Below are 251528 nucleotides of genomic sequence, written 5' to 3'. Positions count from 1 at the left end.
TGCCTTCGATGCGTGTGACGTTGGAGTCTGCTTCTTTTCCCTCGCCGTGGACGACAGAAAAGTCATTCGGAGGTTGTCATTACATAGCAGGGTCCGCCCACTACCCGAGTTCATACAGTTGGTCGTTTACCATTCCTTTGTGGACACAGGAGCCTACATTCACAGTGGATTCATCAGGTGAACTAGTAGGCCTACCTTATATTTGGCATTGTTTCCCACAATTCCCACATATGCAATTAATTTCCCAAAAAAGGGGAAAGATACCTGTAGCCATATAGCCTGTCATCAGAAAAGAGCTTCAACAGACGGGATTGAACTCGACGGGGCAGGCCTATTACACGCATTTTATGTAGGCTAATACATGTAAATAATGTAAAATTAAATAACTGTCTCAAATTGACATTTTGTAAGAACGTGGTGTTAAGGATTAATGACCTTAATCCCTAAAGTAAGGAAATCCACTTGTTGCTTCCAAAAAAGTCTACTGTAGCTACTGTGCACAAATGTATAGAGTTCAATGAGTTGCTGGCTTTTGGTTATGCTTTTACAACAGCCCTATTATATGTAAACACAAATATAATTTAGCCTCTATAGTATTCCACTCAAGACTGATAAAGTGAACAGCACCCGCTTTAATTGTAAAGTGGTATTGTTATCATTATAATTTGGAAACATTGTTACTACCTTCTAATGTCAATAGGCTCACACTTGTGCAAGTTGTCTTAAAGCAGACACAATAGAAATGGACATATCTTAACACAAGCCTCCCGAAGTATACCGCTTTATACATTATTATAAATAATTATCATAACATCACAACATCAGAGGCTGCATTATTGTTGCATGTAAAGACGTGGAGAAATCCTTGCTTAAAGAGACCAGTTGCTTACGGCCAATTCCAAGGCAGAATTTAAGATCTTATGGTAGTATCTGCATGGGATAGTGGTTATGAGGGTATACAGTATATTGTAGTGGTCCACACTGGGGGCCAGCACAGTGGTATGTGTCTTATTTTCCACGTCCTTTCGTCCACAGCATTGAATCGATGCCTATAGTCTATTCTCAGGGCTTTCCTCCTGATAATGGAATGTTTTTTTGTGGCGCATTGGTTGCAGTCGCACCTGTCTTCCATGTTTGTATTCCCAGAGTGGCTCCCACCAGTTCAGAATTGTGACGAATATTGAACCAGAGTGACATACAAATCTGATATGACTGTTCAGACTGACCATGAGCAAAATAACTCTGATTTGGACCATCTTCAATCATCAAAGTTGTCTTGGCTCCATCAAAAACATCCAGTGGCAAAACCATCATTAAAAGTTTCGGACAACAGACAAAAGCGCTGATGAATGATGCACTCGATTACTGTGGTCAGTTTCTCATTTTACTTCAATATTTGTAAAATGGTTCAATTTATTAAGTACTTCAAATATCTATATAGAAATAAAACTTGTTTTGACTTGTAATTCACAAACCATGACTGTCAGACAATTAAACCATATGAAGCATGATGTCTATTATATGGAGATGCATACTATCAGTAAAGAGTGACTTTTGATGACAAAATGACATTTGACAATAAATATCAAGATTATGTAGATTATCAACGACAAGTGCTGTCTCCTCTAACATGAATGTATCTGTACCGGTAGACTCTAATGTTCTGCCTACACCACAGGTTAACTACAGTTCTGAAAAAAATTAAGGGACCTCGCCAAATGTTCCTTAAGTCAGCATCTCTACATGCAAAGGCACCATTCCACTGCTGTATCTGTTGAAGAACAACACAAGCACAACTCATTCTACTTAACGAGACACTGATTATGTGATCATCTGAACCTTATCTTATTTAATGAGGAAAAGTATAAAAAGCACTGCTGTGGTCATCACTATGAGTGAGTGAATCTGAAAGCTATACATTTGAAATATACAGCTCTGGAAAGAGACCACAGCTAAAAATGATCAGTGGTTCTGGTTTTAATGTGTATACCCACACAGCAGGAGACTCAAACGCGGATCCGCATTCGAATCGCCAAACCCGCGTGACTGTCACATTCGTTTTGATGCCGTAGGACGGATCAGCGCCGCCTCCGGCCGGCGAAGTAAATGCTGCTATCGAACAGCAGCTCCTGAGCGGACCCACATCTGATCCGGGGGCCGGACGCGCCTTTGAGGACCGTTTTGGCTCCGCCAAGAGTATCAGGATCGGATCCACGAACGCGGACGCGCCTTAACGGCTGTAACGGCCGTGGCTACATATCAGAGCCCATATCAGTGGAATTTTTATTTGCCGCCTCTCATTGCTTCCAGATTTTCTTTGAAGTAGCCTATACCATTGAGCTGAGCCCTCTTAAGTAAGTGTATTGATTTATTGATATATTGCGAGATTCACAGTAAACATTTTCCTTTGTGTTTTTTTTTAATCATCATGTATATTAATGCTGTGTAAATAATATTGTTTGATATTGTATCATACCATTTATGCATCAGACTATTAGCTGATGTGATGATCATGTGAGGCTGAAGCTATTTGATTTAAAATGGGATAGCAATTATTTAAAATGGGATAGCAATTTCGGCAGAATATGTTATGGTAGAGTGATTAAAAAAAACACATTGTTATTAGGTCTGGTCTGTTTTAATGAGTTACTCATATGTAGCCTATGGTAGCGGCATGTAGCTGCTAGGTGCGATTGCAACATTTTGCAAGTTATTGCTAGTGAATGTGTTAATGTTCACGTTTGCAATGCAAACTATACATCAAGCTGATAATTTCGCTTGTACTGGTTTTTCGGTCAATAAAGTAGGGTGAATATTAGTCAATGAGCTTGTATGCTATGGTAGTAGTAGTTAGGCTACAATTTTAGCGTATTCACTCGAGGGAATTAGCATTATAATCTAGATGCATCTGGCGGCGATTTAATGCGCCCCGCATTGCGTGTCTTTCAAGCGAGATGGACAGCAGATTACTTAGGGGCCGATCACACAGGAGGGTCCAGGGTCTACACTTATACATTATTATTGTGGTGGTGACTTGTTTAATTCGTTGCATATTATATATTAGTTTTAGTTTACTATTGTCACATGGTATAGGATAAGCCTGTGGCTAGTTAACTTGGGGGCTAAGAGGTTGGTAATGACTAGCATTGTAATGTATTGATATTTATGTATGCTATTGTTATTTATTGTAGGTTAGGATTCTCAGTGCCTTGTCAACTGCTGTCTTCCAGGTGTGTCATTGTTTCGTTTATATTCCTATTTGTTTGTACACTCATTTTGTTTAGTTAGCTTGTCATGCTAGGTTTCGCTAGCATTTATGGTATGGTTTTGGTGTGGGGCTAGGCTACTCCCCTAGCCTTGTGTAACGGAAGTTCGCGAGTTTTCGTGAAGGACTTTTTGAGGGCAGACTGTTAAGTTTGTATTTGCTGTTCGTGGCCTGTGTGGTTGTATGCCCTGTCTCTTAATTCTAAGGAAGAGGGTAGGATTCTCACTGCCTTGTCAACTGCTGTCTTCCAGAACAATAAATATTCAAAACAGAGTCGTGTGTCCGCTTGCCAGCACAACACAACGCAGAGTGAACAAGCCACCGGTTACACTTGGGACAGGACCCGCCTAATGTGTTGTAACCATGTGAGTTATCTAGTGTAGTGTTGATTTGGGAATGTTTTATGTGTAAGTCGTCTTTTTTTGTTTTCATAAACATACAATCTGTCTGTTTGATTACAGGTGCAGTCAGAAAAAACGCTCTGACACGGTCCGCTACGGAGGCTGAGGTCACGCGACACATTATAAGGTGGTTCAATCTGACTGGGGATCGGGCCACGAGAAGACGTGCCGTGCCGTCCGCACTTGAGTCCCCACACACGGAATAGCCTATTAAATCGAATCGCCTGACTAAATCAACTGTTGAATAAACTTTTTTATTGCACTTCTCGTCATTCATCAGTTATTCATTTTATGATAGTTAAGCTGTGCTTATGGACAGATATAATGCAAATTGTAGAAACAGGGCAAAGTAGAATAAGGAGACAACTTAGACTGTTTGTGGCGCAGCATTTCATTGAAGTTGAATAGGCAAGCTATTTGATGTCTGCAACATCCTAGGCCTATTATTATTATTATTACTATTATTATTATTATTATATAGCACTAAATATAGGCTATTTCGATGCTGTTTGAAGATGAGGGTATAATATAAACAAATATTCCTACTTTCATTATCTACATTAGGCTACAGGGTTCTCTAGGAATAGGTTTTGACATAATCTCACAATGAATGTAGGCTAGGCTACTAAACAAAAGAATATGTACAATATACCTCCACCTCCGCGGAGGTAATAAGGTGTTAAGCGCGGATGCGGATCGGATTCAGTGCAGTGCCACCACGGGTCCGCGAGGTATGCACGGATGCGGACCGGATACAGTGCGGAGCCACGGCGGGTCCGCGAGGTATGCACGGATGCGGACCGAATTCAGTGCGGAGCCACGGCGGGTCCTCGAGGTAAGCACGGATGCGGACCGGATACAGTGCGGAGCCAATGCGGGCTCCACTACCGCCTCCGTACCGGATCTGTTAGACTGTGCAAGTGGACCCCGATACGGGTCTGTTTCGCGGGTCCGTTGCGGAACCCGCGACACCTCCGCGGCGGATCCGCTGCGGTGTCCTTTTGCTGTGTGGGTAGGTATATGTGTTTAAGTAAAATGATTTGAGTAAACATTTTCATTCTATTCTATAAACTACTGACAATATTTCTCCCAAATTCCAAACAAATTGGGAAAAGAAGGGTTCAGGTCTTGCTTTACTGGCAGAGGGATACAGAGAGCGGCAGGTTGCTTCCATGCTTAACATTTCAAAGATGGCGGTTTATAAGAACAAGGTAAAGCAGCGGACATCGGGGATTGCTGACTCATTCAGTTGTCGCTCAACAACCGTAGCATGACATCAAGTGACCTACAAAAAGAATGGCAAGCGGCAACTGCAGGTTGAACTGCGTATCAAGTACGATTTCAAACAGGCTCCTAAGGGAAAGCCTGAAATTGTGCAAAGCCAGAAAAAAACTATTTTCCAATGAAAGTGGAGGATGAGACAGGTTGAGGTTTGTGAAAGACTAAGGGCCATCGAGGACTGCCGTAAAGTCATCTTCTCTGATGTCTCCGGCTTTCAGCCTTGCCCGTCAGCTGGTTAGATAAAGACCGGGAAAGGCCTTCAACCCAGTGTCTCGCACCCACTGTGGAATTTGTGGAGGATCGGTGATGAACTGGGGGTGTTTGAGCAAGGCAGCAATCGGGTAGATTTGTCTTTGTGAAGGACGTATAAATCAAGCCACATACAAGGTTATTCTAGGAGAGAACTTAACAGCAATTTGAGAGATTGGTGGAGGGGATGCCAAGAGTCGGCTGTGATTGAAAATTAGGGTTATTCCACCAAAGATTTTTGAACTCTTTCTAAGTTAAAACATTGATATTGTGTTTGAAAATGAATGTTAACTTTTCTTTGCATTAAACGAGGTCTGAAAACGAAGCATCTTGTTATTTTGACCTCTTCTCATTTTCTGCAAATACATATTCTAAATGACAATATTTTTGGAATATATGCCAATTATATATAATTATATATATAGGAAAACCAGAGAAACTGACATTTTTGTTATGGTCTTTAATTTTTTCCAGAGCTGTGTATTTACAGTTTATAGGTTTCAGATTGACTCATTCATAAAGTGAAAGATAAAAGAAAAAGTAAAAGGCTATGTGAAACAAAACAAGAAGATTGCCATTAGTACCTAAGCATGTGGACCTTGTATTTACTAACTGATCCCTTTCCATTAGTAACTGTACTACTTTCAGGACGTTGCATGAATAAACCTCTTCTTTTTTTTCAATGGACGATTATATACAGAAAATCATAATAACAATAAACCTAAACATACTTGGCATATCTGAAGTGTCTTGTTTGCGTCTTAACATGGAGGTTACTGTGAAAGGTAAAGAGAAATCTCTATTTCAGGGGCGGTGGTGGTCGTAGTGGTTAGGGATTGAGGTTCCAAATAGAACTCTGGAATATGGTGAGTTTTAATTCTGAGCAAGGCAATTTACCCTTGGATTGCTATCCGTGCAATTAGTTCACTCTAAATCGCTCTGGATAAGGACATGTACTAAATGATAAATATTGCAATAGTAGTAATTTCCAGGGCTCTGCACAACTGGGGACAGATAAAGGTGCAGTGCTTTGGTAACCTTGAGAGTGTTTACAAGCTGCAGGTTTTTCTACAATCTTTACACGCCCTCTGGGGGCCACCGTGGATACTGGACTTGAGAAGTTAATTGGTCCACTAGCTGTCTGTAATGGGAAGCGTGTCAGTTCTGGTCAATTACAAACTAGTCTGTTTGTTTAAATTGACTTTGATTACACTGCATTGTCCTTTCAGGTCGATGTTATCTCACCACAGGTCAAAACAATTCAAAATGGCCATTTTAGCTGATAAGCAATGTTTTTTTCAGTTTCATTATCATTCTGCCCACCACATTAAGTTTTCCTTGTACTGCAAAGTTAAAGATGTCACACCATTTGCAATAGAACAGTATTTTATTAGAGTACAACTCGGTATTTTGTGTAACTATTTCTGGTCTTTACAATAATCTCATGAGTATGGACGCACATAACACACTGTATATAAAAATGAAATGGGAAACTGAGCGCACAAGAAACATGGGAGGAAATTTGTTCAGAGGCACATTGGGTTACCTGATCTAACAGTTCGAGAGAATTTTGGGACACCAAATATAACAGGGAGGAGTGTAACATCAGCCACCACTGGCTGTTGGAGGAATTGTGGGGAAACACAATTTTCATCCACACCTTCTGGTCCTGTCAGAAACTGAAGAAATACTGGGATGATATCTACTTAGCCCTGTATGATATTTTTAAAATACAAATACCACAGGATCCATTAACTGCTTTTTTGGGAGTTGTCCCTGAGGGTTTTGAATGCAGAGACAATCTCTATCTTTTGCAAATTATCCTGGCGGCAGCAACAAAATAAACCACTGTCAATTGGCTGAAGCCTACCATCCCAACATGCCATACCCCCCCCCCCTTTCTTGTTATCCCAGAATTTGTATTTATTTATTTTCTTTTGTTTTATATGTATTGATATATGTGTGCTGAGGAGTTTTCCTTTTTCAGTGGCTGTCATGGATGTTAATGTAACTATAACTATTTTATTTGGATTGTCTTGTGTTAACTGTCTTGGATCAATAAACAATAAGTAAAAAAAAAAAAAATGTAGCACCATCAATGGCATTGGCACCATTTGTGACCAGTTTGCATGGTAGTATTTGATTTAAAGCCATTTGCTGTTTGAGGAGTGTGTCACAGGTAAATGAAGTGACAACAAACGGCCTGTGCTTGTTTACATCTGTATCTCTAGGTTTAAGCATTAGTAAACAAAAAATCTCGTCCAATAGACATATCATGGGAATATATATATATAAAAATACATGTATAACATATCATAATGAAAATATAACCTAAACTGAACATTAAGACTTCTGAGAAGGCCTATCAACGTTTTTTGTTCAAGTACAATTTTCAAGGTTTTCACATGATAATCAATGAATAAATGATGTTCAGAAGTATTCTTATCAAAGGTTAAAGACAATTAGTTGATTAATAAAGCACTGACCACAAGGGGGAGTATTTTACAAAGTTTCAGTGACATTGTATAGGGAGACAGAAGTCAAACTCCCCCGTGCAATATAAGCTGTGTTGACGTAAAGTTAACCAGCTGTTTCACATATTTTAGAGGGAGTGTGGCATAACCGCAACACTCTGTGAATGATTAGTCCGCCTGTGGGAAGAGCAAAACACCTCTTCCATACTGGGACAGAATTTTGTCTTTGTCTTGAAGTTTCACTCTACAGCGCACCGGAGTTCTTCCAATTTACTGACGCGCCGGATTTCTATGCAGTTCAATAGAGAACCGTGACTGATGTAAATTCTCACTCAGAGACATCCTCCGAGGTAGTGTAACGTAACACTCAGGTAGGCTACGTCATTACCAAATATGAGGCGTGGAATGTCAAGTTTTCAGGGTTTTGAAAATACACGAGCACCCGTGCATGTCAATGGCAGATTTGATAGTAAGCTTCAGGAGTGGAGCACTCAGATTATAAAGTATATCGTTTCCTAGTGTAACGACGTGATGTGCACACAGCATCACAGTGTATCCTCATGAAATGTAGGAATGCGTTAGGTTAGCAGAACTCTTTTCAGTCGCAACAAGGTGTTACCTACCAGCGAGAAAGTAGCGGCACCTTCGTGGGGAGAAGGCCACTCCGATCCAAAGCATGACCTCAGAGGGACGAATCTTGGGAGCATCCAAGGCAGCGGTTGTTTCACCTGTGAGCCTTCGCAAACTCAGTTTTGGGAAGATTGGAAGAAATCAAAGCAGTGGATCAATACAGTGAGTAATGCGTTTCCACATCGTGTATAGTCTAAGCTTTTTAAATCAAAAAATTACTCTTGAGGACTCACAATGAAATCAATTTGAAGATTTTAGTGTAATCTGGGATCTTTCCAAATATGCCCACCGATGCTTTTGATCAGTTTTAACTTTTTGATTTTTTTTAAGCAATACAAGTTCTTAAAAACGAAACGTAGTTGAACATGTTCTATAAATGTGATAGAGAAAGTTTCATCACCCACCTGAACTTGGACTGATCTGGTACAGTCACTCATAGAACATTGCAAAGACTTTTTTTTAGTGAAAATTGTGATGTTATGAGAAATGCATTTTCACTTGTAACTACAAAGACTCCACATATAGGAAATGGGAAATCTTTAGGAAGGATTTTTCGCAGGATCTCCACTGAGCTTGATAACAATGTCTGATCTCAACAAGCTGTTACAATTACCTCTCTAATCACAGATTGCTGGTTCAAACTAGCAGCATCTAGTGGACACCTGACCCAGTCCTTAAGAATTCTCACGCTAAGTCAAAGTCTCTTGGAAAGGAAACAAAATTATATGTAATATACATGTTGGAATTACTTTTTGATGCCATTGTATTATGACCATGCAGGGCAGTCATAAAGTGTCTGTCAGATTTTTTTTTCACTCTTCTTCTTCTGTACTTTTTTTCAACGATATCATAGGTCTGCTAAAATTTTTCCAATCCACACAGAACTTGGTGTGGTTGTAGCTCACCTATGGACTATGAGATTTGTGTCCCTAGGTGTGCATTTCTCTTTGTGCTAGCGCCCCCTGTAGTGTGGTAGGGTTAAAGCACTTTTTGAGCAATAGCTCGAAAACCGTAAAAAAAATGGCTACCAATACCATTTCAGTTGCCAATACCTGTGTGAATGGCCAAACTTAATGCGATTTTGTAGCCTGGATACCAGTCCGAACCCCGCCCAAAACATTTTTGGTCTGGAAGTTCGGTCTGGCACTGCTCTGTTGGGGAGAAATTATCACAGATCCGAAACGGATCTAGCCAATCAAATTGTCAGGGCGGGCTTTATATGATGATGGACAGATGGCTTGAGTTGAATTAACGGTAGATTCAAAATCGTACCAAGATGGTGGTGAGCATGCATATCTCACAGATATTGACAGCACATTCATTTTGAAAGAGGAACAGAGAAACGCGATTAAGGCATTTGACGATCGGAAAGATGTTTTTGCCGTCCTTCCTACGGGATCCGGTAACAGTTTAATGTATCAGATGGTCATACTATGTTGCTCTGATTGGTTGTAGGTATCCAATTGAGCAAAGAGGCATTTTCTTTCCTGGTTTGTTGAAACACGCCCCATAATCACAGCTCAATGGAGCAGTATCAGACTCATATTCTGACTAGAATTATGAGTATGACATCGTCAGGCTAGCGATTTTGTACACTCATTCATAATGGCATAAAGAAGCTTTTTACCCAACAAATCAGACATAATGTGACATGACACTACAACAAGGTGCATGCTTTCCTCTGTTCCTCTCACATGGTTTGGTCTTTTTTCTAAATTAAATTTGTCTTTAGATCCTTACGTCACATTTAGAGAATTCAGATGGTCATAGTTACATGGTCAAATTATTCAACCTTTCACTACTTGGGGCAGTTTACACAATCTGCTTGGACCCCAATGATCGCTGCTTTCGGCTGTATTTAAGCTATTATTATAAAAGTGTATACCCATGTCTGTTATACGTGTCAATACTCTACATTTAGTATGTTTTAAAACATATTCTTGCCTTCAACTAATAATCCTATTTTTTATGCATATTTTATAAAACTATTAATAAATACAAAGTACAGCTATGCAATGAAGCTCATATTGTTTCTTGTGTATACTTGCAAATTTCACCAAATGCATATATTTAGCACAAAATATTCTGTATCTTTTATTAAGTCACTTAACACTAATCCTCATATTCACTAGACAGGTTGCAAAACCACAGAGCGTAACTCACAGGTACTGCTTCACACCCTATCAGTGTACAGCTGCAACATCCACAAACTATAGTTCCTTACATTTTATCTCAGAATAAAATATACAGCAAACATTTTTGTCTATTAGTGCCAGAAACATAAACATTCAAAATATCTCACTTTTCTTAGAACAGAAAATAATGGATTGGATTTTAGTTTTAGGAGTCAATATTACAGACGATACGATCATGGATTCCAGAATGTTAAAGGGGAATCTAGAAATCAGGCAAGCTATGATACATTCATAAAATAACAGTGTCATTTATAATTGTTGTATTAAAACTTTCCCGGTTCAGTTGATAAGATATATAGACAGATAAGATAAGATAGTTAATAAGTCTACACCATCACAATAAAACATTTTTGTGGTTGATGAAGGGGGCAACATAACCATATTCCAACCCTCAAACCTGTCTGGCTGTTTAACTTGTTGCAGTCTTGTAACAGCCACAGTAGAACATTATAATCTCCGACCTCATTGTTTAAGATTGCCGACCCATGGGCTAGCTAGTAAATTCTATTCTACTTTAGAGTTAAAAGTGTCAAGGCAGTGTGTGTGTACTGGTTTGTTCACCATTTTCATGACAATATACAGAATAAAAGAGGAACTTAGAAAAGCATTCATGAATTTTCACTTTGAAGGGGAAAGAGTTTTAACTAATTCAGTGACACAAGAATGAAGGGGGTTTAAGAAAAGAAAAAAGGGCTCTTGTCCCTCTGAGCTAAGTGGTAAGAAGATTACTGGATTGTTCAGAAATAATCTTGAGTTTATTCTTTGATTTATTTAGAGAGCGAGCACAGCAAGGCACAAAAGCGCACATGTTTTAAAAAGTACTGTCTCAGTTTTATTACTTCATTAAAAAAAGTTCCAGTCGCATTGTCTTCCTTTTTAAAAGACTCAGGCTTTAGTTGCAGTTCTGCTAGAAGTAGCGTGAGGCGAGGCAAGCCGTGTGGAATACTTTGTGTGTGTGGGGGTGAGTCGGCTGGCATTACTGTCAGTGGGACCGGCTCAATTAGCATCAGAGGGCTCCCCCCTTTCAGCCACCCAGCCACCCACACTCCCTGTCTCAGCAGGTCCAGCTCCTGCAGCAGCAGATCAGGGGAGAACACGGGTCAGCGGCAGCCGGCCAAGAGCAGGATCCGCCAGCACCGCCACCGCCTGTCGGCCGTGTTCAGCCGTAGCGTCTCCACGTTGGTCCGGGGGGACAGCATGGCCGCTGCGGCCGGGGAGGAGAACCTGGTGGCCGAGGACCCTTCTGAGCTGTCCAATCACGTGACGGCGCCGGGCATTCTGAAGATTTTTGGCAATGAGATTTGCGAGGGGGCCAACTATAAAAGCGTGCTGGCCACGACCCACTCCAGTGCCAGGGAGCTGGTCAAAGAGGCACTCGAGAGGTGAGACCCATTGCTGGATCATGAATTTGTTTTCACATTTCAGTGGAATGCATTTCTCTACCATGTTCCCTCAGCATGTGTTTGTTACAGTTGAGTTTTTTCAGCACTGAGATGATATACTGAACTCACAATGTAGCTATTAGATGTAGGGGAAACCATTCCCTGACTGTCTTTCAATTGAACACAAACCAAATTGTTTCAAATGTCCAGAAAAAAAAGCCATGAGATTTATTCTTGGATGGCGTTTAATAGAATTCTGGTGGAAAGAAAAACAACAGAGGAACAACCACCGTGCTCCGGACAGAGACTTTAAATGTATTTGGGCACAAGCCTCAATGTGATGCTGAAATGGTGAAAATTCCAGCATAACTATGAGAAATTCCTCTGGGATAGCTAACCATACTGGCAGAAACCATACATCCCAGACTCGGGATTCTTCCCTTCTTTTCAGGCCATGTGACCAGATATAAAATAGGAATGGTCTGACAATTTTTTTTCCCTTTGGTAAGCAGGCAACAGAGGAAATCATATCAGACTGGATTTATAGGGGCTGCCTTTGTTTTTTTAATAGCCTGTATTATTCACTATATGAAAGACTCCAGAGAGAGACTAGCACATTCGGGCACATAATATCCAGGCCTCGCCATTGTTTATGTATTTATAAGTTGTTGACTGACTGGGTGGGTTTGATTTGTTGTGTCTTGACTTGATATATGAAGTGAAAAACTTCAAAAAGAATTTCCAGGAAAATGGTAGAATGCTGGTTCTGAACACAAGGAAGAGGATTTTGTAACTGCAATGAGTAATGCATGCCTTTCTGAGAAATACCAGCTGACAATTCTATATCTGAATATAATAGCTTTACTTGCCAGTGAATGAAACAATATGATCAAGTACAGCTGTTCCCACTCAAGTTTTATGTGAATGCTTTATTCAAGCCAATACCTTATTTTAGCAGTTCATGTCTTGTATTAGAAATAGGTTTGCTAATTGAGCACAACTGAGTCAACACTACCCCATTTTATGCTCTCATCACTTAGATACTGTCTGAGCAAGGAGGACGCTGATGCATACGTGCTCTGTGACGTGATTGGCTGCGTTGGGAACCATCAGTGGAGAGCAGAGTGCCTTCGAGTCGTAGGTGACAATGAGAAGCCGCTTCTGCTGCAGTCGTTATGGAAACCCAAGGAAGGCTACGCGCGGCGCTTTGAGATCCAGAAGCGCGCCAGTGTGGAGGAGAGAACTTCCAAAGAGAAGGACACTGTCACCGCAGGTAAGATAAGATGAATGGAAACGCCACCACCACCAACAACAACAACAACAACAACAACAATAAACAACAACATTTCTTGAAGCCCTCTGAGTGCAAGACATGCTTCATGCTTGCTGCCTTCTGAGCTCACACAATATTTATTTATTGACGATAGGTTCTTAAGTTTACATAAGCATTGAACAAGATATCTTGTTTTTTTTCATGTCAACCAACCAACCTGCCTCTGATGGTTAGTCTTCCCAGCATTGTTTACTCCCTGCTCACTGTTGTCCTCATGCCCCTGTTGACTTTGGCACTGCTTGACCGCCTCTTAAGGAAAAACTCACTTACAGTTTCCTCCAGTGCTCTGTGTTGCATATGGGTCAACAGGGTAGAGCAAGCCTCAAGCTAAAATGAATTTTGTGGCTTGAAACATGGTCACTGTTATTAAAGTCTGCACTTCAGACAAGAGGCATTCAAAACCAAAAGGGCTGGATGTTACAACACAATTACATGTCCAGCTCTGCCTGCTGGAAATGTTCAGTGTTTTTTTTCCTTCTCTTGTCTTGAGGCCTCAATGCCCAGGCTCGTAAGCTGCAGAAGACCCGCTCACGGGGTAAGTCCGTCTTCCTGGAGATGACGAGGCACCGGAGCCAGACGGACAGTGCCATGGGGCTGTGGAGGAGCCGGAGCGAGGCCAACATCGTGGCAGAGGACCCCAGGCTCGAGAGCGGCCCCAACAGCCCTGGGTTCGAAGCATCCCCGGGGGAGAGCAGCCCGTTGCAGGGTGCTGGTGCTGGGGTGGAGGCCTACAAAGCCGCCTACTGTCCCGGTCACGAGCGCGAGGAGACGGAGAGCAGTGACGACAACGGTACACAGTACTCCATTCACCCGCCTTTCGACTTCCCATACTTCCTACTTCTACAGGGTTACAGCCCCAGACAGGTAAGGACAGACCTGCTCTATACCTTTACCTCTCTGTCTTTCTCTCCCTCCCTTCATCCATTATTTCCTTGAGCTCTCTCACTCTCTCTCTCTCTCTCTCTCTCTCTCTCGCTCGCTCTCCTTCTCTGCCTCCTCCTTGACTGTCACTTTCAGTACCAACAAACAATAGTGCTTCTGATGGTTTGGAATTTCTGGTGTGAAGATTTTTATCAATGCTCCATATTGTGACAATGGCAACACTCAGATAACCGGGGGGAAAAAGATGGACTGCTGGTTTTCAAAGCTGCCATATGGCCGTGAGTGATAACATTTCGCTCCTATCTGGGCTCACGGCAGTCTAAGCCAGGCTTTAAACTCCACTTATCGCAAAACATCCGAGTCGAGATGGATACAGTCCGCTAAATTCATGTAATATCCAGATTTGTTCCTGTTAGACAGGCAAAAGCTGTAGAATTTAAATACTTTTGCAGTTAAGGAGACAACATAGGTTGTTATTACTTCTTCAATTCTATTTAATTTCTATAAAAATCACCAAATAGTATCACCAATTCTTTTGTAGTATGCCGTGTACATGGTAGTGAGTCCAGAAAAGACTCTCTTACAGTATGTGCACATCATCCTGATCCTATTTGAAACAGAGAGAGAGAGAGAGAGAATGTGAGGTGGGTGGGGGTGGTTCAAATCTCCTGAAAATGCCCATGTGTGCAGAAATAAGCTGGGTAAAAACACAGTCCAGGAAGTGGTGTGTCCAGGGCACCCCACTCAGAGGGTGGGCTTGTTTCCTGGCAGATTAGCACTGACCAATGAGTGATCAGCAGCATACACACACGCACACACACACACACTCACCCACGCAAACACACACGCGCGCATACACACCCACACACACTCACCCAAACACACGCGCACACACATGCACACACGCACACACACACATACACACACCATGAGCCATGACTTGCCTGACCTGGAATACCACTGACGGAACACATTTGTTAACCTCCAGATTTTTTTATTTGACCAAAAAAGTTATATATTTAACAAGAATGATCTAGAAGAGCTGTATTGTTTAATATTGAACAGACATGCTTTTGTATTTAAAAAAATAAAAAATAAAAATAGTACCAAGCATGTCGCTCTCATTACAGTACTATGAGGTAGACCTCCACAAACACATATTGTATGCCATCATATTTCAAAATGGGAAGAGACAGAAAACAGCAAAGCTTAAAAATAATATGCACCAGTCACTCAAGCATATCAACACATTCCTGTAACCTTAACTAAATTACTGTTTCATCAGTCTTCATGATGAACGTGATATTATTGTTGGAGGTCGTCCTGTCATCTGTTGATTCATCTGACCCACCGGGTCCACCCTATAAGGTTATCCCAGGGAGCACCACATGTGGGCTTAAATTTTTTCGAATGACTAATAAAAAATTGGCCGGAGTCTTGTTGACCTTATGGTGCTGGCACACCCCTGTAGGGGTACACGCTTCAGTCTCTGGGACTAATTTAACAGAAGCTAACGGCTAACAACTTCCCATAGTAGATACAATGGAAAGGAGGGGAACTCCAGGCCTTAACAAAGGAATTTGGTTCCTCCCCGGAGGTTCCAGACTGATCTCTGGGTACTGCTCAGGTTCCTGTGGACCGGCCCACAGAATCTCCTGCGGGGATGCCAGTGCTGGCTCTCTGCACAGTGCCTTGTGTGAACACGCCTGTTGTAAACGGCAGTAGACACATACCAGCATGCCCTGTGAAATTAAACCTGGACCGTGACATGTGTAACCTGGATACGTCCATGCAGGAACAATGTTTGGCGCTTTCTCAATCCTTGTGCCCGCTTGCATTTTTGGAGCATGTAAGCTAGATCTCAAGTGAACGGCACTTCAAAACTTTGCGCCCGGGTTTCTCCGAACACTGATTCCATTCAGCTGGTTCCAGACAGGCACCTCAGCACTGCGTTGAAATAATAATCAGGAACAGTCGTGAGTGGCTGTCTCTGTTATTTAGCGTCGTCGGTCCTCTGAATCAGTCATGGATCAATGTCCGGGTAGCCTAATATCTTAAACTGTTTAGAAATGATTAAACTTTTAAATCCAGTGAAATAAATGTCTGCTGTTTAACCGGTTCAATCTTTTTCACATTGTCCAAATTGTTTCTCCGCCCAGGACTTTATCATTTATCCGATTAACGGGGAAAGAACTGTATTCGGCCTCAGTACCAAACTAGCTATTGGTGAGAAGGAGTCGCCGACAGTAGACGTTTTACTCTGGGCCCCAGACATCAAGCCTCAGCACTGCGGCATCCATCACATGAGGCCTGAATCCTCACACCAGGAGAGCGACAAAGGGGCTTACGCTACCTCCCTAAAGCCCTCCCAGGGAGCGCTGGTCAAGAGGAACGGCATTAGCATAACTCAGGAAACCTTACTGCACAACGGAGACCTCCTAGGCCTGGGCGAGTACTACCTTTTCATGTTCAAAGATCCCACAGCTTCCGAGAGCCTGCCCTACTCTGAACTGATCCCGGTACAGATGCCCGGGTCTCCGCTAGCAGAGCCCCTCTGCAACAGCTGTGTCTCGTCTGGGACGATCACCTCCAGAGTCCGTCTCCTTCCATGCCTGATGAGCGCTGAGGACCAGGAGCTCTCCTTAGTCTACGACCCAGAGCAAGAGGAGAGCATTCTGAGGGAGATTTTCACCACTGTGGCGGCCCAACGTGGTGGAGAGCCCAAACTGACGCCGGCCCTCCTACTGTGCCTCTGTCTCCAGCGGTCGGCCGTGCACTTCAACACAGCCACCCTCCGAAAACTACTGCTACGCATCGCCAGTGAGGTCCAGACAACAGTATGGGTAGGTGTAAGCTTCTACTCCCCCCCCTCAACACACACACACACACTCTTAGTATTGTTTCATAGATATAGGCATTCATGGTCAACTAAGGCTAGTCTGTTATTATTTAGTTATTATTTATGTCAATCTTCTTTCTTTTAACCATAATCCTCTCATTTGCCTCATTACAGCAATGTGCAAAGGAGCTTGCTGCCATCCAGCCAGAAATGTGAGACACAGAGATCATTATCTCTCCTAGTTGTTAGGGATTTTTCTATTTCTATATTTTTGCAGCTTTCATTTGTTTCGTATTGACCTTAAGAAGCACTACTGAATTAATATACAACAACAGATTGAACCAACGAAAAACCCGTCTTCTGGACCTGTTGTTTCAGGGCCAGTGGTGGCTGTCAAAACCTAGAAGAGCTGCAGCCACTGACCATTGACAAACTGGTCCCAGGTCTGCAGCCACTGGTCCTGTGGATGGCAAACTCGATCGAGCTGCTCCATTTCATCCAACAGGAAGTGCCTCGGCTCCTGCATGGCCTGACACCGGACGAGGAGCTGGATTATAGCAGGGAGGAAGGACACGACGAGGAGCATATTGGTGAAGCCTTGCAAATCCTTTCCATTAGAGTTACTGTTGTGAAGACCTGTCCAGTATGCCTCATGTTACATGTTTTTGTCTGGATGTACAGTGTATGTGTAGAATGTTTATTTGCTGTGGGTTATTTCAAATTGAATGTATGCTTTTCCATAGAACAACGTTATCAACACTGAATTCTGAATTCCAAATATGTTCACCAATACCTTAATTTAACCTTGTGCCAAATTTCTTATCCACAAATGTTCTCTATTTGAAATACATTTGAAAACATTCTGCTATGCTGTGAGGGGATGTTAAATTACGGATGAAGGTCATTAATATGAATGTCTGTGTCTGCTCGGTTTGGTTGTGATGATACAGCCCTGCTGGAGATGCATCTGTCTGCTGTGCGTCCAGCCAGCGAGGAGGCGATGACGGTCCTTGAGGAGGTCATTATGTTTACGTTCCAGCAGTGTGTGTATTACATCACCAAGGTCAGTCTGACAATTCACCCACAATCCAGTTTCTTCAAACAGGGATTTATAAGCACTGTTAGATATACATGTTCCTCGTTCGGGACTTGTATTATATGAATGCTAAGTTTCATTGATCCTTTTTTTCCTATGTACAAGAATATTTGCCGTAGAAGTAGAGTCCGACTGGTTTCTGGTGTGGATCCCACCCAGTGCGAGGCTATCGCTGTCCAGACGCTGTCCAGACGCTGTCCAGGCAGTCTCTCTGACGTTAAAGACGAGGGACAGGGGTTTCGGTTGCGAGACATATGGTCTCGCCGAGCCGAACATAACTAAATATAAGACTAGCCAAAGGAAACTCAGATCTTTCTCAGCGACCAAGTTGTTCTGATGTGGCTCCTGATGAGTGTGGAGTTCTGTCTCAATGTGCTCCCGGGCTCCCTAGGCAGTGGACCCACTAGGAAATCTACCATTTTAATGGCTGTCCCATTTCCAAAGGCGTCTTAGTACACTAAAAACTGTGCTCCCTTTAAAAAGTCCCACAATGAACTCTGTTTATGCAGTGAGCATTAACTGTTCAAAAACAGCGGAGATAAGATATAATAAATGGTATCACACACCACAAGAGTTTTATCTGGTACAAAACACAGTGTTCTGTTAACCAATATACACTTACCAATATACATATACAGAGGTGTCAGGTAAAGAAAAATTATTGTTAACTCTGTTACACACGCTTTTGATGAAATTGCAAAGAATTCAGCAAACCTGAATACAATCGTGGGTGAAAACAACGGGAACAATGCACTCAGTCAGTACACATGAGGGGTTAATTGGGATTGGCCCAAGCAGTAGCACAATCCTGGTGGCGATGATAACAACACTCGCGCCAGGAGGGGATGGAGATAGTGACGCAGACCTGTACCCGGTGTCCATATTGGATATTAGCCATATGTTCAGATCTGTCTTTGTTCAGATGGGGGCATTCTTGTCTGTTTCCTGCCCAGGAAGGAAGTGGATTTGGAAAGAGAGGCATCTCTGTCTGGTCCCTAGTGGTAGTGGGTCAGTGTCACCGTCAGGCACTGCCGGTGGAAAGTTAACTGGCCTAAATCACATTTAATTAGGGCCTGCTGGACACACACACACACAATGATTCAAACACAATCCCTAACTGGTTATTCCCAACTAGATATTTCTGCCAATGTTTCTGGTGGTATGGTGGTCTCACTCAAGTGAGTCATGTAGCGTGTTTAGAACACTGGATATTCATCAGCACTAGAGACCACTCCGTGCGGAATAGGCCAGTGAACTCAGCATCAGCCCAGAGCCCAACGCTGTTCAAACCCATAGAAATCACAGCCCAGAACCAGATCTTAAACATTTCAGAAAAACTGGCTGCACTCCCTTTAATATGACAGTTTTTTTTGTCTTTTTAGGTGCTAAGCTTGTAGTAAGTTCTGTTGAATGTGAAAGTGACAAGGCCAAACTTTTATTTTACACTATAGGTTTAAAAAAAAAAGTAAGTTATTTTTGCCAGAATGAACACACTGGCTCAGTGTGTGGTCTGAATTTGGTAATATTGGTCACAGAAACACACAAGATGAGGACTCATAAGGAGTTAAAAGTTGATTCGTCAGCCTTAGGATGTATTTCCTAATGAATGAACTGTTGTTCATTCTCTTTGAAGAGTAATCAAGAGTACTTTCTCTTTTGACTATGGGAAATAAGCATTATGAATTCTAATCACATCACTCCTGTGGTGTAATTCACAATGGATTTCAAACACGCTCATTTTGCTCTGCAGATTCTGCATCTGCTATTGCACAAAATCCCACCTCCCATTCATTTCCTCCGGTGGGGAAAAACTGCCTAGGTGGATATTATGAAATCAGGCCATTGAGTGATTCAGTTTCACTGCGGTAGAATGGGCGGCAGTGGCAGCGGTATTATGTTGTGGTTCTGCAATGGGTTTTGGTAGTTGTGGTTTCGTGCCGTGTCTGTACTGCCGTCTGTTTTCAATACTCCTCAAGTAAATGGTTGCATTGTCTGACAGCTGGCCATGAGAAAACCACCACTTTAATAGCTGGATGTAAGACCCTGTGTATAAATCCATCGGGCGAGTATTTAGGTTTGTTCATTCAGAGCTCCCCCGACAATCCATTCAACTGTGTGAGGGGATGTCTTTTGCCAGTCATGATTCATTCGCCTTGTCAGATCGCACCTTCTTCTAAGATGATTTACTGCTTAAGGATTTGCTTTGAGAGTAATTCTTCTGAAGTTAGCAAATTCATATTAGCTGTTTAACTAGAAGTGAAAAAATATTTGCTTAAGACCTCAGTGCTTACCATACACAGACACTTACGTTAACATACAGGTTTACATATTAAGTTAGAGATAAGTGATATCAGGATTCAGCCCCAAAATAATATTTGGACTTCTTAATAACCATATTTGGCTTACATGGTCTACTCCTTCTTGTGGCATGTCCAACAGTTATCTCTCAGCTCCTACCTTCAAAACATGCAACTGATTTCTTTCTGCATGCTGTGACGACTATGAGTTCTTGGGTCTCCACTGTCTCCTTCCTCCTTTCATAACTGAGTCTACTTGTAATAACCCTTTAAGCCATGCCGCAGGCAACGAGGTGAAGCACTGGTTACAGAGAAGGAGGGAGGTGAGGCGTAAGGCATTAGCTTGTACTCACAGATTGGTTCAGTGGCAGTTGCATGAGCAGAGAAGAAATGCTTTCTCTCTGCTATGTACGTATGTTACTTGAAGACACTGATTCTTATAGATTATATAGCTTGCTAATTCCAAATAGTATGCCATGTGTTTGACCATTGAATGGATTGAGCAAGACTGATAGATCATTTGTTGGAAATTCATAGGAGAGTAGCAAATGCCTATTGGTTTTTGAAATGGTGGTTATGTTATGAAAGAGCAGAAGTTAGAGTGTGTTCTTGAGCCTTCAAAGACTTAGTAGGAGGTTTTTGAGGTTGTATCTTTACTCCGTGTGGGCCCAGCTTTAGAAAGGTGACTGAAGAAAGAGGCTGTAGAGATGGCCGAACAAGGTTGTTTATTCAACAGATTGGTTGAGCGGAGTGTGTTTTGGGGGGAGTGTGTTTTTAGGGCCATGGCGGACAATTTAAACTGAATGCCGCTCCTTGTTTTTGGCTGCCCTCATGAAAATACATTCAACCATGTTTTCAAAAGTGAGGGTTTTTTTTCCCCCATTTAACTTTTCAGTTAAAAACAAAACAAACAACAGTATTGAAACTAGTTTTTGTTTGAAAAGCTAAGATAACAAAAATCGAGATCACGAAACGATGGGGGGGATTTGTCGGACCATCCTATCTATCAGAAAAGGAAACACCTGCCAGGAACATACAGTATATATAAAAAAAACATGATTGGGTGTTTTTGTTGGTTTTTGATTCCCAGAAGAGCAAAGTTACACACACGTGTGCTGATTGTACCACTGATAATTCAACAGAAGCTCTTTGGCCTTCCATTAAAAAAGGAGGACAGGCACTGAACATGTGGCAGATTGATATAGTTTATGCAACATGTTCCCACTCCCAGGCACAGTCTCCTACATGAATTTGAGCTGGTCTGTGAAGGAGAACAGAGACAGCCCAGAATGAGTGCTGTAAGCACAGTTAAGAGTCTTATTCTGTCACAGCGCTGGCACTTTAGCCAACATATTTAGCCATATCATCACGCATGTTAGATACACGGCTAAAATGAAAGGGGCGTAAAAAGTGAAGCTTGGTAAGGTTGTGATGGTCACAGAGCTGGTACTCTCAGACACACACAGACACACATACACAGACACACACACACACACACACACACACACACACACACACACACACACACACACACACACACATGCACACATGCTGGTATGGGTGATGGGTGCCAAGTGTGGGGGGTTGGAAGTCGCTGTCCAGGGTGGAATTATCTCGAACAAAGCTGGTGTTGTCGTGACTTGGCACGCGGGACATAAAGGACCCTTAAGAAGGAGACAGACGGGGGTTGCCCAAATGGGGTCGGCACAGACAGGGTCTCTCACGGAGCCATACTTGTCTCTCTGACCTCCACATGTTTATGGCTGGTGTGTGCATATGCATGATATGGTCTCTGCATTTCGCACAGATCACTATTTTCAGAGGTGAGTTGCATGTGCCTTTTGTGAAGAAGGGTCTCCAGAGGGGAATTCTGCAACTGAACTCACGCACAACCACACACACACACACACACACACACACACACACACACACGGACACACATACACACACACACACACACAGACCACTGCATATCACCCATCTATCCCTGCTGTAAGCCCTCTGAGTGAAGGCAGTTTAATGGTAATGTTGTTGGTTAGTTAAATCAGGTGTCTTCAGCTAATCAAGAGTGTGTTCACTCAGGTTTGCAGAGTTGCAACTAAAGGAAGCCTTTCAGTGATGGAGCTAGTGATGAAAGCTATTTGTGTAATTACTCAAAAACCTAAAAACCACCTAAAAACCACACTTTACTCACTTTACTAGCTAAAACATTGGATGGAATTGGATGTTTACGTCTAAAATGCTTTTATGTCATGTCTGATGACTTGATGTTGCCCTTTAAAACCTTTCCTCAACGCTCAGAGTACTTGCTGTCTGTTTGGCTATATTGTGTGTGCCCTGGTGTTGTCTGCCCCTCTCTCTCTTTCTCTCTCTCTCTCTCTCTCTCTCTCTCTCTCTCTCTCTCTCTCTCTCTCTCTCTCTCTCTCTCTCTCTGTCTGCCTGTCTGTCTATTTGTCCTCAATTTAAACCTGTCTCTCCTGCGATTGCATTCACCGCTGGACAAATCCTGATACACAGTCCATGTCAGGCTACATGCAGGACATGAACTCTGAGAGATGGATGCACTGTGATGGAGATGACAGAAGCAAATGCATCCTTTTCTCAGGGGCTGGAGGGGAACACTACCTATCGGGAGAGAGAGAGAGGGGGGAGGGGTGCGGAGTGGTAAACTACCTATCAGGAGAGGGGTGGGGGGGGGGAGGGGTTCCGGGGGAGAGAGAGAGAAAGTGGCATGAGTTATGTAATCTTATCAGAGGCATTCTTCATGAACACCGCATCAGACCATCCTCTGCTAGGCCCCTCAGGGGAGGAGTAACAGACAGCAGAGCTCTTACGCCCTGTCTGCTAGCTGATAACTCATTCTACAGTACAATACCCTCAACAAAGACAGTCAACATATGTCCATTGGCTTCCATTACATAGCTCATAGGGAATTTTGGCCCTGTATTTGTTTTTACTGTTTACCAAGCTATTTCCGTGTCCCATATTCAGTATTTGAAAAACGAAACTGGATGAACTAGTGTTCTGACAGACACCTATTTGTGAAATTCTCTCTCTCTCTCTCTCTCTTGTTGTGTGTTTAGCATGAAAGACCCCTTTTCATTCAAAGAACCTTACAAGCCGAAGCTGTCATGTGGAGAAAAGTTGCTCTAGAAGTGTCTATTTTCTGGACGTCCAGACATTTAATTATTCTACTGTTCTGTACTGCCAAACAAACCAAGTAAAAAAAAAACCTCTTCTTACTCACAAAACGTTCTCTTTTCCCTTTTTTGATCAGGTGCTTTACCCTTTACTACCTAGCGTATTGGACAGCCACCCTTTCTCAGAGAGTGGCCAGCTTCTCGTGCCTGAAGACATCAGCAGTCTCCTGGACGTCCTCAAGAGGGCGCTACAACTAGTGAAGGACTTCCAGGTGCACTGGGAGATTGGCTCTCAGCTGCTCGCCTACCTCTTCTTCTTCATCAATGCATTTCTGTTCAACCTACTGATGGAGAGGGGTATGTCTCAGGAGACCCGAGAGGGGGCTTTTTTTCTTTAGGAATGTAATTTGAAGGTAGATGAGTTGTGACAGAAAAGCTCTGATTGGAAGCTCTGAAAAGGCACAGTTCTATATACACTTCTGCAAACAGTTTTTTTGAAATGTCATTCACTTCAGAGTACTTGTCTCCTTGTGCAGGTTCTGGAGGAACGTTTTACCAGTGGTCCCGTGGGGTCCAGATCCGAGCGAACCTGGACCTGCTCATGGACTGGGCCCATGGAGTAGAACTGGGAGAACTGGCTCTTGGCTGCCTCAATAAGCTCTCCACAGCAGTCAACCTCCTGGCCACGCCCAAGGAACATCTCCTGCAGGTTAGCCTCTTTAGCATCTGCTCCTCTCCTCTTTTCCCCCTCCGGATTCTCTCCTCTCTCTCTTCATCTCCTCTTCAGTCTGGGCTTTTGAGGAGGTGAAAGTGCACCGAAACGTGCTCCTCTTTTCACCTCTCTGGCTTCCTTTCTTTTCTTCCTCCTCCTTCAATCTTTCCTCTCTTCTAATATCCTTTTTTCTATCCTCATATATTCGTTGCCTCTACCTCTGCGTCCCATGGCGTGTTTAAAACCAGGGCTTCAGTGTGGACTTTTGAGGAGGTGAAAGTGCTCTACAATTATTTCCTCTATGCATTAGGGAGACAGAACAGGAAATACCATGTAAAGATATCCTTTAAAACATACACAATGAAGGTTAAGAATTAGAGGGGCCTCACAGACAAGAGACAAGGAGTGCAGCGGGTGTTTGGAATAATCAAAAGGTATACAGTAACCTCCTCAAAGCACTTGTGTGCAGTCATGGTTTTTGTCTGGCCTCGACTGCAATTCCCTCCGAGGCTCTCGGGTGGAAAACACACACTATTTTCCAAACAGTCCAGCTGATACGGACAAGAGACAACTTCAAAGTCCGATAGACAGTAACATGCATCACTCTCCAGATGTTATTGTTTCAGCATCAACATGCAGGAATTCCGAAAGCCAAAAACCGGAAAGAATGCTCCACCACCGCTGCTGCTCTTCCGAAGGCGTTTGGGTCCGCAGTATGTAGGAGATTAGTGAAATTGCAGATTTCCTGTCCTTTAAACGTTTTTTTTTTGCAAGGGCCCCCCCTCACTCAGCTATCTCTGGACACATCAAGAGCTTGCTGGCGTGCTCCTTAGGAATGATCTACAGGAAGTATGGTCTATCAAAGGGATTAAGGCACTGGGACACAAAGATGCTTTCATGGATGTTGGAGTTACATGATGTTACTGTGTTATGTTTGCCATTATGTGCGGCATTCTTCTTGTAGTCCTTTTCCTTTTCTGTACATTATGTTTTTCCAGATGGCATAGCTCATCCTGATTGGATAAGGTACCCGTTGATTTTATTTTAAAGGTATGTTTTGTTAAACTATTGCTGTAACTCCGACAAGGTTTGGTTCATTTATCATGCATTAATACACGAGAAGTCCAGCCAGGCTTGTTACATCTCGACAGGAATAGAGGACAGATTATCAGGCTTAATGCCCAATGCATAGTTGTACCCCAAACTCTATTATCTTTGATGAACAAAAACAATGATTTTCCCTCCTCTTGTTATTGTTTCCCGTATAAAAAAAAAGAAAGAAAGAAGAAAAACCAGGGGGTCAGCCGTGGCCACAGTGCTTTCGTGACGTCTCACCACCCGTAACACAACATTAGGCTGGAGCTTTTCTAATTAAGACAATAATATGTGATAAAATACCATTGTTCCCAGGCTTAATTTCCTATTTTCCTCTGGGCTGGGGAGAGAGAGAGAGAGAAGGGGGGGGGGGATATTGCCTGATGACTCATGCGAGGACTGAAATGGAACATTTGAGGAGGACGTTTCCTTCTTTCCCGCTCGCTCTGTCCATTTCCATTAGTGGGATCATCAGACCCATAATGCCTCCATCCCCCCTGACCATCATACCATCACCGTGAAAACATTACTGTTCGCCTCAAACTTTTGAAATCTTTTTTCAATTATTGATTCAATTTCTTACACAGAGACAAATAGAGACTGGTATTCAAAATAAAAACACACAAGGCCATTAGCAAAAACATTTTTTTTTTAATGATTATGATTATTATTATAATTATGTTTTCTAATCTGTTCTGTAATTAACTGTGTGCGCAAATAAGCCCCGTTTTGTGTGAATCACCACCTGATAAACAACCTGTTTCATCATTGTGTGGGTGGAGGTCATTGTGTACTCCCACGTGATGATTATGATTATGACATGGATTGATACGGAGTGATCGAATGTTTACCTCCTCATCTGACTGATTCACATCTTATCCTCAATTTGCTTCATGCCAACATAGCCTTGAGGCCTGTTGCCACCACACTTCAACACACTTCCTTACCACAGTATCTTTGGATCAGAGACCAATCTGTCTGTCTGTGTGTGTGTGTCTCTTCTTAGGACACCTGGCGCTCCCTGCGGATGGAGTTTGCCCAGCTGAGCCCCGCACAACTCCACCACATGTTGAGGGAGTACAGCCCCGGCAGGACTGGCCCCTTCGCCTGGACCCCCTGTGCGTCCGAGGCCCACGCCGCCTTCACAACCGGTCAGGCTCCATTAGTCTTTATGGGAGGCTTTCATGTCTGCCGTTTCATCTCATGAAAGGTGCTCAGAAGAGCTCAGCTGCAGATAGATGGTCCTCTGTCCCTTGTCTAACATGCCTAGTCACTGTGCGGAGGAAGCTATACGCCTAGGCTGGAGATTGGATTCAAAAGCAGCTGGTGCTCTCGTGAAAACTATGTGTTAGATGGAGCTGTGCTTTCTTCTTTTCTGTGTGCTTTCTTTCTGTGTGCCTGCGGTCATACTACTTTAGAGCAGAATTGATCAACTCAAAGTGCAGACACACTGATGTGAATAAGTGAACTGATGTGCATTTAACAGTACCATACATAGAAGGCAGTCCACAGAGATACAGCATTACAGATAAAGGCATCTAAATGCATGTGTGGTAAATTAAATTAGATTGTGATGAGAGTAAACAACACTGACATGCTTACGGTGTCCTTGATGGATCTACTCTCCTCTCTCCACACCACCCCTATTTCACAGTTGACATCCTGGAGAGTCTGGACAACCACCCGCCCCTGGTGCTGCCCTGCAGCGGGTTCGAGCTGGAGCTGAGGAGGCCCGTCCGAGACGTCAGGCTGACGGCGCAGGTCAACTTACTGCAAGAGTTCATCAACAACCTCCCTCCTGGTGGTATGGCGATGAACCCCGGGCTCCCGCAGGTACTCACCAGCCAGTGGCAGTTCGTCTCCACAGTCATCCATATGCGTGTCAGTGTCAGTAACAGAGCTGATGAAAAATGCTGTCCTTTAGCTCAACTGGTAGAGGTGCTAGGTGCTAACAACACCAAGGTCATGGGACCCATGGAACAGACATACTGATGAATAGTAATCTATATATTAATAATGTCATAGTTTGTACTGTATATTGTATATATATTCATATTGTGCTGTTTATTGTACTGTATATTAATAATCTAATATATTGTACTGTACGTTGGGTAAAGCATCAGCTAAATGAACAAATGTCCATGTAAATTGAGCCGCTGTGTTTGTCCTGTATAGGACACTGTAGTGCCCATGGAGGCTAAGGTCACCAAGATGGAGTCTCTTCCCATGGCCCAGCTGGAGGTAGGGCAGGCGGAGATTGTGCTGCCCCAACACCACAACTCATCACCGGATGCAGCGGTCTCTGCTGAGCTTGGCTCTTGCGATGCCCCTCTGAACCAGAAGCGGATGAGCGCGGAGGTCCAGAATGCTGAGGAGAACCTCAGCTGCAGCAGTCAGGGTCTGGCGTCGGACCCGGTGTGCTGGCTCACCCCGCCCAGCACGCCCCAGAGGCTCGGGCTGACTGAGACGGAGGCAGAGGCGGCGGCGGAGGTGGAGGCAGATCGCCAAGAGGAGAATGATCTACAGCGCCGAAATGCCGGCCACAACCACAGCACAGGCAAACACTTGAAAGGTAATGACATTCAGTTGCTGCTCTTCGCCGAGGTCTGGATCACATCTGTACAAACAATATTCTGCATGTATGAAAGAGAAAGCATCAGCTGGTTTATGGTAACATAAGGTTTTATGGTAACATTTCTCAGAAGACATCTAATTTTTCCACTGTCCTCTCTGGCTTTGTGAAGTAAAGCCACAGAATGCAGAATGCTAGAAACAATGAAGCATGTCTGATTTTTTTTGCCAAACATACTATGCTTTAAAAAGTTGGTAATTTCTCTGTGGCATCTGAAATGTTACTGTTTGTGAATAATTGTTTGATGTGCAGCCACTGCTAAGAAGGTGGAGGATGAGGAGGAGGAGGGAGAGGACGAAGATGAAGACGAGGAGGAGGTGTTCTCAGTGCAGCTGCAGAGGGGAGTGTGTGGGCTGGGCCTCGCCCTTGTGAATGGAACAGTTGAGTGTGCAAATGAGTGATGATGCTTTCCTCTTTTTTTCCTCCCTCTCGAAATTGAACGGGTTTTTGATCTGAATGGTTAAACCCAAGATATTTTCCACGGATCAGTTTTCAGAGTTATTTCCCACAGACTCATTTTTCACCATTGTTTTAAAACAGCCCTCGAACATACATTTAAGGACTCTTAACTGAACATGGAAACAGTTGTATAGTGTGTAGTTAGATGGGGTAAGTTAGGGTTTTTGTCCAGACTGAGACCTGCACTGTGTGACACCATAACACTGTTCTTGTTACTAGGGCCTGGTGTTTTATGTCCTCCATCTTCCCCTGCCTACACTTAATTTCTCATCACGAGCATTATGACCACACTGAAACTGTGTTTGGAATACTGATAGATATAAGACTCTTATATCTATAGGGTTTAAGGAGCAGGATTGAAAATATAACATAATTTAGAACAGTTGAAAATGTCATAAGGAATAAACAATGATTATAAACAGTTACATAGCAATTACAAAGTTATACATAGGTGTCTGGGTCCACATTGAAAACTACGTATAAAGTCAACGACAAAATCTGTAACACTACAATAAATAGATTAAAAAACAGTTATAATGAAGTGTGCTGTGAACTGAACTGGACTAAGTAAACAGTGACACCTAGTGGTAGGTTGGTATTTGTAGTAGCCTCGTAGCCTATTTCATGTGATTGAAAGTTGTAGTAGGTCAGTATCTGTTTAAGTAAGTCAGTATTTCATAACAGAATGTGTCTTCTATCACAGGAAACCCCACTGGAGATAGATGGGATTTACATAAGGTCTATTCTCCCAGGTTCCTCAGCAGCACAGAGCCACAGACTGTGCCCTGGTGACCGAATACTGTCAGTAAACGGGGTCAGTCTGGTGGGGATGGACTACCATGGGTGAGTGGAACATCTCTGGAGGCGAAGTGTAATATACACTAGGAAGTCGATATGGTGTAAATATGACATTGGTCAACATTTTGCCAACAATGGCATCACTGGATTTACAATTTTGATTAAACAAAATTCTGAGAGTTTTCTTTATAGGCCTATACTTTTTTTGTCTTTCTTAGTGGTAGGGATATCATTCAGAAGTCAGGTGAAAAACCAAGATTACTAGTGGCCAGATCTTCATGGAGTGGACAAAGCAGAAGCCGGTCATCGAGACACTTCATGAGCTGACAAAGACCACAGTGGCTGAACTCAAAGTGACACTTATGCCCATATAGCAATTGTACATTAAAATATTTACGATGTCTTTATAAACGTTTATACAAAAAAAAAATGTTTTTCATGATTTTAATATGAATGTATTATGTATGCAACTGGTTGATTGTATCATATTCATAATTGTCTAATCATTGTGTGAGAACATTTGTTAATTATTAATTTTTCGATAATATTTGTATGTGCCTTAAGGACAGGGTATTGCCAATATTGGGACTGAGCATTTGTCTGTCTAGACAAGCCAGTTGAACAGCTTGCATACTTTGTCCTAGCTGCAGGGTAATATTCTTAACATGGCCTTCAGCAATGAATTATCTACCCACCCATTTACTCAATACTGTTTATTTCCCTATTCTTGTTCATAGGAAGTAAAAAAAAAAATACCTCTCACCAACAGTGATAGTATGTGACACAAGAATAGCCACCCCACATGTTGGTTTAAAAATATTTGAAATTGTTATTGACGGCACTGAGTGATGAGATGTATGACATCCTGCAATAGGAAGCAGCCTGTACACACCTACACACACAATGAAATTGTTTACAGGAGAAATTATGAAATCGTAAACATTTTCTATCAAAAAATGAAAACATGATTACATGAATAACAGAGTGGGATTATTTCTTGGATTACCGTGATTAAATGTAAGTATTGTTTGCTTGATTGTCAGATTGTTTGTCTACCCTGCAAATACTTTATGTTGTGTGGTGTAAATATTATCATTTAAGTGAGGCCTTATAAAACCAAGGACCATAGGTACAAGGTCAGATAGCAGTATATTGATATTGATAATGAGTGGTGTCAAAAAACGGGGCTACCCTGAGCATAGCCCTCTGCACAACAATTGTGTTTTATTACACATGGATAAATGTGAAAACAAACTATAGTTTAGGTCTCCACCCCTAACTACACTATTACAATGTCATGAAAACAATGGAGTACAAAATGATGTTTGTAGAGGGAGACACAAAAGCTACACTTCATTTAGCCTGCAGTATGTCTCTAGCGCCATTCCTTCTTACAGAAGAGTTACTTTGAAATGGAAGCCTCAACAAATGGAGATGGAGATGAGATGTAGACCGAAGAGGAGGCCTAAAGGCGTCATGCAAACATAAATGCATACTGAGACCTGAAGTATCCAAGAGATTAAAAGAAAAATGCTATTTGAGGACATGGACTTGTTTTGTTCGAAGAGGTGTGACTTGAAATGCATGAAACATACATTTTAATGTGTGATTATTTTAGTCAGGTTTGTCAAGTTTATGGCGAGGAATGTCACGTATAGGGATAGGCAAGCTAGTAGCTGTCCAAAGGCATGTCACATGTAAATTATGTGAGGAATGTAGGACCTCGTCCTCCGCGCGCACGCGTACACACAATCTCACAATCTCACCGTCAACGCTGTGGGCTATAAAGTTCACTTCTGATAAGGCATGTGTGAACAGCTCAGTTACAAATAACTTTGTGCAGAATCATGACCGAGGCTGAGTTGTACTCGACGTACAAGGGAGTTTATGTCCCCAAAGTTCTTCACACTCCTGAGGGCCTGAAGTACTACGAGGAGTTCAACTTTCGCCAGGATGACATTTTAATCGTCACCTATCCAAAATCAGGTGGGTTATGTCAAAGCCGCACATCATTTGAACCTTGGAGTTTAGTCGTCTAAAGAAGCAGGCAACTCTAAGTGCATGCTAACTTAATCGTAACGTACTGTTCTGGGCATAGTGTTCTCATTGGTACTATGTAAAGATCTGTGTTTTTATCACTGGGTTGCTTTCCGTCCTTGATTTTTGTCTATGTAGCTCTTTTGGAGCCCACGCACTGATACAGACAACAGCCACTGTCAAAGGCGCAGATCCTGTCATTGAATACTACATAACTGGGTTGCAAAATATTAGCGTTCGTTAGCCTTAAAAATGGATGAGAGAATAAGAAGTGATAAGAAGTACGTGATCAACCAGGCAAACCATTCCCTCGTTTGGGCATGCCATCATAATGCCCATGTTGATAGACTGGCATGTCCAGTCTACGGGCCCTTATATGAATGGTTGAAATCAGGTTTCAGTCATGATCAAATGATGACTCAGCCTTATGCTTTTGTGCTTTTGCAGTAGTGGTACTCCGACTATTTGAGAATTAGTTGTTATTAGTTCATTTATGATTTGTTTATGCAAAAACACAATGCATAAAACAATGCCGCAGATCTACTCCACTTGAGGCCATTTGAGGCTCTAGATTGCTCCACTATTTCCAGGTGCTTTACAACACAGTTTCTCTGTCAGTTTTTCAGTCCCTATATTTACACAGGGAACAAGTCTGTTTTGGTATACCAGAGAGAGAGGGAGAGAAAGAGAGTTTCAAAGTTTATCCCAGGAGCACGAATCAGAAGCTTTCAATACTGACAATCCCCTGGCATAAAAAAAAAAATCATGCTTGGAAAAAAATAAGCTATTTTAGGAGCCTGTATCTAGCCTGAAACCTACTTCCATTTATGTTTGGACAGGTACGACATGGATGCAGGAGATCGTTCCCCTGATCCAGAGCGAGGGGGACCTCACCCCGGTAGAGACCATTCCAAACTGGGACAGAGTGCCATGGCTGGAGGAGCACAGAGCGAACGTCCTGAATCTGGACGAGAGACCCTCTCCTCGGATTTTTGCAACTCACTACCACTACAACATGATGCCAGAGTCCTTCTTCAAAGTCAAGCCTAAAGTATGGTGCTAAGAGGACCCTATACATATACTATTATGAATTCACTCACAGGGAAAGTTAGTGAAGTACACAGTAGTAAATGCTAAGAATATCCTGTACATTAAGATGAATTAATCCTAGCCAAAATGCATTAATGCTTGAATGCACCTTCAGACAAAGGTACTGTATAGTTGCTAAGAGAATCCCATACATTTGGATATATATGAGTCATATACATTTTGCATGAATGCATTAATGGCTTGGTTGTGTTTCTAAATGTGTATCCCTTCAGGTGTTGTATGTCCTGCGACACCCAAAGGATGTCTTCACTTCCTCCTTCCATTATTATGGGATGGCTTCATTCTTGGTGAATCCAGGAACAGTGGACGAGTTCATGGATACGTTCCTAAATGGAAAAGGTGTGGGACTTTTATGTAAATCTTACCCAAGCCACTCCTTCATTAAAACAGGCCAAGCTAATAGCTGTAGTTTCAAAGTCCAAGGTTCAAAACAAAGGCGCTTTTATTAGAAATGTTACTGCAGTACTACTGAGTCTGAGCCTGTTTTAGGTAGTCTGACATGCCTTGATGTTTTTGTATATTTCCCCTAACTAAAAACATTGAGACAAAAGTGGCATGTATGATTATATTCTAGAAGACATCAGCAATAATAACATGAGAGTAAAAAGTATGTAGTAAAAAAACTCCATATTCCCCTAAGGGTTAAGTACAGATACTGAACCATTTCCCCCTACACAGTAATGTTTGGGTCCTGGTTTGACCATGTGAATGGATGGATACATGCCAAAGACCAGGAACATATTCTATACCTCTTTTATGAAGAAATGATAATGGTAAGTAGAAATGTATTGCATTACACACTATCCCTGCATTTTGAAATGGCAAGGGATTCTTGTTATACCTACAGATAAACAAATTCTTTCAGCATGCATTGTCCCTTTTGACTTAATTTGAAACAGGATCTCAAGGAGTCTGTCCGTAAACTCTCCTGTTTTATGGGGAAATCTCTGAGCCAAGACATCATTGAAAAGATAGCTGATCACTGTGTTTTCAAAAACATGAAGAAAAACAAGATGTCCAACTATTCCATGGTGTCAACAGAGTTCTTTGACCAAACGAAGTCAGAGTTTTTGAGGAAAGGTAAGAACAGTTATTTGCCATTTTAAAGGTGCAAAAGGCAATATTGAGTAAAAAGTGAAATAAACATGTTTGTGTTTGATTTTATTTCCAGGCACTGCCGGTGACTGGAAGAATACACTGACTGCAACCCAATCAGATCATTTTGATACTGTTTATAAGGAGAAAATGAAAGATGTGAAGTTCAAATTTTTTTGGGACTAAATCTGCCACACTTTTGATAGTGGTCCCATAACCTATATGAGTGTCTCATTGCTTTGATGATTTGAGACATGGCAGCTTATAGGAGGTGCTTTATGAGGACATTGTATGTCACTTCTTCTAACACAGTTCATCCGTCCTCATCATTCCTGTGCCTTTCATGACCAAATTAATCAGGAAAAGAAAATATTCTTTTGCTTGTCATTTCATCTTCCTTTTAAAGCCTTTTTTTAACTGTTATGCTTATGCACTTATTATAACTTTGTTGTACCAAATGCAAAAGTAAAGTTTTGAAACACTTTGTTGTCTGTGGTACTATTTAATATCAGTGGTCTGCTTCCTGGTGGAGTAATTAGTGATAAGAAAAATACAAACACTTTCTTCCAGAGAGGTGGGATGGCAGTGCTTACCACTGCTGTTTTCATCAACATTCCATAGCTCTGGGAACAGTGTCTTCTGAAACACAAAGTAAATGTCAGAGCAAGGGTGTCTGCCTTTAGTGTGCATCTTTCCCCTTTGGCCAACTTGGCCTCCGATGCCGTTGAGACACTCCATTCCGCAAGATGGCGACAACGAATTCAAAATTGAACGGTTTGCCAGTCAAACAGCAGAGCTACCACTGTTTTGTATATGAAGGAGGGGATTTGACTTCAGCAGACTTGCAAAACATCAGCCGTGCAATGAATGGCTGTCTGGCAATGCCCGCCAATATTTCTGGTTGAGGTACTCCTTTATTAACGCACCTTTTTTTGATATTGTAATGTGAATATGCAACCATTTGCTGCCTCAAACAGTATAGCTCAAATATAGGCTCAAACTCCTCAATAACCAGCAAGCTAGTGATTAGCTTAGTTGAAACTCCTAGCTAGATAGCAAAATGTTAACCCACTTTTCTGTCCTTAAGACTGACGCAGGAGGGTTAGCTGTCTAGCTATGTTGGCTGGCATTACTTTAAACCGTAGCCTACTGTATACATTATATAATCCGCAATTTCAAAGAGCATAGTTTCGCTGAAATTTGAAAGTTGCCTCTCACTCAAATAAAATGAGCAATGCTTAAGACCTTGTTGGGCTTTCCCTGACGTACGCAGTGTATTGCTCTAAAAGTTTAATTCTTCATATTGCCACGCAAAGATTTCTCAGGTGAAGGCTTGGTGTCAGAAGTTTGGTTGCTTTTGCCAAGGAGTAAATGTGTGCCTAACGTTAGCTAAGCTAACACGAAGACACAATTTCTCTTTGAATTTTATAAATGTGTGAAATTTGAAGGACATGAGTAAAGGCTCCTGGTTTTACCGATAAAAATAACCCATTAGATATGATTTGAGACAAGGTGAAATGGTTAATCTCTCATGTAAGTGATGTGGTCTTTTAGTGTAAAAAAAATCCAATACTTAAATGCAATTTGTGTTATAAAACTACTCATGCACTCTCCATTGCTATGATGATGTACTGTTAAACACGTTATTGTACACGTTAAAGCAGAAATTAAAATTAGGATGAGCAAGTATTATGATCCCTTTTATTGTGTATATTTGAATCTAACCACTCTCTTACCCTGCTTGATGGTAGGATGGTGACCAAATGCAAAAAAATATCCCCATCACCCCCCAACCAGGAGGCCGATGTTGCAAAGGGCATCTTTTGCCCTCTTTTCTGGCCATTGAAACACCACTGACCTGTTGAAGACCATGGCGGACAGACCGACTAGAGGTTTTTCTCCAAGGACTTCAAAGAGCCCACGCACAATGTCATCTTCCAGCGCGGCTGGCCCATTGACTGGGGGACAAGTGCCTACTCCTACAGTACAAACAAGTGAGAAAGAAACTAGAGGTTTATACTTTGATCCCAGTCCAAGTGCCATTTTGCCTCACAGGGTGACAGGCTTATTTATAAATGCAATATGAATATGATTCTCTTGTATTGTCAGTATATTTATTAAACAAAACTGATTGTATAAAAAAAAAAATCATAATTAGTAGGTTGAAACTCAGCGGACGTATTTGCTGACTAGCTGTGGTTTATCTCAACAGGTCCCTCCCTGCAGAAACTTAAAGAGAATGTATTGGATATGCTTTGCGGGATTCCTGAAGGAGTGAACATCGCCAAATTCGTCAGTACTTACAAGCGTCACTACGGCCAGCAGCTCGTCCTTGCAAAGTATGGCTTGGTGGGCTTTCAGGATCTCATCACTGCCTTAGGGGATGACGTCTGTGTTGAGAGGATTGGAGACAGAAATGTCATAAAAATTGCAACAGGAGTCCATCATATGCAGAATCCTTCCCCTTGTCAAGGTAGGATGGGACATGCGCCACATGCACACAGTCACACAGTGTAACGATCATTTGATCATAATGTCAAGCAAATGCTCACTAGTTTTGGTGGCCATTTTGATGTTATGTTACATTTGGTGATCTGAGCATTGGGCATTTTAGACTGATTATCTTTCCTTCCCAGTCATGATTGTGCTACGTGGTACAAGTTTCCTGGAAAGATCAAGCCTCTCATTAATTGATTTAGCCTAAACATTTGCACACCAAAATATGATTTGCTATATATAGATAGGGTTCTTTATTGATCATCCCTAAAGTGAAATTGTTCTGATGCAATAGCAATTCACACAATCCCAAAGACAGACATAATTGACAAAAAAACACACAATGCAGTAGGTAAGAAAAACGCACAATATATACACTACAGTGCTAGATAAAAATGGATAGAATCAAAATAGAATTTGACTGCAAATATTGAATGTGCATTGTGCACTGTCACACAGAGGAGGAGCTTTCTCTCTCTGCACAGAGTGGAACTATTACAAAGGGTGACTGCCCTGGGCAGGAATGACTTCTTGTAATAGTCCTTATTTCAGCAAAGCTGAGGGATCTTCTTACTGAAGACACTCAGTTGTCTGACCAGTAGGCTATGGAAGGGATTGTGAAGTTTTTGTCAATTTTGTTAAGCAGTTTGCACAACATCCCTCTCTCCACAACCAAGTCCAAAGACTTCAGGGGAGTCCCTGGCACAGAACCAGCCTTCTTCATCAGTCAGTTCTTCTTAGTGTCAGTGGCTCTGATGCTGCTGTCCCAACCACAGACTGGTAAAAAATGTGCAACATCTTGCCACACACATTAAAGAACCTAAGCTTCCTCAAGAAGTAGAGTCTGCTCCGTCCCTTCCTCTAGACAGCCTCAGTGTTGCATTTCCATTCCAGTCTGTTGTAAAGGTATTTGTATCCCTCCCTCCATCACATCACCCTCTTGTCCCAGGATGGAAATTATGTTCATCTTATTCCATGTTCTCCTAAATTCAGTGACCATCTCCTAAGTCCTTGGTGACATTCAAGAGGAGATGGTTGTCCCAACACCACGCCTCAAAGCAGTCCACCAGGTCCCTGTACCCTGTGTCTCATGACCACTGCTAACACACCCCATGAGTCATCGGAAAATGTCTGCAGATGACTTGAGTTGTACTGGAAGTCTGAGGTGTACATGGTGGAGAGGAAAGGGGAGAGTACAGTCCCCCTGTGGTGCTGCTGTGCTGCTAATCACCTGTCCCTCAGAGGCACAAACTGTGGGCTGTCTGTCATATAGTCGATGATCCAGGAGGAGCTTCTCTTGTAGCAGCGTTGGCTGGATTATAGTAAAGGCCCTGGAACTGGAAATCCGAGAACATGGTCCTCACAGTGCTGTCTGCTTTCTTTGTCCAGGTGAGAGTGCACTCGGTGCAGCAGGTAAATTATGGAATCTTCGTCTCCAACCTCAGGGCGATAGGGTCCATAGGGGTGCTCACCTGGGGTCTGAGATGTATCAAACACGGTGTCTCAAGGACTTTTATAATTGGGGAAGTCAGGGCAGATGGAGATGGCTTTATTTGGTACAGGAACAAGGCAGGATGTCTTCTACACCACCTAAACCTTTTCCTGACTCAGGCGAGTTAAAGAGGTGCTGTAGAATCCCACATGGCTGGTGTGAAAAGGCCTTTAGGACCCAGGGGCTGAGACCATCCGGACATGCAGCCTTGTTCTTGCAGTTTCTAATGTGTACAATTTTACCAAGTCATTATGGTATGAAGGCTAGAACCCCCCCCCCCCCCCCATTTTGTTGTCTCAATGAGTCTGATACTGAGAACAGAAACTAAATAAAAAACAAAGAGATTTGACTCAAGTTATTCCCTTTCTTATGAGAAGTTGTCTACAATGGCCTACACATGATTGTTGTCTTGTTGGCTATTTGGCCCTCTGTTGTTCGAAAAACATAATTTGCTGTTTTTCTTCAGCCTATGATAATCTCCAGATATCTCTACCCTCCTCTCCTCTCTGTGTTCCAAAGTCACAGTCACATGACTTCCCTGGCAACAGCTGCTGCTGTCAGCAGAGGGTGCTGGAAAGGGAAACTTACAGCAATGTCCTGCAATCACCCATAACTCTCGGTTTTGCTTTCCCCTGTTGCCTAGTGACTGCTGCACTTATGAAATCTGGGGTATGTTAGAACAAGTCACCATAGAGAGAGTTACATAAATCACATTTTGACTTAATACTAGGCCATGAAGCCAGAGGCTTGATTTCACAGGATGTAGAGTACCTGAACTGTTGTGAGAGGAAATCAGCAGGATCGTTGAAAATGTCTGACAGGAAAAGGAGAGTGAATGAGGTTCCTTCATGTCCTTTGTGTACTTTGACCAACCAGCTGTCACTGGTGACTGTTCAGAACTAGTTTCACTTTCCTTTCTTGAGAACAACTGACGTCAAAGCTCTCAGTGATGATTTGCCAGAGACGAGGTTTTAAAGGGAGGGTAAACACAGACAGAGCCAGTTCAAGTTGCTCAGTGTAGTTTACACTGTTAGTTTACAGTACCTGGCAGTGAGAGTTGCAATTTGTGGTAAGTCATTGCCGAATTTCCATAATTGTTTTGCATTTGTTTATGATGTGTTTATGTGTATTATGTTTTTAAACTTACATATTGATCAGACTCATCAGAAAACATCTATATATATACAGTATATATATATATACAGTATATATATGGTATGTATTTGAGCACTTAAAATAATATACATGCTTTTTACCTTGTGGTTTACTTTATGTAAATACAGCCTCCTGGGTAACCTGGGTATTGAGGTTGTTTTCTTTGACTTGCATAAGCGAGGCGAACTAGCTATCATTATAGTTGTGTACTGTACAGCTATAGGAATGTAGTAAGTTACATGTCTGTAATGTGTACCCTAGCAATGTGTGCGCTAAAGTTTCACTTCATGTGTTTTTGTGACTTCATGGCATCCTCTTAAATCCTTTTTGTCACAAAATGTATCCCAGAGATGACCTTTAAAGATTTGATATGATTTGATCCTTTTGCAGACATGGCCGCAGGTCAACAGGAAGTAATAGAACTGGTGAGGCAACACCCAGAAGGCATCCCAGTTAAAAAACTGGCAGTGTCCTACAACCAGAAGTACAAGCGGAACTTGACTCTGAGCACGCTCGGATTCACCAGCATGCCAAGGTTCTTGGCCTCCATGGCCGAGCTGGTCGTGGAGGAGGAGGTAGTTTTCCACCGCTCTCACAGGATTAACCGACACGCGACCCCCGCAGCTCAGGCCGCGTCCGCAACACCACCAGGTAAAGACCCCAAACCTCCGATACACATAAGGTTCGGCGAGGACTCCGACCCACCGCCCACGGCACAGACCCAGGAGGAGCAGCTGCTGGAGAAGGTTGGGGAGGTGGTGAGGCATTACCCTGTGGCGGGCACGTCTATTGTTCAGCTGCAGAACAGCTACTTCCTCCATTTTGGCACACCCCTGCCCATGAGTCTGTACGTGCCTCTTTATGACCGCTTGACGCAAAAAACACCGCCAGCAGCAACCTCAAAGCCAAAGGAAGCCAATGGGGAACCAGAATCACTGAGCTTTTTTGGTAATCCTAATAGAAACTCGGCCAGATTCCACCAGTGAATGTCTTAAGGTTTAAGTTATGTCAAGGGATTTAATTTAAAATAGAGATTATGTATATTATGTAGATTCTATATTTTTTTGTGCCATTGACGTAATTTGAATTCTGCTTATTTATTGTCAATCTTAGTGACATTCTGTTGGGTCAAATTATACCTAGTCATATCTATTATTTATTTAATAGTTATTAATAATCCATTTTTCTTCCAGCAACGCCAGAGGGAAGCAGGAAGGGTAGCCCGGTGGCCTGGGCCGGGGCACGCTCCATGAGCCAGGCGAGGGACGAGCCACCACTGGTCCAGCCCAAAGAGGCCTCTCCGCCAGACGGCCTGGCCAGCAGCGACTTCCCCCCACTGGGGGCAGCATCACCGTCCAAGGCCGAAGATCGCCGGCGGCAGCGGACAACGTCAACCCAGGATCGGGAACGGGAGAGCTCGGTGACGTTCCACGATGCCTACCACGCCCAGCTGAGGGAGCGGCACGGCGCCAACGTGCGTGCTGCTGAGGCCCTTGAAGCCTTCGAGGGCGGCGGTGGCAGCAGAGAGCGTCGCTCGAGGAAGATCGTGAGCCCCAGCGAAGTGGACAGCCTGGCCGAAGATGTCATCAGATCCCTCGCATCACGAGGAGAGCTGGTGACTGTCGAGAGGGTGAGACTGCTGAGAAACTGGAGGGGGGACAGTTGAATCCTGATTTCCAAAAATTGGGATAATGGGTTTCCTAAAACTTTATTTAAAACTGTGAAACATCTCCAAAACGAGTTGACATAATCCGGTTTAAGACATGTACTATGTAACATTGAATCATATAACAGAAGCTTTTATCCAAAACAACTTTTCTTGAAAGCTGGTATCAATCAAAGACATTTCCCAAGTGGTGCTGTTTCCACTAGCTGCAGGAGTTTACAGGGAGGCTTCTGGTGCAGCCCCTTCTTGTTGCAACCCGAGTTTCACCAAATTCCAAAAAAACAAATCCTGTAAGTAAGATGATTATTTGTCTTTGACCAGGTTGTGTGTCAGTTGTGCGAGTACCTGCAAATCGACTCCCTGCAGTCCATGAGGATTTATCACCGTGACTTACCAGCTGTGAACAACCTGTTGCGGGCCATCAAAGAGATCAACATGTTCATTGAGGTAAGACAGAGGGGGCTATGGTGGCTCTTTGTCTCGATAGACATTGTCCTCAGAGTTGTGGAGTTTTAAAGATGTTTTCATGTGAATAAGTTGTTTAGGACAAAATGATAAAATAAATATATTTTCAAACCTATTTCCCTGTTCATATTCATGGACAAGGATTAGTGATGCCGTCTTGTGAAATTTAGTGGTTTATCTGTCTTTTTGCAGTATCAGTACGACTTACAGCTGGTTTAATTAAACTGCTGGTAATCAATGTTGCGGCAAAACCATGATTACCGTTTTGTGTTTTTACACCTAGTCCATGAATGCTGTGTCTGCTGTGTGCACGCTGTACGAGCTGGGCCAAGCCCTGGCTGGCCTGCAGAACAAGAAGCGTTTCGATGAGCTCAACCTCGGCCCCCTGTGCAAGAACCCGCTCATTCACAAGATGTTCAAAGTGGACGCCAACACCAAGGATGAGGACATACATCGCATCGAGACGGTGGACATTTTGAGGGTCAGTGTGTTGTAGGAACTGGTGACATCCCTGAAGTCTTTACACTGCGCTAGTTGGAACAAAAATGACATTCAGCATGTAACCAGTTGATATTCATCAACAGTTTTTATGTCTTTTTAAATCGTTTTTTTTGTTTGTTTTGTTTGTTTTGTTTAGAGTCTCCAAGCATTCAGAAAAAAATGCAAAGGCGTCAAGGTGGACCTCGCTGAGTTCATGAAGCACCTTGCTGATCAGTACAACTGTGACTCCCCTTACGCTCTGGGCATCCGCATTCAGGGCCTTGGGCTGCCCATTTCGGTAAGGTTGATTTTAGCCATTTGTCACAGGGTTAATAAACTTCCTACATAAAGTTTCCTAAATTTCCCACGGGATTAATAAAGTATTCATCTATCTATCTATTTATCTAATATGACCACATTTCAATCCGACCCTAACGTTGGTGATCTGGCTTCCCTCCTAGACCTTGACGAAGGCGACACAGGCCATGTACAATCTCATGGACAAGGCCAAAGACCAGGTGCGGCTCGAGCTGGAGCAAGAGGTGCAGGAAAAGCTGTGGAAGATCAAAAATAGCTTGATGGAACCGGCAGAAGGATCCGTCCAGTTTTTCTCCTCCTCCTCGTCCGGCAGCCGCGAGCTGAGGAAGAAGTACGCCGGCATGAGTGCCGCCGAGGCCGTGATGTTGGTCTTCACCAACTCTGAGGGCATCTTCAGCGCCACCATGATCAAGGTGCACACGCCAACCGAGGGAAACAAGGGGGGAGGTTTGGCTGAGTCAAACACAGTTGCACATATACCCATCAGGATGCTTGAGACCAGATCTGATCACCAGTATTTTGCCAATGAAATGATCTTGTTGCAAGCTGCGTTAATTACGAAACAGTCTCATTATAGACAATTCCCCATGCCCTACAGGCCCTGGCCCTGAATGCACGGTGCCAGTTTTTTTGTATTTTTGTGAGATGGCAAAATGTACTGCCAGATATGGAACACACTTAAATACAACATACCAGAGCAAACTATTCCAATGACTCTGACAGAATCTCATACTGTTGTCCTGTAAAAACTGCATGATGCAGCTCATCCTCACCCCACCAGGCTTCTCTACCAGTTTATAATGCTGAGTCACAGGCATCCGCATCCAATCCCACAGAAACACTTTCCCCAGACACTCACTTATTTAAGGAACCCCCCCCCCTTCCCTCTCAGTTTTTGGAAGTTTTAGGGTCTGTTGGCCCACCGGCGGTGCACTTGCTGTCTGGGAGCCGGCCGTGGGGCATCCGCCTGGGTGACACTAAGCCACTCTTTATCCCTGCCAAAGTGTCACCACCAGAGCCCGTTAATTTCACGCCGCGTTTGAGCCTGAAAGCCGGGCCGATAATTCGCCTGAGCTTAACACCATTAAGGCTATCGTCTCCTCTCTGTCAAGCAGGTTTCATAAAGTATTTGGTTCCCGGGGCTCGTTAATATGCCAGGCCTCGTAATCTTCTAATCCCGGCTGTAATCAAGGCGCGTCTGCTTTGCTTACATTTTTCTTTTGGCCCCCCCACCCCACCCCTGTGACAGTTTTTCAGGGATTAAGTAAATGCTTAATGTTTCTTTTTTCATTCACTTTAATTCAGGGTGACTATGTTCCATGCATGTGGCTATATTTATATTTTTATGAATCAAATAAGAATTCTCAAGCTCACCAATGACATTCCTGATACACTGGCGTTATAGTTCCTGATAAAGAGTTTTTAGTGATTAAAGGTTCACAGCATTGCAGTAAGCAGTACCCAGTAGTTATTGCAAAATGTATACAGCCGCGGAAAAAATTAAGAGACCACTTCAAAATTATCAGTTTCTCTGGTTTTACTTTTTATTGGTATGTGTTAAAGTAAAATGTACATTTTAGTTGTATTCTATAACCTACTGGCAACATTCCTACCAAATTTCAAATAAAAATATTGTCATTTAGATCATTTATTTGCAGAAAAATGACAATTGGTCAAAATAGCAAAAAAGATGCAGTGTCTTCAGATCTCGAATAATGCAAAGAAAACAAGCTCATATTCATTTTTAAACTACACAATACTAATGCTTTAACTTAGGAAGAGTTCAGAAATCAATATTTGGTGGAATAACCTTGATTTAAAATCACAACTTTCATGTGTCTTGGCATGCTCTCCACCAGTCTTTCACATTGCCGTCGGGTGACTTTATGCTACTCCTGGCGCAAGAATTCAAGCAGCTCGGCTTCTTTTCATGGCTTGTGACCATCCATCTTCCTCTTGATCACATTTCAGAGTTTTTTTAATGGGATTCAGGTCTCGAAATTGGGCTGGCAATGACAGGGTCCTGATCTGGTGGTACTCCATCCACACCTTTACTGGCCTGGCTTTGTGGCATGGAGCATTACCCTGCTGGAAAAAACACTTCTCAGAGTTGGGGAACATTGTCAGAGCAAAAGGAAGCAAGTTTTTCTTCCGGGACAACGTTGTACTTTGCCTGGCTGAGGTTTGTAAAAGACCATAAGGATTGAACCAAAGCTGACTGGAGGTCCCTAAGTTCGTCTTCTCTGATGAGTCCAATTTCACAGTAGGTGCAAGACTCTGTGGCTTGTAGGCCTCTCCAGGTCTCAGTCTAACCATCAGACGACCATGTGTTGGGCAAAGCTGAAAATTGGACTCATCAGAGAAGACGAACTTAGGGACCTCCAGTCAGCTTCAAGGTTATTCCACCAAATATTGATTTCTGAACTCTTCCTAAGTTAAAGCATTAGTATTGTGTAGTTTAAAAATGAATATGAGCTTGTTTTCTTTGCATTATTCGAGATCTGAAGACACTACATCTTTTTTGCTATTTTGACCAATTGTCATTTTTCTGCAAATAAATGATCTAAATGACAATATTTTTATTTGAAATTTGGTAGGAATGTTGCGAGTAGGTTATAGAATAAAACAGAAATGTACATTTTACTTTAACACATACCAATACATAGTAAAACCAGAGAAACTGATAATTTTGAAGTAGTCTCTTAATTTTTTCCGCGGCTGTATATTCAGTGAAAGTCCCTTCTTCCTGGAGATCACACATTTATATTACGTCTCAGCAAGTTGTTGAAGATAAAAAGGAATGGATATGGGCAAATTCTGGAAACCGGGCAAAGAACTTTTGTCATTAACTGAGATGAGTTGTTGCTGCTGTTTTTCCGACTCCTTGGCGTCCACAGCGTGTGCAGACCTTCCTGTCCGCCGTGAAGGACGACCGACTGGCCAAGAGCCTGTTCCAGCTGGCCATCTGCTGCGGATCTCTGGAGGCCCCTAATGACCTGCCAGCCGGCGAGACATCCAGGAAGAACGACATGAGGAAGAAGAAGAAGAAAGAGGAAGACGAGGAGGATGACGGCATCTCCATCATGGCTCCCTCCGAAAGTAAGTGAGACCCACAGTCCTGTAGTCACAATATAATACACACATTTAGATAACACAATAATGGATCACATTCATTTGTTACATACTTATAAATTGATTGTCAATCCTTTTTTCTCATTTGAGGAACATTAATTTATCATTTTCTCCTTGTTGGTTGTGCCTTGATGGTCATCACAGTGTTCAGGGACTCCCTCCCAGGTCCATTTTTGTGTTTCACATTTTCCTTTCTTACCCCCCTCCCCCCTTCTCCCCTGATTCCCTCTTGGCACTTCAGCTGCAGTGAAGCAGTACTTCCAGGAGTGTGTGGCCAGGCTGTGTGGCGTGCCCACCCTCGGTTACCTGTCCAACCTGGAGAAGAAGATGGCCGAGCACTTCAAGGTCAAAGCCTTCCTCCGACTCGCCCAGGGGAGCTTCCTGGAGTTCCTGGTCAAGCACTCCGAGGCAAGTCATAAAAACATAAACACACTAGCTGGATAGAGAGTAACTTACACAACTGGCAAGTGTGTAAGTCTACACTTAGACTAGGTTTTAACTAGGTGCTTTGTTTCCAACTGATCGACACAGCACCGTTTTTTATACTTGATACAGTCATACATGGTACGCAATCATTCCTTGTACTTTGTTTATCTTTTAAAAATCGAATTGAGATCTAATCATAGTAGGGAAGATGGCAGGCTATATGGGCCACCTCTTTTCATACTCCCCACCTGCTGTGTGCTCACCCCTCTCTGTCTGTAGACCCTGCAGCAGACAGTAGGGGGCGCCATCCTCATTGGCAGCCAGGGCTCCGGCGCGTGTGGCTTCAGGCCCAGCCAGCAGGACGTGTTTGAGTTCATCACACAGTGTGGCGAGGGAGATCCCAGCAGAGTGAGTTTCAAAGGCACTTACCCCTCCTGTGTACCCCTGCCTGTTTACCCCTGCCTGTTTACCCCTGACTGTTTACCCCTGCCTGTTTACCCCTGACTGTTTACTTTGCTTGGTTCCACTAATGAAGGCTGAACATCGAATGCTCCTATGACTGATTGCTTGGACTCATTAAAAGTTGTGATATTATGCATATCCTGCTTGTTACAGGCTGATAACTGGATTAAGGCCCACGCTCTTCTATGTGTGCTTCAGACATCTTTGATGTGACAGGGGGGCTAGCTTTGGGCCATGTGGATCATTAAATGGCCCTCTTATTTGAGCAGTCAAAGTCAAAAGTCCAATTTTTCACATTTGTCTCTTTTGAAACTAATTTAATTTCTTAGTTCCATATTTACATGGACTCTGAAAATGCTCTTCATTATGTTCTACAAATGCTCATTCACCCTCACAATTACAGCCTTAAAGCTCATTCACCCTCACAATAACATCCTAAGAGCTCATTCACCCTCACAATTACAGCCTTAAAGCTCATTCACCCTGACAATAACATCCTTAAAGCTCATTCACCCTCACAATAACATCCTTAAAGCTCATTCACCCTCACAATAACATCCTAAGAGCTCATTCACCCTCACAATAACATCCTTAAAGCTCATTCACCCTCACAATAACATCCTTAAAGCTCATTCACCCTCACAATAACATCCTAAGAGCTCATTCACCCTCACAATAACATCCTTAAAGCTCATTCACCCTCACAATAACATCCTTAAAGCTCATTCACCCTCACAATAACATCCTAAGAGCTCATTCACCCTCACAATAACATCCTTAAAGCTCATTCACCCTCACAATAACATCCTTAAAGCTCATTCACCCTCACAATAACATCCTAAGAGCTCATTCACCCTCACAATAACATCCTTAAAGCTCATTCACCCTCACAATAACATCCTAAGAGCTCATTCACCCTCACAATTACATCCTAAGAGCTCATTTACCCTCACAATAACATCCTAAGAGCTCATTCACCCTCACAATAACATCCTTAAAGCTCATTCACCCTCACAATTACATCCTAAGAGCTCATTTACCCTCACAATAACATCCTAAGAGCTCATTCACCCTCACAATAACATCCTTAAAGCTCATTCACACTCACATTTCTATTCTTTTCTGTAAAAGAATTTAAACTGATACATTCATCTTTCAATCTCCATGATGTAAAACACCTCATTGTTTAGTTAACGTCGAGTCCTGTCTGACCTTTGACCCCGGGGGTCTTTCCTCCTTGCTTCAGCTGCCGTTCATCGAGGCGTCCCTGAGGAGTCACTACGGCCTCCGGGACACCAGGGAGTTGGGCTACGGCCCGCTCGGCACCCTGCTGACCATCGTCCAGCGCCAGAGAAGCCTGGGCGACCCGCTGGGCCCCAGCGTTGTGCGTTACGAGGCCCCGCTGTTGCCCAAAGGGTCCGGGTGAGAACCAAGCTCCAGATCACTGTATATTCTGCATCACGCGACCATGATCCCCCAGTTCTGTTCCGCTAAGGCTACCACTGCTGTAGGAGGACATAGTTGCAACCCCAATCTGTAACTGTGTCTCTATATTGAAATACCCCTGAATGTGGGGATTAATAATCGTACATGGTTAATTTCTTCATCGGTCAAAGGCCACTTTGTTGATAAGCGATTCTTTTCAGACCTTTAAATGGTACTGTCTGGCTGGCAAAAAACAAACGCTTCCGACTGCATGGGTTTTGTCACGGTGGGTTTCTGTGTATCTGACTCGGTGGCGTTCCCTCCGCAGGGAGCGGGCGTGTGAGTCGGTGGGGATGCTGGGTGCGGTGAGGCGGGAGCAGGCCGTTTCCTGTCTGCTGTCCACCCCTCTGCTGGAGGACCTGGAGCAGTGGAGCCTCTGGGAGCTGGTGTTCCTGCCCAGCCTGGGGCCCCTCAAAGAGTTCATCGAGAGGCACTGCGGTTAGTCTTAAGCATTTTTACATTAAGTGTGTGTGTGTGTGTGTGTGTGTGTGTGTGTGTGTGTGTGTGGATTAGCTGGTGTTGTGTCATTTTTTCACTCCGCCAAAGAAGGATTTGTTTTTGGTGCGGTTTGTTTTGTATCTCTGTTTGTCTGTAAGCAGGATAACGCAAAAACGTACTTCATAGCACCAAAACAACATCCACCATTACAAATCAACTATGAGTCAAATGCAAACAGCGACAATAGAAGTGGATAATGCTTGTGTTGTTTTTCATGTGTGATGTTATTGTGCTGTGCAGCCCACACAGACCTGATGGCGTTGGAGGTAAAGCCAGGCATGCTGCTGCGGGTGACCAGATCCACGGGCGACAGGCTCTTCGCAGAAGCGGTGCAGACTCTGGACGCCACAGGGACGGCCGGACACCTGGTGTCCATTGTTGTGGCTGATGGGATACTGAACGCCCCCACAGCTCTTCTGGCCAATCACATGGAGAGTTCACTGGCTGCAGCTGTGGCAAGGGAAGGTAGGAATGCACAGAACCATGAATGTATTGTCTTTGCATTAGATTACAATTGATTTTGCATTCGATTACAGTTGACTTTGCATTAGATTACAGTTGACTTTGCATGTGAGTACATGACAGTGTGATATACGGAGTTCTTAAAATAGAATGAAATTGTAATAAACATGGTTCTTAAAATAGAAATGTACAGTTTTCTGGGATATTTCCGAAGTACGCTTCTGAATCACAAGCTGAAGGTGAATTATGTCTAAACAATTTGCAGATTCTGCTCAAGTAGAAGATGGTCATTCTTACAGCACAGTGGCCCAGTTTGTTCTGGAGTGCATGGTCAGAATCCCCACGAAAATCTGCACAGCCCTACTGCAACAGGTACTCCACGTTCAACTGTTTTCTTGGTACTCTGTGTAAATCTGCTGAACACAGCTGATGTTCAGTGAGTAGGGTTCAGCATGTATAATGTAGAAGCTGTGGTGTTTGTTAATATCTTTTAACATGGTGAATACAAGAATCTGTCCCCTAAAGAGTGGACAAGTATGCTGTTGCAAAAATAACTGAAGTGTAAATCCATCAGCGGAGTCTAAATTAATCAAAGCTGGTCATGTAAAAAATAAAAAACTGTGTTGTTTTTTAAAGTGTTGCTGATGTAGTGTCAGGGTTGTGTTGAAAGCAAGGGTGGAACACTGAGTCAGACATAGCATGTTTGGGCAGGCATAGGGTGGCTTGCTTCTCGCCAGAATGTGTTGAAATCACTGCAATCTATTTTTTTCCAAGTGATGGGCATGGGTGTTAATTACACGCACCTCTGTTCCTGTTTAGATTGAGATCCTTCTTAGCTAACTGAATTAGCCAGACATCAATAAGCACTCTGCGATTTGGAACGAATCCATATCGCCCCTTTGAAGTAAACAGTTCATCATCTCCTTGTACAATGCCACTCCTTTCCCCCCCTAGATCTTTCTGGAGCCTCTGTCCAAGGTTTTGGGCCAGTCCATGTCCAAAGGCACTCTCCTGGAGAGCGCCAAGGCTGAGCCGCGGTACCTGAACAGACTCCACCAGATGGGCGTCCTGCTCGGCATCACCGAGTGGTCGAGGGACTACCACTCCAAACTGCTCGCGCCCAAAGCCCCAGAAGTCCTCTCCCACCAACAGGTTCGACCCTCTGAGATCTTCTAGATAGTATCTTGCCCTTACAGTATTTACATTCCAGTACTTTTTACTTTTTCTTATGTAAAATAGTATGTATTGTTAGACAAGGTCTCTATTGCTCGTAGCTTGATTGTTCTCTCTCTTGTAAGGCGCTTTGGATAAAAGCGTCTGCTAAATGACTAAATGTTAAATGTAAATGTATCAAAACTGCTGACCACAAAAGGGGCAGTGATATGCATGTTTGTCACTGCATAATGTTTCATCTCTGTGCCCAAACTCCATTCCCTCGCTGCAGTCTGGGGTGGCCAGTGTCCTGGATGCTGAAGTCTCTGAGGCCAGCCTGTCCGACAGTGACGACGCCTCAGAGGAACACTCCGTCCGTGACTTCAACGGCGTTGACAACTCAGGTTGACAGCCATATTTATATCTTATTATTTATACATAGTGACTGATTGCAACAGTAAAGCCAAAGCGGTACATTAGCATGTGACAAACAAAGTGACAAATAGGCTCATTGCGGACTAGTACTAACACATGTTTTTTTTTCCTGAGCTCCCTCAGTAGAATTTTAAGATTTGGTTAATCAGTTGAGATGGTCTTTATTCGCTTCTCAAATGATCCTTGTCACTAATTTCCACTTAATGATATTACATCACTCTAGATGCTACTACAAGAAGATGTTTTGACTATGCAGATCAGCCAAAGTTTAGAAATGCATATATGGATGAAAATAAGCAGAACACGCTAGTATTTATCCAAAACTTGACTCCACCAACTACTATGCCCTCTGCAGATTACAGTAGCGACCTCGAGGATTACAGTGATAACGAGCACCTCGGACTGGCCTCGGATCAGAGCGGCGACCTGAGCGTCGAGGAGGAGACAGAGGAGGGCCATGCCGACCTGACTGCAGATCAGCCAGGTGAAGCGGCGGCAGCAGCAGCCGAGGAGCCCGGCGCCCCAGAGGAGCAGCCTGAGCCGTCTAGACTGAGCCAGCAGAGGACCGTCATTGAGGACATCAGGTTTGTTTACTGAGTTTACTTGTTTATCTGTACCATCGCTAATGCTAAACCTTATGAGCTTAAAGTAAACCTTTCAGTACATTGCTTCCTGTTACATAACTGTCTCCTGTGATCACTGTAAGATGTCACCAGTGCATCTCGTAATGACACGACCCAGTACATGAACTTGTTCTCTACCCAGTGCTCAGGCAGAGTATGACCATGATTATTAAGATGCCGATGACAGGAAGGCATAATAACTGTAATGGGGAATGTTCCATTTCACCTAATCACAGCACATTTGTGCTTTGCGGCGGTTTTCTTTTGACATTGTGGTCCCAGCTGATTGTGCCCATTGTGTCTTATGTGTGTTTCTTTGTGTGTGCGCGTGCATGTGTCTGCTCTGCGTGTGTGTGTGTGCGTGTGTCTGCTCTGTGTGTGTGCGTGTGTCTGCTCTGTGTGTGTCTACTCTGTGTGTGTGTGTGTGTGTGTGTGTGTGTGTGTGTGTGTGTGTGTGTGTGCGTTTGTTTGTTCTGTGTTTGTGTGTGCGTGTTTGCTCTGTGTGTGTGTGTTCTGTGTGTGTGTCTGTGTGTGTTTGTGTCTGCCCTGTGTGTGTCTACTCTGTGTGTGTGTGTGTGTGTGTGTGTGTGTGTGTGTGTGTGTGTGTGTGTGTGTGTGAGTGTGTGTGTGCGTTTATGTGTTCTGTGTTTGCGTGTGCGTGTCTGCTCTGTGTATGTGTGTGTGTGCGTGTGTGTGCACGGCACGTACGTATTGTGTGTTCCAGGAGGAGTGATTTTGGGGTGGGCGTGGAGCTGAATGAGGAGGGCCAGCGCCTGATGCAGGTGCACCAGGAGCGTCTGGGCCGGAGCCTGCAGCGCCTCTCCACCGAGCTCTACAGCAAAGACACACACTTCGTCCTGGAGCTCATTCAGGTCTGCCACGTCTGAACGTTACTGAATGCTACTGAACATTCATTGTTTCTGTCCTCCTTTTTTCTTTTTTTCCCCTTTTCACGTGAAGTGTTTGTCCTGTCCGAGCCATTTATGGAATTAGGCTGCTGATTCCAGCGTTGAATAATAGTCAACGTCACTCACTGAGAAAAGTTTATTAGAGTTGTGTCCTTGTTTTTGTTGTGTTGAGTGCCTTGCTCCAGAAACATTTCACAGTAATGGACTGAACCCTTTTCATTATTAATTCTATAGCTTTTGGGCGTCTCTGGTGTTCTGCCTTTGGTCTTGTCTTACTACAAAGTCGTCTCCTTAAAATGTTAATATTTATGCATTCTCTGTGCCACATTGACTTGCAATGCTTTCATTGTAGTTACTGTTGTTTACTGTTGAATGTATAATTCTTTTTGTAGTCAAATTATTTACATGCCACTTTGTTGTATAACCTATTTTTGCCATTCATTATTAGCCTGGCATTATTTTCCAGACATTAGAGAAGTTGAATATTCCCTGTGTGTCCAGAATGCAGATGACAACAGCTATCCCTCGGCCCAAGACGTGCAGCCGTCACTGGCGTTCGTCATTGAGAAGGACTGCATCACCATCCTGAACAACGAGTGTGGTTTCCTGGAGAGGAACGTGCGGGCCATCTGTGACGTGGGCCGCAGCACCAAGGGCAAACACACATATGGATACATAGGTACCAGCAAACACACGTATAGATACATAGGTACCAGCAAACACACATATAGATACATAGGTACCAGGCAAACACACGTATAGATATATAGGTACCAGGCAAACACACATATAGAAACATAGGTACCAGACAAACTCATATGGGTACATAGGTACCAGGCAAACTCATATGGATTAATTGGTGTCAGGCAAACACACATATGGATGTAAATATGCCAGGCAAACTCATATGGATGCATTGGTGCCAGGCAAACACCCGTATGGATTAATAGGTACCAGGCCTGCTGCAGTACCCCTGCTTCAGCTTCCTGGCACACTGGGCAGAGCCATCAGTGCTGTTCCGTTGTCTGTGATTATGATCTCTTGTTGTTTGTGAAGTTGATTCGTGTTCACATGGAGATGATAGGGAGTTTGTTTACAGAAGGCTTTTCCACTGAAAGTAGGCCCAGACAAAGCCATAATATTGACATCATGAAATCAGGCTTATTTTAAGCTTTTGGCTGGTGAGGGGAAAATTATCTGTCCTGGGTTTTCCTTTGAAACCCGGCCATTATATTTAGTAACAATCTGTCCCTTTCTCTCTATCTCTTTCTTTCTCTGTCCCATTTTCTCTCTTTCTTTATAAGTGGGGCTTTTTCTCTCTATCTCTCCACTCTCTTTCTCTCTCCCCCCTTCTCTCTTTCTCACTCCCTTTCTCTCTGTGGTTCTCTGCCTGTCCCTGTCTCATGCATTCTGGTAGAAGCTTCTGAAACAGAGCAGATGTCCGTGTGAAGTGCCTGGTGTGCTTGTCAGTGTGTGCAGCCCATTCACAGACTCCCACTGTGTATGTGTGTGTGTGTGTGTGTGTGTCTGTCTGTGTTTGTGTGTGTGTGTGTGTGTGTGTGTGTGTGTGTGTTTGTGTGTGTGTGTGTGTGTGGAGCTCAGTGCAGCACTGGTTCTGCTAGGTCACCACAGGCCCTACCGTGAGGACCGCTTCATTAGATAACCTTCAGACTAATTATTCTGCACAGAACAAGCAGGCGGTCTGGGATTGATGTCTGAACAATACTAACTCCATTTGCAGTTCAGCTCAGCTCAGCGTGCGTGCGTGCGTGCGTGCGTGCGTGCGTGCGCGCGCGTGTTCAGCGAGCAAAGTGATACTAAGGCACTAGGTGTGTTTTCCACATGTATCGCTCCTGAGGGAATTGTTTTTTTATTTGAAGGCTTCTTCCCCCATTTTTACTTCTGTCATGTTTGTCATAAACTGAACCTAGATATACAACTATATATATTTAAGTATCTGCTAAGCTATTCATCAAGGTCGGGTTTGTTGTTGTTTGTTTTTGTTTGGAGGTTTGCTGTACAATTAACACGTTGTGGTCTTTACACGGAGGTGTTACTGACTGAGTTGTTGTGACTCGTCTCACTCGCAGGGCAGAAGGGCATCGGGTTCAAGTCGGTGTTCAAAGTGACAGACTGCCCCCAGATCCACTCCAACGACTTCCACGTCTGCTTTGACAAGAACAGCGGCCCCATGGGCTACATCCTACCCCACTGGGTGGAGGAGGAGCGACCCGTGACTGCAAACGCCCCAGAGATCTGTCAGAAGAGGTGACATCACTGGCCCGTTAAACTCAACACTATGCATTACTAACATACAACACTAGAGGGAGCTTTTCCCAATTGAATTGCCTCGCCATTTTCCATCCAGTGACTTTGGATTTCTCCAGTTAAGACAATAGACAATGGTTGAGGCAAGACAATGTATTGTGTTAAGTAAATTGTTGTTGCCGTCAATGCCTATTCGTGCAAACAACCAAATTCACTGTATTCAGTCCAGTAATCCAGAACCCAATAGTCTTATATAGTCTGACATTACAGTCTAGCCCAGTCCAGTCACAATAGGATTCTATGTTCAGCAGAGGACTTGTTCCATGTGAGCCTCCATGCTGTATCTACATTTATGTTTACGTTTACATTTATTCATTTGGTAAACAAATACCTTACCCTGTTTACCGCCCTGCAGCTGGACCACAAAGATCCTGCTCCCTCTCCGCTCCGAGAGCCTGCAGACCAAGAACTTGTTCCGCGACGTCCACCCCTCTCTCCTGCTCTTTCTCCATCGCCTGCGCTCCATCACCATCTTCAACCAGGTAACTGTCACCCTTCCCAGCTTCACAGATGCCACCCCACCCAGTAGTTTACCCCCCATGTTCAGAGTCTTTAAAGGTGCAGTCCTTGATTATGATCTATTACACTTTGCATCAGTGAAATCCTCCTCACATTCCTCCACTTTACCCCCCAGTTCATGCGCTCAAAAATACTCTGGTGTTCCTGTGTGGTCCTGGTTCTGTAAATGGGACACAAACAAAGCGGCTTGGAACGCCATAACACTGTTACAACCAATCAACAGTGTCGCTTCAGAAACACGGAAATGGGGGGGACCTGGGAGACTCTACCTTAGAGACTTAACAATAGACTTAATCTGTCGCTTAACTCTCTTAACTGCTACTAACTCCTAACACTGTTCACTCTTTGTTGTTAGTTGCTAGTGTTGCTGTTTGCTGTGCTGACGCGTGGCTTTAAATGACCCTGTCTGACCTCTGACCTTTCTGCTGACCCCAGACCGAGGGGCGCTTGGTGACAATGAGTCGGCAGGACCTGAGCCACAACATCCTGGAGGTGCGGCACACCAGTGGCCTGGAGCGCTGGCTCGTCGTCAAGAACATGCTCCACCCCAAGAAGGCAAGACACTCACACACACACACACACACACACACACACACACACACACACACACATGGCCGCAAGGGGTGTTGTTTACAGCTGGTCCACAGAGAGCCTACTAACAATAGGACTGTGTCAACACTTCACCTGAAATACATGAAGTATGGTCTCATGGTAGAGTCGCTAGTACTCTGACAGTGGTGGAGAAACATATGGAATGAAAAGGCTTTGGGGAATCCACCCAGGACTATTTTAATATGTTGTGTGGGATCTGTGTGAGTGAGTTGCCTTTTGCAAACACCAATATTAAAACAGATACAATAATAATCAAAATAGGTACACAACAGTGAGCTAATTAAAGAAGTAAAATCAAAATCCACAAGACGGCCCTTCCCCTGTCCCCCGCCCCCACACACCCCACAATAAGCCCCACTTATCTTCTTTCTAATAACTAACTGGTGAAAAAAAAAAAAAGTCTTTAGGATCTGCCCCGTTTTTCTTCCCTTTATCCATTTTCTTTCTTCTTTCTCTCTCCATCTCGCTGCTTCACATCAGGACTGTTCTCGCCTTTTCATGTCCGTGTCTTCTGGGGCCCTACCGTCATTATGTAAGCCCTCCGCAGTCTGCAGCACAGACGGCTGTGTGCGCTCCCCCTCCTCTCTCTCTCTCTCTCTCTCTCTATCTCTCTGTCCCTCCCTCTCTCACACACACTCACACTCTCCCTCCCCCCCCCCCCTCTCTCTCTGATCTTCTCCAGACAGCCATGCGCCGTGGCTTATTAGCAAGTTGTAGCGTGCTAATTTCTAGCGCCTGGAGGGGTAGGGGACCGTCTCCGCCCCCGCCCAACACCAAAGCATCCGATCCAGGTCACAGGGTTTGCAGAGAGAGGGGAAGAGAAAAGAAGGAGGAAAACAACTGTGCCGTGGCAGCCGCTGCCATTTTCCCCCCACTCTTTTTTTTAATCATCTTTCTCCTTTTCACCATGAGTGTGATATTCTATCTTTCTCTCTCTCTCTCTCTCTCTTTTTCTGCCTCCATTTTGAGTTCCCCCACCTCAGGTGTTCAGGGATGCCATCAAATTAGCACTGGTTAATTAAGTCCCATCTTAAGAGGGGGCCTTTCAAGAGAGAGAGGATTTCCCTGTGTAGTCACCCAGCTTCCGATTGACAACCTCACTCACGCTATGTCAGAATATCCTGGATAGATTTCCCAAGTGTGTTTCTCTTCTTGTATGGGTTCCATATACATCTCCAACTCCAGTCTAGGAGCTAGGAGCTATACCATCATCAGACCCTAGTAGCTATGCCATCATCAGACCATATGTGATGTGTTTCATGTATATATATCTGTTATGCCCCTTTGTTAAACAGCAGAATTCTCTTGGGGTTAAATAGCGTGCTTTTTTTTTTCTTCTCAATCCTCAAACAATAAAACAGCACACAGACTGTTATTGTTTTTTTATATTATTATTGTTCCTCAATTCATTTGGTTATGGCAGATGCTTCATGTCTCTCTTGGGCGATGAGAGCCAAAATGCATGAGAACAAAATAAAGAGGAGGGTGGCATGTTATACTTCTGAGTGCTCTTCTTTTATGAATATCATCACCATCTGGTTGGGGACGCAGCTCCCCTCAGTGGGGAACTAAATGTCTGTTTTGTTTGTTTGTTCTGTTGTATTTCGTTGAGGGAATCATTTGTTTATGTATTAACCTCTCTCTGTTCCTGGCCCCTCAGATTAAAGAGGAAGTAGAGTCCACTGAGCTGGCCATGGCGTTCTGCCTGAGCGACGGCGCGTCCTCGTCCTCATCTTCATCCGACGTCCCTCTCCAGCCGCGCCAGCAGAGCGTCTTCGCCTTCCTGCCACTGCGCAGCTTTGGCTTCCGCTTCATCATCCAAGGTCAGAGGTCATCACCAAGGTCACAGATATTGGTCAGGCATTGGCATAGGCATGCACATCTGTGCAGCTGTTTGTACAGTTTGACAGTTAGTGTTGGCATTTGAATAAGGTCACTTTTCTTAAAATCCCAGACATGTCTCTGGATGTGGCCACAGGTAGATGCTCTTTTAGTTCAATGATCAGAAGAACCGTTTCAACTGGCCGAGCTGGCTGCAGTTGGGTTTAAATAGTGTTTTCATTAAAGTATTTTCTTTCGAATGTCCTCTGCAGGGGACTTTGACATCCCGTCCTCTCGTGAGGACGTGGACAGGGACAGCTCCTGGAATCAGTGGCTGCGCTCCAACCTGCCTCAGCTCTTCATGGAGGCCATGGACGTCTTCAGCGTAAGAGCCTGCGTGTCTTCTCTGCTCCGCGGTGCTTGCTTGCTTCACCTCATCTGCCCTTGTCACCTTGATCTTAATGATCACAAAGAACTAAATGAACTCGAACATTCTTCATAGACCCCTTGGTGGTTGAATCTGAGTTCAATTTAAGCTGGAGTCAGATACATCAATAATGAATGACATTACGTCACCTGTAATTACTGTTGAGTCGGTAGGGTTTAAAAGGAACAAAAAAGATACTGCCTGTAAGCCGCGCTGAGAGCACGCCATTGTTCAAGCCCTGCCTTTGTGTAGCACACGTGTATACAGTGGAGGTAAAGGGAAAGGTCAGGTTTTTAGCAGATGCTTTTATCCAAAGCGACTTACAAAGGGAGCCTGCAGTGGCTGGGGATCAAAGTCAAGTCAACCGTGAAGCTAAGCACAATACCACACCCTACAAAAGTATAAATAGCTATAATAAGTATCCAAAGTAAAAGTATTCAGCCCCCCTGAAAGCCATCACCATTTTGACTATTACAAAAGATGCTTACACATATTTTCCCAATCATTAGTTTTATTGCTAACATTTACACACTCTTACCCTATTTCCAAAGGCATTATTTGTTCGTCTGCTAACATTACAAATACAGAGATTAAAAACTGAAATATACTACTTGCTTAAGTATTCAACCCCCTGTGATTTTGAGTTCCAGATGAAGGCTGATGACGTAAATGATACAGAGGTGTCACTTATTTGACCATAACTGAGCATAATTCGGCTCTACCTATGGGTGGTTAAAATAGGGTCACTTTTAAGAAATGAAGGAAGAATGAATGGAAATAAATTCTACACAATATCGCAAGAAAGCCTGTTGTAGTCTGATGTAAAACTGTGGCTTGGGAGAGGGATTATCTACCAGTAGAACTGTCCCTCAAGGCACTGTAGTGGCCAAAAAGCAGTGAAGTTAACACTCTAAAATGGCACAGTCAAAGCCCAGATCAAAATCCTATTAGATGTTCTATATACATTTTACCAAGAAGAATGGGGGGAAAGCAGAATATTTTAGTTTTTAATTGATTTCATTTTAGTAGACAAATAACGTATTTAGCCTTTAGAAATATACCACAGCTTGTATATAACGCACCAGTGATCCCAATGAAAATGCTGATTGAGAAAATCCATGTAATCTGTGTTTTTTGTAACCCATACAATTATGATTACTTTTACGGGGGGTTGAATGCTTTTGCAAGCCACTGTACTTGAACGTTGATCATTTCTTGCAATGTTATCACAAATAGCCAGCCACAAGCCTAAATAATTTTGCAGTTGTTTAAGACACTACTAGTGATGCAGTACATTTTTCTTTTTGGAGTCAAATTATGTGATTTATGTATGTTATGCAACGGTTATTGTCAAGTTGCATTTATTTAAAAAGAAGTTGTATGTTACTATGAGGTACTTCAAAACCACTGTAAGCCAGACTCCTTGTTGAGTACTTAATCTAGCTGGCTCTGCATTCTAATAGCCCTTACAAATTACATGCTCTGATAAAATATATATACAGAGTGTGCAGTTGTGTTGAAGAGTCAGGAACCTTGCATCTCTGCCTACCAATTATTTCATGGTTTGCTCCCCATGTTGAAGAAAAGCACAGGAATATAATGGTGGTTAACTATGGAGAAATTTAGCGAGAAATGCTAACGCCACTTCTAGTAGTTTTAATAGTACATTTGATGAGGTTGCAATGTAGAGTTAAAGACCACGTGCTACTGTAGTCAGGAAGAATCTAACTGAGTGCTCCCTACTATAATCAATAATAATCAATCCTCAATGTCCTTGTGTCTTCTCTGTTTTGTTTTTCACAGAAACACCCAGAATTCAGCGGTCTGGAAGGACTGTGCTACTTCCTGCAATTCGTTCCGCTTCCCGACGAGATCCAAGACTTCTTTAGACCGGTGGCCAATCAGATCCTCCAGCTCCTCAAAGGCAGAGCTTGCCTACCGGCCAAAATAGGCACAGGTACAGCTGCTCTCTCTGCCACCCATTGTGGGGATGGGTGGAGCTATTTTTGACCGAGTTAGACAGCAAGCCAGGATGTGACATTTGTTGGTAATTATTCAAAGTCAGAATGGAAGATTTATTATGCAGCACATTTCATACACAGAGCCAATTTAATGTGTTTTACATACATAGCAGCAAAAGGAACAACCAAAGGAAAAAAGGAGGCAAAATACTTTTTTCTAAAAGTACATAAAATAGAATAAAAAAAATGAGTAGCCCCAACTGATTTCATTGACTCTCCTAATCCAGCCTGTTGTTTTTCACGCTCAGACAGTAAAGTAGAATACAAGCAGCCCTCCGAGCTGGCCGTGTGCCAGGACCCCGTCATCCAGGAAGTGATCGGGGCAGAGGACCTGGAGATGCACCTGCGGCTCTCCTACCTGCACCCCCACCTGCAGGCGCAGCTGCCCCCCTCCCTGCTGGCCACACTGGGGGTGCGGCGCCTCCGCGGGGCCGACGTAGCGGCCGTCACCTGCGCCATGGCCCGAGAGCTGGTGCAAAACGCTGCGCCCTTGTCAGGTATGGACAGACGGGGTCTGTGGGCTTCTGGTTGTGTTACGATCAGGTTTTAGGGTTGTTAAACTCCTATCCCTATCACTTCTACAAGAAGTTCAGATGATAAGTTCAGTCTAATGATTATGGTCAGTGACAATAAATACAATATACCGTAATCATATCTTTAGATGCATCCATCACTTCATAAATATGTAACTGTTTATACCAATTATCACAGTATGTTTAGCTTTTATATGCATTTCCCTCCTTGAGCAGCAACTGATGTATGTCTCTCTTATTGATAACACCTATGCTGCCCATATTTACTCCACATTACTTGATCAGTCATTGGAGCACGGCCCTTGGCTTAGAAGCCTTAGAGAGTTTGTGTCCACCGTGTTGGTGGTGCTAATGCATGATGATAATGACCCAGTAATGATGACCTCCGGGTCCGTTCTCCTAGACTCCCACATGAGAAAGCTGGCCAGGCTGCTGCAGTGTAACTACCGTGCCCAGGAGCAGGAGTACGGGGAGGCCCACGCCTCACTCCAGGGGCTCAAAGACCTTCCCGTGATCCCTCTGGCTGATGGGCGGCTGGTGACCCTGAGCAGCGGAGGCGTCTTCTTCCCCCTCAGTGAGGAAGGGGAGGTCCAGAAAGGTACGGTGCTCAGCCATCTTGGAGACGCACAGACAAACACACACCCAAATACTTATATATACCTATAAATACACAAAACAGAAATACAAACACCTACACATGGCCTCAAATACCCTCACATAATGACAAACACACACGTACACAGTCACATGGACAAATGCACCAATCTACAAGCTTGCTCTCTCTCTCACAGCCACACACACACCCAAACTTAAAACCACCCACAGTGTCAGATAGGAGTTTAATGGAGTTTGAGACTGAGAACATCGCAGAGGGAGGCATTTGTGTGTGTGTGTGTGTTGGTGCGCGCGTGTGTGTGTGTGTGTGTGTTCCTCTCCCTTTTCAGTGCCCTTGTAGTCAGACGGGGGAAACATCCGTCTCTCGGGCCTCGCTTCAACACACTCTCCTCTAGAATAAACCCTACTGAGTCACGCACTCTTTCTCTCTATCTCCTCGCTCTCGCATACACCTGCGTCATCACCCGCACCAAGAGAGAGGGAGACAGAAAAGAAAAGAGGGGGGGAACTCAATAGAAAACAGGAATAAAGAGAGAGAGAGAGAGAGAGGGAGGGAGTTCATGAATGGAAGGCCAGTCATGAATAAGTAATGGCTCAGTAGCAGCACAATGCAACTTTCATGCAGCCAGAGTGTTTCCTGTCGCCGGCATCGTAGCGTGAAGCGCGCCGCGCTCGGGAATCTGTGTTTGCAGTTTTAGAACCAAATGAGGCTAGTGTGTGAGTGTGAGCGGAGCGTTATCATGCTCAAGCAGCAGCCGGGGCCGTGAGCAGAGGCAGAGCTGGTGGTGGAGGAGGAGGTGGTTGAGGTGGTGGTAGGGCAGAGATGGGCTGGCTCACTGTCAGGTGAACGCAGAGGCTGCCAGCAGGAGGAAGTAGGTCAGAACCCACCATCTACACACAACACACACACACACACACACACACACACACACACACACACACACACACACACACACACACACACACACAAGCAGGCATAAAGCTTTTGTTAAGTCTTGGTGTCAGTGCTCGACTCCTCTCTGTTTTGGCCGCCCTCCGTGCCATAGCTGGCTCATCTCTCTGACTTCTCCCTTTGCGTAACTCTCCTGATTCTTTACTTTCTTCTCACTTTCTTCCATGTCTTCTGCTGTGTCCTATTGATCGTCTCTGTCTCCTCCTGTCCTCTGTCTTTTCTGTCCTCGCACACACCCCTCATCGCTCACTCACTCTGTCTTTCACGTCCGTTATCTTCTTCTCTCTTCTTGCCTCTCTTTACATCCCTTCTTCCTCTGTCTGTCTCCCATTATCTTTCCCTCTTCTCCACCTTCCCACCCCCTCCTACTCCCTGCTCTCTATCCCTCCTTCAACCATCTCCCTTTCCCTCCGTATCTCTGTCACTCCTTCTCTTTATCTGTTCCTGCGTCACCCACACTCCTCTTTCCCTGGTACCCCTTTCCCTCTCTCTACCTCAATCGTTCCCTCTCTCTTTATCCTTCACTCTCCTCCTCTCACTTCTCCCACCCCTGCTCTTTCTCTCTCTCTCTCTCTCTTACATAACATTCCCCCTATTCTCTCTTCTCTACACTTCTGTCTCTCTCTCTCTATCTCTTCCTCTCTCTCCTCCTCTCTCATCTCTCTCTCTCTTCCCCTCTCATTCACTCTCTCTCTATCTCTCTTCCACTCTTTCCCCCATCTCATCAACTCTATCTCTCTTCCTCTCTCTCCCCTCTCTCATCCACTCTCTCTCTCTCTCTCTTCCTCTATCTCCCCCTCTTCCTCTCTGTCCCTCTCTCTCATCCATTCTCTCTCTATCTCTCTTCCTCTCTCTCTCTTCCTCTATCTCCCCCTCTCTCATCTTCTCTCTCTCTCCCTGTGTCAGGTCTGGAGGCTCTGTACCGTGACCTGTGTACGGTGGCTCCTGCTCTGCTGTCCAGTCTGGACGGTCTGGGGAACTCTCAGGTGCGGGAGCTGCTGCTGCGCCTCGGCGTCCACGAGCTGGAACCCCAGCAGGTGCTCCACCAGCACATCTACCCCGCGCTCAGCACCGACGCCTTGAAGGTACACGCTCACACACACACACGCACTCACACACTCACACACATAGACACACACGCACACAGATAGACACATACACACACACACAAACACGAACAAACCAACACACACACACACACACACACACACACACACAAACACACAGACCGCAAACACACACACACACACACACACACACACTCACACACACACACACAGACAGACACACACACACACACAAACACACAGACCGCAAACACACAGACAGACACACACACAGACAGACACACATACAGACAGACACACACACACATACATGCACTCACTATATATCACTCTCTTTCTCTCACACAAAGACACACACACAAACTCAGTATCTCTCAGTATCTTTCTCTTACACACACATACACATCTTTGTTATTTACACAAAGTTTTTATGCACACTCTCATTTAATGATTTCCCTCCACACAAGTTGAACTTTGAGATGGGTGCAGTCTCACACGACAGTCCCTCTCCATAAGACAGCCACTCTCTCTCCCTCCCTTCCTCTCTTCCTCCCTCTCTCCCTTCCTCTCCCTCCCTCCCTCCCTGCCTCTCTCCCTCTGTCCTAGAGTCTCACCTCAATGAATACATTTATGAGACAGGACTGTCACAATCACAAGCTGAATCTTTAGCAGGGGAGGTGGGGGGGGATTTGCACATGTCCCTGATGCGTCCTGGGAAATACTCACACTCTGCCCCTCTGTCTCTGTCTGTGCCCCCCCCCCCCCCCCCCCCCCCCCCCAGTCAAAGCCGCAGGACGTGGTTGTCAGCTACCTGCTGTTCATCAAGCAGCACGTCCGGGAGCAGGAGTACGGCAGCCTGACCACGCCCATCCCCGTGCTGACCAACCGGGGCCTGCGGTGCCCAGCCCAGGGCAAAGTGCATTTCTCCAAAGAATACAGCAACATCGACCTGCCCACCAAACTGCCTGGTAAACTGCCCATATCCACTACTCACCTCTGCACTACACATGTGTTTGGTGATCATTATATTAACTCCATCGTGCCCATGTGCTGTGCACTGTCATGGAAACGCTTTGTTTATATAGTACATAGAAATGCACATGGAGGCCTAGACAGTCTAACAATGAAGCTAGAGTTTGAAATGTATCTGCTGCTGAGCTCAAGACATTTACTATTATATATCTTTGTGTGTGTGTGTGTGTGTGTGTGTGTGTGTGTGTGTGTGTGTGTGTGTGTGTGTGTGTGTGTGTGTGTGTGTGTATGTGTATGTGTATGTGTATGTGTATGTGTATGTGTGTGTGTGTGTGTGTGTGTGTGTGTGTGTGTGTGTGTGTGTGTGAGTGACTGAGTGTGTGTTTGAGTGATTTTATACATCGGTTTTCTCAAAATATGAAATGCTACTTGAACTGTCAGTTTGACAATCATTTGAATTGTGCTGTGTTGTGTTGTGTTGTGTCAGGGCTTGGTACACTTGAAGCTCTGAAGCCTTCAATAATGTAAAATAATGAAACTGCATCTCATAGAACACCTGCATGAGAGCAGAGAGGTGAATTCAACAGCTTTTATGGTTGGACACCAATCCTCAGATCTACTGTGATGGTGAGCCATGCACTGCTGTCTTAACAGTTTAGTGCAGTGTGGGGATCATGTAAGATGGCCAACTCTCATAGCCCGTTCCCTGCTCACCGCATTCTTGTAGAACACAATGCCTCAGTCAAAGCTCACCCATTGTTTCAAAGCCCCTGGATCGGGCCGCAGAACCAAGTCAGCAGTTCCAAGTTCTGCTCGGCCTTTTGTAGTGGCCCAAGAAGGCATGAACAGTGAGGGGAGAATGCTGACGGTTATGTAAGCCCCGAAGGAATGGGTCACCGCGTGGAGGATAATGGCACGCCTGACCTGTTCCTGGTGGACAGTAGAGATGGGGCTTTCAAATTGGCCTTGTGTGTTTGTGCGTGTTTGGTGTGTGTGTGTGTGTGTGTGTGTGTGTGTGTGCATATGTTCTCATTTCTATCACGGTCTTCACCTTTACACCTCCCCCCTTGTTTCTGGCACCCATCCCTCCCCCACTCACTCTCTCTCTCTCTCTCTCTCTCTCTCTCTCTCTATCTCTCCTTCTTCCTGTGCTCAGGTGTGGACTGGGGGATGGTTGACCCTTGCTACCTGCGTGCGGACCGTGACGTGGCGGGCTGGAGGGAGCTGCTGATGGCCCTGGGCGTGAGAGACCTGCTCATCTTCAGGAAGGAGAGGCGCACCATCAGCGCACAGCAGCTTGGTGAGAGAGAGAGAGAGATTGATTGGTTGATTGAGACCCCCTGGAAGGAACCATCACATGGATCATCATGAAGTACTCCTAAACAGGCTTCTATGTAGCACTACCCCAACTACACCCAGACCATTGTAGAGGAGCACCAAGCACATAATCACATATCACCAGGCAAACAACAGACCACCATTATCATTACCTTTTCTCTTCACAGCCATTTGCGTGAAAAAAAAGTCCAGCAGTCCAACTTAAAAGGCGTAGACAACTAAAATGTTCTAATTCAGCTAACGCCGTAAAACATATTGACCTGAGTCACAATGTGCCCCTCCTGCTCCAACCTACTGCTGTTCCACATGGACAGTTTAGTTTGCCCTATCAAAAATGTAAACATATGCACAGCTCCTTCTCTTGTTGGGGAGTACTTGACTCCAAAGATAAGCACCGTCTACTAAATGCTACATCAGTTTTGAGTCAATTTGGCTCAAAAACAGTGCAACATAGAATTCGGCCCTTTACACAGCATACATAGATTGGAGACATCAGACCTTAACTTTGCTACAGAGAGAGAGAGGAGAGAGGAGAGAGAGAGAGAGAGAGAGAGAGAGAGAGAGAAGAGAGAGAGATGAGAGAGAGAGAGAGAGAGAGAGAGAGAGAGAGAGAGAGAGAGAGAGAGAGAGAGAGAGAGAGAGAGAGAGAGAGAGAGAGAGAGAGAGAGAGAGAGAGAGAGAGAGAGAGAGAGAGAGAGAGAGAGAGAGAGAGAGAGAGAGAGAGAGAGAGAGAGAGAGAGAGAGAGAGAGAGAGAGAGAAAAGAGTAGTCTGCGAGGTTAGCAGTTAGAGAGAGTTAGAGAGAGAGAGATTTTTTTTGATTTTGAACAAAACTTTTTATTGTGCAACAGTTACAAGTTACCAAACAGATCCTTTCACCACCACCTATACACACACCACAGTAAAGAAAACAACACAAGCACAACAGAAAGGAAAATCAATACTAATTCTGAATTTAACAACATTTCATTTGACCACTCCTTTTGCAGTTAAATACATGCGGAGGCGTGCAACCTCCTCCTCATCAAAGGCACCCTCTCTTATATAACAGGCAACATCATTAATCAACCGAGACCGCTTTGGAAAAAAAAAACCAATGTCAACGTTTTTTTCACCTTTGGTGTTATGCAGAAAGCGACGGATCTCCGTCGCTTTGTAATACACTGGAAAACTCACCACTGACCCGTCAGACCCCACAGACTCATCTTTATTTTCATCACTGTTAACCTCTGCCTGATCCACCAATTTCCTCTTCAAAGCTGGTTCTTTGAAACGTCTCTCCGTTTCCATCGCTGCTACCACATCCGACACTGCTATACCAGTCTTTTCCTCGCGAGGACCAGAAAGTTCTGTGACTGAGTCCAGGGAAAAGAGCTCAGCCACCTCGCCAACTGTCACAGCAGCCTCCTTCAAAGGCCGGTCATACACCACAGGTTCCGTAACGACAGGCTCCGCCGCAACAGCCCCACCCGCCGCCGGCTCACCAGCCGGAGGCGCTGGGCGGTCCGACACGACAGTGCCAGCCAAAGGGACGTCGGTCAAAAGGCAATCAGGTGCAGGTGGATCCGAAGCGGGAGAGTCAGCAGGGGTTCCTGCAGTTTCCTCCCCTTTTTCCGGACAGGCTCTCGCCAGGTGCCCTAATCCCCCACACCTGTAACACTTCATCATCGAAGTTGACGTAGCAAACACCACATAATCAAAACCCTCTACTTTAAACTTGAAACTAAGTTCGAGGTCAGCCTGTCCATTTTTCAGGACCATGTAAACCTGTCTTCTAAAAGACACCATGTGCTTAACCAGGGATGACTTGCACCCCAGGTACATTTTCCTAATAGGGGAAACTACCTTTCCAAAGCGAGATAACTCGCGTGCAATAACCTCGTCTTTAATAAAGGGAGGGACATTAGACAGTGTGATTTTCCTCGCAGGACTACTGAGAGGAAGAACGGGCGTAAATTCGCCCCCAATAGTAATGCCATGTTTAGTGACCTCGTGGGCCTTATCGATTGAGCTCAAAAATAAAACAATTGCCTGGTTCATTTTCGAAGCAGAAACTACATTTTCGTAGCCTACTATCTTCCCCATAGCTAGACTTACATCCTCAATGCTAAACTTTAAAGATTCAATTTTAACGCCATGTCGGCGGGTTAAATATTCAAAGTCCATTGTTCCCCGAGGTACCACGCACCGGTAAGCCGGTCAGCACCTCCGGGAAAAACAGCCAAAGACACAAAATAATAAAAGACACAAAATACTCGGGCTGAGTAGATGTGACAAAGAGTTTTGGAACAAGAGGGACTCTTTCTTTCTCTCTCTCACACACACTCTCACTCACACACATCATTATGCCCACTTGGGGCTCAGCCAGACAGCTTGTCAGGTGGCCAACCAAGAGCCGTAGCCGCACGCTAATCGCTCATACACAGTGAACGAAACGCTAATTCATCCCCTCTCTCTGACAGAGAAGCCACGCTGCTGTAAGGGATCTCATTTATTAGCCATTGCATAATATTAAGTGCTTTGCCAGAACCCGAGCACAGGCATTTGCCAGTACATTCCCGGAAAACAAAGACAACTGTGCCACACAATGCCCTCATCTTGTAATCCAGCCGGATGGCAAACGTGATAGCACAAGCCTATGATCTGGGACTGCGGTGTGCTTGAGGGACCCCCTGCCATGTGACATGCCAAACAGATTCCACACAGGCTACCCCCCCTCCGCTTTAGCAATGTGCCTCACAGGAGGATGAACTCATGGACACTGGTATTCATTGATTCAGGGTTTAAGGGTTTCTCAGAAACGACTGGTGGTCTGTTGACGGGTTTCTCAGAAACGACTGGTGGTCTGTTGACCAAATGCCTTTCAAAGCAAAGCCAGGTTCACTGGAACACCCACGGGATGATTTGAAGGATTTTCTGACTGTTCACCTGTTGAAGGCGAATTTCTTGTTTTTTTTTGTTTTGTTTTTCCATGTCATGTCATCTGACAGGTCATCTCATTCTGGTGTCATGGGATGTTGACAGATTGGGGGATTGCCTGGTTTAGTTTTTCGCCGGAGCCTAAATTAGTTTTGAAAAACCTCTGCACCTCCTCATTCACCTCACCTCACAGTGTTTGGTGGTGGTGGGGAGCATGTGGCGTCCCTGGAAAGCCTCCCAGGCGTGATCTCCTTCAGCCCTTCAGTTAGTCATTGGCATCAGCACAGATGTCATGAGACGGAGACAAAAATGTACAAAGAACCAAAGAAAAGAAAAGAACCACATTCGAGAATATATTTCTTTTCTTGCCTTATGCTTGCGATTTCCTACCTTATGCATTTTTTTCTTTCACAGTTTATATTCTGATCTGAAAAAAGCCAAATCTCACCGGAGTCTTTCGACACAGCTATAGGCTAAATATGACACATGTTTCCCTAGATGAGATTTAATGAGTTTCTTTCTTATCTTCTCTTTCTCTCTCCATCCGTACCTCTTCATGTCTCTCTCTCTCTCTCCATCTCTCTCTCTCTATCTCCCTCTCTGTCTTCCTTCCACTCCTTTTCCCCTCTCTGTCTCTACCAAAGGCTTGTAGTCCATGGGCAGAGGAGGGCAGACTGTGGCCCAAGCCCGCAGGCGGCGTGTACACGCTGGAGGACTACCAGTGCGAGGAGTTCCAGGGCCTGGCCACCACCGATGAACTGTCGGCCCAGGCCAAGCTGGAGCAGAGGCAGGCGCTGCTCAGCCTGCTGGACAAGAACTGGGACACTGGGTAACTGGGCTATTCAGCAGCATATACATTATTGATTATGTGCCATGCTGCATTTCTCCTCCGCATCCAACGCGCATTGCGTGACAGGGCATTCACCGTGTGTGTGTGTGTGTGTGTGTGTGTGTGTGTGTGTGTGTGTGTGTGTGTGTGTGTGTGTGTGTGTGTGTGTGTGTGTGTGTGCGCGTGTGCGCGTGCCCGCGTGTGTCTTCTGTCTGTGTGTGTTCCAGGAGGAGTATGTGTGGTCCTCTTTAGATAGTCTTGAAAGTACCGAGATGTCAGCTCTACTCTTGTCTCTCTGGTGTCGACATTGTGTGTTCCGTTTGTTGTCATCAGTTCCTAGTGCTTCCAAGCCACTTGTTGCGTACTGTCAAGAGGCAAAATCCTTTCGCGTCAAAGAATCCTTCATTTGAACAAGTTGACTTTATATCCCTCAAGGAGTCCTTCAAAGCAAAATCTTTTCAGTGACCCGAAGATCACAAGAAGTGGTTCTTCAAAGTACCTCTATTGAGACTAGCTTAAAAAACTTAGCTTGAGAGATTGTAACTGGCACCATTCTGTGCTGGAGTGTAGGATGCCTTGTCTTCTAGCGGCTATCTGGAGCACCATCATGAGGGGGTGGATTAGAAGATCAGCTCTGTAACTCCTGCCACCAACCAAACCCCTTCATGGCTGCTATTGTCCAGTGTTTGCTAACCACTAACACTCCTCCCTTCCAGGACCCAGCCCTGAACTACACACTCACTCTCACACAGAGTAGCACACTCTCACACACACACTCACTCTCACACACACACACACACACACACACTTACTCTCACACAAACACACATCCCACGCAATCCTACTCATCGGCTGGAGGCTTTTATGCTGCTGGCAGAAACAAACAAACAAACAAACAAATAAATAAATAAACTTAAATGCACTCGGGTCCTGTTATCCTCAGACAAAACACCCCTGCAGTCTGCCAACTATAGCTGCCTTAATCCGCCCTTATCCTACCCCCTTACCCCCCCTCTACACACACACACACACACACACACACACTCACATATTCCATTAATGCCCCTGGAAATCCACTGGTCTTGCATCCGGCCTCAGAGATTACTCTTTCGCCCGTCCACCATTTGCCCCAGTGCTCTTTGCCCTAAAGTCCACCCAGTCCACTGGGGATTTGGCATCATTCTGTCCTTTGGCTCTCTTTTCATCTGTCCTCTTTCCCTGTGTCTGTCCTTTTGTCTTTTTGGCCTTTTCTTAGCTTCTCTCGCTTCTATCTGTTTTACCTTTTTTTCCTTTTTATTCTCTCTTTCCTCTCTTCATTCCCTCCTCTCTGACTCCACATACAGTTTCCCCCGCACCTCTGTCTAGGTCTCCGGCACATTCCACCGGAAGGCTGGGCAGAGGGCCTTTTGTCTGCCTCTTATCCGCTATGATCGCATAAGCTTGGAAGATGCTAAATGCTGCCTTGTTTGGGTCACTGTGAGACCACAGCACTGAATGCCACACCAACCCCCCACCCCACCCCCCTCTGCTTTGCCTCTTTGTTTTTCTAATTGTGCGTCAGCTCGCTGAAATCTGATCGGTGACCCCTGTGTCACGTTTAAAAGGGCCGTTGTCGTGCCGTAGCAGCAGGGGATGTCTGGATGGATGGCTGAAAATGAGCCTCGCTGGAGTGTTAGTTTTTAAGCACCTTAGTCGTTTTAAAGTGTTCCCCCCCCCCGGGATTGGAATGAGCAGATTTTCAAGTGGCAACCCCCCACCCCTCCAACTGATAACTCCCCAAAAGAGCAGCCTCAGCTCTCCTGTCATTAGACGTGTCCTCACCAGTCCGCCTCTACGTCCCCTCTGTCCTCCTGTCTATTTCTCTATCCCCCTCTGTCCTCCTCTCTCCCTCCCCCATCAATCCATCTATCTATCTCTCTCTCTCTCTCTTCCTCCCCCTCCTCTCTCTCTCTCTGTCTCAGCTGTCTATGACTCACACTGCTGTGCTGTGCCCTTCCGTTTCGCTCTCATCACTCTGTGATCCTGATGCAGAGCTCCCGGCTTTGGCACGCACTCTCTGGATAGCCTGACTATAAAAACCCTGATTAGCAGTGATTGACAATGGCGTCTGTACATCAGGTATCTCCCCCTGGCAGTGATCCCCCCCCCTTTGACAAGGGGAGCAAGACACTCGCCTTTGAATATGATCTTAGTTTTTCCTTATCTTGATATGTAATGGCAGGATTCTAATTTTGAGATACAGTGACACACACACCACACACACACACACACACACACACACACACACACGCACACACACACACTCACAAAGAAATCAGCACCAACATGCAGTTTTGCCCTTCTTTCTCCCTCTCAGAGAGAAGTACTCCCAGTACCTCAGTGCCCAGGTTGTGGATGGCGAGGGCCGTTCCCTGCGTGACACCCGCTCCTCCTTCCTGATCTCCCTCACCTGCCTACCCTGGGTGCCCACCTTCCGCGCCCAGCAGGACGACCTGCGGTCCGCCGCCGCCTACCGCTGCCCTGGCTCCGTCTACCTCTACTCACAGGAGGTGCACAGTTTGCTGGGGGCGCACGTGGACTACGTGCAGATGGCCCCTAGCGAGTTCACCAGGGCCATCGGTACGCAACCCAGAATGCCCTGGCAGTGGCCCCCAGCAGTTAGCTTTTCAGTGGGATGTTAATATTTTAGATTATGTGTGTATTGTGTAGGTGGTGTACACGAGGGCGGTGAATGTCTGAAGAGGATGCCTTCATGTGCAGAAAGTCAATGCCTTCTGCATTATTGATTGGATAGACAAATCAGGGGGTTGAATATATTGATGAGTATTAGCTTAGCTTTATAGGGCTATTGTAGGATATTTGCATTGATGAGTGTAAAAGACTTTGAGTTTTGTTTTCAATTGACAGTAGATTGATTCAACTCTGTAGACTTCATAGCATCAAGATTTCAGTATGTGACTTGTGTTGAATCATGGAGGGGACTGACATGAAGGCTCACAGGTGTTTTTCATGAAAAAATGTGTTCCTCTCAGTTGTCTTCAGTCTTTTAATGGTGAATGGTTCATTTGAATGGTAAATGGTGAAACAGTTAATATTGATGGTGAATAGTACATTTGAACAGTGAATTGTAATGGTGGAACAGTGAATATTAATGGTGAAAAGGTGAATATTGATGGTGAATGGTACATTTGAAAAGTGAATTGTTATGGTGGAACAGTGAATTGTAATGGTGGAACAGTGAATATTAATGGTGAGTGGTATATTTTCCAGGCATGAAGCACACTGTGTCCGTGGATGAGATGATTGATTACCTGAAGAGGTGGAGCTCACAGGCCTCAGCCGAGGTCACCCCACCCGAGGGAGCGGAGGAGCCGCTGTTCACCACCACCGTCCAACACATCACCAACGTCTACAGCTACCTGCAGACCAACTGCCCCCCAGGCCAGCTCAAAGAGCTCCTCCAGCACACCCCTGCTGTGTTTGTCGAGTCAGAGAGGTCAGCGGGGGGTCAACGGGTTTATGGGGAATGATCAGGGGTAGGAGAGGAAGAGAGAGTGTGTGTGTGTGTGTGTGTGTGTGTGTGTGTGTGTGTGTGTGTGTGTGTGTGTGTGTGTGTGTGTGTGTGTGTGTGTGTGTGTGTGTGTGTGTGTGTGTGTGTGTGTGTGTGTGTGTGTGTGTGTGTGTGTGTGTGTGTGTGTGTGTGTGTGTGTTTGTTTCTAGACTAGTGTTAAGGTTAAACTAGGACCAGGAACCTAACAAAAGGTCACATTCTTAAGAAGGACTTGATGCTAATTCAAAAGATAATGCCATAAGCCTTACGCACAATGTCATTCTCTTCATTCATGTAGGCCATGTAGTAATGTTTTCACATGTAAGACATTGTATATTGTGTGTATATTTAACTATACATTTAGTAATTTTGTATTAGATGTATTAGATTAATAGATTAGATATTAGAATTAGATAATGCAAGTACATTATGGTTGTGTTGATGTTTTTAGAATGAAAGAAAATGGGTGTTCCGGCAAGTTCTACCACCTAAAAGATGTTTGTTGGAATGACCCTACCGGAATGTTCCAACGATACAAGGAAATGGTCCGCTCCAGCAATGGTCTTCAAGAACCTAAAGTTCTGGCAATCTTCTACAGCAGCATTCCGGACATGAAAGCTCTGTTCTTAAAGGTAAGCTTCACATATTGTTTCTTTACAGACAAATGTCTACAACATGTCAAATGGTGGGAATCATTTCATTCTTGGAGGTCCACAAAAAACTGCCACAATGAACTGCAATAATGAATGTTGTGTGAAGAATAAGGAAAAGGTAATTGTAATGTAATTGATGAAGTAAGAAAGGGCTGTGAGGTTGGTGATGTATTTGTGAGTCTATGAACACTCCTGCTTCTCCAGCTGGGTGTGGAGCGCAACCCCTCCATGAGGCAGTACGTGGACCTCCTGGAGCTGGTGTGCGAGTCCGAATCCCAGGCCGCAGGCCTCATCCTCCAGGACGTCTCCATCCTCTACGCCAAGCTGGGTGGGTAGCATTAGAAATAGCCAGTCGTATTCCCACAGGGAAGTATTGGATGGCAAGCCTGGTGTGCTGCTGCAAGGTTCTGATCGATCTAATTGATCGGCTGGGAGATCTCATTGTGCTTAGTCAGTGACTTAAGTCCCTTGGGAGTTAAGATGTGTTTCATTACTGTGTGTTTTTTGGGGGGAATGTATGACTGTGTGTGTGTGTAGGGGTTGGGTGCATTAGCTGAACTGAAATTAACTACTTCCTGTTTTCCATTCCAGCGGAGAAGTGTAAGATATGGTGCCACGGTGGAGACCAGGAGCCAACGGTTCAGTTGAATCCCAGCTACTGCTCCTCCCTCAGAGGTAAGCCGATACTCGCCACGACCTCTGAACTGGCATCCCTAAGCCACTCGCTGACACTCAAGCATAAAAATAACCACCGCATCTCTAGACCACTTAGCAAAGGCTCAGCCTCTATGATATGAGCAAACCCAGATTAAGAGCACTTTCATGGTTTCTGCAAAATCACCTCTTTTGTCTCTTTGTCACCGTGTCCCTTTGCTCTTCCGTTTGTCTGGCTCACACAGAGATGCTGTGGAACAAGAGAGTTTTTCCCTCCAAGCGCAGCTGCTGGGTGTCCCTGGCTCAGAGCCCCATGATCCCCGACGACAAACACCTGGAGAAGATCTTCCAGGATCACACCGAAGTGTGTCTCCTCAACCTGCCCTCTGCCCAGAAGAGAGCCCCCACTCGCGCTAAACCTGGAACCTCAACAGGTGGCCCAAACACACACACACACACACACACACACACACACACACACACACACACACACACACACACACATACACATACACACACAGACATCATGTCCTTATTTGTTTAGTGGTGCAAACTAATATCTATTTTTGGTTCAGCATGACAAGTCTGCTTAGGTCTTGGTAATGAATTGTGTATGTTGTCTAGGAGTGTTTCTGTAGTTACACATTGGTATAGGTAAATAAAATATATGGGTATGGGCAAATCAAAACAATTAACTGAAACGTGCGTGTGACGCAAGCATGGATTTTGAAGTTGGTGGTTGCTGTTGGTGTGCAGGTAAAGCTGCATGACATTTGGAACAGTCAAAAGAGAATTTAGATCAAATGTCCCACCATTCCCATGGCTCATTCTCCCGCTGTACTCCCACCACCAGCCTTCAAGCAGCAGCGCAGTGAGCCCACCTTCAGCGAGGAGGAGCGCAGCCTCCTCCTGGACATCTGCGGCGTGCCGCGGCTCTCGGAGAGCGTCAGCACCGAGGCGCACACCGTCAGCTACCGGCCCTCGCCGGCCCTGCAGGCTCTGGTGCACGACGCCGTGCCCTACGTCCAGCAGTTCCTCTGCTCCCACGAGGAGTTCGCTGAGCTCTACGCCGAGCTCAAGGAGAACGGCATCGCTCAGCAGATCAAGTCGCTCAGCTTTGGGCAGGTACGTCTGCACTATGCGTTATTGTCTCATCACGCATGCATCTGAGAGAAGGGACGATGTTATTTGACTGGTTATTGAGCTCAAATATCAACAATCTTTTGCCAGAATCGTGGACTTTAATATTTCCTTTAATTTTACATAGCAAGCCTTAATTAATGAGTAAGAATAGACGCTAATGAAGGAATTGCACAGTGTTACATAAGACAAGGAGTTAAGTGAAGGGTCTCTCTCTCTCTCTTATTCTCTCTCTTTCTCTCTCTCTCTGTCTGTGTCTCTCTCGTCTTGTGTGTGCAGGTGGGGGAGTTGTACATTCATTACCACTTGAAAGTGCCTGATGGAGGGGAGCTGTATGAGCAGGAGAACGTCATCTGTCTCCTGAAGGACAGGAAGGAGCTGTACATCCAAAAGGATTATCTCAAATCCAAGTTGGACATCTGCAGGTACTGTTTTATTGCCCCGGTGAAGGAGGCATGTCAAGGGTTGGGTTACAACACAAACATGTCCTTTGTTCTTTTTATTAATCTAGTCAATAACAGGAAACAAGAACTAAGTTCATAAGAAGTGGTTACATTAGCGAAATAATTTGATTATTTGAAGAATTGTTTCAACATGCTCTAGATATGCAAATGAGGTTCTACAGGCTCCAACAGAGCAGATTCCTTACAGTCCAACTCCAGAGAACCCAATGTTCTGTCTCTGTCTCTTCGTCCTTCAGCACAACTGACTGTCTAGAGACCACTGATAGGTGTGTTACAGAGGAGCTTTACCCTTCCACTGCTCTGGGTCCTTAAAGGAACAGGCCCTGGAGTGAAAGTTAGAAAGATTGGGTTTTGAACTGAACTGTCTTCTCTGTGTGGGTTCTGACGCGGGGATTTGGGTCTGTGATGGCAGGGAGCTGGTGAAGCTGTTCAGCCCAGAGGGGACCCTGGCAGAAAAACTACAGACCTTCCTGGAGAGCTTGATGGGCTCCATACACGTAAGTACACAGACTGCTGAAGCCCCTTCAAAAGCAAATGCTAGGCAACTGGACGATCAACTGGATAATCTTGCCTTACATCGTAGACAATGGCCTTCACTGTAGCGAAGATGTGGCTCAGGTGCTTGCACTGCCGCCTCACAGCAAGAAGGTCATGGGTTTGATGGGGCATGGGGTCCTGTTGGCTCTGGGGGACAGGTCCTCCCCAGACCTTCAGTGCTCAGGTGGGCTATCTCCCGGGCCTTTCTGTGTGGAGTTTGCATGTTCTCCCCATGTTCACAAGGGGTTTCCTCCACTAAGAACCCCAACACAAAAACATGCAAAAGAACAGAACACTTTCCTGTCCATCCCTGACCAAGATGGACGGTTCACTTCACTTGGTCCCCGGGCGCTTACCAGCTGCCTACTGCTCCTGGGGGGTCCTGGGAGCAAAATGGGAAAATCTGACAATTATAGTATTACAATTATTAGATGTTGCTTTAAGAGAGCCCAAGGACTGTCGGAATGTTTACATATAACACATTGGCTAAAAGGTTCCTAAACTTTTTGCTGACAGTAAAGGAGCTCAAGGTCATGTTTAGTTTACTCATGGACTGATACAAATCCATTTCATCTCCATTGCCTGCTCAGAGGGTTTTGTTTACACAACAAACCCACACATCTCTTTCCAAAACCCAGAAGATCAGCGGTCTAACCTGACTTGAGATCTGCAGTAATCAGAGTTCAACTCAGTTCAGTTCCTGTTCAGTCAGCGCAGCTAATTAGCTTTAGAATTGTAGCTTCTTAATTGGCCCCTAATTCCTATTCAAGCAGAGGTGGGTTTCTGAATAATTGATTGCTGTTTGTCATGCTATATGCATTCAGTGAGACGGATGATATAACATGGCAGTGCTTTTAGAATGGCATCAGTCTGTGATCTGTTTTCACTCATCGTGACTTATGCTTGCACTGATTTACAGTCGGGACATGACCCCTCTGCTGAAGTGGGAGGTATGGCCAATCCATCACAACCCTCGTAATTGGCTGAATAATGTCATATTATGTACATTCAGATTTACATCGTGTTATATACATTCAGCAAGACAGGTAGACAAGACAAGTCTGTGAGCTGTTTAGACCCTGAGTAATGATGACACCGCTCTACCATAGGGACACTTGATCCTGACGTGTTGACGTCGGAGGCATAACCAATCCATCACAAACTTCATATTCAAGGGAGAGATTTGTGTGGGGATGTTTATAAACTTGGGCGGGCGGGCGTGTGTGTGTGTGTGTGTGTGTGTGTCTGTGTGTACTCATGTCGGTGGTAAATGATTTATGTTAATCTTCGACTGGCCAGACATTCCAACCCTGACTGGCATACCTTACTGCCAGAGCAGATCGATTCCTTAAATCATTAAATACAAGTAAAGACCCCCCCAAAAACAGTTATGTGCGAACTAGTGCCTCTCTATGAATAGAATTTGCGCAGCCACACTGAAGTGAGCGTGTATTACTCAGCGCCGGGCTTCGATATCTCCCGGTGACACAGACAAGCAGGTGAGTCATCGCCAGCGAGGTCATGGAGATCAGAGGAGAGCTAACATTAGTGGGCTCAGTCCACAGAGGATTTCTGGAGATAAGGGCCGGCTTGGCGCTGATGATCCGCACCACGAATGCTATTTGAGGAAACTGGAAAATAAGGCAACTGGATGTGAATGTGTGTGTGTCTGTTTGTTTGTTTGGTTGTGTGTGTGTGTGTGTGTGTGTGTGTGTGTGTGTGTGTGTGTGTGTGTGTGTGTGTGTGTGTGTGTGTGTGTGTGTGTAAGTGTGTGAGGCAGTGTGATTAGTGTGAACATTCCGTCGTGTTTCTCAGCAGTTTGTGTGTAGTGGATTATTGTGTAGACTGCGTTCCCCTGAAGCTCTAACTTCAAAGCCCCTGAAATGTCCCGCTTTCATTCAGGTTGGGATTGTGGTGGTGGTGGTGGGGGGGGGGGGGATAATATGTAATTCCCCTGGATAGAGTTCCACTGAAGTCGGTGAATCAAGTCAGGAGATGATGGCTTCCGGAGTGATGGTGAAGCATCTGGATAAAGCCGAGTCAGAAGTAATTCCCCAGATTGTAATTTGTTTTGTTTTTTCTTTTTTTTTTTGCAGGACCAAGGCGCTTTGAAGAGGTTCCTGGAAATAAAGGGTATTAAAGAACTTCCCATTGAGGAGGAACCGTGGGAGGTTCCTATGCCTGTGGACACAAGGCCTGAACCCTCGGGTATGTGCCCATAAAAATAGTTCTTCTCAGAACCTCAGAACCCTCCTCTCGCAGACCCTAGGGACCACATCATTTAGGTCACTCCAGATGTGCCCCACTTAGTCAGCTGAGCATTTGGGAATCATCTGGTGAACGCAGTCAGATGTGTCAAACGGTGCTTATTTATGTATTTATTTATTCGTCCCCATTCTAGGCTTGCCATATGGCAAATGGTCTTCCTAAAATGTCTTCAGTTGGATATATGAAGAAAAAAAAAATCCCTCCTTTGATCACAGTGCTGTCTAGTTTTTTTCCCATCTCTCTCAGTTTGATTATCTGACATTTTGCCCTGGGTTCATCTCTTGCGCTGTATGACTGACATATCTCTCGAAAACACACACGCACACGTGCGTCAGAGAGGAGGCCGACTTGCTAATTTTGGTTTGTTCGTCATACACGTCCCACCCTTTGACATGAAAGCACAGCTGCTCCCAGAGCTGAGAGCCTGTGCTTGTGTGTGAGTGAGAGTGTGTGTGTGTGTGTGTGTGTGTGTGTGTGTGTGTGTGTGTGTGTTTGTGTGTGTGTGTGTGAGAGAGAGTGTGTATGTAAGAGTGTGTGTGTGTGTGTGTGTGTGTGATTGCTATGCAGCGGTGCTCAGATTTCTCACCTCTGCTACGCAGTGATGTTTTCAGCTGTTGCAACACCCAGCCCTGCTTCCGGTGACAAATTAGCATCATCCTGATAAATGCATTGGATGTAATTAACTGAGTTGGTAGGCGTGCTATTAATGTTTCATTTGAAAAGTGTGATGAGAATTAGTTACGTTAGTAAGTGTGAGGGTGATTTCAGACCCCTACTAGATCCCTACATAGCTATTTTGGACAGAGGGTTGGTTTTACAGAGTGAGAGGGAAACCTTGAGTGTTTACATTCATGTTTACATTCATGTTTACATGAAGCCAGAAGTGAATAAAAAAAAATGTTGCTGTGGTGGATTGAGTGACCTTTCAACATTTTGTGCGAAACACTGGGTGAGAATTTTCGGTAACACTTTCTATGAAGCCCAGCGTTATAAGGCCCTATAAGGACATTATAAGGGCCTTAATAATGACTTACAGCGATTGCTACAATGACTTATAGCTACTTTATAACTACGTATAATGTCTTCATGATGACTCATAATCACCTTTATGATACATTATATCAGTTTATTATGAATGGTTATAATTAAAGATGGAATAATGCATTATAAATATGTGACTGTCGGGTAACACTTGCTATGAAGCCTGCCTTTATAAGGTCCTATAAGGACATTAATGATGACGTTTAAAAGTAGCTATAAGTCATTGTAGCACTCTTTATAACTATGTTTAGCATCTCCACAATCACTCATATCCACTGCTCTGAAACGTTATGTCAGTTAATTATAAATGGTTATAATCTAAGATAAAATGATGCATTATAAATATGTGATCATAGTTTTGTGTGGGTAATCATGAATCCTATGAAGCCTGCATATATGAAGCACTATAAGAACATTCATAATAGCTTTAAAAACTAGTTAAGTCATTGTGGCACTCATTATAACTATGTATATAGGTCTTCACGGCACATCATAACCACCTTTGTGATATATTATGCATATTCATTAATGGTTATTAGTATGGTGACTAGGCTACTATACAGACATAGAATATTATAAACTTTTAGAAGATCCTATAAGTGGACTTTGTCAGCTTTAAGTAAAGTGACAAAAGGGTGGTGTTGTTATGAACAGATATAAGATTCTATAAGTGTACTTTGTCAGCTTTAAGTAAAGTGACAAAAGGGTAATGTTGTTTTAAACAGATATAAGATTATTATAAGAGAAGAGAAGATAAGGCATTATGAACTTGTTAATAGTGCTGACAGTAAATACAACAGGATACAGATGAAAACCCTTTTATTTAAAACTTTCTGGAGGTGCTCAGACTTTATACAAAAACACATTGTAAAGATTTCGGGCTAAGACTTTTGAACTTCAGAGTTGCTGTTATTACTCCAAACCCAATGTCCCTACACAATAAATACTGATAGTTGCAGAAACGACGAAATATTAAAGTTGTCTACATAAAAGCATAACTTTGACACCGCGCGCTTTTGGACCAATGAAATCTGTTCATCAACCAGTCAAGCAAATATCGATGGTAATACAGCTTTCAGACCTGAGAGCACGCTCAAGAAGGTAGAAGACGTAGGACTGAGAAGGTAAGAATGAGTGCCACAATGACTTAACTAGTTTTTAAAGGTATTATGAATGTTCTTATAGTGCTTCATATATGCAGGCTTCATAGGATTCATGATTACCCACACACACCTATGATCACATATTTATAATGCATCATTTTATCTTAGATTATAACCATTTATAATTAACTGACATAACGTTTCAGAGCAGTGGATATGAGTCATTGTGGAGATGCTAAACATAGTTATAAAGAGTGCTACAATGACTTATAGCTACTTTTAAAACGTCATAATTAATGTCCTTATAGGACCTTATAAAGGCAGGCTTCATAGCAAGTGTTACCCGACAGTCACATATTTATAATGCATTATTCCGTCTTTAATTATAACCATTCATAATGAACTGATATAATGTATCATAAAGGTGATTATGAGTCATCATGAAGAAATTATACGTAGTTATAAAGTAGCTATAAGTCATCGTAGCAATCGCTATAAGTCATTATTAAGGCCCTTATAATGTCCTTATAGGGCCTTATAATGCTGGGCTTCATAGAAAGTGTTACCGAATTTTCACACTAATGATTGCTGGAGTGACTCGTTCCTGCTACTTCCTGTCCACAGCTGTTCCTGTGACGTGGCCAGCCAGCCGACCGGATGAGGAGAGAAAGGCTCCGGCGGCAGGCGGAGAGGACGGGCTCTTCTGCTGGCCACCCCAGTCGGGTCTCGCGGTCGGGGGCGGTGGTGGAGGCTCCGGCCAACCCAGAGGCACAGGTGAGGCCGTCCGTATAAAAAAATGTCGGATTGCGTAAAGGCTTCCTTAATCGCATCTTCAAAGAGCATTGTTAACCCAATAAATTCAACAACGTGCTGACACTCAGAATACATTATGTCGGGTGCAATAGCAGTCACCATAATACACTGTGGACCTTAAACAGGTCTGTGCTCACCAAGCCACTGACTGACGTTCTGCAAAGTTGGGAGGAACATCATAAGTGGCTCCGACAATGATTTGAATGCGTTTAGCGTCCATAGCCCAAAGTTCTCTCTAGCTGATCTCCCTCGTCTCAACACCATGCCTGTTCATCCATTGCCCTTGCTCTGCTTGAGAAGCCCCTGCTGTTCGTCTAGTTCCCTCTCTCTCTGTATTATCATAATCTTCACACATGAATATTAATGGCATGACCCCGAATACAACTATGAAAGGTAGCTCACTACAAGAAAAACATGGAAGGGAATCCACCTTGGATTAGGCGTAAAGGGCATTTGATCAGAAAAAAAAAACCAACAAGATGTTGTGTACACCTCTTTCACGCTCTACTTCTTTTTATCTGCCATATTTTCAAAGCCAACATTCTGTAGAAAATGACTTCAGAAAAGACTTCCCTCAAGCTTGCTTTTAAATAGTACAGGGCACTGTGTTTTCTCTGTATTTAGCTTTGAATATTTTATCAAACAACTTGTTGTTGCTGTCTTATCATATAATTATTTCCTAATTAAGCCCTAATTACAGTGTCCACTGGGTAGACACAAAAATGATATTCTCACATGTTGATGAAATTATGCTCTTTGATCAAGACATCAATTCTAAGCATGACAAAATAACGATACATTTCTCCAGCGAAGGACCAACATTAGACCATCAAACTAGAGAATTTCTAGGATTACTACAAAGACGAGTCGACGGTTGAATTTGCCTTACACTCGGTTAAATGGCTTCATGGCAGAATTACTTGATAATGGAATCTACCAGCACACACATCAATTAAAGGCTGTGTTCTTTCATTGACAGTAACTTTAACATTTTAACTCTGTTAGCTACAAATTAGCTTCTTCTACTCACATCTCGTTTAACCAATCAGCATTAGCCATCACTGCAAGCCACGCACAGCGGTTTCAAAGCCACACAGGAGGTAAATTATCACTTTCAAATATTTGACTTGGCTGTAACGGAATTTTATTGTCAGCAAAACAGCGGGGGGAAAAAAATGAGGTTGGGTCCAATTTGATTGAGTCTGTCGGGTGACAGAAAACCAACATCATTTTAAGGATGGCCTGAGGGTGTACCGCGGGGCAGAGGTCAAGGAGCACACGTTCCATATGAGAGACTGTTCCCTTGGTAACCAGCTGTGTGTCCTTAGGCAGATCATAACTTATCAGTCACTTACCACTAAGGGCAGTGAGAGATGCGACAGCAGAGAGATGCACACAACCTCTGAGAGGACTGTGTGGTGTGATTGATGTGATGTGACATGACGTGAGAGGATGTGTGTGAATGTTTGTCTTTGTGTGTAAATCTGTGTTCTTGTAAACATGTCTGAATCTGTGTCCTTGTATATATATGTGTGAATCTGTGTCTGTGTGTGAAGGTTATTGTGTGTTTGTTTAATTAAGGTGTCCGTGTGTAAGGAGGTGACTGGTTCATCCCTCCTCCAGTACCAACCCTCTTGTCTTCCATGCTGTTACAGACCCCGCAGTGGAGGCGGTGATGAAGATGTGGCCTCCTCCAAACGCACCCAGCCCCTCAGCCGAGTGGACGGGCACACCGCCCTCCATTACGGAGGGGAGCACCAGGGCCCCATCCCTGTCTGGGGAGCCCCAGTCCCCCAGGCCTGAAGGTCCTCCAGGTTCTCCAGCTCCTCCAGGCACCAGGCTCTCTGGCAGCCACACGCAAGCCCCAGGTAAGGCCTTTGGCAGTGGAGCTGGAGATCAGTTTTCCCCTGCAGAGGTGGTAGAGGTTATTCAAGGGGATTACTGTTACTAATCTTAAGAAATGCAGAAATCTTTCTTAATGCTATTTGGTCATTTTTTAGTAATTTCTTATGTTTAGCCTATAGAAATGAGAAGGCTTCCAAGTCCCACTCAATCTCAGATTTTATTGATACGGTTTCATTAATAGTTATACTCTTATTTACTCAATGTCCATGAATGTTGGAGGATAAAACTCACTATGTTCACAGAAATACTTATAATCATTACCAATCCTCTTGTCACGTCAGCACAGACTGTGCAGTGTGTGTTTATGCTCGATCAGCCCGTTGCGTTCAGTCGTCAATATTTTTCGTTCCCTCACAGCTCAGAGTGCGGTGGGTGGCGTGCCGTCTTCCCCGTCCGAAATGGCTCCGCGTCAGCCCAGCGGAGGAGGAGGAGGAGGTGGAGGTGGAGGTGGAAGTGGAGCTGGATACAGCAGCGCCTCCCACGCCCACAGCTCTCCTCACGACGAGCAGGACTCCCCGTCCACGCAGCTGTAAGAACACCTCGCTCCGCCGAGCCGATAGCACTTGCTAGTCTAAACTGGTGCTATTACAGCAATTATCAGCCTCACACACTTCATTGGTATTCCTCACCGGTGGCGGATTGTCCCGGGAGAAGTCACAGTTTTGGGGTTATCTGCAGGTGTTAATGCTTGTTCTCATGCTATGCCCAGCGGGTCAGGAGGAAGCTCGGAGCGTTTCATTTCTGACGTGCTGTGCAAATGAATGCTGCCGATGCTCCCTGAATGTTTGCAGTCTTCCACTTTCATTTCTATTATTACAAATATGTGTTTACGAATACCTCTTACATCTTTAGATACCTAGGCCTCTCATGAAGGCATTCGTCTGAGATTTGGTGTTAGTCCCAGAGTTCCTCCGAAATGTACAGCAAACAAAATTTCACTGAATGAAATGTATGCAAAATGTAGCAGACAAAATGTAATGTACTGATGGAGTAGACTGAACTCTGACTAACTCTAAACTCTCTTGTGTGTCTTGTGTGGTGGTTTTCAGAAACGCCCCTCTGGTCGAACCCCCTGAGGTGATCTCCAGTCTGTTCCAGGGCGCGGGGCACATGAAGCGCGTGCCCCTGGCTCTGGACTCGGCCGTGTGGGCCCACCCACTGGGGGGCGAGGACGTGCTGAAGGACCTGGCCCTGGACTGCCCGCTGCCCCGCACCGTGGTGGAGATCACGGACGACCCAGGAGACCTGCTGGACGTGGGCATGTGGGGTGAGCGGCTGGTCCACTCCTTCCTGGCGCACTGGAAGAAGAACGGCCCGTCTGGGCCCACGGAGGTCACCTGGTACAACCAGGACGGCGAGACAGGGCGGCCGTGCGACTTCAAGCTCACGTTCGGCGCAAACGGCTCGGCCGAGGTCGTCTACGTGGAGGTGAAGACCACCACAAAGCAGGATCGGCACCTGATCCGGCTCTCGGCCAACGAGCTGGACTTTGCTCTCAAGGAGAAGGAACGCTACCACATCTACCGGGTCTACAGCGCCGGAGACGCCGAAAGCGTCCGCATTTGCCGCATCCGAAACCTCGCCCAGCACCTGCATTCCAAAGCACTGGAGCTGTTTTTGTTTGTGTAAACGTCATTCCTTCTGTGTTTTTAAAGAAGCACCTTTTATTTTTTGGGTATTTATTCAATAAGAATTGCTAAGACTTTTTACATTTTTTTAACCTCCTTTATTTTTAATGAAAGAAAGTGACCACATTGTTTTTTCCTTTCATATGCACTGTTCATGTGGCCAGTTTTTAAACTTGAAAAATTCTTGTAATTTTATACTTACTTGTAATGTACTCCTAGATTTTCTGTCAACTGTAATGCAAGACAACATCGCTTTTTATTTTAAGTTGCACTGCCTGTTAGTAACCTTTGTAATCAACTGTGATTGCAACGTATAAGATTTCAGATTTATTAATTGGCTAATGATAAAGAATTAGGCTCATAATAGGATGCTGTTCTTTCCTGTGCCCAGCAGTAACATTTGTCCATTGTTTACTAGCTTTTGACTTTGAGCATCTTTTAATCAGGTTATATTTAAAAAATCCTCTTCCAAAACAAATGATGGTAACCTTTTTTTTAATGAATTTTAGTCAATCTGGTTGGTCTGTCCTCTCTTCAGTGCAATGCTGTGACGTTGCATGTCCACTTGCTGTGCTGCTGACGTAGCTTTGGTTTATGTTGACAAATAAAACTAAGTGTGTACCCCACATTACATGTCCCCACCTTGCATCCGATGCCTTCAATTTGCACCAACGCATCTAAAGGACTTCTAAGCGCATGACCTACACTTCATTGCCCTACATCACTTGCAACCGCATCAGATTCCTCAGCCTCACTGATGGACCGACACACACACACACACACACATACACACACACACACACACACACACACACACACACAGACACACACACACAGACACACACACACAGACACACACACACAGACAGACACACACACTCTCACACACACACAGACACACACTTCATTACCCTACATCACTTAGTTGCAACCACATCAGATTCCTCAACCTCACTGATGGACCGTCTTACACACACAGACACACACACACACACACACACACAGACACACACTTCATTGCAACCACATCAGATTCCTCAACCTCACTGACGGACCGCCACACACACACACTCACACACACACACACACTCTCACACACACAATTGATTGCCCTACATCACTTGCAACCACATCAGATTCCTCAACCTCACTGATGGCGAGCCCATCACCATCCAAGAGGAGCTGTTTGTGTAATCAGTGCTAAAAGTTCACTTCGTGCGCAATTGATTATCTTCAATCCAAGTCCAGGATTAGAGGGGTTTAATTGCAACTTGGACTGGCCAATCGCATAGCTGTTCTAAGGTTAAACCAGTGTCATTTGCAGTTGTCCATAAGGCTTTGTAAGGCCCATGCAATTGGAAAGGAATAATTTTGCAGGGATGTTACTTAAGTATTTCAACATTTCATTTACACTTAGCCCAAAAAATGTATGAATGTAGCATCGGTTGTGCTGAATTCATTCAGGCTATGAATTTCATCAAATTCAATGAGTTGCTATGTGCCCCACTTAATTTCTTCATTTCGCAGGCACGGGGGAACAAAGGCAAAATGCAGAAAGTTCCGGAGGCTTCTCAATTAACCATGTGATGCAACCCGTTCCTTTCATCCTGAGGAAACAAACTAAGCGCTTCACATGAACAATTCATAATTCCTAAATCCCCTATCCCATGTGTAATGTAATTTAATCATAGCCTATGGTATGGGCATCTGATATTTCCATTTATGATGGACAGTCAGTGTTAATACCGTTGTTATAACGATTCACATCTTCTGATTTATTGTTTAACTTTCTGTGATTTAGCACCTTCGTGTAGAAATGGCATGGCATCTTTTACACATCCAGAGGATTAATCTTCAGCTCATTAGGTACTGATAATCTGTATGGAGACAAGAGCGGCTCCCAGACTGGAGTGCGAGTGCGGATGGTGCCGAGCGCTTTGCTTAGCCATTGGCTGAAAGAAGTACCGTACCGATCGCAGTCTGCTCCCATTGGCTGAGAAGAGCGGTGGGCAGGACCTTCGGCTATAGAGCTATGGTTTTCAACCACGGCCAATACGGAGACAATAGGGGAACGCAGGACAGCTGGTGAAACCCATCGGGCTGCTGAGACAAGTGAAATTACTCCACACCGTCAACTAGTCGGTAACGGGATTTGGTCTACAGTCGGTAGGACACAGATGTGAGAGCCTACAAATCACCTTAAAACGCTGTAACATGTTCCGTCTTCAGCCTCCCAAGGCGGTATCCTTCAGGCGTGTTTGGTCACATTAAGAAAACAGTGGACAGATTGAATGGTGAGTGAACGTATTGGCTATAATTTATTACCCTGTGAATCTGCACGTCAAACAGAACATTTCCTTTGGTATGCCTTAACCTTATACCGAATGGATGATAAAGATGTATATCTTCACATAATGAGAATATTCAAATACATATTCTGAATAAAATGTCAAAATAAGACCACCGCAGCATACAGCCTCTGTTAAAGGGGTCTTTGTGGTGACAACAATGGCAGAATGCAGCCTGATGCGTTTACGTCTGATTGCGGTAGTAGACTACCTCTTGTGTTGTGATCTCATGTTTTGCATGCATGTATAGTGTATGCTATAAACACATCAACATGACTCCGCCAGCGGCTCTGCATACGCTGTTCTCTACAACTGCGCCCGTGTCAAGAATACCAGGCTTGTGCATATTCAGTGACTGTCGTTGAGTGTGTAGTCTTTATAAACGTTGAACCTTGAAACACACCTCACTTTACACATACATTTACATTTACATACATTTACATGTCTGCTTGTGAACACTCTCTCTCTCACACGCACACATTCATGCAGTGGATACCCTCTAAACGCTGCTGACTGCTCCAGTCCTTCTAACATTGCTCTACCCGTATCCACAGTGCTGCCACTGTTGTCTTTGGGTCCTTGCGTGGAGGGAGAGGGGGTTTGGGGGTGGGGTGGGTTGCACAGAGCTGCCTGTCTGTCTAATGGGGCGCTGAGCACAGAAGCAAGCAGCAGCAGAGAGAGAAGGGAGAACGGGACTGGATGAGTCAGGTATATGCAGGGTCACTCGGAGCACGGCGGTGCTGAATAGGCGCGGTCAGTCAGACAGCTGGGGGGTGAGATGGTGCTATGTTGGGGGAATGAGTGGGTCAAAGGGGGTAGCCCTACAGACAGTGGGTGAGGGTCATCTTGCAGTCTGGATTTGGGAGAGCAGGCAGCGCTTTCTGACGATGTGGCTCATCAGCCCCTGGTGGACAGCGGCCAGCAGTGCAACGCGCCCGACGCGCAACGCGCCCGACGCACCTAACCTGAAGAGCTTTGACTTGCACAGGCTCAGCCTTGTGTAGTGTTTGTTTTGTCCTGTCTCGTTTTGATTTGTTTTGTTTGGAGTCTGAGGGCTTCATCCAATTGAGGGATTTCGTGTCTTAAATGGCTAACGAAAGAATGTGTAGTTTCCCCATACACAAGAAGGAGGTTCAAGGCCAGGAGAGCTCTCAGTTGCAACCTTAGAACAGTGAGCTTACTGAAATCTCATTATGGAAATGGATATTGAGGAAGAAATAACCCACTATGATCAAAAGATGTATCAGGTAATCAGATGTTTCTCATTGATTCAGTGATAGCCAGATACGCCACAACATGATGCTAGTTCATTTAAACTTAAATAAAGGCAAATAACTTTTCATTAATTATGTTGACCTTCAAATTAAGGAATTCATGGGATTAAAATGCATAAGGTCACTCTTATCTCATCTTCTGAAGAGGATGCCTGCAATCCAAGAGTGACATGCACTGACAGTATCTCCTCCTCTGATATTACCATAATATTCCTTTGTTTTTGTAGAAGAGGTCAGCTCTGCAAGCAACATCCCACACTCTAAGGCAAATAAGACTAGACTGAAGCATACTCATGATGACACATGACATACACACACACACACACACACTGACCCACACAGACCCACGCATACACATACACATACACCCACACAGTCTTAAAATGTAGGTCAGTTGTACTGTTTACTGTCACAAAAGCAATTATTTGATCCCTTCTCATGCAGAGCGTAGCTGCAGAGCTTTGCAGTGGAGGGGAGCGCATTTCTTCTACCCATGTGGTGCCTTATCTTCGCTGTTCAGGGATGTTAGTCGACCTTGCTTTGTGAAGCTTACTCGGTGACCTCCCATTCCTTGTGTGTTTTTCTGTGTGTGTATCTCTGCATGGGTGTGTGTGTCTGTCTGTGTGTTTGTGTCTGTCTGTGTCCGTGGGGTCTTGCATGTGTCTTGTGTGTGTGTGTGTGTGTGTGTGTTTGACTTTGAAACACTTTCAAGCCATGGTGGTGGTGCCACTGTTTAGCTTATGTCTGCAGGGCTACTTTGTTGATTCATAGGCACAGTCTGAGGAGCAGGCATGTACCACTGTGCTGCTAACCTCGCAGACTACTCTTTTCTCTCTGTCTCTCTCTCTCTTTCTCTCTCTCTTTCTCTCTTTCTCTCTCTCTCTCCTGTCCTCTGTGGTCATCGTGACAAGGCTCCTCATTAGTCCCTTCGGTAAAGTCTGAATGTGTGAGTGTGTGTGTGTGTAAGAGGGAAATGTTGAGCCTGAGCATTGTCTGTTGTTCTGTGAGTGTGTGGGTGTGCAGGTGTGCGTGCATGTGAGCATTCGAGAAGAGGTAGCTGCAGAGACTTTGGGCGTCTAAACATTTTGCTTACACCTCACATTTATTTTCATTGTAGGCCTGTTTTTTTCTTCTCTCTTTCGTTGTCAGGGTCTGAGTGTTCCTTCCTTCCAGCACCTGTGTGGCATTTTGGATAAGTGTGTGTGTGTGTGTGTGTGTGTGTGTGTGTGTTTTGATTACTGAATGTTCTTTTTCCATCTGCTGACAGAACATTCAGACAGAATTTAGAGCGATGAGCATTTATCATTGACTAGTGCTCATGCCTGCTTTAAGAGCAGCACAGACACCTACATGCACACACACACGCACACACACACACACAGAACTCTGACACACAGAAAATCATTACACAATATTGACCACCCCCCACACCAAACAAAAAATCGACACACTCAACCTTTCTTTTTCCAGTAGTACCTGTCGTACCTTTCCAACAGGCTCAATAAGACCTTACATAACAGAGACCCAGTGGCCATCAGCACACAGAAAAAAAGCTATTTGGTCTGCTTCAGTTTTTAATGATATAAAGCTCTTGATTAATGAGGGGAGAGTGTATGTGTATGATGGGTACAGCGAGAGGCTCCGGAGGAAGGACAGCGGGGGCTTCTGAGGTCCTGGTCATGTTTTTCTCTCTCTCTTGCGTGTGTGTGTGTGTGGATGTTTTAGAAAAATTGCCTCAGCGGTAACTGTGTGACTCGGAAACCTGTGGGTTTTTTAGACAGTTGCGTAACGCGCTCTCCCAGGACTTGGCTGCGCGCCACAGCTTTTCATTTCGATCCAATGATTCTTTTCTTTTCCAAGAGTTTGTGGGGTTTGATCTAAACACCTGTGTATTATTTCTGTGAGGTTATAAACCATGATCACAGTGATCCCAGTGACTGGGTTCCAAAGTTCCGATGCAATTTGATCCCAATCAAAAGTATGGATTATGTCAACAGCAACAGTCACAGAACTGCACTAGTTTTGCCACTGGCTACAAAAATCAGACAAAGGTTATACATGATGTAATGGAAAATAAGCTGTTCACTCAGTTCCATTTAACTATAAATCTATATTTATACCTGGCAAAACATGTCTACACTAACAAATGAATATTCCTCAGCTATTGGATCGGTTGAAAATAATGGCACTCGTTTTAAGCCATGTATTACATATTCTAAATTAGATTTGGGCCATCATTCTTATATCTTCGTATTCTGCTGAGCACACTGTACAGTTGAGCTAGGTTAATTGCTGTGGAAACCGCAGGTCAAGATAGACTGAAACAGATTGCTACGGCTGCCTTGTGGATAACGCAGTTATCCTGCTAATCATAACTAATCAGTGAAAGAGGCCCTGGGAACGAAAGCATTGTCAGTGTAACAGCTCTAGATATCCAATCATAAGGTCCATCATGCATTAATAACGTTTGAACATTAGTGAACTGAAGATGATGGTTGATTTAATGAATACATTTTTAAACCATTGTTTTCCTCCTCCATATTTTGCTTTGATTTATAACACAATGCGGCCCAGATGAAACATTACATTTGTCTGCAGTGACCACATGTAAAACCCATTTATATTCATTCAGCACACTGACCATCTGCCTCTGTTTTTAAAATAGGCCGTTATGAAGCTAAAAACTGATAGCGATTTGACTTTGGGTCTGTTTTGGCAGGAACTGCTTAAAGAATATCTGAGGCACTGAATTGTGGGTAACTCTTGTGCGTCACGCGCTGTTTTTGAGACACCAGATCCTGACTCTTTCTCTGACCCTCAAGGAGTCATGCGTCTCTCCTCGTCTCCTCTCCTAGTTTAGTCATGGGTCCATTTCACGCTTTGCAGGGGGTTGTGTAAATGTTTATGCTAGCTGCTAACTTGGCTGTTGATGCCTGTTCAACAAATCCACCCCCTCTATTTGATGGATGTGTTTGTGGTGAAATGCATGGAATGCAGATATTAAAAAAATAAAAAAATAAACATATATGGAAATGTAGAGATGTGATGCTCAAGTGTGTCTTACACACACACACACACACACACACACACACACACACACACACACACACACACACACACACACACTGAGCCCACACCACCTGCAAACACAGCTGAATCTTCTGTATCTCTACTGCTTTGCAGAAACAACTGCAGTATTTTGAGAAGGTTTCTGTTCCCATACTTTTCTGGCTTTCCATTTGTGCGACTTTGCTACAATCAGCCGTACATCCCTCCTCTGGGGGAGGAGAGAGGGAAGACGTACCAATCCACTTCCAGTCCACTCCCATTTTGGCCCCTTGTTCTTTTAAGAGCTTGCCACACTTCCGTTCTTCTTAATGTCAGTGTGACCTGCTTTGGGATTCGGAGATTCGGACATGATGCTGTTTTAATTCAATTCAGGGCATATCCAGTTTCCTGGTGTTCCGATTTATATTAGGAAGAGGACGCTTACATAAGAGCTGACGAAGCAAGGCAGATTGCATAGTCTGTTAGGCAGATCATTGAGCCCCGAATGAAAGTGAAGAGTGAAATTACAATTTGGGACGGCACACACACACACACACACACACACACACACACACACACACACACACACACACACACACACACACACACACACACACACACACAGCATATCAAATCAGAGAAAGCGACCGGCCAGTTTCAGGCTATGTGCGATTGAAATCTGAATATGAGAATCATGACTAATTACACGTTGCAGAGCTCGATTTCTTTGATGCAAGGATGACAAGGATAGGTCTATAGTTTGGCCTCACAGATGTGTGTGTTTGCTCGCTTCAGCAACGGGGTCCTGCTTTGTCAAGAACAATGATCGCCTCAGACTAACGACTTGTTTTGCTGCAGTGCCCTGGCTGAGTGTGTGTGTGTGTGTCCCCTGGCTGAGTGTGTGTGTGTGTGTGCCCTGGCTGAGACTGGGGAATTATGGTTGTGTTTCATTACAGTGTGTCTGGAAGGTCATTCATCCAGTTTTCTTCAGAGGCGCTGAAGTGTGATGCTTATGTTGATGATGATGATGATGATGCTTTCGCTAAATACATGTTTACCAGTAATTTCATGCTGTGGTTGAAGTGGCACAGTCACTGAAGGCAATACGTTCTCCAAACTGAATAAGGTGGTCAAGAGAATAAACCTTTATAAGAATAAAGCTCTTAGTTAAGTTGGAATCTCCTTTAGAAAACATTCCCCTTGGCAATGGACCTGAAATATTCTCTATTACATGTAATGTCTACCCAAGCCTAACAAACTACCTCCTCAAGTTGTCCATGGTTCCTGACCTGGTGCTTTTGTGGTTTCAGTGAGAGCCACCAGCGACCCGCTCCACTACTCTCTGCCTCCTCACCTCCTCCTCCTCCCTCGTTCAGAATCATGAGCTCCTCCCCTATGGTGTCCAGCCCTCCCATCAACATTGTGGAGGAGCTGCAGGTCATCACCGCCCAGAACCTGGAGAAGCTGGAGGTCAACAAGTACTATGAGGTCATCAGGGAGCTCGGCAAAGGCACCTATGGGAAGGTGGACCTGGTCATTCACAAAATGAGAGGTGAGAACACACACACACACACACACACACACATACATTCACCCACACACATACTGATATACACACACACCTGCAGCCCCCACTGTTATGTGTCTTAGAAATAGGTTATGTGGTGTTACATATGAGTTTTCAATCCTTTCATCAAAGAATGCATTAATATGTATATTTCGTCCCCACCCCCTCTTTAATTAGGCACAAAGATGGCCTTGAAGTTCCTGAAGAAGAAAACTACAAAGCTGAGGAGCTTCCTAAGGGAGTACAGCATCTCGCTCTACCTCTCTCCCTGTCCCTTCATCATCAACATGTTTGGCATCGCCTTCGAGACAGACGACTATTACGTCTTCGCACAGGAGTACGCTGTGGCGGGAGACTTGTTTGACATCATTCCCCCTCAGGTACAGTCAACTGGTCATCCAGTAGGTTATACTGTTTGTTTGATTACCGTTTGCTTGACGAAAACAAAAACAGGCAAATTATCAATTGGTGATTTGATTTAAATCTTACAGGTGGGTCTTCCAGAGCCGGTGGCGAAGCGTTGCGTCCACCAGGTGGCCATCGCCCTGGACTACATGCACTACAAGAAGCTGGTGCACCGCGACATCAAGCCTGAGAACGTGCTCATCTTTGACCGCGAGTGTCGCAAGGTGAAGCTGTCCGACTTTGGCATGACACGGCGGGCTGGCTCGCCAGTGAAGCGCGTCAGCGGCACCATCCCGTACACGGCTCCAGAGCTGTGTGGCGCCGCCGAGCCCTCGGAGGGCTTCTGCGTGGACCCGGCCACCGACGTGTGGGCATTCGGTGTCCTCCTGTTCTGTATGCTCACGGGCAACTTCCCCTGGGAGAAGGCGCTGCCCACCGATGCCTTCTACGAGGAGTTTGCCCGCTGGCAGCGCGCCCGGCGCTCTGGCGGTCCCGTGCCCTCGCAGTGGCGCCGCTTCACCGACGAGGCGCTGCGCATGTTCCGGAAGCTTCTGTCGCTGGACCCCCAGCGGCGCTGCTCGGTAAAGGAGGTATTCCGCCACTTCGGCCGGCGCTGGATGCTGGACAGCGAGGTCGGGATCAGCGGAGGCGCCGCTGCTGCTGGCAGCGGAAGCCACCAGGGGCCCCTGAGCTCCACTTCTGAGGAGGACGAGGAGGATGAGGACCTGCTGGTGGACCGCATGAAGCAGCAGACGCTCTCGCCTGTGGTGTGTGGAGGCTCCAAGATGGGTACCATGGAGACGGGGTCACCACAGGGTCATCGCTACTCTGCTATCCCACCCGCTGGGTACGAGCGCGTGGCCAGAGACAACACATCTGGCAGCCGCATCCTGGTTACCACGCCCATCGAGATTTGCGTGTAGAGATGTTCAGTGTACATAACGGACAACATGTACACAAATGTCAACACTCATTCACTCACTCTCTCTCTCACACACACATGCACACACACACACACACACAAAAAAACCTGAAAGGACAGAAAATGAACACGTATATTTCCAAACTTAACTCTCACAGTGGACAAAGAACTTCAGTTCCAGACTGATTTTGTTCGTCAGCCTTTCTTGGATCTGGGACTGCAGGACTCAGAGCTTCAATGGCCTGGTACACAATGGTGACCGCAATTAGTGGCTTTCTCTTGTTAACATTCCTAATAGTGACATAAATATCTCTATAGAACCTCTGTAGGGACTACATGGCGATAGAAGACTGTGTCACCTTTCCAACTGTATAAATCAAACAAAACATACCTGTAAGCAGAATTACACAGAAAGGTTCTAATACATAAATTACCTAGAATAATGGAAAGTTGCAAAGCTGAAATTTCTGATAATGCGAGAGATGGAGACCTTTAGCAAAAAAAAAATGTTTGAGAGCAATATACCTATATCAAGCAAAAAAAGACCCCTTACAGGGATAATTTAGTAAACTGGTCCAAACTATGGCAGAATGTTGGCGTTTGCTTAAACAGAATCTAAGATGCAAGGAAGCTAAGGTATAAAACTGCCCACCACACATTTTTACAATGCCAAAATACACACAACAGATTTATTCAATGATTGATTATTAAAACCTTGAGCTCTCTGTGATCTTCAGGATGTTGAAATATGTACCTTCCATTTAGATGAATATCTCAAAAATTCTTCCTGAAACTTGAATTTAGATGCAGTTATTTCTTTAAAAAAATGGTAGTTTTATTTGAAATGTGCCCATCCATTTCAACCAGAAAAGATGAAGAAAACCTTTTTGAAGTGTGTCGTAGGCACTTTAACATTGACCCTAAAATGTGGTAGGAAAGACACTGTTTACTTTGTACTATGTACTGGGGCATAATGATTCAGCATTTTTAATTCCTATTGCTTTATTTAATTTATTTGACAGCGAAATATATATTTTTCAATTGGTTATTTTGTAATTAGCCAAGGGGTTTTTTATTTTCTGTTTATTGCCGAACATAGCTAATGTTGATGCACTTGCGCCAAATGGTACTATTGCTTAAGTAAGTGCTGCTTATGTGCACAGTGAAACCATCACCTCTTTTCTATTTCCCTATAAAGCTATTACTATCATTATTTGTACACAGTCAAAAGCAGAGATCATTATACATTTTTAGCATTTTACATCGTGGGTCAGATTCCAAAGAGAGCCTACCTACAACCCCCAAAAATAACATTATTCTATCTATCCCTGCGGATACATCTGAAGTGACATGGACATTCTTAGTCCCCCTATATTTGGGGTTATTAGTGCAAATGATTGTCCATCCTACTGGAAACACAACAGACTTAAGCTGTGTGTCACTGCTCGCCCTTACGCGCTGAAGCGAGACCACTCTGATGCCCCTCGTCCCCATTTAGGTGCGGTGATTTCCCGCACCACCATCGAGGGGTTCTTGATGACATAAAAAAAGCTATGATGTCAGACCAACTGAGGATGACCACTATATGAGTGAGCCCATCTCAGCAGTAGCTGTGGGTGAGTGGGGGTGCTCTGTCCAGGGGGATACAGGGGAGGCTATGGAATGGAAAAGTCCAGTCCAAAGCCCTTAGCTGGTGTACCAGACTAGTTTTTTTTTCCTATTTGGGGTGAAAAACTGTTCAAAATAACTGCTGACAAATGCTTTGAAGTAAAAATTTGAAGACGTAATTTGTTAATGTGATGATTGGTTGTTTATTGTCGTCAAAACTGAAGACGCTTTAGTCATTTTTGTATGACCTAAACTGCATGCAGATGGATTGACTACAGGGTGACTAAAACCAAGCTGCATTGAGTGTTGGATTGGAGCTATTCTATTTCTACCCAGTGTTCTAGTATGAAAATGTCACTGTCATTTTTATGTCATAATGTCATTTATAGGCTGAAGTGCTTGGTAGGATTCTTACATAAAACCAAGGCTGATGTTAAGTCAGACATGTATGGATTTCAGTCAACTGATAATGTACTTCAGTAGGTGTCAAAACTGCCCAATTAAAGGTCAGCCTATACCACTCACCAGTGGAAGAAAATCAAAAACAAATGACAAATTCAGAGCTTCAATTTAGTTTCTATCTCACAAAAATATATTAAAAGTGTATTTTTTACATATTCTTGTTTAGTGATTTTCCGTTAAATGTGGGAAATTCAGAATTGCTGCCCAATGTTATTTTTAATTTCTTTTTCTTTCTGATTTTAACAGAAAATAATTGTGCAGATGGACACAATCTCATCTTTGAATTGCATGATGAAGAGATACAACTAAAACATTTATATATATATATAAAAAAAAATCTGTCTTCACAAAATACACAAGAATTGTTGTGTAATTTTGCTGTAGCACAAATACTTGCAAAATATTCCATAGTAAAAATATCTTTATGACCTCTTAAAACAATCTAGGGCTAAATATAATGACAAAAAAATAATAATACTTGATGGTTTTCCAGTGTGTTGTATTTGTATCATGTTGTTGTTGTGTTACTGTCTTGACAAAACCAAGGACATCATCAGAGCTGCGATTTTATCATTATTTTATTTTTGAATAAGATGTTATCCGAGTCTTGCAATACTCTAGTGCTTGTGAGGAAGTCCAACACTTCAACACAAGTGCTTCTGAGCAAAGAAAAAAAAAAGAAAACAAAAGAAAAAGAGAGCTTGGGGAAAAGGAGGACAGGAGTGTTTTGTGTTGTTGTCCTGATATAGCTGCATGACTAGGACGTGTGAGGGAGCCTTATGTGAAGAGAGTGCTGGGAGAGGGTTTCATGTGTCTCTTGGGAAAGACAACGTGGCCAAGCCACAGCTTTGTGCGGCATAGAAAGGTAGTTCTGCATCTATCTTAGACGAGAGAGATGCCAGAACACGGCACTGTGGGTCATACCTAGGTAAATGGGTGAAACCGTGTGGGAAGAAAAGAAAAGGTTGGAATTTGAAATAATAATTTTTTTTGAACTGAATGGATTTTCAAAGCAATTGTTCGAAACATTCTGGCTTTTATGCCATTTCTCTCCATTTCTGCCAGCTGATTTTCAAGAATTGACACTCCAACCTTCATGGACTGATTTTTGTGTTTTGTGATGCAAGTTGTGTGATTTCATTGTGTTTCTCTTCAGTGACAGACTTTAGATGCTCTGTGGGTCAGTGATGTTTCAATCAGTAGAAAAATCAACAATAGAACTCTTGTCAAACTGTCTTCGCAATACAACTGTCTTCCTGTTGACGGATTTAAGCAAAAATAAAGTGAAATCTTTAAGACCTGTGTGTTGGCCCGTGTGTTCTCTTACAAATAAAATGCATACAAATGAGAGCAGTCTCGATATGACTGTTTCTGTAGATTACGATACTGTTATTCACCATACTATACACACTTTGACCTCTGTAAGTGCCATCATATGAAAAGGTCTCTAATTTTTTCATAATTATGAGGTACTTAATTACTTTCAGCATTACTACAGTGATACTCTTGTGACTTGGTGATGTACGACATATTTATCATGATATCATGCATCAAACAGTTGGGAAGGTGGCAATCCCTAGCCCTAAAGGCAATGTGAATGGTCTCGTTAAGACACATGGTGAAAACCAGGTAGTAGGCTGATCCGGTCTGATTACAGGTGGCAATGATGACCATACTTCATTCAACCTAACACTTAATGATGGCAGACCTCAAAGTAGCTGTGCTCACACAAACAACGGCTGTCTCCATATGACTATGTTTATGTGGATTACGATACCGTCACTGTATCGACACTTTGACCTCTGTAAGGGCCATAGTAGGAAAAGGTCTCTCTATTTTTTACATAATTATGAGGACCGTGGTGAAGTTGGTTGGAAGTTGGATATTCAACAGGCATTCGGACACCCATATGTTTAGGGACCATCAACAAATTACACATTTAAAATTTCAAAAGTCCATAGCTTTTCAACAACATGAACTAAAAACATAAAAATGATGTTGAACTGTTCAAAATGTATGCATACATATTGCACAGCCTTTATTTTGTTTATTTTCATATCAGGTTGTAACAAAATGTTTTAATTCAAAATGAATCTTCAAACTTCAATAGCTTTTTGGTCATGTGACTTATCATCCTCAAATTAGTTTCAGAGTGTTCATTAACTATGTATACATGTTGCACAGCCTTTAGTTTTTTCATTTTCACCTCACACTATTTTCAGTGAATTTTTGAAAATGTGAAACTTCAATAGCTTTTTGGTCATGTAACCTATCATCATCAAATCTATTTCAGAGTGTTCACTGACTATGCATGCATGTTGCACAGCCTTTAGTTTTTTCATTTTCACTTCACACTATTTTCAGTAAATTTATGAAAGTCTGAAACTTCAATAGCTTTTTGGTCATGTGACTTATCATCCTCAAATCTATTTCAGAGTGTTCATTGACTATGTATACATGTTGCACAGCCTTTGGTTTTTTCATTTTCACTTCACACTATTTTCAGTAAATTTATGAAAGTCTGAAACTTTAATAGCTTTTCGGTCATGTGACTTATCATCCTCAAACTAGTTTCAGAGTGTTAATTGACTATGTATACATGTTGCACAGCCTTTAGTTTTCTCATTTTCACTTCACACTATTTTCAGTAAATGTATGAAAGTTTGAAACTTCAATCGATTTTTGGTCATGTAACCTATCATCCTCAAACTAGTTTCAGAGTGTTCATTGACTATGTATACATGTTGCACAGCCTTTAGTTTTTTGATTTTCACCTCACACTATTTTCAGTGAATTTATGAAAGTCTGAATCTTCAATAGCTTTTTGGTCATGTGACTTATCATCCTCAAATCTATTTCAGAGTGTTCATTGACTATGTATACATGTTGCACAGCCTTTGGTTTTTTCATTTTCACCTCACACTATTTTCAGTGAATTTTTGAAAATTTGAAACTTCAATAGCTTTTTGGTCATGTGACTAATCATCCTCAAACTAGTTTCAGAGTGTTCATTGACTATGTATACATGTTGCACAGCCTTTAGTTTTTTTTATTTTCACCTCACACTATTTTCAGTGAATTTTTGAAAATTTGAAACTTCAATAGCTTTTTGGTCATGTGACTAATCATCCTCAAACTAGTTCAGAGTGTTCACTGACTATGTATACATGTTGCAGAGCTTTTAGTTTTTTCATTTTCACCTCACACTATTTTCAGTGAATTTTTGAAAATTTGAAACTTCAATAGCTTTTTGGTCATGTGACTAATCATCCTCAAACTTGTTTCAGAGTTTCATTGACTATGTATACATGTTGCACAGCCTTTAGTTTTTTCATTTTCACCTCACACTATTTTCTTATTTTCACTATTACTTAATTTTTAAACATTTGAAACTTCAATAGCTTTTTGGTCATGTAACCTATCATCCTCAAATCCATTTCAGTGTCCATTCACTTTTCTTTCCTTTTGGTTTAGTAAATAAATTACAGGTATAAATTGCTGAACGGGCTATTTAAGAGGAGAACTAGTGCTGATATTTCACAATCTCCATACTCAAGTAGTAGTACAAGTAGTTATCAAAGAAAATGCTTTACTGAAAGTCAAAGTATAATTTGAAATTATGTAATAAAATGAAAGTCGGCCTAAGTAAATAGTAAACTTGTTTAGTATGTACAAAGTATGGGGAATGTGTCACATTATCACATTATCTCCAGTGTACAGAGATACAATATTTAATAATTGTGTCTTAATACCAACAATTTCATCTCCCCTTACAATAAAAGTAGTTTCTTTAGTAGCTTATGCTTCTTTGCAACTCTGTTGATTACAGTGACTGTGTCCAAAGCCGTCCTCGTACGTCCTTTTTCAACGTTAATTTGTTTGGTTTATTATCATCATCGTTGTCGTCATAGCATGTGCTCGAGGTCCACAGATGTATGTCTCTGGGCCATGGCATTTGACTCACAAGAAACATATTAATAAGGGGAGGGGTGGGGACTTGTAATAGAAATGATAAGGCTATCCCAGTGTCAGCATATAGAAAGAACCAATGTCGTCCCTGGTTCATGGGCCGGTCAATGTGCAAATTGTTATTCTTCTTATCAAGTTTTTATTTTACACCGGTCCAAATGGGGCATCAGCCAGACAAATTACCAGCCAGACAAATTACCAGTCCAGGCCTATTTTACTTTACAGTTGGCCTTTGGGTTTTACCCCTTACTCCACTTCCTAGGAGTCGAAGGGTTTGGATATGTCACTGTCATTAACACAAATTGTGATTGGATGAGAGAAAGTCTCAGCCTCTAAATAGACATGTACAAATTTACTTTGTTAGCAGTTAAACAGGCCTTTGAAATAAACAGGTCACATGACCAAAAAGCTAGTGAAGTTTCAAACTTTCAAAAATTCACTTAAAATAGTGTGAAGTGAAAATGAAAAAACTAAAGGCTGTGCAACATGTATACATAGTCAATGAACACTCTGAAATAGATTTGAGGATGATAAGTCACATGACCAAAAATCTATTGAAGTTTCAGACTTTCATAAATTTACTGAAAATAGTGTGAAGTGAAAATGAAAAAACTAAAGGCTGTGCAATGTGTATGCATACATTTTGAACAGTTCAGCATAATTTTTATGTTTATAGTTCATGTTGTTGAAAAGCTATTGACTTTTGAAATTTTAAATGTGTAATTTGTTGATGGTCCCTAAACATACGGGTGTCCGAATGTCTGTTGAATATCCAACTTCCAACCAACTTTACCACGGTATTATGAGGTACTTAATTACTTTCAGCATTACTACAGTAATACCTCTGTGAATTTGTGATGCATCACATATTTAATGATGGCAGACCTCAAAGTAGCCGCGCTCACACAAACAGAAAACGGCAAAGCAGGCTGGTGCAGTGTTGTACCTCTGGCCAGCCTTCAATGTGTCGGCTCCCAATCCAACTCACTACCAAAAAAACACTGACGCATGGCAAAGGCAAGGAAATCGGTGCAAAAGTGATATACTAGAGTATTTTGAGGGAAAAGAAGAAATAGAGCTTTCATGTATGCAAAGTGAACAGAATGCAAATTTATTTGTGTTTTTTTTTTTTACCGATTATTAAGCTGTAGTATTGTTCCAGTCCTGTATGGTGTGAAGAAAATGAGGATATACAGATCAGAGACTGAGGTTTAACCCTGAGTTTTAGATTCTGACAAAAAATGGTAGAGAGACACATAAAACATAAGAAACGAAAAACAAAACAAAGTCAAACAAGTAAAACATTTGGTACATTTCAGTTTCACTGTTAAAAATAATGACGTCTGAATCTCGATAAGTTGCATGTGGCTGACTTTGGCTGATATTCAAAACTTATCAAAATGTGATGTAACTCACTTGAACACGAGCTACAGAAAGAAAACAGAAATAGCATTTCCAAAAGTAAAGAAACTAAAAAGACAAAGAACATCAATATGGCACACTGCTTGTACACAGCAAGATCACTAGGATATCAGGGGGGTTCCAAGTACATGGTTTAATGACAAACCAGGTTAAGTTAACTCAAGAGTCAGGCTCATAGAAGAAGAGTCCTATGGCTTTGTTTTGCTGTAGGGCTCTTCTATTGGAGATTTACCGCTTTCTCCGAATGCAGCGGCCAAATTGGCGTCACCATAACTAAAGCGATCACCTTGCTTCTCCATACGTCGTATTGGGACACGCAACTGTGTCATTGGCACAAATTGTAAGGAACATTCACTAGCGGCTATGTTTCCCCCGCAGACAAACACAAAGTTCATTAGGTACACAAACACTGGTCTAGTGCTGCTATGCAATGGACACATTTGGGCAGACATCACTGATATGGACTATAACACACTTCCTATATGCACTGGTCCCCCCCCCCCCCACCAGACAAGTATCAAGCCTGCATCGGTTCAAACAGATCTCTTACATGAAAAAAGTGCATGCAGGCCTCCTGTCAACTGTCCAAGAAACCAAAGGCTATGTACATCATCTGATTTGTCTTCTACAAGGCTGGTAAACTGGCCATCTGAGTTGGTCTCCAGGGGGAAAAAAAGGGTATAAATACGATATTTGTTGCACGTACAACAAAGCTGTGGCAGGTTCACCAGTTTATAGAGGAACTATTTAGTTCTTGAATATCCTCCTTCAAAAGTCTGTCATGTTGGCGTGTGTAACAACTGCATATATTCCTGGAAAGGGATAATATGACCACTTGAGTAGCCATCTGAAGAAGTGATGACAGACAGAAGAGAGTAAAGGACATGTCAGCATTAACACTGATGGTTAGAGAGACACAGATACACAGACCATAAACGACAGAAAATTACGAGCTGGTGTTTTGACATACAACATAGTGTTTATCTGAGCAGTCAGCTCTTTTAGTTGCTCTATACGATGTTCCATCAACAAGTGGACAAGACAAGTACACAGCTTTGTAAGTCAGCTTTGTGAACTACAGAGGACGAAGAAGAAAGCATGTACCTCGTACTAGAGATTTCTTAAGCCTCGACTATAGGCAAGTTTGAAAGAGACTTAAAGGAGGCACCCATATTCCCATATGGGCTAAAGGATACATGGGCATCCATATTGTCTCTGCATTGGGAGATGATGGAGGTACTAGGCCACGGCCAGTGACCCCACATTAACGTAAACACAACCTCTCCATCAATGTTGGGTGGTTGGGTGGGAGGCTTGATTACAGCTACACCCCATTGGTATGTTAAAGCATCAGCCTATCAGCACAATATGTCCTGTGCTTCTTCTATGAAGTGTGTTTTTGAGCTTTTACTCTTGTTTGTTCTACAGATTTGTAAAAGCCAAAAGGGTACACGTCCAACTACTCAACTTATCTAAAGTGGATGATATGCAGTAAGCTATAACTTGATATACGTTTCATTTAGGAGCATCTCCGTTGTCCTTCAATGCTACAATGCAGTGATACATTCTTTATCTTAATTCGATCTATTTGATATAGAATTCGAGTGCTTTTTCAGAGTTAAGTTTGGGGCATTTGTTTTTATGGGGACAATACTTTTTTTGTAAATTACTTTCTGAAAATAAAACGAAAAACAAACATGACAAAAACACAAGGATAAATTAAGTGCCAAAGTGCACTCTGAAATTCTCATTTTTTTTAAAAGAGAATATCCAGAGAGGATACATTCAATGAATGACTTTAAAACACAGGCACAGTCCCTCATGGATCACTACAAACCAAGAGAGAGAGAGATTATGAGTGCAGTCTTTTATGATAGTCAAGATCACTCTTAGAGCTACTTAGAGCTTTACGCAGATGACAGCTGGATCATGATGGATTTGGCGCTAATCCAGAGAATATGCGCCAACTCCATTCGAGTGTCTTCTGCTATCTCGGGGTCTCCGTTCTGACTGAGAACAAAGAAAATGTGTTTCTTTTCAATTTCTTTTTTGCTGTAGATCAAACATTTCCATGTCAGTAAAACCGTAAAGGGTAATGAGATAAAACATCTGTGATTAAACAGATGTCAAGAGGGAGGAAATTGAACTTAAAGTGATCCGACAACCCTGTGTATGCCCTACGGTTAACTCCCCCTTCATACTTCTTTGGGCCAACACTTGCCTCGTTTTTGGGGAGCAGGAATCATGCGTCTTCTATTAAATTAACACACAATGTATCCAACCACATTGTTTCAAAAATGACTGAAATATAATTCTTAGATTGAAACAAAGTATAAATAAGACTAGTCATTCTGTACAAAAGAGAATTACAATAATTATATTATCCACTTAGGATAATTTAACTAACTGCTGAAAATTTCTTCTCAGACATATATATTTATATATATATATATATATATTAAAAACATTATTCTGTGCCATTTCATTTTATTCCACTTTCCTGCTTTGGGCCCCTTAGTTTGTATTTATCGACTCCACTTTTATCCACAGCTGTAACCGCTACGGACGCCCTGCCGTTCACGGAAGCCTTGAAACTCCTTGTTGGAGCACACTGATGTGAGGATTGCCTTCACTAGCGAGATGTTGTGTTAAGGTTAGAGGGTGACTGCATTCCATAGAGGCCTTTTCTGTCATTCAGGAGACGTGTTTGCCGGTTTCACTGAGCTCGGTAGACCCACTGGACCACCAAGGTGGAGTGGCAGAGATGTCAGTCATCTGAAACAAACGTATAGGACAGATTTCATGGTCAAATCTAAACAGCAATCTCAAGAGTTGTGGCAGTAATTTTTACACAAAATAGCTCTTAGCTGGTTCTGTGAGAATACACTTGGCATTTTCATCTGATCTTTAATAGTGTTGATACAGATACAGATAACGCATAACTGTGACAAAATGGTTCCGTTCCTCCTCCTCCCTCCCTCCCTCCCTCATACTGCGCCTCTCTCTACCCCTCCCTTTACCTTCTCTTCTTCACCACTTTCTTTTTATCTCTCCCATCTCCCACTGTAAAATCTGGTCACTGGTAGTTAACGTGTCACCGACCCAAAAAAAGAAAGGAGAATAAACAACCAACCTTGTACAAATGCTGCTTTCTGTTTCTTGTCATCTGGCACTCTTTCTATTTGTAGAGCCTTTGATAGATCTATTCTGATGAAGGAAATGAGAACAAGCTGGATCAGGAACCATTACATAGATGAAACGATCACTATATCCAACCAGAGACTCCCATCGAGGTTCTAGAGTATGTTTTTGACTTAGGAGCTTCTGCACAAAGAGCAACTAGCTAGTGGCAGCAGTTTTGTGTTCTTCACACAATTATGTTAGTGAATGGAATTTGCCTAACAGATCACGTAAACATGACATATAAAAAAAAAAACATACGAAAAGAAAATTGGATGTTAACTTTGATATTGCACCGTTAATTATATGTTTGCAAGGCATACTGAAAACAGAATACCTTATGCTTGGTGCATTTCATCGAGAAGTTATCTTCATTGAGTACACAGTCTGCAAGCACAAACAAGAAGAAACCAATCATGTAACAGTCTTCAGCAGTTTAAGTAACAGCAGTTTAAGTTCTCATATCACAGTCTGTAAGTATGGTGGGGCTGTGGTAAACTATCATGGGGATTAGTGACATTCCACAGACCTTGTACAGACCATACATCTGCTTTAGCTGACAAAGCCACTCCTATGTGATTCTTACATCGATGTGAGGTTTCATTTGTTTATTTAGGATTCTGTTTTCATAAACTGTTTTAAAAAAAGTCATGTCACGCCACGTCAGGAGGACAGAACAAATTTGAATTGGCTCGCAGATATGCAGCATGACCAAATCTTTTTACATGGCTTAGAGGCAAAATTTAAATAGTGCAACTCCAACTGCCAACTGACACTAATTACACTAGATTTAAACAGCACATTGCGGGTCCAGAAAAGAGGTTTTACAGAGCTATTTAAAGTTAATTTGCATGTGAATCTTTTATATATTGGGATGGATGGCTTCACAAACCATCTTATTCTACAACAGCAGAACCATGCTTGTTTTAATTGAACATTCAATGAACATTCCTGTTCCCTCAAGCTAGAACATGTTTTGTCTGCAAAAGACAAGGGGAGTAGGCAACAGGTCTGTTGTGCAAACAGGCATATATCCATCTGTCTGCATGAAGGGTGCCCCACTTTTAAAGCAACAGTTCAGCGCTTTTACTCTCACCATACTAAAGTCCTTGTTTCACAATCCTTCAGGATACAGTCCCACCATACCAAAGATTCCAATCAAACTTGCCAAATAGATACTTGGTTAAGCCAGTAACACACCAGACTGTACAGCAATAAATGTAATGAAACTCACCCGACTGTACAGCACAAATGTAGTGATATTTGTTGGGGCATTCTTTGAAAAAGCACCCCAATGTGGCACCCACTTTGTGGCACATGGAACACATCTGTAAGACAGTAAATTAGGGAAAAAAAGGCCTTCTTTTCAGACTACTTCTCGAAATGTAGACCAATATACCTTGGCTTTCCTCAAATAACTTTGTGTATTACACTTTCTCTTCTCTCCTTTAACCAAACTCAAAATGTATGCAACAATGTGTAAATGTTCTTCTTTTTCATCAAGGGAGTCACTGAAGGGCACTTTTGTGGGTTATGTAGAAGTAAGAGGGAGTCCTAATGTAGCACGCAAAGTATCCTATGAATACAGATTATGTACTGCACACACACACCCTGTCTAGACTCTTACCGTTTCGTGGGCCATCTTGACTGCTTTCTCCAACCCATACAGCTTCCCCTTCACCAGGAAGACACCTGCCGACCATATGCCGCAGTCCTCGTGCAGCCAGTACTCGTTCGACTCCAGCGGCACAACGGGCGGGCTGTACCAGTTATCGTCGTCGCCGTCCATCCTGGACCTCTTGGCTGCTGGGCTGTGTGACAGCTCGCTGTCGCTGGTCCACCTCGGGTAGGCCCCCATAGTGGTCTCTGGGGGCCTCCTCTGTCGGGCCCTTCGAGCCCAGCTTCCGGGGGTTGCAGAGGCACACTTCCTTCCCTTTGTGCTGAAAGAGGAGTCAGAATCGCTGAGGTTCTCCTCCTCGCCTTTCACGCCAGGGATGCTAGCAGAGGGCTTAGTCTCTGGTTTGGAGCCGTCTGCATAGTAGGGCCCGTGGAGGTCCCCCAGGTCCAGCGCGTTTGCCGAGCGGCCACACAGACAGCAGACCAGAGCAGCCCGCTGTGTGCCCTCCGTAGACACGCGGCTGTACTGCAAGAAAGGCGTGGACGGGACGACACCGGGCATGAACCCTGAGGAGGGCTGATGCCGTCCTTTCCTTGCCGCCGATTTGACCTCTTCTGAGTAGTTGACAACCGTACACGTGGCGTACTCCTTGTCCGACATGTGCACGAAAGGAGAGAAGGTCTCTCCTCGCGAATCCCTTTTCTCCTCCTTGTAGTTGAGATACCTCAGCTTGATCTCCGGCTCCTTTGGAGAGAACATGGTGGACTGGCCTACATTGGGATTCTTGCGTTTCCTTTTGGGCGCGTGGGCTTTTTTGGTGGGGGGTGAGCTTTTGCTCTGCGTGCTGGCCGGACATTTGCGCTTCACGTGACTTTTTTTCTTGTGCGATTTAGATGGGGGCGACTGACTCAGCGCACAGCGATCATTGGAGGATTTACAGTTCGAAGTGCTTGGCCCTTTTCCCGATTTCTTGGTTGCGGTGGGTGATGCGTTGTACATCGTTTCATCAGATGTGCCCTCCTGAAGATATTTGGAAAGACTCTGTGTATGTTCTGAATCTGAGGTAGATCCTTCTTTAAAACAGCTGCTACTATCTACATCCTTCTCCTTTTGGACTGGTGCCTGCAAGCAAGAGCTAGTCTCGGAAGTCATAGTCTCTTGCTCAGAAGTGCAAACGTTCTCACGTGGCTCTTGGCCATCACTACCAGTTAAAACCTGGCCATCACTACCAGTTAAAACCTGTCCATCAACCCGGACACCTTTCCTCTCAGACATCTCTACTTTCGAGCGGTGGGATTTCTTAGCCGAACGAGTGCTACTGGCTTTGGATCTGGATGGGATGATGTTCTGAACAATGGCCTCTAACCTTATTCCCCTGCCAGAACGTGGGGGAAGTATTTTCCTCTCTGGTGTTCCAGCCTTTGTTGGTGTGCTGCCATTTAACTGGCGACTGGCTGTCAACTCTGGCTTGTCCATCATACCAAGCGCTTTATACTGGGACAGGTCCGGACACTGCTCTAACAGTACATGGCATGTGTCTAGATCATGAGCTACCAGCGGTTGGCAGCTCAATTCTGATATGTTTTCAGTGTTTGAATTACCCGGTAAACATTCCATCTCACCAGCACAAGCTGAATCGGCAGGTGGAGGACTACAAAAACCCACTTCAGTGACTTTTCTAACCAAGCCTTCAGGACAACTCTCCCCGCTTGGAGAACTTGCGGTCTGTGGCAGTATGAAAACATCCTCCATCTCGTTCTGTGGGGTAGCAGGGGGCGACACCGGGTCCTCTAGAGGGCTGATATATTCCCTATTGAGCGAGCTACAGACGTTTATAGAAGTCCCTGTGTCGTGCATAAGCGGCTGCTCAGTCCTGGAGATCAAAAAGAGCACTTTAGAGTCCCTCTCTCTCTGCACCTCACCCGGGTTTGTGAAGAGATCGCCAGAGGCGTTCTCGCCACGCACTCCAGTGTCCCACAAGGCACAGTCTCCATTCTGCAAACAGCCGTTCTCTTCCTGCGAGAGCTTGCAAACAATGGGGCTGCCTTGCTGGAGGGGCGTCAGGATTTCCACTGCTGCGTCCCCGGCATCTTGAATGCCGTTGAGGTCTACGGCGTGCTTGAGGAAACAAACCCCAGTGGCGACATTCTGCACCACCTGAGCGGGCAGGACGAATTCAAACGACTCGTGTGGTGCCACCCCGACAGGTGCAGACACTGGCTGAAGACAGTGGGGATCCATCTCCAAGCAGAGCTGCGACCCGTCTGCCTCAGACACCAATGGGAGGGCCTCATAGCCCGATGCATGCTGGGAAAGTTTCTTGCTGAGGGACGACACGTCGTACAGAGGGCAATGTGGCGTGAGGGTGCTGTTGGAGGAAAAGACGTGAGACCGGCTTACGTACGAGAGGGTGACGGTGGTGTTGGAGAAGGCATTGTCGGGTTGGATCTGATCGCCAGGCAACGGAGAGTGGTCACAGGTATTCTCGTGGAAAGTCACCGCTTCGCTAGTCCCAGCTCCCACGTACCAACCCGGTGACTGTACATGTAGACTCTCCACTGCATTGGCTTTTAGCAGGCAATCTTCACCCTTTCTGCTCAAATCAAAGACAATGGGCAGGGTGCAGGAGGAAGAGAGGTCTTGAGGCTGCAACCCATCCCCACTGTTGTCTGGTTGGTCCATTATCACCTACAAAACAGAAAGAAGTTGGGTTACAGTTCAGCAATTGAGTAAAATAAAATAAATAAAAATACAGTTGGACAAAATTCTTTGCAGCAATTTTCATAAACCTCTACAACCCTATCTAAAGCTGACAACCATCATTAGCTAAAGAGTACTTGATAGGTGAGAGGACGCAAACGTTGCAACTTGCAAGGCGTATAAAGGTAATGGGCCAAATTAACCTATGCCTAGCGATTTACACTTGACGCTCTATTTTATTTAAAGGATTGCGATACAGAATAAGTTAAGTCATCAGTGCCCGCCATGACGAACACCTTGATCTACAGAAAAGTAGGAACATAAAAGTTGAATAAACTACCAAAGTTACCTTACCTTCGTTCAGACACTTAATGTTAAACTGATAATGACGTGGACACAACTTATCTGCTGGGACACATTGAAAGTTTGGCCGCGTACAGTTAGGCTACAGAACTGTCACTGCAAAATAAGTTTACTAGCTAGCTAGTGGCTAACTACCACCATCCCACCAAGTTAACCACGTTAACGCTAACTTGTTAAGTAAGCGGAGTGGTGGACTGGCCATTAACTATTTTAAAGAATGACAGCTGAAGTGTGCCTTCTTTACATACCTTGCATGCAGCAAGCAAAAACTAACGATATCGCCTGTGACTAGCTAGCGAATAGCTCACCGACGTTAGCATACATCTGTTGAGATATGCAACGTTAATATTAGGATAGCTCCCGAACAGTTACCGCTAACATTCACAGACATGAATACAACCAGTAAATAATAAACACTTATTTATGTTTCTTATTCGGCACTTATTGTCTTTTACTCTAGATAGGGCTCATTAATGACTAAATTCATTATAGTACTGTAAACAAATATTAGCTAGCATCGCGAGCTTACGTGTTTTCCTCTTGACAAGTAACAACTCGACCGTCTGCACCAGCTAACATTAGCTGGCTAACTTGTACAGTACTGTGAGCTATCCTGCTAACTAACTTAGACAGCTACAGTTGGTCTTAAAAGCAAACACTTCACATTGCTATGACAGGCCAATTTCTTCATTGTCATAACAATATGTGTCGTGAAGCTTTAGCTACATGTTTCAGGAGGATGACATCAGCAATCATAATTTTGGCTGCTGAGGTTTGTATGTCTTTATTTCTGGCTAGGCCCTGCGTAGGTTAAACAAAAGAGAGCGATGCGTTGCCAAAGATGCCTAGCGTTAGCTAGTAACTTACCGAAATTTAATCTAGAATGGCGATCACTTAGTTGTTTTTATAACACCAGTCCGACCACGCCGTATGGGACCCCATCTTACGCCCAGCCATACACCTAGGGGGGCTGAAAACTATGTCCTTAACTTTGCTTAGGGAAACAGATGAAAGGTCTACACTTTTTCTGGTATCCGAACGTGCTGCACTTCAAGAACGGCTCTGTCAGCTGGTAGCATCACTGAGGCATTATGGGAAATGTCAGAATGTTTGTGTGTGTTTGTCCATAGACAACATTGTCCACTATACATGTCTATGTGTTTGTCCATGTTGGTCCACTTATACTTCCATAAAGAAATATTTTCTAACATTGTAGCAAAGAAGGAGGTTGGAGTGGAAGGAGAATGCTTGGCTGTGTTATTCAGTTACATCGCATTGTAGGAGTTGCTTTTTTACAAAACTTTTCTTTTAGATGTTTCCTTCTATTGCTCCCATGTCAGGACAGAACCATAAGGTGTGAAAGCAGGTAAGATTGCCGCCCCCCCCCCCGACCAAATAATACCACTATTAATACCACACTCATATAGCTCTGAACATTAATTGGTCAATAGAGGTATTCATACCTTGTCAACAATGCACAAAATGAGTGAGTAACTTTGTTTAGGAAAAAAAGAAAATAATGTTACTTACTCTCTCGTTGACATTATTTTGATTACTGGAACCAACACACATAGGACTAATGCAAATTCTGCTAAAAGCGCATCATATCATTACTTCTACAGGTAATATTCTGCCTAGGGCTGGGCTATTCTGAGGTCTCAAGAGCATTGTTGGCAGTGCATTCACAATACCTCCTGTGGATTATATCATGTACACCAGGCAATATATTCTCTTTCTCGGTTACTCACACACACAGGTTACAGCTAACATATTGCATGTTTTAAGTGTGGCACATTGAACACTTCAGTTGTATAGAACCATGTTGGTGGGATATGCTTCTCATTTGTCATAACTGTGCCACTCTATATTAAAAGGTGCTGGAGGGCATGTGTGCAAGGAAGCAAATGGAACTTAACAGCTGCAAGTGCAACTGATAAATACATTTGTGGTTTCTAACGGTCACTTCAAAATGGGACCAAGGACCTATAATATTGAGTAATTTCTTTCCTCCCATTTATTGAGCTGCGCTGACTGTTGACAGACATATAGGTCTTTTGACTTCCCCTTTCTGACCACAGCTTTAAAGGTATAGCCTAGCCACCAATGTTTGTAGAAGTCTGAGCTGTTGTGACAGACAGGATGATCATGTCCCGGTTGGCTGGCTCTCATCCAGTCAAGAGGTAAAAAGAAGTTTTACTATATTACTATAATGGGTTAATACATGTAGCATTGATCATATATTTGCACATATTCTTTCCAGCTCATATACAAATGCCCTGCCTTGCAAAACACAGAGAATTAAAAAGCAGGGTGCAAAAATATTTATTGCTAATAAACCTGTTGTCAGTTGGTGAATATTTGCTGTATATTTACAATAACAGAGGACAGAGGAATGGAAATGTGAGACAAAACTCTTTTTGACAATTAAATAAATATAAAGGGGTCTGCCACTGAACAACACTGCAAACATAATCAACTTTGATGGAGGAAACAGAAAAATAACTCCCACTCAGAGTAGACCAACATGATTATGGAGATAAAAATGATATACATATATTGCATATACATATATCTATCCCCAACCTAAACCTTCCAGGTGTATTGAGTTGATAACGTCAATGGTTCCTTTCAAGTGGTCAGATAGCTCACAAAGATTAATATGGAATATTATGCTACTAAGCAGGTTTCAACTTTTCTCTTAACGATACAGCCATTCTCCCCCCTTCTGAAGAGCAACACAGCATAGCCAGCTCTGTGCGTTATAAGGGGTTTCGAGTCTTCGAAATGTGCACTCTCACAGCACCTAGGATATAGTGCGTACATAGACCTGGCAACATGACTGTATTCTAATGTTCGTTCCACATACACATAATTTATCGTGTGGTGTGTTGTTGTTGTTGTTGTTGATCATCCAGTACACATTTATGTATTCCTTTGACTATTCACACATAACTGAGAGGTTAAAACAGTAGCTTACACAAACATATTTAGTGTATGTGATAGATGCTTAAAAAAAAATAAACAGTATTTACATTAAGACATTGCAATGGAGATAAAAAATGTCACAGTAACAGAAGTGCATGAAATGCATACTCTATAGACATAAAATTCAAACGTCATACCACGTTATAATATAGGACTCATTGTGACCAGTGTGTTTCTAAATGGTTAATTACTGGGCTAAAATATAGTGTGTGGGGAAGTGGGTGGGTAGGAGTGATGGGGTGTGTCGGGGAGGCAGCCTCTTATCATGCAGCATAGGAAGGGTCAATGCTTCAATGTCAGAACTCCTTGGTGTCCTTGTTATCAAACAAGTGGAGTCTCTGCTCAGCAGTCAGTCCCTCCTTCAGACTCTGGGGTAGAGAGAGAGAGCGAGAGAGAGCGAGAGAGAGAGAGAGGTGGAGGAGGAGGAGGGGGGGCACGAGAGAGAAGAGAAATGACTGTTAACATTTGTTTATGATTCAGGTGAGCGTGCAAGACGGCAATAAAGAAATCCCGATGAGGTGTTGCCTGAATGTGAAATATGCTGAAGCAGGCAATGGAGGTACACAAAGGCGATGGATCAGACTCAGATGGTGCTTCTTGTAAATGTCCTTTCTACTAATGGAACTGCACTAACCTGAATCATAACCTTAAGAAGAATGAGAATGGACGTAGTATACAACCATATTGACATAAGATATTTATGCCTGGCACCCACCGTACATTAACAGCTGTATTTTTGTATATATTTTATATTCACAGAAGCAGCTTTAGCTCAAACTACTGAGTTTCAAGACCACTGACGCCTTGTATTATTAACCACTAGCTAGTATCACCAGGGGGAGCTCTAGGGATTGGTTCCTTATGGTTGGTGCCTTGCACTGAGCACTGGTCCTTCAGTGGTCACTGGCCAGTCAACTTAACTAACAGCGTTAATTTAAGTATAATGACCTCGAGGGAATTGGCACTTTTGATATAACAACTAAGTTGTCTGAAACATTTTCAGAACACTAAATGCTTAAGGAATGACTTAAGAAAGCCAATGCCATGTTAATTAAACATATTACTGAAAGCATGGATCCTCTGGACAACATTGCAGTGTTTAAAAGAGAAAAATATTGTGTAGAAAAAAAATATATTGACCCCTAGTTCATTTCAGAAAGTGAACCAAGTCTTAAAGATTTAAATGAATGTAATCTAAAGTCTATTTAATCTGTTATGTTGATGTAGGTCAAATCAGCTACTATATAACCTAGTCTACTTACAGAAGGCCTCCATTGCAGCACTTTTGGCCAGCCTGTAGTTGATAGCAATTGCGGTAGTGGTGTCAGAGCATGTTAGTGGTTTAAAATATTTATATTCACCCCTTTAGAAAACTAAAAATACAAACTGACCTGTGACAACCTGCATAGTACCTTAAAGTGTCTATGAAATATAAACCACAGTTTCAATTCCAGTGTGAAAGTTCACCCTTGCAAATTTTACCTCTAACTAGAGCACCAGAGATGTGAAATATGGTCAAAAATCAGTCAAAAATCAGTACTCAAAAACAAATGTGAGTGCATCAAGTTTCTCGTGTCTTATTCAGAATTCCATATTAAATTCCAAGTCATCAAATAATAAAAGAAACTCTTGGTTAACAAAAATCTGCAAAACATTAGTGAGGGTTAAACAATCAGTCAGTTCAAAGGATTAAACATATGGACTAGACCGAGTGCAGCCATCTTCTGTTCATCCAGACAAAGAAAGTTTAAGAGGAGGTGTACAGGACACTCATTTGGTTTGGCAAGGCAAACTGAAAACGAACATCATGTCTATCATCATGCCTGCAGGCCAAGCAGTGTAGTGTAATGAAACTGTGGAACAATTAGTTAATACCCATGACTAATCCTTTGAAGTGTTCAATGGGATGCATTAAAAATAACTGTCTAGGAACTCCCCACCCCTCCCCTCCCAAATCACACTTCCTCCCCAGGTGGAAGAGAGAGCAGGGTAGTGCATTGGGTGGTGGGTAATAATGTCGGTCTGTTCCTGAGGGATTTACCTAAAGGAGGAAGCCAATAGGTCCTCAGGCAGCCCTTAGCTGTCCCAGGGCATGTCACGAGTCACAGACTGAGGACAGAGGGAGTGGGAGGAAAGATGGAGAAATAATGCAAACACGCCCATACATACATACAAACACAACACACACACACACACACACACACACACACACACACAACACCCCACAAAGTGCATTACACAGGGGAGAAAGTGGGGGCATAAATAGCTTAGAGTACAATACATTACCAAACTCCTACAAGAAACAGAATGTAGAAATTTGTGGCATTGGACCCTAGATTTTTTGTTAAACTGGCATTGCATTCTGAATACATGTCTATCATCAAGCCTCTTAAAACAGAAGTGAACTTTGGCCGAACTAAATCTGTAAGAAAAATGAAGAACTTCACACTGAGGGAAGATGAGGCTTGTTGTTGTTGTTATAATTACAGTGTTTCCAGCTACTCTCAAATACCCCAAATAACTAAGGAACCATACCACTGTTCACCTCAGGGTGGCAGTGTTGTCCAACTGAAACACCACCCCTCTATTCAATGTTTCACCACCCACAAGATTATACAAAAACAAACAGGCAAACAAATCTAAAAAAAACGGACTGCTATGATCAGGACAGTGTGGCATTAGGTGTGGTGTTGACCTAGTGTTAACTCACCTTTGACCTCAAAGTGCGCTCTGAGCGTTTGGCTGCTGCCGCTGCCATTTTGAGGATGTCAGGATTGCTTTTGGACTTCATGATATCTGAAAAACAAAAACAAAACGAACTATTTATTCAGTAGAACACACATCTTTTGTTACACACAATCACAACACATCTCCATCCTGGAGTTGAGCCAGAATTAAAACGGACTAAGGGACACCCAGCTACAATACCAAAGCTCAGGTGTGAGTGAGAGTCACAGGGCTGGGTTTAAAGCTAGTTCGCCCCCTGAGTCTTAAAGACCGTAAATGTCTCACTGCATCAATGGCTGAAGATGATTATGTGACCGTTTAAAACAGTACATGACTGAGCAAAACCTTCACATGTGAAATAAGAAACTGGAACATGATATCAGGATGACGGTTCAAGGTCCGCTTTAGTCAACAGCCTTCTACGTATCCCTTTCATATGAAAATAGGAAGACTGGCGGAGGTCAGGCAGCGGTCGTACCGTAGCCACTGCGTTCCACTTCCTCTGGCGTGGGCTCACCCAGGGCCTCGTGGGCCAGCTGCAGCTGGTCCCGCAGTCGGCCCAAGTCCCGCTCCGCCTTGGCCCTCACGATGCTCAGCTCCGTGTAGATGTCTTTGTACTTGTCCCCAGCGTACTTCTTGTCCTAAAAACAAGCAAACATCTGTCTCTTTACTGTTTATCCAAAGACACAATGATTAGTTGTGCTCATGATACATGGACTCTTGTACTAGATAACTCTAGTCCAACACTAAACCCAGCCCCGTTGCGGAAAAATATATCAAAAATATGTCGAAATCTTTTATCTGGCTCATCTACTTACTCTTTGGGCAGCCTGGAGCTCATCTTTCAGAGAATTAATTTCCTGCTTCAGGTACTGAACCTCTGACTCCTTGACCCTCAACATGACCTGTGGGTTCAAAGCAAATGAATTAGAGGTCGAGGACAGGAAAACATCTTGAGCATCTCTCACAGACAGCAAACTCCACTTACCTCTAGCTCATACAACTCCTTCCCCTGAATTACTGTGCATGTGTCGCCATCCTCACTAGTCATAGACCGCATTTTTGTGATCTCGGCAGCAAGACGATTGTTCAGTTCCTTGAGGAAGGGGAAAGTAAAAAACTTATCGTCAGACCACAATCCTGTGAAGTTAATATCAATATACTGTGTGTATATAAGGGGAACTATAAGGGGCACTATTGAGCTTTATTATGCATATCAGGTACACATCAGTGTGACTTTCCACTCAGCATTTTAAATGCTCAGAAAATTAGAACACCACTTCATTTCCTCTTGACCTTCTGTCCCCAATTTGGGATCATAAGTCCTGGTGGGTAAGACTTAAATCTACTGAAACTTATTCTGCTGACAGTCTACATGAATGCAAATGGTCGACCTGATCGACCACTAATTCTGTTCCTGTGTGCTGTGCTGCATGTGTACGTGTGTGGCGTGGGGCACCAGGCACCTGGTTGTGTGCATTAAGCTCCTGGTTCTCCCTCTGGCACTGGCGGAGGGCCTGCCTCTCCGCTTCCAAGGCCTGGGCCAGGTGGGCGTTCTCCAGGCACTTCTGCGAGTACTGCTCGGACAGCACCTCGATCTCCCTCGTGAAGGAACACAGCTCCTCCCTGACAACAAGAGAAGCGGGTTCGTTTAAGAGAAGGTCTCGGCACACCTAACATGGTACACACACACGCACACCCAGAAGAAGAGAGAACAGAACAGACCCTTCTCATTCAGGAGGATTTTGGGAATTGACGCAGCTTCCAATCTGCAGGGAAGGGCTGTGTCTAGACAGAGCAGTGGCCAAGATGGTGTTTTTTTCTATCCAAGGGCAGATTACCAGCCCACGTAGGCAAAACAAAAGCCAGCCTAAATAGTTGGTAATTCAAGGTTTGGCAAGGTCACTGGTATCTTAGCTTTTGTCGCCCGCGGGGACAGTTTGGCAGGCAGGCGTGTGGTCACACAACTCAGCTTTGCTCCTAGTTGGTCTTAAGTCTTCCATTCAGTGATTTCAGTATGTGGGGAAAAGTCCATTGCTCAACATGGCAAACAGGCTCTCATTAAAAAGAATAATCCCAGTTATTACACCCATAACACCGGGAGAGAGCCACACCAATGGGGTCATGCAGGGACATCTATTGTCACTTACTGAAGCGGTGCTAAGGTTGTTTGAGGCCGTGTAGACATTTATGGAAGTGGGGGAAGATGAAGGCTGTGGATTTTGTCATTGTTATTACGTCACACTGAGAAACGTGCGTCAGTGAAGCTGAGACTGTTGTTCTTTACTCTACTGGGTCAGCTCTCGTGTGCCTTGCTAAATGGGACCCTGGATCGCTGACGGCTTTGCTTACTCGTGCTGCCTGCGGATCTCCTCGATGTCAGCGTTTTCATCGTTGCTGTTGGCTTTGCGGGCCTTATCCAGCTCTCTCTCCAGCTCATTTCGGTGTGCATTCTTCATAGCTTCAATTGCTGTGAAAAACAAATGAGAAGGAGTCGATTGATCAAAAAAAGGGGGTACATTTACCGTCTCAGGCCATTTTCCAATAAAAAGCATATGAGACTAATGATTTTAGGCATCACATCTTTATACATTCAAATGTAATTTCAAAAGCAGCAGACTCAAGCTTAGACAGCTGAATTATCAACTGTTTCATCAGCCACTTGCTCAACTTTTCCTCCGTGCTTAAATCTGACCAGTGTTCCTCTCTAATTCTCCATATTGCCACAGTGCCAACATGGAAGGGGGCAATTTCGCTGACAATTCCATTCAGACTCAATTGTGGGTTTGGCAGCAAAGACTGGCACAGTGTAAATTCCAGCCCAAAGCTGGGTTAGGGAGGGATGGCAGGCGGGCAACTGACCAGCGATGGTGGCCGCCGTCTCCTCGTCCAAGAGCCTCTCTTTCTCGTCATGCAGCTTCTCCAGTTCCCGCTGGTGCTTCTTCTGCAGTTCATCGATCACCTTCTGGTGCGACTCCTCCATGGCGGAAAAGCCCCGCTCACACGTAGCCTGTAAGGATGAAGGAGGAAGAGGGGGGCATTGGGGAGGGGGGGTCGGGGGTGAGGGAATCAGTGTTAAGTCACAAAGCCACAAACATGTGTTCACCTTGGTTTCGGTCATTTTGACGCAGACCACGAACACACACTCACACACAAACACATATATACATACAGACACGGTTAGCATTGTGTATGAGTTGCCTCCACACAAAGCTCACAAAAGTTGACACACTGAACATGAAAGGGAAGACACACATAGGCGGTCGGAGGCGCATCAGTGCTTGTTATCTGGTATTCAAAAGCCCGCTGTTGAATACTAGATTTAGTTTTTTTTCTCTAATGTCCCTGTGAGTTTTTTTTCATTTTTTTTTCTGCAGATCTAATCTGCAGCTAAAGAGCTTAGCCTTACCAAACACAAGAGAGGCTTAATCTTCCAAACTAGACGATAACTGATGACAAAGACACCCATCGTAAGGCTGGGTTAGGGTTAGGGTATGTGTGTGTGTGTGTGTGTGTGTGTGTGTGTGTGTGTACTCTCCATCAAAACCAGTTTGGAAAGACCCACTGGCCGACACTAGCACAATTACAGTGCATGTTTCCACACGAGGGGGTTTGAATGGCCTGCTGGCTACAGCCAACCCCAGTCCACTTCCTCCCTTCTATTCAACGGTGCTAATCTCTCCGGGCGGTCAGCGGTGCCGGCCTTTTCGCTCTCGGCCCGCTTTAGGTGCTGCACTGAAAAAGCTGCTCTCAGAGAGCTGGCAGTGGGGTAGAAAGGGAGGGGTACGTTTTCGGCAGTGTGAAGCACTTCTCAGGCCACACACCCCCGGCCTCCTCAAAAAACACACTACACGCCAGCTCACGCTGTGGCCACGAGGTTACATCCTGTCCCCTGTGTGCACATCCACAGCCGCACCTGCACACTGCGGAAAATCCCATTTCCTCTTCATGGGGGGGCCAAGGCCACTGAAGTGGTGCCCATCACATACTACATGCTAACTTCTATTTATCATCTAGTGTTCTCTATAAGGGTGCATGGCACAAGGACAATGTGTATGTTCAGGTTTACAGTACGAAAGACAATCAGCCGACGTCAGAGCCCTTTGACTTCTCACTCTGGACTTTGTTTTGGGGACATTCCACAGCAAACTCACTTTGCCCAATTTGAATGATGTAAAAAGGCTTTATGTCTGGTTTGGGTGTGGTTCCAGTCACACAAAAGTACAAAAGTCCACAAAAGAGTGAAATTACTCGAAATATCCAGGGAGTGACAATAAACTACTTTCCATGTGGCCAGCTACTGAAACAGGAAAAAATAGCGATAACAAAGGGTGGTAACAATAGGCAAGGAAAGCGCTCCTATTCCATCAAAACTGGGCTCTGAAAGGAGCATACAGGACCACAGCAGTATTTCAAAGAATCACATCCTGTTTTGGTCCATCCAAGAAACGTTGGAAAGAACAACAATAGTGTGTCATAGACACATTAGAATCATCTAAACTACGACAACAATAAATCTACTCGCCTCACCCAAGATAAGATTATGTCAGACTTAGTGAACTGACTGAGCAGCCAAGTTATTTAATAGAGTGAAACCACCATAAATGATTGCATGTCTAATATTAAATTAAATATGTGCAGTACGTAAAATATGAAGCATCTAAATGTCCTTACAGAAACTTACAATTGATTGTTGTGTATCTACCTTTCCTGACAATGATATAATGTATAAACCAGTAACATAATGAAACATGCAGAAGACTTAATTAACTAGATTGACTTAAAGGCTACAGTAACACAGGCACCATTTGCCATTTTTGCATTGTTCAACTTGAACAGTTCCAATGTGACCAAGTTACCGAATGCAACAAGCATTTTGCAAAGCATTAAAATAAGCAGCGTTGTTGAGGCCGGAGCTGATAATTGACTGTTAATCAGTTAGTCAAAGTGGAAAGGTTATGCTGTGTTTGCACAGTAGAGATCAATGCACTGACACCAAAGTCACCCAGATAAACCAAGTACACTTGCAACCACTGGTCTGCAAGAACATGAGATCCTAAAGGAAGACTGTACAGTTGACAAACATATTTCATCTTACGCCAAGTTAAGTCACACTAAATCAGTGGTTCCCAAAGTGTGGGGTGGGCCCCCCAGAGGGTCGCGGAGTTACAGCAAGGGGGTGAGGGCGTAAAAAATGGAACAAGGAACCTAACCAACCCAATACAGGTCATATTTTGTATGTTTATAGCCTACTCTGCACTTTAATCATTAGGCCTAACTTTTAGCCGATATGTTAGAGGGGATAGCTAGCCTAATCAGTAATACCAAGGACATCGTATTGATTGATTACCCAGAGATGTTCAAAATGTGTTTAAACAAGAGCTCTGAAAAAATACACATTGTGAATGTTTAATTGATATATGTAAGTATAACTAATTGATTAAATGCAATTGAAAATGTTTAACTGTTGAAATGTTTAAGACAAAAAACAATGTCTTAGAAAAACTGTACAACAGCTGATGGGCATCTGTAATGTGTGTCTAAATCTTTGCACCCTAGTGGTGGTGGTGAGTGGTGCAATAGTTTTTCATCGTCAAAGGGGGGCCTTTCATGGAAAGTTTGGGAACCTCTGAGCTAAATGGGTTGTGTGCATACGTTTGGAAATATAGTTACAGCCCTTTGGTGGGTTTTTCAAAAGGTTCAGCTGAGTGACTTTGAAAATCATTGCATATCACTGCACAGGCTCAGAGTTTAGCCATGAGATGTTAAAAGTTGAGGAACGCATTTCTACAGATCATCCCCTATGAATAATGACCAATATCTTAGAACATTTCAAGCTATGGACAAGGATTCCCTTCTTTATATTTTAGCAAGTCTACAATTTCTGTTATCAAAATGGGTTCCTCAGTTGCACATTAAAAATAAATGATAATAAAAAAAAAAACAATGCTCACGTGCACATTTGAGGTTAACGAACATGCAGTATCGAAGTTAAATTAATTCAGGGATATGCAGAAAGGAAATGTTAATAGGGGAAAGCAGTGGGATGGGGGTTGACTGGAGGATTGCCACAAGGAGATACAAGGCGTCACGGACGGAGGACAGTAGGGGACAAGGAACACCTTGACCTTCAGGTTTTCCAGGTCTTTCTCGAATTTCAGGCGGAGTGACGCCTCCCCATCGCGGTCGCGGGCTTTCATCCCCTCGGTCATGATCGCCACCTGGGCGACCAACTCTTGGATCCGCTCCTTGAGGGAGCCCGATTGGTCCTGGCCTTCCTGGAAGCCCTGTGGAGCCACAGCACTCTTTAGATCCTCCATCTCTTGCTTGAACTGCTCCACCAGGGAGCTTCGCTCCTGCTCGTGCTTTCTCTTCAAGTTCTCCATGCAGATGGTCAAGGAGTCAATCTCCTTCACGTTCTCCTCAGACCTAAGCTGGAGAGTTTCTCCCATCTTGGTCATGTCCTGCCTCAACTTACACATCTCCTGTTCATAGGTGTCCTTCAGCTGACGGAGTTCTCTCTTATGCTTGGCCTCCATGTCCTGCAGCTGAATTGCCTTATCCATGGAGTCAATGGGCTCCCCTTCAATCTGTATGTGTGTGACTGGGCTCATGTCTTCGCTTGAAGGGCTCTGAAGAACTGCCAACTGTTTTTGCAATTCATTTAACTTGGATGAGAGATCCTTGTTCTGCCCTCTTAGTTTGACACAATTTACACAGTCACCTTTGATGAGATCTGATGACTGTAATTCTTGAAACACTCTCTCCTGATAGCATTTCTGCTTGCATTCCAAATAGGAGCAATGTGCTTCCAAGACTGCCTCTTGGATATATTGCGACCACTGCCGTTTTGGACATGTATAATTCGATAACATTGCAAGCAAGGTCTGGAGGTGTTCATTTGGAGACGTCTTCAAGGTCGAAACGATTTGGTTCATACACAGCAGTTTCTCTTGTAAATTATAAATGAGATCATTGATGATCAACGTGCAAGTCTTTGTGTCTCTAAGGTCTTTAATGACTTGCCTTGTATCCACAATGTCTGCATCCACATTTTCAGTTTGGATTTGCATGTCCACATTTCTTTTGGTATTCAGTCCATTCATAACCAGCAACACCATTTTCTCTAGTAACATCTGCTCTGTCACGGCTCTTGCTTTCCCACATGCATGCTCACCCTCATCATTCACTTGACTGATGTCCGCACCACTTAAAAGTCTACTATAAAACTCCCCCTCCTGCAGCAACCTCTTACCTGTCTGACTATCTTCCACGTGCTCGTCTAAAGGACAAAGGCCACACATTACTCTCAATGTGCTCCTAAAATCACCCTCCATTTTCTCCACATCTACCTCTTCCAACATCTCAACTAACACACTAATGGCTTTGGACTTCATTTTGAATTCCTCAATCACTTTTTCAACTCCTGACTTTTCCACAGTTAGCCCCTCGCTCCCCTGCTCCATCCTATGGCACACATCCCCTTCCTTGTCAATCAAACCTAACATCACCTCTACACCAGCCATTTCTACATTCGCTTCTATAACTCCATCCACTACTTTCTGTTTGCTACAAAGTAATCTGTCAATTTCTTGATTTTTCTGTTGAAGTTCCAGGTTCTGAGCTTGAAGTTCTTGGCAGGCTTTTTCAGCGACGGAAAGCCTCTGCTCTCTCTCAGCGAGTTTTGCCTGAGCAACCTCCAGCTGAAGTTTGAGCTCCTCCTTCTCCAGCTGTAAATCGCCACCGTGACTTTCCCGGTCGCCCATCTGAAATCCCAAACCTCTTAGGGTGGCTTCCTTCAACTGAAGCCGCTTTTCAGTATCTTTCAGATTGTTCCCCAGTGCTTCTAATTTAACAAGTGCGTCCTGTAGTTTCTGAGACTTAAGATTCAGCTCCCTCTCATAAAAGGCACGGTCAACCGAACTGTCTACACTTCCTACTTGCTTGATCTTGGTTTTATTTAAGGTATCAGGTTGTGTCCTCAACTCCGTCTTTAACCTGTCAATTTCCCGGTCTGCCTCCCTCAACTGGTTGACTATCTCTTGATACCGCTGATTAAGCGCCTCATTCTCTGTTGTTAGCAACTCAACCCTCTGGGAAAGACCTCTGTTTGTGCTTTCTGTTAAGTCCTCAATTTGACACGCCGGCCCATGGGGGCTCTTTAAACTTTCCAACTTCTGTCGCTGAACCCTTCCGAGAATATCCTCCATGGTGATCAGTCGTGCCTCGTAGTTGCGGATGCTGTCACCAGCCTTAGCCAAGCTCATCCTCATGGTCTCATTCTCTACTTCTTGCTGCTGCTTAAGGTTTTCCAAAAGTTTTTGAGAACTAGTTACGTCTCCAGAAGTATCCAGATCATTTCTTCCCTGACTATCGAAGGCGCTCTCATTACTAAATCTGCTATGAGTGAGTAGCAGGGACACTAAGTCCTTTAGAGTTAGAGGCTTGCCTGATATTAATTTCTCTAGCTCCTCAATCATGCCCTCACTATCCTTTACCGTGAAGCTGACCGTTTTATTTAGAATGGGTTCAGTGGGGTGGCTCTCCAAGGTGTCAGGCTTTTGGTGCTCAGCGGTGCAAGGCTCCTTGACGGGCGGGTGTGAGAGAGAAAGGCCAAGCTGTGCCTGCATGTTGCGTTTTTTCAGTTCTTGCAGTTGCAGGAGCTCTTTAGTTTCCTGATACTTCCGCGTTAATGTCTGAGCTTGAGAACTAACCAGTTCAGGCCTCTTCATCTGGGGCTCAAGTTCTCCCTCAAGACCCAAGGGGGAATCCAGCTTAGGAAAGGGGACCAGACAGTTGGTTAACATTCAGCAGGGGTGAAAAAAAATCTAAATTACTCTACAGACTACTATAGCCATTTCATTTTCATTTCCCACCATTTTCTTTATAGATTAAGGGCAAATTAACATGAATTAACTGTGATACATTGTCCAACCTAAAGTGGTATGAATACCACACAGGTTAAAAAGAGAGAATGAATGCATCCAGATTCTTGGGATTAAATGATGCAAAATTAGAGCACTAGAGAAGGAAACTTAATGGCTGAGGTTAGTAAATCACATCAGAGCATGCAAATAAATGGTTAAGAGTTATTTCATGGTGTAAGTAATGCAAAAATTAGTGCTAGCTAAGTTCATTTTTAGATGGTAGGCATACCGCATCAATCGCATAGTGGTCTGATCTTCCCATGGCTTTTGAAGAAAAGGCAATTTTATATGTCCAGTATTCACAGTCTGCAGTAGGTCAATATTGTCTTAAAAATGATTCCCACTCAGGAGGTTCAAGGGAGCAAACAGTATGCTTAAAAATATGTTCCCTTATATTCTACACAAAATGCTGCATTGCATTTGTAGAAAAAAACATCTGATATAATCATTGTGAAATGTGCTCGTGTACAATATAGTACAGTGTCAACAGAGGCAACTTCAGTATCAGGTCATTGCCAGATTCACCATGCCCTGGCATAGTATCGCAGAATTCAGCGTACAGACCTCACACTACAACCAAACTGTCTTTTTTACCCTCTTATTTGTGAATGCTACTGTGCTCAGTTTTAAACTATGATGCAGTCCAACTTGCCCAAAAGACAATAAATGCACAGAAACATTTAAGCCAAAAGGCATAATATGGCATCCAAAACACACACACACACACACACACACACACACACACACACACACACACACACACACACACACAAAGTGTTCTCTCATACATATATGCAAAGATACAGAAATCGACAAACACCAGTGACAAACTGGACGTCATCCACATGTTCAGTATGGTATGCTTCCCCAGGTTAAAAAGAAGAATGGATGTAGAGGTTAAACTTGAATGAAATGACATGCATGCAAACAACTGTACAGAACACCTATATATCATTTCAACATCTGGATTTCAATTCTTTTCTGATCATTTTGGGCGCACTGCACAGCTTCCGTGAGATATACACAATACCCTTGACACCAGTCTTGCTATAGCCAACTGCCTTACTAAGAAAAGGCTTGCAAATTAAACACATATTACACATAACTGCAGATGTCGTATCATCAAGGGTCTTAGTCAGAAAAGCGCTATATAAGTCTCATAAAAAATTATTATTATGTAACTTGATGTTATCTGGAAGCCACTAACCAGATCTAACTGATACTAAGAAGGGAACACTAATACACACAGTCCCCATAAGAAATTATAGAATGTTAAGAAAAATCCACCCGTATGGATTCTATCACAGGAAATGGCAACTTCTTTTCATTACAGATAATTTTCCAGGTCCAAGAACCATCTGTAACTTCAGGAAACTATAGTGGAGGCTTTTTGTAAACAAACATTCCCAATGCATATAACAGCCAGTGGGTGAGGCTGAGCTCATGCAAATACCAAGCACCATGACCGCTCAGATAAACAATCCTAACAGCAGTCTCCAAAGTCCTGGAATGCACACAGCCATTTTCACACTCATGTACATATGCACATAAAGACACAATAATAAAAAGCCATTACATAAAATATCTTCTGCCAAACTCAGTCTATAGCTAGCCTTACGTGCACTGCTGGTAATAATAACTCAATACTTCAACTCAAAATTCTCTCTATTGCTTTTTTTTAACCCCACAGTTGGATGAGATACTATGTTTGTAACTGTAATTTACTTTTCCCAACGATTCATCAAGGGTTTGAGTATACCACAAGGTTACTGTACACTTGCCTTTGTTCAAACTGCTTCTACACAACAATCTGCAACTAATAATCGCACCTGGGTCAAGTGTTAATTGAATGAAATTGTATGCATTTTAGAGCTTGCAATGAAGTCATGACACGGGTTCCAGTTTCTAAAACATGGCAAGAGTTGAGGAAATGAGCAGAAGCCAAAAAAAGGGGAGAGAACAAGAGTCGCAATCTTTTCTTTCGACATGCAAACGCACTCATGCAAGGTGCATTTCGGCCCGTTTCACAGCTTAGATGATGAGATGTCAGCTGGTTGTTGTTTGGAATGGTTTTCTGTTTCATGTTACCTTATTCAAAAACATGCAAAGACTATAAGACAGAATCCTGCATTAGCATACATACATACATATGCATACATACATACATAAGTGATATATATATATATATACACACACACACAAACACACATATATACAGAAAGCGAGACTACTTTCTAGCATGAGACTACAATGATGGGCTAATGCTGCAGTCTGCATGCTCACCTGCGAGATGTATCCGATGCGGATGTGTTGCTCTCGCTCCAGTGCAATGCGCAGCTGATCCTCCAGCTCGTGCTTGTTCTGGTTGGACTCGGCCAGCTGCTGGTGACATGTCTCCAGCTGCTGCTTCAGGTCTTCTACCTGAAGGGGGAAACAAGGACCCACAACCAGGTCTCAGAAACATAACTGCATTCAATGCAGGTGCACTGACCAATGAATCCCTACTGAAGTGCTGCCAAGAGTATCCATGCCAGACTATTCCTGAAAATGCCACTAATATCCTTTACAAAAACATTACCCATGACTTCAGAACAACTCAGAATCTTTAAATATGGTTTCACTTTCATTTAATTAATATGCATAGCTGATTTAATATACCGGTGAATAAATGTTCTAATTAAACTAAAGCTGTCCATGCATCTGATTGATTTGACCTATCTGTCCATCCTTGGGGTTAGATTCATTCGGCAGCTGATGTGATATGAAGTCACTTTCTCCCAGATCAATTTTTCAGATTTTTTCACTGAAACTCAACCAATCGGTTCTTCTATCCATATTAATTTCATCCAGCGCTCACCCCTTTCTTGTAGCTCTCCAGCAGCTTCTCCAGCTCGGCCGTCTCCCTCGTCTGCAGTGCCGTAGCCAGCGGCACCCTCTTCTCCTCACGGAGAGGCGTCTTCTCCACCTGCTGCCAGTGCTGCTCGATCTCGTCCTCCACCTTCTTCTGCCTCTCCGGGGATGGAGGCTGCGGCTGATGCGGCGGAGACCCCTCCCCCGGCTGGCCCTCCGCGCTCTCAAAGTCCATCCCGCCCGGGGAGTCCTGCGGTGAGCCGCTCACCACCGAGCCGTAGCGACGACGGCGCTCTTCCCGTCGGCGGCCACGCTCCGAGTCGCTGAGCTCGGCCTGCAGGGCCTCGGCCTCGTTGGCCCGTTGCTGTGCCATCGCCTGGGCGATGGGCCGGAACTCGGCCCAGTCGAAGGTCTTGGAGCGGCCCTCGCGTCGTCGCTCCCGTGCCCGGCTCTTCTTGGGCCCTGGCTCGCGCTCCACAGACGACGCCTCGGAGGAGTCCTGGGTGACGTCAGGCCTAGCCAGGCCCTCCAGGGGTGCGCTGGAGTTGTGGTCATCTGTGACGCTGCAAACCGTTTACACATAGCCATTACCATCATTGACTAAAAGGAATAGTGCATGAAAGGCTTCTTTGAGGTTTACACTTTCACATGTGTGGAAAATGTATGGAAAGAATTGATTGACAATGCATTCATACAACATGGGTTTATATAACATTCTTAGCCATGTTGCCATCACCCTGGCAAACATGTCTTGGCTGACCAACTAAATATGAGGTTATTCTATTCTGTCAAAAAAATGTTTAAGTCTTCCCTTCAACATTTACTCAAGAAAATGTTAGAATGACTATAAGAGGACAGATCAAGTAATGGGTGGAAAAGCTGAAGATGAAGCTGCAATGTAATCAGTGCCAAGAGGAGAGTTCGCTGACCTGGCCACATCCGGAGCGGTAGAGGGCCGCACGTTCCTCATCACTGCCTGGATCCAGTTGCGCCGGATTCCCGCAGTCATGGCCGACAGGGTGTGTGCTCCCTCCTGCGTCTGAAAAACAATCACCAGCAACGGTTCATTTCCACTGATATTTTCACACAGGAAAGATGAGAGGAGCAACTAAATAACTGCCTGAAATCAATTACACGCTACACAATGAATGGTGCCGACATTCTTCACTTTAGCTTGAACCCCATTGCCAAATACTGGAGACTGTTGTCTGCATGTGTAATAGTCCAACAGCAATAGAACATGTATGAATACAGATTAAAAAAAATACCACCTTACCAAAACAGAACTACTACAACAGGAATGGCAGGGATATTTTTTTTATTTGCAGTTATCACAGAAAAAGTTCTAATCTTAAAGTATACAATCATGCTGAAATTCCACTCTCACGTCCAAGCCTAACAGTGTAACCATAACTTTTAGGGGAACATATGCTATGCATTCACTCGGTCTGTGATATGCGAGCACAAAATGACTTAATGACCCCCCACCCCCAAAAGGAAAAGTGTCCTTGCCAGAGGTAGCCACTGCAATGGATTCCAATGAGGCTGAGGGTAGTTTGTATAAGCATTTAAGTTGACTTACATGGATTTGGAAGCCATAGTTTCGTTGAGCTTGGTATTCTGTAACATTATAACAAGTACTGAGGTCTATTTCTCCATCTAAGTCCGCAGCCTGTGGGGAAGAATGAAGAGACAAATGTCCTGTCAGCAAAAACTTTTTTTGAAAAAGCCTTGGAAACCAGAATTTTAAACAGAAGTCCTGAAAAACATGCATTACATTACAACAAATTTTCAGGAACTCACCTCCTCTGCAATTGAATCCTTATAGTATCGTAGACTATGGTCGGTCAGCACAAACCAAAACTTCTTCCACTGTGAAGAGTGATCATAAAAACAAAAATGACAATGTTGCTACAAGTAGAGACTGAATGACTTATGTCTGCAGAGAGAAGTGCTCCAGTCTGTTAAGGCTAACGTTCTGAGGTGTGGGACATTTATGTGCCTCTTTCAAAGCACGGAGAAAAAAGTTAAAATAAAAATAAAATGAAGAAAAAAAAGTAGTGCCCTTATCCTTTTAAGTTTCACCCATTGAAGCCTTGCTATCAAAGTGGAAGAGCACCCTTTGAAGGCCTCTGCCCCATGCCTTGAGGGTGCCAGCGGGTGGGGGAGGAGGGTATGGCCGACTGTTTGACCAGATAACTTGGCTTTGATGAATATATCATGGCTAAAAGCTGTGGCTGAGAGGCTGGGTGGGGGGGGGGGGGGGGGGAGAAAAGGTAGCTTCGCGCAAAGAGAGTTGAGGCCTGCGGAGAGAAAACTCCTGCAAGGAGAGGTGTCCTTATCGTCATGGTGACTTTGATCAATACTTCTTGCAGACAGAGAGCTGATAGCAGAATCTGCACTGGAGGGTTATTGATTGTGGAAATCTAGCCCTTGCTCCATTTGTCGCTTTCAACTGGCAACCGATGTTCATAAAATTGACTCCTCACATATTTCGGAGTCTAAAGTTAGCGTTTAACTCTATGCAATGGATAATACATATGTAAACAGGAATCATTTGCCAGAAGCAGAACCCACCTGTCCCTGTTCATCAAGCTTTACCATCCAACCTTTCTTGAAGTTCAGCAGGTCAGGCTGTTAAAGGGAAAGCAAAATTCCAAAGGTCACACAGATATCAGGAACATCAGGGCTGGTATTCCCAATGCCTATAGGAAGGAGTGCTAACATGGGTCTTCATATCTCAAGCAAATGCAAAATCTCCCCCAGTATCAGCACCCCTCCACTAAGACAATATTTACAGTTTCCAAACAAATGCAACCATTGGGCAAAGTCAATGCAGTTTAGTGAACCCACACAGTTAAACATCATGCAGAAAATAGCTGACTGTTGAAGCTGAATGACAGTGACCCATGTGTAGCTATGGCCAAGTCCATGTTTATGGTCCACACTATCTGCAGAACTGACGACAGCAGTGTCCAGAACTTAAAGAAAGAGAGGCAGTAACTGACAGCTGTGGTCACCATAGAGGCATCGTGCATCGTACATTCACCAAACATCTCACACTTGAATTTCAGAAATTTAGATGTCTTATTTTGGGTGGAAACAATTTAGGTGGAATCAAAGTTGGCAATTGGCCTAAATGCCAAAAAATAAATAAACAAGTCAAGAAAGAGCAGAAACACAAACAGATGCATTTCACATGCAGGCTGTCGGGGCAAGTTTGACAGCCTACAGAGGAAATGCTGGTGAGAAGCTTCTCTGTTGTGCTTCACGCCGTGAGGTAAACACGACAGGGATTTGTGCACGGTGCTCAGGGGAAGCAGTTGAGTGTGAATGACACACACACACATAGAGTGTGTTATTCTAAACGCCAGCCACCCTAATCATCAACAGCAGAATCAATTATGTTCGCACACACACAAGCAACCCCTCAAACACACACTAATTGTTTTGATAACAAGCATGTGCTCATATCCTCATTCATGGGAACAAAAACACAGCCACATATCCACACACACATAGCATAGTTAGGTTAACACAAACACACACACACACACACACAGACAGTCATGTAGGCAAAACAGCTGAAGGCGGCTGGAAGTCAACGCGTGAGCACACAGGGAGGACGTGGAGATGACCTGGGCAGGAGGAGAAGAGGGGAGCACGCTACGCCCAGCGGCACCACGCACAGGAGTTTTTGGATGTCCGAGTTCTCATAAACACAACACAGCACAAGCCACAGAGAGACAAGATGGCAACCAGCATTAATCTTCAGGGAGGAACCAGTGAATAATCATTTAGACACAGTTTCCACAAATACAGATGTTCCTTTTGTCATCAGTGAAATTAGAGTAAAGGGAACATGCAAGTATAAGGGGAGGACTAAAAAAATCACAATAGACTTGATGATGTCATGATGAAGATGATGTTTTCATGATGAAGATGATATTAATGGACAAGGAGGAAGCATTAAATGATCCACACGAGATTAGTACATTTTAAGACTTTATATAAACCCATTCTCTCTCTGCTATTATTCTCACACACACACACACACACACACACACACACACACACACTGAGTGTGTAACTCTAAACGCCAGCCGGTCCTCTCCGAACAGGATGGCCGGGCTCAAGGCCTGCAGCGGGTGCTTGACCTTCGGACATGAGAGAACAAGGGAGGCATTGAGCAGCGCTGGCTTCCATCGCTCTGTTCCCCCCCCCGCCCCTCACACCCTTGACAAACAATATTCCACCAGCTGATTACAATGAGCCTTTCTCCGGAGAGCAAAAGAGAGAGAGGGGAAGATAATAACTAATTGAAACCAGACAAATGCCCTCTCTCAATAGCTCTCTCCATCATCTCTGCTTTGAAATTTGCTGTGAGAACATGGAGAGGTTGGATGATATAGATAATACACATGATATGGAGGTAGAGGCACAAAGGAGAGAGCGAGAGAGAGCGACATAAGAAGAGGGAGACACACATAGGAAAGTTAAAGAAAGGAAGAGAGAGATTGAAAGAAAGAAAGCAATACAGCTAGACAAAGAAAAGAGAAAAATAAGACAAAATGTGCGCTTACGGTCATGACGGACTCAGTGGTCCTGCGGTCCAGTGACTTGGCCCGCCTCAGTGGTGGTAGGGCCGTGTGTTGGAAGTCCAGCGGCTGAGATTTCTGCTCCTGACAGACACACACATCTTTCAATTACTTAGGTTCCAAAAAATATCCAAGCTTACTGATTTACATACTGATGCAGTACAAGATTTATACACAGCATCTTTTCCACATAATGGCCATACGAACACAGATAGTGGTGACATGAGACACGATAGTGCAGTTCACACCACCTTTTAACCTTTTGTGGTAACAACAATTCCAACTTTTTGACAAGGTGACATGTCAAGGTCTTGACCAAGAAGGAATCCTTGATTGTCCAAGGTTCAGTCAGATAACCACAATACTGTCCAACAGCCTATGGTATTGTTTTTTGTATGAGCATATAACATGTACAAATACAGTCCATATAAAAATAACCTCCTAGCGATGGCCAATCATTTTAAACATGTGGCTTCTGCCTCGACCACAACATGCATCCAGGCCTTAGGGGAGGGAAGTCAAAAAGGCCCTTTTCCTTTGTCAGGAAAGGGTTTCATGCGCGCTTCAGATAATAGATAATATCACAACAGAATGTCAGTGGAAACAAGATCCTCATCGCTCACATTGTGCTGAGCGGCGAGCAACCTCCCACTGAACCACAATAAGTGAAAACAGAGATAACGCAGACACAGCCCTTTTCACATTCGTATGACAGTAAACTCTGTGTGTGTGTGTGTGTGTGTGTGTGTGTGTGTGTGTGTGTGTGTGTAGAAAGGGTATGGGGGGGTTGGAGGATGGAGGTAAACTACGCCAGGTATCCAACTAAACATGTTAAGTCGGACTGATAGTAATCCTGCATAAATCAACACAAATCATTTCTACATTGTTTACTATTATTTCTACGTGTTAATTATTTATATCATTCAGCATTTAATGGAGCAGAGAGCTGAGAGAAATGGAGATAAGCATAAGGGGGGTTGAGAGCTGGAAAGGAAAAATCATTGGGGAAACGCCTGTGCGTGATGCAGAGTGGAAATTAATTCAGCGCAAGCCCCTGACCTAGGTTTCAAAACCAAACCAGAAAAAAAGAAAAAAGGAACATCAGAAAGCAGAGAGAATAGGGCTTGCCCTGTAGCGATCTCCACATTAAACATGTAGCCTAAAACAACAGCTTGAAATGAGCCACAGCTTAATTTATTGCGGATATTGTTACTCTGCTTCAATTAGAATGGAGTCACACTGACCCCTGAAATACATAACCTTGACTAAATAGGCCAGAGCAGACAAAAGGAAGGAAGAGCTGCAATTAAAGCCAAATCATCAGCACTTGTGTGTGTGTGTGTATATGCGTTTGTGTGCGTGCGTGTGTGTGTGTGTGTATGTGTGCGTGTGTGTGTTCTTGACACTAAAACAAATCTAAAACAATAATGCAGAATTAAAACAATAGGTTTATTCAATCACTGTTGACCTCTTGTCTATTTTCAAAATGAGAGACAATGTTTCATAGAATGAACGAGAGTGAGGTCATCTTTGGTTGCCATGTCTCCACTCTCCCCCACAGCATTCCATGGAGGGGAGTTGGTACAGCACCAGAGTAAAGACCAGCAGATGGACAGGAAGCACCAGTGTTCTGGTGTCGGAGAGATGGGATAATAAATGCCGTGTAACCTCAAGATTGGTATTGGTATCAGTTAGGGTCAGGTGATGGCTTGTACGTAAACAATATTTTTGGCATGTTGGGGAAAAATAAGGTTGATTGAAATTAAATCGTTTTGGTCTAAAGATAGTAGAAAGGAGTTCTTCCTGTATCAGAACTAGGCAACAGTGTGTTGACCCTGTATGCTCCAGGAAGGTGGTTTAAGGTGAATGCAACAGGCATCAGTGTTCGCCCACTAAGGTGAATGCGGGTACTGTATGTCCAACACAGGCAAGTCTATGATGGGCTGGTTGGTCCCAGACCTACTTGTGGAACCATCAATTATGGTCTAACATGCAGCTAACACAATTTCTAGACTCTAAGTTTTAGAAAAAAAAGGTAGTTTAACTTACAAACAAAACTTACCAAGCTAATCTTACAGTTTTAAAATGTATTTACCCCCCCCCCCAGTACCAACATGCTTTTTGCTGTTTTGCTGTTGCCCTTAGTTGGATACCAGACACACACACTGGATTGATCCATTTGTAACCCTGTAGACTTTGAAAAGCTGCCGGTATAGACAGAGAGCTGTTTAAACAAATAGTCAGTCTATATTATAGTACTTGGGTAACTTCACTGGGTGTAAAAGGATGTCCAGGAAGGTTGGGGGGGACCAGCTTAATATCTTATTCTGTTTTATTTTAATTTAAAATGGGCAGTAAATTCAGAGGCTATAGGCTATTAAGCACTGTGGCAGGCTACCGATCAAACAGGTATAGTCAGGTAGAAGCAGGTGTGGAAAGGTATATGACGCTATCTACAGGTATAGTCAGGTAGAAGCAGGTGTGGAAAGGTATATGACGCTATCTACGGGTAAAGTCAGGTAGAAGCAGGCGTGGAGAGGTATATGACGCTATCTACGGGTAAAGTCAGCTAGAAGCAGGCGTGGAGAGGTATATGATGCTATCTACAGGTAAAGTCAGGTAGAAGCAGGCGTGGAGAGGTATAAGATGCTATCTACAGGTATAGTCAGGTAGAAGCAGGTGTGTGCTGGTATTACTATTGTCACAGACAGGCATTATGCAAGAGCTGTGCAGGTGTATGTGGGCCAGGTGTATGTGGGCCAGGTGTATGCAGGCCACGTGTATGCAGGCCACGTGTATGCGGGCCAGGTGTATGCGGACCAGGTGGGGCTGGCTCTGTACCTCTCGGTGGAAGCGTCTACTCTCGCTGCGTCCCTGTCGGGCGGCGCTGCGGTCCGCCTCCTCCACCTCCATGCGCTCGGTGTTCTCCAGCTCCAGCGCCTCCAGCTTCTCGATGACGTTGGAGCGCCCGCTGCAGAGAAGAGGAGGGAGGAGAGGGGTAGTTAGTGGGAGACAGTCAACGATCAGCTCCTTGGACATTCCCATCATCCTTTGCTGCATTGGTGCATCACTGCTATTGAGATGCTGACAGCAGGATACTGTGCTACACGTATAGGAATGTTAAAATGTGAAGTATGAAAAATGCATTGTGTAAAGCTTTTAGATTCTGGATTTTTGACAGAGAATGGGGGTTAGCAATAAACACTACTCCACTGTTCACGGAACATCTGTAGATCTATTCATATAGCATGCTAGCACACATGAGTAAACGTATGGAGACATGAACACGACAGAAGTCACTTAGGAATCCACGGCCTTGGAGTAAGTAACAAAACAAATGGATAGATGATTCAAAACGAGCCTGGAAGGACAATAATTTGTCTTTGAAAAAGAGAGGGATGATATCTGTAATGTGATTGGCTGGTGGCTCAACTCAAAACTCCTGGTCATGCAGTGTCAACATTCACCTGCTGTGCTCCTGATTCCATAACCAGACCCCAGTGACAAACAGTGTTGGTTCAGATCCATAACCAAGCCAACCACACTAACAGGCAGGCTCCAACAAGCAGCAACACTACTCCCCGAGGAGTCACATGCTCTATACGCTTTGAGTGTCTGAACCCGATTCACCCTGCAGCCACAACACATCAAATTATACTCAGTATACTTCTTTGGCGAGGGCTGCGTCAGGTTTGGAAGCAGCACGTAATTGCTTTGCAGTGATTAGGGGCCAGAATGCTGTTTTTACACCAAACAAATAGCGTCTCCTCGTGTCCATGGTCTGCTTTGTTCAGATTCTTAAGCTGTAATAACTGAGGTATTCCAGCCATCCAATAAAAGCAAAGGGGTGTTCAAGAACAGAGCCAGTTTGACACATTTTCAGACAATGCTCTCTTTTCTTTTCTTTTTTTTCCCTCTTTGAAGAAAAGCATAAGGAATTTGGTTTACAGAGAACCAGTTGGAAATATTAAAATTCCCCCCCCCCCCCCTTTTTTATCTTGACCTTATTTGGGTTGTGGGGGGAGGGAGACAGACAAGACTGCCGGTCCTCCTTAAAAGGCAATGAGACAGCAACCCAGTGAGGTATTTGGGTCATGTGACCACTCGTCGTTTTATTGGCTGCCGGCCCTTGAGTGGCACAGCTCCCATAAACCCAAATTAAACCAAATAGAAGTTCTCTCTCTTTCTCTGTGTCTGATAGGCAGTCTCTCAGGTGGTCTGAAAAGCTGCATGGAGTTAGAGATGTTGGGGACTGTTGGAGAAGGGGAATGAGGGATATAATATTAGGAGGTTTTGGGGATAACGAAGGGAGGAGGACAAGGAGGGAGGAGGAGGGTATGCTGTTGCTTAAAGTGTCTAAGATAGACCATCACCCTCTTTGTTTGAAATGCCCCACTCTGGAGGCTTCTGACCTTTGACCTTAGGGAGAGGAGGAAACCCTGGGAGCCTGGGCCAAGCGCCGACTACAAAGAGTGTTTACAGAGACGCGTGTTTATCTTCAACATGGGCCCACGACGGAACGAGAGAAAGACAGAAAAAAAAAAGCGAAGCCACGATCAAGCAATGGGTCTGTCGGTGCATTAGCGACGCAGGCGAAAAGGGGCATTCTCGCTGCTGCGCAAGATGTTGGCCTAATAAGGTAGAATCGGTGTAGCCTCTAGAGTGGGTACTATCCTCTGTGAGCCTCATTGGCGCTGTCTGATCATTCCTAGAAAGGCCCTCATAGAGCTCCACTCGCCTCACTGCATGCCTTTAAAAGGAGAAGTGAAGAGAGAGAGAGAGAGAGAGAGAGAGAGAGATAGAGAAGGATGGCAAGAGAAGGATAGCGAGAGGATGAGAGGCAAGAAGACTGACAAGTACGGATATCTGTCTGAAATATAGACAGATAAAAGTGTGGAGATGATGGAGAAAGAGGAAAAATATGCAGAGAGGGAAAACACAGAAGGATATGGGTGGAGGGAGCAGGGATGGAAAGAGAAACACAGAGCCATGTAGAGAACAGCAAAAGCAGGATACACCCTCTGACCTCTCCGGGCTCAGGAACAGAGAGACCGATATGTGGAGATGAACACAGAAAGGGATGAACAAAGAGAGGGAGAGGGAGAGGGAGAGAGAGAGACTGTTGGATAGAGAGTGGGAAGAGAGACAGGGAAAGAGAGAGATCCCTTTTAGAGAATATAAAAGGGAGAAGGGAAGGAGAAAAATAAAACAAAGATGAGAGGAAAAGAGAGATTAAGAGATGAGGGACAGAGGGAAAGATACAGGATACCAACAATTGGGAAAACTGTCCCAATGTTCTGAGCAGAGGACAGAGAAAGATTAAGGACAGTAAAGCAAAGAGACAGTAAAAGTTCAACAGACAAGAGTTGTTTTGGGGACCCCCCTCTCACCTCCTCTCTGGGCTGAGGGGCGTCTCCTGTCCCTCGGGACTCTGCGCCCTGCTCCTTTTCTCTGCCTTGCGCGCCTCCGCCTCGAGGCGACGTGAGCGCGGCGTGTCATGGGCCCCGCGGCCGTGGTGGTGATTGTGATGGTGGACACCGCGCCCGGCACCTGGCTCGCCGGCGGCGGGGTGGCTGTCGCTGCTGGCCGCCGTGCTGCCACTGGCTTCCGAGTCCAGCGAGCTCATGGAACCGCTGATGTGCGAGCCGTTGGACAGCAGGCTGCTGCCCGAGGGGAAAGGGTCGCTGGGCGCCGGGGAGACGCAGCGTGGTACTCCGCCGCCACATGCCTCGCCGCCGAAGCTGTGGCGGCTGGACGAGCTGCCCGTCGGCGACAGGAGCTCGTGGGAGGGCACTGCTGCCGCGGAGGGGAAGGGGCTCCGGTCCACCTCGTCACCGTTCACGGAGCCCTGGTCCGAGTTATGGCTGACAAACGAGCCCTCACCTGCAGGGGGACACATCACCATTCATCACTCAGCAAATAAGAACACAATCAGGATAAAGAAGAATCGGCATAAAACCTGATTTACTATCAACAATCTACTTCCATTCCATCATGGTTCTATTTGCCATTATTGGTGTTACAACCTCCATCCTATATCGATAAAGCACACCATTCATCCATACATCAATCTAATGCACTGACATATATTAGGTGTTTTTTAAACAGGCAATCCACCTTCCAGAGTTTGGTAATAGGAAAACTTCCACATGATACAGCTGTAGCAGACCGTCAAAAGCAGCACAGGCAGGCCAACCGGTCCTACATGCACATGCTTGTCTGCCACAAACCTACACCCTCCAGCATACACCTGCCTGCAGAGTCCTTACCTGCGGTGGGGGACCCGAGGGACGCCATGTCAGGGGAGGACCACACCTGGCCCACGTCTGCCTCTCGGCTCTGCAGCTCCTCCTGCCAGATGATGGAGCTGGAGTCCGGAACCTTCTCTGCCTCTGGGATCCCTGAGCCCGGCACGGCCACTTTGGCTGGACCCGGTTCCTGAGGTGGACCGCAAGGCCAAAAACGTTACCCACAGGCTAAAGCTACTCAAATGTTGCAAACTAAAGAGGGGTAGACTGTGCAGTAAACTGTATCCAAAAGCACTGTTTCCCTTCTCCATGGTGCCTAACATTACAGGCAAACTTCATTTAAAAGAGCACTTTCATTGATACCATCAAACGTGGCAAGGCTGTTCAAAATACTCGGCATGAACACAGCTATTCAACCAACATACAATCATGATGGGGAAATACCAGAGCTACCACACATCAGTTAGCGCATCAGATGTGGCTTTGCGTAGTAGCTTCAATGTCAAACTCTTATCTCAACACAAACTATTTTAAATATTCCCCACCCCACAAACACAGCCGTGAACAGCTCTCAGTAGGCATAGCTTGTGTTTGACTTCATCACCAAAGAGCGTGTGTGTGGGTGTGTGTGAGTGTGTGTGTGTTGCCAGCAGCTGGAATAGCATCTGCGGGCTGCCTCTAACCTGGGATGTGGCGGGCTCCACCTTGCGTTTCTTTTTCTGGTTTTGCTTGTTGGTTCTTGGGTACACCACCAGCTGTTCGGTCCATCTGTAGGGACAAAGAAAGGGCAAGACTGAGGCGAGAACTAACCAATGCCTGTCTTTTAACCGGTCGGAGGTATGACTCACAACCTGTGGTGACAGACTTAAATTCTGAACATCACTTTATTTGTAATATAAAATACATTTATAAAACGCTATGCTTGCCCTTACAGTGCTCAAAATTGATTTAAACAGGATAAGTAGATGGTATTTCAGTTTTATATTCATTCAGAAGATCAGCACCAATTTCCTTGCTGATGTGAAAAATAGGGTAGCTTGTGGGATAACTAATTGTTCAGGTTTACAAACATGACTTAAGCCACAGATAATGGCCTCATTTCCTCCCTAAATCCCAGACATTGACATTTCAGACACTTAAGGTGAGCTATCCAATAAAGTACAGGCAAAGAGAGCTAATGTCCGCACCCATTGATAATCTCCTTGTTGTCTCCCCGGATGAAGTACTCCTGCTCCGGCGTCATGATGCATAAGGCGTTCTTCTGGCCGGTCTTGGGCTCGGCATCGATCACATCAGAGCAGAGGTTCATGTTGACCGTACCTTGAGGCAGTGTGCTGGGCTGCAAAAGGTCAGTGGCAAAACAAAGCTATTAGTCTGCCACTGGATTAATAGAGCCCCATTAGCAACGGAGACATGATATAGTTAGGTCATAGCTTGACAATGCTAGGCTTTGGAAAAGGCTTTGTGTGTGATTGGGCTTTGGCTGCCTGGCTCAAGTTAATTGGCTTATTAAAGGAACTGACCGGCTTAAGAGCAAAGTTGTGTGATTTCTCAGCGCTTTCTCGACAGAAAGGTTACTTGCAGAAAAACAGACAACACACAAGGGCGGCTGGGCGAGGTCTTGGGCTGACCACAGTGCTTAGAAGAAGGCAATCATAAAGCTCTGTTGTGACATGTCCAGAACTGGTGATCTATAAACCTGTTGCCCTTTGAAAAGGTCATGTCAAAAAAAAATGAGTGGACTGAGAATCTCCAAGCAAACTAACACCGGGGCATGTGACACACAACAGACTTCCTTTCTAATGGAGGAAATTCAAAAATCAATCCATGTCTACAATGTGTGTGTGTGTGTGTGTGTGTGTGTGTGTGTGTGTGTGTGTGTGTGTGTGTGTGTGTGTGTGTGTGCGTGCGCTTCACAAGGAGACTTGAAATGACACGTACATTCTTATCTGCCCCTACTGTAAGGTCACTCCGCGGTTATCAAAAATTTGCCATGGCAACAGGCGAAATCCTTTTGGTTCCAGGGCTTGCCGGCTGAATGGAGGAGGTGACAGCATAGAAAGCCAGGACTAAGCCTCTTTTGTGAGCAGGGGTAGGGGGGTTGGCAGCATGTCTGTATGTGTGTATGGGGGAGAGGGAAAGTGTGTGTGTGTGTGTGTGTGTGTGTGTGTGTGTGTGTGAAAGCATGTCTATGTAGTGGTGGGTTTAGAGGCTGGGCCGGCATGGCCATGCTTTTGCGCACTAACGCAAGGGGAGCGCTTGAATGTGTGCGGGACAGAGAGATTTCCACATTCCTCCGCCACAAAGAAGGAAAAAAAAAAGAAAGAAAAGAAACCCCTCTCAGAACGGCACATGTAAAATAACAAATACCGCTCGGGGGTATCCGACTCCCGACCACCAGGCTCCCACGACCCGTGAACCAGATCAGAGAAACCAGCGAGGCGTCCCGCTGAAGTTCCACTTTCTTGACTTTTTCCTCGCTCATAAAGCTATGAATCAAAGCCAAGCAATTGGGCACAGCTATTAGTCAATGCTGATGTCACTCGTGCCATTGGAGTCAGTTTTATCCATGACCATGCCATCTTGCCAACACATGATGGAGACCCAGTATGCCCATCAGGACCCTACAGTGTTTTCTTTCTCTCCTTTCCTTTCTCTTTCTCATCTGCTATCAGGCTTCTGCTGGCTGCAGATGTATAACAGGTGCCGTTCCCACCCCTGCCCCCCCACCCCCCCGATTCCTTTTATGGCCATTTTAAGTGATCCTGCTTTATTAAAAGCTGCCAGTAAACCCCAGAGACGTCCAAATATGGCAATTACAGTGTGTCACAGTTATAAACTGCAGCAGGACTCTTTCTGTTGCGCGAAAGAGAGAAAGAAAGAGGGCTGCTGGGAAGAGGAACAGAAAGGCAGGATGGGTAATCAGACACCAGGGGGTTGGGGGGGGGGTGTAGTGGGCAACAAAGAGTTTCACATCACTCTGTATTGAGAAGGCCGACAACATGAAACCGGTCTGGGTAACGGAGAGAAGAGTCTTCTCCTTGCCAGAATAACATCAGGCGTCTGCTGCTGAGCTCTGTGTTAGCGGCCCCACTGTGTGTGTGTGTGTGTGTGTGTGTTTGTGTGTGTGTGTCTGTGTGAGAGAGAGAGAGATGTCAGGCTTTACCTGATCTTACTTCAGAGCGAGCAGATAACACGAGTGAATCAGTCCCTCGTAACAATCTCCCAGACCACATATGGGCATGTGGTCGACCACATACCAAAGTTCTGCTCCGATTTACAGAGCTCTTTGGACTTTCTACACGGGGAGCAAATTCAAGAGCTCACAGATAAGACCTACAGATATGCACATGCACACACAGGTGGGCAGTGGTCAATTTGGCTCTGAGAAAATCAATGGTTAAGATGAGCTTATAGTTCTAGAGCATACCCAACAAGCCGTTTCCAGGGTGTCATAAGACTGTCGGGTGCTTTGTTGAGTTTTCCCACAGAACCTGAGCCTGAGTGATCTCCCCCAGGCAGAGTGAGAGAACTGAGAGCAAGAGAGAGAGAGAGAGAAAGAGAGAGAGAGATAGAGAGAGAGAGAGAGAGAGTCGGGCAGAGTGGGTGCACAGAACCTGCACTGGCAACCATACAAAAGGTCCCCTTCTGCCAAGTCTACCATTCATACATTTCAGTTCATCATGTATCCAATTTCACAACATGGGATCGAATCTTATATCCCTGCACTGCCCGAGACTTCTCTTGTCTTTTACGAAAAGTGTTTTCTATTTTTATGCTGATGGGAAATATTCAACGTCGTCACGGAAATAAGAGTACACCTAGCGGCAACTTGAAAAGATAAGGAGCCATGGAAAACACAAATGTATACAACTGCAGGGCAGTTCACAACTTTATTGCCTCATCACTGGGTCATTGTTAAGTCATTTAGAGTTTCCTCTCCCAGATAAGAAGGTGGGGAAAAACTAGCCCGATGTGACAAAAAGATCACTCAGTCTTCCCTGACAAGGTGAAGAGAGCTCTTTGGCTGTCGTTACAACGGTATGATTTAATTGGGTTTTCATTTTCCTCATGTCAATAATACCAGGCCAGACGTCTGTACTGCTTTCCCGTACAGGAAGTGATTGCTCCTCACGTCCTCTAGCTGTCTGTTCAGTCTGCACTAAAAAGAAAATCTCCTCTCAGCTCTGTTGATGGGAAACAAACATTTTGAGTGGACTCAGAATACAAACATAATGGCTCAGACTAAATCATAGACAATCCCAGCCAATCAGTGACGGAGATTCAGAAGCATGGAGGGGAGGGGTGTAATTCAATTGGCTGTAAAGCTCAACTTTTTGCTAAAACAAAACCCAATGGTCTTTTACTGGCTGCAAACATGACAACACATCATCTAGGTACAACTTTTTGAGGCGTCATGAACATGTGGCTGCCCAAATCGATTGTGGATCAGAAAGTGCACACTGAATTGAAAACCTTGTAATGAGGAAGCGTTTAACTTTAAGATTGAGGTTTTTTTTTTAAAATGCCAGTGGCAAGACGAGTCAGATGCCACGTCACCCGATACATATTATAGGCCATATACATCTGCCTCAACATGCAGTGGCCTTGATCATAAAATGCAGGGGGGGGGGGGGGGGAGGGGGGGGGGGGGGGGGGGGGGGGGGGGGGAGGGAGGGACTGGTTCCTCCAGCATCTCCGCTCCCACGTTGGCAGTTCCAATTCCTGGAAAAACTTCACCCACCTCAGGGAAGCTTCTAGAAGCCGCCTCGGCTTCGCCCCAAGCCTGCCTAAACGTCTCTTGTGTGATCAGGAGCAGAAGCTGTTTCCCTTCGTGCCACACAGAAGCCCTGGCTGCCCCCCTTGTGTCCTCCACACAGTTTGATTATTTGTTATCTTTTGGTGTTCTTTCTATATCCCTTGTTCCATCCCAGGTCTGGGTTCCGAAATAGGTATTGTGGTTAGGGGGGTAAGAGGTTGGAATGTAAACCTTTTGGCCATATTTGACATTTTCGTGTGGTTTTGGAGGGGCTTAGACTCTCTGACTATAGCACCGTCACTGACAGCGGCTGCTGAAGTTTCACCAAATATGGGCATTTTGAAGGAATGCTGCTCCGCTCTCGAGCTCCGTGTTCGGAGCATCTCCCATCGACAGCGGAAACAGCGCAGCAAAGGGCCTAAGAAGCAACGCATGTCTCACGCGGCAATATTTTCAGCTAGCACTGGGTAATTTGGTGGGGCGGGGGGTTCGGAGGCCTTGGAGCCGATGGGAAGCTTTGTTTTCACACACACGGATTAAGACATTTTTCTCCTCTGTCAGAGCAGTTATTTCATTTCCTATGAAATTATAGTGCCGACATAATTCATGCTTGAATGTTTAGATTTGGTCAAAATGAAAACCCAACAATTTCTCAATTGAACAGCTATGTGACGTCTTTCAGGCCAAGCGCTGCTCTTTGATGTCAAGTGATCCCCCCCCATCCCCCCTTAACCCCTCTACAGAAATCAAAAGATTTGCACTGCCAACTCAGAACAAAGCAAATCAATCCCAAATCTAAGGGAAATCTATTTAGTTGCTTTGATACCTGTTCTTGCTTGGGAGTCATGCGTGCTGCCGTCTATTCAATTCTCCTACTGGCATTAGTTAAAACCGTCCCGCTCTAATCTCATAAAGCAGAACAGTGCCACATCTATTACCACTGCCACAAACAACTCCGTGTGAGGACTTCGAAGAGTCTCCGAAACCACAGGCACATAGCTTCCTCCTGTTCATTAGTAGGACTTACTGCTCCACAAAACACCTCTGAACAAGAAAGCTGCCTCGGCTCACCTCTCCAGGTCATTCTGTAATCTTTTTCAAAACTCCCAATAGAGCCAGCTCTCGTGAGCCCAGCGCAACCCGCAAAACGATGTTTCAATTTCAGCTCTGGCCATGGAGGTGCTCCGAAAGACAATTTTTTCACCCTATTTTCCCTGACCCAGTTTCCAGGCCTCCCAGAGACTTCCCTTTAGCAGATGAAAAGGAGTCGTGAAAGACAATGAGGTCTGACAGCATTCTCATGGCTCAACAATGGGAGGAAAAGCCATATTGCTCTGAAGTGGTGATGGCTAAGCGAGCTCCAGCCACATGCTGGAAAACACCTCAATCTACACGTGGCCCTCACTTTAACTCCCAGGAGATCGCCTGCCACCCAAAAAACCATAACAAACACAAAAGAAAAGCCTCCTCTCTGAGGACAGACTCTCTCTGGTGTCTTGCGTGCAGCAATGTGCCTTTTAAGATGTTGCTGACCGGCCGGGTGAAGTTTGCATTAAGACACTAATAAGGTGACGGGAGTGCAGGGGAGGAAGAGAAGAGGGCATGTTTGTCTGGATGCTTTTGCACCGTGGGCGCCTCTCAAGAAAGCTCTCCATCTTCCTGACAGGCAGTCAGTATGTGGGCCTCACTGTTTACATACAAACGGCCTAATCTCCAGGCCGATGATTTGGTCGCCTGTGTCACATTCCAGCCAGACGAACGGCCTAGGCAGAGGGCACATTAACTCTGGCGCGTTGTTGTCGTCCTTCTTGCCCTCTCTCTCTCTCTCTCTCTCTCTCTCTCTCTCTCTCTCTCTCTCTCTCGTGACTTACTATTGGGGTGGAGCAACTTGAATGTCATGTGTAGATCCCTCCCCCAAACTAGTGGCATTTGAAGTGGCCAGTCCAGGTTCAGGCTAGTTTTGTGCTTTGTTATGTAAACAAAAATCAAACAGCTTTAGCTCAACTCTTAAAATTGAACTTGAACTTATTCTAGCAGTTTGTCTCAGTTGATAAAATATGCAAATAGTCTGTAAAGTGCGTATCAAAAGATGATAGCCAAGGACATTAAACAACAATAAAACCTGTTTCAGGTTTTAACACCCAAGGAGAAAAGTGGCTCTTACCGATTCGTCCAATGCAAAGCGTAGGCAGCCATGTTCGTAGAGCACAAAGAACCGCCGTTGCCATTTCTGCAATCAAATGAGAAAAGTTAAAGCCTAATTAAATCAGACTAGAACATTCCTTAACCTAAAAGTGTAGACCTCTGAGCTAAACAAGCTTAACGTGTGGTTGACCCATTCTTTCAAATAAACGTTATCTGTTGCAAGCAAAATCTACTATAGGGTTTGGGTGTTATTATTAGCTACTTTGCATTTGATTAGACAAGATGATTCCCCCAAATCCCTTTACAGCCTAAAACGCATCATCATTACCCTGGGCACTTTTAATAGTGGGCAACTTTAACACGATACATTCTGACCATGCCAAACTCGTACAGACAGTACAATACATCAAGTGTATAGAAAATGTGTGAAGCTTATTTCCCCAATTTCATACACATACCCCTACCCCCATCTTACCCGAGATCTTTGCATAGGATTGTCAAAGTCTGTTCCCTCTGGAGCCAAACACAGCCAGCCTCCATAAATAGGTTTGGCCTGGAAAAAAAGAAGCAGCAAGAGACAGATAGTAAATTAGGCAACGATTAAAACTACACACCAACTTTGTGAGAGATGCACTTAAGCATCAAGATGTTGCAGGCATTTCTCTCTCCCCCCATTTTTATAAGGGAGAGTTTTCAGTTTAGTTTCCACTGTAATATTTGGTCTGCTTTGGTCTCTGTGTATACTGATAAACACAGACTTTATTTGGTGAGGAACACAGTCGGAGTCAACACTATTTCATTTCAACGGTAATACACTCACAGACATGTTAAGGTGACATTTAATCATGATGACAAGCCCATGGAAACAAGGCCATTTTTTAATTGTTAACAGGAAAAATGAAAAGTGTCATACTGCAACTTGAAGGTAGCAGGCAGGTTTCGCCCACCATTAGCGCTTCATAAAAGCTTACGATGATCTAAATGTATGGCTCTGGCCTACAGCCAACACTGAACCGGGAAAGAATATTTTGCCTGAGGATCCCAAACAAGCGTCCCACCTGCCATGAAGACAGGTAATTTACAACCACAGGACCACAATCTGAGTGACAGTACTTAATTTTCCTCTTGCTGCAGATAGTCCATCAAGAACTGATTTATTTCTCACTGCTGCATAAAAAAAAAACATCCTCAGCAAAGGAGTGGGGGAGTCAACGAAAGCCTTGCATGAGAACTTTAAGGGAGAGAGAACAGCGTGGCCTGCAAAATATTAACCTTAACAACAAGTGTTATTGCACAGTGGTTCAATGGTTCATCTTGCAAAGTTTTAGTGTTAGTCATTCGACTGTTGGGAAAGGGAATATCTCAACAAGAAACGTCCGAAATAAAATAACTGCTTACTGCCCATTAGCAACTTGTGGAAAACTTAAATGTAAAACTGGATTACGCCAGGGATCAACCTCCAGTTTGTGGTTGTGTGCACACCTGACAAGCCTCTGAGATTTAAAATAGCTCACAGATTTTGCCCGATTAACTAATTTTCTCCAGGCCTCTTCCTCTAAAAATAAAGAAGAGGAGGGGATAAGAAAGAAGAAAAAAAACAGCTAGAGAAAAACAAAACAAAAACACATCTGGTCCCATAGCATGCGGTGCTGGGGAGCAGCGGAGCCAGGAGAGGTCCGCCACGCCCTGTTCTTCCTCCACACATTGAAGACCAGCTTCCTCTCTGCCAGAACTCCTGTAACCCCATGGCCCTCCAGTCGGCATCGGGTTTAACTTCCAATTTCCTCCCGGGCCGAAGCTCATGGAGGAGGGGGGAGAGCAGGGGGTGAGGGGGTTGGAGGATTGAAAGAAAGGGGCGCAGGCCGGTCCCTGCGGACCGCTTTATCCCAGCATCCACCTCACCTCTGGTTGCACTCACAAGGCCTCCGTTAGCGCACAGCAACCTCCCCCTCCCCCCTTTCCCCAAATGTCCCATGTCCCATGTCCCACGTCCTGACCCCTCCCCATCACTGCCAAAGACAGAGCAGAAGCTTCAGAAGTGGGAGTGACCTCTGAGAAACTCTTGCTCTGGTTTCCCAACCCACACTTCCTTTCACAAGCCCCCCACCCCCCTTACACACGCACGTCCACACACACACACACACACACACACACACACACACACACACACACACACACACACACACGCACACAACTTCCCTCAGCTGACTCCCATCTTCGCCTGCCTCCAACCACTCCGAGAGCATAGACATAGTAGTTACAGAATATAGAATGACAGGGACTAGGCTATCTGGTCTTAATTACCAAACAGGCTGCCCGCTGAGGACCAAACAGCTCATGTTCAAAACAACAAAATAAGATGTTCAAAACAAAGTCACTCTACAACCACTCCAGCCTATAACACTGAGGTAGGGTTTGAGTTTTGTTTTTTACTTTGCCAAACCACAACATGCTGTAGGATCCTCTGTCTACAGTGGTAGTCTGCCTTTACTGACTGTCATTGATATAGGACTTTCAAAAACATCACAGCAAAATAGGATGGCATATGAAGACCTAACTACTTATCTAATGTTTACAAAATATAATGTCCTTTCAAATGGCATCAATTCCACAGAATAGTAATTGACTTCCACTGCCATTTGATTGTGCATTCCTGTATCACTGAGTATAATGGAAGTGCCTGCATGTGCATCTGATGCCTAATGGGCATCACCCCATTATTCGATCCAGTCTTGAAACGATGGTCAATACAGTCCTACTAATTAAGCCTGACAGAGAAGAGCAGGTGCCATTCATCAAGCAAGTTTTCACTTATTAGGAAAAAAAGTGGTCAGTATCAGACCTACGACATGATCTGATCAGCAGCTCACAAGTGCATAACCTTTGCACTTGCTACCATTCTGGCTAACGGTTAGGTTTTTTGTTCTTACTGTAACACATTAGACTAGGCTTGAGTTTCTGCTGAACTGAAGTCAAAACTTAAATCATTCCATCCAAAATAATGTTACTGAGTGCTACCGTACTCCTAATGGACAAACAATGAAAATAAAAGCTCTCTCAAATTCTTCCTGTACGGGATAATTGTAGTGTTGATGTATTAGTGTATAGTGTTTTTCAATCGATTACTTTCCAGCAATGCATTTTTGAGATCCCGATTACGGAAACTGAATTTTCTTTTTTGATTACTCTTTTGCAAACCAAAGGTTGCAGCTTGTGCCGACACCGTTTCTGAGCCTTAAAGTGACCCTTTGCTTCGTCCCAGGGGGATTATCCGGTAATGCAATCCATTAGGATGACTCAGGAGGTAGCACAGGGAAAGGGTTAAGTGGTGCTAATCACACACAGTATAGCAACTATGCACGTGTACGGGAAGATGCTGACGTTGCTTTTCAGACCTTAAGCCACATTCAAAAAAGCCATCTGGTCCAATTGCATGAGACCCATTAAGAAACTATAGCTGCTGTTGGGCCTGGGAAATCTCCCCCAATTCACAACATGTATGTGTTTTTGGAGAGAGGATGGGGTTAATGTTCGTCAACGTGATCATTAAATCGGACCCCCTGTGAGGGTTGATCTTTCAGATGAGGTTTTCCAAGGCTTTCGACCTCTGAAAGTGTTTCTTCAAGGCAGAGGTGCAGTGTAGGATTATGTACAGATAAACAGAGAACACGATGACAGCAGATGCAGAAGTCCAGAGCGTGAAACGTCCTCAGCGCACTTCTTCTCCCCTCTCATCTGTTCAGTGATATGGCCAACGCCTTATACAGAGCTGTCAGTGGCTTGACCCATCGCAACAGGTAGTGCGCTTCAGACGACTTTGAAGTGCTGTCTGGACAATATCCTGGATTTGTTGCAATACTGAAGAGCCTTAGCCAATGGCAAAGCAAAAGAATTAAGGTCTCTAGAGATCCAGACACAATTACCACAGTGCGCTTAGTCAATGCAGTGTTTTAGGATGCCAACTAAGGGCAATGTCACCTAGACTTAAGCATTTGAAAGCAAGCAAGAAATAGCCTATACGATTGGCAAAACAGTAAAGCCATTACGTGCGAATGCTCAGTGTCATTAAAATTAGAGCCCCTTTCTTGAAGAAAGCTGTAAAAAAGAAATAAATGAAAGTAGCTGAAGGTTAATTCTAGCTTTTAACAACAAGTTGAACCTCATCCAAGAAATCGGAGGGATACTTGAGAGTACAAACTCAACAACTCAGCACATGATTGAGCTTGATTTAACTTTTAACCTTTATTTATAAATAAGGAAAACAGGAAACTGCTCTATTAACATCCTATAATTCAAAAGGCTAAATTAGCCAAATATGGCAGGGGTGACTACTAGAACTTGGGGAAAAAATACTGAATGCCGATATTTTTCGGCACAATATTATATCAATACAGTGGCACCAAGTCTTGTGATATTAATTCATGAAATATTATGATTTGAGTTTGATTATGAGATTATTTTGATACATACGTCTACTCTGATAACATTGCTATCAAGACCACAAGATGGCACAAGGCCTCGTTCTTCTCTTGCGTGAATTTGAAAAGAAGTCGAGTGCAAATGTACTGCGTCACAGTGGCTGCAGAGACTCCCAGTACACAAAACTTAATATATGGGAGAAATAAATTGCAACGCAGGCTAGGCTAAATATTAGGCTAGATACTGCCTTTTTTATTCATTCCATGGATACATTTTATGGTTTTGGATTTTACTAAATAAACACTGCATAAACTGGTGCAGACACCTAATACAGGTTTCTTCTAAAGGAAATCCTCTGTTCGGACATGCCGCCCAACTAAACTCATAGAATTTAACAGATGAGAGGTTGTGTCTACAAATGCACAATTGCACAATTAAGTCTACTGTTGCTTTGAAAACTCAGACAAATCAATCTGACTTGTGAACGACACAGTTTATCATTGCAAGTACAGATGGATGCCTCTGCTCAAGACCATTATCCTGCTGTAGTCGAACAGGCAAGAGCCGCCAACTAGTGAATAATTAAAGTCGGCGGGGCAAACAGCCATAGCGTTGCTGGGAACCTTCTGTATACCTTCAGGTGGAATTATAGCACAACTGCTCTCACAAACAAGTTTCCCCGCCAAAACATCTGCACTTGGTGTTTAAAGGCAGGGAGTGTAAATGCCACTCTCAGCTCCTGTTGCGAAGTAACTTTGCCACGGGCTGTCAACTGCCAAAAGTGGAAAAAATGCTGAGTGGAGACGACTGTTGGTTTTGAAGTACTGAGGTCCCCCCCATATCTGTAGAAACATTCCACTCACTTTTCTACAAAGCATTGGAGATAGATTGCATCTGCTAGACATAGATTGCAAGCTGCCTTTAAACAGTGAAAACATCAGCAAAGATTTGTGACTTTAGTAACACATTAGATAGCACCTCTTATTTAACAAAGGCTGCCTGTTTGTGTGATTAAATCCTTGTTTTTAAAACAAAACAATAACTGTATCATTACCTATTAGCCCCATCACCTTTACCTTGTACTCTCAGCACACAGATCTATCAGAACTTAATTTTTCTCAGTCTAAATAGTCCTTGTTCTAGTTATTAACTCTGATTTAAACTATAAGAGTTTATTATGACTTCATATCGGACGTACACCATGAAGGTATAACGCACAGCCGAAGAGGAAGCACTTTTGCTAGCCATAACCGACTGCGATAGCCATACTTAATGACAAGCAATCATCTTATAACACCGAGATCACTTAGAAGTCTAGCTGTCAAAAACTTGAGGTTGCCTGGAACTTTAAGGTGGCAGCGCTGTGGGTAAAATACCGACACCTACGCTTGCAATGTCACTTTTAACATAAAATGCACATCTTTTCAACTTATCATCTGGAAGCCGATAATGGTTACAAAATTTCACATAATGGGGTGGCAACTATGTTCATGCTGTTACAATGTTGCATGTCTCTAGAATGCTTGGAATTTAAGAGTAGCTTTTACATGTTAAAAATCGTGGACCAGGACAACAAATTATTTACCTGGTTCAGATCTTGGTCGGTCAACAGATGAAGCTCCCGAGGTTTGAAGCAGTTTTGACATTTACTTTTATTGAAAATGTTCGCTTGGAATTTCCTGCAGGGGTTCTCTTTAGCGGTGGACATCGTAGTTTTCCTTTTAGTCCGATGACTCTATATTTGACTGTTCCAATAGCCTAGATTAAATCACTCCGTTAATATCTTGTAACTAGTCTATTTATCCCATTCGAATGAAGGACTCTGATCCCATGCATGATCCAAACCGCGGGGTTAGTGTGATCTTCTGCTTCTTTAAAATGTTATTGTTGTGAGATTGCGCTTCGGAATGTATTAATGATTTAGCTATATTTCCCAGTAATCGATAGCTAGCTTGCAAGCTAGCTACCTTGTCTGTTATATGCTGCTTAGTCCATGGCCTGTCCCCACAAAGCCAGAAGGGAGCGATTAACAAGCCAGTTTGTAATCAATACTGTTACCAAGCAAGCAGTAAACAAAGCAATTCCCAATTCCTTAACAAGTAATATCGAGCGCTGAAATTTCAGTGTCCATGGGAAAAATAAAGGAATCCCATTTCTAAAAACACATAATTGAGGTGGGGTTCGTCAATTCCAATGGTAGCAATTGCTCATTACGAAGTTTACCACCGCTTCTTCATGAGCTAGCAAGTTAGCTCGCTACAGAAATTTCTGCTGGTTGTTTCGCAAGGTTGTGCAGCTCCCAAATCCCGGTCCTCGTTTCATTTTACCTCCCGTCGCAAAAACAAAATACACACCAGGCAGTCCAACAGAACGAGTCTATAAAATCAGTATTTATCATATTTTTTTCTACAGCTAACTAGCGACGTTCCATAGTAGCCTGTATTTTCTCCCCTTTTTTCGGGCTAGTTCTTTCCCAATGGAGGGAGGTCGCGAGCACACAGATTTGCGACTGAAATTTCATTGTATCTCGCGAGACTACTCCCGAACGCCATCTTGCACATAATGACATGGGAGGGGGAGTATTATTTCAAAGCTCGGTTAATCATAGACTGTATTTAATACTGTCAACGCCTTTAGATGTTTTTATTATTATTATTTCTTATATGTAAGAACGAATATAACGTATATGTTTTAATATAGAGGGGAGAACCTTGGTTGGGCTATTTTTTTCTGGGAGAATATGTTTGGCCTAACGTTTTCATGTAGAACACATTAAAGTGCAATTTAATTGTTGTCAGTGGAGTTAGCAATGTGTCATTCAGGTTCATCCTATAAATGGCATGTATGTAAATTACTTGTCTCAACAACTAAATAGGCTGACATAGCCTAATAGATTTATGAAAACAATTAGATTAAAATCGATCGTAATTTCTTAAATGTTTATTATTATCATTGTTGTGGTAGCCTCACACAATTTGGTTTACATAACATACTTTGCTTTTGTCAATTCCTCTTGCAATTTTAGTTTCTCCAGTTCTCTACAAAGAGTGTATTGCAAAGTGTTTAAGGTCATGCACACAAATGCTATCACTGACAGTTGTCATGCCCAAGATACTATTCATACAACATGTATGCAAAAAAAACTTGAGTCAGCTACAGTCTATTAAAAGAACCAGGGCAGCCATCAGTTGCTCCAACTGCCCCGCACAGAGGGGTTTGTGAATGGAGGAGGAAGCAGGCATCAAGCTGGTTACCTAATCGAAGGCAGGAAAACAACAGCCTTTTCCAGTGGAGGATTAACTCCTTACGTACACAGTAAGTGAACTGAGTATAATCCAGCTAACAAGTGAATATGTGGTGGCTGTGCAATGGTCATTAATCATGCTGTAGCCTTCTTTGCTCACTCTTGGTCTGCCAGGAATGTGCTTAACAAACATGCGTTTCAATTAGTTTTCTTCTTTAGCACTTAAAAGTATCACCTACAGTGATTTTCAGCTCCTGTTTTCTAATGCGTAAGTAGACGTAGACTTGTCTCTGTCCTTGTTTGCTCTCCTTGAATATCCAGTGACAGTATCCTGGAGGTGACACACTGGACGGCATTTTAAGTTATGGCTTAGTCTAGGCCGACATATATTTAGACTCTGTCCTCAGACACACTGTATGTTAACAGTTGCTACCAGAAGGAGAAATGCCGCTCTACATAGACAGGGGAAAACCTGAAGGGTAGTCACAGAATTCTTCTCAGTACTGTTTAACTTAAAGTATGAAAATGTCAACATTTTATATATGGAAACTGATCCCCAACAATCATTTTGTATGTAAGTTATTCAAAAGCTCTTTAAGGGTTTTATATAAAAAGTGGATTCCATTAATAATGAAATGAACATCTCCCTAACCGAGTGGTGAAATGGTTGAGGGGAAAGGTGGAAAAATAGAGCACAACTCCTGAATGCATGGCCTGCATTTTATGCTTTTTCAAGTGGGTCTGAGAGATCTGTTTGTAATAAACACACACTCATTTATGTCACAACCACCCCTCAAAATGCCAACAGCTGTTTAAACAAAGAGTGAAACACGACCCACTTATTATGTATAATTATGTCATCATCTTTTTGGAGTTAGTTTTCAGGGAAGTTCTTCTTCTGTTCTTCTGTCATTTGGTCAGTCACTAATTACAATACCACATAAACTCCAGAGCTTCTGAACCATAGAAGAGGTTGGTTTCCTTAGCAGTTAACAGCGTATCACCCACAAAGACCAAGTTTGTTTCTCTTTCTCTTTGTGTGTTTGTGTGTCCAGGTAATTTCCCTTCCTCCTGCTCAAACTTGTCTTTCGGAGATGGGTGTTCCATCAGTGATGGTGCTGCCACTGTTGGTGGTAGTGATGGCTGGGATCTATTATGTGTACAATGAGGTCATCCGGTTCATGTCCAAGTCTGTGGTGCGGAACAAAGTGCTTGTGATAACTGATGCTGTGTCAGGGATGGGAAGCGGTAATTCTCTTACAGATTCATTTCTGCTGTTATATTGACACATCAATGCAATTCATTTTATAAGCGCATGGATCATGCTTTATTTGCAAGTAATTGATTGATAGGATCTCTCATGCAGTTAACTGCATCAACAATTTATGCTGATGGCTTTTTAATTGGGAATCCAACTCAGTCTCTGCAAAAAGTGCTCTGATTTTGAAATACTGAGCCTAATGGTTTAGTGCACAAAGATTCAATTGTAGCACTTTCACCAGGGAAAACATTATCGTGGAGTGCAATGCACACATGAAAACAATACAAATGTCATTGTACGTGGTGACGCCCTCAGGACTCAACACTGCAGAGCAGCATTCCTGTCAATCTTCCTTTACGTTTTTTTTGTTTTATTATTTATTGCTACAGGATTCACTTGAAGATTGAAAGATATAGAAAGAGTTTCCACAAGTTGAACCAGGTTATATCTCAGCACTTCAGTTTGGGAAAAAAATAAAATGGATTCAGTATTCAAAATCATTATCACCTCTGCCTGTATAAAACATTCAGAACAACAACAGTCATTTTCAATTGTAAATGTAACTAGTGTGAACAACCACTACATTATATTTTTGCTTCTACATTTTTCCTCCTATGTGTTTCAGAATGTGCCAGAATTCTCCATAAAGGTGGGGCAAGGCTGGTCCTATGTGGGCCAAGCTGGGATAAGCTAGAGTCTCTGTATGATTCCCTGTGCACTGGTGCAGACCCCACTGAGGTAAGGGAATTTATGCAATTGGGAATAGTTGGAGATTGTAGGACTAGTCAGAAGAGAGGAGAAACGCTTAGTTGCTCCTATATGTTGGAAACAGGACTTCTTAGTTTGAGAGGTGAAAATATGCATAGGCCTGGCTATATTTCCACAGCTTTGTTAAAAAACAGAAGTGCCTGCAAAAGGGTGACAGTGTGTTTTAACAGTGTGGTTTGGATAACCTCAAAGCAATTTACCTGAGGCTGACGCCATGTCTGTCCAACACAGCATCAGACAGGATATCCTGTGCATGCGACACACAGCCACTATGTCTGGACCATCTGAGGCTTCATCACGACCCCGATGATCCCCTGTATTCGTTTAGTCTCTCGTCTCTGGGATCTCAAAGCCCCTCTCTCTGTCATCTCTGTGTCACTGTTAATGCTTCCTCCTCCCTGGTCAACAATGGCAGGATATCCTTTCTGACAACTCTCTGTCCACTGGTACCTTTCAGATACACAGGGAGCCACGACTGATCATGGATTGGAGATAATTCTTTGCATGGTTGAAGGAATGTGCATGTTTAGGCTGCAGAGAGAAACTAGAAAGCACATTTTCTAAGTTTTTCTCATTCATTGTATATAGACAATCAAGTGCATATTGGTTTAAGGTCCAAAGTGTGAACTGATAAACCAATTTATGAGGCATATGATATACTCGATGAATATAACATACTGTATGTATGATGGCATCAATATGACAGCTATTCAGGTTTTATTATAATATATATCTCAGCTTGTTGACCGTTTTGTGTATCACATCAGAATGTTCCTGGAGCACAGCGCTAGCCTTTGCAATTACAATAACTTTACGAGACAGATTATAATTTGAATGTTTTAATTTGAATTTGAATTTTTTTCAACAACTTACTATGAAACACACTTTGTTCTTACATTTGCCTACACACTGTTTAGTCCTGCCGTGCATACAGGCTTCATTTCCATGTATGATGACAGCATCTGGTTTCCATCTCTGGGATGTGTACTATCTTGTGTTTCCTGCTACAGACCTTCACGCCCAAACTGGTGCTGCTGGACTTCAGCGATATGGACAGCGTGGAAGACGTGGCCGCTGAGGTGGTGGAGTGCTATGGCTGCGTGGACGTCCTGATCTTCAACAGCAGCATGAAGATCAAAGCCCCCGCTCAGAACCTGTCCCTGGAGATGGACAGGAACATCATGGACGTGAACTACTTTGGACCCATTACTCTGGCAAAAGGTGGAGCAAACATATGAGCTAATCCTGATTACAAACATTAGGGTTGTTGTGGCTGAAACGTAAGGAGTGCTGTTCAGAATTCCCTCAGTGTTAGGTAGGATCTGTAAGAATAAGAAATGAGAAAGAAAAGAAAAAGAAAAACAAGTCACAGTTTTCAAACAAAGTCAACTAAATAATTGAAACATCAACTCAACACCCTCACTTTACTAACACATCATTATCTTTAGAAGAAAAGGAGTTTAGTTATGGAACTGCTTTTCCTATGTACTTTAACCATGACATAGAACATATGCATTGGTTGCATTCTAAACAGAAATGCTTGAGTAACATCCAGGTATGTCTAAGTAGGTGTTACGGACAGCGAAAGAATGTGTCTTCGCCTTTGAAATGTTTTGTGGCCTCACTCATTACAGGTGTGCTGCCATCGATGCTCTCAAGAAGGACGGGCCACTTCCTCCTGGTGAACAGCATTCAAGGCAGACTGGCGGTTCCATTCCGCACGTCCTGTAAGCTTGTTGGTCAACTCAGACCTAATACTTAAGACTAGTCGTGATACCATAATATTCTGAAAAAGTGTGTGGAAGATTAAATAATCTTGTCAATTCATCATGTATTGCACATAGAAAGGATAAAATCTAATTTGTTCTCACTCTGAATGGTGATATATTTCACAGAGAGAATGCTGCTAGCTCATAACTAATTCAAGCTGTAATCTGAATTATATCTCACTTATAAATTTGACAATGTAGTATTTTAGTTCCCTTTAAATACATCTTTTTGCCTACGTTCACCTAACTTGATATTTATAGTAACATTTGTCATAGTCTTCTAAATATTTTTTACACCCTGCTATTACTAATCTCCACGCCCTGGCTGTCAAGCTGTGATATATGAACAGCTGAGTCACACATATGTTATTGACTGCTACCCTGGCGCGTTTTACATTTCAAGATGCTGCCTCCAAGCACGCCGTCCAGGCCTTCTTCGACTGCCTGCGGGCCGAGGTGGAGGAGTTAGGCATATCCGTCAGCACCATCAGTCACACCTTCATCAAAATCGCACCCTCCTCTTCCTCGCCCTCACCCTCTCCAGCCTCCTCCTCCTCCTCCTCCAAGATTTCCAATTCCCTGCTGGCCTGTGAGTAATAACCTTCCCCCTCGGAGCCAGGCACATCATCTCTGTCAGGCACATCATCAGTTCAGCTGCTTTATTTATGCAGTTTCAGGGAGGTCACCCTCCCATGTGCTGTTATAATGAAAACAATACTAACCTATCATGGTTAACATGTAAAACACCAGGAATGGCTGCCCGGTTGGCTTTTTTTTTTTTTTTTTTACCAGACATGATTTGAAGCAGTAACTTTGTCCTCCTGAGGTGTTGTGTAACAGTGTTTAATTGGGGTTTGTTTTTCAGGGAAATAATTAGTTAGCAACCGTGTGACTCGGTAAGAGAAGAAATTAATAGCTGTGGTATTAAGATGAGACAACATTCACAAGGGAGGTGCCCGAGTCTATTTGGAAGGGCCATGCTAGTTGGTAACAGACTACTTATTGATTCAAGTCTCGCCTTGTTCAGTCTGGCTGCATGTGTAGACAGGGGTTGTTCATTCAGTGATGAATTCATACAGCTAGAAATGTATATGAAACAGAAAAACCTTACAGAGTGCGAAATTTCATTGCTCTTTCACATTTTCCCACTTAACCACTGACATTATAGGTAAAATCATAATAATTTATGAAAACATCATATGATCATATTTTTAAGTTTGTGGTGATGAATGTGTAAGATCTCAATATAAACACGGACATCATATCATCATTAATCACATTAATCACTTGATGTTCCCACTTACTGCCTGTTGTTGCCAGACATTTTCAGCAAGCTTAATCACGGCGTGACTCCAGAGCACCTGGCCAATGAGATCGTGCGGACGGTGAACTGGAAGCGAAGGGAGACGCTGCTCACCCACCCCATCCCTCAGCTGGCACTCTACATTCGTTGCCTCCTCCCCAGCGCCTTCTTCTCCGTGGTTGCCGCCGGAGTGAAGGATGGAACCATGGCAGAACAACTGATGAAGTAATGAAGTGATAGAATGGGTAAAGAACATGCAAAAGACATGTAGTAGAGTACTAAATACTAGAGAGCGTTTCAGGGAAATACGCAAATACAAATATGACATGGCAAGAGTTGTGGACAAATCTTGTTGGTTTATGTTCTTCTACTCAAAGTACTTTAATAACCGGGGACTATTTGCTGTACTTTCTATGTGCACTGGCTAAAGGTTACCAAAAACAACCCATGACACATTACATATTTTAACAGACACTGTGCTAGACTATCAATGAAACCTAACACTAAACTGAAAAGTAGAATGAAGGTTAATTTATTTCGTTTTATACCGAAGTCCTTTTAATGTGTTTATAGTGAGCGCTTGAGGGCTCTTCTGTATGCTTGATTTGTCCTGTAGATGGCGCCAGATTCTTTCCTATGGCTGTTGACGAACTTGCTGAATCACTGCTCACACTTCAAGTAGATGTTTAAACCGTATCGTAATGCTCTGATAATCAGTCTGGCTTTCTGTAATCAGAATGCTTTGCTCGAAGTTAATTAATGCTTAACTATTTGGTGCCTCGAGACATAAAATATTTCTTAAGTGACCATTAATAAGTGTAATGTGCCGTGGATTTATACATAAAATACAGTGCTTTAAGGTAGCCTATGTTATTCTGTTCTAAAAGGAATGGGATTCAAATGCTTTTGCCTATGACTGTCTTTTTTGTCTACACGCATGTGACTGGTCTACTCGCACACACACCTTCATTTACATGGGGCATACAAATGGGACAACACTAAATCAAGTGTTCTTAATTATTGAGATGTCTTAAGAGGCCGACTCTCGTGAACATGGGAACCACGAAATCCTTATCCGGACAAAAGCCCTAAAGAAAATAAATGTTTGATGCACAGCAGAATTTGATGCACAATCATTTGGAATAATATTATGCTGGCAGTAAATTATTTTTTGAAAAGAATGTCATCGATCAAATGACATTCAAAACAAATACAATGCGGAACGTGGAGAACTGGGCGTTCCTCAAACCTTGCCCCAAATCTACTTCATTGACATTCCGAGGGTATCAGAAAACCCACCGCACGTATTTTAAGTAGCCAAACTGTGGTGAGCGGTAGCTTAGTCTCGCTGCTCATGTCGTTTCTGTGGTGTAACATCTTGAAGCCCGTCACTCACCGCGCAGTGTGATCCTAATGAACACAGGCTGCTGTGTTCTTATGTAAATTCCGCACTGAGATGGATCGGCAGCCCCAAGTTGAAGTCCAGCTGGCCTTCGAGGGTCTTTATCTGGCAGGTCATTTACCCCTCTGGGATTTGACCCTTTTCTTTTTTTCTCCTTTGTACGAAAATGGGATCGGATTCTGACAGCCGCATGAATAAAGCCAATTTGCCGATATCTGGGAACAGAAATTTACATTTGACTCAACCATGTTTGAGGAAGGTGTGTTCGCGGTCTTCTATCTTCTTTGCTCTCTGCATTTCAGTTTGATATAGGACAACCTTTAGCACCTACACAAACATTCGATGCATTTTGAGTTGAACATCAATCAAAAGAGAACTTCTCGCACACCATGAATGGAATAATTTCTCACGCCCCGTTGATTTCTGAAAATGATTCAGAAATATCAGTCTCAATATGCAGGTTTTAATTTTCATGCTTTGATATAGCCTACCCACTTCCTTTGATACCCAAAGTAGGCTACTCGTGGAGTGAGGTCCTTCAGATAAGGACAATGCTAGTGTGCATAAAGGCGTGGTTCAAACAGCACCATCTTTTGTCAGACAATAAGAAGTTCTTTGCAGAACCATTTGGCTCATAAACTACGTCCAAAAATGTACGTGGACAAGTTCTACAACCGTTTTTCCCCTCCAAGACCAAATGGTTGTCTGGAAGCTAAGGGACGGGATGACAAATCCAAAGAGTACCTAGGTGGGATATTTTTCGCCACAAATGGGCCTGGAAGTGAGGGGGGTGAACGACTCTTATTAATATTTAAAAGGCAGTCTTATTGATGGAGCTGTGATTTACGGGGGTTATGGTAGGTGCACGGTAATGATCGGCCCCGCACAGTGCTCAGAGCACACACAAAAAAGCTGCAAAAAGCTCTCCATCAACTACAGTCGCTATCCTGACACCTGTCTCACTTTATCTATGTTTCATGGGAAGTGTTACACACCCTTGTTCAGGCTGTCCGCCCAAAGGATATGCTTTATTTCTATCATCTTTTCAATAAGACGAGCGTTTTATTGGAGTCATTGTATTGTAAAGTATTATTCGGTATTTCTTTTCAATTCCTGTTTCATTTCAAAACAAAGGCCTATACAAGGCCTATACATATTCACACAGTCATTTATTTCTCTAATGCATGGAAATGTTGATAAAATGTAGCCAGATAAGATTTATCATCGTATTGTCTCGAAGCACGAAAAAGGAAAAATACCCAAATATGTATTCCTTGGATCAAATTTTACATTACCACGAACAATGACATGACAAAGTGACACAAGACATGACAACGTTGCCATCGTCCGATTTTAAAGGATTGCTTTTCTTTTTCGAGATTAGATTTTAATCTGGAGATCTGAGAGTGCAGTAATCTTTGATTAAACCTCACTACTTGCGAGCGAGCCTTCCTTACAAGAATTCTTAGTGGAACGACAAGGGCTTCCAAGGTTTTTCATTTTCTCTCCAAAGCAAGAGTTAAATGCTGCCGCGAACCGGAGAACGGAGATTAGGGTAAACGGAGTTTCTCCCTAATCCCCGGGGCCACCGTCTATTCAATGCAAGATGTGGACCGTGGACGTGTGTCCCATGTACTGTAACATGTGAGCTCCAATTCACGTGAGAACCGTGCGTTATTTGTCATATGTTCATGGCTCAGTGAATGCGCTCTGAGCTACACAAGATTCACAGAACAGATGTTACATTGTCATACTCATTAGTGACCAACATGAATGATAATCCCTTTAATTAGTGGAATTAATTATCACAAATGACAACAGCACACGTGAACGAAATGGACACAATTAAAAAGTGCATTAAACAGCATCTTTTATGCATGATTAGTGCCAGATTTCTTAATTTCAGAACCTCTGTCTTTTGATTAAGTCAGTTGAAAGTCAAACCATGACGTTAATTTCATACTGTACGTTACATGTTTTGTTGATGTGCCAATCTCAGTAAAAAAAACTAAATCAAACTCAAATCTTACTTCTTCAATAGTGAGGAAACAGCCTGCCTTTTCATTTCTCCAAGCAACAAATCACCCTTAAAGTAATAATAAGCAGAAGCCAATAAATGTAAGTGGCTGATTGTTGATGCAAAAAAGTTAGTGTAGGATTGTTGATGCATTCTTTAAAACATACTATTTCTAGTATCAACGTATAGACCTTCAAATTCCCATTTTGTAGTTCCCACAAGCAGACAAAATTATTTACAGTACACATATCGTATGGCTGATGATGAGATAATGGTCAAAGCTATCTGTTTGCAAAACTCCTGTTCCAAAGTCATCATCACATAAAATGCTGTCATTTTTTGCTGTTTCTTCCTCACCCACAAATTTCCCTAAGGCACACCAGACACACCTTACACAATCAGTATAAAAATGATCTATACCCATGCATCTTTGTTTTGGCTTACTGCACAGTGTGGGATTTATTTTATTAAATGGATGCTTTGCAACCGTCATATTTTAAAAACGCTCAGGGGATTCCCAGGTACAACCAAACAAGGCATTTACTTTCAGAGGATTCAGATTAAAATCATGCTGCCTAATACTCCAGGATTTGGGATTTAGGATTGGACATTTGGGTCAACAAGGGCTCCTGCAGTTATTGAAACTGATACAGATATCACCAGCTCAGACCAGCGTGGGCCATCACACGCATAGTTTGACCATTCCAGCTAGTAGCTCATGACAAAGTGAGGGGAAATGATTAGAGCAACCTTCTCTGGGCCACAGCTAAAGTCTCCTCCTGAGCGCATAATGTAAGGACCACCACAGAGAGCTTTAATGGTCTTCTGTCTTTTTGCATCCCATTGTAAGGATTTAAATAGACCTGGATCACTCCTTACTGTTAGGCAGAGGGAAGGAGTAAATGGAGCATCCTGCTTGAGCCTACAGCTAAAGTTAGCATTCGGTTGCTGTTCAAATAGGTATATAGACAGATTGCTTGGAAAATGACTGTGAGCCATACTTCCATGTATCACTTGATGACACTGTCATTCCTACACAGTGTAGAGCATTACATTAATCCAACAAAAATAAGCAGCCAATATTTCTACATTTGATATATCCTAACCAGGCATACAAACACAAAAATGACATACATGAACGACTGAGAATGATCTGGTTGCCTTTTGTTGTTGCATGTTCTTGGCCATGGAGTAGCAACCATCCTGGTCTGTGAAGCCACTAGCCAGATCGCCTCATCTCCATGCCATGCCTGGCCCACAGCACAGAGGCCATCTGCTAACATTCCATCATAGCCAATGAATACCAGCATGAGTAGCCCATGCAGCCATAGACGAGAGGTTAGAATATAGATGGTTAAGCATTACGCCTGTAAATGGCTTTGATGGAAACCCTTGTTTCTGAGGGAATGTTTTTCCTCCATAATAATGGGTATGAATTATTATGTCATCATCTCTTGTAACATTGCTGTTATCTAAGCTGATTGCCTGTTTTTTATGCAGTTATCAGGGGGAAGGTAATACTTTGCTGCATGAGTTTTGTGACACCCGAGGGTGACTGAGGCACCAGCCTTTCAAATGAAGCCTTGGAATGATTTATTTTTGCTCTGCTGTAAGTAAGTTAAGACCAAAGTTAGGCCACCGTCACTGTTCATAATTCAGGCACATTCAGTACCCACAACTGTCAAAACCTTCCCAAAATATCCACATATGGAACACAGAAAACGACATTTTTTGATCCGACCGATACTTGGTCTGATTCATTCATTCAGTGAAGCATAGCTCTGCGTTTTATCTTCTGAGCAGGCTTTAGTTAGCCATACAACTACTTTGCAACCTGCACGAACAGGTGCTTACCATCGTGACTCCTACATTTCAGCACCTCTGCCCCTATTCCAGAGTATCCTTTGCAAATCCGATGAGAGCATGGAAAAGGAGATTAGTTTCTGTGTGACAGTCCAATAATCCAGTACAGCGGTATATCCGATTGTTATTATGACAGGTCAGGGGAGGATAACAAAATTGGAGGGATATGTGTTTTATATGTTTATCTTTGCCTGGCATGAATGCCACCATGGATCAAAACCTGCCCTGGCAACCAACCGCTAAGATGGGGATCAAGCTACATATTTTCCATCCGTGACTCGTGAGTCATGAGAGATGTACACTTATGACGTATGTGAACCAATTTACTGGACCCGTCCATAGATGAAATATGTTGCGTGTGAAAGCAAACTCTGACCTCTTCCTATTCTCATCTTTCTGACCAGGACACATTCATCCACAAAAAAATGCTGTGACCTGTCCAAATTCATCACCAATTCCACATAACAGATCTCTGTAATAACATACAAAATACTTTTTTGCCAAGGATGTTTACTTTTATTTTCTCATAGACATGTTGCATGTCTATGTGTGTTAGAAGACTTTGGCTAACGGTGCATCAGTGGTTGACAGTTTGACATTGAAGAGGATGATCCCTCCTGTCAGAGTGTCACCGAGCGTATTGATCTCTTCTGTCTAATTGGAGATGGTAATAAAGTTTGTGTCTCTGCCCATTGATTGGCCTACTCATTATCAATCAATGTATTGGATGGCAACACGGTTCTCAGTGTCATCCGGTGTGTGATACTCCTCAGTATCAAGCAAGAAGGTCAAACAGATTGGGACGGAATGGCGGATGACTGATTAAAGTCTTCATTGTTTTTTCCGTGCCCAAATGTCCAGCTTTCCAGCTTCACTTCACAAAACAGTTTTTTCTGATATTGATTTGCATCCCATATTTGGCTTTTTTTTGTGTGGATTTCCTTGCGGAAGCTCTTTATTGGTTATGAAAACTGGCTATGAGGGCGCCGGTGCCAACAGAAACATGAGTACACTGGTGGCAGGGCTGATGAAATATTAAATCGAGGGCCTCTATAGCCGCACTATTTGTATGAAGTGTCTTCTTGCGCTGGTTGTGGTGGCAGCGAAGTAGCAGCTGCATGAGCTGAGGCCAGGGGGAAAAACGAGAGTACCTTTTTTGCAAGGCTTATTTTATGGTAGGTTATAGGTTGAAAATGGACATTTATGGGAAAATCCTTATTACAATCCCCACAAAAGCTGTGATTTCCTAACGGCAGTGCATCAGAGCGCACATGCCACCCTAGTCCTGTATGTGTCAAGTCCTCCAGAGAAATGGCACAGTGCATCTTGTGATTGCCGAAGGATTAGAATGCAACAATATTGACTCTCTGTAATTACTAAGAAAAGGTGGGGTGGGGGCGGTTGGGTGGTTGGGTGGTTATTAGGTCTGCGGCTATTTAAGGTCGTAAAAAAAAAGAGGATGAAAAAAAAAACGAGTTTCATTCCTGGAATGTTGCCTTGCTGGCAGATCGTTCTGCACGGTGCTCAAATTAAACTGGGAATGGTTATGTGGAATGGGGGGCCGGGTTAATGAAACAGAAGGGGCAGGGTACAGGCAGGGGGATCGAGCGATGGAGCTGCTGGGATGCAGAGGTCCTGGGCAGCAATTATTCTCTGCTGATGCCACGACAGCCCCCCACTCCCCCTCACTCACACACCCTTACACACACACCCCTTCCCCTTTTTTTCCCTTACACTCAGCCTCTGAAGAAATCTAAAACCTTGTTTGTGCGTGTGTGTGTGTGAGAGAGAGAGAGAGAGAGAGAGAGAGAGAGAGAGAGAGAGAGAGAGAGAGGGAGAGAGAGAGAGAGAGAGACAGAGAGAGAGAGAGAGAGAGGAAGGTCTCCTGATCTGATTGCAATGGTTGGTCAAAGATTTGAATTTCATCAGCAAAAGGCCACAATGGCCAAATATGTTTTATTTTTTCCTTTTCCCTCAAGAGTGGTCTCTCCTCAATAGATGGCTGAAATATGTGCACTGTCTGGTTGGAGAGGGGACTATTGACGCTGCGAGAAGTGATTATTCCGGTGACCCCTTGCCGACCCTGTTATCTCCCCTCATGATCGGTGATGGACGAACATATTTTCTCAGCTCTGTCAGGCTTTGCACCTCTGGAGGGCTGAGACTGAGTTCTGTCTTAGACTAAATTGAAATTTGAGGATTTTTGACTGAGCACGTGTAGTCTGAGATCAGACTTATAATGGTCCACCTATTTACTTGAATAATGTAGATTTATAAAGAATATTAGCTGGTGACAGAAATGTCATTAATTTATATATATTTATACTGAATGTTACTTTGCCTACATGCTAAAAACTGCTGAAGAACTGATAATAAGTATGAATTTTCCTTGGACCAAATTGATTTAATTTTATTTATTGAATGCATATTAAGATGAAAGAATCCAATGATAACACCCTAGTGTAGTGTTAAAGTCTCTATACCATAGAGATACACACAATGAGGCAGATGTTAGTTGCTATGGCAAATTACAAAACATTATTCTTAGAACTCAACTATAGAACTCAATAGCTGGATAGGCAGTCCTTTAGTTTAAACGGCAGTCCTTTAGTTACTCTAGCAGAGATGATCAAAGTAATCCATGATGATGTCCATGCAATTGTGTCTGCAGCAATGTGGACTTTTGTTTCTTGTCAAGTCAGCACCCACTGAATTTTGCTTGACTTAACAACGGCTTTTTATGTACACGTAAAGCCGATTCAATTATGGGGCCATTGCAGAAAATACCATCTCTAAGAAGACTTCCTCTCACTGTAAGCACTGGGGCAGATGGCCGCTCACAGTCGCTATCATAACCAGCCTGCTGGAATGCAAAAAAATGGTCGCCATTGGATATGAGAGGGGCCCATGTCCCATATGTTGGGTAATTACAGAGCAAATTAAAACCCGGTGGAAAAATGGGGGGAACAAAAGCGAGCAGGATCTCCTTGGTAACAATAAATAAAGAGGTGAACTCTCCAGTGTACACATACACAATGTGGCACTGAGTCAATAAGGAAGTTGTTATGGTATTTAGCAATGAATCGTATTTACAAAATATGCCTGTTTTACGAATTGAACAAAATCCAATTATAGGCAATGATAATAAAATATTGCATCGTGGTTTCTTGTGATAAAGATAATAAAGAAGAGACAATGATACTTCATTGATGCTATGATAAAACATTTGCACCATTTTTTTCCTGATGAAAAGATTAAAATCATCTCTAAAAACCTTTCCAGAGAAGCATTTTTCCTGTTTTTCCTCAAGGATGAACAATCTCAGAAAAAAAGCCTTTAGGTAAGCCATGTTACATTTTTCTACACAGCACCATAAAGCCCTAGTTTACAGCTGAAGACACCGTGTCACCCCTGCCCTCTGGTCCCTCAGCGGTTCTTATTGATCCTATCCCCTTCCTCCCCCTCCCTCCCTCCCTCCCCCTCCTCCCCCTCCTCCTGTGAGGGTGTTTGATAACCCACCCCCCCTCCCCGCAAGACCCTGAACCTTCCACCCAGGGCCGTAGTGTTGTCTTCATTTTCCCCGTGTGTTCATCAACTCTGTTAACCTATTGATGGCCGAGAGCAAACTCCTCCGGTGAGGCAGCTGCTGCCCACACAGGCGCTCAGGCCACAGTAGCAGCAGAGAAAGTACAGAATAGGGGATGAGGACTTCACCGTATGGATTGTTTATGTTTCTATATGGTTCATGCGTGGGAGACACTGCATGTGAGAATGAGGAGTTCACTTACTTGCAATTGAATGGGTTGTTTATATTTATTCTTATACATACAGTTCTTGACCCTAATCTAGTTTGGTATTAGATAAATGTAATATCACTTGAAGAATAAAACACATCAGATTATCTTTACAATAAATAATCGGAGATGTCGAATATGTAGATCATTCATCATGTTAGGACAATGTATGGTTGTATGTATGTTGTTAGGACAATGTATGGTTTAATCATGTGTCTTTAAGTATATATATACCAGGGATGACAGAATCCAAGCATGCAATTTCAAGGAATTTTGTATTTCTGAAGGAAAAACAATCCATCCGTAATCCGGTCTCTGGTAATTAACAGCTAAAGTTTTATGATAGACAGCAAAAGAGGACGCCGGGGACACCGAATGGGAACATTACATGGTGTACCACAGCTTAGGCCCTCAGAGCGTTTGCCTTGTCAGGCGTGATTTCCAAACTTGCATTAGAAGTAGCTTTCAAGAATAAATCTACTGTAACCTTGTTATTTCTTTAAAACAAGAACTCTCTCTCTTTATCTCTTTCCCCCTATCTCTCTGTTTATCTCTCTCTTTCTCTCTGCCACATACACACACACACACACACGCACACACACCTTTTGGGGAAAGTAATCTCAGCACACTGTTGTCAGTTGCCGTTTTGTTTCACAGGATATTAGGTGACTTGTTCCCCATTTGAATGTCGGTTGGGCAACATGCAGCTTCCTTTATGCCTTTATGCGCAGGAGCCGGCAGGTGGATGTCAAGCCAAAACAAAACAGCCTCTCAAAAGGCCTGGAGAGTGATGTAAATCTGTGGTTAGCATAAATCAGCTTCCATGCCACGCTGCTTTGTAAAAGTAAGGTTTTGTAAAAGGCCATATGCTGGTGAATGCCTCCTGAAAAGCTTACCTTTGGGCTACAGATCCCATTTACCTCTTTGAGTAAGAGAAAACAAAGCAAAACCAAACAAAAAAAGTCTTTCATTCGAACGACAGATGATAACAAAAAAAAAAGAATAAATCCTACAATATGCAGGGGCGTACACGCCGGCATATCAAATACCGCTGTTTGACAGTAGAAACATGGCAGTTGCCCGGCACCCTTTTCAGGATCACTGATCCGCAACCTGTTAGTGGTTGCATAAAGAACCAGATTTAAAGCATGGCGCAGGAGAACAAAAAGCTGCCTACCCATTGCCAGCGCTGGTTCCCCACTGGCCTGAGTACACAAGCTGTCATCTCTCACTAGTCAGTGTGGAATGGTTTTAGACAGTGTTGAATACTCTTTAAAAAAAAGGCATATGGACGTTAATGGGGAGGGAGTGGATGGAGGGGTGGGGTTGGGGGGGGGGGGGGGGGGGGGGGGGTTGTGGACGACGACAAATGGGGTTAAAAATGGGAGCAAGTTTTGGGGCGTAGGTTCCAAATCGTCTAAAGGTTTATACTGTACTTTCCTGCACTGTGATGGAGTCCTTGCTGGGTCTGTGTTCAACAGACGAGATGACTAAGAGAAAGATGTAGGCCATGTTTGGGTTTTGGACATGCTTAGTGCTTGCTGAGTGATGCTTTTGTACAGTATTTCCTTTTTCCTTTAATTTTTTAATTCCTTTGTCTATCTGTCACTCTTTCTCTTTCTCTCTCTCTCTCTTTATCTCTGTCTCCCAATCCCATGTATAACAGAGACCCGGTGTGATCTATCCATCACGTCTGGGACTAAGCGAACAGATTAGAGGATAAACAGTGTTTATCAAAGGGGAAATAAAACACGAAACTCATGGGAGGATCAAATCACAGCCCTAGGTTTATTCTATCAATACCGAGGTAATGGCCAGCAGTCTTTTGCCCATTAGGGCTGGGGAGCATATGCCACAGTTCAGTCAGATGGGGGCTATGGTCTCTGAGGGGATATACCTTCTGCATCTGGTCTCTATTGGGAGACGCATGGTTGCACTGGGGAGCCTTAGGTCCATTTTTAATGCCCACTCTCAACAAGGGAGGTGAGGAAGTATGTATGTGGTGCCAAATGCACACTTGAAGAAAGTCTTCAGCAGAAGTGGTTGTGGTTGAGGTCAATCGACCATCAAGCAACACAAATAAACAGCAGATTAGGTGGGCCAGTTTTATGCAGTGCATAAGTATAAATAGTACAAATAGTACTCTTTGTTGGTTGGTATGAGTAACTATAGAAAGATGAACACAATCCCATTGATTGTTTAAAGAGTGTAATAAACTTGGAGGCTGGTATTACATTTCTTATATAGAAACATTTGGGAAAAGAAAACTTTATGCCTACTCAAGTGAATGTAACTGAATAGACTTCATGGACACACAATTAACACATCAGCAAATCAACAGTAGCTCAACTGGTACATCAAAGTCATAAGCGTCATTCTCAGGTATTAGACATTCTGAAATGTTTAGCTTCCCTGTACTATAATAACCCTTATACAAAGCATGCTGACTGAATAAATGTGACATCATATGTTTGAATAGTACTCACTCACAGGGGTTTAAAACTAAACATCCATCGAGTATGAAAACAATACTGGCCCATAGTCACAGTGGACGGTGATTTGAAAAACACATTCTGTAGGGAAAGGCAGGTGCTTTTGTTTCCTGCCATCGTTATTTTGAGAAAAGTATGGTGAGTGAGTCGTGGGTGTCTGCAGCTGAATGACCCCATTTTGATCAGATCCTCTGTAGAACAATGAGCCGGATGCCCCAGGGACAGCACCAATGAAAAGGGTCATCAGTCTTCAGCTACTTACTGTTGTCAGGATACTACAGTGTGTGTGTGTGTGTGTGTGTGTGTGTGTGTGTGTGTGTGTGTGTGTGTGTGTGTGTGTGTGTGTGTGTGTGTGTGTGTGTGTGTGTGTGTGTGTGTGTTTGTGTGTGTGTGTGTGTGTGTGTGTGTGTGTGTGGGGGGGGGGGGGGGGGTGGGGTGGGTGGGTGAGTGTGTGTGTGTGTGTGTGTGTGTGTGTGTGTGTGTGTGTGTGTGTGTGTGTGTGTGTGTGTGTGTGTGTGTGTGTGTGTGTGAGGGGGGCAACAATTAAAACATTGCCATGATTATGGATGACCTACTTGGGCACTAGCCTGGGCTTCACTACAACTTGCAACTTAATCTAGGCTTTGTTTTCTTTTCACATAATGTAGAAGGCCTATTCAGTTTCTCTTTACAAAGATAGAATAGAGAGCTGTCCTACAAGAGGGTCCACTGCTGCCCTAATGGTCCAATAGTTGATCAAGTGCTTTTTCACCATAAGCATGAGCATGTCATACATAATTAGTTATCCGCTTTGATTTTTTAAGTTTTAAGTTTTTTTATGTGTTAAAGATAAAGCTGAATATCCATCATTGATATCCATCATCATTACAAACTCGAAAAGAACTGACCACATTACTCCAATACAAATGGAAACTTTGGGATTTTTTAGATCTTTTTGTGTCCAAACTTCTACTAAGGACAATAAACTATCAAAATTCGTCCAGTACTGAGCACAATTACACATTAACTGGCAACCACAAACTGGCTTTATAATGTAACTCATAGGGTATACATCTGCGTCAGAGTAAACCGCATTTTTCCGCTGCTGACAGCCTCCTAATGTAATTGTGTCTGACTGAATGGAAAGGATCCCTACAGAGATACTGTCAGAACATCCAACTTTAGGATGACATCAAAGATATCCAACTGCAGACAAATCTAGACTTAAGACTTAAAAAATTAAAATTGACTTTGAAATTATTATATTTTGTAGTTGTGAACTTTTATGCCAATCTTTTATTTTTCTATGTTCTTTAACGCACTCGACCTTTTAATTTTCTATCATGCACTTTCTTTCAATCTATTACTTCTCAATGTTCTTTCATCTACTAATTTGTAAAGCACTTTGAATTGCCATTGTGTATAAATTGTGCTATGTAAATAAACTTGATGAAACATGCTAAACTATACTGAAACCAACCTCCCAAAACATGTTCCTAGCGTGAGACTCTGTCCGTCGCACTTGGCGATGGACAATAATCCTACAAAATACTGTTCACACAAAATACTGGTTATGTGTCATCCTTCTGGATCAGTAAATATAAAGGATTTTGGAATATAGGTACACACATGACATACAAATAGACAATATGTGTAGACATACACAATTAAATGGTCAAATAAAAGGGAAACTGTTTGTTCTGAGTAGCATAACTATCCACCCTAAAAACTGAAATAAAACAACCAATCAGTGTTCGGACATCCTATTTTTTTTACTGCTGCATAAACAAAGGTCCCCACTGGTCCCTCCCTCAATAAAAAGGCACACAGTAACAGACAAGTGCTTAAAATGATATTACCCAGAATTAGTTCACACCCTTATTAAACCACAGGAAAGGGCAAAGGGTGTGCTAATCCAGAGGTATGCGGGAGGAGGCCACAGCCTTAATCCCCTTTTCCCCTCATACAATGCATTGACAGATTAATGACCCCCTACTATCCTGGCTAGACTTAAAATCTAATGGTGTGATGCATTCTGTCATTTCGTAATGATTTATGCAAGGTTTTCTAGCTCTGACTAAAATAGGCATGGCTAAATAATTTACTGTCTGGTTTAATTTTGGATCTTTTAAATTAACAAAACAGAACAAAAACACCTCATATCAAAGTGTCTCAAATGCACAATATAAAATTCTAAATATAATCGCAATTGTGCTCATTTTGCTAACCTCAGCTAGCTATAGTACAGGTAAAAAATGCATTTTCTTCTGACAAAGTATTGGGTAAACTTTACTCATTGGCTTATTAGTTTTCTGCAAGATTCACTTGCATCAATTTCCCTCTGCAATGCCTACAACTAATAAAAACAACTGACTTTTCTGCCTTGTTTCACTAACTTGTACGGAGCATTTCTACAGATCAAGAGAGCAGCTCCTGTAATACATTTATAATAGCCCTTATTCTGTGCTGTCATGTTCTTCTGTACTCCACTGTTTGAAACGACCTTTGTTTGTGGGGAGGAACACAGTCCCAAAATACCCTGTTATTGTGAGTAAACCAATGGTGGCAAACCAAATGCAAAGCTGTACATACATACTTTTTGTAACCGCGAAACTCTACCTATACAGCTAATGGCACCAGGGGATGAATAAGTAAAGCATCATCCATGTTGCAGATGGAGTCCTAACATGGCTGCACTGAGTGCTTTAAGTGCAACACCACAGAGGAGCTCAATCAGAGAGCAGCAGAGAGGAAGTGCTGTGAGTGGGAGTGGGGTCACATAATGCTGAGACACCAGGGAGGGGAATCTGACAGCGTTGCACACCGCACAGCGAGCACCCATATCTCAATCATTAATCCCACACAGGGATTTTTTTTTCTTTCAACAAACAACTATAGGATTTAGTAGGGATAACAGATATGTTGTCATCACTGCCCCACCCTACTCAACTCAACCCACCCACCCACCCGTCCTAATGTGAGGATCTGTAATCCTCGCTATTTACAACAGTCTTATTAAACCGCGATACCAGATGTGTTGGGGCTCAGAGGAAATCAGGTCAGCCATTCAGCAGGTAGTAATCCCCCCTCTGAGCCAAGCGCCAGAACCTGTTTTTGTGGCTTTCCGTTACTGGGGCTGACACAGACTATTGAGATGGACCAGGGGGAGGAGGAGACGGCTGCCTGCGTGGCCCATGCTAGGCTCATGTTACCTATCATGCAACACCACTCGTGGTCGACCTTCACACAATAAATCAAGGACAAAGCCGTGCTTGTCATCACGCCACAGCAGTGGTAACCATATCTAAATTTAGTGCCTTGAAATAATTGACAAGTATAGCCATCTGTCTCTGACTTGGACTCTTACGTCATTACTCTTGTAAAACTTGTATGAGTTGAAATTCCTCAGTAGACACTCTTAGCTGCAGTAGATTCATAGGAGAGTTAGTGTGAGTTAGAGGTGAAGGCTGCTTGACTCACACACAACAAGTGAGGTAGAATGGAACCCAGGCATACTGATGTTCAAAAACCCAGCATTTGTGCTGAAAAAGAAATTCGACATAGTTACAAGAAACAAATAAACTAAAGGTTCCAATAAGTATGATATGTTGTTCATGGTTGAAGACAAAGCTTTATCCAGAGGCTAAGTGAGAATCAAGAGCAGCACAGCAAAGGAGAAACTCCTGAGGCTGCTCATGCTCAGACATTCACTCGTTTGTGAAAGCGCAGACTGTGAAAGGTTTCCTGAAAGGTCAGAGACACAGCAGAGAGGATGGAGCTGATGCATGAAAGCCATGCATCAAAGGGGTGTGGGTTGAAACTAAGAGCTTTTTCAGGTTACCAGGTGCTAGTCAGTAAGCAGGTTGGAACACACAGGCCCTGATAATTGACTTCCTGATAAATGCCTTACCCAGAAGCTCCTCCAACTGCTCTGGAAGGAACAGCCACAGTGAGCCAGTTCAGTGTGATGAAGAGGTTGGGAGATGTGGGGGATCATTAATCGTTATCGTTATAACGCTGTGTGCAAATGAATAATTAGCCACGGAAGTCCTCCAATAGTGCCCAATCATCCTTGCTGGGACTCTTGCGAAGCATTGAGGAATTTGTGCTGATATCAGATTGATGTTGATGCACTGCAGAGGAAAGGACAGGTGTAGAGCTGGCGGTATAGCAGTGCTAGGGGAAGCTTTGTGTCTGATTGACTGGACCTCACAAGGTGGTGCAACAGTGAGAAGTGGGATCCACCTGCTTGTAATATATACATTGGCTTAATTAGTCGTGACCTCCTCTCACCAAACGTGGGCTTTTTAACCTGGGGTGTTATCGCACTTCACAGAACTGCGGATAAGCAGGCTGATTACGCTTCCCGCTAGCATGCCACGCTAGCTTAATGCCAGCGAAGCATTAGGGGTGATCAGAGTCGGCATTAGCAATTAGTGCTCGGTCTGTCTTCCCGGCTGGCTGGAGTCGAAAGCCGGGACTAGAATGTCACAAGGTATTTATATCAGGCCAAAGAGGCTTAGGAACAAGAAGGGAACTCGAGAGGCACACTTTCTGAAAGCCTGTGTTTTGACACTCTGATGAACTTTGGGGTTTGGGACAGGGTTTCTGCATGTGGTGCAACCCACTTTAATATCTCAACTTTTTTAAGAGTTCTCTTTATGGTCTCTCTTTCTACAAATAACTTTAGAGGAAGAGGCTTCAGAAATAATTGCGTACAAATTCCTTGTCAGCACAGAAAGAATTATTAGATTATGCAGAATTCTGTTCATGTTCTGCAAAAGCTCCAGGAATGAATGTTCACTTAGTTCCATACACACCACAGGTAGAGCTTCATTCAGTAATTATCTTATTTGCAATGATGAAAGTAAGTACTTATGATGCAGCTTAAGAAACCATCATAACTTATACCAAGTGTAAACCACATAATAGAGGAAGCACAGTTAAAAATGGTCAGTGAAGGGATGTTCCTTTTTCTTAAGAGGTCCTGGCGTATCATCACTTAGTTCCGCACACCACATGTAGAGCAAGCGTGGCTTATCCTTTTAAGTGTCTGCTCTGATCTGACTCTCACCTCTGACCCCCACCATACTGGGGTCATCTGGCGAGCCGTTTGCCCAGTCTAACCCCGACCAGATTATTCCACACTAGGGAGGTGTCAGGGCAGGTATGTGTGTGTATGTGTTCGTATGTGTATGTTTTTGTGTGTGTGTATGTGTGTGTGTGTGTGTGTGTGTGTGTGTGTGTGTGTGTGTGTGTGTGTGTGTGTGTGTGTGTGTGTGTGTGTGTGTGTGTGTTTGTGTGTGTGTGTGTGTGTGTGTGTGTGTGAGTGAGTGCTGTGCTGTGTGTGTGTGTGTGTGTGTGTGTGTTTGTGTGTGTGTGTGTGTGTGTGAGTGTGTGTGTGTGTGTGTGTGTGTGTGTGTGTGTGTGTGTGTGTGTGTGTATGCGTGTGTGCGTGCGTGTGTGCGTACTGTATGTGTGGGGTGTTCGTGTGTGAGAGAGTGCATCTGAGTGCAGAGAGTAAGGGATGATTGGGTTGGAACTTCTCCAGCTGCCACCATAGCCCGGTAATTGCTGATTGGATGTTCAAGACCTTGCTCCGTGTACAGTAAACATTATGTTAAGTAGGGGTTTGCATATGTGTGTAGACTGAATATACATATCCACTCAATTTGACATATAACTTTATTTAAACTCCACTTTAGTGACGATCACATAAAAAATTACAGCAGCATTGTAGCTAAAGCAATGTTTGAGTGCTTTAGAGCAGCTCCACAGTAAAATTCACTCGTAAAAGATCAAACTGGCAGTCAAGCAAGCTTCCAGACCATTTAGATTAATTGTTAAGGTGTCTGACTCCAAATGCTGAAATTGTGAATTTGATCCCCTCTTAGGGAAAGACTGGATACGCTAATGTGCTCTTTTATCGATCTGGTACCTCACTGCATACCCCAAAAGGATATTTCACAAGGCTACTCTTTCTCTCTCTCTGGCATTCAAAGTCATAATAATGCTTGATGATGATCAAGCCTTTATATTGTACATTTCAGTCTGGGGAAAAGAATGTTAGACTTTTTTGTGCATTATATGAGCAGCATAATAGGTTTTCTTTTTGTAGATTAGCATACCTGGACCTGCTCATTTAGCATTCTTCCTGATTTGATGGCAGGTCGACTGATTGCTATGATTTAGATCAGACCGCAACCCCCATTATTCAGCCGCCTCATTATGGTGTCACACAAGAGGTGTGTGTGTGTGTGTGTGTGTGTGTGTGTGTGTGTGTGTGTGTGTGTGTGTGTGTGTGTGTGTGTGTGTGTGAGGGAGAGAGCGAGTCTAACAGTAAGCTTACCTGATTATCAAGTCGCCCTTTTGATTCTTGTAAGGATTTCTTCAGGGTTCATTGCAATGATACGAGGCTTTTGTCAGTATGTTCTTATATCTGTATAAAACAGAACTCAAATAAATCAATCTCGGCTGGTTGCTGATTATCTCTTCATACACAATTCATTATCATCATGTTTCTTTTTTTATGTATCGATTTTAATGCATGACATAAAGGCATTGCAATTATAATTGGAACAGAAATATTATGTCCCATGATTCCTAGGAAGAACACAATACAGCTAAACCCTCAGTATCCCACTAACTTCCACTAAGTCACTGATCTTAATGACTATTGACGTGACCATATTAGCATTAACAAGAAAAAGAAAAAAAAAAAAAACTGGCAGCCCATGCCAAAATAAAAAGGTTATTTAGACCAAGCTACTCTTGCAACCAACAGTGTTCATCACTATTTCCTGAGCAGGCCACTGCAGGATTGCTTGTGAGCACTTAATTTTACCTTAGCACTCATTACAGTTTCATGAAAACATTGTTTTTGCCCCAGTTGGATAATAAATCATTTGTGCCTCTCGCAGTCCCTGACCTCAGGGTCACATTTTTATAGATGGCTACTTCATCATCAAACAATCTACTCTTGGGCCGTTCACAAAAGGCATGCAATAACTCGGGATGATTTGGCTGACCTTGCTTCCTGATCCCTAGAAACAAGTGCAATTGATTAAATAAACAGGGAATGGCTAACCATCCTGTAGCGCCCTCTTTATACCAACATTAGAGGGATGAATCTGTGCAGTTTAGAAACAAAACACAGCATTGTTAATCACAAGATAGCCAGGCTTTGTCTGAGATTAGGGGAGGCATCTTGAAGTCGGCTCAACAGCAAGGCCTCTTGGCATTCAGATAAATACGTGATTTTCAAATGGCACGATTGTAGTCCAGGTATTAAATGCAATCTGATTACTCATTACATTTTATTGGAATGGAGCCTGAGTGCGGTTACATAAAAATATGATAATAATCCGCTGTCATTACTCTATTAAAAAATGATGTAGGCCTATGATCCATTAAATAATCTGAGAAATCTCCCAGGAAAGATTCAGAGAACCCAAGTATAAATGGGTGAAATAAAGTTGAAATGGATGAAATGTGCTTTGTACTTCCTTCACTGACGTTATAATTGGAGGCCTGTGAGAAGGTCTGCTGAGTAACTGTCTCAACAATAAAAAAAAAAATTAAAAAGGTGAAACAATTAAAATGGAAGGGATACAAACTATTGGCAGATCAGAGTTCCCACTGAATATCAATATAATTTCTTCAATTCAATTTAAACCGAAATGCCACAGACACAACCCTCAACCTTTTCTATTGATGAACTGCTGTCGAGATGTTTGAGGGAGCTGCTGCTCACCGTTAATGTCATTCTTATTACGGAGGAGAAGGCATATCTGACCTTTTGACACTGGTCACATCTGGTCCAGCAGAGCTGCAGGGATAAATCTACTGAAACATAATGCCAGCACAGATCATTGCAACTGATTCTCTGCTGCGTACCTATAAACCATTCAGTGCTGCCATAAATAAAATAGACTCCAACGCAACTGTATACACTTTAGAATCCATTTGGCTTTTTATGGGGCGATTTGACGTTGAGTTCAAACACCTTGTCATTCTGTGTTCTTATTTACTTTCTCCAATTTGTCATCAACCTGCAGCACCTGAACATATCCGCAGAATGAAAATGAAATCCAATGCCTATTACATCATGGCTGACTATTATGAGAACAGGACATAATTATCTATTCCATTTATTATGTGCTACTGGATATATCTAGAACAGTCTTTGGTGGTGGTGAATAGAAGTCACTCCCTGTAATGTCAATGGGGTGATGGCTATTTTCTTGACAAAAGTAGGGTATGTGGGCTAATTCATTGCCATAAACCAATTATGTGATAAGGGGGCTTTTGCTTTAATCTCATTGGCTGGAGTTAAGGAAGCTTGAGTTTCATGGTGTCCAGTCTGAAACTGGACTCTGAAATGGCCAAAGTGGTTGCCGGTATGCTCTGTTGACCATATAACTGAATTGTATCTTTTCTAGATTCTTACCTAGGTTTTCTCTTTTCTATTACTATTAAAATATAACTGAATAGATAATGAACAACAGTTAATATTTTAATATACTCAAAAAAAAATCAGTCAAGACCTTTTGGGCAAATTCCATGGGTGTCATATGTTTTAAATGGTAGACCTTATGTGGCCTCTGACAGCCTTTTATGTATGTCTCTACAAACAGACAATAAACGGATCCAATTACATTATGAACACACTCAGGTCTTGGTCTGTCTTGAACGCGGAAAAGTGCTTGAGTGTGCAGTGTGCACCGAGTAACAAACCAAATCCATCTCCGATCCCAATAAGTACAGTGAAATTAAACCCGCCTTCGGCCATGACCCTCCAATCATAGGCAGTTTGGAAGGCATGGATGCTGAGCGCTCTTTCATGAATGAGCAAGAGCAGTTCCAGGACAGGAATTCTCCCGGGACCCATGCGGCGACAGCGGGTAATCTCAGAGAGAAACATCACTTCACGGATGCAAGGGGATATTAAAAACCCGGTATCTGTAGGATGTGCGAGAGCGAGTGTGTGGGAGTATAACGCGCAGATGGAAACGGATTTTCTGACCATGGAATGAGACTGCTGAGCGAGCGCCTGGCGGACCTCAGAAACTCGTAATGATGCGCTCAGAGAGGGGAAACCGCTCACCGGCGACTTCTGCGGAGTTGGCAGCACCTCTGCTGCACGGACCCCTCTCAGAATTTGTCGGTCATTTGCTACATTATACCCCGCGATGTTTTTCCTGAATATTATGGCCAGCTCAGGCAAGCAATCAAAGGAATGGCAACTTTTCATAACCACAAACAAGACATTCGGAGACTTGTACAAAAACTCGCAGTCATGTTTTCTTTCACTGTAGTGTGCGTCTATCTCTTCTACTTTCTTAACGGTTGCTGTAATTCGGACCTGGTAGAAAATCCAGACTTGAACGGTGTGAACAAATTGCTTCTGACAGGATGGTACAACGAGAGAAATGCAACATTTCCTCAAGTAACAACGTCTTCCTATGGGACGATGGAGGACACCAGAGGCTTGCCGGGGCTGGAAACTAATAGCTCAGCGAAGGACTGGACAGCGACCCGGAGACTTCCACATGCCCTCATCATAGGAGTCAAAAAAGGAGGCACAAGGGCTCTCTTGGAATTTCTGAGGCTGCACCCGGACATTCGTGCTCTTGGATCGGAGCCACATTTCTTCGACAGACATTACGCGCGCGGATTGGACTGGTACAGGTAATGACAGTTGTATGCACGCGAGGTCACCATAGAACTCAATCTAACTGATTACATTATATTACATCACTATAACAATATACACAAATTTATGTAAATGACTAAATGTATTGCATTGAGTGTCGTCTGGATTATTATTAAAAAGGGGCTTAGGGTGACTGTCTGTGTTAATCAAAACTTCAATATTCCAAATGCGTTTCTGTAGCTATAGTCTTAAGCACAGCACAAGTAGGCTACGTTTCATTGTGGACGAGATAGCCATCTGGCCCCCACAATCTGTGTAAGGCGTGTAATCATCTTTGGAGCTGCTGCCAGATGTTTGACAACGAGAGGAGTCGGCCCACACTCTTGACATCCACTGCTGTTTCGCAAAGCTTGGGTTGTGCTAAGACCATATTTAATTGATAGAGAGACTATCATTCCTTACACTCGCTCTCTTTTAGTTACATTGTCACAGCACGACAATGCTTGTCTTAAGCTTAAAGGGAAGGGGGCAAGTGATGTATCAACATCAGATTGGAAGTTAGATGAATACTTTTCCATCATATCAGGGCAACAAACCACAACTGTAGGCAAATAATTAAATAAGCATTTTTGCAATGCTCACTTAACAATTCATTTTTTTAAAACTTCCTCTAGTTCCTAAATTGGTATGGCACTACCAAAGCTGCTCTGATCCCCTTAGCTATTTATACAATGTGCTGTCAGTAGAAATGATTCTCATATCCTAACGATTTTTGATATTTTCATTGGCAAGATAAATCATAAAATTATCTGAGAAGCCATCAGCTGTTCAAATAAAGCCATTTCAATAGATTTTATGCCTCATTTGGCAGTACTGCCTGGAGAACGATCCTGAGGCTATAGGCGGAATCCAATTATTTACCTTTTAAGCTTGATTGATTGTTTGGTCAATTCACACTTAGTTATATTCCAACCAGATGAAAGAGGAACATCCTAAATCACAGCATATGCTTAGACACACACACAGATACAGAGACACACACACACACACACACACACACACACACACACACACACACAGAGAGAGAGAGGGAGAGAGAGAGAGGGACACACACAGACACAAATACAGACACACACACACACGCACAGAGAGAGAGAGAGAGAGAGAGCGAGAGAGAGAGAGAAAGAGCGAGAGAGAGGGGGGACCACTACTCTCCTGTTTAATGTATTGTTTATTTGTCTGCCCTATCAAAACAGCAAAATATGCATCTATCTATCTAATGCCATTTTCCTCCTAATGGGATGCTGTTTGAGGAGAATATGCCAGTCTTTGCACAGCTTCAGCCCCCCCCACCCATCCCTCTAAAATCAAATGTTAGTCTTGCAATATCAGGCCAGCACTAGTCTCCCTGATGTCCCTCTCTGTGGTGCGTTGGGTGTGAGCAGACTGTTAACACTCCAGGGCCAGATGGACGACACAGCATGACAGCCCAGGCTCTTGACATGGCTGTGAGACCTGTCAATTGATCTTTAACCCAGGCCTCCTCTTCCATGGGAGATAATGATGTGTTGTGGGGACTTCATATCGTGAGCGTCTCGGAGAGAGCCTCCAGATGCTAAGCACAGGGAGGTCCAGGTGCCTGTCACAGACGTCATGGCCAGTGGTGGCTGAGGCCGATGTTGCGGTGTGGCCCTATGAAGACAAATGCATGTTCCTCCCCATGCTGTCTCATTTCAGTGTGTCAACTTTGAAGGGAAGCTTAGAAGGGATTTTACACCGCAAACAAGATAGTGGAGGGGGTGGTCTCTGTGTGTGTGTGTAAGTATGTGTTTGGTCTGTGTGTGTTAGGGAGGGGTGTGTGCACATGTGTGTGTGTGTGTGTGTGTGTGTGTGTGTGTGTGCGTGTGTGCGATGGAAAGTTTTATCCCGATAGTGTTTCTGCAATTGATTGGCCCTAAGCTTGACCTTGAGTTGATGCAAGCATTAAACCAGTTATCTTAGGTCAGTGCAGATTCAGTTACAATTAGCAAGAGGCTTTATCCTGCCGCGGCATAATCCGCGTCGAGGCTTTGAGGTCATGTTTCTGCTCCGACTACTGTCACTTTCTCGAGAGGCGTCCGCTCGGCATAAATCCGCCCTTAGCAGAGCATGATATTGTGCCTTTCCATCAATATCCCACTGGGATTCCGCAGCTATGCCGGCGACATGGAGATGAAAAAAGGGGTGTGTGGAACACTAGAGGAGAAATACTTGACAACAGGACATCTCATTTTTCTTTAACCATTATTTCTTTCACATACAGTGGGAGGTATAGCGACTAATTTGCGTCTCCCAGCCTAAGGTGTGTTTTTTCCCCCATTGGTGTGGCACATTAAAAGCGTCAATATATTGATCCAGAACTACCGTTGGTGCTGAGGAGACTAACATAGGAAAAAAGAAAAGATTCAGGTTTCTTTGAGCCTTTGCTTTGTGATGTGATAGTGTACCTTAGCGTTTTTTCTCCCCCTGCCAGCCGTCTTTCCTATAAATACTTCAAGGTCACTTCTCGAAGGAAGCTGCAATGTGGTCAGTCGATGTTGCATCGGATGTCAAAACATAGCGAGCACAGCATTTGCAATTCATGAGGACTTCTTAAAAAAAGAAAACCTGGTGTTTAAATTCATGCCTATTGAAGCTGTTATTTTTTTTCTAGGCTGCATAGGTTGGGGGGGTTGGCATTTACATGGAGTGTGTATATGTATAAACACAATGTTATAATTAGCATGCATATGAATTAGCTGTGGTTGCAAAAAACACGTGCTCTTCACCTATGAATAAATACAGAGTAGAATGGAAAGGAATGGGACTCAATAATTGATTAACTTTAATGTGATGAATGTTTCTAAGGCTAGTTCTACAGTGATGACAACTCATCTGGCTGTTCAAGTGTTTTTAGAATTAGGACTGATTAAACACTGTAGTGTAGAACACCAATGATAATTCTTAGTTTCCTAATAATGTATTTTTCATGATGTGAGCTAAAGCTTACCATGCAGAAGTTTTAAATTGTATCTCTAATTGAGATATGAACATATACACAAACCACAAAAAATACACAGTTTATATTATACCATCACATGAACAAATCCATATGTTGCCGTGATTGTCTGGATTGAAATGCACTCAATTTTAATTGGAGCTCCTTGCTGACTAAAACAGGCCTGACTGCTGTAACTGGAAGTTTAAACATGATGTGACGTGTCCAATAACTTATTTCCCCATCTCCCCGTCACCGTTCAGAGCGTCCACTAGTTTCCTGGGTGTTTTTCTAAAGATGGTTTCGCCCAGGCCAGGTGTGTAATGCGATGGTGGTGGCGCTGTCTGCACTGTATTCTGTTAAATCACCATAAGGCCTAGACGGTTTGTTTGTAATTCAGTCCTCATTAAGACGCCCTGGGGAGCAGGGGGGAGGTGGCGTCTTTGGGGCTGCCCAGTGATGGATGTGTCCAGGAAGTGAACAGGGCACAGTTACAATTGACTAGGCCATTAATGACAGCCATGCCAAGAAATGGATGACTGGGTTCAACCCCCCCCCCCCCCCCCCCCCTCCCCACACACACACACAAACACACACAGATATACTAACCAATACAGTGCTATTGTCCATTGAGCATTGTTTAACTGCATGCTATAAGATATAACACTTACCCTGTCTTTTGATCGTGTGTCTCTCAAATTTCAAACTAAAACAATACAAATATATTGTCATATCAATAGTTCTACGATTAGATGGTAATCTAATCTAATTGCATTTTCAGTTCAATTCAAAATATGTTCATCAGAAAGATATATTTGAAAAAAAGATAACATAAAATAAAATTAACATAAAAAAATATCCAGGCAAATATCCAAATATTAAAATACGCCATAGAAATGTCACTTTTTTATGACATTTCTACATATAATAGAATTGAAATAGACCTTATACTGTATAAACAAATATGTATTCCTCTCTTTCCCTGTGAAATCTCATCAGTCTGCAATGTTGGCCGGCCCAAGCAGAAGACAGGGTAATTGCCTCACATCTGTTTGTGCACAGCAAGCCACTGATGAGGCTCCGGTGCAACCCATCTAAAACCTCCACCTGCCACCACCCAGACCAGCTGAGGCCTGCATTACCATACCCCCATCATAATCAATACCCTGGGCACCATTTGGTTTGCTCAGGATACCTCGGAGGGGCCTGGCCAAAAAAGGGAGAAAAAAAGCGAGCTCAATTAGGGGCTAACTTGCAAGGCTATCCTCTTAGGAAGCTAAGTGGAACCTCCATGAAAAGGGGGAGAAGACAATGGAGGTTGTAAGGGGGACAAGAGTGGAAGCATGTTTTGATGGAGGCGTAAATTAAGACTACTCTCCAGTGAAATGTTTGCACATCAAATGAAAGCAATGTCATCTAGGAGAACTGTTGAAGCGTAACCTTAGTTGAATATGTACATTTTGTGATTCTGTTGTCCTTTAACCGTTCAAAGTTAATTGATTTTGTCATGCATTCGCATGAAATGTAGGACCTTTAGAGGTACAATGAACTGATCATTAAGAGTTTCCTTGTAGACCTGACTTACCTTGTAGATAGAGCTAGGAGAAAAAAACGATACAGTGTAGTATTCTGAGGAGCCATATAATATACTGTATACAGTATAATAATATAATATTATATCATATCATATCATAATGTGACGAAGCATATTAATGCTGGTGTTATTGCTGACAAAATTTGAATTGTTATAAAAATCAGCATTTTATGGGTTTAAAATGTCTCAACATGCCATCTACAGTTTAAAATCATCTTGAACCTTGAAAGACCAATGCTGATGAAGTCAACCGTTTGGGAGTTATCTATGTCATGAAATTTGCAGCCCACCTCCCCGTGAGTGTGTCTCATTTTCATTTTCTAATCGAGACTCATTATTCACAGGAGTTTACCCCCCCCCACACACACACACACACTTCTCTTTTTCAGAATTGCAGTGGTTTAGAGCTGCGGGTGAAGTAACAATTGGAAAGGAAGTCAGAGTCAGGAACAAAGTTACATTTCATGAAGGATTGAGTACGAATCGCCTGCTCCACATTCAAAGTATCCTAAAGAAGTCCTCAACATATGTTGTGTGTTCAAATACAAAATGCAAAATGCAGGACAGGAGTCATTTTATTTTATTCACAAAAGTTACAGTAATGTTCTGACATACCTACTGATCAGTGTGTGTTACACAATCACTGCAGCTATGTGTGTGTGTATTTTGTTCTATTTACAAAAAGTACAGTTGTGCATACACTCACAGTGTAATGAATGCATGCAGTAGACGAAATATGAGATCATTTTCTTCACAGAATTAAATGGGAAGATTCTAGTGAGATGAATGGAGTCATGTGTTATTTTCCTTATGACTTATGTATTTCAATAGTATGGAAGAAGGAAAGTATCACAGAATAGAATAACAATGCATCAATATTGTGATAGTATCGTATCGTCGCCTCTTTGCCAATTCACAACCCTACTTGTAGACCTGGTGTAACCGGCCATCATATAACAGGATTTCTGCCTAATGTGGCAAAAGCCTTCGAGGGTCTTGGTATTAGCGCTGCTACATTTGTTAGCGGCTAGACGAGTGCCCTGATGGATCTTGCCTAAACGAGTCTGTCTCGAGAGTTAATCTGAGGGGAGATTGCTAATGGACTCTTCTTTTGATCACCATTCTCTGCCTTGTCCTCCTCTCCTTTGATTTCAGGCTTTCATCTTTTCCACCTATTTGGATCAGATGAATGTGAGCTATAGAGATTACCCAAATCGAGAGTGACTGCAAGAGTTAGCGCTGTACAGTGCATTAGGTCAGATGTCATTTGGAAAGAGTTCTTGGTTGGCTGTGCAAACACACATACACACATTTGCACACACACACACACACACACACACACACACACATACCAACACACACACACTAACACACACACACACACACACACACACACACACACACGCACACACACACACACACAGACACACACACACACACACACACACACACACACACACACACACACTCACACACACACTCACACACACACGCAAATCACTGCTTTAGAAATGGCCGAATGTGAATAATTGATGGCCTTTTTCTAATAGACTGGCTGGACCCATTATGGTCATAGGTAAACAGGGAAGTCTTTAGGCTAAGTACTTTTCTCAGATGAAGTCATGGATAATGCAGAGGTGGTCGGGGAATTGACGCAGCCTCTCTGCGGCACTATTGACGTGAGGTTTACAGGACCAGTGTTGAAAATGGAGATCTTAGCCAGATAGGGGTCACGAAGAGCCTCATGTCTATCCGCTGTTGTTCCTGACCTCTTAGCAGTTTTGTCAGACTGCTAACTGAACTCAGGTTGAGCAGTATATCATTTCAGAAATGATTATCGTTACGTTTTTTTGTCCTTCCGGCTTGACTTACATTGGTACCTTTTGTTATTGCTGAATCTGATACTCTTCTATTTTTTCAACATTCTAAAATTTCAATCTTCTGCATGCACTGACATTTACGGTAAAGAGACAAAAGGTTATTTCAGGCTTACAGGAACCAGATAAATCTGCACCTGTTCTGACTTTTGGTTTCCTTTCCTAAACAGTTCTTACTCAAATGTAACAATGTAAGGTGTATTCATTATAGATTCATTACAGATAATACAGTTCATGTTGTGAAATGAATTTTTTAAAGCTGACTAACCAAGCGGTCTGAGTCATTAGTGATTCATTAGTCATTCAGAATCAGCACTGAAGTTATATGGAAAATGGGGCTATATAAAGGACACAAACAACATTAGATTGCCCTTTAATGCTATTCATCTATGCACTTCTAAATTGACTGTGAAAATAACTGATCACTTTCTATAGCCTTTGAAGTGGTGTGTCTACTCTAATAGCAGTATGAAGATAAGCCAAATGCCAAGATGGAAGATGAGCACGCTGCAACATTTAGAGGACTTATTAAAGGTCCCAGTCTGTAAGCTTAGACCAGCACTCACCATTTTGTCCCTGGTTTCCCTGGCCTGCATTTGTTCAGACTTGGATCCACCACTCGACTCTGGATATGTTAGTTTTGTGTGCATCTTATATTTCTTATCATGTTCTTTATTTTGAATTAGTCAATGGCTGCTGGTTCCAAATACTGGTAAAAATGGTGCCCTTTAATGTTTCACTAAGATCCAGTTGGGAAGCGCTTTGTATCGGTGTATTTTATCAGCTTGAAATATATCTAACTCAAGTCTTAAAGTACAATTCAGTTCTGCTGCCTAGTGCCTACCCTAACCGTTAACTGTAATGTCTTTGCACTATAAAGGTTGTGACAGGCCTACCTCTCACAAGAAGGAAGGTATTTAAGAACTAGAACTACATTTGTATTGGTGGTGTAATGGAAGGGCAAAGCAGTAGCCTACGTGTATATATACCCTAATGTGAAAATCCTGAGGTTCTGTGAGGTTAGCGGCTATATGCTATCACCACTTCTAAACATGAAGAAGATTAAAACACCCCTACAAACCGGACCACCGGCTCCTGAAAGATGTCTTTGCTTGCTAAAACTCAACATGAATTTTAATGGACGCGACAGCTAAAATCTTCGCCTGGCCAGGGTTCAACCCTACAACTCCAGCCATAACAAGACAATCTCCAGTCAGCATTTCTCACCACTACACCACTGGAATGACAATGATGGTCTGTTTTGTATTTCCTGTTCCCGGGGATGGGCTGGTCAAATACATATGTTGTTTGTCTCCCTGCTCAGGTAGAAACGTTATGTTTTTTAGGGACTTTCACCTCACTTAAAGGCACTCTTGTGAATTTCAAAACGGCATTTTTTTTTCCGTGATAGTAAGCAATGGTAGCTCTAAATATCACATCTATTTTGAATGATTACTCGTGCCTATATTATCTGAGTGAGTAGATTGAGCTGTTTCTCAATGGTTGACCAAAACTTGATGTACTGCACCACAACTGGGTGAATGGTAGGCTTTATCAAAGGTAAATTCTCAAGCCGTGGGCGGAGATAGTCAGAAACGGGGCAGTATAATTCTAGTGAGAGCTACTTGTGACGTTCTAGCCGGAAACCAAATCTGAATGGTTTGCTTACAGCAATCACACTTTTTCTGACCTAGACAGCTCAAAACAAACTGACTGGGTAGTCTTTTGAAAATATGTCCCCTTTAAGCACACTGTTCGTGGCAGCCAGAGGACAGCACGTGTGTGTAGTGTGTGTGTGTAGTGTGTGTAGTGTGTGTGTGTGTGTGTGTGTGTGTGTGTGTGTGTGTAGTGTGTGTGAGGCAGGTTGGGGTGCAGGTGGGCCATTAGGCAGGCTGGACCCCGCAGACTAACCACTGATATAAATGAGTCCCATCTGGTGTCCTGTGTTGTGAGTGGACGAGGATGAGAGATAGAGAGAGAGACAGAGAGGGACAGAGAGAGATTGAGGAACAAAAGAGCGAGAGAGATAAAGGCTTCCCATTTGGTTGTGTGACTTGAGTGTCAGTCACCCGCTGTGATTGATGTGGTCTGCGCATCTGCACGGCCCTCTCCATTACCCATGCACATTTAGAGACATACTTAGAGTGAGCGCAGGAGGAGGAATCCCCCGCCTCATTTGGGCGGCCAATAAGTGAGACGCCACAGGAAACACGGCATGCTGTTGGCCCTCTTGGAGCCATCTGACCTGTCCATCTTAAGCAGATCTGAGGCGCCATCTGACCTGTCCACCTTAAGCAGATCTGAGGCGCCATCTGACCTGTCCACCTTAAGCAAGTCTGAGGCGCCATCTGACCTGTCCACCTTAAGCAGATCTGAGGCTCCATCTGACCTGTCCACCTTAAGCAGATCTGAGGAGCCATCTGACCTGTCCACCTTAAGCAGATCTGATCCTGTCTTTAACCACCCTTCCCCCTCCGCTGGTAATGGTACTGCAGTGGGGTCTATGATTTGAACCTCCTTAGGGGGTAGCTATGACCACCGGCTCTCTCTCAGTTTGTGATCCAGCCATTAATGGGATAAATGATGGCTTCACTAGGGGATATGAACCCTGGTGATCATATTAGATGGTCCATCATGGTGACATGTGCCTGTGTTTCTTATGTGCGCTTTTGTTTTGCTTTTTTTATAGGAGTATGATGCCTAAGGCCCTGAACGGGCAAATCGTCATGGAGAAGACTCCCCGTTACTTTGTCACAGAGGAGACGCCGGCCCGCATCTATGCAATGTCCCACGACATCAAGCTGATCGTGGTGGTGCGGGACCCCATCACGCGCGCCATCTCCGACTACACGCAGATCATCTCCAAGACGCCGGACGTGCCCAGCTTCGAGGCGCTCACCTTCAAGAACGGCTCGGTGGGCCAGATCGACGCCCTGTGGAGCCCGCTGTGGATCGGCCTGTACGCCAAGCACCTGGAGCGCTGGCTGGCCTACTTCCCGCCCTCGCAGATCCACTTCGTCCACGGCGAGCGGCTCATCAGCGACCCGGCAGGCGAGTTGGGCCGCGTGCAGGACTTCCTGGGCCTGCAGCGCATCGTCACCGACAAGCACTTTTACTTCAACAAGACTAAGGGCTTCCCCTGCCTGAAGAAGCCGGAGGGAAGCAGCAAGCCCCACTGCCTGGGCAAGACCAAGGGCCGAATCCACCCCAGGATCGACCCGACGGTCATCCAGAAACTGAGGGAGTTCTACCAGCCGCACAACCTGCGGTTTTACCAAATGGCGGGGCAGGACTTTGGCTGGCAGTGACTGATTCTTTAATATCCTGGAATGGATCCCGCTTCTCCGGAATATTCATCTAATTTCTCGGCTGCATTTGGGGCCCCCGGCAGCAGCGACTGTGTGACTATAAACTGTTATTAGACGGGGTGGGGGGTGGGGGGCATAATGGATAATTCAATGCCACTTGAGTCCGGGGCCTCGAGATGAAAACTGAATTTTATGATTTTTAATATGTTTTGGATGCTGGGCTAAAGTGAGTCAAGTGTAATATCCTGAGACAGCACATTGTTTCCGAGCGGTGACAAATAGCGGTTGGCTGAAAGATTATCATTTTATTTTTCACCAGAGACCGGTGCTGGCACCAAAGCTGTCACTAACAGAAACTCATCAGCGGTGGTACTTTCGTTCGCTGATGGATGGCGTTCTCACTCCACTTCCTGTTGTTTGGCACTAGCTAAACGACTGCAAAAAAGATAACACAAAAAGAAGACAATGACCAGGATCTACTAAGCTAGGTCATAATTTGTTGTGGTGTTCCGGACCACTGAGAAGATGTGCCAGTAGCCTAGTGTTCTGCAATGGGAGTGAAACGTTTGCATTTAACATACCTTAACAGTTTAGAGCATTGTTTCCCCCTCCAAACTCTGACTTTAGCATTTCATTCTGTCGTAGTAGGTTCAGATTCAGATGTATTTTTTTAGGTTCCCTATGTACAGCTGCATACACATTAAAGTGGAACCAGATGCACACATGCTATGACTATGCTACAGTAGTGTACAATGACATCATCAGTTCATGTTTAAGTCATACGTTGGTCCTAAAATCATCCAGCCAAGACTTCATCGTCATCAGCCAATTCCTGGAAGCACCACACCAAATACACCCAGCACCCACAGTTCAACATTTTGTTTAAGTCCTGTTCATATAATTATTTTTTGCCTGTTTATTGTTTGGAAAGAAAACAATTAACCAATGGAAGTAAATCAATCAAAAAATGACAATGGAAGACAGAAGGGCCTACATATACTTCGAAGCTAAGAGGGTGGAAACTTAAATCTCTTTGGATGGTGTAATTACTGTCCAGTATAATGTTTCTTCACAAACTTCTATAGATCTACAAATGAACCTGACAAGCTCTAGAGCCATTTGCCTGCATGATATTTGCACTAGCTTTGAAATGTAACCTCCAAGGAAGCAATTAAATTATTTTGAAACAATCAGTTGTGTTTTAGATGCTGGTGTGCGTTGTCTGTGTGAATGAGAGTCTATATGCCTGCTTGGTCTTGATGATGTGGAGTTTGTATAAGTGCGCCACCCTGTGGAATTACCCTGTAATCACAATGTTAACAGTTGGAGTGGATTGGCAATAGGAAGTGTATGCCGTTTGTAAATGAATAAATCATTGAAAAGTCTAACAGATTGACATACAAGACCGTTTGACGTTCAGGACTGTTAAGCCATCGTTAGAACGGGGGAGGCAGTGAGCAAACCATAAACTACAACTGTTGTCATAATTACACCATTTCATTTGATGAATCACTTAGTTTGATGCAGGAAATAGGAATGCCAATTTAGCCATAATTTGGCAGCAGTTTAGAATAAGACAAAAAAAAAAAAAACACGGCAAAACAAGATAGACTGTTCATGTTCCCATACCATTTCTCTAGAACTCCTTTGAATAAAGGATTTGCTGTCCCACAATGATAAAGACGCAAACACAGTTGAAGCAACGGCAGGTTTATTATCTGCTTTACAGAACAGTGTTTACAAATAAATTAGCACTATATATTATCATAGTTTTAACAATTATACATTTACTACATCTTAAATTGTATCACCTCACCTGCCATAGCAGGACAACTCCCTGTAAACAAGTCATTTGGCAAAACGGTGTAAATCCTCATTAATCCAGTTTCCATAAAATGAATAATGAAAATATTCTGGTAGGCTACACAAAACGTTAAAAACTGTACTCAGCCCCATGATTCAGCGGTATGGCGGTGCGAATGTGTTCTCATGTCAGCTACAAGAAAGGGATCCGATTCTCTAACAGAATCATACAGTCGATACAAAAAACAATATTTTTCATCTCCACCCAACACATGGGGTCCATATCTCAAAGTATTACCCATGTAGATAAGTTGAGCTCAATTACGTAGGGTAAAAACAAACATCATATTAGTCTGAGCGATCAAAGCTAAACGCGTGCAACTGCACACGTGTTCAAATTAGGTTACAGATACAGATCATGTCACATGATATCACCTGAAACCAAATACATAATTGTAACATTTAGGCCAGCAGGTTTACAATTGGTTTTCAGCTCCAAAACTCTTCTAAGTCAAAGTCCAGCTTTTGATATGCAATCAGTAGGCCTATGAAGAAAAAAATAACACAGATAAAATATAAGCATTAACCACTAAAACAAACTAAATTAGTCATACCGGTTTGACCGAAGAAAATGGAATAAAGAATCCCTTTTGAAAGTATGTCTAGGTTATCCTCAGTTAAGCATTTAAACATCATTTCATATGATGTCATTTTCAATAGTACGCACTAGGGGGCACTAGTGCACAGTACAACTCATTACAAGCAACCCAGAAAATGAGACCCAAAATCAATAAAAAAACAGAGATACTGAATTACAGACACATAAGCGAGCATATTGTGTGTGCACACTTTGATGAACGAGCAGGATCCATTCTCGGTCGGCCACACATTATTTCTAATGGTTAACATAACATGTATTTGTGAACAAATGATGTGTTGCATTGAATGGCTACATAGCTTATAATAAAGGTCAAGTTTAATTCTTGTCAAAAAATGGTCCCCCAATATGTCAAATCAACATGCTCAAAATACTTTACTGTCCATGCAAGTCTGGCTTCCATAGCAACATCTATTGCTTCATAACATCTACCACTGAAATTAAAGTAGAGGTACAATAAACAGCATGTGAGCAAAAACAATGTTTTACTATTGTGGACCTATTTTTATCCAAATACGTGACCAAACATTAAAGTCACAAGGGGCAAACGAGTTTGAGTTTGCAAATTATTTCAAATTGCATGATACCTTGAAGGCTAATCATGAAAAGTGAGGGCTTACCATTAGACCTTATTAATACATATTTCAATATACACTTTAATATACCCTCTTAGGTTACATATTTGTGTTTTAAGTCTAAAAGCATTAGACAAAAATATTCATACTGACCTAAAGCTGTCAAGTCATACACCTTGTGAATTACACAATTAGATAACACAAGAGAAACAAAACCGCGCAGTATGAATAAACGATTATCAAGAACCGATTAGAATGAATTTTGTCAGTTATACCCGAGATAGAAATGTTCTCTAAATTCAAATAAGACAAAATCCAAAAGAGGAATTAGAATGACTGTTACATTTACATATTACAAAACATGCTCAAACTAAAGCTATTGGTAAGATTCATCATGCAGTTTAAAACGACTGTGAAAAGTAAATTGATACATCACGCAAAGGCACTCAGCATGTGGTCTGTAACTAAATACATTGTACACACAGCAGGACACTTGCAGACAGAAGCTGAGGACGCTGTAAGATTACTTCAATGGGAATCCATGTCTTTTGAACAGGACACACAATGGCATCCATGTCGGAATGTCTGGTTTAGTCCCAATAAGCAGTTTGCAAATGACTGAGCAGCCAGTCATCCTTTTACACTTAATAAGGGAGCATATCTATCTGCATGTGAAATGTGTTCTTTAATGGATATAGGCAGTCAATTCTCAAGATATTCTTGAAACCATCCCTATGTTGTATTCTTTGATCTGTTATATGGAAAACAAACAAATACATTAATGTTCACCCAGATCAAATATTCTAATTCCCAGCTGTGCACCCCTGCATGTGTGCACATGCTGAAAAACAATAACAAATAGACAGAGATGATAGAAACTCACTAACAAGACAGTTAGTCTTTTTGGTCACAACATAGCCCAGTGTTGAGAGAGAAAGAGAGAGAGAAAGAGCGAGAGAGAGAGAGAGAGAGAGAGAGAGAGAGACAGAGAGAGAGAGAAAGAGAGAGAAAGAGACCACATTTGTTTACTGTGAGAGAGCAGGGCACTGCTAGCAGGCAGCAGTAATAAAATCAGGTGGTCGGGGGGAAACAGCAGCCCTGGACGGCCAGCTCACGCCTCTCTCTCCTGCTCATAGGGGGTGAAACCTCAGCAGTACTCCTCCACCTGGCGGTGGTCCGGCAGGTCATTGAGGTCCAAGAAGACGGAGTTGTGGGAGAGCTTGCGGCCAGAGCTGGACAGGTCCATGAGCTCCTCGGCCGTGGTGCTGGGGACAGAGCTGATGTACATGTCCCACACCTGGTCTGGGGACTCCAGGTCCAGCAGCTTCTGCTTGATCTTCAGGTTCTTCTCGATGTTCTTGCGCTTGTGCTTGAATTCCAGGATAGTCTTTGTGTAGCGGTTGATGGTGGTCACTGATGAGGCCATACAGGCAGTGAAAGAGCTCCAGGCTAATCTGTACTCCAAAACAAAGAGTGGGATTAAGGGATTTTACATATTGATGAAAGGCTTCCGTATGTCTGCCTAAAGACTACTGGTAAAACCTCAACAGATATAAATACTGGACTGTTAAATGTATCCATAATGGATATTCAATAATGTAATAACATGAAGATAAACTCACAGAAAACACAATTTATTATTTTAAAGTGAGAGGGTTTTAGATCACTCTTTTACATACTAATCAGACATTGAGAAACTGATGGTAATCTTACATGTATGACCAGCTGTAGTCCCAGGTCTGTGGTTTCCAGTCTTCTGGACCCAAACTCACTGTTAACTGGAATGCTGTGGTATACATCATATGGGCTACCATCCCAAGGAGGCCTACAAGCACAGTCATCCCAGAGACAAACATATTGAGAGGAAATACATATAAAATACTCTTTAAACAATAGATTGGTGAACAGATTCATAAGATGTTCATAAAGGAGATTAAATAAGGATGAGTTCGATTTGGAGTGTTTTTAAAGGCACCCAGTGCAACTTTCGAGGCTTAAAAATAAACATTCAATTTCTAGTCTTTTTTACACGTAGAAAGTTTCAATAACTCCATACCATTACATATCTACATTCACGGAGCAAAGATGAGACGTCGTTGTGTGGTGAGAACTGATAGAAAATCGATAACAACAACAATCGCCGCCATTTTCTTTATTTATTGGTGCCACCAATAAATAAAGCAGGATTCCAGTCAATGGAAAAATGGCCTCTCCCCACCGGCGATTGTTGTTGTTTAAGATTTTCTATAAGTTCTCACCACACAACGACGTCTCATCTTTGCTCCTTGAATGTCGATATGTAATAGTATGGAGTTATTGAAACTTACTACGTGTAAAAAAGACTAGAAATTGAATGTTTATTTTTCCTTGAATGTTTATATAAAGTTGCACTGGGTGCCTTTAAGACATATCAGGAATGTAACAGCATGTGAAATCTGTGTTTTCCCAGTTATCACCACAAGGGGGAGACCTGCACCAGCAAACGAGGCAGAGAGTGACACGGCCAATAAATCCAGACAAGAGATTGTCATGTTTTTAAACCAAGCAGATAATAACACACCCATGTTTTCACAACTCAACTTATCTAGATTTTAGTGTACAATATGTAATACTTCACTGACTATTCACAGTGGAAGAACAGGGTTACACTGCCAAGGTGAACTACATTAACCCATGCTACTAAAGGTCCCAGGAGTGGAAGTAATTAATATCAGTCAGAACCGCAGGGCATAAACACACTGAGGGAGTATATGTGTCAGGGTCACTGTGCTGTGTCAGTGTGATTGTGTGTGTGTATGAGAGTGGGTGTGTGTTTGAATGTGTGTGAGAGAGAGAGAGAGAGAAAGAGAGAGAGAGAGAGACAGAGAGAGAGAGACAGAGAGAGAGGGAGAGACAGATAGAGAGAGAATGAGTGAGTGCCTTTGCCTTCATCCAGATGGCAAACTTATTCTCATCACACAACATCAACCAGCCAGACCTTGAGGGGAAGAGAGCCAATGTCACACCACAGTGGATCGGGGAAAAAAAGCGAAGAAGAAAAAAAGTTGAAGAGGAAATTCTGGACAGATTAAAGATCCGGTATTTACAGCCCGTCCCATTCAATGTGTCAAACTCTCCCCTCAGTGTCTGAGTCACTGGGCCTGATGAGTCACTTCAGTAAACACTCAGATTGATCTGCTGAGGAATATTAGCAGGGCTGAAAAATATGACCCATATTTTGTAAAATGGGGGCCATCAAATGCTTCAGGGTAAGAAGGAGCCTTGAGGGGAGAACATCTGCAGCAGAGACTGTGCTGTGGACTGGTAAAAAACAAGAGTTACCTTCACTTTTCTTTGTAGTACATACTGCTGAGAGCTATCTGCATCTAGGCTGAGGGGGGATCTCATTTTAGCAGAATTCATCACAAAATAAATCTTGAATGAGAGTGAAAATGAGTCACAGAGTGTGAGAGAGGGAGATAGATAAATAGGGGGAGGGAGAAGGGGGAGGGGGGAGAAAAAGAGAGAGAGATTGAGACAAATCTCCATGACAATCCAATTACTTCATAAACCGTCGAAATCCCTGGATTGCACAGGCACTGTCCAGACAAGAGCAACTAGACTGGATTCAGTGTCACTCTCTTGTTGAAAATGTACAACAACCAGTTGTTTTCTAAATATATTCCTATGTGACATAGTCAACTACATTTAGCTAAACCCATATTAAACCTCCTCAAAACAGCCTAATCCACCTGCTATGGCTGACTCCATGCAAGAAACCCAAATTTAATTCCACTCGATATGTAGAGACGGGAACTGATGGCAGCCATGCTCAGGCTGCAGAAACATTAGTCGAATAAAGCTGACAGGCTACTGGTCCATTATACCCAGTGGCTGGAGAGTTGAAAGGAGATGTATTGGTTGGCTTTTCTAAGCCGTCATAATATGGTACTAGAGAATTAGTAATACGGTATGAAAAATGCAGTATTTATTCCAATCACAGCAATGTACTGGTTGTCGTATGACATCAACTATGGTTTTAAAATGAAAGTTGTCCAACTATATATCTATACATCTAGTAGCATACTGTACTCCATACAAAACAATGCTTAGTTGCTTTAAGTGCACTCACAGGTCTCTCTTCATTATTAAGCATGAGGACCTTTTGGAGTCAGTATTAATGGTCTGTTTGTACTGGTTATGAGGTTGTACTGTTAGCTGTCTTAACATCCCATGGTATCAGCAATACTGGCTATAATATATTTAAATTATTTCTGTACCATGCAAATTCAAACATACCGCATACTTTAATAACAGAGCAAAGGCTATGTGTGAGAGCTTTGGTGTTTGTTCCAACCAGACCTCTGTGTTGTTGCCTCTCCTGCCTGGCTTGCTTGACCTGCAGGCAGACACTTATGAGGATGACCTATATGTTTAAGGCACCGAGATCATTGCCTTTTGTTTCAGGGATATCATCCTCAGAGTCTCAAAGCGTGTGATGTAATATTGATGCCACCGTGGCTCAAGGAGAAAAAACTATGGAATGCCAAAGTCAAGCCTGCAGCTACGTAGATAGCTGCTTCATGCTTTCCCCTTGACAGCCCAAACACCACTATCCCTACAAAGAGAACCTGATCTACTTGTGTGTCTGTGTCGGAGTCTGAGCCTCTGTTCTCGTTCAACACAATGGAATATATATTTGCGAGAACAGAGAAGTCAACAGAGGTTGTTGCTGGTGAAAAACACATTTCTGTGGCAGACTTAAATGTTCAGGAGCGCAGACGCACAAACACATGACCCATAAATATGCTCTAGTTCTCATTATGAGGTGAACTCACCTGCTGCTGTGTCAAAGTATGTTAACTTTTAATTCTACTTCACCAAGGGCACCAAACATAAAGCAAGCAGGAGAACGATGATGTTACCTGATAGGACGGTGAATATGGCGGCAAAGGCGTTCAGCTTGAGGCCATCGATGACGTTGCCAAAATGACACACCTCCATAGACATGAGAATGCCCCCCGTGGCCAGCAGAATAATGTAAAGGCACTCGGCCACGATACACAACCACAGGACACCTACGGAGAGGCGGAGATGGAGAGATAAAGGGGTGGGAAAATGGGTATCGATCTGTCATGTTTTTTTTTAAGAAGTCTGTGTGCTTTATCAAGAGATGCTCAAAAGTTATAGACGTTCCGATCAAGGGTCTGATAACCTTATCCGGGGCCCATTAGGACACTGGCCGGTCCTCTGGCTGCTTAATGCTCTCCTAGGAGTGATGAGTGTGACGGATGAAAAACAAACTGCTATATATAAGATATGGACAAGTACAAACAGAAGCCGCTGTCCATCCAGTTCAAATGCATCTCAGGTTGGTGATTTTACAAAGATGGAGCCTCACTTGGAGATTCTTTCCAGATCCTCTCCCAACCACACACTCCTTCACTCCATCTAATATATGATATAATGTACAATGGCACTCTCAGTGTTATGCTTTGGGTCCTCAGGGTAGATCAATCACCTGTAGTGCCCCATCGAGTCAATTCACAACACCAGTAATGCATTTGGCAATTACAGGTAAACATTACAGGTAGGCCTAAAATAGAAGGCAGCACAGAATGCACTCAGGTAGAACATTTAATGACCAAACAGTTTTTCAATGTAATTCAGGCAGGTTTTTTGCTGTCGTCCTGGGTGACTGAGAGAGAGTATGGTACAGAGTATAACAGGGACGGATGAGTGAGTAGCTACAACAGGAGAGACCAGAGATAGCAAGAACTCTGAGTGGATTTAAATCGGATTAAAAAGGGGGGTTCAAAACGACAAGGCCATTATAGTAACATTGACAGTCAGAGGCAAAGCCCATTTGTACAGGTGTTATGCTCAGAGCTGTACGAGAGCATATTTCTGTTCACTGCAAGTGAGTTCTAATTAACCCAGTGCAGGGGCCCAGTAGAAGAATGTAGCTCGTCTTAAAGCCAGACTTCACAAGGCCATTTTACCACACTAGAGGGTCAATGAGGTTCGCCTGAAAGTGTAATGGCATTTCTGCCGAATGCAGCTGTGTCATGTTTAAAAACTGTCTCCCAGTCATCTCTGGTTCTCTGAATAGACAATGAGTTTCCATTCAGTGACCACTAAGTATATTGAGAGCAGATTGTGAGAAAAAGACTGCTAACATGCATTTTCCAGCATTGCAAAGCAATACAGAAAATTCTAACAAAGGCAGATTGGGCAGTTTTGCCTCAAAATTACATTCACCCTGAGGACACGCTATTGCTAAATATTTAACAAAATGACACACCAACAGCGATTTCTGATGCTATGCTATAAGTTCATTCTCAGGACGGTACATATTAACGTCTTTTGCTGGTGTTGCTATGTTCATCTGCAAATCCCTTTGGGCTGACATATCATCATCCTTGGCTGTCTGATATGTGACCGCATGACCCATATTTAATCCACTGTGCATTCACTGCTTGAGCCTGTAATGTCCCTGGGTTTGTTGGTATCCTATGGAATATAACCTACAGTAACATTTTTATGAGGTGATGAATACCTATGTGAGTACCAGAGGGAAATATTTACTGCATCAATATAACCAGACCTTTTAATAACATAATTAAAACTTACCTCTTTCATGAGGTGGTGCAATGTTGAGAAAAACTCTGCATTTTTCACCTGGAAATATCATAAAAACTCACTGTCAACAAGCCAATCAGTCACTAATTAATTTCAAGCCAACACATATACAGTGTATGAGTATCTCCTTGATTATAGCTTCAGTTCAATGTAGATAACTTATATGGTTAAAATGTGTTAACTTTGCTGTTCCAATGAAATTATAATTGAAAAGACCTAATCATAAATGCCTGGTGGAATGTTGCATTACATAATTGCTTGTGAATGAAAAATGATTCCTATCAGGATTTTTTTTTTGCAATAAGCTTGGATGCATGTGTTGATACTGTGCACAGGGAGACGACCTCCCCACAAATGTGTCAATTAATGTTTATCTAAAGCAAGAAAACACAATAGTCTTCTGCTTTAAGCAAGTAAATATTAATGTAAAACTATAAAACAATATAACACTACGTGTATTATTGTTATATGTCAAGTTATAGTTCACCCAGCTACCAAATAAGACAAGTTAAGGCGTAAAGAAAAAGTAAGGTGGATAATTACAATAGGTTGGTGCAATGTTAATCGTCTAATATTCTTTGTGTCCGCAAGTATTGACGGAGGTGGGTTGTCAACAACACAAGGTTAATTAAGTTCTCACCGATCATGTTGACATTTTGCTCGCAGGAGAACCAGATTCCAGAATGAAATTTCCTCATGACAAACTTATCCTCTCCAGTTTCCCAGATATACTGGACCAGACGGGTGTCATTTAGGTTCGAGCTGTTAAACCTGATGCAGTAGGTCTGTTTCGCAGTTACTGGCCCAGTGCAAAACGGCTTCACAACTTTCCGGGTTCCTTCGCACCAGTAACTGGAAGTGAGTGCGGACACGGCGAACAGAAGCGCAATGAAGTTCAAAGTGAGTGCAAGAGAAGCTCGCCTCCGTCTGTCCATCCCCATATTACTGAACCAAACACAAACACAATTTCAGATTCCAAAATGTGGTGCTGTCAAACCTCGTTTCAAATCCACATCATCCAGCGCCATTAAAATCCTCTGTGTTTTTGTAACGGTGCGTCTTGGTTTTCACGCTCAGCGCGGAGATGTGTTCCTTTCCTGCCTCCACTGATACACTACTCTAATTTTTGTCCCTCACCCAACCCCCCCGCCCGTACTCACTCCCGGTGATAGCTCCGTCATTCAGCCGAGCGCATGCACAACACCCTACTCGCATCTCCAAACCTCGCGCAAATGGGCATATATCAACCAGAGCTGTCTTTGGAGAAAGGATACTTAAAACGGGCCAAATGTGTTTCGGTCACTGAAAGAGAGAAAGGGTTTGGTTTCAATCATGCAAGTGCTCATGTATGGAATGAATGCAATTCATTACAGAGTAATTAGATCCGGTATAATGAACTGTTAATTTAAATTATGCTTACTGTCAAATGCACGACCTCTTAGTGAAGGACGAGCATGGGGTGCATTGCTAAGGGTGCAAAGCCTTAACCCCAGTAGCATAATAAAATAGTGATTGGTTCCGTTGCAAATATTTTTTCATGCACCCTGTCCCAAATCACCACTAGCGCATCCACGGATGTGCCCGGGTGTCTGTGCCACCTAAATCTAAAACTGGCCCACCCAGCCAGTAGCGTTGTGACAGGCCCGAGCTGGAAATTGGCCAGAAGACGGCTGAATACGATGGTCCACAGCAACGGCAACTCCGTGAGAACCCCCTTGGAATCTCTGATTTCGTGCAGGAGACTTAAATGACTTGTCCTTTGGGGTACCCACAACATTAGCCTAACATAAGGCAATAGGCAACACCGTGAAACCCAACCAGCTGTCATACCACATACTCAACTGTGCTGCTCATCCCACAAATGCATGTTCCTTACACACGTGGCACCATTTAAAAGGTAAATAAACAGGCTCTCCAACGGTATATGTATTGCCAAGAAGCATTGTTACAACAGAGACATAATCTACCAAACACACATTTCCTAACTTTTTTCGCTATGTTTATATATTTTCGTATTTATTCTGCACTTAAAAGGTTTGCTTGATGTGTAGACAGCGGTGGTCATGTCGGAGAGATAGGGTCAGGGGGTCCATGCTCAGAAGAAAGATTTTCGAGTACTAACCTCAAGGTCCACTTCCTTCACCTAGCATAGATACAAAATATATATTGGCTGCACAAGAAAATACAATAAAATAAACCTTTATTGCTTTGTTCTATTATTTCTTACACTATCAAAACAGGAAAAAATAGGTGAATGGACGGAGAGACTTCCTGTCACTTATAATGGATGTTGTTGAAGAAAATGAAAGTAAGTGCTATTCAATTGACAGTCAGTGACAGAACACGGCAAGCTAGCTAGCTAGCTAGCTAGTAATTTAATAAAAAATGCAAAGGTGTCAAAAGAAAGCTCTCTGAATCAGGGTCTCTGACTCCATGCAGCTTCGAGAAAAGATGAACAGACAACAGCTGTCAGAAAAAAGCCGTCTAGATGTAACGGCGTCTTATGGTTGTGTAGTTACCCTTGCTATTAGAACAGCTGATGTGATGTTACCTGCATGTTCAATGCTGCAAATGTTCAGTGAGTAGACCATTGCAGTTGCCACAACTATAGGTTTGACATTGTTTTTATGCAACAGTTGTGCTATAGTGTTATTAAGGAAATCACTGTAGCAACAAATGAAGAAATAATGTTGCAGTTCGTCTGCGCCACGTTATTTCTCGAGGCTATGTTGCTAGGCAACAATATACAAAACCAGAAGCTGTTATTGATACAATGTTATAAGTAACAGATTCTAGGCAAATACTTTGAATATTGTTTTATGAAGATTCTTATAAAAAGTGTAAAAAACTGTTATGTCCCTAGTGCGTACACAAACATATGGATACACCCCCCCCCCCCCCCCCCCACCCACACACACACACACACACACACACTCACACACACACACACTCAACTACTCCAGACAGTTGCAAAGCAGATCATTGCTGTACAGTATGTCGATAAGTGTAGAACAAACACCCACCAAGAACAACACAACAACTCATTATAGGCCTACACAATGTGAATGTATTTAATTTAATTTATAATTTACCCTTCATCATCAATGGCCCAGTGGCCATTTGTTATCACAGGCGCATATTACAGTAGGTATACACTTTAAACATATGAGAGGTGACAATTACATTGCTTCAGTTTTAAATCCCTGATCCCTCTACTCACCTATTAAAAGTTCATCCAGCGGGGCTTACACTCACCCAAATCATTAACAACACTGCTCAAGTCCAAATTCTCAGCTCTGTTGTTCTCTATTGATAGTTAGCCAATCCACTGAGTTGTTAATTTCCCATGCTACTCCTTAAATATGACTCACAGCTTCTCGAATCAGAAATGTATTTTATGTGTTACGTATGTGTGGGAAGGTGGTAAATATGGCCTCATCAATTTCAAGTAACTTTAATGATATAGTTAAATGGTTTCTTTGAAGACTGTGTGAAACAGTCAATACAGAAATAAAGAATTTTACGATAAAGAATCCCCTTCCTTTATGGGCTCCTGATAGCGATGGGGCCCGGCATCAGTTGCACCATTGATAGTAACACCAGTGCTGAACCATGTGACAATGTACGCAGGCTGATTATCTAATCACATTCTTAATATCATTGATTAAAAGGATACTGGATAAATATTTTCGATTTGTCCTGTTAGAGTATGTCAATATGAAACCCCTCTGTAAAACTTCTCCAGTACAAGAGTGTGGTGGACCAGACCAATTAAAACTTAACGACGATTTACATTTTGTGTTGCATCGTTATGGGTACAATAAAATATTTAGGACCCAGCTGAAGATCGTCCTTTTTACAGCGCTAGGAAGGAATCAGAGGAGCTCTACTGCTGAAGCAAATCAGCTCCTACGGCTCACCTCCCCCCTGTGACTTGTAACATACCCTGTAACTGTATGAGAATGGCCACATCAATCCAAACGACAAGGGGCTGACAAACTCCTGCCTCATCGCTCGGCCAGGGATCCCTTGACACTAAAGTAAGCATTATTTCAGCAAAGCCCCTCTTCTTTGGACCTCCTACCAATAACTCCCAGGGGTGAAAATGAAGCCCTACAAGAATATTGATGTGTTACTAATGGCAACAAGACTGCACACGCTGGCCTGCATTAGATGGTTTCATTAACAAAATTAATGCCTGTAATGATATTCAGGGTCATGATTCATAAAAGCGCAAAGCTATGCCGGACCTCCTTAGGGCAACAGATAATTCCCAGCTTGGTCTGTGTGTGTGTAGTTTTGACATACAACCAAAGGGAGGGGAAAAAATCAATGTTGTTAAGGCTACAATATTGTCTGTATGTGACCTCCATTGATTTAATTCCTATTTTTCCCTTGCAGCTAATATATTGTGGTTTGTGTGGCAAAAGTTGCCCTCCAACCAATATTGCAGTAAGCTTCAAGAAATAATAACCCCTTCCGAGATATTTCTCCTTGAATTCAATATATCTGGTGGCCAGAGGCTGGTTGGGAAGGTCAGCACAGTTTGACTGGCATGCGCAATATCATGGCGAAGAATGGCTGAGTCTGGAGCATTACTCATCCCTTCACCTTGAGTGTATTCCAAGGACATGGTTGAGGGAATGGCGGATGCTTACAGCTACATATCGTTTGGCTTGACAAGAAGTAGATTGGGCTGTACACATAGGACCAGTAATAACCAACACACTATCCATCTTATGAACATTTCTGCCATATTGGGGCCATATGCCCCCACCACTGGTGCCCATAATACAACAAAACAACCTATGTTGTTGTTTGTACATGGGATACAATCTGATGCGCGGGTACAGTGGAGATAAATCACGAGTGACAAGTCATCATTCAACAACCTTTTTTTTGTTTTTAATCACTTCCTAATTCTACTCTTAGATTAGTAGGTCAATTGTTGTGCTCCCCCACAACATCCTAGTCATCCTACATCCAAACATCATTTGCAGTTAGGTAAAGCAGAAGTGATGAGTTGAAATACACTTGCCTGGCCTAAGTCGTGACCATATTATCAGATGAAGATCTGAACCTCTGAGTGCTTTTGAGTGCAGAAAGGATATGCAAATGTTGTTGCTTGGTGACAAGGTTATCCAGGCTCTCTGCCCTGTTTCTGGTGTGTTCCTCCTGTGTGTGTGTGTGTGTGTGTGTGTGTGTGTGTGTGTGTGTGTGTGTGTGTGTGTGTGTGTGTGTGACTGTGTGTGTGTGTGTGTGTGTGTGTGTGATAAAAGCTGAATAGCTATGAGAAATATGCTTTGAGGATGGCAGATGTTGAGAGATGACAGATCCTTCTTCCCTGAAAGTATTTACATAATTACTCTTAGTCCCCACAACAACATCCAGCACAGCTAAAAGGTTCTGCTTTCAGGCAGTATCAGACCAATCATCATGTACTACATGGGTTTTTAGACTGAGACGTGCTGTGTAAATATCCCCTTAGTGTCTATAAATCATCTATGCTTCCAAGAAAGTGATCCAAAATGCAATTTGCAAAGATGAGAAATAAATGAATTAAACCAAGGTGGCGTGATTGAGACAACCCTGAGCGGTTTGCACACCTTTCTGCATTTCAAATCCGCTACAGGGATCGTGCTCGTACTCAGAGAGCTGGAACAGACAGGGTGAACCTATGCAACTTTAGCAACTGTTGCTTTTGGCTTCTGTTTCTTTTCAGCTCTCCTCTCATTTATCTCATGTTTGGGATGGCTCACAATCCTACCTTCAACTTCAGGGAAAGGTCTGGACCATATCTGACCTTTGAGGGGAATTATTGTATATTTTAACTAAAGATAGATGACCCCTAACTACTTTCAAAGGATGGAGCCTTCTTACAGTTAAAACTGCCTTTTAATTATCGGCAAAGCAAAAGCCAGTCTGTGATTGGTCACCTTGCAATGTTGTTAACAGACATCTTTAATTGTTGTTGAGGCCAGTGAGAGAAACAGATTCTGAGTCTTGTAAACAGGATGCATCAAATGAAAAGAGTTACTTTGCTGATACGAGGTCCGGATCTTAGACTATGTTTATCTGAATAACAGCTCCAGTAGATTGTTCATGGCTTCACTAATGAGTGTTCATATTCCTGACCCTGTCACCTTATTACACACACACACATTCGTGCACACATACACACACACACAAACACACACACACAGACACACACACACCGCCTACTCCTTGTCGAGAAGGCAAAGGAAACACACCAGCACCCCGCGTGACATAAGTACAGAGTCTGTTAATGACACACTGCACCAACACCACCAGTCACACAATAGAAACCTATAATTTACCTCATGGGTAATTTCAGCATATTTTCTTGTGACAGGATGAGATGCTAGGTTATAGTGTACCGACTGTAAGACAGACTCCTAGCCCAGCAACATCTAGGATGAGGGAAAGTTCCCGGAAAGCTGAAATCTGATTTCTTTTTCTGACCACAAAGCCTGATAAAGGATGCCTTTCTGTGTAATTAGCTAGCCTCCCTATCTGGCTGGGTTGGGTCTGATGAACTGAATCCCATGACAGAGAAAGTGCATCATTTACTCGTTAACTCGTGCCTAATCGTGGAGATTTTTTCGGCCATGGTAGGCTGTAGGACTCATTACTCTATTCTGTGGGTCCTTTATTGCAGAAGCTCATTACTGTGAGCATTTTCATCCATCACACCCAGAGCAGGTTACTTACTGTGATTGCAAGCCCCCCCCCCCCCCCCACACACACACACACACACACACATACACACACATGCATACACAGACACACACACATACACATACACACACATGCATACACAGACACACACGCATACACACACATACACACTCAAACAAACACCCACACACACACACACACACACACATACACATACACACACACACACACACACGCATACACAGACACACACACACGCATACACAGACAAACACGCGCGCACAAGACACACACACACACACACACACACACACACACACACACACAAAGACAGGAATAATGAGAAAAGCATTTGCATGTACATAATAATTTCAATGGCTGTTTGTTTGAATAATACCTCTACCATTGCCGGTTGTCTTGACTTTGGGAATATATACAGCACATGACTCCATAGCCATTCATCAAGCCATGCCTTAAAAAGCTGAAAATATTTGCAATAACACTATACAACTTTATTAATGTTTGGTTATGAGCGCTGTTGGTTGTTAATTTGAAAAGTAAAGTTATCCCATTCTCCTCTGTATGGATTCCCATCACAGGTTCAGTTAGGAGGAACTTTTGTTTTTGCCTTGTGTGATTACAAAGTGGGCCGCAGGTGGCTGGACAGACCACCCAATCACGCCGCTGATGCACAAGTGGGAATGAAAAGCACCTCCGAATGGGTGCAGAGCAAACTCAGTATTAGTATTAGGATACAGTTATGTAATCAATACTTTGAAAAGTGAAAAGGAAATATCACAAAAAAGCACATCTTTGAATTGCAAAAGAAAAGAGCAAATGTCTGCATTGGGCTGTATTTATTTAAATAGTTATTTATATCCCTAAATGTCTTTATCCTTATTTAACTTCTACTTCGACTTGGCAATATGCTATAAAATCCCATGAATATAATCATCCAAGAATACGAGTTGGATTCTCATACATTTTGCCAAATAGAGTTCTATTCTGACTTACCCCATAGACACTGTGAGGAGGGGTGTGTGGGCGATACAAAACCAATGTGACAACCGACTTTATCTAGGAGATCTCATTTTAAATAGCAATTGGGTTGTCACCCGCTAATAGCTTGGTTGGACTTTACCAAAATCCTATTTGGTTGCATCCTAACGTGTTTTCCGGTCCACAGCAAGCAGACACCAGCCGAAAGCTTTGCCGCCCTCCACACACAAGCTCCATCCTGACGTACAATCAGAAAAGAGGAATGCCAAACATGAAATAACCATTCAGATTTTGTCATGCTCTAATATCGCGCCCACTTTTAAAAGGTTCACAGGTGTCTTAGAGGAACTAGATAAAAGGTCCATTTGTATTATTGATATAAATAGCCTTTTTCTCCTGATGGTCATTTCTTGATGGAAACATGATGGTCTATTTTCTGTACCTCCATGTTATATATACCTGTACCTCCATGTTGTTTATATAACAGTTAGTTGTAAATGTATTGGGTGTTTATTCTGTGTTTTCTGAGTGACAGACAAGGTGCATTTTAGTGGACTGGTGTCCAAAACTAAATTAAAATGTATCTAATCTAATTTAATATAATCTTTCTCGATTTAAGCCCCTTGATTTCTGAAGTGGATAAAAGCATTTTAATTTTTTTGTTTTAGAATGTTTCAACCAAAATGGATTTAGCTGCTTAGACCTTAGACCTTCTTAGTTAGAGAAGTGATAAGAAAAAATATCACAAAATTTGTGAGGGGCACACCATGGAACAGTAAACCAGAATGTCACTGCAGTACGCAGTGGGAAGCTCCTCGAGGTTCGGTGGGGTGGCTATATGCTGGTTAGGTATACAGACCTGAGTAACCTATTTACATTTTTTTCATACAGCTGATGAGAAACTTCCTAATATTGCTGGAGCTGGAGGTTCAATAAGCACTCAGTCACAGTCCACGGGATGTAAAGTGGAGCACTGTGGTTATGCATTCCAGAGTCCGGGTTCTGCTATATTAATCTTGACGTGTTCACTTAGTTAATCAAACAAAGTCTGGACTAGAATTTCAATGAAAATAATGTCTGCTTTAAGCCGATAGGAATAAAGTTCATTGACTTGAGAGGGACCTTATTTTGAAGCGTTTTCATCATGAAGTTCATAGCAAACAAATGCAATTTTTAATTGAGAGGTCCCAGGGAATCAATCAAAGTGTGTTATTTTGAACTGTGCATTGAACTAATACAAAAAAAAACACAAAAAAACAGCATGTTGTTTTCCACTGTTCTCTGCCGGAGGTTTCATCCTTTTATATTTCCAAGATGGCAGGCCTGAGATCTGGTGGGGGCATAAAATCCTCAAGGATACTTCATAATGTGTGGTCTGCTGCCTCTACCAAGGCTTGAAACGTAAAGTGTCCCTGAACTGTGCCATCGTGCAATCATGAGATCAATCAAAGCGAGATGGGGGTTTATAAACACAATACCACCTTGCGGTGCCAACATAACTGCAACAGAGACGAAGGGGTCAACTACCTTTTGTTTCTTGGGTCATGAGTATGTGTTGGAGTTTTGTCCCTACTCTTCCATACATGTGTGTCATGAGCAGGGGCGGCTCGTCCATAAGGGCATTTGGGGCGACGCACTGCCTATGGGAAAATAAAATAAAATAAAAAAATAAAAAAAAATCCTTGTAAATCGCTTTGGATTAAAGCGTCTGCTAAACGACTAAATGTAAATGTAAATGTCATATTTTTTTTCTGTCGGATTCTAGCTGTGTGTATTTCTATAAATTACTGTCACTTTTCATAGGTTTCACAGTGTGAACTAACTATAAATTATTTTTTATGTGTTGACTTATTTTGCTTTTGTAAGTCAATTCTTTCAAGATCAGTCAATAAATATCGTTGATTTTGACTTATGTTGCCCCCTTCTTTATGTTGTTACTGGACATATCTATGATGTTACATCATACAACATTTGAGACATGTGGATATCGAGAAAATGGGAAAATGTAATGTGGAGCCACATCATGTTTGATTATGAAGGCTCCTGAATGTAACTTTCTTCCATAGCGTTCCACCTGTAACTCGTTACTCTAGCTATGTAGAAAGAGGGGAAATATTACTGTTGGTTGCTGCCAATAGTGGACAAAAGGGTATTGCTGTATGAGTAAATTGGCTAACTTATGTACCTACTGAATGGGTCGCCTAAATGATTAATCGCGTCGTGAAGTGGCTAACGCGGTGTGTATTTCTATAAACTACTGTCACATTTCATAGGTTTCACAGTGTGAACTAACTATAAATTATTTTTTATGTGTTGACTTATTTTGCTTTTGTAAGTCAATACTTTCAAGATCAGTCAATAAATATTGTTGGTTTTGACTTGTGTTGCCCCCTTCTTTATGTTGTTACTGGACATATCATGTGTCCTGTTCAGCTATGTTACATCATACAACATTTGAGACATGTGGATATTGAGAAAATGGGAAAATTTAATGTGGAGCCACATCATGTTTGATTATGAAGGCTCCTGAATGTAACTTTCTTCCATAGCGTTCCACCTGTAACTCGTTACTCTAGCTATGTAGAAAGAGGGGAAATATTACTGTTGGTTGCTGCCAATAGTGGACAAAAGGGTATTGCTGTATGAGTAAATTGGCTAACTTAATGTACCTACTGAATGGGTCGCCTTAATGATTAAGGTGACCCATTCAGTAGGTACATTAAGATAGGCGATTAAGGCTTAATCATTATCCAAAAAATTGACCCCCCTGATAATTTTTTCAGGAGCCGCCACTGGTCATGAGTGTTTTGAAGTAATCATGGTCTCATAATCAGGCTAATATACATATGCCGCTTGACAAGCTTGTTAGTGTAGTCTTTTTTGTGAAAGATTTATTTTTGGGCTTTAATTGACAGTTCAGTGAAGAGAGGGACAGGAAACGAGAGGGAGAAGAGGTTGGGAGTGGACAGGAGAAACGACAACAGGCCGGATTCGAACTTGTGTCCTCCATCGACGTAAAGCCCGAACGTGGTTGAGGCTACTGCTTCACCACAGTGCCCCCCTAAGTATAGTCTTTTGACAAGCATGTATGCAGTAGCAGGAGATACTAAATAGACCTTCATTATATCAGATTTAAATGTGCAATCCTGCAGGGGTAAAGAGTTATAGTCTATGTTAGTGCTAATCTCTGTTGTCCTAGTGTATAGACCCAGGACGTCTTGCTTTAATCTTGGTCTCCTGGGAAATCCAGTTGTGATTAGATCCTTTGAGAAGTTATATTGAAAGGACGTGAGCACCATTCAAACGATGGAACTGGATCGGAAAAAAAGGCAATACTTGCTCAACTTCCCTAACATCGTTACCATTCCTTTAGTCAAGCAGAGGGGCAGAGCCTGTTATTTCTATCTACCGAACACCAAGTGATTATTTTGTTGTTCATTTTAGAAGAACCCATATGTATGTACAGTACATTCACCAGTTCAACCTACTGACTGTCATATCAAAACCGTTGTGGCACAGGTAAAAACTAGAACATCTCCAGGAATTTTCATTCCTCATTTGCTCAAATCCCACAGACTACTTTTTTTTGTCACAGCAACACCAGCCCTGTGGGTTTCCTTGTTTCAAGCCAACGTAAGATATCCTCACCATGGGCCGGGGAGTGATTCGGTTCCACTTGACTTTGGCCTCCCAGGGCTGAAGGAGAAAGCCACGGCCTGAGACGGGCGATGTGTAAACTATGCTGTGCAAGTCGCCTCGGATTAGTGCCACGGCTAAGCGAATAAATAATGCATCGCGCCTGCCGTGCCGAGAGAGGGGGATTGGGTGGATGGCACAGACTCAGCGGCGAGAGCCACCTGCAGATTGAGTGACAGCGCTCAGGGATGAGATAAGCACAGCATTCGCCAGAGTAAGGGGTACGGAGCAATGGGGGGCTCAGCGGAGTGTGGGATTAAACAGGGCAAATTATCAAAAGCAAAGCCTTTCTTTAGACCCTGTACACAACCCACACTCACTCCAAATGTTTAAGCAAGGGGGGGTTAGATTGATTTTCTCACCCCCCCCCCCCCCCACCCGCCTGGCCAATCTTCTGTTTCTTGTTTCTTCTGTCTGGGGAGGCTGATGGTAATACAGATTTGATATTTGTCTGCATGAGTCAAGATTCAATTGGGAAGGAAGAGATAACGTGTCGGTGTGAGGCTTTGGAGACACTTGTAGAGGAGAGAGGCTGACAGCAAGATAGTTGAAAACAAAAAAAGAACAGCAATTTTGGAGATCACCAAATGGACAGCATACCAATATGGAATTGTCGACAGTTTTGTAAATGCTTCAGTTTGAATGAACATATTTAGCTTAACATTTTAGTTACACTTGACGAAGCACTTAAATAATCTTTCTGTCTTCTTCCAAAACTGTTTTATAAAGCCAATTCATTTAATTGACATTCAACCATTATTCTATCCAAAAGTACAGCCCCCCAAAGCACAAGCAGCACAGTGATGCACAGTGTTGTATAACTTCCCTGAAGAAATTAAAACAGAACAGCCATACACACATATTGTTTTCATGGTGTCAGTGAATGCAGCACTCATGTGTAGTTTCCATGTATGGCAAGTCGTAAAGGATTGCCAGACAAAGCCGTGGGAGTCTGGGGAGTGCATTTATTGATCAATTTTCATTCCATGAGTTACCTAAGGCGTCTGACTCAGTTGAAGGATGCATGCCACACTGTTCTTTATTTATGACAGAAATGACTTTGGCAGAACTAAAGTTGAGCACGGTCTGGCTAGACTGCTAGTCTCTGAACTGCTGCCCTTGCGTGAGAATGACATTTTTGAATATTAATGTGTGATAGCACTTTTGTCCTTTTGTACACATCTGCAGCCAAGCCAGGCATGAGTTGGCAAGAAACAAAAATCAAAAGGGTGGAATTTATGTGGGTCAAGATCTAAAGCTCTAAATGTCAGAGGACTTGAAACTGAAGAGAAAGACAATCAAAATGTCAGGGACATCAGACAAAAAAAGAAAGGGACCAGAATGAGAGACACACATCGATGGACCCTGAAAAAGAAAGCTATCTACTTCAGAGTGTGCCTGGTGGAGGTCAAGTGTCAGCCATCACCTTACTTTGCCTCATCGTGTTGTCTCCTCAATTGGTTGGACAGAGTTGCTTGAACTCTTGATGGGAGAGAGGGAGACGGACCCCCCATCAGGCCGCCGTCCGGAACGCAGTCCATCACAGAACTGCTGCCGAACCGTTGAGCAGTGAGTGGGGGAATGGGGCCCAACGCTCGTGCTCTCTAAATCACCAGGATGGAATGGAATCCCATGCCGGCGGTCATGTGTAGAGGCGAGGTGATTGCCTGGGACCTTTAATTTACCGCTTTCTGGCACCGGGGCCGAGGGCCATACCACAGGGAGTGCTCGGGGGCCTTGGGAGCCCGCTGCTGGTGTAATTTCAGTCGCCACATGCCAGCCTTGCAGCAGAGATCGTATGCTCTTCTATCTTGTCCAGCTCCCGCCAACTCTCTCTCTATCTCTCTCTCTCTCTCCCTCTCCCTGTGGTATAAACGAATGGTATGTCTGTCAGACGTAGACAGGGTATTAGTGAGTAGCTAATTAAAGATCAAAGATCACCTTTTGAATTTAGCAGACTTCTTAAAGTACAGAACTAAAGTGGGGAGAGGAGTAAGTTAAAACTACTGTGACCACCTCAAGGTATACTGCGCGGGAAATTCCTTTAAAATCTAAAAGTTACATGAGAAAGCTTCCAAGAATATATTTTCTACGAATTACCATAGAGTTCGATATATTTTGGCTATTCTGTCAGAGTTCCACATTCTTTGATGGAGCTTGGGCCTTATAGCATACGTGACATGACTGTCACTGTGCAGGCTTCACCGAGGACAAGGGGAAAACACAGACGTCTCCGTTTCACCTTCTGACGGTCCACTCAACAGGAAGATTTTTAAAACCCTTCTTAACCCCTCATTATCATTCTGCACGAGACCAGTGAAATTTGTCGGCACAAGAACCGCCCTGTTATTTGATTATAAATCCTTCCAGAAGCTACCAGCTGCAGACTAATCTGTACACTCACGTAGGTCTGCTGTGTCTTTGGGAGCGGCTGCCTGGAAAATGGGTCAGACTTCAGTGGCTGTGGTCTTCGGTGAGATGTGAGGTGAATGTTTATTGTGTCAAGTGGTTGAAGACAAAGGATACTTGAAGAGCACCTTATCTGTGTTAATCTACCAGGTGTCAAACTCAAACTCTCAGGGCAAATGGCTAGATCATACTTTTATCATGACCTGAATCTGTGTGTCAGTTTGCATGAACATTTTTAAAACAAATGTGCAGAAACGAACTTTAACACATCATAACTGTCTAACTTGTTCTTATAGAAATCCGTTCCCTGCGAATCATTGAATCATTATTTGAATTCTAATTAAGTCTCTGCCACAAGGACAAAAACAACTGTCTCTATAAACTTGAGTTATGTTTTGGGTACCGCTGCATATGGAGTCATTTCATGCCTATTTCAAACAGCCAAATGCTCATTCCCCCTTGGAAAAGTGATTAATATTCGACAGATGGGGGTAGGCTAAACTGAATGAATGAATGAATGCTCAAAAATGAAAATTGAGGTTTGAGTCAAAAGCTGCTCAGATTGAAGCGAGAGGATTGTGAAGATGAGTCTGAGGACCTGAAAAGTTTAGTTTCCTTATCACCAAACACACACAAATGCAAATCGAATAGTGAGGTACTTAGTAAATAAGTAAATAAATAAACTGAAAATCCAAAATATCTTTCAGAGAACCCCCTCACACCTGTCACAGTGGGAGGTGCCACCCCACTGTGTTCTTTATCAGTGAAATAAGCACCTTTCCTAACTCACTTTAAGATGCCCTTAATTGTCTCCCTGTCATTCTCTTAGGTGGCCATATCTGTCAGTGCTGTCATCCCCTTCGGTCAGTCACAGACCCTTCAGTAAGCAGTTCACTGTAGGCTGTGCTAAATATTCATTGGCTTTTGTGCAGCTTGCCATCGCCTCTGCTGCCATGGCGATAGAACGGAGGGGAACTGTGGAGCCACTTGGAACTCACACTCATAGAACTCTTGGAATCTTCTCACAATCCATCTTGAATGGACTCAGGCCTCATCGATAAAAATGCTTTGCCTGCTCTATGTTGCCTTCATGATGGTGGATCATAGTGCATTATAATGAGAAATCCCTATGAGGAGCGGTGACTGTGTAATTACATGTGAGTTTGTATGTATGCAGGCACGCTATACGCTCAGAGTTTTGTTTGTAGTTGTGTAGAATAAAGGATGTCCTGGAGGAATAATGTATAGCCGGGGGGTAGGATTTTAAACCATATGAGAAAAATAATAGCTAGGTTCCACAGAGAATAATACATGCAATCAGGTTTCGATCATTATTCATTTTTATTAATGAACATAGCGTTTCTCTTTGACCACACACACACACATACATAGATGTATGGAACTGAATGATTTTGGCTGTGCTGGAAACAGATGTACAATGCTCATGAAGTTCAATGGCTTTGACATTAACATTTTAATGTTTACATTTTGATTACTCAGAGAATATAATGAATAACATATTTGTACAAAAAAATTGCTAGATGTAAGTCTCAGCAACCAAGGCACACATAGAAACAACAAAAGAATCCTAGATTAGGGAGAAGAAACTGCAAATGAATAATACACAGTGATGAATGATTTAGGCTATTTTATTAGGACACCCATCATTAGTATCAAAGCCATGAATAACTCTCTGGGTGTTGACTGATTCATTGCTAGTGAATTCACTGCAATTACTTGAACACTTTCCCTACTGCACAGCTGATAGGCCAGATCCTGTTCCCCACATACTAAGAGATGAAGAAAGAAAAGAACTCCCTTTATGGCTAGCCCTTGTGCTGCAATAAGGCTGCACTGAAAGGAAGTTAAAGCCTGATGGCCCTCCCAGGATACAGGGTGCACAATGGTGTTAAGGACAGGTGTATTCGACCTCAGGTATTCTCCGAAATGCACATATGGCTAGTAGAAGTAATGGCATCTTACAGTTTGTTTACATCAGCATGTTTACATTAAACCTTTACCCGTCACCTTAACACGGTCCCACTCGACTATGGTATTTTAATAAATCTCTTTACGTTTAGGTCCCTGGTGTGCTGTTGGCTCACATTCAATTCCGGCCTATTTAATTCTCATGGCTTCCTAGTTGAAAGACAGGATGGAAATTGCTCCCCACTGAGATTCTCCCAGTGCCTGACCCGGTCCTCAGGGGGTGTTCCAGCTTCGCCTGACGGGGACCACTGGGGACCCAGAAGGGAAGCTGGGGACGTTTCAGTGAAGCGTTCATTTGGGTGAGAGGCTCGTGAAGTGGAGTTGAACAACAAACAGCAAAAAGGGCTATCCAGTAACAACTCTCAGGTTTGCTGCAAACGCTTATGTTCGGCTTGGGCGATGAATTTCACCAAACCCAAAAGCTGTGCCATCATTTACCAGGAAAAGGCAATTTAAGTCAAGTTTTATATAAACAGGGAGATTGGATTGGATGGCCTCATGCATATATTTGCAATCAAATTTACAATGTAGTTAGTTTAGGACCAATCAATGTGTCACTGTGTTGTAATTGGTTCCAAGCCATTGTTTGTGTGCTTTGATGCTACCCTATTCCTAGTAGTTGAGTAAGCACCTGACCTTAAAAGAGATACAATAAAATTCTGCAAAACAGGATTAATCTCCAATTCCTCTAATGTATACATTCAGGCTATACTGACGAAGTGAGGTGGAGGGTACCCTGCTAATACATACATTAATCCATAAATGCTAATTTACAGAAAAGCACATTGAATCCTGATGCAGGTTTTGAGCTGAACCGACACACTGACCCGTGCTGTGAATGTTTAAGTACATTAAATCCGGGAGTCTCAAAAGCCCTGCGGGTGGAAACAGATTATCACTTTAAGAGGAACATTGAACTTAAAATGTGATGTAATAGACAGAAATATCCCCCCCCCCCCCCCAAAAAAGGAGTAATTAAAAGAAACACAGCACTTTGCCTTGAAGAGGAGGGTCTTCCCTAGTCCTACTGATTAATACATTCAAATGACCTTTGTTGTGACCATGTGCCACCCCACTCTGGAGATGTAGCCTGATGTCAAGGAGAGAGAGGCCCATGAACAAATGGATTTGACAGCTCATTCATCATTCCGGAAGAACCCGTTCCGCTGAAATGCATACATTTTGTTCCCCCGCAAGTATATCCCGCATTGTTAATTAAAAATGGAAAGTGGTAAACAACGCAAATTGTTTTTCCAAGTTAGGGGCTCATTAAAAAGTTGTCTTTTTAAACAGCTTTTCATTTGGGGTTTTTTTCAGGTTGAGAGACTATAAGTTGTTTTCCATACTGACTATTTATTTCGTTAATGGAAATTAAAGTTTTAAGTGTTTAAGTTTTGGAGAAATACACGGAACACAGGATTTACAAGAGGGTCTACTTCATCTCCCCTCCTGATTAGTCATGGGGTACTTTGGTCGCTTTTACTTTTACTTATGCATGTGCAGCCAGAGTGATTGCAGATACACATGTATGGGTGGGTGTATTCTCTCTGTGTGTGTGTGTATTCTGTGTGTGTGTGTGTGTGTCTTTGTACGTGTTTGTGTGTATGTGTGTGTGTGTGTGTGTGTGTGTGTGAGTGAGGCTGAGTGGGGGAGGTATGGATTTTTAGCTTAATACTCTACCTCCAATAGATTGTAGCGTAATACAGATATAAACTGCATATGAGTAGGAAAATAGAACACTACATATTAGCATTTTTATGACCCTCGGTAGAATCTGCCAACTGTCTAATATGAATACTGCACTCATATGAACACTCAAAACCGATTGCCTAATCCCTGCTTAGTGGCTCTATATATCAAGTTTCTATCCTTATATCTTTTCCCACTGTCTTTAGGGTTACACTGGTGTTTGTCTGGGAGCAAACAAACGTTTGATCTTTTGATATCTTATGATTTGTAAACAAGTACATAGTTTGTTGAATTACCCCACCCCATTTTCTTTATTCATATATCGCCAATAATAATTGTCTCAAGCTGAACCGAGCTCATAATGGGGGACCCATCTGCTTGGAGAGATAGGGGCGGGCAGAAGGGAATGGGGGAGGAGAAGAGAGAGTCTTCAGACATACATTAGGATAAAGTATATTAATATACGTAACATGCTTGCGGCATTTGTACTAGGGAATTCTTTTTTTTTTTTTTTTTAAATAGCAACAGGTCTCTTTCAATGTATTTAATGTTTTTATGTGTAATTTTGATAACCCCCACCCTCCCATGCCACCATTTTTTAGGACTCAGCAATGGACTGTGCAACACCCCTAGCAAAAAAATCAAACAGCCAGTGCTATCTGGGAACACTTTACAACCAGTCCGACTGATGGCACTAAAGTGATTTCCAAGGCCACAATACGCTTCTCTTTGTGACCATGTCTGCCCAGGCACCCCCAGCAATAGATATTACACAGCTGCAACCAGCCTCCATTGTGACCGTGTCTGCCCAGCCCCCTGCCCCCCACCCCACCCAGCAAGGGCTAATACTCAGGACCTCTTGCCCTATTCAATTGTTGAAAACACAGGTTTCTGTAAGCTTCTAATTGTCACTGCACCACACTACTGTATATGCTAAATAAATAAATCATATAAATCAGATGCTTTGAAGGCACACCAATTGTGATGCCATTGAATATTAGGTTAGAAAATACAACTTTTACCAGATTAAACATGACGGCTGGTATAAAGTCGGCCCACTTCTGGTCCTCTATCTGAATGCAGATGTAGAGACAGATCATGTTGTTTTTGGTTGAACAGATACAGATACAGATAATGACCTCCCTGTCCATCTCTATGACTGATGCATATACATGGAAAGGGCCAGTATTTAGAGTATTGGTTGTTGAATAGAAGAGGTTGGTGGGATATTAAAGTTACAGTTACTGTAGAAGGATAAGCAGAACAATAAAGCAGAAAACTGTCAGTGATGGCATTAATTTCATGGGTAAATAGGCCGGCACATTATATACATTATATGTATATAAGATGAATACATTTAGCACTTGTTGACGTTTAAGATTGTATTACTTATTTATGAATATTTATGTATACTTAGTTTAAGGAAATGTCTTGCCTTATCTGTTGTGCCTGTGCACCTTTATATGTTTCACCGTGGGAGAGTGGGACACGTCCTTTCGATTCCTTTGTATGTCTTGACATATTAAGTTATTGACAATAAAGCTACTTTGACTTTGACTTTGAATCATATACAGAGTAGAAATTGTGCATAGCAGTTTCGTGGGAATGGGCAGCTGGAAGTAGCCTGGTGACACCAGCCTACGTATTTCCGCATGAATTGATTTCAAGCTCATACTCAGTCTGGCCCAACCCCATTGACAATCGTCTCCAGAACTCAAAATTTTGCAGGACCAATCAGCGAACAGTTCAGAGCTGTGACGCAAAACTCGCCTTGGAGGAAAAGACACGAAAAGCTATCGGGAAAGTTGTCTCAACTCTCGAGAACATCAGAAAATTAAAAGGAGAACAAGAGTATTTTCTTGTAAGTTTTATGATTGGAAAGGACGTCGTAGCTCTTCTCCCAACTGGCTTTGGGAAGAGTTTAATCTACCGAATGCTTACTAAACGTTGCTGATTGGTTAAGGGAACTCCAATGATTTTAAACCTCAAGATACGCACCCGCCGATCTCGGAAACCAAACTGCATTGGGTTGGCCCAGACTGAAAGACGGAATGAAATGGAGTCACAGGCTGGTAATGGCCAGGCTAAGCTGGAAGCAGAGGCTCTCTGAAACTGGATCAGGTGGAAAAACTGCAGCAGCGTCCCACTGAGAAGTCAAGGGGAGAAAGAGACAAAAGGAGTGAACAGAACTAGGTTGCCTTATCTGTGTGTATATATTATTTATATATTTATATAATTATAGTTTATGGTGGCGAGGAGCAACGTTATCACAGCCAACAGCATTTGCAGGTGGATGTCCTCAGGCTAGTAAACAGAACAAACCCAGGTTAGAAAACAGAATATCAGTTACAGATTTCACACGCATCTCAGTGTCTAAACAATCCACTGCCCAATTATCTAAACATAAATCTCATTATACTAGGGCATTCCACTGGCTGTCCAGGGTAAATACATGTATGTACACATCTCTGAATGTTTATTTAACTAACATACAGTACAGTAAATTCATATGTTTCATACTCAAATTTGTGATATTTCTACCTTTCTTTAATGACAAATACAAAACAATTGTTTTAAGGAAACAAAAATAACCACATTTCTGAGTGATTTTTATTTCAGTGCAAAGGGCTCTTATAAATCAAAATCACCATTCCATGATGGCACAAAACAGCAACCCAACATTAAGTGCAACAACTTATTATCATGTTTAATAGTGCTTTTTCTTTTACTTCCATTGATTTTATACAGTGGGGAAAATAAGTATTTGAACCCCTACCGATTTCTCAAGTTTGGCCACTTGCAAAGAAATGTGTGATCTAGAATTGTATTGGTAGGTGTATTTTAACAGTGAGAAACAGAATATCAACAAAAAAAAATCAGAAAACTGCATTTTGTAACATTTATGACTTTATTTGCATTTGATGCAAAAAATAAGTATTTGAACCCCCAAGTAAACAGCAAGAATGCCGGCTCACAATGACCAGTTATGTGCCCAAGAAGCACACAGATTAGTCCTTATTAGGTCTAACAAGGTACACCTGATCTCAACTGGTCACGTTTATAAAAGAAACCTGTCCAAAGAATCCTACTTCACACATTCAACCTCACCACCATGGGCGAAAACAAAGAGTTGTCCAAGGACGTCAGAGATAAGATTGTAGACCTGCACAAGGCTGGAATGGGCTACAAAACCATTGGCAGGCAGCTTGGTGAGAAGCAGACAACTATTGGTGCGATTATTCATAAATGGAAGCAACACCAAACAAATTTTAATCGCTCTAGGCAGTGGCGTAACTATAGGGAGTGCAGGGAGTGCAGCTGCACTAGGGCCCGTGGCAAAAGGGGGCCCGTCCTCAATCTCAACGCGAAGCGAGTCATTGAAGAACTGACCGGGCCCCCCGCCATGCTCGACGCATCGGAAGTTGTGTATGATCCAGACCCATTAATTCGCAAACATTTCTCAATTACGGTGACAGTTATTCACAAATATGAGCTATCACTTGCCCAAAAACCATTTTAACAATAGTCAGTCTTGACAACAGCAAATAATTAATTTAGCCTCTATTGCCTTTTGCTGAATGAAACGAGTCTCGTTTTTATTAAGTAATATTGCCATCGAAAAATAGCAAGGGTGTGTGGGTAATTTTGTTGTCAAAGATTCTATAGCCCACCCAAACATGTTGCGATTGTTTCCCATCCTGTGTTGTGCTTCATTTCGTGTTGAGTAAGCGATAAATAGGATACCCCATGCCCTTCAAAACACAAAAGTGGCTACAGAAAGCATGAACGCAACGAGCAGGATGAAAGGGTGGCAAAACTGCCAAAATGATCTTCATTTGGATTTGTGGCGAAGAGTGTTCAGGAGAACGCTACGTCTCTGACCCCCAGCCCAACGGCAATGAGGCCCACCAGGGTAGGCTAATCACATAGCGTTTACTGTCTGGTATACTGTCTGATATACTGTCAACTCCCATAGTTAACGTCCTGCTTTTCAAGCAGCGATCTCTCAGCAGTTATGAGTGCAACAGCAAAAGCTCAGATTGTGGATAACCACTTGGTTACATCAGCATTTGGTGAGGTGTGCACAGCTCTGCTATAGTTTCTTACCGTAGAATGCCATTCTAAACGTCATGCATGTTACGTTTTAAAATACGCCTAATGCTACTTGAAATTAATTTTTTCGCGTAAATGTCGTTAAAAGAATAAGTTACTTTGCGCATAGGTCAATAGATATTGTTGGAGGAAGTTTGTTTTGTAATTGGTTGCAGTAGACAAGGCGCTGTCGAGCGGCTGTTCCCATAAATCCATGTAAATGTTCGTAATTCACAATAATGTTTGATAACCCCCTGAAGAAGTGGTATTAATGTTTTCCCATGTGTTGTCTATCAGCTCATTATACACTGTTTCTCCAAAATCAGTTTGATCGATGAAATACTGTGTTCATGGGTGTTTTCATGACAACATATTGTAGCAACCCTTAATGTGTATTGTACATGCGTCTCACTACACTGCAATATCATACTTTTCACCTGACGTTACGACAGTAAGGGGGGCCCATTGACATGGTTTGCACTCGGGCCCGTCAAGACATTGTTACGCCGCTGGCTCTAGGTCTGGGGCTCCATGCAAGATATCCCCTCGTGCGGTATCAGTGATCATTCCAAAGGTGCAGAATAACCCCAGAACTACTCAGGGGGAGCTTGTGAATGATCTCACGGCAGCTGGGACCACAGTCACCAATAAAACCATTGGCAACACACCACGCCGTCATTTCTTGAAGTACTGCAGCACTCGCAAGGTCCCCCTGCTCAAGGAAGCGCATGTACAGGGCCATCTGAAGTTTGCCATTGCACACTTGAATGATTGTAAGGAGGATTGGGAGACAGAATGTGGTCAGATGATTCCAAAATCAAGCTCTTTGGCATCATCTCGACTTGCCATGTTTGACAGGGGGGGAATGCTGAATATGACCCCAAGAGTACATCATACCCACCATCAAGCATGGTGGTGGAAACATTATGCTTTGGGGCTGTTTCTCTGCCAAGGGTACAGGAAGACTCCACCGCATCAAGGGGACTATGGATGGGGCCATGTAACGTGGAATATTGGGCTTGAACCTCATTCCCTCCCATTGAAAACGCAACCTTAAAGATTTGGAGAGGATCTGCAAAGAGGAGTGGACCAAAATCTCTCCTGAGATGTGTGTAAACCTGGTGACCAACTACAAGAAACGTCTGACGTCTGTGCTTGCCAACAAGGGTTATTCCACCAAGTTTTGCTAGGGGTTCAAATACTTATTTTTTCCATCAAATGCAAATAAAGTCATAAATGTTATAAAATGCATTTTTCTGTATTTTTTTGTTGATATTCTGTTTTTCACTGTTAACTTTCTTTGCAAGTGGCCAAACTTGTGAAATCGCCAGGGGTTCAAATACTTATTTTCCCCACTGTATACCTGCACTACCTCAAGCATAAATTAGTAGAACCTGGTTCTCTCTTAATGAGATACTTGTGGCCTCGCCAGTAGTTCATTCCGCTCTGTGAAGGAGCCCTGCGAAACCGGTGTGTCTCCCCTGCATCGCGGGTGCGCCATCCAAAAAGGCACCATACGTACTTGCAACACTATTAACGCCGTTGAAAATGTACGTGCCCTTAGGGGTATCACATAAACACACCAATTTGAATAACTCTTCGTGCAATTCAAATTAACTGTCAATAGTTTTTTCATTTTGAGACCAAATTTGTGGCAAAATCTTGATGTTCGCTCGGGTTACAGTAAATGACAGCACCCTAGATTTGTTCCTCATGGTCAAACTAGCCAGAAACAGTTGAGAAAAGTCATGCCGCTCGTATTTCATACTCAACCTATTACCTGCTACTCCAGTATTAACAACCAGGGTGGATAGAAAGTCAACGTAGGGGCCAGGGGGTCTATATAGTGTCACAAGAGGGACTGTTTGGGTGGTTTTCCAGGGAGGGGTTGATGCCATCCTCCAGAATAATTGGCAGTTGACAGTAAAGCCTACATCATTCAACGGACACAATTCTGATAACAAATGATTGACTGATGATAATCTGCTATAGATTGGGTATAGGGCTAAAATGAGCAAGAGTACACACGGACACGGAATTTTACTTAATGAGCTCTGATTGCTTCAATATTACTGTTCCTTTTGAATGATCAATTAAACTCAGTTTAACTCAACCCAACAACCTCTGAAATCAAGTGACGCACTGAGGGAACTGAATTACCATTTAGCACAATCTGAACCCCAGAGTTTCTTCTTATACTGATAACCTCCTTGGTTGGCCTCTATCCATGTCTGAAAACTTAAGTCTGTCTGGCTTCTAAGTGTTTTTATGTGTGTGAGTCTTTCTGTGTTTGTGTTTATGTTTGTGTATGTTGTGTTGTGTGTACGTGTTGTGTTATGTGTGTGTGTGTGTGTGTGTGATGTGTTGATACAGCAATCCGGCAATGCACTCTAATTTGCTCTTTCTACTTGTTAACCGCTCGCCACTATTTGCCTCTTGATGTCCCGCTCTTTTCATCTCAGCCTCCAGCCAGTACCACCTCAGCCCATTAAAACAAGACGGCGACACGGCGCAATTAACTTCCGTCGGCTCGTAAACAAACCCTAATGGCGGTTGGCTGTGGAAGCCCCCCCCCCCCCCCCCTAAAAACAACTGACATGGATGGAGAGGAGGAACATAAATGAGGTCTTCTGGTGTTCTGGATTCTGGCTGCTTCAGCAAGATCAGAGGAGAGGAAAAGATCACAGAGGAGATGCTTAACTGACTGCAATAATTGCCCATGTTTACCACCATGAAGCAAGGGACCCACGGAACTCACATACTTACATGTACTATGGTCAATACACACACACACACACACATGTAGTATGGTCAATACACACACACACACACACACACACACACACACACACCTAGAAGTCCATGCAACATAGCTGCTGTGGTTGCTAATGTCATTCATCAACAGGGCATGTTCAATAGCTTGTGGGGGATGTGATGGAGTATGAGTTTCACACCTTCACTGTGCATGAAGGGAAAAAAACATATTAATGCGAGTATCCATGCATGGAGATGCGCCTGACATCCTGCCTCTATTAATGAACAGCTTCTGCCAGGCAAAGAGCACAACTGCTTGTCAGAATGTGCTTGGCAAACCGCGGCACAGCCAGAATTGCTCCCTGCCACGGGAAAGGCTCTCCTCCAGTGTGTGTGTGAAGTCCTCCAACCACGGGCTCCTCTGTTTTCTCTGCACTTGACAGCCTCGCTGAAGGGAACCTGGCAGGTCCACCCAGAAGAACGAGGTTAATAATTCATCAGAGCACCTGGACTCGTTTCCAAGTGGAGGGGAGCTAACAGCTCTGAGACTCTCCATATGGAGGAGCAGCTTTGAGAGAATGGTACTGTGCTCTTGATGTCCCCCTCAGAGAGGGACTTTTGACTCTCCGCCATTTTATCTGAAGTGTATAGATTTCTAATGGGGTTCCAAATAGCAGGCATCACCAATGGTGTAGTGCTCCCTGGAGAAGTGGGTATACTCTTAATTTTGCAATTTTTTTAAGCAGCTCATACAACACAGGATAAACGCCCTGTTCTGAGAAGTGGGTCTACGCGATGCTGACTAAAAAATAAGTGGGTATATCTGCTTATACCCTGGAATACACCACTGGGCATCACTGTTGTGACATTGAAGATGTCTCTGTCAAAAGCACCATGTCTTTTTGTGATGAGGAGAAAAAAGTGAAGGATGAAGTGAATGGGGAAGGAAAGCGAGAGAGAATGACAACAACAGAGAATGGGAGTGAACAAAGAGTGAGGGAGAGAGAGAGAGAGAGTGTGAGACCGAGTGAGGAGAGAGAGGTGCAGAGCGGGTTTATCAAACTCATCAAGGTTTAATAGAATTCTATTACGCGAGGATCATTATCATATCCACCCGAAACATCAATCAAGCGCTGCACTGTGTTTCCCAGAGAAAAGCGAGGCAAAGAAATGGGACAGAAAGAAAAGAAAAAGAGATAGAAAAGTCAAACAGAGCAGGAGAAAAGGAATGAGATGGAAAGACAGAGAGAGGGAAGAGGTTGGTGAATAAGAGAATGCAAGAGAGAGAGAGAGAAAGAGAGAGAGAGAGTCAAGTGGAACACAGTGGCACATTAAAGTGCCGCATCCTTAATCAAGGCTTTATTACGCCAGTCTCGATTCCCCATCGATCACCGCCTGTCTGCCGTCACCAGAGATGCAGGGCGCATGTTAACCGGGGAGCAGCCTGGGTCGCCTCAAGCCGTGTCACTGGTGTATCCAACTTTATGTATGTGTTAATGTGTGTGTGTGTGTATATTTGTGTGAGTGAGTGTGTGTCTATCTGCATGTGTGTGTGCTTGTATGTGTACGTGTGTGTCTATGTGTGTGTGTGTGTGTGTGTTTGTGAGTGTATGTTTGTGTGAGTGCGTGTTTGTCTGCGTGTGTGTGTGTATGTGTGATTGCTTCTCACGCTGAGGGTGCTAATGGGATGAAAAGATGGAGGTCAGAATTCGTGAGCTGTGGAGCTCGTCTGCCCATCTATCCACTGGTGGGTGAGAAGGAGCTCCCGCCTGGGCACTGCGTTCCAGGAAGCTAATAATGTCCTGCTCCTAGCCAGGGGCCTTCAGCAGTGTGCTGTCCCAGAGCCCATTATCTACCCAGCACTCCACCAAGCCCTCAAGTGCAAGAGATCAAACCAACCACTGTCTGTCTGCCCTGTCCTCCACAAGTTAAACCTTCATGTCTGTTTCACGTCACGTCCCAAACACCCACCCCCTAACCTGTAAAGCCCACTCCACCCCCTGTCAAACTCACCAGTTTGGAGATCAATTGGACCTACCAGATTGCTTGGGTTACATTATTAAGTGTGCCTGTTTTCCAATATATTCCAACACAGTTCCTACATAAACCTGGAATTACTTTTGTTAAATCATTTTTGTGTCTTCATGGGTGTAGATGTTAAAGATTTTGGACCGCTGAAGCAATGTTTTTTATTCCTGTTTCAACCCCCCACCGCTGTTTCGTCCATTATTTGGTCATCATCACCTGTGTCCAAGTCCAGAGTCTTGGCAGAGCTCACTCAGCCACTCACCCTGTTTCCACTTCGCACTTCCAACCTCACCCAAGATGGATGTGTTCACACGTATTACCCCCCAGGCGTGATGTCGCATGAGCCAGGGGATCTTCGGTGGCTAGGACCCCTCACACTCAGACTAATGATGAAACGGTGGGCAGTGATGGGAGGAAATCAATCCTGTTAGCTATTAGCATTAACCTCTTGATCAGTGTAGCCAAAGGCTAGTCCAGCCCAATGAGCCGTGTGATGATTTCTCGCTGGCAGACTTGGCACTGTTGCATCCACATGCTTAGTCCTTGACAGACTGTCACCTCTCGGTACAAACTAATGATGTTATTAGCATATTGTGAAAGTCCTGAGGTGTACATACTTCTTTACAGAGCATGACAGAGCTACCAACAACAGTCCATAAACACCAGATTCATGTTTGTGTCTGCTTCCCAAAAGTTGACACTTGCTATGCATTCTAGAATGCAGGTGTGTATTAGGTGGATCAGGTGCTCACACTGCCGCCTCACAGCAAGAAGGTCATGGGTTCGATTCCCGCATAGGGCCCTGTTGGCTCTGGGGGGCAGGTACTCCCCAGACCTTCAGTGCTCAGGTGGGCTATCTCCCAGGCCTTTCTGTGTGGAGTTAGCATGTTCTCCCTGTGTTCACAAGGGGTTTCCTCCAATAAGAACCCCAACAGAAAAAACGTGCAAAGCAGAACATTCTCCTGTCTGTCTGTGACCGAGACGGATGGTTCACTTGGTCCCCGGGTGCTGAGAATCTGCCCACTCCTCCTGGAGGGTCCTGGAGGAAGGACATTCCTGGATGGGTGAAATGCAGAGTGTCCATTTCACAGCGACCTCAGTCCTGCGTGTGCGTGTGTGTGTGTATCCTGTGTCACCTTCATAAATCCATGTGTGTGTCGCTTTGTTTTTTTTTTTTTTTTTTTTTTGTCTTAGCATAGTATTTATTATCATTATTATACAAACATGAGAGATTTCAGTTTTAAGTTTTTTGGGAATGCTAGCTATCTATGAAAACATCTCAACAAGGGCAGATCCATGATACACACTTCATGTCCAGACTCATAATAATGTAAAAATCTCACCTCAGTGGAACCAATACAGTGCCACTTCTATGAACCTGAAGGGCTGGCATGTCACCGAGACCGTCAACCACAGACACACAGACATGACTGGTTTTCATCAGTCGGATAACGCCAGAATGTTGGTTGTTTCTCCACTGTTCAGCCAGATGAAATATCTTTAACGGCAGACTGTTACCTGGCCCTCACAGGATGGTGTTGCAATGCGAAAAAAAACCTTCTGTGTCTTTTAAAATGCTATGTGTGTTCAACGTGCAATGCATAACATAACAAACCTACAAATGCAAGGCACAGAGATAATTGCCCCTAACCTGTCATTCATAGGATTTGTTTGTGATGTAGATTAGAAGCTTGCTTAAAACAAGGGGCTAAACAGCACACATAAGCAAGACAATTACAGTTACAGACATCACAGATACAGTAGGAGCAATTTTCTGGAAAACAAATAGCACTATACAAGCTGGGGGTTGAAGCAGACATATTGACTGTAAAGCCTGGGTATGCAGTCTTTCCCAGTAACGTAACACAGAACCAACTATGGCAGCCAGGGCATGGCTTCTTTCAGACCAATCCAGTACAAAACAGATATGCTTTAATGTAATAAAAGAACCAACCTGTTGCTTTGTTTTGAAAGCCTACCCTATGCAGTCAGGTGGAAAACTCATTGTCAGTCAACCCTGGATGTGGCCCACAATAGGTCATGATATCTCTAATAAATAAAAAAAAGGTATGTTATCCCACGCAAAGGCAGGTTCAAATTGAGTAAAAAAAAAATCTCATTAACTTCCCAGGGTCCATTATCATTCTTAACACTCCTCTAAAGTGTAACTTCTTAACTGAGGAGCAGCTGCATTATAGACTGCCACACCAAGAGCACACAGAACACGTACCCCAGAAAACAGTGTCATTTTCTGAAGGGAGAAAAAGGGTAATAGTCTTACAGCTGGGATGCTTGTATTTCTGCACCTGGGGCCAGTGCCATAATCTGTAATCATGCAGCATATCCAAGCATTAAATTGCAGCCCTCATGAGGGAGGCACAGACGAATCCAGCATGACTCAATCCCCCCTCCATCAATTTGCGCTGCTATTGATTAATTGAAAGAGGCTGAGCTCGCTTCTAAAGCGGCACGCACAGTGCCCCCTCCCCCACACACCGCCAGTGAGCAGCGGTACCCATATTTCAGTAGTGGTGAGATTTGATGGAAAGGCTGACCCTAGTGAAAAAGGTAATGTGAGTCATTTAGGGATCAAAAGATCCGATGTGATTTTTTTATTTTATTTTATTTTAGGAGAACCTGCGTCATCCAATCCCCAGTGTGGAAACAGAGCCACGTCCAGCAATTGTGTGTTGTCCATCTGTCTGTATTTCTCTTAGTTTCTCATGAGAAACATTGACATGAAACCATAGACCCCAGTGGAAACACAAACAGACACATATTTCAAACACAGGTGAGTGGAACATGGATCAATTGTGATCAATCGTTGATCAATCGTTGGCTGATTTGGCAGCCTGGCCTTTATGCTCATCTTTTCCACCCTCATCTAGAAGGAAGGACATTCAGGGGTTGGTGGACGGTGGGCTGTGGTGGTGGGATCAGCGTTCAATCTTGCCTTTGATTATTTTTCATTGTAGCTTCAGCTTACCCCCCCCCCCCCCCCCAACTCAGGAGCATCAATAATTCACTGCCTCACCATGGTGCCGAAGCGGCTATGCACCAGCCTTGATATTGCCTCCACCACCATTTGAAGAACCACACGGCACACACCCTCGCACACACCCTCGCACACAACCTTGCACACACACACTCACACACACACACACACATATACACACAAACACACACACACTCACACACACACACACCCTCGCACACACACACACACATATACACACGAACATTCACACACCCTCCTGCACAAACACACACACACACACACACACACACACACACACACACACACACACACTCTCACACACACACACACACACACACACACACACACACACACACACACACACACAGACACACACAGACACACACACCAACACACACACACACACAGGAGCTACCAAGCGTATTCCATTCTACAATGAGACCAGCGCCTCCATGTCCAGGAGGCATGAAAATAGCCCCCCCCCCCCCCCCCCCTTCCTCCCCCCCGCACCAATTTCCTGTGTCCAACTGCTGGTGTGTCCGTCCGAGAGGATGACGGCGTAGAACAGAATTAGATTGTCTTATGAAATATTGATAAAGGGGGTGAAAAGACTACCATAGTTGGAATGAATGTCACAGGGGCGATATAAACCAGTGCATAGCATTTGCCTGGCAGATTAATATAGAGAGATATTGCCTGTCAGGATTGCAGGCTCTCTTGGAGTATAGCTGTGTGTGCTTATTGTCACCATAATTCCACACGTTCTCTCTCTCTCTCTCTCTCTCTCTCTCTCTCTCTCTCTCTCTCTCTCTCTCTCTCTCTCTCTCTCTCTATCCTCACACCGGATGCTCTGGTAACCCTGGTGGGTACCACTTTACAATAAGACTCCATTATAAATGGTCTATAAATGGTTTATAAATAGGTTATTAATAAGGTTGTAAACCCTTTGTAAGTCATTAATAAGCCCTTATAAATGAGTTATACACACAGTTTTTATACATCGATGCGGGCTCACTATTTGGGAAGATCCCCATCTTGGCAACCCACTATCTATCCCTTAACTTGCTGTACTCGCCCAATTCTTTTTGGCTTTTTGTGTTTCTGTTCCGTTACCACTCCTTTTGAACGTGTTCTCCCTATGTGGATATGATTTGTGGATGTTGTGTCTGGATGCTACTGGATGTCCTAAAATTTCCCTCTGGATTTATAAAGTATCCAACCATCCAAGATCAAGTTACTGCTTACTACTCATTACACAACAAATCACCCTTTATTAATCAGTTACTAATATTTATAACTGGCAAAACGGAGCCTTATTGTAAAGTGTGAAACACATCATCATCTAGTAATCAGTAACAAACATTTATAACTGGCAAAATGGAGACTTTTTGTTGTTTTTTTTTTTGGGGGGGGGGGGGGGGTTGTGAGCCCCCCTTCTTGGGGTTTAATCTCTAGTAACAGATACAAGAATGCAGGGAGTGTGCAATTAGGCTAGTAGAGCAAGTTAAGGGATAGACAGTGGGTTGCCAAGATGGGGATCTTCCCAAATAGTGAGCCTGCATTGACGAATAAAAACTGTGTTAATAACTCATTTATCAGGGCTTATTAATGACTTACAAAGGGTTTACAACCCAATTAATAACCTATTTATAAACCATTTATAAACCATTTATAATGGAGTCTTATTGTAAAGTGGTACCCAATGGTGACAGGCAGGAGGGCTGTAGTGGTAAAACGGAAACATTCGTAAAATGACAAATACAGATATTTATGATGAATCCCACTGACATACTGTACTGTACTGTGGTGATGCATCAAGCCTTTTACGGCTCATTTCAGGTACACATGAATGGCTCTGAGCCTGGGAAGAAAGAGTATGGATTATGCACAAAATGGGCATTTGTATGACAGAGAGCCTATTTATGATTACATTAGGAGCATTTGTGGGAGAATGACTCAGAAGGAGGTAAGGAGGATGGGAGTGCAGCTGATTGGATATTACGTGCAATTTAGGTCAGTTCAAAGATTTGCGAGGACAATTTCCCTGTCCCTTTAAGTCAGATTTGAATTACAATATCTGCAAATTGGCAATATGCTGTATGGAGATGAATCAGAGCCGTTTCTATCATAGTCTCTACACCATGGGATTCTAATGGCAGATCAATAGCGTTTCACAGTGTAGTCCACATATCTCCTGTGTTCTCCCTGAAGATTGTTCAAAAGGTGTGTTTTTTGTGCCCAAGTGAAGTCTAACCAATCAAAATTGCTGTAGAGAAATTCATAATGGATTGTTGTTTCATTCCTGAATTTCCACTACCGGTACGCAGAATACAGGTGCTTGCATACTGAGGAGAATACATGTTAATAACCAATAAGAAATAGGATAATAAAAAAAAGGATTTTTTTTTTATTAATTATTATTATTTTCTGCAATTGGTAAAGACCTAAAATCACATACTGTTTTCAAACATCAAAACCGGACTTGCATATTTTGTTTTCTCCAGATGACTAGTGAGAGGAAAATGGCTGACATGGTGACGTGCTGACATGACTCCTTGGGAAGTGCTTCCGCGGACAAAACATCATGGAGCCAAGCCCTAAGCAATCCCCAAACATGCTGACACCACCAGAGATGCACACATTTGAAAACAATTGTGTCCATGACTCCCTTACCCCCACTGGTGTAGTGGTCCTTGGAGAAGTGGGTATACTCTTATTTATTTTTAAGCAGCCCATTCAGCACAGGATAAACACCCTGTTTTGAGAAGTGGGTATACTCAATGCTGACTGAAATGAATGACCACCTGTGATTGATAGTTCTAAGTTGAGGTCCTTTATTGGGGGAAGATCATGTCATACAGGGATGAATAGTTCCAATTCCAACGGAAACGCATATTGCTTGGTTATGTGAGTGTCTCCTACATAATGTTTTTTTTTTAAGAGATAGGAAGCCAAATTGGGGGGGGGGGGGGGGGGCACATTATTGCAAGAGAGAGGGTATTCCAGCACAATCTTTTTATTTATGCGCATATCGTATGAGATGCCTTGAAAAATGTACACAAACAGATCTCCAGTCTATCACTGATCTTGAGGATTCTGCTACAAGGCAGGAATGCAAACCTCCTCTCTTTATATTAATATTAGTATTTTATATATTATATTATATTTTAAACCTGTATTTAATTATCTTCTTCTCTTTTGTGTCTCAACAAAGCCCCTAGTCTGTAACTATGTTATAGACAGTAATATTTGCCTTCTTGTACCTTCACATTGTGAATTAGGGCACAGGCTCCTGTGGAGGTTTGCTTGAGGACAGACTCTAAAATGCTGCTGCCTTGTTAACAACAGTGTAATTGGGGCGTGTGTTATGTGGTTCTTGTTCAAGGACTTTTCTAAGCAAAAACACACACTTCAGTGAAGCCTAATTTCTTGCATGAGAATTAACAGTTCTACTCACTCATCATGAAAAACCTTGTATGGCCTGTACCTGGTATAGATCTTACCACCAGACTTAACGGCAAGCCATCAATCAAACAGCGTTTTTTTTTGTCAAAGCGCCTCATGACACTGTTCATCTGATGCTTGTTGCAACTATGATGCATCCCTCTCCACCCCCAACCCCCCCACACACACACACTCACACACACACACACACACACACACACACAGACACACACACACACAAACACACACACACACACACACACACACACACACACACACACACACACACATACACACACACGCACACACGCACACACAAACACAAACACACACTGCCTCCTTTATTCTGATGCAGCAGTCCAGACAGCAGACGCTGTGCACGTCGAATGACAAGTACGTAAATAAATCAAAGGAAGTGGGCTACACACCGGAGCATGCTCCGCTTTGTTCAGCCCTTAATCCAACCTGGAGCACCTTCCGAGTCAGGCTCTCTGGCTCGTCCGCCTTTGAATTACAATGAACATTTAAATGTCACCTATGCTGGAGAGGTTGGAGTGTGTGTGTGAGTGTGTGTGTGTGTGTGTGTGTGTGTGTGTGTGTGTGTGTGTGTGTGTGTGTGTGTGTGTGTGTGTGTGTGTGTGTGTGTGTGTCTGTAAGTGTATGTGTGGGGAGAGGGTTACAGCAAGACAGTGAGAACTCCCTCCTCAGGTAGGCATGTAATTTCAGTATGGAAGTGATGGCCTCATCTGAATCACACCTAAGCCAGGGGCGACAGGTGACTTTTGAGGGGAAATTCTAATTGATTCAAAATGGCAAATGATCACCTTTAAGTAGGCACCTTGTGACAACATCGACATCACATACCAGCCCTTTGTGTCATGAATAATGAAACACCCTCGAAGGAAGACACTATCTGACTCACCAAATGAATCTGAGACTTCGTGCAGCTATGTGGAGCATAACATATTCTGTTTGATAACTCGTAGCATTAGGGCATCAACAGGCTTCCTTTGAACAGTTTATCACAGTGTGCCCTGGCATCGTGACATGGTATGGAACATCTTGAAGCACCACAGTGACATTCAACGCTAACTTTCAGAATGAAAGTAGGCATCAATATGAACATGTATGTACTACAGGGGCTGTTTCCTCAGTTGGGAACAGACAGGTATTGACTGCTTCGCTTTATATAGATCGAATCTAACATTTTGCAAACAGGAACCTTGTTTCGACTTGCACAGGTGAGATACGAAAAGGAGGCTCTTATAGGTGAGCAGTGCCACATCAGGGACCGCAGTGAGTGATTGACAACAGTTCTGCCATTTTTAAATTGCTACCCAGCGAAAGAAGACATGCAGAGATGCACAGGCCTTATGGTGTGTGTGTGTGTGTGTGTGTGTGTGTGTGTGTGTGTGTGTGTGTGTGTGTGTGTGTGTGTGTGTGTGTGTGTGTTTGTGTGTGTGTGTATATGTGTGTGTGAGGCTGTATGGTCCCACCAGTGCATAGCCAGAGGGAGACATCTAGTCTATTCCTACATGCCACAGAGACTTGCAATATTGTTTAAATAGATTAGTCTTTCATCTGATTAATAAAAGAGTGTGGACTCATGGATTCTCTCATTTTCATTGACAAGGACTGAGGTAGATCACTATGTAAATTCAAATTGAGACAAAGGTGAATACTTGTTTTAAGCCAGCAGTAAAAGAATAGCTATTTTTTGGCACCTCATTAAATGTCACCTGCAAAGTGATCTTCTTTGTTTGTCTCGTTGAGCTGTCAATCATAAGTTTAGACACAAATACAATTGCAGTGAGCCGAGGTTGACACAAGACGCCCCCGTGGCAACGTTTCTTAACTCAGTGTGTTTGACTTCATTTGGAAGCTTTAATGATCTCCCTCGCTGGCAGTGTCACACTGGGGACTCTGGCATTTGCTTTCTACCATTTGAGATGCGTCAGACGCGTTTTTGTACGTGTCTTTTTAACTATGTGTGTGTGCGCATTATGGGAGGTGTGTGCACACAAATACACACACGCACAAACATCACGCCCACACATGGCAATACATGCATACAGTTTTGTATGTCTTTTACCCAGCATGCATGAGTGGAATACATGTGAATTCAATTGTTTTCATGTTTCAGAACATGCCAGAATATGACCGAGAGGGATTAGGATGCAGATATGTTTGAGACGTGAGTTTCCCTCCTAATTTTTGCTTTTTTTTGTCTGAAAGTCCTGAGGTATTCAACTATGTACAGAGGCTGTTGTGAAGACTTTCTTTCTTTGTTGGAAATCCAGAGCGGAGGAATGCTTTAAAGCAAGGCCCTCAGGGCGAGGGGAGATTCATACATGCACCGGTTCAAACACCCAGCTTTAAGGAGCCATCAAAAGAAGAAGAAAAAAGACAGTGGAAATCCCAACACAAAGGGAATCATGTCCCTTCTCTACTCTCCCTCTCTCTCTTTCTCAGCACTTTTGTCTCCTCTCTCTCTCCTCATCGCCTCTCTTTCTCTTTAAGGGCGTTGTGAAAGCGCACCTGCATGCGTGATCTTCGGAGCGGACGACTTACAGCTTTCTTTATTCCTCCCTGCCATCCTCCTCTCTCTCTCTCTTCCTTATCATTTCATTCTCTTTATCTCCTCTCTCTCTTTCTCCTTCAGGCTCCGCAGGTGTTGTGAAAGCACACACCCGCACGACTTCGAGGGAGGGGTTCCTGAAGGTGGGCCAAAAGCGATAAAGCACAGGCACAGACAACAACCTCATCAACCCTGTTTGAAAGTCTCTTGTTGTGAGACGGGCGAGCAATAGGCAGAGAGGACACACGTACACACAGTCAAGGCCTCCCAAACAGAAGGACATTATGACAGCAATCACGGGAATGAAATCAATAGAGCACGCTGATTCCATTCCCTCTTACGGAAGGACCCTTTGAGTCCTAGCTGAAGGTCACCATACCTGTGGCAAAAGCTTCTGCATTCACTAAAACACTTAAACGCTATGTACGGTCTCTGTTGTTCTGTGTCATTGAGTTCGCCACAAATACCCTATAGAGCCAGTCTGCCACACCAAAGAAAATGTTAGCATAGTTGCCAGGTAGTTGCTAGTCTTTTGGTTCTGCTTTAGTTAGGTAGATAGAGGGAACAAATAAATAAACACATTCATAAATAAATAAATGTTCTTGAGAGTTGTTTATGTGCTGTGCTCTGAATCGACGGGCATGTTCTAAAAGTCTTTCAATGCCTCAAATGTGATTAAATGTTACGTATCAGAGCTTTCAGAGCAAGGTTAAAGACTGGAGTAGCGACTCCTGTTACAATATTAAAGGTACACAGTCTCTGGCTAGAAATGCACTGAAGCAGATGTGTCTTCTCCAGGCTGAAGGCCCACAGACCTCCCAGAAACTGAAACTCAATCAAGCCACCTCAGGGATTTTTAGAGGCAAGGGTGTCGGGCCCCATTAGAAACATTTCTTTATTTATCACAAGCTGTTGGAAGGTGGCTTAACGAAATATATATGGCCAAAACAGCTAACTGTGATTTATTCATTTATATGCTTTCATTCCCCCCCACCCCCCTGATTTTGTGTCCTTGATTCGAGCAGTAAATTGTAAATCGATAGCTTTCTCATTTTGCTGTTGCCAATTTCTTACAAGAAAATAGACTTTCATCCCAGGGCTGTTGCTATGGTATTCCAGAGGCCCACATCAGCTTCCAAATGATTTCTTACTCTGCAGAATCAATCGCACCCCCCCCCCCCCCCCCCCCAGCTGTCCGTGGTTCTGTTACGACATGAGATGTGTGTGAGAGTGTGAAGTTGTAGTGCATAAACACTTGCCGATGCCTTGCTGTTCTGGGGTGCTTTTTTGGAATTATCACCACATTCCGATGGGATTTGCTGGAAGAGACTTGGGAGATGCTGAGCCTGGCATTGTCATTTACCACATTCCCTCCTCCTCTTCCTCTGTTTTCATATCCACACACAGCTTTGGGAACGCATTTCCCTTTTCAATTACATCTCTCAGCATGGTTCAACTTTATCGACCTAAAAAAGTTATTCTCAACCCTTTATCAACCCTAAATCATTACCTAAACAAATGTTTTTTACTTGTTTAAAGTTTAGGAAGTTGCGTTTGTAGGTTGCACTTCTGCCTTGTCTCTGTCAGGTAGGTCAGTTGTTTCACCCTCACTCAATTCAAGTCAACATTGGTATACCCACATATGGCCATTAAACCCTTATAGCATATCATCTTCCTCATCAGTTTAGTTTCTATAGGTACATTGCGACAATGCAGTTATGGATTAGATAATATGATAGTTCAGACGGAACCAAAAATCTACAGAAACTCTAAAGATAATGTGGAAATGGATCTAAATTAATTATGTTATGAACGACTGATGAATTATGGAAATTGACCTAAATGAATGATGTTTATGTTTGTGTATTGCCCGTCTTTATTTGATTCTGCAAAGTTAACCCAGTTTAACAACTCATTTGGGGGAGTTCAGAGAGCTCAGAAGTTGCTGATTTAATTAGTCTTTGCAGGTCGAGAAAAATGTCTGTAAGATATTAGAGAATAGTAAGTCTTGGATAAAATGTTGTATGACAAACATATGCTCTCAATGTTTCTTCACCTGAAGGCAGATCCACATTCAAGACCTGAATGTTGCTAGCTGAAATATTAATAACGCATTTGTAATGCATTTCATTCAAAATGTTCTTAAGCAGTGTGCCATGGTGCAAGCCCTGTACTGAGCACTAAAAGCCTCAAAAACCTATTTTCTGGTAGCCCAATGATACAACAGCTACAGCCAGCTACTTTGGCGGAGACTGTCGAAAAGGAAAACAAAGAGAATTTTTCACAGAAAATGATCTCTTTTCGCTCGCGTTCTCACTGATGCAATGAATGGAAATAGGCTCTTCACACGGCCGCTTTTAAGACCTAAGAGTTGCCACTGACACACGCCGGCGGGCCTTTTCATCAGCCCAGCATTGAGGGGTCGTTGCTATTCATGTGTCTGAGACACGACGGCTGCCAGCGAAAGAGTGGACGGGTTTCAGTAGTCGTCGTCACTGTCAACTTGGAAACAAATGCTCTCACCATGGCCGCGCAGCTCCTGGTATGGAGCCGGAGGTAATCAAACTCATTTACTGCTCCTGGGTAGCTGGATGGATGGAGGGGGGGTGGAGGATGAGGGAAGGGGGTCGGGAGGATGGGGGAAGGGGGGTGGAGAGGAGATGATTACATTGTGAATGGTACGCCATGAGACCTCTCGGAGAGGCCTAAACAAAGGCTGAATTTTTATGTCACTCGTAAATTTCTTACATAACGTTGCCATTGCTTTTTCGGAAGCATTTCTGGAAATGAGTGCTACTTTAAGTTCAATTGTAGATTTAGATTTCCACAGATCAGGAAATGAAAAGTCACATTTAGACTGTGTCCTCCAAATAAAATTGACATATGACAAATGATTAATAGACAAATGTCTAGTCATTATACTATGGATCGAAGGAGCAGATTGTTTCCTTTCAAGACGAGCAAGTAGGCCTACACTGAAGGTATGTTACTGCCATAGATGTCACCTTTGATCTACAGCAGCTCACCACTGGGTCAATGTGAGGTGCTCTCTTCTTGTTAGCAATAATGTGTTTCAAGGTCAAATCTCAGCTCAAAAAGAGACTGAAACATCCTGTATGGATGACTCCATCTGTGCCATGACTGCACATTTGCATATACTATTGTCTACAATCAAGATATTACCGCTCTGAATGCTAAGTATGGAGACAATTCTGGAGAAATATCAGACTCTTAGATTTACCATTCACAACACATACCTCAGCAGATTGGCAGATATTAATATAATATATTATACTTTATAAAAAAGAAATGGAGAATAGAGAGACTCAATCTTTGTCAGTTGAGAAATGGCATGAAATTAACCCAGATATATCTGAGGCGCCTAGGCTGGGCACCATAAAGATGGTGGTGATGAAGAGCACAGAGGAGTAATAAGACACAGGGGAGGTCTAACACCCGCTGCTGACTCAGGCTGTCTCTGCCACAACCAGCTCATCAGATGTGTGTGTGTGTGTGTCTATATATGTGTGTGCGTGCATGTGTGTACGTGTGTGTGTGTGTGTGCGTGTGTGTGCGCCACTTCAACAAAGCTGCAGCTTCTTTTCTGTCCCAGCAGATTTTTTTTTACGATGCTAATCCATATGCCTGTTTATGGGCAGCCACACTGCATAATACGGTGGTAAACAAGATGTTGTGTAATGATACTGTATTATGGCCTTGAAGAAGGTTTTATAATTTGTGTGTTTGATTCAAACAGCACTTTTATTCCCCTGGAGGTATTTGAGTATGTGCCAAGTGTAGTGTGTGCAAGTGTAGTGTGTGTGTTCGTGTGTGTGTGTGTGTTTGTGCGCGCTTGCGCGCGTGTGTGTGTGTGTGTGTGTGTGTGTAATATTCATTCAATACACACCCTCAAAGGCATCAAATCCCATGGCAGTTGCTTGGCCACCTGAGTCACTTGACAGGTGGGACAAAGGCAGGAATAAATGTGCATCTCCTTTGTGGCCAACCAACTCTGAAGGCTTCCAGCTCCCAGGTGAGGTTAACTTATACTGTCACCCAAAGACAGGCACAAATATGACTCCAGCAGAGAGTATAGAGACAGGAGAGTGGCAGATTTGTTTTGTGGGAGGGGATTGAGATTATCTTCATCAGTCACGAAGACTGAATTATTAGTGTGGCTCCTGTTTAGTTGTTAATGCACATCATTACAGTCATCATTACAGTAGATACACCTGTCACCACTCTGTCTTTCCTCTGTCTATTTCTCTTTCTTTTCACGGTCTGTCACGCCAGCTCTCTCAATCCCTCCTGTAGTCGCTGTGGCAACACGTGTGCGTCTCCCTCCCTTCCTCACGCCCTCACCCACTCCACTCGTCGCATTTGGGGAGGGGGGGGGATCAGTGGGTATCAGTGGGATGATTCACTTGAGAGCTCCACAATCACTCTTTCTATCTCTTTCTCCCTCCCTCTCTCTCCCTCCCTCCCTCCCTTTCTCGCTCTCTTTGACTCTCTCTCTCTCCTCCTGTGTATTGAATCACTCCATATCCCCCTTAACAGTATTTGCGCAGCCCAGACAGTCGTCGCCTTCCAGTCTGGGGAGCCTCACAAAAAGAGGAACCTGCCACCATCCCTTCTAATCTCCGGGGCTGTGGAGTGCTGATTAATCTGAGCCTGCCTCCCTCACACACTAACCTCTCTCCTCAGACAGAGGTGCAGTGTTGCATCGAAATTTTGTCATATTTGCTGGATGCCGACACGTGGAATCTATACGTTGCTGTAAAGGAATGTGTGGGGTTTTTATAGTATTTAATGTGTGGTTTATAAATATATTGTTATATTTATACTAGGCAGTTGATGGGAGCTGGTGGTTTATCTGTGTGTATAACCACAACGCTAGAGGTGTCCATTGGTCTGACACACACACACACACAAAGAAGGTACAAATAATCATAAAAACACACTTTCTAGTGAGGTCCCGGATTCACAACAGAACTTCCAATAAAATACCGGTTATAACCAGTGCTTTTTTACAAACTCACTGAGGGAACTCACTGTCTATCACTTTGCATTCATTTCTAACAGAGCCTTCATTATTTAGGCTGTTCCTCGAGTCTGTGAGGAACCAGTGGCATTCGCTTGGTTTTGATCATTTCATGAAATTTCCCTCTCTTTGAAACCCTGTGGAAATCTGTCTTTAAATAATAAATAAATAAATAAACTTTCACTGATTAGCTGAGAGAAAGCAAGTAGCAATGACTGCATTAAAGTGGTATTTGATCCTTTAACCCACTTATCTAGATGCAGAGAAGGAAAACCCTTCCTTGTAGGCAGAGGGAGGGCCTGCAAACACCCCAACAACAGCTTTATCAGACTGACACAGATGCCAATCATAGTGATTAAACCTCTTGACCAATTAACCGCTGTCGACAAAAACAACATCTATAAGTAATGACAGGAGAGAGAGAGAGAGGGAAAGAGAGATAGAGGGAGGGGAGGAGACAAACAGAGATGAGCAAAGAGGAAGGGAGGGAGAGAGAGAGGAAGAAAGTGAAATAGAGAGAACAAGGATGGGGGAGAGAGAGAGAAAAAGATAGATAGAGAGCGTGTCTCTGTGACATCCATAAATCTATTGTGAGCTCTCTGTCTCCGGCGCTGTCATCTCACGGCGTCATAAATCACCCGCTCATTACACCTACCTCCGACTCGGGGCACGTAATCGCACCACTGAGGCACTGTGTTAATTGATGCCTGCCCATTTTAGCGTCCCCTTCCATCAATCCCCCCCACACGCGCCCGTCCCCGAACCCCCCAGGTTTAATCTGAGGCTCTCTGCTGATGGCCTCGCCGACTGGCCACAGTTATCCACTGTAGGTGTCACCTCTGCTCTTACCGATGGCTAACACTGTGTTTAGAATTTCTAGCTGCACACAGAGCACCCAGGGCCATCAATATATTAGCCACAGGTTGTATTGCACCCGTCTGCTGCAGGATCTCTTTACTATGTGCACTGCTGTTGTGATCCCATTGATATCTGGCACGGCACCCAAGCTTCAGTGGTCACATGGATGATGAGTAAGATCAGTGGTAGATATTACTCTTTGAGCCCTTGAATAGTGCAACTGCCAGTGATGACACCTTCATGCTATTTTCAAACTGGGTGATGTGGCCCAGGTTTAAGCCCTGTCAGGAGCAGAGGGAGAGGAAGACGCATCAGTGTCATGACACCCAGGTCACACAATGGACCTTCATCACCTGCTGGGTGTCATTGTGGGTGTGGATGTCAAGTGCAAGCTGAGCAGTGAGATCAGCAGTTTTCTTGGTACAAAAACACTCATAGCTTGAGAGTGCTAAGTTTACAATTCCAGGTTTACTGTGAGTGTGTAGGCTACTCTTAAGTGGTCCATTTTGGGGGTTTAATTTGCATTTTAGTGTGTAGCCTGATAATGACATAGTGCTGTTCAATTCAACTAAACTAACATATTCAGTTACGGGTAATTCAGACAAGATTTAATCCTAAATGTGCTATGATAGCCAGCTGTGGGATCACTTATTGTATACAATGTGAAAAACTTTGGAAGCACGTTGAGTTAATGTTATATATTGTAATCAACACAGAGATTAAATAGATTGTGCTTCTTGTTATTTATTGATGTTTTTTTTTATCTCTGTGTTTGCATGAAAAAACCAGCAAGGGTTATTCCACACTGCCCTCTTGTGTAAATGTTCAAATCTAGACAGAAACTATATGTCCGGGGTGTCTTATTTTTTATTTTATTTTTTTATGTTTTGATAATGATATTTTGTCAGAGATCTGTGATTGATCTCATTGTTCTGTCCTTATTAGAGTATGCTGTGCTTATAGTCAAGAACTAAAGTTTTGCTCAGTGACATACTTCAGTTTCTATCCCTTTTCTCATTAACACAAAGTATTCTGTTTATTCATTTGCACTTAAGTACCATACATTTGAAAACAAACAGATGAATTTAGATACGGAGAACAGAAAAATAGCCTCAGTAGTTTCAATGGTTATCACTGTTTACCAGTAAAAATTGACAACCTTTACCATCAACCACTAGATGGCGCTATTATGACACAATGACATCAGTCAAACAGAATTATTGGCAAGGGACTGCTGGTACATACTAAAATTCCCAGTGTCTTACCCTTTCAACCTTTACTTAGACAAATTATGACTTAGGGTTTTTCAAACCTTTTAGGCTTTTGCAAGTCATAACAATTGTACTGGCATGCCTGTTGATGACTAATGAAACAAGCATCTGGAAAGTTGGAAAATGCATTGCTACATTAAGCCAACCTGCGCATTGTCAGACACCACTCACACACACACACACACACACACACACACACACACACACACACACACACACACACACACACACACACACACACACACACACACACACACACACACACACAATAGCATTTCCCACACACACTCTCCACATTTATTCATGAAGCAGCTTTAAGTTCTAAAGCTGTTACGCAATGTTCAGTGTCCTCACAATGCATCTCACTAGAGAGTCACCAGAAGCAAAATTTCCATTAACATGTATAACTGAAAACTGCGCCTGAGGTAAAAGAAAACACAATGTCTGAAACATCAGTCTACTGTAGTGCTTTTCATTTAAGACAGGGGAAGGGTTTGTGGGGACGTGGGACAGATTCTGGAAAGCCCTTTCCTGTCCGCCAAGCGGTAGACAGACACCGCACCGCGACACAGATGGCCAAATGTGGTCAGGAGGGGGACACAAACCCGTTCACTCTGACACTTTTCTGGAAAAGTCCCAAGGGCTGGACACAGAATTTACAGTGTTTAAGTTTCGGAATATAAGACAAGCCCCCTCTAAAATCATGCAGGATGTGTGTGTTTTATTTGTATCTGTGATTGGACTGTTGAGAAGCATGAGGTAATGCAAACGTGGAAAGGAGCACCTCCCTTCAGTTTGCAATGGGTCAAAACTCTTCCCATATAAATATGACTGCTTTCAAAAAAATGTAAATATCACATTGTACATCATTATATACAAACTGATAACACACATTTGTAATTGATCTCTGTTGCTATCCATATTGAGTGTTAACCAAGAAGATTGAATGATGTGTCCTGGGATATGTATCATGGTGTGTTCTCCCTGCTTGGTCTCCAAGGTTTGCATTAAGAGGGATTTTTGTATACATCGGAGAGAAACGGGAAATGTAATTGGTCGTGTCGCTGCCTGAGTCTCTGTGCGCCTCTGGTTTGTTTCAGGATGAACTTAAGGTCAGGGATGAGATTGAACATGGCTGACTGGGCCCGCATCCATATAAGCAGTCCCACTACTGAATCTGTTGCTTTCTTATACGGCAGATAGCTTTGTATAGACTCTGTGAGTATGGACTACAATGATTTATCTGCGCAGTAATTGCACCTAATGTGTCAAACAACTTTTATCCTCTAAAACTCAAAGTAGTTAGACAGTATATTGATCATGTCGTTGAAGGAACAGAACTGGAGGCAAACAAGTAACAGTCGTTAATATATTTGGGAATCAGTAGCAACACAGGCAATTATTTAACCCAGGCTATTAAGCTTTTACAGAAAAAACAGTTAGTGATGAAAGACAGCATGAAAGACAGCATCCCATCTCGTTCGCTCTGGAAGTTTTGCCAAAATCCCCTCTTTGTGTCTGCCCTTGTATACAACACTGTCTGTGAAACGGGCAAAGCAACAGACACATTCCTCCAGCTATTTGCTATTAATGTTCCGATGGTTATCAAGGGGGGAAACAGGGATGCACACACTGAAAACAGCAGGGCAGAAGGCTGCTTCACAGGAAAGACAGCAGAATAGATGTGGAAGATGTTCTGCTTGGAGGGAGCATTACGCCTTGTCTCAAACGTTGCAAGGGTAGGAGGTGGGTCATAGAAAAGAATCTAGAATATTCCTGTTTTCTGAGGATTTATTACAGTGTCACTTTCACATTCATAATGCATGGTGTTGTATATCCATAGCATTGTAGGCATGCAATAGCTATGCTTGTCTTTCACTATGCTATATTATGCTGTCGATTAATTCATGCAATTGCATGCTATTCACAATATGAGAAGAAAGAATATTTAATAGAAAGCATGGTGTCTGAGACTTTACATACAGAGAGGGCTAAACAGAACGTTCTGCCCAGAATCTATAGAGATATGAGTTAAACCCATTTGTGATTCCTAGAGGTTTTATATGTGTTGATGAGGTCCGTGAGGTCAGTTTGTTCCACAGGAATAGGACGGCAAGATAATGGACCAAACAACATGTCTTCATACATCTCTTTGCCGTAAACAACCAAGATATGTAAACAAGGGAATTTGACCAAAAACGATTAAAATCTGTCAAGGAATTTGCGACTGAAAGCTCTGTCCAAACACCACTTGCTTAATGTTTCCCTGCAGGGAGTCTGCGGTTAAACATTTAGTAGTTTGCATTAATCTATCGTCTACCAATGACTCCTGAAGACATATCAGATTTCATATTGTAGGGCTGAACATTAACATCATCAATTTGTTTATCTATGATTTATTATGTATCTATGTATTTATTTGGGGTAAAGTGAATAGGACTTGTAAAAAGCACTTTGAAAACGTCATTAAATGGATAATGCCTGTTTTTCTTCCACTGTTTTAGCAATTTCATGTTTTGCCCATATGAAATCCTTGTATTCTATACATTCCAGGACTTTGCTATGTGATGTAAATACAATGTCGGTTCTCATCGATTATGTTTAGTATGTGACCTATCTTGGAACAGGTTGAGGGCTGAAAAATGTATTTGTACATGCATACGTGTCTGTGTAGTCGGCCCCATTTAAGGCATTCATCTGAACAATCGCAAGTACTGAATCCATTAAGAGTTTGGCTACCAAATTCCAGACTTTGGCCTATACACGCTCTCCCATACATTTTGAATGAGGTCATATTTTTCCAAATGTATAGGCCCAAAGCGAAGAGATGGAAAAGAACACAATAGTGATAGAAGTCAGATTGCATCTCAAGAATGACCTTCCTCTCCACTACAATCAATGTGTGTGATGTTTTCATGACTGGATGTCTTTGGTTTCCAAAAGGATAATGTATTTGAGCAATCCGGTTGAGGCGAACACGGAGTGCGACGAGGGTCAACAAAAACAGGAAGGGGGAGGAAGACGATGTTAGCGCTCGCTCAAGCCATCGCCCCTGAGGGGAGGCGGGGGGGGGGGAGCTCTCATCTTAAGGGCACGTCTCCTCTTAAAGGGATTACCGGGGGTGATGGGGGTGTCAAGGGTAAATAATTCAGCTCAAATGGCCCTGCGATGTGGCTGACACAGCCAATAAAGGGACCACTGCCATCCTCATTTCAACCTTATTGGGCTATTCGGTAGAATTAATCTCACATCGCATTACGATCACAGGATGTGAGTTCCACACAAGCAGTGGAACACAAAATTGGACTGGAGTACTTTGCATCTGTGTATTGAGTTAGGCCATATTAAGGTATATTTTTCAATGGCAGATAAAGCGTGAGAGGGGAGATGAAACAAATATATAATAATCTTCATGAAGAAATCCTCTGTTTAAAATAGCAGAGGTGATCTTGGGAAATCGACAGCCAATAAGCAGTTCAATATCTCCCCTAAATGTTCAGAAGGACAGGGTGCATCTTCCTGAGGGCTGTGTGTGTGTGTGTGTGTGTGTGTGTGTGTGTGTGTGTGTGTGTGTGTGAGTGTGTGTGTGTGTGTGTGTGTGTTTGTGTATGTGTGAGAGAAAGAGAGAGAGATGAAGGTGGAGGGGATGTTGTTGATGTGCGCGTTGTTGACCAAGGCCGAACGAGATGTTCAGAGTGATGTTTGTTTTTCCTGCTGTGTCTTGACGTCGCACTAGTTCATTTGCTCCCTCGCTCGCTCCCTCTCTCTTCCAGGGGGCCCTCTCGGCCTCACTGCTTAGGAGGAGGTGGAATGTAAACAGGCCCCGGAGTCGTGTGAGAACACCCGTCGCACGCCGCCGCGTTTAGGGAGCACCCATGTGACCGGGGCCAACTAATGAACCATACTGCTCAACGTTTCTCCAGTGATGAAGCTATGCAGACGCCACGAGAGGCCGAGCGATTGAAGTTGCACTCCAATAACCATTATGGTCTTATGGCATCAGTGTCCACACTTAGGGCCTGCTTGGCTGTGTATTGTTTTTTTCTAGGAGAAAGAAACTTTGTATGTGTTTGGTGTCAGAGTTATTTGATGGATGGGGTGTGATGTGACGACAAACAACTGTAAGATAAAATAAGTTTTGTAAGATGAAAGGTTATTTTGTTGAATGGGGTTCAACGTTTTGGTTTTGTTCCACCCTTAAGTCTCAAGAGAGTACAAAAAGAATCCGAAGGTATTTTTATATACAAACATTTTCCTCCAAAATTCTCCAGGGTAACCTACCAAGAAACCACCATGAGAAAGTTCACTGTTATGATTTTCAAGTTGTTGTCTTTACACATTTGCATGTGAGAGATCAAGCCCCGGTACTGAAACACACACATGCACATGCAGGGTCTCAGAGGTATAGAGAGGCAAACAATTTACGCCGTTCGACAGGCAACGTTAAATTTCCAAGATACCACCTGTCGTGTGCGCCAAACACACTCTAACCCCTTTACAGCCTCCCATAAACACCTCCAGCAACAGCCCAACAGACCCACCTCCAAACACTTGTATGTTTATGAAGCGCAAAGCGACCATGACGTGCTCATACACACACGGACCGTGTAGTCCGGGACGAATAATTCTGCGGAGAGATGCCTCGGCGTGTAAATACGGTTGCTTCTGTGTGTTCATGAGCCGTGGATTTATAGCTATTTATGTTGGCTGCCGGTGCACTTTCACTTGAATGCATGGGACCTTGCGTAAGCGCAAGCTGCCTGTTCCTAGAACAGCACCGGGGTGCTGACCATCGGTCTTGTGCTCTTGACAAATGGAGATGCGTACGAACGTATATAATGGCCTCACAAGAGTTTCGTTCTTAAGCTGAAAAGTGATGATTAATGACATTTCTTCAACATCAGTTTTCAATTCCATGATACGAGCTTTCAATTACACATCTTGGAAAAATGTTTAAATGTAATTTATTGGTAAACCATTTTCTTCTTTCTATTTCTATTTGTATTTCTATTTCTAATCTATTACTGATGTTGCTATGGTAAATAATGGTCATTACAGAATAATGCAGGCAAATGTGAATATTAATCACATTTTTAACAACTTCATTGCCTGGATATGTGCAAAAAATCCCTCAAATATTTGAATTTGCTATGAGAATTGGAAATGTAACCAACACTGCAAGACACAGAACATAACCTGTGCACACAGAACCGTGTAAAAGCTCAGTTATGTAACATCTGTTCCGCACAGCTTGGCTCTAATCTCTCAGGTTCACTAATGTGTCCATTTATCTATATCATGTCCTATGGCTGGACTGCAAGGCAGTCGGATATCAGGTACATGTGGGTCCTACAGAGCACACACAACCATAGAATGCCTATGTGCACATAGCTGTCTTTCATCACTGCCTGATGAAAAAATCATTAACCACGTCAGTAGATCATGAGAGCAAACATCCTCCATTTTTACATTTGATCTATGTCTTTTTGCTGTCCTCCCTTAGCCTAACGGTGCACTGTGTACTGTCACTAATGAAAAAAAAACAACGAAGGAATATTTTTTCAATGTAATGGATTTAACTCCAGCCCTGCCCTGTGTCAACCTGCCCTCATGAACTGACAAAATCTAGAAAATGAAGCAATTAAAACTATGAAGGGTTGTACACAAAGATTTTATGAGACCATTAGCCATTAGCATTCCAAATAGAGAGACCAGATGCACACCGACCAAATGTGGGACGAGTAGTTAATCTGTGTGGGACATGTGACCAGTGCTGAGTGGTAACCAAAAACATAGTTTGACATTTATATTCCACCTTTCAGTTTGTAAACACCCATACTTTGTCCTCTGGTTGATTCTGCGCAACATTTAGGCCATAAAATATACAGGCTACATCTTTGGCTGTATGATAAATATAAAAAGATTTATAAAACAATTGGGTTCTATCGCGTTACTCAGCTGTTTCTGATTGGACGAGAGACGTTCCATGCTAAAGGTTATTCGTCAACATACCAACAGTTACGGGACTTTTCACAGCTAATAATAAATTACTCCGCGATGAAAAATTTGCATTGATGATAACCGTTAATTAAAAATTCTTAAAATTCCAAACCAAGACGTCGACAATGGAACTAGTTTTTGTTGCGGAGAAACAATGGCGAAATTTATGGAGTTAGATTAGTTTCATAATTCACAAACCAGCGAAACGCGTTTCAAACCAATGAAACGCGAGTCACAAACCAACGAATAGTGTTTCAAACGAACGAAACGCGAGTCACAAACAAACAAAACGTGATTCAAACAAACGTAACGCAATTCACAAATGTATTTCATGTTTCACAAATGTATTTCATGTTTCACAAATGTATTTTGTGATTCACAAATATATGACCCCATGACATTGGTTTGAAACCTGACGAACACGAGTTACAAATCCCTGCATTCGTTCGTTTGGATTTTTGACACTTTCCTAACGCACACAGTTTCACAAACGCATTTTTTCTAAAAGATATTCTCTGCAGCCTATCAGAGCTCTTCCAATTTTAGCCAATCACGTTATGGACTACAACCACCCGCCATAGGAACGGACATCTGTCTTGAGATCTTATGCAATGGAATCTGATACCTGCCCACCAAATGTAAGTGAAATATAGCTTGTTCATTTTATTAAACCGATTATCATACGTGGTTGAATATTCTTGAGAATGGCAGGATCCATGTTTAGCAATTCTAAGTGTTTCATAGGCTAACGTTAAAAAAGAGCTAGCTAGTCAATGTCTAACATAACCATGTCCTTGCTAACATGGATAAAGCTACGCTTGACGCATTAGTTTTCTCTCTAGCCAGGAAACGTCTTACATGGGACTTTAGTGAACAAATCATTGAAACGATTTTTGTGGCATGACAAAATAACAAAATTGTGTGGCAGTTGCTTGGTAGTTAAGCATTTGTAGCTTGAAATTGGTCATTTCATGCCCAATGTAAAGTATAGCAGACATCTGAATGTTGGGATGGTCCATTCAGTTGAATTCTGAAGCACCTTATGTGTGTCTGTGCACTGTGTATTTATGTGTTTGTCTAGGGTTAGGGTCTGCCTTTATATATCATTGCCAGACTTCTGGGTGTGTCTAGAACAACAGTTTACAGGCGGATGAAAGAACATTATCTATCGTTAAGGGCCTTGTACAGTAGTTGCAGTGACAATGAATTGGATGCTTTGATCACAGAAATTAAAAACACAATGCCTGAGGCTGGAAATCTTGTTGTCCGAGGCGCTCTCCTTGCAAAGGGACACAAAATTCAATGGGATAGGTTGCATGCGTCCATGCATCGTGTAGATAGCGTTGGTGTGTTCTCCAGGCTGACAGGCCTTGGATGTGTGGTCAGAAGAACATACAGTGTACCTTGTCCAAAGTATTTGGTGCACATTGACACCAATCACAAGCAAATAAGGTATAACGGCAGTTAACAGTTTATTTATTAACATGTAAAAAATGATGTAGGCTGTATAACATCATTGTATGTCACATCATCGACAGACCATAGAAACCAGCACTGTATGAATTTAACGTTGTTTTAGAATGCCATTAACCAATTTTTGCATATTGTTCTTCATAGCATCACCAGAGATGTTACGTGAACTCCTGAAGTTCTGGGTTGGGTGGGAGCAGCTGACTACCAACCTCATCGTTGAGGTTGTGACCTCTACCTACCCGGTAGCATACACCTGTTTTTTCAAATTGAGGCTTCCCAGCCACTACCAGACCTACATCAAGTTCCACCATGACTTATTGATGTGTGTCAGATCCACCAATAGTGGTTTTTGGCTAGTGTAGGTTTTTAAGCTGTTTACACAAAACTAATTTGGCAGGGCAATCTTCCCCACCAGACTGCTTCACTGGTGTAACAAATTATAAACTGCTTTGTTCCAATCATTTTGTGTTGTATTGTCAAAGAATTGTGTGTTATGCTAATAAAAAGATTTCCCGGTGACAAAAAATTCCTGTTTTCTGATCAGGTGTTTAATAGGTATGTACAGCCAACTATGCAGTTTCATTAATAACTTGCCCAGTAAAACAATGGATATTTATCTTGCCTCAAGTAAATTCTCCACAAACTGGACAGTGTTGAGATAAATGTCCACTCCAAAACTTTCAGAGTCTCGCAGTGGTTCAATGGTGTCTTGAAGTTGCACCATTTCTTCATCTGAGAGTGGGCTGTCCAGCACAGGGACATTGACACCAGGGTGTGGCTCACTGATGTATAAGCTTTCCTCCCATTCGATCTCTGGTACAAATATATCCTGACAAAGGTAGATATTAGATATAAGCACAACAAATGTTAAGTAAACCAACTGAAACAAAAGCAAAACCTGACAAACAAGCACTGTGCTTTTACCACTGCCATGTACAAAACTGATAAATGAATGGTTTAAAGTTATGTGGTGTGTACCTCAGAAGAAAACCATGCTCATTGACAGCTTCAGTGAAGAAGGCCAAGTGTGTGTCAGAGCGGTTGTTGTCTGCTACCTTCAGATATATAACCTCACATACATTTACAAATAGAACAGTAAGTTAGTACTTTGATCGGTTAGTTTTCTATCCAACATGAGGGACAGATATTTCTGTACTACACTGTCCCGAGCTAAACAACAAATGCCCAAATGGAAGTTGCATCTGTCTGAAAAGTGTTAATTCCATGTATTTTGAATAAGCTATAGTTTTAGATGGTATTCAACATTGAGCATTCTTACCTTCCTTGAGTAGCCATCTATTCCCCCGAAGATAACAAAGTTGTACCTTTATTAAAACAAATCGTATTAGCTAGAACAGTATATGAACAATGGATAAGTGTCTTTTAAACACAATACACAACATTTCCAACAGCATAGGTCTCATGATACAATATCTACATCTTAGCAGAGCAAAAATTGGTTAATGGCATTCTAAAACAACGTTAAATTCATACAGTGCTGGTTTCTATGGTCTGTCGATGATGTGACATACAATGATGTTATACAGCCTACATCATTTTTTACATGTTAATAAATAAACTGTTAACTGCCGTTATACCTTATTTGCTTGTGATTGGTGTCAATGTGCACCAAATACTTTGGACAAGGTACACTGTATGTTCTTCTGACCACACATTCAAGGCCTGTCAGCCTGGAGAACACACCAACGCTATCTACACGATGCATGGACGCATGCAACCTATCCCATTACATTTTGTGTCCCTTTGCAAGGAGAGCGCCTCGGACAACACGATATCCAGCCTCAGGCATTGTGTTTTTAATTTCTGTGATCAAAGCATCCAATTCATTGTCACTGCAACTACTGTACAAGGCCCTTAACGATAGATAATGTTCTTTCATCCGCCTGTAAACTGTTGTTCTAGACACACCCAGAAGTCTGGCAATGATATATAAAGGCAGACCCTAACCCTAGACAAACACATAAATACACAGTGCACAGACACACATAAGGTGCTTCAGAATTCAACTGAATGGACCATCCCAGCATTCAGATGTCTGCTATACTTTACATTGGGCATGAAATGACCAATTTCAAGCTACAAATTCTTAACTACCAAGCTACTGCCACACAATTTTATTATTTTGTCATGCCACAAAAATCGTTTCAATGGTTTGTTCACTAAAGTCCCATGTAAGACGTTACCTGGCTAGAGAGAAAACGAATGCGTCAAGCGTAGCTTTATCCATGTCAGCAAGGACACGGTTATGTTAGACATTGACTAGCTAGCTCTTTTTTTTAACGTTAGCCTATAAAACACTTAGAATTACTAAACATGGATCCTGCCATTCTCAAGAATATTCAACCACGTATGATAATCGGTTTAATAAAATGAACAAGCTATATTTCACTTACATTTGGTGGGCAGGTATCAGATTCCATTGCTTAAGATCTCAAGACAGATGTCCGTTCCTATGGCACCGTGGTTGTAGTCCATAACATGATTGGCTAAAATTGGAAGAGCTCTGATAGGCTGCAGAGAATATCTTTTAGAAAAAATGCATTTGTGAAACTGTGTGCGTTAGGAAAGTGTCAAAAATCCAAACGAACGAATGCAGGGATTTGTAACTGGGCCATTCTGCAACTACGGGCACTTTCAAGTCCCCAGGATGAAAATGAACCCAATTTTTTTTTTTTTTACTGAAATGTTACTGAAATGTATGTGCAATGGTATGATACACTTTGCCAAAAAAAATATTCCCAAAAAAATTTGATTTTCTAACATGTCCAAGTCATTTAATACGTCAAAACACCCCTTTTTGGGGTGTCCCTGGACAATACAATTCAATGACTAAACATTTTAAAAGGGCTTATTCAATAAAAAAAAAATATTTAAAAAATGTATTCTATTTAAGAAAAATATACTTTTAATCATCCTAAAGTTCTTTTTTACCTTTCAACATTTTTCATAAGATTTTTTAATTAAAATACACCTGTCCCTTACTTTTGAGTCCCTACCGCAACACTTATGAAATGCCATAGAACAACATATTTCCCAAAGCCAAACAAATCTAGTTTCCATGGAAATAGAAGACTTCAGGAGACCACATTGGGCACATGGTTTGATTTCCAACAATCTGTGTCCCAAAATTTGGAGAAATCAAGGTAAATATCATAACTCCCTATGTAGCACTTATTGTGTGTCCTTACCGGGCAGCCTAGTAATTCTGTATTTTGCATAAAATGTTCAAAATAGATTAATATTAAAATGTAACTAGTGTTTATCAGTTTGGGTGAGAAATAGCTAACAGAGCAGACCTTGCTAGGTGTCATTTTTCTGCAATATTAGCTTAAATGTCCTTACCGCAGCATGTCCTTACCGCAGCACTTTGCAGCACTTCTGCCAGGAACTCTACTTTTAGGATGCTAAGATTAAATATGTTTTAATTTTTGATGAAACTATTTGATAATAGATGACTGATAGATCAATATATATACATTATATTATTTTTGATATAAGTAAATAATTTCAGTGCATTGTGAAAAAGGTGTTTCTATTTTTTTGGCCTTTACCGCCGATATATCAACCAAAATATTAATATATCACATTTTCTACCCCAGATGAAACCTAAATCAACAGAAAGGTCAATGAAAAGTAGAAAAAAATGAAAAACAATCGAGAAAAACATGATGAGTATCTAAAGAAGGAAAGAGAACGTTACAAAAAAAGAAGGGAAAGTGGTCAACTGAAGATTGTCTCACAGATGACAAAGAAAGAGGTGAATCTGAAAAGAAGACAGTTGAAAGTAAGTAAAAGAAAACAGAGGGCACAAAGTAAAGCAGTTGAGGCCACAGAGAAGTTTGCCACTACTAACACGCCACCTGAATCCCCAGAGCAGGTCTTGCCTATCTTGGCTGAGAATTATCGCCAAAATCTTAATGGTAGGCCTATTTCACCAAATATGGTTGGCCAATCTGTTCAGAAGAGAGGGCGCAGAAAAGTACCTGTCTAATCTAATCTTATGGCGTAACATTATTCCACTCATGCTCTGTTAAAACTTACAAGATGTCTTTACCGCAACAAGATGTCCTTACCGCAACAATGCATTAGTCTTTTATAATAATTATTATTTATCTATTTTTATTCATAAAAATATTTTTAAAGTTATTGAATAGGTAGTGTACGTATTGGAGCAATATTAAA

General features: G+C 43.2%; 9 protein-coding genes and 1 long non-coding RNA gene across 12 annotated transcripts; 7 read left to right on the top strand and 3 right to left on the bottom strand.

The window, feature by feature from the left end:
• Nucleotides 1–2269: 2269 nt before the first annotated feature.
• Nucleotides 2270–3797, top strand: LOC308362021. The gene is made up of 4 exons (XR_013968567.1): nt 2270–2354; nt 3192–3230; nt 3517–3630; nt 3727–3797. It is a non-coding gene; the product is annotated as an uncharacterized lncRNA (long non-coding RNA).
• A 662-nt stretch (nt 3798–4459) lies between these two features.
• On the top strand, nt 4460–28304 carry radil2b (Ras association and DIL domains 2b; the record flags this gene model as incomplete). Its single annotated transcript, XM_080835499.1, has 14 exons — nt 4460–4674; nt 11557–11877; nt 12918–13150; nt 13701–14074; nt 16252–16935; nt 17106–17143; nt 17310–17521; nt 17882–17994; nt 23602–23821; nt 24001–24173; nt 26278–26422; nt 26926–27104; nt 27447–27843; nt 28156–28304. 14 exons carry the CDS (start codon nt 4460–4462, stop codon nt 28302–28304), a joined length of 3453 nt encoding a protein of 1150 aa, XP_080691625.1.
• Nucleotides 28305–31007: 2703 nt separating this feature from the next.
• sult2st2 (sulfotransferase family 2, cytosolic sulfotransferase 2) lies at nt 31008–33614 on the top strand (the record flags this gene model as incomplete). Its single annotated transcript, XM_080834721.1, has 6 exons — nt 31008–31146; nt 32037–32248; nt 32520–32646; nt 32986–33080; nt 33207–33387; nt 33479–33614. The coding sequence occupies 6 exons, from the start codon at nt 31008–31010 to the stop codon at nt 33586–33588; spliced, it is 864 nt and encodes a 287-aa protein (XP_080690847.1). The 3' UTR covers nt 33589–33614.
• A 5323-nt stretch (nt 33615–38937) lies between these two features.
• On the top strand, nt 38938–84034 carry LOC308362770 (uncharacterized protein; the record flags this gene model as incomplete). The annotated part of the gene is made up of 46 exons (XM_080835497.1): nt 38938–39493; nt 39739–40175; nt 40533–40658; nt 40960–41157; nt 41314–41454; nt 41618–41887; nt 44372–44573; nt 44848–45014; nt 45312–45440; nt 46741–46916; nt 47248–47417; nt 47718–47942; nt 48205–48311; nt 48894–49091; nt 49384–49495; nt 49882–50110; nt 50874–51021; nt 51559–51736; nt 53148–53325; nt 53741–53867; nt 54340–54459; nt 56177–56339; nt 56610–56722; nt 58568–58721; nt 59034–59282; nt 59722–59916; nt 61792–61970; nt 62734–62920; nt 64081–64224; nt 65520–65819; nt 67373–67443; nt 67824–68008; nt 70365–70627; nt 71279–71504; nt 72010–72190; nt 72416–72539; nt 72803–72886; nt 73111–73299; nt 73719–73990; nt 74285–74430; nt 74882–74966; nt 77103–77214; nt 80043–80192; nt 81887–82099; nt 82494–82665; nt 83186–84034. 46 exons carry the CDS (start codon nt 38938–38940, stop codon nt 83763–83765), a joined length of 8931 nt encoding a protein of 2976 aa, XP_080691623.1. The 3' UTR covers nt 83766–84034.
• A 7780-nt stretch (nt 84035–91814) lies between these two features.
• Nucleotides 91815–93329, top strand: bsk146 (brain specific kinase 146; the record flags this gene model as incomplete). Its single annotated transcript, XM_080833826.1, has 3 exons — nt 91815–91986; nt 92179–92381; nt 92493–93329. The coding sequence occupies 3 exons, from the start codon at nt 91815–91817 to the stop codon at nt 93327–93329; spliced, it is 1212 nt and encodes a 403-aa protein (XP_080689952.1).
• A 9974-nt stretch (nt 93330–103303) lies between these two features.
• On the bottom strand, nt 103304–109687 carry LOC308362456 (uncharacterized protein). The gene is made up of 6 exons (XM_080835111.1): nt 109518–109687; nt 105597–108275; nt 105204–105297; nt 104307–104356; nt 103923–103996; nt 103304–103564 (listed from the first exon to the last, which is right to left on the bottom strand). The coding sequence occupies exons 2-5, from the start codon at nt 108267–108269 to the stop codon at nt 103952–103954; spliced, it is 2862 nt and encodes a 953-aa protein (XP_080691237.1). The 5' UTR covers nt 108270–108275; nt 109518–109687; the 3' UTR covers nt 103304–103564; nt 103923–103951.
• Nucleotides 109688–110956: 1269 nt separating this feature from the next.
• Nucleotides 110957–150769, bottom strand: LOC308362510 (myosin phosphatase Rho interacting protein). 3 transcript variants are annotated; one of them, XM_080835202.1, is made up of 25 exons: nt 149894–150769; nt 144365–144442; nt 143909–143974; nt 138173–138324; nt 137669–137753; nt 137007–137175; nt 136128–136620; nt 133579–133708; nt 130723–130821; nt 128717–128773; nt 127943–128011; nt 127722–127811; nt 127069–127178; nt 126147–126702; nt 125573–125710; nt 120491–123136; nt 117225–117372; nt 116715–116832; nt 115829–115988; nt 115351–115458; nt 115181–115267; nt 114841–115003; nt 114346–114431; nt 113677–113744; nt 110957–112003 (listed from the first exon to the last, which is right to left on the bottom strand). In XM_080835202.1, exons 1-24 carry the CDS (start codon nt 150014–150016, stop codon nt 113712–113714), a joined length of 5964 nt encoding a protein of 1987 aa, XP_080691328.1. In that variant the 5' UTR covers nt 150017–150769; the 3' UTR covers nt 110957–112003; nt 113677–113711. The 3 variants fall into 3 exon arrangements, with proteins under 3 accessions (XP_080691328.1, XP_080691329.1, XP_080691330.1); XM_080835203.1 differs by having other exon boundaries at nt 123077–123136; XM_080835204.1 differs by lacking the exon at nt 120491–123136.
• A 708-nt stretch (nt 150770–151477) lies between these two features.
• On the top strand, nt 151478–157556 carry dhrs7cb (dehydrogenase/reductase (SDR family) member 7Cb). Its single transcript, XM_080834391.1, has 7 exons — nt 151478–151623; nt 152608–152800; nt 153439–153551; nt 154592–154802; nt 155216–155308; nt 155754–155939; nt 156671–157556. The coding sequence occupies exons 2-7, from the start codon at nt 152647–152649 to the stop codon at nt 156880–156882; spliced, it is 969 nt and encodes a 322-aa protein (XP_080690517.1). The 5' UTR covers nt 151478–151623; nt 152608–152646; the 3' UTR covers nt 156883–157556.
• Nucleotides 157557–177438: 19882 nt separating this feature from the next.
• hs3st3l (heparan sulfate (glucosamine) 3-O-sulfotransferase 3-like) lies at nt 177439–187650 on the top strand (the record flags this gene model as incomplete). Its single annotated transcript, XM_080834124.1, has 2 exons — nt 177439–177890; nt 187032–187650. 2 exons carry the CDS (start codon nt 177439–177441, stop codon nt 187648–187650), a joined length of 1071 nt encoding a protein of 356 aa, XP_080690250.1.
• Nucleotides 187651–191833: 4183 nt separating this feature from the next.
• On the bottom strand, nt 191834–198248 carry gsg1l2b (gsg1-like 2b; the record flags this gene model as incomplete). The annotated part of the gene is made up of 5 exons (XM_080834481.1): nt 191834–192140; nt 192400–192511; nt 195591–195743; nt 197299–197346; nt 197948–198248. The coding sequence occupies 5 exons, from the start codon at nt 198246–198248 to the stop codon at nt 191834–191836; spliced, it is 921 nt and encodes a 306-aa protein (XP_080690607.1).
• Between the last annotated feature and the right edge of the window lie 53280 nt (nt 198249–251528).

This window comes from Sprattus sprattus, assembly GCF_963457725.1.
Source record: "Sprattus sprattus genome assembly, chromosome: 3".
Classification (NCBI taxonomy): domain Eukaryota; kingdom Metazoa; phylum Chordata; class Actinopteri; order Clupeiformes; family Clupeidae; genus Sprattus; species Sprattus sprattus.
This window is presented reverse-complemented; position numbering and strand designations above follow the sequence as displayed.

Coding starts and splice junctions, on each gene's coding strand:
- LOC308362456 (XM_080835111.1), bottom strand. CDS start 108,269: ATGGACCAACCAGACAACAGTGGGGATGGGTTGCAGCCTCAAGACCTC. Junction 105,298..105,596: donor TCAAGATGGCCCACGAAACG/GTAAGAGTCTAG, acceptor ACTGTCTTACAG/ATGTGTTCCATGTGCCACAA. Junction 103,997..104,306: donor TGAAATGCACCAAGCATAAG/GTATTCTGTTTT, acceptor TTCCTTCATCAG/AATAGATCTATCAAAGGCTC.
- LOC308362510 (XM_080835202.1), bottom strand. CDS start 150,016: ATGTCCACCGCTAAAGAGAACCCCTGCAGGAAATTCCAAGCGAACATT. Junction 136,621..137,006: donor CCTCGGGTCCCCCACCGCAG/GTAAGGACTCTG, acceptor GTCCCCCTGCAG/GTGAGGGCTCGTTTGTCAGC. Junction 117,373..120,490: donor AAGACCTGGAAAACCTGAAG/GTCAAGGTGTTC, acceptor TCATCCTTACAG/GCTACGTGTGAGCGGGGCTT.
- dhrs7cb (XM_080834391.1), top strand. CDS start 152,647: ATGGGTGTTCCATCAGTGATGGTGCTGCCACTGTTGGTGGTAGTGATG. Junction 153,552..154,591: donor CTGGTGCAGACCCCACTGAG/GTAAGGGAATTT, acceptor TTCCTGCTACAG/ACCTTCACGCCCAAACTGGT. Junction 155,309..155,753: donor GGTTCCATTCCGCACGTCCT/GTAAGCTTGTTG, acceptor TTACATTTCAAG/ATGCTGCCTCCAAGCACGCC.